Here is a 243,793-nt window from a genome sequence, read left to right on the forward strand (position 1 = left end):
CTTCAAAACCAGTTAGTATCTCTATCAGCTATTTAAGGTGCAGATTTGACTGTGTTTTTGCACTAAAGATCTCTGTACCGGATACACTCTACACTACAACATCAAGTGTATTTCTCAAAAATTCATACTTATATAAATAATCCGGTTAAAAAAAACAAAATTTGTTATATATTTTTTGCAATGTTGCGGAAGGAGGACCTAAAAGCAGAGTTGACAAAAAAGGCTTTACTTGGCTCAAACGAGGAAAAAAATAACAACGCAAGAAGCACAGGATAAAAAGTAACGTCCCAAAAACAAACATCCAAAAACAACAACTGGGAAAATCCACTCAGGGAAAATTCACAGGGAAGACCAACAACGCTGACAGGAACATGTCGACAGGACAAAAGGATCTACCAAGAGACAAGGGAAGCAGGTGGAAAACATCAGGTAATCACAAGAGCAGGAACTAAAGACAGGACGAGACAAAAACCCAACTTCAAAATAAAGCAGGAAACAGAACATACAGACATTCAGGGGAACACCAGACAACATAAGACCGGGGAGAAAACAAGACACAAACACAAGACAGGATAACAGAAAAAGGGGGAAAATAACCCAAAGCAAAACCCCCCACAAAAAAAAAAATTACTTATCAGCCAAGTCAAGAATTCAAAATTGTGCAATCTTGTGCCAAAATTTGATTGTTTTGAAATAACAAGGTTTATCTGGGCCAAGCACACTAAAATAATTTTTAAGATGATAAAATACAAGAATAAAATTATAAATATCAAGGTAATGCATATTTTATATCAGATTCAAAGTGTTTTAAGACTTTGATTTTAACATTGTAAACTTAATAACAACCTGTTTCAACTGTAATGTGGTTGTGTGTTAAATATTTCTATTTTATGATACTTTATGCTTCTCTGGTACATTTATGTGACAATGAGTTGGCAGAACACAGTTAACATATACAGTAGGTGAGCGTTTGGTACACTGTCTAATTGATTACTGTAAATGGAATAAGGTAAAATGAATGTTTGAAGTACTTAATTTACACAAGTAACAGTTACTTGGTCTTTTCAAGGTAATTAGTTTGCATGATTTAAACAAGTAAATCAAAATTGTTCTTCAAGTAACTTAAAACAAGAAATTCTAAGTTGCAGGCATTGTCACATTAGTTAGCCCAACTTAAATAATTGTGTTTAGAGTACACACAAAGTAAAGTTCACATGCCATTACTTAGTTGTTTGAAATGGTAATTCTGAGTAGTCTATACTAAGTCACAAGTACATCTAAAGTAAATTGTCAAGTACACCGCACAAACTGTTTTTAGTTACTTAAACTTAAATGTATATAGAGAGTATACTATACTAAACAGGGATTTGTTCATACAACACACAATACCTATTCCACTGTACTTAGTTTTTAAGTGCAATCGGTTTGCATGCTTTTTTTTAAGTAAAGTTAACTAATTGGATTTTACAGTGTGGTGACTTTAATAAGGAATCCTAACAGTGTTATAAATAGCTGCGTTACTTTTTTCAGTAACAAGTAATCTAATTGATTAGCGTTCCATCTTAACAACGCCGTTACCGTTACTGCCGAAAAATGTGGTGCGTTACCATAATTGAAGCTTTTTTTCATCAAACCAACTTGATCTATTAGCCAAGAGGGAAGACTTTTTTCTTCCTTGGATAATGGGCAAAGCACATAAATGCTGACGATTGGCTGAGGTTGAGTAAAATTTCATGGTAAGCCAATCAGAGGTAGAGTTGGGCGGTTGTTCATAAGCATGCATAGTCAGACACATAACAAACAACAAACCCATGCGAGTCAGTCAACGAGAGACAGGTATGGCGTTATGACATTAAGGAGGTGGGGGTAACTTTTCCTGCTAAAGATTTTCCACCGTGGTCAGAAAACATAAGGCACTATGACTATAGAGTGGCTGCTCGCTCCGAAGCTAATCGTTGTCACTCACTCACTTCTCCCTCGCTCTGTCTCTCACATACACACACACAACAGCGCAAATTAATCAGTCCACTTACGTCATTTGCACTACAAAGAATGTATATATTTATTTGTTTTTGCTATAGTGCTTACAAGCCTTGTTTAATTTTGGCCAGTTGTGGCTTGTTGAGAGGCAATAAATATTAAAAGTTCCAAAACATCTGTTATTTGTATCAATCCACCAGACATAATATCTATGTACATGACATTTGATTGGAGGCTAGTCTCACTTTATCCCACAGCAACAAGAGTTTAGATGTGTGTAAAGTTTCTGTTAACAATGTGTTGTATTAAGTGTCCATTTCATTATAATTAGCTTTATCAAATAATTGAACATGCACATGTATTTTATGTTCCGTTAAAGAGTGGGGGGAGGTGTGGTCACATTTGAGCATTTAAAAATGTACTTTAAAGTAACGCATTAGTTACTTTCTGAAGTAATTGGTTACTCAGTTAAAATTATAAAAGTATCTAATTTAGGCACTTTTTGGAAGAAGTAACTGTAGCTATTTACTTTTTAAAAGTAACTTGCCCAACATTGGTCAGGGATGCTTTTCATGCTGTCCCTTGTGCTGCACTGGGACTATCTGACCATGGACCAGTAAGGCTGTGGAGGACCTCCAGATGTGTTTGGATTATACTGACTGGGATGTGTTCAGGACTGCTACCAACAGTCTGGATGAGTTCACAGAGGCTGTGACGCCATACATCAGCTTCCGTGAGGACTGTGTTCCATCATGCACAAACCCTGGTTCACAACCAAACTCAGAAGGTTATGGTTGGATAAGAAAGAGGCCTTCAGGAGTGGGGACAAAGACAGACTTAAAGAGGCAAAGTACAAGTTTAGGAAGGCAATGAGAGAGGCTACACGACTGTACTCAGAGAAACTCCAGCAACAATATGGTGTCTGTCTGGAAAGGGCTCAAGCAGATCGCCAACTTCAAATCCTTGCACGTGCATGTGTAATTAATGTACTTGGCAATTGTGAAAGCCATTTAGGTTTGTTTATTTGTTGCTGTTCAACCCCCCGCCACCAGGGGGAGCCATGATGCTGTCATTTTGGATGCAACAGAGGTGATTTAGTCAATGTCCAACAGGGCACGGATGGTAGCAGGAGAAGGGAGGAAACAGTTTTTTGACCGTGCTATATGTTATGTGAATGGAAAGTGGAATTAACATATTTTTGTTTGGTATTTACACATATGAATGGACTCTAATTATGGAAACATCCTAAGTTTAAAATGAATGCTTAACGGCGATGTTTGACATTGGATCACATAGTGCATACATCTTAAATAGTTTAATTATCTATCAAGCAACCATAGTGGACTTTTTTGACAAGCAAAGGGTCCCTACAGCAATAAAACCCTTTCCGATTCTGATCCTCAACACAAAAGTCTCAGTTATTGTCTAAACTAAGTCAGTTCTTCAGAGTAGCACTTTCTAACTGATCTTATGAATCAGTGACTGCTTCTAAATACCTGGTTTGTAATTTATTATAATTTAGAAATAGGGAATCCATTCATGACTATATGAGCAGACAATCATTCAACACATTGGAAAGCTTATTAAAGAACAAATGAAACATGTATAACTTGGATTAGGAATTACATACTAATGTGTAAGTATGTAGGACCGTTGGAAAAAAAGAGCTTTATCTGGCAGTAGGGTTTTCACTTTGTGCTTTTGGACAGAACATATTGTCCACAATTGGATCATACTGAATGACTGGAATCCACTGTTAATAAGTATGCAGTGAGACTCACACTTGTCCTTAGGTCAGAAAAGACATTATCTGTATCAGGAGTAATATGACAAGTTTGATAAGATTTAGTTAACGTTTTATGTTCTTGTTGTAAATGTTTCCTGCTCTGTCTCTGCAGAGGAAGATCAATACATCTTGAGACAATCTTCAGTTTGCACTATGAAAACTTAGCAAAAACAAATACTTAATATCTCATTTGGGAAGCATTGTTCCTATATTAATACACAATATGTTATACACGTTTATTTTTTTCTTTAAAAATCTACGAGTTTAATGATTGTATTGTCATACTTTATGAATGATGGATTCCATATTTCTAAATTATATGATTTTTGTCAAGTCATGATACACGAATATTGTCATTATATAGTTGAGATTATCTTTTTTATCAGTATCATGAATTGTGCTTATTTCATTTTTGTACATGTTACTCCTGTTCCACACAGTAGTGTAGATTGTGTAAACAATTACATTGACAACGTCTAGTCTAGTTGGGTTGACTATTTCAACAAAAAATAAGTTTTAGATTCTGAAATACTACTCCCTGGCCTTCTCTGTAGCCTTATATTTTATCACAATAAGCTTTAAACTTCCACTTCACATCTGCTAAAGTTGTGCCTTTTATATTTTGTTACAAAAACATCATGTTTCAAGAAAGTAGTTTATTTTTTTCAAGTAGCCTACATAGTACGTGGCCTTAAAACCCACCTTTTTAGGAGAGCTTTTGACTGATCTCTTGCCCTTTTCTACATTGTTTTTGTTTATCTTATATTTATAATTTTCTTGCTCTCCATGTGTTTTATTTTATCACTTACTTTTTTTACCATGTAGCACTTTGAGATTTTTGCAAATATAAAGTGCATTATAAATTAAATTTATTATTATTATTATTATTAGTAGACCCTCTACAGTCTGTCTGGGGCTGCAAGACACCACCACACACACACACACACACACACACACACACACACACACACACACACACACACACACACACACACACACAAACACAGTTTATGTTGCGGTCTTACACACAGACTGTTTCCTGTTTATGTGACTCCAGCGAACACAAACGTGTTTTTAAGGAAACGCATGGAGAAAATAGAAAGTGTTTGTGGTTATGTTTGTGTAGTTGATGTCGTTAGAATCCCGCTGGGGTCTTAACTGATAAAGTAGATCGTATTCATAGTTTGATGAGTGGTGGAATGTAAGCACATTTGTTCAAATACTGTACTTGAATATCATTTCCTGATACTTACGTAAGTCACTACAATTCAGAGACAAATATTTTAGTTTCTACTTGACCCTCATGTTGTCCTCTGGTCAAATTGACCCATTTTCCTATATCAGTGTTCTTTTTAATTACCTAAAACAACATGAATGATTCCACACAACGCTCTTTGACAAGTACAAAACTCTACTTTCATTAATTTTGGGGTGTTTTGTTCAATTTTATAGCATTTGAAAAACAAATTGAAGTGGTTTTGAAATAGTATTGAGTAAAAGTTGACATATTCCAGTCTGTGATCATCCATTAACATACATTCCTCTAATTAAAGTCTATATAATTCCTAATTTCTGCTTTTTTAACTCAAACATTAGGTATCATTTCCTATAAATGTTTATTGACCATAAAAACCAAAGAATAGCTGTCTAACTCAAGATAATAAGTCAGTGTTACGTAGTGTTAAATGTCACAAGTGACAAACATTGAAAATCAACATCAAAAGTGATGGAAAAAAAGGACAAAAACCTAAGAAAATATCAGAAACATTGATTTAAAAAGCGTCAACAAAAGTGTGGATTTTAAATTTTGACGGGAAGACAACACTAGGGTTAAGTTGCTTTGCAGATTACAACATATTACCAGAAAATAAATGATGACGTGTTATTGTAGGTATTCACACGCTGGCAGAATAAATGATTGCATTAAAGTTGCATGCAGTTAGCAGCTGAAAAAGTATATGATCAAGTGAAGTAATGAACGCATTAAATGCATGAATAAAAACGGCATGCATTATTCTGAAACGGGCCATGCTCCAGAGTGTGTGGTTTTTACTTTTGGTACTCTTAAGTTTGTTTTGTGCTAATACTTTTGTACTTTTTTTTTGTACTTTGTACTAATATCTAAAATGGCGTGTGAAGGGTTAGCCATGCCTTGTAGAAGCCCCTATAGCTGATAAAGGAGGAGGCTGGATTTCATGCTGGCCATAGTTAACAGGGCGCAGCCTGCATAGGGGGTTTATTTTTGACAGTTTTGCCTTTAGTTATTCCATGTTTTGTTTTTTGATTGGGATTTTTTTTCTCTCTTCAGTTAATTTACTTTCTTGGGCCGGGCTTTGCATTGTAAAATATGCCTGTAGATTGATGTTACCACCATGGGAATAAATACATTTGAACTGCAAACTGGGCCTTTTTCTGTTTTTCTGCCACAGCCAACCATTTAGTGGGTTGCAAGCCAAAATGAAACAAAAATAAAAACCATATACAGGCTATACACCTTTAACTATGGGCCCTGTTAGCTCTCTATATTTGCTTCATTCAGTTATCATGCTTGTCCATCAATCCCCCATCAATCCAGCCTCCTCCTTCACCAGCCAGGGTCTTACAGGGCACGGCTAACCCGCGACCTAGTGGGTCACTTTAAAATGATGAGACTACAGCAGTGGTGGAATGTTACCAAGTACATTTACTCAATTACTATACCTAACAAATTTGAGGTACTTGTGTTTTACTTGAGTCTTTTCTTCTCATGCAACTTTCTACTTCCACTCCGCAACAATTCAGAGAGAAATATTGTACTTTTCTCTCCACTACATTAATCTAGACAGTTACTTTACAAATTAAGATTGTTGCACCCAAAACACATGTAGTGTAAAAATAAAATGTTTAACATAAACTAAAATGAACCCAACAATATACAGGACAACAGGTCCAGCTGAAATGCAGGACTTTACTGTGAGGATTTTTCTCCATTGGGGGGGGTTAGTTGTACTTTTACTTTAAGTACATTTACTTTATGATACTAACATTTTTAATACAGGAACCTATTTGTAACAGTTTTTTTTACAATGTGGTATTAGTATTTTTACTTAAGGATCTGAGCATCGGATGCAGTTAACATTTGTGTGTGTTTGCGTAGCTTCTGTTGACCCAGAAATGCCCGTTTATCCAGCTGTTTGCTCGGAGCCTTGCAGTGCGGGGCGTTGGTGCAGAGGCACTCTGCAGCCGGAGGTTGTGGTGAAGAGGAAGGTTGCACCTTCATCGTTTCCCAGCAGCGAGGAGACTCTGCAGGCTGCTCTGTGACCACATCCTCTCCTCTGCTCTCGCTCTCTGCTCCTCTGCTCGCTTTCAACACCCCCCCCCCCCAACCCTAACAACAGCTCTGACCTTATTCTGAACACAGACTAGAACGTTGGTTTCCTGTTGTTATGTGGCCGACTCACACTCTCCCATTTACTCTCCTACTGACGCCGTTTGAACTAAAGGAAGAACTGCTTTATTCTCACTCGTGTAAAGTGAAAAAAGATAGATATGAGTTCCTATGTCAGTCAAAAGTTTGGACACAAAGTGTGACTGTGAATAAACCCAGTTCAACAAGTTCAAATGATTTCTTACAAAGAATAAATCGCCTTGGTTGATGGAATGTAATCATATCAAATGTCCCTGGAGAGACTTTAGTCACCTTTCAGTTTGCTTAATGGAAAATATTAAGACGCAAATTAACCTGCTGATGAATTTCCCTGAGCTCAGATGTCTCAACATTATATAGCTGAGAAATGACTTCTGATTTCTCAGAAAAGATGCACATGGGCGAGCAGCTAAAAATACCTGACACAGTCTGTGGATAAAGTGATGTTCGGTGTCAGATGAGATGCGAGAGCAATGTCTAACCTATTTAAATTCACCATCTGATATGAAGATCGACTCAGATATAGATTTTGATATAAAATTAATGTAGTTTGTCATCATAAAAAAACCTCTCTATAGAGAAATGAAAGCACAAGACTGATGAGATTCTCTGAAATACTTTTATTAAGAATTAAAAAAGTGAATCAAATTATTCACAAACACACAGAACTAAGTATTTCTAAAAATGTGATGCCAAAGTGTTTGCATACCCGATGTAGCTTTGAGATTACAACAAGAATATGCATAGAGCTCTCCATCTAAATTAACACAATGCAAATGTGTTGTTTATTTGTTTTATTTACAGAATTCACCACCGTTGTTCCCCATAGATTTCCTTTGTTCAGGGCTCAGCTCTCCGTAGGTCTGTTTTCCTTTTTTCTGCAACAGACAGGACACGGCATCATGAGCTCTTTGATTATTGTTCATTCCCATGTTAATGTCAAGTGACATAAGAGAAAAGTCATTGTGGGACAAACCTGAAGCTTCCACACCAAAAAGGCCACAAAGGCTCCATAGAGGCTGCTCTTGATGATTAGAAGACCGTAGGAGAGTTTGGCCGTCTGGGAGATCTTCAAATAATCCTCTGCAGAAAGTTCAAACATGTACAAACAGTCAGTGACATGAAGAGAAAACAGCCGGTGCACTTTGTGGAGATCACACAAGGAAAGCAGACACTAATCCCAGAGTCATGTTTACCTCTTGTCATGCCGCCTTCTTCCTCACCTGATGATAGAAGAATAAGACATGGATTAGATGGGGACAGATAATCATTACCCCCCAAAACAAAAAGATTCAGATTAGATCCTTTCTGAGTTCCAAAAGAACCAAAAACAACAGACCTTTAACACCCACAACTGTCCCGGTATAATTGCTTGATGCACTGCCATTGTAGAAGTTGACGATGCAGGTGAAGTTTTTGTCGAGTGTGTACCAGTGTTCTCTAGGGACCCTCAGCCTGCTGGTGATTCTGTACGTCTTGCCTTCCCGCAGGGCAGCGTTATCAGTGGCCACACCAGTGGTTTGAGTCTCCCCGTCGATCTGCCAGTCAACAGTGACATGGTCCGGGTAGAATCCACTGGCCACACAGACAATGGTCTTCTTCCTCGCTCCGTCTGTCTGCTTTCGACACTCCTTTTTTGAAGGTTCAAGCACCTTCACTGTTGGTTCTTTGATTTCATGGTCTGGTTCTGCAAGAACAGATAACACCAACAAAATGTAAGTTGCCTATAGATCCACAGCAAACCAATGTGCAATATTAACTCTCATCTTCATGTGACATCTGAATACCAGAATTTAGACATGCAAACCAGGACCCAGAGAGAATCAGGAGAAACATTAATAACAAAGAAAATGATTACGGGTTACTGAGCTCACACTAAGAGACATCAAAATCTAATTCCTTAAGAGAAAGAAAAGCTTTATGCTGCTGTGATCTTACCAAGAACTGTTAATTTGGTTCCCTCTCCAAATTCAGCAGGGTAAGTGTTGGAGCACACCGCTCACTCGCATATAAAAAACTGACAAAGATCTACAACGGCTGAATGATGGCTAACTTCTTTTTACGCCATTTGTGACTCTAGATATAAAATCCAATTTATTTTATGGCATGGATCCCACTTATAATCTTATTCATATCATTTGATAGATAGACTTGTTGAATATACTGTTTAATGCAAGACAGGAATTCTACATTCCAGCAACTAAGCAAATACTTGCTATCCACTCATTGACAATTTTTAGAGCTTGCAAGGAATGCATTAAGTCAGGTTTCTAGACCAAATAGCCTTTCGTTGCTCTAGAAAAGATTCCTTAATTATTTCTTTCACAGTTTTGGCACAAAGCAACACAATGCTGCTCCAGCAAAGACACTGAAAGACTTCTTTCTTTCTTTCTTTTTTTAACTAAAAGCTAACTTTCAGCTACTTCTCAATTTAAGTTAAGAGAAGGGCACAAGACAAACATTTCTGCTCATGGGTTTTGACATTTTCTTACCCAACACTGTCAGTCTGGTGCCACTGCCAAAGTAAGCAGGATCGTAGTTGTTCACACTGATACGAGGCTACAGGAAAACTGCTCAGCCTCTCACCACTGACAGCTGTACGCTGACACTGGGCTCTTTTTTTCTTTTTCTTCTTTTTTTTAAGATTTGTTTTTGTAGAAACAATACATAGTCATACCAAATTGCATTAGTTACTAATACCATTAAACTTCCAATTTAGGGTATATTTAAGATTAGAAAACAACATTTCCATTATATCCTATGGAATGTTATTATACAGCCTTGTTGCATTACTTAAGTTTAGTAATTGCCTTACCTAAAACGGTGAGTTTAGTTCCAGCTCCAAAGTAAGCCTCTGACTGGGAACACAGTGTTTGACAGCGCTGATAAGAACTGGCTGTGAGAGTACTAATCTGGGCGTAGAGCCAAATGTTTTATAGCTGCAGCCCTTTGACTGGAAAACACAGACTATAGGATTGTTTTTACTGGCATGAACTGTCTTCTGCATTAATTAATTTCACACATTTAAAATGAGCACACTCTGCTCACTACCATCAAATCAAATGTCTATTAGACATGTTCTTAATATTGCCCATAATCATAGCATACAAACAAGCTGAGAGTCCGGCCCTGAGATGTTTTATTGCGGGTTTTCTCACCTAAAACGGTGAGTTTAGTTCCAGCTCCAAAGAAAGCCTCGGTTGTAGGAGCACAGAGACCTTCGGCTGTAACAAAACGTCTCCCTACTGCCTCTCTTCATCTGTGCCCCTTTCAAATGATTCCAACTTTCTCTTTCTTTCTCTGCCATTTACAGACTTTAATCTACTTTAGTTTGCTGAAGAGTTTGATCTCCCTTTAGTAACTTCCACCTCTTAAACAGCCACATGCTTTTGGGACTATTGTGTGATTATTTCAACCAGCGATAATCAGCGTGATGCAGTATAAAAGGGTTCAATCATGGTTTATCATTGGTGGTTGGGAGTCTGTAGAGCCTTGGAGTATCTTCAGTGTCCAAAACATCTTAACAAAATCCAACGTGTCATGTTTTCTTACCTAAAACAGTTAACTTTGTTCCTCCACCAAAGTAAGCCTCTTGCAGCACCACCAGAGTCACGGTGCATCTGATCAGTGCTCATAACATGCTGCTTTTAACCTTCTATTTTAGTTTTGTACTAAATGTAACTTTCCTTTTTTAAAACCAATACCTAAAGGCTGTTTAAACCAGTCCCATGCAATAGGATCATCTCTTTTACCAAGTAAACTTACCCAGAACAGTGAGTCTAGTTCCCTGGCCGAAATAGGCTTCGCGCTGACACAGCGTTAAAACTTAAGAACAAAAAGCTCCGAGCACTGAGCAACACCTAAATCAAAGGAACTCACTAGAGAAGAGTGCTGTACATTTCTTAAAAAAACGAATTACAATTTTTATATTTTCATTTGATTTCTTACCTAAAACAGTTAACTTTGTTCCTCCACCAAAGTAAGCCTCTGAAGTCTGGGTCACAGTGCACCTGATCAGTGCTCAAACCAGCCCAACATGAGCTTTTACTTTGCTTCTTTGCTTTCTGGATTGGTCATGAATGCAACTTTCCAGTTTTCACACGTTATATAAACATATCACTTATCACCCTGTCAAACTTAGTCTTGACTTACCAACAACATTCAGTTTAGTTCGCTGGCGGAAATAGGCTTCGTACTGACGCGCCGTTTAAGATCAACTTTAATTATGTAGAGTACAGTAGGTTTCTTAAAGAAACTGTTACAAAGCTCTTTACTTAGTTAGATTTGATTTCTTACCCAAAACGGTTAACTTTGTTCCTTCACCGAAGTAAGCTTCATAACCACCAGAGTCACAGTGCACCTGATCAGTGCTCAAACCAGCCCAGCATGCTGCTTTTACTTTGCTTCTTTGGTAAACTAGACTTAAGTACAGTATGAAACACTCTAATTACAGTGCTGTGTTTTTCATTTGATTTGATTTCTTACCTAAAACAGTTAATTTTGTTCCTTCACCGAAGTAAGCTTCATTAGCAGAGTCACAGTGTACTCCATCAGTGCTCAAAGCAGCCCAACATGCTGCTTTTACTTTGAATCTTTGCATTTTAGTTTTGCAACTTTCCTGTTTTTCCCAGGTTCTATGCAACACAAACTTCTGACTTATCAACCTGATAAACTTTATTTCAACTTGCCAAGAACAGTCTGTTTAGTCATGGCCGGAATACAGTAGTATTGCTTCAAACCATCAGTGTTTTAGCTTGAGAATTAAAACTTGAATTTTTAAAGAGGATTTGTGCAGCTAAGTTGAAGTATGAAACACTCTAATTACAGTGCTATTTTTTCAATTTGATTTGATTTCTTACCTAAAACAGTTAACTTTGTACCTCCACCGAAGTAAGCTTCATTAGCACCAGTGTCACAGTGTCCTCCATCAGTGCTCAAACCAGCCCAACATGTTGCTTTTACTTAGCTTCTTTGCTTTCAGGTGCATTTAAATGTTTGTTGTATCAAATATGACTTTTCTTTAAATCCAATACCAACATTTGCTGCACTGCCGTTTGGTTTTTGTAACACAAACATTCTCCCTCAACAACCAACCTGCCTGTGAAATGTTTGAACTTCTCCTACAGGAAAATGAGTGAGAACGATTTTCTGATGTCTTACTTACCAAGAACAGTCAGTTTTGTTCCCTGGCCGAAGTAGGCTTCGTAATTGGCACAGCGCTCAGGCTTAATATCAAAAAGCACTGAGCGCTCAACTTAAATTACGAAGACCCAAGTATATTGTAAATCTTATTGAAGCACACACATTGTACAGCTTATTACATGTTACAAACTTTGACCGTCCTTGACTTACCCAAAACAGTCAGTTTGGTTCCTTTTCCAAAGTAAGCTTCGTTTAAGTTGTCACAGTGCAGAGAACTGAGCATGAAACTCTCAACTCTTTCTCTACCAGAATTATCTTTAGAACGTTTTTACTATTCATGCTAAGACTCTAAAGCAATATGACAATTATAAAAAAAAAGTAACTGAAATATTTACCTAAAACATTTTGGTTCCTTTTCCCAAAATAAGCTTGTTTGCATTGAAGTGCAGAGAATGAATGACCCCAACTTTTCTCTACCACAATTATCTTGAAAGTTTTTTTTCTGATATCAAGACCTTTAAAACAATAGGACAATTTTAAAACCCAAATAAACTGAATATTACCTAAAACTGTCAGTCTGGTTCCTTTTCCAAAGAAAGCAGGGTCAGTGTAGGTCAACAGTTTCTGTCTTCAGCCCCAATATTTCAACTATTTCATAATAAGAGTTTTACCTTCCCTTTCATAACCACATGTCTACTATTGTAAGTTTGTTGCAGTGGAGTGAAGCAGGAGAGATGTACTTACCCAAAACAGTGAGTTTTGTTCCCTTTCCAAAGTAAGCTTCAGATCCAGTGTCACACTGAATATCTCCTCTACCAAAAGACTCAAAACGTCCCATAGTCAGCATGTTGAGACACAGTGTAATAATCCAGGGGATGAAGAAGGTTAAAACATGCAGGATATGCCTCATAATGTGCTAATATGTTCGTTTTTTTTGTGGGCGACTGAAAGAAGCATGCCAACGCTGCTCAAATGAAGTAAAAGTAATTTAAAAAACCTTTTTTCCAAGCAGCTCTTCTGCATAAACATGGACTTTTAAATTCCAAAGTGCGCTGCCTTCAAAACTATGGATTTTTCATCTCCCCGGCTCTCCCAGGTAGCATGTAGCAGTCTGCACAATGGCTGTTAATGGCAGGAGGTTTTTGTACAGCGCTCTATGGGTTTGTATCACCGTGGCCCCTGTCCCCACGACAAAAAAATCATACAAAAAACCTGAAGTCTCTCTGGTTGTCTCCCCTCTCCCTCCCCCAGCCAGCCTCTCCATATCTCAGCCTCCATCTCTCTCTGTTGTGAGAGCAGCTGTGCAGCTCGGGCTGGCTGACTCCAACCTGACTGCTGCTATTTCTGTGACAGCTAAGAAAAGAAACGGAACCGAGGGAAGGAAAAGGGGAAACTGCTCTTTGTTTGTAGCTGTTCAGAGGAGGACATCTCCTGGTCACACCTTTTTATCCATCCAGTTGTCAGTGAACTGAGAACCTTTCACTGGCAGATGTGACTGATACTCTAGGTGATCCTTAAACTGTTTCTTTGTTTTCAAGGTAATGTATGACTCAAAAGTGGCATTAAAGCAGTTTATTCCTTAACAATAAATGACCACATCACATTTATAGTACAAAGTACACAAGTTACAAATAAAGTCCTGCAAAAAAATATACTGTGCATATATATATATTATATATATATATATATATATATATATATATATATATATATATATAATATAATATATACACACACACACACTTGAAGTACCAAATGCAGATTGACCATTTCAGTATCTTATACATGTATTATAGGATTGTATTTCACTTAGACTTAGACTTAGACTTCTATTTATTGATCCTTTGGGATGACTCCCGCAGGAAATTGAAAGTTCCAGCAGCAGTTTTAGCAAGAAAAAAGAATAAAAAATAGATAAAAAGACAGTATAAAGACAACAAAAATAACAATAAAAATAATAACAACAATAAGAACATTCGTCAAATAAACAAAGAAAGACCATAAATTATAATAAAGTGTCAGTGTTTAGTCCAGTGTTAAAAAAATTATTATAAAGTGACCAGGTGTGAAATTTTAAATCCAGGTGTGCATGTATGTATGTATGTGTGTATGTTTACTGTATGTATGTATGTATGTATGTATGTATGTATGTATGTATGTAGTATGTCCTCTCTGCCTTATTTCCTCCTCCCCCCTAGTGAGGAGTTGTATAGTCTAATGGCATGAGGGACAAAGGAGTCCTTGAGTCTGTTGGTCCGGCACTCAATGATGGATCTGCAGCTGGTAACTGTTGAGCTAACCATATATACTGTTATCTATAATAAATCATGTATGTTTTAATATTTTGTATTAATAAAGTGAATCTGCAAAGTAGCTAAAGCTACAAAATAAATGTAGTGGAGTTAAAGTGCAAAATTCCCTTCTGAAATGTAGTGGAGTATAAAGTACTAACCAAGCAAAAAACAATTACCTTAAAATTGTACGTGAATCATGGGTTGAATATTCAGCTGTTCCTATAAAATAAACATTAAATATACTTTTAAAGTCTTGACTTATTACTGGCCTCCCTTGAGATGATTGATAGGAGGCTACTGTGAGCTCATGCCTAAAATGAAATATAACAATTATGATGTTACATCAGAGTTGTTCTGCAGAGATCACTTGTATATTAAATGTAGCTTATCCAGCCTAAGTCATATTATTCTTTTTGGGGGGGTGTCCCGCCCTTAATGGACAGGACAGCTAGGCGAGAAAGGGGGGGGAGAGAGAGGGGGAAGACAAGCAGAAGAGCCTCACAGGGCGGACTCAACCCTGGACTTCTGTGTCCAGGCTGACCAACCCGGCCACCCAATTCTTCATTTCAATACCACTTTAATTAGTTGACTTTTCCTTTGACATATCCTGACTTCTAAAAAAAAAAAAAAACAGTTGAGGTGTGTTGTCCCTTAGATGTTGTTTACCTGTGTAATCCCACATGAACCCTGTAGAGGTCAGTGTATGATAACCTCTTCAATACACATTATTATTTGTGCAGACTTATGCAAATTATAGAATATAACTGTGGACAAGTTACACATGTGCACTGACCAACTAAACTCTGTTGGACAATCAATATTGCACGAAAGTGACAAGTACTTAAACTGTTAGACACTGCTTCTGATTGAACAAGATCTGCTTTGTGGTTTTGTGTTGCAGGAACACAATAACTTGCACCAAAGCATTCTAATACCTTTTTTTTAAGGAATTCATAGAATTTTGTTTTGTTTTTTAAAACCAGTTTATTCTTTCAAATTTTCATGTCACATTTATGTTGGTTTGTGTGTCAGACTTCAACACAGTAGTCTGGATCATAGGACTGTAACGCCTGCTATGAGATGAACTACTACTACCATTTAAGTCATGTTCATTTTATGTATAAGTTATTGTTTATTTATATATATATTTATTATATTATGTGTGTATATTATATATATATATATAGGTGTGTATGTATATATATATATATATGTGTGTTATATATATATATGTATGTATATGTATGTATGTATGTATGATTATATATAGTATTATGTATTATTATATATATGTTATTTAATGTATATAGTATGTTATGTATATATATATGTATAATATATATAGTATATATGTAGTAGTGTATATTATGTATATATTAGTATATGTATGTATTATATATGTATATATGTATATATGTATATCCTATGCTATTTATTCAGATAGCTTCATTTTCATTTCCATGTGTTGCAGCTGTATGTCTATACAACATACAACTTCAACATAAGAAGAATGTAGCATAATTTGGGTGTAAAAGCGGTTATAAATAGCCTATGTGTGTGATTTTGGTTAAAATCAACAAATGGCCGTGATAATTAATCGTGATCTCAATATTGATCAAAATAATCGTGGTTATCATTTTGGCCATAATCGTGCAGCCCTAATCTATAAAGTGTCAAGATAACTGTTGTTATGATTTGATACTGTAAATGAACTTGAATTGAATCAACGGAAGTACATTTCCATGATGATTGCCTGACACGATGTCCCTCGCCTTCTGCTCTCTGTCGGTTGCCGTTCTCGAACTCTATTTGCTTTGGGAAACAACAACTTCGAGCAAGCAACTTGCTACACGGTGAAAATGTCAAGTTTGGAAGAAAATGTGGTTTGTGCAACAAGGCAGGCCTGCTTCTTTGGGAAATGATTGTAAAGATTTGCAAAGAATATGTTTACACACAATGATACACTGGTAAGAGCAAATTATGTTTAACCATGTATCCAGCTAATTTATATGGCTCACGTTACTGTGTTGTGTAGGTAACTTCATTTAATATTGGATGTGGCGTTTACTTTTTCGGAGTGCAAATGTTCCACCCAAACAAGTTCCTTCCCGAGACTATTTAGCAGAGCCTCCGTCGCTGCGTCCAGAGCTTAGCGCCGCCCAAGACCATTGTGATTGGTTTAAAGCAGGGGTTCATAAACACATGTCTGATTTTGTCCGGAACAATTGGCATTAACAAAAAAAATATATTTTGTCCGTTTTATTGAGCTTCATGCAGTAAAAGTACAGCAGCAGCTTAATGTAGTAAAAGGACGTTTTTGTTGCTTGCATGTTGTTGAATTTTTTTCTGCTCTTTCAGCCTTTTAAAAAAATTTTTTTAACAGATTTCTTTTTTGTTGCCTTTGACGTTTTTAGCCCCTTTCTCACTGTTTTGGGGTCCGGATTGATTTGCCGTATGGTCCTAATGCAGCTCTTAGTCCGCACTTTAAGAAGCCCTGGTTAAAAGAAATGCAAACAACCCAGAGAGGTTTTTATTCTCCTATCCCAGAATGTATGTGTGTTGTAGCTAGACTTTAGTCCACAGCACTGTAGCGATAGGTCTGCCAATGTGAGACTGTCAACACATGAACCATCCTCATTCACCCCTCCTCCATGCAGCCTCTTCCTGGTTTCTTCTTGAGGTTCTTGTTAAGCTGCTGAGGCTTTCTGAACCATCGTGCTCTACTGGAGGCACAGTAATACACAGCTGAATCTCCAGTCTCAACAGGGTGGATCTGCATAGAGGAATGAAGCACTGCAGGCCGGGTCATGCTGTACTTGGATTTGTTGAAGGGAGCTTCAATGCTGCTCGCATCTTTACCGAGAGAATATGCTACTAGCTGCATTTCCATACTGCTGCTGCTTTGTCTGTACCAGTACATGTAGAAGTATTGTTCATCGTCTTGTTCACACTGCAAAGTCACAGCCTGGGGGTCTCCTTTGCGGCTGATAACAAATGAAGGCTGGTGAAGTTTTACACCACCGGAGATATCTAGTAAGTAGAAAATAAAAAAAACTTCAACAAGGAAATCGGTATGAAGAAAATGCAAAATAAAAACTGTAAAAATATTCTTACTGGTGAAGATGAGAATGGAAAACAGTAGCAATAGTGTTGACATTGATCAAACAATAAAAAAACTAATTTGAAAAAAAAAACTATATATATATTCCAAATCACAACTCTGTCTTCAGGCTGAACAGCTGCTGGCAGACCGTACTGAGTGGTTTCTGAGTACACCCAGTCTCCTGGTTGACCCTGGGGGAGTTTTTTTCCTTTTGAGAGCTTTGGCTGCTCATGCTATTGGTGTGTGTTAAAGCTACATTACGTACGCACACTAGCAAATGTTTGTAGTGCCAGGTTTCAGTGTGTTAGTGCACACCCCTTCTGCGACAGTTACTAGCTCTCTCTAAAACTCTTACTATATTGTAAGTGAGGCTATGTAAGTATTTTTTTGGTAGGGTGACTTTCACCAAATACTTGATTTGCAATAAGCAACAGACTACCAAGAGTATATATACACTGTCAAAAGTCAACAAATTTAAATTACATGCAAAAAAGTAATAAACAAATAATTTAATAATTTTACATTATACTAGATTAAAGGGTTAGTTCTGATATTTTGAATGGGGGGTGAGGGTATTAGCCCACTTAGAGTAGATGCCATGCCTCTTATTTGAAGAAGCAGACATGAGTACCGACACGGAAGCTAAGAAATGTACTGCTGTGGACGGGGGCAGCATTTTAGAAACCTAAAAAAATGACTGTCACTGCTTTACCGTGCCATCACACTGCCCTTTCTGATGGGGAAGTAAAGACGTTATAGCCATCTATTCTCTCTTCAAAGCCACCAGACTCCTTTGACAAAAACTATGTTTACCACGCGGAACACGGGAGTTGCTTGTTAGTTAGTTAGTTAGTGTTATTTTGTAATTTTTTTTTTTAAAGGGTTAGTTGTCATTCACCAAAGTCACACAATAACCTATTGTGGCAACGGTAGACCAACAACTCCTGTTTCTACAAGGTATGTCATCTGGTGGCTGTGAAAAAGCATACATGCTGTAAAAGGATATAACCGCTTCAATTTACTGTCCTGAAGGGCTGTTTGACAGCAAGGTGAAGCCCTGCAACGTCCAGCAGAGCCCTGATACACCCTGCTACTATTTTCAGTCATAGTTTCATTGACCATTGTCCAAGGTTTCTTCCTAAAAGGGACTTTTTCCTCGCCACTGTCACACTAAATGCTTGCTCTTGGGGGAATTATTGTAATCTTTAATCTTTGTAAATTATAGAATGTTGTCTAGACCTACTCAAACTGTGAAGTATCTTGAGATAACTCTTGTGAATTGATATATGTAAAACATATTTATATATATATGTATTTATATAGCGCTTTTCCAGTCTTAACAACTGCTCAAAGCGCTTTTACATCTACAGGAACCATTCACCATTCACACACATTCATACACTGTGGCCGAGGCTGCCGTACAAGGTACCACCTGCTCATCAGATAAATATTCATACACATTCACACTCCGATGCGCAGCACCGGGGGCAATTCGGGGTTCAGTGTCTTGCCCAAGGACACTTCGACAATGACAATGACAATGGGGCGGGGATCGAACCACCAACCTTCCAATTGGCAGGCAACCGCTCTACCACTGAGCCACAGCCGCCCCTAATTGATGCTATAAATACAATTGAGTTGAATTAAAGGCACAAACATAGCATATACACTTAAAGTGGAATATTGATTGTTACAGGTGGCTTAAATAGGTTTTGCTGATGGCCCCATCCACAGCGCTAACTTTGTATCGGTACTCCAGTCTGTTCCTCCAAACTACTGTAACTAATACACTGACTGTTGAGTAGCTCATACAACCCCACTTTAAAAATCCCAACTATCCCTTTAACCAGTGATTACCTGTACAATAGACAAAGGAGGGTCTAGTTAGTCCACATAGCGTTCAAGGATGGGAGGAAAACACGTTCTAGTTTTTTTTTTAAACCAATCACAATCGTCTTGGGCATTGCTAAGCACCAGAGAAAATCTGCGGTGCCGCTGCATAATAGCCTCGGAAGGAACTTGTTTTGGTGGAACGTGTGTATGTTTAAAAGTTGAGTCATGCAACAGAAAACTCAGATTGGACAGATAGTCTAGCTAGCTGTCTGGATTTACCCAGCACAGATCTGAGGAGCAGGTAAATCTTCTTAAGAAACGCTTGAAGTTCCATGCTTTTTAGTCTAATCTATACCCAAATTTAAAGTGGTACAGCTCCCATACACTTTGAACCTCTGGGATGTGCCTGATATAATTGGAAAGCTAACTCTCAAGTATCTGTTACAAGTGGCAGGGTGATTCAAAGTTACAGAGACTAGAATGGACATTTTTTTATTTCCGTCATGCAAGTCATGCATCTGTAAAATTATTTTAATACACTGCTGTAACTCTTGTGAGATACAGACAACACAATACCATGGCCACATGTCTCATCTTACTACAGAAAAACTACAGAACCCAAAAGACTCAAAAATGACACAAAAATGACATCACAAACATGCTTGACATGACTATATAGGCTACATAATTATATAGAGAGAAGTAATTATAAATTGTTCAGGACGTGAAATGCAAGAAATAAGACAACCCACAGGGTCAAAAAAGTATGGTGTCTATGGATTCGTCTTATTGGCTAAACAGGTAGGAGGGTCTCGTAACATCTAGTTTTAACTGGTCTCACAAAAGTCGATCTCCTGCACGTGGGTCAGTGATTTGATTACTTTCCCAGGGCTCTCATAGGCTTCCATAGACAGATTGGTTCATACGAGGGCTCGTTGAAATCCGTAGCCTTCAGACAAAGCAATGATACACACATTGAGCATGTAGCAGCTGCGGCGGGGAAGGTAGAAGCAAGGGGGTAAGCCTTTCCTCTCTAAATGTAGCCCCTATGGCGCCATTTTAATGCTACAAAGCCATCACCCGCCGTTGGCATCCCATTAACTCCCATTCATTTTGACATCACTTTGGCAGCAAATAACTTTACATCTGAAGCATTTAAAGACATTATTCGTCCATTTATTTCTAAAGAAACACGACAATGTATAAAAGGCTCTTCTACCTTGTAACTTACATTATGGCTCCGTAGCAGATGTTTTTGTAAAAATGATTTTCATAACCACGCGACTTGCTGTCGCATAGTCGACAAATCACAGTATTGTCAGAAAAGCTCGCAGACAGTTTTGACTTACATCAGCTGTTTAAGTTTAATTACTAATGTTAACTAGCATGTTAGTTAGCAATAATTAGCCTGTGTCTACGTTATCTCCTAACATATTCCTACATTCTTTGTCTCTGCTGATTGGGAATGATTGAGATTTCTCTTGGCACAGTTACCAGAAGACTTACAACTTTCAGACGTCTAAGTCGTCAAGCACATTTGGAGGCTGCGCAGTACCGCTCAGCCTTCCCCGGAAAAGCAGGGCAAACAGTTAATTTTGGGATAAAATGGCTTGAATAATCTATTTCCTTGGATTGTTGGTGAGGTAGGAAAAAAAAATGCAAAAAAGGCAAAAAAAAAGGAAAAAGGTATAAATGCACACTAAACTCTAGTTTAGTGTGCATTTAGACCTTTTTCCTTTAGAGTTTAGAGTCTAAACACTAGCGGTGCAGTACATTTCTGTATTTCTTTATTTTCTTTAATTTTATAACAGTTGTTTAACTGTGACTCCACAGCGACAGAAGTGTGCCGTCCTCGGCACGATGCACGTTGTACAACACATAACAAAACAATCTTTTACATATCCTAACAAGATGTTACATTATCAGTGAATGCAATTTTGACATTATTAGTTACAGTATAGTCTATATCCACAACATTCCACTACCACTCTTTTTTGCCAGGTATCTTTTACCTTCCGCTTTCTTTGTGTCGGCATTTCAAACTACGGTGGATTCATGAGGACTATGGTTAACTGATCCTCAGATCAGGGTTGTAGCACAAAATTGGGCCCTATAGATTGGCACTTTCTATGGGCCCTAGCTATTAAATCTAGCATCTTTCTAGCACCCTCACATGAGGGCACTGGGTACTCGGTCCCCTTTTTCCCCCCAGTCAGACACCCCTGCCTCAGATCTCTGCAGGGTAAATCCAGACAGCCAGCTGGACTATCTGTCCAATCAGTTTTCTGTTGCAGAACTAAAACAAATATTAACCTGAACGTACACATGTTCCTTCCCGAAACTATTTTACAGAGGCATCATTGGTCCGTCCAGCTCCTAGCATCGCCCAAGACGATTGTTATTGGTTTAAAGAAATGCCAATAAACCAGAGCACAATTTTGGACTAGCCAGATCCTCCTCCGCAGTGCTGTGTAGGAAGGTCTGACAAGGTTACCTTATTACCTGGAAAATAAAAATGTTAAAACTCTCAGTTAACGTAATATGTGTAAAAGTCTATATTAACTTTCTTTTATATGTTTAAATGAAACGTTCGATATATACATAGTTACACTTTGGTACGTGATTCTGGTTATAATTGGGGTGCACAGTTCCAATATTAAGATTGAATATTGGCTTCGATATTGACAAAATGGCTGACTCAGGATAGTAAAAATGAACAGATCCATAGTCTGTCAGAGCACATCCTACGTCATTCGTCGACAGCACGTGCGTCGCATGCTGGAAGAGTTGAGTTAACCGTTAAGCAACATGCAAATTCAATACATCACATCTACTGTATGTTATTTTGTCTTAGTTATGAAATTAATGTTTAGTTAGGAATGTCTGGTGCCACATGGTGGAAGGAAGGTACAGGGTGGAAGGTATACAGTTTATTAATTCAACATCGGTATGAGGTATCGACAGACAAAGCCCAGGCATCAGTAGGAGCAGCAGCTGTTATAAGTCATTGGAAGGTTTTAGTGAAGCAGTGACATCAAACCACATCACTGTGTACTGGCAGCGCAGAAATACACAGCTGAGTCTGCCAAATTCACTGTGCGAATGAGCAGAGACCCTTTCAATGTGCCTTCTCCCTTAATCTGGAATCTGGAGTCTTTGAACTGGTCCTCGTAGCTAGGTTCACCCTGGAGGACTGAGTACCCGATGAGGCTCATGGAGCGCCTGCTATGTGTAGTTTGGTGTTGGTACCATAGCATAACTTGGAGGCTGCTGTCATCATGACTGCAGTAAATCTTGATCTCCTTAGTCCCTTCCTGCACAAGTTGAGGAAAGGACTGTTCAAAGTTTACACTCTCCACTTTTCCTGTGATGAAAGACAATTTAAATCTTAAAATACAAATTTTTTATACCGTAAACACAGACATTGGTGTTACGTGAAAAAGACATACATTGAATCAGACTTACTTGTAAGCATGAGCAATAAAACTCCACATATGTATAAAGCTGGAGTCATCCTGGAAACTTAAATCAAGATTTGTGCAACAGTGATAATTCAGAAAAATAAATGTTCTCATGTATAATTAACAATTATCATATACTAAAATCTGGTATTAGAGCTGGACCATTCACACGTCGCTCTGCTCTGACAAGCTCATTACAAATGAGAAATGACTATCTTCCATTCACCATATCACACCTCCCCTGTCTCCACCTTCTTCCTCTGCTCGCAACTGTTCGTCTGCCTGCTACTGCTTCTTTGGTGCATTTTCTGATCAGAAATGAAGAATACATATTTAATGAATTGTGATGGATTGTTTCGGTGTAGTGGTCTGTAAAGCGTGTTGTATATAATGATTCTGAAAACAAAAAAATGTGACTAAAGCTTGATGCATTTCATTAGAATTTGTAATTGTATTTCATTAGGTCTACATTTTTGTGAATAGCCTATGACCTAGAACATGCAACCTGGTTGAATACTTCAGTGTCTTTTTTTTTACGTTTAAGACTTAGGAGTAAGCAGGAGTAATCTGCAGGTTTTCATTCCAACCAAAGACTAGCAGAACTCATCTACTAAAAAAAAAAAGCTAAAAACAAAATCAAGTCTTTTGTCTTGAATTTATCCTTTATGCTGAATGTAATTACTTTTATGCGGGAATACTGTGCTCATGTAAATAAATGGTCGTAACCTTAACCCTAGGTACGGACTCCTACTGGGACAAATAAATAAAAACTAATTTATGTTGACGTGAGAATGACTGCCCAAAACGCATTTCTAAAGCAAGCTTACTGCTAACAACGGTTTAATAACTTTTCTTCAGAATGGCCATGTGGAGGAATTATAACGTTTTTGCTGTGCATGGAGTCCACTTGTAGGTTGTTCTTCACACCAGTGGTTGGCTACCCCAGAAATCCAGAGTCCTCAAGAGCAGAATTTGAATTTGCTCAGCGAGTCACTCTGGCATCGAGTAATGCTGTTCATCAACCATGCCTTTGTAGCCAAGTTGCAGCAATCACATCGGTGTATATCTTATATTGGCGGGGCCAGAGTCGAGCTAAACAGATGACGACAACCAGTGCAACGTCAGTCATTAGTAAACATTACAAGATGGTTGAGGATGAACACAATCTGTTTGAAGCAACTTTGGCCGCTAAAATGAACAAGTTTGACTTGGCTTTTTATCTTAAAGAGAAACAAACGACAGCGCTCAAATCGTTCCTTTGCAAGAAGGACGTTTTTGTTGTTTTGCCGACCGGATATGGCAGGAGTTTAATCTGCCAGTTAGCTCCGCTGGTAGCTAATCGTTTGAGGCTCGGGATATGTGTGATATGTGTGTTGTTGTTGTGATTGGTCGCAGTGTGCAGTGAGATTTTCAAATGCACGCTTGGTGCCGGCCCTCGAGTTGAGCCCTTTTCATTACTCAGTGCCAGACCTTTAATCTTTCGGATTTGGGTCTGGATTCCCAGGCTAACGGTTGGCCGCAAAGTGTGTTACATTACTTCAAGTTTGAATCGGAGTATTCCTCTCCTGCTGTCGGCTGCTTCTGAAGCATTTACTCTTCTCAAAGTTGCCAAGAATCAAAGCACCACCTCACCAAGTTGTTAATTAGCTTTGTGCAAACATGTTTATCATATTTGGGTTCTTGTTTGGCTTTGTTCAGTGCCTTTTGTTTGATAGCTATTTTGGGCTAAGCTAACTAACTCTATGATGTTTGTATAGGTATCTCCCCATTAAAAGTTGGGTGCAGATTTGAGTCTCGCACCCAGTAAAAATGACTGTACGAGTGTGTATGAGTGTGTACGACTCACACATGCACTCGGTCAGAGCCGTTTTGACTCGACTCTCATCGGGTATGACACGTTATGCCGTAAACCGTTTAAGTGTGAGCATGCTGGACTCAAATCTGCTCCTCATACGCTATAAACTAACACGGTAACTTAAGGGTTGCTAAGGGCTATTTTTGCAGTGCAATTTGCAAAAAACAAAGGAGGTGGCCTTTTTTAAATGCAGTTTGAAAAGTAAGAATATGCTACCAAGCCATTGTGGAGATGTCAGTGTCTAAAGTAAACATTTGAGGGCCTGGGTTTCAAGAAGTAACGTCATTACACCAGTAACGTTCTCCATTGCTAAACCTTTCTCCACAGCGCAAGTGGGTGATTTTACCAATTTGACCAGGGAAAAAAAAAACATTGCTAAGAACACGAAACCCTTTCAAAGGTCTCATTAATATGCTGTTTAGATATATATTATATTATGTATAATGATGTGTATTGTATAATATATATGTTATTTATATATTTCATATATCTTATATATATATATATATATACCCTTCTGTAATTATCCTTCCTTTAATATTAGTCTAAATATTTCAGAATTTCTTTTTTTTAACTCAAGATTAGTATAATTTCCTATATATATATATATAAAAAGAAAGAGACAGAGAACACTGGGCCCTGGGAACATAATGTTACACTCACTATCTTGTGTGTGTGTGATATCTTGGTGCTGGCTGCTATACTATATGTATAAAATATAGATAGATAGATAGATAGATAGATAGATAGATAGATAGATATACATACATATATATATATATATATATATATAATATACATGTGTGTGTATGTCTATATGTGTGTGTGTGTCTATGTGTGTGTATTATATATATATATATATATATATATATATATATATATATATAATATGTGTGTGTGTGTGTGTGTGTGTGTGTGTATAAATACAGTATATATATGTATACATAAATTTGAAATAAGTATTATATAAGGATGCAAATTTGCCTATTCATTGCAGCCATTCCACCCCGTTTCAATGTGTGGTTTACATTTATTTAAAATCCCACATTATTTTCAATTTGTAGAAATTAGTCAGTGTTGTGGATGTAAGAACAGTTATTTACCCTTCCTTTCAGGATCTTTGAACATGAAAACAACAGAGAAAAAGAGAACAGGGTTTTCGTGATGGGGTGGCATTAAACCACATCACTGTGTACTGGCAGCGCAGAAATACACAGCCGAGTCTGATAGATTGACACTGTCAATGATCAGGGCTCCTCTTTGGGTGTCCTCTCGTGTAATCTCAAACCGATCTTTAAACTGCTGCTCATAGTTGGGGTCACTGCCAATGTAGCTGTATCCAATTAAATGAATCAGACCGCTCTCTGTTTGCTGGTACCAGAGCATTACATTAAGAGCACCATCATTGTGACTGCATTTAAAATCCACCCTGGATCTTTCGTAGACTATTCTTGGACGAGACGGCTGAAACGTCACACTCTTAGCTTGGTCTGTGGGGGAAAATAAAAGATTTAGAAAAGTGATTGATACAGAAGCCTCTGTGAAATAACAAATTTTGTAGTTGCTGTAAAAATGTACATCACAATTAAATGGTTGTTTTTGCAGTTGATTTAATTACATGAAAGCAATATGAGAAGAAATCCGATCACAGTTGGAGACATCCTCCAGGGTTGTTCTGCTGCAGGAGAAACTTTCTTCAGTGAGAGTCTGTCTAAAGAGACACACCGCCTCATGTGAGACCATGAGGGTTTTTAGCGAGGGAGTGGCATTAAACCACATCACTGTGTACTGGCGGCGCAGAAATACACAGCCGAGTGAGACAGGGTTGCTTTGCGTATAATCAGAGCCCCTCTCACTGAGCCGTCTCTTGTCAGCTTGAATTGTTCTTCAGACTGACCCTCATAGTTTGGGCTGCTTTCATATCCATAGCCAATGAGGGTCATAGACAGACTGTCCTCTCTTGCTGATACCAGAGCATTACTGGACAATTAGCATCATCATGGCTGCAGTTTATCTGGACCTCAGTGCCCTCATTCACTATCTGGGGAGCAGATTGTTGAAATGAAACGGCGCTTGCCTGACCTGTGGAGGAAGCAGATTTAGATGAAACAGTTGTTAGTCCACAACATAAAGAGAACATAGTTATTTTTAGCATCATTGTTTATCATGTTAAATAAATAAAAATATAAATAATGACCACATTTTTTCATGTAATTCAGACGTCACGTGAGATCTTACAATAAAAACCGATGAAGAGAAAAGCAAAGGTTTGCACAGACAAAGACATTATCAGGCACTGATGTGAGAAATCTAAGGCTCAGGGTGAGTGAGTTAGTGAGTGAGTGTGTGAGTGTGTGTGTGTGTGTACATCCTCATAATAAATGCTGCATATAAAGTGCTGTGCCTCCACCTGTTGGTTGAAGGGTTTTCAGGATTTAGCATTCTTGATTATAAATATTAGACTTCCAGTAGACTTTGTATGCCCAGGTATTGTGAGAGGTCATTGTTTGAATGGGTGCATAGGTCAAACACAAGCAATAACTACATTTTTTCCCATACCTAATATTTCGGACATATAAGGTTCATTGGTGCTCTCCAATAACCAATTACACTGATCAGTTATTCCTTGTGGGATCTTTAACATTTCAGAAGATGAATAAATGCATGAGGTGTAGTAAAACGCTGTCACTCGGCAAAAAATAAATGAATGGGAGAAGTCGAATTTGTCTTGAAACAGAAGTTGTCCTGAAATTGTCCCATAATCAAATTTCAAGTTGCAATGCAGTAAACTCCAACATCACCAGGGCAACATGGAATCTGCAGACGCCAAGTTTTAAGCAGATTTTCTGAAGACATTAAAAAATAAAAAATATAGAAAAATGTTAATGTTTTTTAAATACAACTCATGTCCACCCCAAGCAGAAAAACACTCTGTTTGGACATGGACATCCCCAATGACTCCATGTATCCTTTTTGACTAAATGCACAGTAGAGAAAGCTGAGCATTAATATTGCATTTTTGAAAATGTTTGTATTATCACAATTTGTATTGTCTTTTACTACCTACATTTTGCCTCACTTCACTTCTAATGAATCTATTTAGTTGTATTTTTCCCAGCTTTTTGATACTGTGTCACATGGCTTCAGTGGTTTCCTGCTGGTGGGCTGGTATCTGCTGGATCATTATGGAGGTTTTTGTACGAGAGCGTCACTGTCTCTGTTACTGTGTATGCTTGCTGCTCCAAAATATTCTCCGCTGTCTTCAGGGTGTTTCAAGTTCAGGATGTGAAGATAAGCTGTTTTCTCTCCGTCTCCACTCACGCTAAACTGGCCGTCAAACGGTGGCTCAACCTTAGGAGTTTATAATTCATGTAGGCAATCAACTTCAGGGCCGTGTCTCCTGCTGAGCGCTGATACCACAGGATGGTGTCATAGCTCGGGATTTGATTTGTGAGGCTCAGGTTGACTTTAACGTTGGGTTCCCAAAACAGTTCAGTCGGAGTCTGGAACACTTGTTTCTCTTTACTGAGGTAAACCCCTGTAAAGAGATCAAGACAATTGTAGTTTTTAGTTCAGTGGATAAAACCCTTATTCTGTGTAAATTACAGTAAGAAATACGGAATCACTTATCAGTGGATGGAAATGTTCCTCCACCTATAAAGATTTTCAAGGGTTATCTTCTGAATGAGAAAATATGGCTTCATGAATGTGTATACCTTTAATCCAGAAGACAGTGATGATGGAAAGGATGACATGAGATGGCATCTTGTTGAATGTGACGAACCAGCTAGAGTCTCTCAGCTTTGTGCAGCAGAAGGCGGGACAGGAAAAATAAGTTGACAGTGAAGAGCCTTCTTTTATTCAGGATGCTTGCCTTTTCCTGGAAGGAAAGGAAAGAAAGCGCTGATGGCTGAAACTTTGATGATGAGTGAAAGTTTACCTTGTGCACTGATGACCTACTTTAGTTTGAAATTAGTAAATTAATTTTGGGAGTGGGCACCGAGTAGTGAGAAAAATGCTGCACAGACTGTGTGAAATTCAAGATAATTACCACAAAAGTAGCCTACAATAGATGGCCTCTAAAGTTGTATTACTTTCACTGAGGCGATGGTGTTGTGTGACATGGTTTTCTTCAGCCGAGTAGCAAATCTTTCGTGGTCTTGCATGACACGGTAAACACTAGCTGGGATTGTGACTATTTAACCTCTCTTTCGTCACGGTTCCTCAAACGGTACCTGTTTTTCCACAACGTGTTTTCATTCATGAATTGCAAGCATTAAATCGTCACCAACACGGTCATGCAGCACATCATTAGAAAGCGTAAAGTCTTGTGATTCCATCAAGCCACAAAGCATAAGGTGACTCACAGCGGTTATAATCACGTTATGAAGTTAAGAAACACTGCACCGTTTCTGTCTAAATCGAGCGTGCATCCCTACCTTTGTCCTCGTGTCTTTATCCACAGCGGTGAAAGATTGCCGTAAACGTGGTTGTCCTACTTCGTCAACATGCCAAGGTAATAGAATATCCAAGCCTTGTAATCCATAATTATCTGGTCCCCTCACAATCTTGTAGTGTCTGGCCAAGTTTCGACAGAGAGAAATCTAGATAGTGCATCATTTCTCGGTTTTGATCGTGTGTATCTTTTTCCGTGTGCATGCTACATTCTCACTCCGCACACCGTCAGAATCTGTGGCATCTGCAGTTTCCAATGAACTTTGTTCTCAGCCAATAGCATCAGTATTTCTCAAGATACTCCCAAGGTAAGCCAATGAAATCTCACAGTCCCCATTGGGCCCACGTGGGAAAAACTGACAGCATATCCCACCAGTTAGAGAAAGAGGTCATAAAACTGGCATCCCTGTGTAGCCAATCAGAAGACGAGTTGATTGATATCAAACATGGCCAGAAAAAACTATCCCTGGGATGGTCTCCAGCCCTTTCATTGCAAAAATAAGGCTGTCTTATGGCATTTCACCATTTCATCAAATTATGATTACTTATTCCTATAAATCTATGTATGTACTTCTTTTAGGCATGTGTGTGAGTGATGTGGATGTGTTTTTGTATTTCAGAAGTTTTGTACTTAGCACTTTTTGGGCTTTTTTAGAAATAAGAAATGAGACAAACGCACATATCTGTAGAAATACATTCATATAAAATCCATTTTATAAGTCATTTTCTTCTGGATTTTTTTCTGTTCTAAGTTGATATATGTGGCTAGGGTACTATTTTAGTATGTAGCCCATGTAATATGCTTACAGTAGTGCTTTTTATTAATTTTTCAGATGATTTACTTGGACGGAAATAGAAATTCTGTGTTCTAACCTCTGTAGCTCTGTGTCAGTAAGGCCTAGTGTCACAATGCCACTAGAAACAACAAATTGAGAGTGTTAGCTTCACAATGAACTCAGGGTCATCCCAGAGGGCCAAAGCATGTGGAAACTGCAGCATGTTTTAGGGGGTAAAAATTTAGGCGAGAAAATCATATATTTTCAAGTGTATCTGAAGAGTGCTCATATAATACTCATTTTCAGGTTCCTAATTGTATTTAGAGGTTGTACCAGAATAGGTTTACATGGTTTCATTTTCAGAAAACACCATATTTTTGTTGTACTGCACATTGCTGCAGCTCCTCTTTTCACCCTGTGTGTTGAGCTCTCTGTTTTTAACAACAGAGTGAGATAACTCACTTCTGTTCCATCTTTGTTGGGAGTTGTACATGCTCAGTAGCTAGGTATGGACTACTAGCCAGTCAGAAGCAGAGTATGAGAGTGCCCTGACAGTACCTAGGTAAGGACTACTAGCCAGTCAGGAGCAGAGTATGAGGCCCTGACAGTACCTAGGTAAGGACTACTAGCCAGTCAGAAGCAGAGTATGAGGGCGTGCCCTGACAGTACCTAGGTAAGGACTACTAGCCAGTCAGAAGCAGAGTATGAGAGTGCCCTGACAGTACCTAGGTATGGACTACTAGCCAGTCAGAAGCAGAGTATGAGAGTGCCCTGACAGTACCTAGGTATGGACTACTAGCCAGTCAGAAGCAGAGTATGAGAGTGCCCTGACAGTACCTAGGTAAGGACTACTAGCCAGTCAGAAGCAGAGTATGAGGGCGTGCCCTGACAGTACCTAGGTAAGGACTACTAGCCAGTCAGGAGCAGAGTATGAGGGCGTGCCCTGACAGTAGCTAGATAAGGACTACTAGCCAGTAAGAAGTAGAGTATGAGAGTGCCCTGACAGTACCTAGGTAAGGACTACTAGCCAGTCAGACGCAGAGTAGAATAGAATAGAATGCCTTTATTGTCATTATGCACAAGTACACAGTAACTGTGCAATGAGATTGAAGCAATCCCTTTACAGTGTTGACACAAAAATATAAAACAAGAATATAAAATATCAAAAGTCAAATTTTTTTAAAAAAAGTACAATGTAGGTAGTGCAGAGAAAAAAAAAAGAGGTGGGGGGGGCAGGTGCAGTCGGGAGAGCAACTGTATGCATATGTAAAAATGGCTTGAATACACATTGTGTGAAAGGAGATAAGTATAAAACAAATAGATAATTTTGCACCGTGATGAAATGGTTAAGTACTAAATAATAAATAAATAAATAAATATTGCACAGTAATGAAATGGAGTAGTTAAATATCAAATATTGCCCTGTATGAGTAGGAGGGTGTGATTCACGTTTGTCTCTGAAGTAAAGGCTGGACTACAATAGAGCTGGTTGGAGCAGTTTGTGAACAGTTTTCCCTTTGGAAGGGGGGGGGGGGGTGTCTTTGGGCGTTTTTACTTTGTAAATCTATAACGTCCACAAAAAAGATAAATAACACGATTAAAGAAAGGGAAAAAGGCCAGACAGCATAATTTGAGCAATTTTAGGCTTTAGTTGTGAGGAATAAATACTTGTTGTATGTTTTTAATCCCAAAAATTGCATGATAATTGTAAATCAGGCTCTGTTTGTGGGTGTCAGTGCTGCTGAGTATGACGAATAAAGGACAAGCTGTCTAAAACAGGAAAGGGAAGTGAATCGTGACAACTTAAAAACATGATGGAAAAAGAGTGATAAGTTGGCAAATCAAAGTAAAACCACAAGTGATCACGTGACCAATGGGGAGATAATCTTTGACCTACATTCAGAGTGGAGGCGTGACGAGGTTTTTGTCAAGAGCAGATGGATGTTTGATGTACTGTGCTTCTCTGGCTGCACAAAAGTATGTTGCGGTGTGTTCAAGCGCTTTTAGATTGTTTATGGAAAGGGAACCATTTTTGGCCTCGGCATTCAAATCTCCGGCTAATTTGAAATGTTCTCTAAATGGCTTTTCCACGCTGTCGTTGGTGAACTGTGCGTATCCATATCCGACGAGCTTCAGAGCAGCGTCTCCAGGTGACTGCTGGTACCACAGCATCACTCTGTAGTCACTTTTTCCGTGTGTGCAGAACAACTTCACATCATCACCGGCCTTTCTGATCGCCGCGGAGGGAGACTGAAGAATCTGAACCCCCAGAGAAAAACCTACAAAAAGAGACAAAACCTAAGGTTTCATTTAAAACTGCACGGAATGAGGAAATATGCCATACTGATATTACTTGCAATAAATAAACAGATATTAAGGTGTCTGGGAAAGACAAAAAAGTTCTGCCTTTCTCTTTTCAGAGTCCTGCTGAAATTCAACAAATTGCTTGTTGACTTTAAAAGGAATGAGAGGAAATCCAATGTTCTTTTATCGAACAAATTGAACACTGACTAGAAAAGGCACGACATAAAAAAAGTTGAGTTACATTTTAAAGTGCAGTTTAAACTGAGATTTCTCTTCAACCACCACAAAAAAGTCTCTGTCACGATGTGTTTATTGCGCCAGTTATTGTGACGACGATTAAAAAAAAAACATTTGCGCAGCCCTAGTTCATTTTCTTCCACATAAAAAAAACCTACAAACTCGTTGATTCGGAGAAGAGATATCATTACCTATGAGGTGACAACAGACTAGAAAACAGATCATTTCAGTTGTTTGTCCTATGCAGATTTAGTTCTCTGATGGGAAAGCTCTACTCTGGCTGTAATGACTGCACTGAATCCGTAAAAACTGAGCGGAGACGCGAGGAAGTGATGCAGAAATCACATGACAGAGACATTGACTGCAGCTGGCTGTTGACGACAAAAACCACAGTTGATAAAGTGTGGTGTTTTTGTATAGTTGAAAGGAGATTCTCCTCAACGTGTGTATCGAGCTGCACAGTAGTACAGTGCACTGTGCTCCAACTCTTTTAGGTCCACTATGAAGAGAGAGACATTCTTTGCCGTGTTTCCACTAAGATCTCCAGTGATATTGAAATGCTCTCCATACGATTCTTCATAGCTTATCCTACTATATTCTACATGTCCAATGAGTTTCAGAGCCTTGTCTCCAGGCGCCTGCTGGTACCACAGCATCACGGTGTAGTCAGCTTGTCCGTGAGTGCAGATGAGCTGCACATCATCACCGGCCTTCCTGATCGCAGCCGAGGGAGACTGATGGACCTGAACCCCCAGAGAAATACCTGCTGTAGGACAGTTGGACACATAATTGATTTAAGACAAGGCTGCACAAAACATAGTTTTATTTTTTATTTTTTGTCAACTTGCGCGATAAACACAACACAAAAGACACTTAGAGATTCTTTTATGTTAGTTGAACGAAAAACGACACTTTAAAATGTTTTTTTTTTTTTTGTGTTGCATTTAATGTGAAATTAGTTCAATTTAAAAAAAGTTGGACATCATTTTCTTTGCTTTATTTGAGCAGAATACTGAAAGCAGCGAAGCTGCGTACATTCTCATACCTGTTTAATTTATCTCACGGAATATTATCGCATATTTTCCTCATATTGTGCAGCTCCTATTGAAGATGTGGTATTAAATACAGTACATTGTGCTGCACAGTGAAGCAGTTGTTACCTGTGAGGAGATGACAAAAGAGAAATCTAATCATCATGTAGAGACAGTTATTCTGAAGTCATGTATCAAACTTGGTATTAAGTTATGACAGCGCCTCTTCTGCTTGTGTTTTGTCCTTAAACAGAATCACATTAAGTAGGAAGCAAACGCGATGTAGAAAGGAGGAGTGGCTTCATGTTCCACATTAAGCTGAGACGCTCTTCCTTGATTCCCACACAAGAGGTTTTTTCTTTTGACAGATTTTATTACGGTACTTGTTAAAGTGTAACTAATTGCTTGGCTGGTTAACACAGCACACTTTTAGTAGCTGATGATGATATGATTGCTTCAAACCAAAGTTCAACCACAAAAGCAGATGTCTGGGAGCAGTTTATTCCTTTTCTTATTATAAACCAGTGATGAGAAAAGATTAAGCTGAGTTTTTGTAAAGTGCAGACGGGATATTTGTCATTGTGCTTCTCTGGCTGCACAGTAGTAAACAGCACTGTGCTCTTGTTCTCCAAGTTTGATTTTAAGAGAGGCGTTCTTTGCTGTATTTCCCCCCAAATCTCCAGAGATATTAAAATGTTCTTTATATGGCTCTTCCATTGTGACATCTTTAAAGTACAAATATCCAATGAGTTTCATCGCCGTGTCTCCAGGTGAGCGCTGGTACCAGAGCATCACCCTGTAGTCAGTTTTATCATGGCTGCAGAAAATCTCCACTTTGTCTCCAGATTTGGTGATGAGGTCAGAGGGAGACTGACGGACATCAAGACCCAGACAGACACCTAGAAAAGGGGGAATAAATTATCACTGCAGAAGATATAAATAAAGTGGTATTCCTAAATTATAAAAATGATTACCAATGATCAAAGAGTAAAAAAACAGTCTTGCCAGCATGTTGTCGTCCTGTCTGAATAAACACCGAACTGGTGGCAGAATAGTGGCTCTGTTAACTCTTTATCAGTACCCTCCTATCAGATCTAAACCAGCTACATCACATTTCCTAGTGCATCATGTGTTGAACTGAAGAGTATTTCTGGAACTCTAGCGCCACTTGCTGGAACAATATAACAGCAAACATTTGCTTCCTAACACAGTCACCAAATGTGTTAAAGACCAGTTCTTGTTCAGCTGCTCCTACTTACATCAATTCAATTTTATTCAATTTTTATTCCTAAATCACAACAAGTTATCTGATTGCGCTTTTCATAAAAGAGCAGGTCTAGACTGTACTCTGGGATGTTATTTACAGAAACCCAACAACTCCCACCAAGAGCAAGCACTAGGCCACAGAGGCAAGGAAAAACTTTCTTTAAAAGTCAGCAACCTCGAGCAGAACCATGGCTCAGGGTGGGGGGGTCATCTGCCTCGACCGGTTGGGGGAGAGAGAAAGAGAGAGAGAGACAGACAGACAGACAGACAGACATAGAGAATTGTAGCAGAGGGTGTCGAGCAGGAACATGGAGGCAGCAGGGGACTCCAACCACAGATAAAGACTCCACAGCTCCAGAACCACCTGCAGGAAGCGATAGGAGGAGAGAGAGCACAAGACTCTGGGAAAGGGAAGAAGTTGAGATAGTAACATGCATTAATGGGATGAGGTTGCATGCAGATGGAGAGAAGGAGGAGGAGAGAGGTGCTCAGAGCATCATGGGAAGTCCCCCGGGAGTCTAGGCCTATAGCGGCGTAACTAAGGGATGGTTCAGGACTCTCCTGACCCAGCCCTAACTATAGGCTCTATCAAAGAGAAAAGTTTTAAGCCTGTTCTTAAATGTGCATCACTGTGTTTACTGACGGCACAAAAGTAAACAGCGCTGTCCTCAGGCTGCAAGTCTTTCACAGTAAGAGCTCCGCTCTCAGGGTTTTCTTTGATGGCTGAATATTTGGTTTGATGACAGGTGCAAGGGGCTGTAATACAGAGACAAAACCAAATGTGTGATGAGGAGGTTTTTGTACTGAGGAGCAGTGATATGCAGCACTGTGTAAACTAGCAGCACAGTAGTACACTGCACTGCTGCTCAGGCTGAGTTCTTCTATTGTTAATGTGCAGGTCTGGTCTTTGTTTGCACTCCCTTTCATCTTCACATTCACTCCAGTCTCAGGTGTTGCATTGTCTAAATACACATATCCCAGGAACTGCAGTTGTCCGTTTGATTGCTTGTACCAGAGGATTTGGTTGTAGCTCTGAACACTGTGTGTACAGTTGATTTCTAATGTTTCATCGGGTTTGTTGAACACATCAGCCGGAGTCTGGTGGACTTTGTTACTGAGAGATGAACCTGGGCAAAAAGGATGTGTCAGACAAAATAGAACATGAGCATAAACACAGCTGAATTTAAATGTAAAATAATGCAAAACGCATCTGAAACAGCAGCAGTGTATGAGACTGGCCAAGCATATCTTTACAAATTAAGAACTTGAATTAAAATCTCTTCAAACTATTGTGAGTACGTTACCTGAAACCAGAATAGAGGTAAAACTAATACAAAGGAACGTGATGATCATTGTGTGTTCTTCTGAGTGTGAGATGGTTTTGGAATAATTAGATCAAAACCTTATCCCCAATTGGTTGTTGCAATGAATGAAGCAGTCGTACTAGCTGAGTATTTCCAGTCTCCTCTTTGAGTAAACCCTCCCAAGTCGTTAGGTGGGTGGTGTCATTGTGCATATCACTTACGGTAACTACCTTTAACACACCACTGGCTCAGCATACAGATGAGATTTTTTATTGTTAATGTGCAGGTCTGGTCTTTGTTTTCTCTCCTTTCCATTGGTCCATTGTCACATTCACTACGGTCTCAGGTGATGCATTGTCTAAATACACATTTCCGAGGAACTGTAGTTGTCCTTTTGACTGTTTTTATCAGAGGATTCGATTGTAGCTTGGAATGGTTTGTAAACAGCTGATTTGGGCTGGCTCTCCTGGTCTGCTGTAAATGTCAGCTGGAGTCTGGAAGACTAGCTCAAGGAGGAGAGGAACCTGTTGAAAAGACAAAACAAAAAACATGCCAAGCACAGGTAAATTCATGTAACAACGTTATGTTATATGGGAACTATCGTTACAATCATCATGTACCACTCTACACCACTGACTGACTCAGTATAAAGATCTGATTAAAGATATACTGCCACCCTATGAAAGGAGGGAGTACAGGTGCAGGGGCTGAAAGCTGTGATAAAGACATGAAACAATGTGAGGAGGTTTTTGTACTGAGAAGCAGTAATACGCAGCACTGTGTAACTAGCAGCACAGTAGTACACTGCACTGCTGCTCAGGCTGAGTTCTTCTATTGTTAATGTGCAGGTCTGGTCTTTATCTGCACTCCCTTCCATCTTCACATTCACTCCGGCCTCTGGATATTTATTGTTAAAATACACATATCCCAGCAACTGTAGTTGTCCTTTTGACTGTCTGTACCAGAGGATTTGGTTGTAGCTTGGAATGGTGTGTAAACAGCTGATTTGGGCTGGTTCTCCTGGTTGGCTGTAAATGTCAGCTGGAGTCTGGAAGACTTGATCACTGAGAGAGGAACCTGTTGAAAAGACACAAACCAAAAAACATGACACAATGTGTAAAAATGGTAAATTTAGCAGTGTAATACAAACTCAACAATGAAATAAAAATACAGAGTTCAGTTATAGCTAAAAATAATATCGCCGTAGTAAACCTGCTGTACACAAAACTATAACCAGATGTTACAACCGTATGTCTTGATGACAGTACCTGAAACCTGAATAGTGTTCAAGTGAATGATTAGGACTAGAATGATCATGTTGTCTTTTTTTTGGTTTTGTTACTTTTATGGTTGATATTAAAGCTATCGTCAGTGTATCAGCAGTCATACTGATTATTTCCAGCTTCCTCTTTGAGTAAACCCTCCTGTCATCAAACCAACAGGAAGTCATTAGGTGGGTGGTGTCATAGTTCATCCTCCCCCTTCCCCTCTATTATAACCCTTATGTCAACTACCACTATATGCCACTGGCTCAGTATAAACATCTGATTAAATACGTACTGCCACCTTCATGAATTGAGGGAATACAGTACAGGTGCATCGATGAGACCGTTAAATGTTACATGGATGTGAGGAGGTTTTTGTACTGAGGAGCAGTGATCTGCAGCACTCTGTAAACTAGCAGCACAGTAGTACACTGCATTGTCTAAATACACATATCCCAGGAACTTTAGTTGTCCTTTTGACTGTTTGTACCAGAGGATTCGGTTGTAGCTTGGAATGGTGTGTAAACAGCTGATTTAGGCTGGTTCTCATGGTGTGCTGTAAATGTCAGCTGGAGTCTGGAAGACTAGATCTCTGAGAGAGGAACTTGTTGAAAAGACACAAACCAGAAAACACGACACAGGGTAGAAGATGACTTCTTAGACACTACTAAATACTAAATGAATAAATAGTTAATGTAACAATGTTATATTGTAACTATCCCTTTAACATTATAATCGTCATGTCAAATACCACTCTACACCACTGACTGACTCAGTATAAAGATCTGATTAAAGATATACTGCCACCCTATGAAAGGAGAACAGGTGCAGGGGCTGAGAGCTGTAATAAAGACATGAAACAATGTGAGGAGGTTTTTGTACTGAGGAGCAGTGATATGCAGCACTTTGTAACTAGCAGCACAGTAGTACACTGCACTGCTGCTCAGGCTGAGCTCTTCTATTGTTAATGTGCAGTTCTGGTCTTTCTCTGCACTCCCTCCCATCTTCACATTCACTCCGGCCTCTGGATACCCATCATAATACACATATCCCAGGAACTGTAGTTGTCCGTTTGACTGTTTGTACCAGAGGATTCGATCATAGCTTTGAAGACTGTGGGAACAGTGTATTTTGGCTTTTTGTCCAAGATTGCTGTAAATGTTGGCTGGAGTCCGGTAGACTTGATCACTTGGAGAGGAACCTACGGAAAAGCAAGTGCAAAACACAACAACAAGTTTGATTTTGAAAGGAACAATGGAGAAGATTCTCCTTTTTTTCCTAATGCTTTCTTTGGATCTGTTTGTACTGTGTGTAATTGAATGTGCATGTCAGAGCTCATTGTATGAAACCTAAATGGCAAAGAAAAAGAGAGCAAATGTCCAAATTTCTTTTCCAATTCATTACCTGAAACCAGGATCCAATTCAATGCAGCAGACGATGATCAGCATGTTATGTTTTCAGACTAAATTTGAAGACATTCTTTTTTCTGGAACTATTTTCACCACTTTACATGCAGATATGACAATCATTCCCTCCTCTCTTTTTTTTCTAAAAAGGCCCTCCCATCAGAAAATGAAGGTGGGCGTTGACATAGTGCATCCTCCTGTTCTAAGTTAAAAACCAAAACATTAAACCAAAGGGCTACTGGATTATGGAAAAAATTAAAACGATGGTCAATATTGAGATCACATTTATTTAATGCAATTTCTCATTGACTTTAGGAAAAACTTGAAACAGTTAAACAAATCAACAGGAAATAAAACATCTTGAACTATAAAATGTCCACGATTTCGTTTTTCTTTTAAACTTTTTGAATTCCCCTTCAGAACACAATAAGAAAAATAGGTTTCACTTGCAAAACGTAAAGTGCAAAATAATCGTTTTTCTCGATTACATTGTTCGTTGTTGTGATCATTAGGAGTCAAAATTGCCATCAAAATCTGATTAAATGCACAGCCTTAGTATGAGGGGTAAAAAAATACACACTGACACCTAATGAAAGGATCTATATATTGCAATATATATAAAAATTAAAAAAAAAAAACATATAGCAAAGACCTGGGGCCTAATCCACAAAACCAGGATAAGGGATTAAGCCAGGATATTCAAGTTGTCCTGGATGAATTTAGCTTTGACTTGGCTGTACGAACCCAGCCAAGTAACCATAAATATTTATTCTTTGTGGCTAGAGCAGGCCAAGAGCCGGGCCAAGAGCCGGGCCAACAGCCGGGCCAACAGCCGGGCCAACAGCCGGGCCAACAGCCGGGCCAACATTAATCCTGAGGTCTCGTGTTAAATCAGCTGCCGCTCCGATCCACAATAAACGTTATATAAAATTTATTCAGTTGTCTTCTGGATGTGTTCTGATTTATTTTTATTAACATGCATTACTTAGACTTACTTAGACTTAGACTGCTCTTTATTGATCCTTTTGGGATGACTCCCGCGAGGAAATTGAAAGTTCCAGCAGCAGTTTTAGCAGAAAAAAAGAAATAAAAAGAAATAAAAAATAGATAAAAAAGACAGTATAAAGACAACAAAATAACAATAATAACAACAATAAGAACATTTGTCAAATAAACAAAGAAAAGACCATAAATTATTATTAAAGTGTCAGTGTTTTAGTGATAAAGTGACCAGGTGTGAATTTAAGTCTCTGTGTGTGTGTGTGTGTGTGGTGTGGCGTGTGTGTGTGTGTGTGTGTGTGTGTGTGTGTGTGTGTGTGTGTGTGTGTCTGTGTGTGTGTCTGTGTGTTGTCCTCTCTGCCCTATTTCCTCCTACCCCCTAGTGAGGAGTTGTATAGTCGGATGGCATTAGAGACAAAGGAGTCCTTGAGTCTGTTGGTCCGGCACGTGGGAAGGAGCAGCCTTCCACTGAACCGGCTCCTCTGGGTGCTGATGACTTGTACTGGATACTTGTCACGAGTTTGATTTAAACCCTTTATAGCAGTTGTTTAGATGGTTAGAAATGGTTGCACTGGCTCCCAGATGTGGAGTGGTAATCGGGGGAGAGTCAGGACGTTCCCCGGTGGGCCAGTAGTGTTTTGAGGTCGTGTATAATAGTTATACATTGTAAGTTCTTAGCAACACCACTTGGCTGCCTGGAGTGGTGCCTGCCAGCACCAGCGTCCACTCTCTCTGGAAAAATAGAGATGAGCAGCGTGGCGTCCGGGTCCGTGCAGCTTCAGGTTTATACAGGACGCTCCGGAGATTAAGTGGGACAATGCAGAGATACTCCCAGATGACATTAATGTCATACTGTCAGAGACCAATACATTCATGAATTCATTTTCTTGTTGCTTTTCCTTCTCTAATAATGGATAGTTTGTGTTACTCCTTAATGTGGACCAATAACGTGGCCTATAGACATACATAGTGTAGTGTACATTTATCACACCGGGAACACCACAATACTTCTTAACCTTTTTATTTTGGTGCTGTCACTTGTCAGCTTGGACCTTGAGAGAAGATTTAAAAAAAACATGAATAATGCATTATTTTCCAGATAGGCCTATGCTTACAGTGTGTATTGAGTTCACTTACTTCTATTTCTAGTTTTTGTCCCGTTCTGTTTGTTCTGTATGAACTTTAATTGTAGAAAGATATTTAAAATTAGACATAGCTTACAGAGATGTGTGCATATGGTTGTAAAACATGATCTTAGCAGTAGTATACAACTTTGTAAAAATGTGGAGTGACAGTAGGCTAAGTAGATATTTTTAAATCTATACACATTGAGTTGGTCCGCCTTGAACTAGAGATGCCTTTTTTATATTGATCAATTCAACTTCCTATTTTAAAGACCAGATGCGGACATACAAGTTCATTTTCATTTATGTGTTTCTATTGTTTTCCCAGAGAGTTTGTCAAAAAGAAACTGTCACACATCTAAAGATGTGTGGAGAAACACTGCACCCTAACGGATGAATCAAGAATCTAGCTGTCTCAAAGCCAGCCAGCTGTCTTGATATCAGACATTCACATGTGGTTTATTTGGTCGTTCACGTTGTGAAGTGTGTGAGCTTGTGTAACCGGCTGCATCAGTGAGGGTTTTTGTCACAGACGTCGGGGTTAGTGCAGCACTGTGCTTTACTGGCAGCACAGAAATACACAGCGCTGTCCTCGGATCCTCTCAACGTTGGGATATGAAGACCAGCCAGGCTTCCTCCGTTACCACTCACGCTATAAGTGTCTTTGAATTGATCTTCAACGACTAAAGAAGTGAATCGTACGTAGCCAACTAGGACCATGTCGTTTTTCCCAGCAGACTGTTTATACCACTGGATCATATCAAAATTAGTGTTTGAATGGCTGCAGTTCATCACGACCACTTCTCCAGCGTGTTTGATCAGGGCAGTAGGAGTCTGGTGAACACTGTTCTGTGGGAGTTCTGCAGGAGACATTTAAAGCAAGTGATGGAAACACACTTTGATGAAAATAATGAGATCAGTTGTTTTTACTAAGTGTGATATTACCTGTTAAACAGAACGGCAGAGCTGCTAAATGTACGAGGAGTCTAATCATGATCCTTGCGCTGATAAAAACAAAACTATAATGTTGACTGCAAACTGAGCAGAGCTGCCCGGATGAAACGGAGGAGAAGATGGAGGAGGAGGTTTGACTTTATAGTTGGTGAATTTGTAGGACTACAGTCAAGGGCGTAGCATAAAATTCCGGGCCCTGTAGAAAGGCATTTCCTTTTGGCCCCTCCCCGCATCCACAGCAATTCATTCCAGCATCTTTTTGGGCCCTCCTCACATGAAGGCCCTGGGTACTCAGTTCCCTTCCCCCCCAATTCCGACACCCTTGCCTACAGTATTCTGCCGTGCTGGCTCACACAGGTATCCTGATGATATCTATGGTGATTTCCTGCCACAGGCTGCAGTAAGATGCAGGTGCGCGCTTTCTTCTTTAGTGTTGAGTTTACGTGGCTGATTATCAGGGAGGGTTTTTGTACAGGCGAGATTGAAATTGAGTCACTGTGTCTACTAGCTGCGCAGTAATACACGCCGCTGTCTTCTGGCTGTCTCAGTTTCAGTACCTCAAGTTGAGATTTTTTTGAGCCATCTCCAGTCACACTGAAATGCAGTTTGAATGGCTCTTCAAGTACTGGGTCAGTATATAGAATATAACCAATGAGTTTCAGGCCGGAGTCATCCATCGGCTGCTGGTACCACAATATTACATTGTACGAACTGACTGAATGGTTGCAACTGATGTTTGCTGAACCACGAGGGCTTCCTAAAATTGATGATGGAGCCTGATGGACTGTAGTGCTCAGTGAATGACCTGCATTTAAAGAGAGAGAAAAAACAGTAAGAAAATAGAAATGGTTGTAAAAAAAGCTTTTAGCTAAGAGTTTGAATTGAAACCTACAGGAGAGCCAGAGAAGCAGCAGAGCGATCCAGCTGATGTTTCTGATCATGGTGTGTTAATCTTCCTCTGTCTCTTCACTGACTGGCAGACTGAACAGACAATATGGGATTAGGTTAGAGGGGAGGGGACAGATTTGGGTTATTTGAAGGCACCTTCCTCATGACAATGTATTATACTGTATATGTTGTTATAAAAAAGTAGATTTGATAACTTTTATTCAAGAAAAGACAAACATTTACAGGGGCCTACTGCTGAAATGGGACAACTTTGTCCTGTTTGTATGTTACATGAGTGTAACTTGAATGTGTTTTGTGTCTGAAAAGGGAAGAGAGAGGGGGGGAAGACGTGCAGGAAACTGTCACAGGTCCGACTCAAACCCTGGACCTTCTGCGTCGAGGCATACACCTCCATACAGTATGTGTGCGCCTGCTTTACCAACTGGGCTAACCTGGCCACTTGACTGGGGGTTTTCAACTGAAGGATTAACCCTTATATTGTGCTTGGGTCAAATTTGACCCGTTTTCAGGTCATTTGTTTTGTCACAAAAAATGAAATAAACTAAATAAGTGCTGAAAATGTCAACATTTAAAAGTATCAAAAAAACTTTGGAAAACACATTTAAAAAAAATCATCCACAACATGAAAATAGTGACAAAAATGTTGGAAAAAGCGAAAATAATTTTGAAAAAAAAGTGACAAACAGATTTTATCATGGTCGACACAAGGGTTAATTGATTATTCGAGTGTATTTAAAATAGTAGTTTCTCATTAAAGGGTTTGAAAGTTCTAAAACTTTTCCAACCATCCAAAGCTCTATGTTTTTCCTTATTTTTGTAGTTTCATGTCAAACTTACAAATTGTCTTACAAGGGGCGCTTTTCCCTTTCTATATTATTAGTTATTAGTTTTTTTGTCTTTTTCATGCTGTATCTCGTTTCTTTATCCACTTTTAGTAGTGTCTGTGATCTTGAATCCAGTATGTTAAGCAGCTCATTGTAATTTGATCCTTTTCAGGCAGACCTCCACTGAGTCTGAGACATTTTTCACTGTGGAAGATCCACGCTCAGCTTTGATTTTTGTAGCTAAGAATTGGTCCGGGCTTAACTCCTCAAAGTCTGGCTGCCTGGCGATTAGTTTCCTCCCTTTCCTCTGGCAACTATTGATACCAGTACATCTGATAGTATTTGCTATGAATATCCTGACTGCAGATCATCTGAGCAGACTGGTGTACTCCCAGTACTTTCAGTAATATCTGGAACCAAAACCATAAACTAGACCAAACATCAAAATTAATTCAAAGATATTAGCAAAAGTACAATGCCTGAAGCACAGAACAGAAACCCAGAGAAAACGAGGGCTGAGGCCATTTTGATCTGCTGAACAGATGTGACAGACGACAGTGAGGCATTCAACTAAGCAGCTGATCTCAGCCTCACATCATCCATCCTGTCACATGGTGGTGCTTTCTGTAAGAAGGTGTGTCAAAACTGTGAGAAAACACACACTCTGGACATTTGACAATTCACACTTAATCTGTCTACATTTGCCTCAATTAACATTTGTTGGTAGTCAAAGAGAGTGTATTGAATTGGGCTTGGGTCCTGTTGCTGTCAGGTGCAAGTCCCTATCCTAGACGCAGAGGGGGTGGTAGTTTAGAGATAACATGTTTTTTATTCTAGATTCTGATTCAGTTGTCTGTCACAGAATACGGTACAGTCATTGTAACCAAACAGTGGTTCAATGCAGTTCTGCAATGCATGAAAAGGCACATGGAAATGTCTACTAAAAATAAAGACAAACATTATACATGCAGTAAGAAGTGTACAAAACTTGACTGCAATTCCAAAAGGTAATAATAATGAAATCATCTCAGCACTGAAATAGATTTGACAAATGTCAGGACACCTGTTTAACAGTATGGAATGCAATTATGTTAATTAACATTTACTGTGACATTAATACTGCCATAATAACTTATATAACATAAAAATACATAGATAATGTTGCTACGCTCTAGTGTAAAAGCCATGAATTACACTGAATACTAGAGCTCATCCCCACCAAAGGGGCTGGATACAGATGCTGAAAAGAATGAGATGTCTGCACTCTGCTAATTCTCCCAATACCTTTTTGTGCTGCAACGTTTCGACCCAGCAGAGTCTTCACTGGCTTTTTTAAAATTTATTGCAGCACTATGAAACGTGTGGGAGAATTAGCAGTGTGCGGGCATCTCATACTTTTCAGTTACACTGAATACAAACCACAAATCTTAACCCTCATGTTGTCTTGGGTAAATTGACCGTTTTCCTATATCATGTTCTTTTTATTTACCCAAAATAACATGATTGATTCCACACAACGCTCTTTGGCAAGTACAACTCTTTACTTTCATTAATTTTGGGGCGTCTTATTTAATTTTATAGCATTTGGAGAGAGAAAAAATGAAGGGTTTCTACATAGTATTGAGTAAAAGTTGACATATTCCAGTCTGTGATTATCCATCAACAGACATTTCTTTAATTTTAGTCTAAATAATTCCTAATTTCTGCTTTTCTGACTCAAACATTAGGTATTATTCCTGTAAATGATGTTTATTGACCATAAATTATAAAAACAACTATAAAACTAAAGTTAATAAGTAGTTAACAAATTTAGTTTTATGTAGTATTGAACGTCAAAAAAAATGACAAACATTGAAAAAATGTTGAAAAAAAGGACAAAAATGTAAGAAAAAGTTAAAAACGTTGACAAAAAGCGTCAACAAAAGTGTTGATTTTCAATTTTGACGGGAAGACAACACAAGGGTTGACAGTCTAAGTGTCCAGAGCTCCCCCTACAGATTATTAAAGACACTGCTGTCTTTATTCATTGTGACGAATATTGGGATCCAGCCCTCAGTTAGACCTGTGTGTGTACAACACTTTAAGTTACCACAAGTGAAAATGTTAACTCTCTTAGGCCTACCGTAGACCATTTAAAATAAATTTACAACTTCAGCTTGTTAACCTACAGGTTATAGGCTATGTTGTAGCAATGTGATATTACCTTTTTATGCAGAGTATGAGTATTAAAGTAGGACCTGGTTTTGTCCAGTCTCAATCAGTGACTGCAACCGGGTCTGGGTTGGGAACCGGAGGGTCACTGGTTCAATCCCCGTATGGACCCAAAAAATTGGGAGTGTGGATTGGTGGCTGGAGAGATGCCACTTCACCTCCTGGGCACTGACAGGTGCCCTTGAGCAAGGCACCGTACCCCCCCCCGACCGCTCAGGGCGCTGGTTCAGCTGGCAGCCCACTCACTCTGACATCTCTCCATGTATAGTGCATGTATAGGTCCTGAGCGTGTGTGTGTATTTCAGGCCTGTGTGTGAGTACTAACAAAAAGTGTGTACCAGAGTGCAGTACAGTAATTTCCCCATTGGGACTAATAACAAATTATCTTCTTATCTTCTATTTAAAAGCTCAGGAGGCCTGGTTTTATGTCCATGTTCTGCAATTCAGTGACTGCAACGTTATAAACTGTCAGTGTAGTTGGAGATCTATAAAGTTGCAGGTGGGAGTGTCAATATTGTGTGGCTTCTGATCAAAAGTATAACTGAGTGTTTGTGGTCCTTGAGGTCCCTCTACAGTACAGCAGATAGACTCACTAATAGAGCCAACAGTGCACTGAGGTTTTTGTTCAGCTGTTGAATGTGTCTGTATCACTGTGTTCACTCACAGCACAGAAATACAAGCCTTTATCTTCAGGCTCCAGATTGTTCACTGTGAATGTCCCACTCTCAGCATAGGCTTGGTGGCTGAGAATTTCTCTTTGCTGAAAACTCCAAAATCATGATTGTTGTTTCCTGCCGTTGTGAACACGATTAGTTTCATCTGTTTCTCCTGGCAGCTGTCTGTACCAGTACATCTGGTAATAGCCAGCACCCTTGGTGTGGCTGCAGCTTATTGTTGCACTGTCTGCCTTGTTTTTCCACAGTATGTCGGCGTCTGGGTGACATCACTACCATCAGTTAGACCTGTGTGTTTAACAGTAAAAAGTTACTATGAGTGGACATTTGTTCTCTGAAATAAACTTGCTGATATTGAAGTACTTCACCTTGTATCCAGAGTAGTGATATTAAAAAGCTGAGGCGTCCGTGTTTGAGGATGTCCATGTTCTAAAACTGAGAGCGTCATACATGTCTGTCGCTGTGCTGACAGAGATATGAAGAGGTGCATGTGGGAGTGTCTCTGCAGAGTCTGACCTTCTCTGATCCTGTTGGCTGCTCTATAAGAAGCTACACGTCAGTTGAAGTGTAGATAGTTAGATGTTAACTGGAGGTCCCCCTCCATTCAGGATCAAGAACACAACAAGCTGAACTCAACTCATCTTTCACAGTGATGGAAGATCAGACTGAACAAAAATGTCATCAGTTCTCATGTAAAACATGTTATAAAAATGTGTCTTCATTACCATGTGTTGGTCATTTACAGTACATGGGATCATGTTAACAGTGCCCCTACTGGGTTTTTTGTTCAGCTGTTGAATGTGTCTGTATCACTGTGTTCACTCACAGCACAGAAATACAAGCCTTTGTCTTCAGGCTCCAGATTGTTCACTGTGAATGTCCCACTCTCAGCGTCAGGCTTGGTGGCTGAGAATTTCTCTTTGCTGAAAACTCCAAAATCATGATCTTTAATGGCGGTTCTTGTGTACACGATTAGTTCCATTGTTTCTCCTGGCAGCTGTCTGTACCAGTACATCTGGAATTAGCTGCCACCCTTGGTGTGGCTGCAGCTAATTGTTGCACTCTCCCTCTGTTTGTCCCAAAGTATGGAAGTCTGGGTGACATCATCACCAGCAATTAGACCTGTGTGTGTACAACACTTTAAGTTACCACAAGGGAAAATGTTAACTCTCGTAAGCCTACCGTAGACCATTTAAAATAAATTTACAACTTCAGCTTGTTAACCTACAGGGTAAAGGCTATAATGTATTTAAGGAGTATTAAAAAGCTCAGGAGACCTGGTTTTATGTCCATGTTCTGCAATTCAGTGACTGCAACAGGTCTAATATAACTGTCAGTGTAGTTGGAGATCTATAAAGTTGCAGGTGGGAGTGTCATATATTGTGTGGCTTCTGATCAAAAGTATAACTGAGTGTTTGTGGTCCTTGAGGTCCCTCTACAGTACAGCAGATAGACTCACTAATAGAGCCAACAGTGCACTGAGGTTTTTGTTCAGCTGTTGAATGTGTCTGTATCACTGTGTTGACTCACAGCACAGAAATACAAGCCTTTATCTTCAGGCTCCAGATTGTTCACTGTGAATGTCCCACTCTCAGCGTCAGGCTTGGTGGCTGAGAATTTCTCTTTGCTGAAAACTCCAAAATCATGATCTTTCATGCCGAGTCTTGTGAACACGATTAGTTTCATTGTTTCTCCTGGCCGCTGTCTGTACCAGTACATCTGGTTATAGCCAGCACCCTTGGTGTGGCTGCAGCTTATTGTTGCCTTGTCGGCCTTGTTTTTCCACAGTATGTCCGGCGCCTGGGTGACATCACTCCCATCAGTTAGACCTGTGTTTAACATTAAAAAGTAACTATGAGTGGACATTTGTTCTCTGAAATAAACTTGCTGATATTAAAGTACTTCACCTTGTATCCAGAGTAGTGATATTAAAAAGCTGAGGCGTCCGTGTTTGAGAATGTCCATGTTCTAAAACTGAGAGTGTCATACATGTCTGTCGCTGTGCTGACAGAGATATGAAGAGGTGCATGTGGGAGTGTCTCTGCAGAGTGTGACCTTCTCCGATCCTGTTGGCTGCTCTATAAGAAGCTACACCGTCAGTTGAAGTGTAGATAGTTAGATGTTAACTGGAGGTCCCCCTCCATTCAGGATCAGGAACACAACAAGCTGAACTCAACTCATCTTTCACAGTGATGGAAGATCAGATTGTACAAAATGTCATCAGTTCTCATGTCAAACATGTTGTAAAAATGTTTCTTTATTACCATGTGTTGGTCATTTACAGTACATGGGATCATGTTAACAGTGCTGCACCGGGGTTTTTGTTCAGCTGTTGAATGCGTCTGTATCACTGTGTTCACTCACAGCACAGAAATACAAGCCTTTGTCTTCAGGCTCCAGATTGTTCACTGTGAATGTCCACTCTCAGCGTCAGGCTTGGTGGCTGAGAATTTCTCTTTGCTGAAAACTCCAAAATCATGATCTTTAATGGCGGTTCTTGTGTACACGATTAGTTCCATTGTTTCTCCTGGCAGCTGTCTGTACCAGTACATCTGGAATTAGCTGCCACCCTTGGTGTGTTTGCAGTTCATTGTTGCACTCTCCCTCTGTTTGTCCCAAAGTATGGAAGTCTGGGTGACATCATCACCAGCAATTAGACCTGTGTGTGTACAACACTTTAAGTTACCACAAGTGAAAATGTTAACTCTCGTAGGCCTACCGTAGACCATTTAAAATAAATTTACAACTTCAGCTTGTTAACCTACAGGGTAAAGGCTATAATGTATTTAAGGAGTATTAAAAAGCTCAGGAGACCTGGTTTTATGTCCATGTTCTGCAATTCAGTGACTGCAACCGGTCTAATATAACTGTCAGTGTAGTTGGAGATCTATAAAGTTGCAGGTGGGAGTGTCATATATTGTGTGGCTTCTGATCAAAAGTGTAACTGAGTGTTTGTGGTCCTTGAGGTCCCTCTACAGTACAGCAGATAGACTCACTAATAGAGCCAACAGTGCACTGAGGTTTTTGTTCAGCTGTTGAAAGTGTCTGTATCACTGTGTTCACTCACAGCACAGAAATACAAGCCTTTATCTTCAGGCTCCAGATTGTTCACTGTGAATGTCCCACTCTCAGCGTCAGGCTTGGTGGCTGAGAATTTCTCTTTGCTAAAAACTCCAAAATCATGATCTTTGTTGCCGAGTCTTGTGAACACGATTAGTTTCATTGTTTCTCCTGGCAGCTGTCTGTACCAGTACATCTGGAAGTAGCTGCCACCCTTGGTGTGGCTGCAGCTTATTGTTGCACTGTCTGCCTTGTTTTTCCACAGTATGTCCGGCGTCTGGGTGACATCACTCCCATCAGTTAGACCTGTGTGTTTAACAGTAAGGAGTTACTATAAGTGGGCATTTGTTCTCCAAAATAAACTTTCTGATATTAAAGTACTTCACCTTGTATCCAGAGTAGTGATATTAAAAAGCTGAGGCGTCCGTGTTTGATGATGTCCATGTTCTAAAACTGAGAGTGTCATACATGTCTGTCGCTGTGCTTACAGGTATATGAAGAGTGCATGTGGGAGTGTCTCTGCAGAGCGTGACCTTCTCTGATCCTGTTGGCTGCTCTATAAGAAGCTATACTGTCAGTTGAAGTGTAGATAGTTAGATGTTAACTGGAGGTTCCCCTCCATTCAGGATCAGGAACACAACAAGCTGAACTCAACTCATCTTTCACAGTGATGGAAGATCAGACTGTTCATAAATGTCATCAGCTCTCATGTAAAACATGTTGTAAAAATGTGTCTTCATTACCATGTGTTGGTAATTTGTAAATATAAAACAGAGTGTGATGAAAATTGTTTTGAGGGCAGTTGGTTCCAGGTGCTAGTCCCTGTCTTGGACACTTTACACAAAGTAGATGGGGGTTTAGAGATCTGGCGGTTATACTTGTCAGGAGTGTGTCACAGAATACACTACTGCCGTTGCAACCATCAAGTAGGGCCCCACACAGTTCTTTTATTGTTTGAAAAAAGTAGAAAAGCACAAGTTGACAAAACCATGAAAGACGTTAAAAACAGGAAAAACAAAATGCAAAAGTAAGGAAGATTGACTGAAATTAATTAAATAGTAAAATCATTTCCGATTCCGCAAAAAAAAAAAGTAATGCAGTTGAAACTTTAAACAAAAACAACTTTGAATGAGAGTAAAACAGAATAACATGTCTCTCAGGAAATGTGCTGGCATGAAAATCAAGTTTTTATTTCATTTTTTGCCAGTGCGCCGTTATTTCACATCTTTATTTTTAAATACCTCTTTTTAAAGTTACGGCATAAGGGTCATACTGCAAGAACAAATAGTAATAATAATAATAATAATAATAATAATAATAATAATAATAATAAATGCAAATCAAAAGGTTAAAAAATGAGGAGTAATCAATGTGTGTATAGTTCCCTCTACAGATCATTAAAGACACAGCTGTCTTCTATTCCTTGGGACACCAACAGTTGGGTATTTGTGCAGCTGTCTAAGTCACTTGTATCACTGTGTTGACTCACAGCACAAAAATACACTCCACTGTCCTCAGGCGGCAGCTTCTCCACCGTCAAAGATCCAGTCAGAGCATCGCTCTTTGTTGCTGGAAATTTCTCCACACTGAAGCCACTTTCATATTCATGTTTGCTGAAAGCAGTTGTAAAAACGATTTGCTTCATGCTCTCCCCTGGCAGCTGTCTGTACCAGTACATCTGTCGATATGTACTGTCCTTAGTGTGGCTGCAGTTTATTGTTGCAGTGTCATCCTTTTTCCCCCACAGTATGTCAGTCTGGGTGACATCACTTCCATCACTTAGACCTGTGTGTATATAACAGTGATTAACAGTTGCAATGAGTGAACATTCCAACTCTCATACAAGAGACCATTTAAAAACAATTAGTTTTAGTATACAAAATCCCATTTTGTTATAATTACATGCAATTTGCTGTCCCAATTTGTTTTGCATATATGAATCATTTTGCTGATTCAATGTGTAATAGTGGAACGTACAGTAGTTCATGGCAATAAAAATCTTTGTTTTCCGTGATTTTACATAACTTATGTAAATTGACAACTTTAATTTCATGATATTGATTTCAACCATGTTGTTTACCTTTGTTCCAGAGCAGAAATAGTAACCAGCTGTGGAGTCCATGTCTGACGGTGTCCATGTTCTAAAGGTCCAAGTCTCACTATAGTGTAGTGTGCAGTGCCAAGATATGAAGAGCTGCATGTGGGAGTGTCTCTGCAGCGTGTGACCTTCTCTGATCCTGTTAGCTGCTCTATCAGCACCCTCATTATGAATCAAAGTGTACATGTGAACATTTGTGGTCCTTGAGGTCCCCCTACAGTACATGGGATCATGTTAACAGTGCTGAACTGTTGTTGTTTTTTCAGCTGTTGAATGTGTCTGTATCAGTGTGTCACAGCACAGAAATGCAGTGGGGCTCGAAGGTTTTGGTACCCCAGGTAAAAATGTGTGTTAATGTGCATAAAGAAGCCAAGAAAAGATGGAAAAAATATCCAAATGGTATCAAATGACAGATTAGACCGTCGTGTAATATGTCACAAAAAGTTAGATTTTATTTCCATCATTTAAACTAGACCCCCCCCAACAATCAGCACCATGGGTTCTTCTAAGCAGTTGTCTAGAAAACTGAAACTGAAAATAGTTGACGCTCACAAAGCAGGAGAAGGCTATAAGAATAAAGCAAAGCATTTTCAGATGCCATATCTTCTGTTTGGAATGTAATTAAGAAATGTCCGTCATCAGGAACAGTGGAAGTTAAAGCAAGGTCTGGAAGACCAAGAAAAATATCAGACAGAACAGTTCACAGGATTGGGAGAAAAGCAAGTCCAGACCCATGTTTGACTGCCCAATCCATCCAGAAAGACCTGGAGACACTGGAGTTGTACTACACCATTCCACTATAAAGAGATACTTGTACAGATATGGTCTACAGTTTGTAGTTTGCAAATGAACATATAGACAAGCCTGATGGCCTTCACAATCTCCTGACCTCAACATAATTGAAAATCCATGGTTAGACCTTAAAAGAGCAGTGTGTGACAGACAGCCCAGAAATCTCAAAGAACTGGAAGACTTGTGGAAGGAAGAATGGGCAGAAGATACCTCAAACGAGAATCAAAAGACTCTCAGCTGGCTACAAGAAGCGTTTCCAAGCTGTGATACTTGCCAAGGGGGGGCAGCACAAAGGTATCAACTGCAGGGTGCCCAAACTTTTACAGTTGCCGTTTTTTGTTTTCTGTTATTTAGTAAATGATGGAAATAAAATCTAACTTTTTGTGACATATTATACAAATGTCTAATCTGTCATTTGATGCCTTTTGGAGGTTTTTCTATCTTTTCTTGGCTTCTTTATGCACATTATTACAAATCTTTACCTGGGGTGCCCAAACCTTCGAGCCCCACACACGCCTTTATCTTCAGGCTCCAGATTATTCACTGTGAATGTCCCACTCTCAGCGTCAGGATTGGTGGCTGAGAATTTCTCTTTGCTGAAAACTCCAAAATCATGATCTTTGTTGATGGCGTTGATTGTTGTGAACACGATTAGTTTAATTATTTATTTTGGTAGCTGTCTGTACCAGTAAATCTGACAGTACTAAGAAACGTTGGTGTGGCTGCGGTGTATTGTTGTGCTGATCTCCAAAGTATGGAGGTCTAGGTGACTTCACTGCCATCAGTTGAACCTTAACAATAAAAGGGTACCATAGTGAACTTTTGTTTTTGGATTGTACTCATAATCTCTGACCTCACATCTGCAGCAAAAACATGAAAATAAGTGTACTTAAATGTGTGGATTTTGATTGTAGGTTACTTGTAGTCCACAGTACAAGGACTGACAATGTGAGCAGGCTCTGTTTAATGATGAGATTATCCATGTTCTGCAGGACAAGAGCTACCAGAGTCTCATATGGTTGATACGTAAAGCTGCAGGTGGGAGTGTCACTGTATGTGTGATGTCATCCTGTTAGCTGTGTCAAAGTACAACGTATAGATGGTGGTATAAGTGGTACGGGGATCCCCCTACAGTACATTACACACTTTCACTCGCATACTGATCAGTCCCACTGGGAAACTGAAGAGTCTAGTTGGAGATAAAGACAAGACCAACTAGACTCTTCAGCTTCTCAGTGGTACTGATAACACTAGATTCAAGTTGGACTGACCTAACTAAAAAGTGCAGTAAAATTATTTAAAAACTCTGTTTATTAGGGGTGGGAATCACCAGACACCTCCCAATACGATATCATCATGATACATTGCGATTTTCAAGAAAAAGAATAAGGAAAGAAGAGAGAGAGGGAATATACACTAAATATACTGAACATATAGAACACAGCACATCTTGGATAACAACAATATTCCATGGTCATAGTTAGGATGGATACTACAAACAAAATCATCTTAAGGTAATAAAGTTAAATGAATTTTACATCTACAAATCACATACTAATTTGCACAGTGAGGTTTTATAAAATAGTCAACGTCTATGGGTTCACATTTTTAAGGTGATTTAGTATCGGGTCCCATGTCTTGTCAAACTTGTCCCCTCTGTCTTTATTATAAAATCCAGTCTTTCCAGATGCAAAGTAGAATCCATTTTCCATACACGTAAAATTTAATTTTTTGCAATCACCATCCCAAATAATTGCGATTTTAAACATTATTGCAATATTCTGCAATATATTGCAATTCATGACCATTTTTCCAACTTCTAATTTTTCTTAATTTCAAATCATGTCCCTAGAAGGAAACTATGTCAACATCTGTTTTTATCTAAAAAGATACATTTCTGTTTGTTCATATCACTTTAATTTTATTGCTGCAAAATTGGATTGTCAAGCAGACAAACTGACCATCACATATATAATAAAAGATCCATACTTGGCACTTGTTTACCAATCCATTATTGCCACTGAAAATATCGCAATACTATGATTTTATCGATTTTTTTATTCTTTTTTTTTTCACTGTTTATTACCTAAAACTAGAATTTAGGGACAAATCGAAACAGCACAGTATTGCAATATTTGTTTGTGGCAATAGCGTATCGGTACATGGACGCCAAGTATCAATATTTTATTATATAAATTGGACATGAGAATTGCATCATGCAGCAATACAATTAAAGTAAGATGACAGAAACATTGAAATGTGTCTTATTAGATAACAATGTTAACAATGTTTTCCTTTGGGGACATCATTTGTGTTCTGGGACTTCCTTTCAGATCCTCCTGAACCTGAACCCAACAATAATCCACAATTGTAATATTGAAATACTTAAACAATCTACAATTTCACACAGTGACACAATGACTGTGTGTTGGCAGTAGTTTTATCCTTAGAGTGGGTCACACTTGTGTCTTAACAGTAATATGTAATCTTCAAAGCTGCAGGTGTTCTAGAGACTCAACATGTTGTCTCTCTGCAGACAGATAAGAGTTTTTGTGTTGACGTGAGGGGAATCTGCAGCACTGTGCCGACTAGCAGCACAGAAATACACACCGTTGTCATTTAATGACAGACCAGAAACAGTGATGTCGGAATGTTTACGGCCATCTCCGTCAAAGCTGATTTTTCCTTTCACGTCGTCCTCGGGGTATGGGTGCATCACATTCAGATATCCCAGGAGCTTTAGAGCTTTCTGCTCGTCTTGTTTGTACCACAGAATTCGATCATAGCCTGTCATGCTGTGTGAACAGTTGATCTCACTGGAAACCGATTCACCGGTTCTCTTAATGATGAAAGGAGGCGTTTGGATGACACTGTTGGTATTAGAGGCACCTGTGGGGGGGAACAAAACATTTTAGAAACTAAAGTCATTACACAACCTTTTACTTTGTTTGCTGTATTTTCTCTCACCCTTAATACATGGCAGATAAAGGAAGCAAACCATGAAGAGCGTTGACATCTTGACGGTCTGTTAGTATTCTGTTCAGGTCCTGAAGAAGAAATCATGTCACTGTGACGTCATCAGAACAGGGGAGGGGTCTGTTATCTACATCAGTAGTTCTCAAATGGGGGTACGTGTACCCTTAGGGGTACTTTGGAGTACTACAAGGGGGTACGTGACATGTTTTTTTTAAAATGCTCATTTAAAAATATGTCACGCATAATTCCTAAAACAACTATGCTACAATAAAGTGTAATTTTTGTTTTTAAAAGGCAGTCGTTTAGTGAATTTATCACTGCCGGCGTTGTATTGTTCCGCTTTTTTAGGCATTTGAAGATATTCCAAATGTAGATGTGTTAGTGGTATGTTTTGCTGCTACGGTAACACACTGACTCCCATCGTGGCGTTTAAGAAAAAAAAAATAATAATGTTAAGGAGTGACAAACAAGTACACGCAAAGATGGATACACTGCACAGTGCAGGATGCTCCCACCTTCCAAAATAGGACAAGTGATCTTATTGAAAGTAGATAAGAAAGAAAAATGAAAAAAATGAAACCGGTAGACTACAAAGCTGCAATAACCCCCCCCCCCCCCTCCAGAAACTGCATATTGTTCCTATTTTATACAGATTTTTTTTTTTTTTTACCAAAAATGTTTTGGGCATACTTGGCTTAAAAAAGCAACTTAATACAATAAGTACAATATACAAAACAAAACAAAAAAAAGTTCAAGAAACACTGATCTACATCACAGCTAACTTCATTAGCACTGGGTTGATACTGTCTCTCAGAGTGCATGGTGTTATCCCCGTTGTATTTGTTGAAGTATGCCTCCACCTGCTGGTGTGAAAGCTTTGTGAAGTTTGACCATACATAACAAGTGTTCTCCTAATAAAATATATAAATATAACATGTAAAACGATTGAGAAACTTAAAATGCACGCTTGATTTGTCTTTAAAATCAGCTCTTTAATATATGAAGAAAAAAAACAACCTCTAATAGACAATTCAGTGTCTTAGCCTCTGGAAATGACCTGCAGAATATTTTATTTACATTTACAGGTGTAGACTCCATATGCAGTTTTTAAGTATGCCATAGTAAGTGGCGTCTTATGTCTGATTGTGATCTGATTGCGCCTAGTACTTGAAATCAACTTGCCTGGTCTGGACCCTGATTGGGTTTTATTGCTGTGACTGTCGTCTGTGTTGCAGGTTTATCCAGCAGATGGCACCCGGACACTCTGAAGCACACACACGCACACCAACACACCAACACCACAACACTACATAGCCATACATCCAAGCAGGGATTTGTCATCAAACCCAACTAAGATCTCATGTAAATATATGGAACCAACGGTTTTAACTGCAAATATGACTTGGACTTAAAGTGCGTCAATTACTCTACCTGTGGAACAGCACCTCAGGGAATTAGAACTTCAGCTAAGCTTCTCCATTATCTATATATTTTAATATATATTTGTGCGTGTCAACTTGCTGACACTCTTCAGCCAAGTATAAAGACAGTTGCAATCAAGGTTAGATGGAATAAAGGTGTGCAAAGTCCCAGTGAAGAGCTGAGCCTGCCACTCATAGACTGTATAAAACCAAGGCCCTGCCAGTGTTAACAACGTAGGAAAGATGTCAAAACTTTCTCCAGTTTTCATCCTTTAGAAAACTTCTGACTTCTGGTGTTGTGAGCATTGTACCACACTAGGCATGGGCCAGTTATCGTTTTCATGGTAGACCGCGGTTTGGAAAACCCATTTTTTATGTTATTTTAGTCTTCAGGACACCTGTAAAGATGGCTGTGTTTCATGTGACCTTGTTATTACTGCACGCTGTGACTATACAAATCCCAACCTGTAAATAGGAAGCTGTTGGCGTTATTAATGGGGGCAGTAGGCTAGATGGAACCGGTTCCCTCCAGGATCCGTGCTGAGCTAGGCTAGCGACGTAGTACGTAACCCTACCACTGAAAATAGTTCATCAAATCTCCTCCATCTCCTGTCATTGTTGTAGTTTAATCCGTTTCACTCTACTGTACCTAAGGTTATTGGTTCAGTTAAATCAGTTCATATTGATGTTACACAACTTTTATTTAAACTTCTTAAAATGCATGCGTGGTAACTCTAAATAACAAGAGAGGCATGTTTGCCGTTTCAGGTTTTTTTTTCCCGCTTTTGCTATTAACCTGCCTGTTATCTTTGGGTAAAATTTGAAATGTGGTTTTCTTTCAGCCAAAGTACCAGAAATTAAAATGGATGGTTCCATGTAACTCTCTTCTCTAGTAACATGAAGGATCTGTACACTACTTTCGTTGGATTTTGGGTGTTTTATTCCAAATTTAAAGCATATTTCTGCTTTTTAAACTTAAAAAATTAGGTTTATTCACCCTGAATTCCAAGAATAAGTGTAAAACTTGAATCAGTTGGTAGTAATGTGAAAAAAGCATCAGATGTAAAAAAGAAAATGTTGAAAAAAGGGTCAAAAACGTAGAAAGAAACTGTTGAAAAATGCAACACAATGTCAAAAAGCAAAAAAAATATTGAAAAAACTTTAAAAAAATTTTTTTAACTTCAACAAAAAGTGCCAGAAGCCTAGGGGAAATAAATGTTGAAAAAAGTGTACATTTCTTTAGTTGGAAGGACAACACAAAGGTTAGCCACCGCTAATAATGCATGCACACGGTGTGCAAGTGTATACATATATATGTGTGTGTGTGTGTGTGTGTGTGTGTGTGTGTGTGTGTGTGTGTGTGTGTGTGTGTGTGTATATATATATGTATATATTGGACACACTTTCTCATTCAATGTGTTTCCTTTATTTTCATGACTATTTATATATCACCTTCAGTGATAATCTACAATGTAAATAGCAATGAAAATAAAGGAAACGCATTGAATGAGAAGGTGTGTCCTAACTTTTGGCCTGTACGAGAAAGAGGTTTTCAACCTTAGAATCTTTTATAATGTGACAAAATTATTATACTATTCAGGTTTTCAGTCATTTTATTGATATACTGTATCATCACATGGTTGCTTGCAAGACCCTCCTTAAAATTCTGGATTCTAACCCAGGTCCGCTGCAGGACTCAGCCTACACGGGGCGAGCTCGAGGCCGCCCCTATTTGCAATGATTTAAAATTATGAACCAAAAAGGTGATAAGTCTTAAAATGTACTGGTGTTTTTGCTTCTTTTTTTCCTTCCGGTTTTACAGATAACACAGAGTGTGAAATTGTGTTTTTTGACAAACAGATGGAAAACAAGAACAACTTCTACAGATCAGGGTTTGCAGGAGGAGATGTGATGATCTGGGTCCCAGATGGCAGATGCACCCTGGTTCTGGTGTGCTCTCAGACATCCTGTTTCCTGTTTATGTCGCCCGATTGAGCACAAACATGTTTTCTGTAAAGGAAACAAATAGAGACAATAGAAAGTGTTTTTGGTCCCGCAGGGGTCTTTACTGATGACAAAATCTAAATTTGGCTGGAAAACCGTTTAGACCGAAGCATTTATCCAATGGCCATGCTTCAAATATAATCATATATTCTCTTACTGTAGATATTGATTCACATGCAGATTATTTGAAGAAGGTTACAATGAAACACTTGATGATGATTTATTCATTACTGGTGATAATTGTCATTAGTCTGTGACTGCAACAATCATGAATATAAAAGACAGTGATTACATTTAGGGGGAAAAAAAACAAAACATCTGCAATATAAATGCACAGTTATGAGATCACATTTAATGCATTATTTGATCTCTTGGAGATATAATAATTCAAATTCAACTAAAAGTCTTTTTGTTTTTGAAGTTGGAAAGTTGTCTTTCAATCAATACTTTGAATAAAAAACAGAAGTGGTGAATTGGTAGAAAAATGTTTCATTATATAGACAGCATGAGCCTTTTTCACCATAGGTTCCAACTGCAGGAAGTCTAAAACTTAACCCAGGTAAGATGGCCGCCATAAGGTTCCATACCAAATTACATGTCACTGTCTATTGTTTTATATCTATGGCAACAGCATTGATTTTATATCTCTTATCAACTGCAACATAAAACCATACAAATGTATTTCTGCCCCAGGACACCATTGAGTGTGTTTGCGTAGCTTCTGTTGACCCAGAAATGCCCGTTTTTCCAGCTGTTTGCTCGGAGCCTTGCAGTGCGGGGCGTTGGTGCAGAGGTGCAGCTGCACTCTGCAGCCGGAGGTTGTGGTGAAGAGGAAGGTTGCACCTTCATCGTTTCCCAGCAGCGAGGAGACTCTACAGGCTGCTCTGTGACCACATCCTCTCCTCTGCTCTCGCTCTCTGCTCCTCTGCTCGCTTTCAACACCCCCCCCAACCCTAACAACAGCTCTGACCTTATTCTGTACACAGACTAGAACGTTGGTTTCCTGTTGTTATGTGGCCGACTCACACTCTCCCATTTACTCTCCTACTGACGCCGTTTGAACTAAAGGAAGAACTGCTTTATTCAGGTAGAGAATGTAAGCCGTCGTAAGCTTCTCACTCGTGTAAAGTGAAAAAAGATAGATATGAGTTCGAAAGTTTAGACACAAAGCGTGACTGTAAATATAACAAGTTCAAATGATTTCTTACAAAGAATAAAATGCTTTGGTTGATGGAATGTAATCATATCAAATGTTGCTGGAGAGACTTTAGTCACCTTTCAGTTTGTTTAATGGAAAATGTTAAGACCCAAATGAACCTGCTGATGAAGTTTCCCTGAGCTGAGATGTTTCAACATAGCTGATAAATGACTGATTTCTCAAAAGATGCTAAAAATACCTGACAGTCTGTGGATAAAGTGATGTTTGGTACTATGTAATCTTTATTTTTAGGATGGCTTGTCAAAGTCAAGTCATTTGGTCTTTTAGCAGTCACTTGGAGCAAAAGTTTAAAGGAAAAATGAAACATGATTGAAAAAATCCTCTGACGTACTTTTATTGAGTTGAAAATTAAGCATCAAACAGTTCACAACCAACATACAAGTGATTATTAAATAATCTACATCAAACTTACTTCCATGCCAATTTTGGCTTTAAAAGTAATAAGAATATGCTCCTCTATTGGTTAGTAAAATTTGGTTGGCTTATTTATATATGAATGCAAATATGTTGTGAGATACACAGTTGTGGAAATATAACTATATAATATTTTCTACACATTTTATTTAAAGAAACCAAGATCAGGATTGTTTTGGTTCAGACCTCAGCTCTTAGTTCCGTTTTCCAGCTGAACTCTGCAAAAGACAGAAAAGACAATGTCAAAAGTTAGGTCACATATTACATACATACATATGTATGTGCATACATATGTGCATACATACATACATACATACATACAGTACATGCATACATACATACATACATATAGTACATGCATACATGCATACGTATGTACATACATACATATAGTACATGCATACATACATACATACATATGTACCTACATACAGTACATACAGAGCCTAATTTTTTATGTCAACAAACCTGAAGCTTCCACACCAAAAAGGCCACAAAGGCTCCATAGAGGCTGCTCTTGATGATTAGAAGACCGTAGGAGAGTTTGGCCGTCTGGGAGATCTTCAAATAATCCTCTGCAGAAAGTTCAAACATGTACAAACAGTCAGTGACATGAAGAGAAAACAGCCGGTGCACTTTGTGGAGATCACACAAGGAAAGCAGACACTAATCCCAGAGTGATGTTTACCTCTTGTCATGCCGCCTTTTTCCTCACCTGATGATAGAAGAATAAGACATGGATTAGATGGGGACAGATAATCATTACCCCCCAAAACAAAAAGATTCAGATTAGATCATTTCTGAGTTCCAAAATAACCAAAAACAACAGACCTTCAACACCCAGAACTGTCCCGGTATAATTGCTTGATGCACTGCCATTGTAGAAGTTGACGATGCAGCTGAAGTTTTTGTCGAGTGTGTACCAGTGTTCTCTAGGGACCCTCAGCCTGCTGGTGATTCTGTACGTCTTGCCTTCCCGCAGGGCAGCGTTATCAGTGGCCACACCAGTGGTTTGAGTCTCCCCGTTGATCTGCCAGTCAACAGTGACATGGTCCGGGTAGAATCCACTGGCCACACAGACAATGGTCTTCTTCCTCGCTCCGTCTGTCTGCTTTCTACACTCCTTTGTTGAAGGTTTAAGCACCTTTACTGTTGGTGGGGTGATATCATGGTCTGGTTCTGCAAGGATAAAGGACATAAATCATTAAATTAAAGATGTGCAGTAAAAATCCTCAACCGTGATCAACCGTGAAATATGAACAATTTTAGATCTACTAGCAAGAAAAGAAACATGGTTGTTGCAGGTTTTTTGTTCTCATATTACCACTCTTCCTTTTATTTAACCCTTGTATTGTATTCGGGTCAAATTGACCCATTTCAAATGTTTACAAGATGATAAATGGTACTAGTACATTTTTTCTTCCTGAAAGTCAACGTCCTTACCTTATTTTTTGTGATAAACATGTATTCCTGACTCAATTCAGAAAATTATTCTGGATATGACCACTTATGTTTTTTCCATAGTGGATTTTTAACATGAATTATAACCTTATGGCAAAAAAACGAACCCCACTTCCATTTCTAATTGTGTTCTAGTAGAGATTGATTGTATTCCCTAAACATATGTTATCTCAAGTGTTTGAAATTGAGATAAAGACAATATTTGTTAATAGATTATGAATTGTTTTTAAAACAACAACTAAGTCACGGGTCAGTTTGACCCGAGGGACACGAGAGGGTCCCCAAAGTGAAGACAACACAAGGGTTAAATGTTTGTTTTTATGAAGTCTCTTTTACCAACAGCTCTTTTACCAACAGCAGAATCATTGACTCGCATGTAAACAACGGCTGACATGAACTAGCTTGGTTGTTGATCTGTGAGTTTTAGTTTTGACCAACCAGCACACATACAGTGAAATCCCAATCCCCATTTATCTCACACACGTTTTGTCTCACAGTTGTTTTCTTTCTCCTTGACTTCTTGCTGTTTTGCCAATGAGACACTGTCTGCTGTTGTGAAAAATTTTAGTGCACAATGCCATATTCCCCAGCTCCGAGCTGATTCATTAACTATCCCGACAGTCTAGTCTAGTGCACGGACCAAACTATAGCACTTTTTGTCATGTGATTTAAGAGATGTATCCCATTGGGAATAAATTTGTCATATTCTGTGGCCCTTTTGACAGCAAACCTACTCCGCAACCACTGAATAAAACAAATGTACTATTCACAATACAATAAGTTAGCAGATTTAGGTTCAATAAATCTAAGGAACAAACATTTCTGCTCATGGTTTTGGTCATTTTCTTACCCAACACTGTCAGTCTGGTGCCACTGCCAAAGTGAGCAGGATCGTAGTTGTTCACACTGATACGAGGCTACAGGAAAACTGCTCAGCCTCTCACCACTGACAGCTGTACGCTGACACTGGGCTCTTTTTTTCAAAAGAAAATCAAACCGTGCACACAAAACTCCTGAAGAAATGCTTTGACTAAATTAAAACTTGACAGCATAATACGGCTGATTTAAATCCATTTAAGAGTATGCGATTCAAAAAGAAAACAACATAACTTGTAGCACTCATAGGTTGATGCCATTTTCAATGATATCAATGAAGATAGTTTGATCATTTCTGTCAGTACATATGGAATTATTTCTACTGCCTTACCTAAAACGGTGAGTTTAGTTCCAGCTCCAAAGTAAGCCTCTGACTGGGAACACAGTGTTTGACAGCGCTGATAAGAACTGGCTGTGAGAGTACTAATCTGGGCGTAGAGCCAAATGTTTTATAGCTGCAGCCCTTTGACTGGAAAACACAGACTATAGGATTGTTTTTACTGGCATGAACTGTCTTCTGCATTAATTAATTTCACACATATAAATGAGCACACTCTGCTCACTACCATCAAATCAAATGTCTATTAGACATGTTCTTAATATTGCCCATAATCATAGCATACAAACAAGCTGAGAGTCCGGCCCTGAGCTGTTTTATTGCGGGTTTTCTCACCTAAAACGGTGAGTTTAGTTCCAGCTCCAAAGAAAGCCTCGTTGTAGGAGCACAGAGACCTTCGGCTGTAACAAAACGTCTCCCTACTGCCTCTCTTCATCTGTGCCCCTTTCAAATGATTCCAACTTTCTCTTTCTTTCTCTGCCATTTACAGACTTTAATCTACTTTAGTTTGCTAAAGAGTTTGATCTCCCTTTAGTAACTTCCACCTCTTAAACAGCCACATGCTTTTGGGACTATTGTGTGATTATTTCAACCAGCGATAATCAGCGTGATGCAGTATAAAAGGGTTCAATCATGGTTTATCATTGGTGGTTGGGAGTCTCTAGAGCCTTGGAGTATCTTTAGTGTCCAAAACATCTTAACAAAATCCAACATGTCATGTTTTCTTACCTAAAACCGTTAACTTTGTTCCTCCACCAAAGTAAGCCTCTGCAGCACCACCAGAGTCACGGTGCATCTGATCAGTGCTCATAACATGCTGCTTTTAACCTTCTATTTTAGTTTTGTACTAAATGTAACTTTCCTTTTTTAAAACCAATACCTAAAGGCTGTTTAAACAGTCCCATGCAATAGGACCATCTCTTTTACCAAGTAAACTTACCCAGAACAGTGAGTCTAGTTCCCTGGCCGAAATAGGCTTCGCGCTGACACAGCGTTAAAACTTAAGAACAAAAAGCTCTGAGCACTGAGCAACACCTAAATCAAAGGAACTCACTGGAGAAGAGTGCTGTACATTTCTTAAAAAATTAGCCACAATTTTTATATTTGCATTTGATTTCTTACCTAAAACAGTTAACTTTGTTCCTCCACCAAAGTAAGCCTCTGCACCAGAGTCACAGTGTACTCCATCAGTGCTCAAACCATGCTGCTTTTACTTTGCTTCCTTGTTAAACTTGACTTAAGTACAGTAAGAAACACTCTAATTACAGTGCTATTTTTTCAATTTGATTTGATTTCTTACCTAAAACAGTTAACTTTGTACCTCCACCGAAGTAAGCTTCATTAGCACCAGAGTCACAGTGTCCTCCATCAGTGCTCAAACCAGCCCAACATGCTGCTTTTACTTAGCTTCTTTAGTTTCTAGTTTTGTAATAAATGTAATTTTCCTTGCCTGCACTATACTCTGCTTTTCTTGCAATGTAAAAGCGTTTCTCTCAGCAACAAACCTGTTAGGCTTTTATGTGTTTTTACTTTGCTTACAGGTGGATTCATGTGAAGACATTTAGCGTTAACTTTAACTTTCAAAATGTTGGTGCAGTACCGTAAATTTGTTAAAGAATTATTACACTTCAAATGCATTTTATATTTCTTCTCATTTTCCTACCATACACTGTATATACACTATATGTTTCTTACCTAAAACCGTTAACTTTGTTCCTCCACCAAAGTAAGCCTCTGCAGTCTGGGTCACAGTGCACCTGATCAGTGCTCAAACCAGCCCAGCATGCTGCTTTTACTTTGCTTCTTTGGTAAACTAGACTTAAGTACAGTAAGAAACATTCTATTTACAGTGGGGTTTTTTTTCAATTGATTTGATTTCTTACCTAAAACAGTTAACTTTGTTCCTCCACCGAAGTAAGCTTCATAACCACCAGAGTCACGGTGTACTCCATCAGTGCTCAAACCAGCCCAACATGCTGCTTTACTTTGCCTTTCTTTCTTTTTTAACTTTGAACTTTATACCAACGTTTGAACTTCTCCTACAGAAAAATGAGTGAGAAGATTTTCTGATGTCTTACTTACCGAGAACAGTCAGTTTAGTTCCCTGGCCGAAGTAGGCTTCGTAATTGGCACAGCGCTCAGGCTTAATATCAAAAAGCACTGAGCGCTCAACTTAAACTACGAAGACCCAAGTATATTATAAATCTTATTGAAGCACACACATTGTACAGCTTATTACATGTGTTCAGCTTTGACCGTCCTTGACTTACCCAAAACACTCAGTTTGGTTCCTTTTCCAAAGTAAGCTTCGTTCGCATTGTCACAGTGCAGAGAACTGAGCATGAAACTCTCAACTCTTTCTCTACCAGAATTATCTGTAGAACGTTTTTACTATTCATGCTAAGACTCTAAAGCAATATGACAATTATAAAACAAAGTAACTGAAATATTTACCTAAAACTGTCAGTCTGGTTCCTTTTCCAAAGTAAGCACGGTCAGTGTAGGTCACAGTGTTCTGTCTTCAGCTCAATATTTCAACTAATTCATATTAAGAGTTTTACCTTCCCTTTCATACCAACATGTCTACTATTGTAAGTTTGTTGCAGTGGAGTGAAGCAGTGAGAGATGCTACTTACCCAAAACAGTGAGTTTTGTTCCCTTTCCAAAGTAAGCTTCAGTTCCAGTGTCACACTGAATATCTCCTCTACCAAAAAGTCTCAAAACGTCCCATAATCAGCATGTTGAGACACAGTGTAATAATCCAGGGGATGACGGAGGTTAAAACATGCAGGATATGCCTCATAATGTGCTAATATGTTTGTTTTTGTCGAGGCGAGTGAAAGAAGCATGCCAATGCTGCACATGTGAATTAAAAGTAATTTAAAAACAAAAGAATTCCAGCAGATCTTCTGCATAAACATGTACTTTACAATTCCAAAGTGCGCTGCCTTCAGACTATTGATTTTTCATCTCTCCCAGCTTTCCCAGGTAGCATGTAGCAGTCTGCACAATGGCTGTTAATGGCAGGAGGTTTTTGTACAGCGGCTCTATGGGTTTGTATCACCGTGGCCCCCTGTCCCCACGACGAAAAAGCATCATACAAAAACCTGAAGTCTCTCTGGTTGTCTCCCCTCTCCCTCCCCCAGCCAGCCTCTCCATATCTCAGCCTCCATCTCTCTCTGTGTGAGAGCAGCTGTGCAGCTCGGGCTGGCTGACTCCAACCTGACTGCTGCTATTTCTGTGACAGCTAAGAAAAGAAACGGAACCGAGGGAAGGAAAAGGGGAAACTGCTCTTTGTTTGTAGCTGTTCAGAGGGAGGGACATCTCAGCTGGTCACACCTCTTTATCCATTCATGTTCCCTGAGTAACATTCACTACGTCACACTGTAATCACGTGTAGCCTAGTCTATATTGATTCCTTTTCTTTTCCAACACTGATAAGGTGCCGCTGGATATTCCGCCGGATGTCCCTCATTTTGGCAGGATGTCCATGTCCTTTCAGGACATGTAGGTGTTCTAACCTCCGATAGATTTCTGAGGATTATCCCCCTCAGATCTCTGCAGGGTAAATCCAGGCAGCCAGCTAGACTATCTGTCCAATCTGAGGACTATAGTTACCTGGTCCTCAGATCTCTGCAGGGTAAATCCAGACAGCTAGCTAGACTGTCCAATCTGAGGACTATGGTTACCTGGTCCTCAGATCTCTGCAGGGTAAATCCAGACAGCTAGCTAGACTATCTGTCCAGTCTGAGGACTATGGTTACCTGGTCCTCATATCTCTGCAGGGTAAATCCAGACAACTAGCTAGACTATCTGTCCAATCTGAGGCCTATGATTATCTGGTCCTCAGATCTCTGCAGGGTAAATCCAGACAGCTAGCCAGACTATCTGTCCAGTCTGAGGACTATGGTTACCTGGTTCTTAGATCTCTGCAGGGTAAGACCAGACAGCTAGCTAGACTATCTGTCCAATCTGAGGACTATGGTAACCAGGTCCTCAGATCTCTGCAGGGTAAATCCAGACAGCTAGCTAGACTATCTGTCCAATCTGAGTTTTCTGTTGACGACTAAAACAACTTTTGCACGTACACACGTATCACCAAAACAAGTTATTTCCTGAGCCTATTTGGCTTTTAGCTCTTCCCAAGACGATTGTGATTGGTTTAAAGAAAAGCCAATAAACCAGAGAATGTTTATCTCCCATCCCGGATTGTCATGTGGACTAGCCAGACCCTCCCCCACAGCACTGTGGAGGCAGGTCCGGTAAAACGAGACTATGTAGCTTAACGTGTCACTCGTCGTGATGAATCCACAAATATTTATTACCTGACTCTGTGGTCCCCCTCAGCTCTACAGTATGACAAATCTTAGTGTCTTTAAGCTCAAGCTTTGGTTTTAAAGTGCCACTATCAGTTTTTCTTGTTTCCAGCAGCGGGCAGCTATTTTCAGTAAAAAGCCCTGATTGAGCCGGTTGAGCATGCACCCCATGTACAGAGGCTTAGTCCTCACCGCAGCGGCCAGGGCCTCGAATCTGACCTGTGTCCTCTTGCTGCATGTCATTCCCTTGCTCTCATCCCCTTTCCTGTCTTCAGCTGTCTTGTCTAATAAAGGCCCAAAATGCCAAATAAATTATCTTAAAACTATAGTGCATAGTTTTTGCCACCCCCATTAAGAATTCTAAGTAATGACAACACAACGGTTGGCATGTCCACATGATACAAACCTTCAGTGACCGTGCACCCCCGTAGCTCAGTCCGTAGGGAGTTGGGTTGGGAATCGGAGGGTCACTGGTTCAAGTCCCTATATGGACCAAAAAGTACCTAGCCGTACCTCCTGGGCACGGCTAGGTGCTCTTGAGCAAGGCACCGCACCCCCCCCCCCAACTGCTCAGGGTGCTGGTACAGCTGGCAGCCCACTCACTCTGACATCTCTCCATTAGTGCATGTATAGGTCCTGAGCATTTGTGTTTATTTCAGGCCTGTGTGTGATTACTAACAAAGTGTGTACACAGAGTGTAAATTGTAATTTCTCTAATGGGGATTAATAAACAAATTAAAATTGATTAAATTAAATGTCCTTGTTGGAAAGTGAATATTGGACTGACGTCCAGATAAAGGCAAATGTTGTTCTGTAGCTGCTGGGTCTTTTAGATATTATTTCTCCCCCCAAAAGTTAGTTACAACAGGGACTACATGAATAGTCTGTCCCTTTCATATCTGATTGAGCCTTGCTGAGAGCATTATACTACGTCATATTTACTCTTTTTACTTTAGGCAAACGGCACCATATTCTGACCACTTTGTAAATATATAGCTCATTATAATAACAGTATCTCTACAGTATGTAAAAGGGATGGCCAGTCATACCATCACATCCAAGTGTAATGCTGTATGAACCCTGTAGAGGTCAGTGTATGCTAACTTCTTGCTAACTTGATATACTTGCACACAGAAGTAAATATTATAGGAAAGTGCAGACATCAGCACAGAATGACTCAGATGATTCATTATACACGCCAATATATGTAGTACGGGGTCTTTAAACCTTCCAATGTTAACACCTGCTCACTTATCTGAACTGATCCGCTTTGTGGTGTTACAGGATCATCAGTGAGCTGTGGAGAGGCACTTCCTGTACCATTCTTCAATGAACCAGCCAAGTTTATGATGCCGATTCTTATTTACTTGGTGTCCCAATTCTTACGTTATCGTCGCATTGACGTTAGCCTCGCATTGCCAGACCTATCTCCACAGCTCTAAAGGTCTGGCTTCATCACACATACATTATGGGATGGGAGAAACAAAAACACTCTGGGTTGTTGGCATTGCTTTAAACCAATCACAATGGTCTTGGGCGGCGCTAAGCTCAGGACGCAGAGACAGTGACTGCTAAATAATCTCAGGAAAGAACTTGTTCTGGTGGAACATTTGCACCCTGCAAAAGTAAACGTCACACACAATATTAAATGAACTTATATATATACTTATATAATACACTAACATGAGCTATTTAAGTTATCTGGATGCATGGTTAAACCTCCGTTGTTCTAACCAGTGTATCTCCAGTGTTACACCCTGCGACACCCTGCAGTGCCCTGCCCCACCATGAACTACTACACACTATTTATAGTCATAGTTTTGTTATGTTTTTTTTGTGTGAATCTTATTGCCTCTGATCACCACACCCCCAGCCAGCACCATCAGACACCGCCTACCCAGAGCCTGTCTGAGGTTTCTCCTTAAAAGGGACTTTTTCCTCTCATTTCCTCTTTTTCCTTCGCACCAAATGCTTGCTCTTGTGGGAATTAGTGGAATTGTTGGGTCTTTGTAAATTATAGAATGTGGTCTAGACCTACTCTATCTGTAAAGTGTCTTGAGATAACTCTTGTCATGATCTGGTACTATAAAACATACAATTGAATTAAATCTCTGTGTGTACTTCAGCCACAGCAATCCCACCAATCGGTCCCAAAACCTCCCAGTTAGAGAGGAAACGCTCCAAACATATTATTTTTTAAATCTTTACAATCATTCTCGAAAGAACCAAGCAGACCTGCCTTGTTGCATTATCTAAATTTTCTTTAAAACTTGACATTTTCAGCATATAGATTGCCAGAAATGGAGAAAAGGCTTCTCAGATTGGTGCATTTTATAAGCTAACTAACTCAGATGGCTAAAAGCAGTTTGTTGTTCTCATATCATTACTGCAATTTTCTGATTTCTATCCTCTCTTATTTAGGGCTGGGCACATGACTTTGATACTTTTAAGGCACCAAACGAACTGCCTCCATAGTATTGAATTTCGAGAAATGCCTTTTTTTCAACAATAATTTTCAGCACCTGAGTAAATCTCCTCAGTGAGCCAATAAGTATGCAGCATGCTACTACTACGATCTAATAAGGCTGGTGATTGATTGTTTGTAAACAGTCAATCACCAGCATTATTATATAGAGTCAGGGAACACTCCACACTAGGGCTGGGCAATGTGGAGAAAATCAAATATGACAATATTTTTGAACAAATACCTCATTATCGATATCGCAACGATATTGTAGTGTTGACTAATGGTGCTTTCACAAAATATTGGCTCAATAAGATTTTTGATAAACAATCATCACTAATGTGGATTTAATGTCTAAGTGTGTAAAGGTAAATAATAGAACAGTTACAACAGTCTGGTAAGTTCAGAATTACATCACTTTACTGTAATGCCTTTAAAACCAGGAAAAGACAACACTTATACCATATTACAATATTACAATATCCAAAATCTAAGACAATATCTAGTCTCGTATCAAGATATTGATCTCTCTGGTGTCAACACTAACTGCCTACAGCTCAAAGCCTCTAAGACAAAGGTGCTGGTCATTGACTTTGAGGGGTTCAGACCATGACCCCGACCAGTCCTGCTAGAGGGAGTTGAGAGGGAGGCGGTACAATCCTACAAATACCTCGGGCTGTGGCTGGACAGTAAACTGGACTGGACAACAAACAGCAGCCACCTGTACAGGAAGACACAGAGCCGGATGTACTCCCTGAGGAGACTGATGTCTTTTAACATCTGCAGCAAACTGCTGTGGATGTTTTACGAGTCTGTGGTCACACGTGTCCTTTTCTACACTGTGGTGTGCTGGGGGGGGGCAGCATATCCAAGAAGGACATCACCAGGCTGGATAAACTGATCAGGCGGGCCGGCTCTGTGGTTGGCATGAAGCTGGACTCACTGGTGACGGTGGCAGGAGGGAGGACACTGGACAAACTAATGGACATTGCTGATAATGCCAGTCACCCCCTGCACACCGTCATCAGCACCCAGAGGAGCCGGTTCAGTGGAAGGCTGCTCCTTCCCAAGTGTAGGACCAACAGACTCAAGGACTCCTTTGTCCCTCACGCCATCAGACTATACAACTCCTCACTAGGGGGGAGGAGGAAATAGGGCAGAGAGGACAATACATAATACATACATACATACATACATACATACATGCATGCATACATACATACATACATACATACATACATACATACATACATACATACATACACATAGGCACCCGGACTTGCACTGACACTTTTGACTGATAATTTATGGTTATTGTCCTTTTACAGCCAAATGTTCTTATTGTAATTATTATTATTATTATTATTATTATTAATATTACTGTTATTATTGTTATCTCTAATATGTCTTTTTGTTACTGTATTTCTTGCAAAAAAGGATGCTGGAAATTTCAATTTCCTTGCGGGAGTCATCCCAAAAGGATTAATAAAGATAAGTCTAAGTCTATAATATTGATATATTGCCCAGCTCTGCTCTACTCTACATTATGCTCAAAGACGGGCTAATGTGTGTTGTATTTGTAAAAATAATTTCCATTAAATTAGTGTATAGAAAGATAGATATTAGAAATAAGAATCATTCAGGAACCGGTATCTAAGTCAAGTTATCAGTACCGAAAATCTTTGATAACCAGCAGCCCTACTCTGATTATCACATTTAGTTTGCCAAACGTGGATGCATAACATATTTGAACTAGCTTTATAGTTTTTGCATGAGGAGGTCATGATAAATCATTAGTTAGGCATCACAGTTAATAATATAAAGTGTTATCTGCAAGCATTGATATAACCATGGTTACACATCATTTTGATGGCTGATGACAAAAAAGGTGTTGATACCCTAATTTAGCGGTTGCGTGACGTGACGTATTCATATGTGTACCTCATACATGATATTTGACTATTCGAGGATTCCATCTAGGGAGCTTTGCCAATCTCAATGTCGACTCATTGCAGTGTCTAAAACTGTGATTATAAAATCATTCGTGGAATGTCTGATTATACATAGAATTGCTTTTTTTTCTTTATAAATCATGATCTAAAGAGTACTACTGTTGAGAACCATTAGAAGTAAGTGTGCTAATGTAGACAAATATCAGAAGTGCTGGCCCATTTCAGCCACTGATTGAAGACGTCTTACAGGATATAACCTAAAAAGCCAATATTAACCCAAGGTGGACTACTTCTTACATAAATATTGTTACAAGTATGCTAGCTCATTCTGTCAGGTAGGAAATATCTTCAGAATATATTCATTTCTCCATAAAAGCAGTTAAAAGTAGGGTAGCTTATTTTGTCGGGTAGAAAATATCCATTAGGATGGACTACTTTTATAAATGTAGTTTAAAGTAAGGTGGCTCATCCTGTCAGAAAGTATTTGTAATTGTGTCTTGCCCTACTTTCAGGACCTAATCAATGATATCACGTCTTTATGTTTCCACCATTTTAGTATGAAAACCATCCAAGCCACAGCTCCTGTGGGTGGCAGGAGTCGGTGTGCCACCTGTGACAGCCCCAGTTGTTATTTGTATGACAGTGTGGTCCGTGTGCATCACTGTGACTGGCAGCACAGTAGTAGGTGCTGCTGTCATTCAGGAGCAGCCCAGTAACCTGAAGCGAGAAGTTGTTCTTGGATGTTTCCAGGGAAGACTGGAAGCGCCCCGCAGTTTGGTCGTACTCTTTGGTGAGGAACTCCAGTAGTGCGCCGTACTGGTTTTGTCGATACCAGAGCATGGTGTAGCTGCCCATGCTGAACCCTGGACCCATGCTGCACTCAAAGTTCACTGTCAATCCTGGGTGGGACATTTGATCTCCAGACTGAAGGACTACCACAGTGAGACCTGCAGCACATGAAAAGATTGTTTCATTGTGTCTCACCTCAATGTACAAAACTTTCAATTCACGGAAATACATGCTGTGCAAATGGGACTGGAACTTGATCATTCAAGCAGCCAAAAGTTAGCACATCCATTATGAATTAATACATAAAACCCACCTGAGTTGAAAAGAAGCAACAGATAAAGTAGTGTGATGAACATGTCCGCTTTGAGCCGTCTTCCAGCCGAATGAGACACAAGTCACTCTGTTCAGCACCAATATACCGTGAGGTCACATGATAGGGATGTGTGACTGACTGTTCTTCTCAATCACCGATGAAATAAGCACAGGAAAGATGATTTCTGTCTTATATTTAGACTGAGGGGGACAGTACTTAGTTTTTTCAGGGCGGAGCTGCATCTGAAACATTTACATCAACGTGATTGGTGTGAATTCTACATTCAAACTGAGTATAATGTATTTTTGGTAGTATTTATGTTATAGTGATGCTTCTTTGTTACTTAAGATGAACTAGAATGTATAAATGGTTTTCAAATAATACATTTATAACAAGCAGTAGCGCAAGAATAGTATAATTACTTGAAACATAACTGAATAATATATGAATGTTGCTTCATTAACCAGTGATTCAAAGTAATGATATTTTTTAGCATTTGCACATTTGGGATTTGCACCTTTTTGGATATTTCACATGTTTTTTTTTTTTACATTTGTAGTCTTTCCTACTTTGTACTGCAACTGCTGCATAACAATTTTCCTCTATCTTATTTAATCTTATTTGTAGCTCTATACTTAACTACTTATAGTAAAAGGATGTAGCTAAAACAATAAATTAACAATTTTATGAATATGTTATTTGTCAAGAAAAATTGCCCAAAAAACTAAACTAGCTTTTCCAACTTTTGCATCAATTTCTTTAACTGTCCATGGTTATTTCCTTGTAAAGTGCAATGGTGGAACGTGATTTGCCCCGCCCACTCTCTTCTCAATGGTAACGTGCTGACCATCCAACCCCTCAAACAAAAGACTAATTTAGTGTGTTAAACCTACAATAAGACTTCCATAAACATTTACTACAGTTTATCAAATTTCATAAGCGAGTTTACTTCCAACAGTCGGTTATGTCGCCTCAGGACGGCTGTAATGACCGTTTTTCGCCACTGTTAGCTGCTAGCTAGCTTCAGTAGCTACTGTTAGCTGGGTCACCATCAACCGTTGTCCTCTTGAAGTCTGAACTTGAAGTCTGCTGTTGCCTCTTCTCAAAGACTTTACTGCTGATGCCGGACGTCACTACGTTTTCCTAGAAGGTAAGCCTTTGTTCGTTGTATGTCATAAGTTGAAGTTTAGGCTTTGTTTTCTTGGTGTTTGTATGCTCGGCTAAGCTAACTGCTGTGGGGTTTGCTTAGTGAGCTAGCTAGCTAACATGAACCGTTTTGCTCTGCTGCTTAATTGTGTTATGGGGGTGTTTTGTGGTCGATGGCTGCTGATTCTTTCTTTCTGTGTAGTATTAGAAATTACATAGGATAGATAGCTTTTATTAATAGACTCAAGGTCCATTTAGAAAAACAAAAAAACAGCATACAGTACAATTAATAAGGACATATATGAATTAAATTAAATTAGATTGTGAATTGACATTCATTTGGTTTGGATGCTGATGGTTTGGTGAGATATAAAACTATGAGTAGCCCATAACAGCGGTCCCCAACCTTTTTAGCGCCAAGGACCGTTAAATGTCAGACTATATTTTCACGGACAAAATGATACAACTGGCATAAAAACGGTGGTATGTTGTAAATATAACTTTATTAGCAGTGTCCTCGTAACATCGGGCCAACAACGCAACATGAATTACATCCTCTCTGCCCCCTAACCCTAACGCTCACTGGCTCTGGTCGCTATGGTGACGTTTAAACATGCCTTTAAAAAATAAGATACAGATACACCACAAAAACGAATATCAAGTCCAGGAAAATTTTAGCTCACCATAACGCTATATCAATTGGAGCCTTGAGCTTTTTTTTTTTTGGGTTGCTGTCACTTCTATTGTTGTCATATATTGCCCAACTCTATTTTAGAGTGAAAAAACAAACAGGAAATCCCAAAAACGTCAAAGTTATAAGACTGTACATATTTTCATTATCGAGCAAAGGAACTACTCATCCCATAAACCACCGCACACCACTGAATAAAGGAATCAAAGATTTGTTAAGCTTACAGCTAATTCGGCTAACCACTAGCTAAGTCAGCATGTAATAACTTTAAAAGACCCCCAAAATAAAACCTGAAAATATCCGTTAAAATATATAACAGCTGTTACGTCATTATAGCCGTAGGTATATTTTAGGAGATAACATTGTTATTGCTAACCAAAATTCTAGTTAACGTTAGTAATTAAACCTAAAAAGCTAATGGAAGTCCAAACTGTCTGTGTGCTTAGGATAGGATGTCGGAAATGGCGATACGGTTTTCAGCGGTGTTGTGGTGATCTCAGGGTAAATTCTGTCATGACTTTCATCCAGAACACCAGCAGAGTTGTTGTCTCAAACATACTTTTAAGGCCGCCGTTATTTGCGATCTCCAGCAGTTGATCTTCTTCTTGCACAGAGATGCTGGATTCACCTGGTTTGTTGACAAATGGGTCAGATCCATCCTTGGCTGTTCCTGGGTCTTTTGTGGTTGGGAAGTGGTGTTCGAACTCTCTTAACCCTCATGTTGTCCTCGGGTCAAATTGACCCGTTTTCCTATATCAATGTTCTTTTTAACTACCCAAAATACTACCCTTCCTTGTTGTTGTTGTTGTTTATTATTATTATTTCTGTTATTTTGTTTTCTCTATACTGTCTTTTAATTTATTTCCTGCAAAAACGGATGCTGGAATTTCAATTTCCTTGCGGGAGTCATCCCAAAAAGATTAATAAAGAGAAGTCTAAGTCTACACAACGCTCTTTGGCAAGTACAAATCTCTATCCATCCATCCATCTTCATCCGCTTATCCGGTATCGGGTCGCGGGGGCAGCAGCTCCAGCAGGGGACCCCAAACTTCCCTTTCCCGAGCCACATCAACCAGTTCCGACTGGGGGATCCCGAGACCAGGTTGGAGATATAATCTCTCCACCTAGTCCTGGGTCTTCCCCGAGGCCTCCTCCCAGCTGGACGTGCTTGGAACACCTCCCTAGGGAGGCGCCCAGGAGGCATCCTTACCAGATGCCCGAACCACCTCAACTGGCTCCTTTCGACGTGAAGGAGCAGCGGCTCTACTCCGAGCTCCTCTCGGATGACTGTGCTTCTCACCCTATATCTAAGGGAGACGCCAGCCACCCTCCTGAGGAAACCCATTTTGGCCGCTTGTACCCTGGACAAAATCTCTACTTTCATTAATTTTGGGGTGTCTTATTCAATTTTATAACATTTGGTAATGGTTTTTGAAATAGCATTGAGTAAAAGTTGACATATTCCAGTCTGATTATCCATCAACATCCATTCCTTTAATTTTAGTCTTAATTTCTAATTTCTGCTTTTCTAGCTCAAACATTAGGTATAATTTCCTATAAATGAGGTTTATTGACCATAAGTTCCAAAAATAACTGTAAAACTGAAGTTGCTAAGTTAGTGTTACGTTGCGTTAAACGGTTTAACCGCATCCTCTCCTAGAAGTAGTGAATGGCTTCTTAGCTTTAGCAATACGGTTAGCCACCACGAATGATGCTGTCAGTGCACCCGCATTGATGCGGTGCCCCCCAGTAATTTCTTCTGTACTATGTGTTCCCGTTTTTTTTTTTCTTTCAAAGTACTCCGAGGGCTTGTCTTTTAATGCAGGGTGCTTGGTCTCCAAGTGGCGAAGCAGTTTGAAAAGCTTTATTGCCTCATTAGAGAGCTGGTCGCCTCATATTATACAGAGCGGGCTTGGTTTGTGGAGATCACTTGTCGCGATGAATCCATATTTTAAGTAGGACTTTTGGTATTGTCTGTTAAATGCAGCTTCTTTTTTCTTGGAAGTTGTAGGCTCTTGTTCGGTCTCCTCACTGGGCCTTTTTCCCTTTGCAAAGAAACTTTCCACTTTCTTACTCATTTTACTTGCTAGCCCACTGGGTTAAGTTTTCACTTATGTTCACTTGAGCAAGATGTAGCACAGAGAATCCAGTCATTTTTCAAAATAAAAGATCGTTTTGGCTCAGATAAATAAAATCGAATTGATGTAAGGTATTTATTCCTTCTTGTGCCTCCCGGCACCAAATGACGCACGGACCGGTACCATCCAGCGGCCCGGGGATCGGGGACCACTGGCCTATAGAGCTCAACAGTCCCGCCCTTCCTCCGAGAGACCTTGGGTTCTGGAAGTAAATGTATTAGTTTCTCCCATTGACGTCTGAAAAAATCCGTATATAAAGAGTTTTAGACCATGCCTAGATCATCGGGTGCGAAAACTAACCAATCAGAGCCTAACTTTCCATCCCTGCTGCGTTCAAGCAATCATAACAAAATCATAACAGAATGAAACAAGCACTGAAGCAATTGGCATTTTTACATTGGCATATTATGTAACGTTATATATTCTCTTATCTACACATATTGGAAATTGAGATAAAGACAATATTTGTTAATAGATTATGAAGTAAAATTTCAGAATTGTTTTTAAAACCCCAAATAAGTCCCGGGTCAGTTTGACCCGAGGGACCCGAGAGGGTCCCAAACGTGAAGACAACACACGGGTTAAAGGGTTGGTTCACCCAAATTACAAACAAAATATATACAAAATATATTTTATGTCTCTCCAGTGGTATCTCTCCATGCAAGTAGTTCTGGTTGTATTCTTCAATTCAATTCAATTGTATTTATAGTATAAATTCAAAACAAGAGTTATCTGGAGACACTTTACAGATAGAGTGGGTCTAGACCACACTCCAGAATTTACAAGGACTCAACAGTTTTAGGAGTTTCCTCCAGAGCAAGCAACAGTGAGACAGTGGTGAGGAAAAACTTCCTTTTAGGCAGAAACCTGGGACAGACCCAGACCCAGACCCAGACCCAGGCTCTTGGTAGGCGGTGTCTGACGACCGGTTGGGGTTAGATTGAAGAGTGGCAACAACAGCCACAAAAAATAGTAGTTTGTAGTAGTTCTTTGTAGTAGTTCACTTTGGAGCCTCCCTGATCCAAGGAGACATGCTGGGCGAAAAGAACATAAGGACCCCGGGGAATCACTCCCCAGAGCTAGGTTAGTAGCAAGCATTTCTGGGACATGGATGCACACAAATGGAAAGATAGAAAGATAGAGAGAGATGAGCTCAGTGTGTCAAAGGAAGTCCCCCCGCTGTCTAAAACTATTACAGCGTATCTAAGAGAGACAGAATAAAGAGAAGAGCCTGGCCTCTTGTAGTGGAGATATCTTTCTATGAGATTTATGTCTACAAAGTACAAGGGAGGTGCATTTAGTTTGTGGTGACCACAGTACTTTTTTCTTTTGGTAGCTTGTCCAGGATTACGTTACATTGCATGAACGTGATGTTTTATATTCCATGTGTAAGGTGTGTTTAGGAGTTGTTCTGTATAAACGGTATTATTCAGCTCTCTTGTGCATGTTGCAGAGCTCCCGGACTAAGGCAGTGGAACGTGCAGTCTCCTCTCCACAAGAAGAAGAAATCATCCAAAGCGTAGTTACCAAACGGCTTCATGTCTTTGTTTTTGTCTTTATTACAACTACTCCTACTACTCCTACATATTAATTTCAATGTGATGTTGATTGATACTCTCTCATCTTTCTAGTTGATATGTTTATGTTACTGTTTGTCTTTTTATCTTTTTTGTATTAAAGGTGACCTTAACTCCAGGATATTGTGTGCTGCCAGATTCTTGCACGTGTACACTTTGTTGTCATAACAAGATTTTTCGTACTTTTGTGCCAAGATATTATTCAGCTCCACAACTTTGGAAGTCAGATTCAGTGGAAATATTGCAATCTCCTAAAAAAGTCCAAACTCATCCAGAACTGGGCCACTTTAACTTGTGAGGAGCGTTGTATGGAACCATCCACGTTATTTTTTGCAATTATGGTTGATGGAAACCCAAATGTCTGATTTAGAAACGTTTTGAAAATGGGTCAACTTTGACCCTGAGGACAACAGGAGGGTTAATTATTTTCTTTGGATGAACAACATGTACCTCCAGACAAAAAACTATATTTAGTATATTATAATAAACATAAAATAATTTGAGCCATTTTATATTTTGGGGGTTTAGGATGCAAATGAGCGTTTGCGTTTCCCTCATTTACACATCAAACTATATTACACATGACTGTAGTGCAACTTAACATTTAAACAACAATAGACCAGCTCAACTAAACCAAATTGTCTCAACAGCAACTAACTAGGATTAAATAAAGAAAACCACAAACAAGGTCCTGGTTTTATACTTAAGGCAAACAAGCCCCCAACTTGTGAAAACCGGCTCACAGGCCACAATAAAAGAGGAAGATGCACAGCAACGTGACAATAATAAGTGACATTTATTAAATAATGATGCAAACAAGAGCACGATGAGGTGTGATTGTCAGTATCAGTGATGAATGTTGGTGGATGGATGTGATGGAGAATGTGAGGTGCATGTTGTCAGTAGTTAACAGAGAGAAAACATGTTGGTGCGCCATCGGTAGAATGCAGCCTCCTGGTCTCGGGCAGGCGGGGGTTAAACAGTCTGGGAGGACCGGCCAGGTGATCACAGTCATCTCATCATCGCCTCCGCTACACCTGCAAGTTAACAAGACAAACCACAGTACCCATGTAGGACAGGCCCAGGGCCGGCACACCAACAAACAGGACATCGTTTTTAGAGCTAGTGTTTGTGTATATGCAATAGTTATTATATGATTGTGAAGAATAAATTGCAATTTTCTCACATTTCCACAGGGTTTTCTCCCTTAGCCGCTGTACCCTCCCGATTTAACCCACGTGGCTGTGGGGGTGCCGTGTTCCTCCTTCCCAGGCGTTGTGGTGGTTCTCACACCAACATCTGTTGGGGTCTTCACTATTTACCCATAGCTGGGGCTATTTGTCCATAGCTGGGGCAGTGGTTGACGGGCATCAGGGCGTTTCTACTCACCGATGCGCCTGCATGCCACGTCTCTGGGGCCCACTGCTGCTCCGAGATCCTGTACAACTTAGCCTGGAACCACAAGGGCCCAGTTCCCATGTGTGCCACGGGGAGGCGTGTACGAGGTCTTGGCAGTGTGAGAGGCTATGTACCGGCAGAGGAGGCGACACACACTCGGCTCCTCTTTCAGCCCTGAAAACAAAGGGCTGTCCGGTGGCAGTAGCTGGAAGCAGAGAGTGGCGAGCAGCATGTAGCATGTAGCATGCACTAACTACAAGCTCTACTACTCCAACACTACTGCACTGACGCATCACACGCCCTGCGAGCAAACGCACACACACACACACACACACACACACACACACACAGACCCTCACACACCCAAACAGACACACACAGACCCACACGCACACACACAGACACATGCACACACACAGACACGCACACACACACACACACGCACACACACACACACACACACACACAGACAGATACCCAGACCCACACACACACACACACACACACAAAGACAGACAGATAACCACACACACACAGACAGACAGACCCACACACATAAAGACACACACATACACACAGAGATAGACAGACAGACACACACATACCCATACACACACACAGACCTGAGCGCACACACACACACACACACACAGACAGACAGACACGCACACACACACACACACCACACAACACACACACAGGACAGACACCCACACACACACACACACACCACACACACACACAGACACACACAGACAGACCCACACACATAAAGACAAAACACACACACACACACACACACACCACACACACACACACACACACGCACACACAGATAGACACAGATAGACAGACACACCCACACAAAGACAGACAGACCAACAGACAGACAGACCAACAGACAGACAAACAGACAGACCAACAGACAGATAGATAGACAGATACTATACCAGTACAAATACATCTCTTCCTCAGCCAGGCAGAAGCTTTTTGTACCACTTCTTCTTCTTTGGTTTTTCCATTATCTGGCTCTGAAGATCTACCAGCTGGGACCTCAAGGTGCTCTCAGTCCTCTCCCACTCCTGCTCTTTTTCCAGCTGAGTCAGCTTCAGGCTTTCTGTGGCCTGAAGGAGGGATGTCTTGTCCTCCTTCCACTGGTTGAGATCACTCTCCAGCTGCTGCTCAGTGTTCTTCAGAGCTGCGAGGAGGCAGTCACTCACAAAGCTCTGCTCCTCATTCTGATCCACATAGGAGGCTCTTGATTTGTTGCTCTCCTCTAACAGAGAGGTTTTCTCCTGCTGCCATAGGACACGCTCACTCTCCAGCTGATGTTCATACTTTTCCTCAAGAGCAGCCATGAGGGTCTTGTTGTTTGTGTCCTGTCTCTCCAGCTGGGCTCTATGGGAAGCATGGGATCTTTCCAGAATCTCTTTTGCCTCCTCGTCCTGTTTTAGGAGATCTTCCTCCACCTTACTCAATTTATCCTTCAGCTCCTGAGCTTGATCCCTCTCCATCTCCAGATGGCTCTCCAACATCACGTTGGTAGTCTTACTTACCGTGAGGATCTGTCTCTCTTTTCGACGCTTCAACTTCTGAGTCGCCACAATATTTAGAAGGGCCTGCATCTCTCCTTTCATCTGCTTTAAATCAACTTTCAGGGCTTCAGAAATGAAGGTCTGCAGGTCCAGATCTTTTTGGGCTTTTTCCAGCTGGGATGTCCGATGCTCTGCTTCCCCTGGTGGGGAGTGGACACGTTCAGCCGGAGCCTCATCCAGCTGGACTCTATGGGAAACCTGGGATCTTTCCAGTGTCTCCTTTGTCTCCTTCTCCTGTCCTTGAGCCCTTTCCATCTCCAGAAAGCTCCCCAACTCTAACTCCACGTTGGTTGTCTTACTTACCGTGAGCTTCTGTCTCTCTTTACAAAGCTCCATCTCCTGAGTCTCCACTTCCTTTTTCAGGGCCTCCTTCTCTCCCTTCACCTGCTCCAATTCAACCTTCAGGTCTTCAGTAATAAAGTACTGCAGGTCCAGATCTTTTTGGGCTTTTCGCAGCCTGTTGTTGGTTTTGACCAGCTGGGATCTCAGTTGCTCTGTTTCCCTGGGTGGGGAGGGGACATGTTGAGCCAGCTGAACTTTTAACTCACCTATCTCCTTCTGCATCAGCTCTTTCTCATGCCCGCTGCCCTCTCTCTGCAGTTGGAGCTGATTGAGGAGATCGGCCAGCAGGTCCTCCCGGATGATCAGGTGAACTCTTCCCTCAGATTCACATTGGGTGAGTGTCGCCTCGCCGTCCTTCAGCTCCAATCGTACCTGTTCTTCAAGGTAACTGAGGTAGAAATCGATTGGTTGATTCTCTCTGGTGTTGAATTCCATGTTTTCCAGTGTTTTTTCTCTTGTTGCAATGTGCACCGTTGGATTGTCAAAGTCAAACTGTCTCTGATACAAACTGCTGTTTGAGTGAATGTGTGTCAGAACTCAAGTTGGGTCTAGTATTCAGTGGGTTGTCATGACAACAACAACATGTTTTTTTTTGTCCTAATGGTAATTGATTCTATTCCATTCTATCTTTCATTCTATTGTTGCTATGGGACCTCAGTTTTTTTATGATTGAATATACAGTATAAATGTAATAATTTCTGATGATTCCTAAAATATGGCAGAAAGACCACTTTACAAAATATGGAAAGGAAAAATATGAGCGGTACACACAAGTATGCATCAGTTGGGCCATCATTTTCTCTAACTCCATTCACCATGTGCACTCAGCCACTACCTATTATTTAAGATGTGCATTTATCACAATAAAAATAAAATAATAATAATAATATATAGAAGTGCATCAACATAAAATGTTGATATAGATGATTGTAAAACAATAAACATGATCTTGACTTTGAGTACATGCAACACTGTAGCCATTGATTTACATTTACTCCATACTCACCTGCTTCATGGCTGGGGATAATTTCCCATGTTGCATGTTAGAAACAGTTGAAACACTTTTTATTAAACATAATTTACAAAGCTGTCGTATCACACTGAAAGCTGATATTTTGTCACTAGCAACCTACACCTGTCATCTGTCAAATCCAGTTGCATTTTCGGATTTGAACAAAACCGTTCAGGAGTTATTACAGCAAAGGTGGGCCGTGCGTAATGGTTCATCTGTCCCTCCTGGACGGGACAAATGAAACAGCATGGGGGGACGGACGTATAAAACATACAGTTTAAGCCATATAAACTTCCCACAACTTTAATATTTCACTATATATCATGGATGGTTTCCCAAAAGGTGTTATTTTAGATTAGGTGTTATTTTAGACATAGATTGTTGCGTAAATGTCCGTCATCGTGAAGCGCGTATGAAGCGGTTATTGAAATATCATGCATGATGATTCTTCCATTTTATAGCTAAAACAGTATGATTTTACAGTTATATCATGTTTCTAGTGTGGAAAATGTCGTTTCACTTGGTGTTTACGTGGGTTAGACCACTGCACACACAAATAACTCAAATCACTAAACCACTCCAACCTGTATTCCTGGTGGGCACAACCCATATATATTTTCATCTTTTCTAAAACTGCTTTTCCATGTCTCACCTACATAAATTAGTGTATAAACCCAGATATTTGATGAAAAAAATTAAAATCCATAGAGTTATAGCCAGGTCCATTGACATAGCCAAATGCCATTATAGCCTGTTTTGCTTTCCATGTAAAGAAGCATGCAATATGAAAGTCTGGGATTTTGACTCAGGTTTCCATTCATATTTGTCATTTCAGCTGTCTCATTCAACAAACAATCTACTAAATAAACTAAATAAACAACAAAATATTGTGATCCTGTTTCCATGTCTAACAGACACACAGCATCACAGTGCAGCACTTATTGGGAGTTCCACGTGTGGTGGGGATGTCCTCGGTGGACGGTTCCATCGCTTTACGCACAAAAAAATGTATGGCATCTTTAACACAAATAACTAGGCTTACATGGGTGTTTGCACAAATTTTGGCCTACATGAGTGTTTGCTTTCATCACTTTAACTTACAAAACCATTCAACATTTTTCTCAACTGCACAAATGTATCACAGTCGTGTTCCGTCGTGCGTAACGTTACGCATGGTTCGCTCCACCTGCAGCCGCCAGTCTATAAACTCCTGCAAAGCTCTTTAAGCTCCTTAGTTTTATTTCTGACTTCAGCAAAGATGAGTCACGGAGACCGTTACACCTCGTCGTCCTACCGGAAGATTTTCGGGGATTCTCCCAAGTTCCCCGTGGCCTCCTCCCGCATGGGCAGCGCCTCTCACCGGGGCTCCCCGGGGCTCCGGGCCATGGCTGGCTCCCGCAACAGCGGGTCCTCCCTGAGCCTGTACAGACGGATCGGCCGCTCCACCTCTTACTCTCCGGTACCCAGTGACTCCCTTGACTTGACCCAGACCTCCGTGGTCAACAATGAATTCAAAGTTATTAGAACTAACGAGAAGGAGCAGCTGCAGGTATGTGTGACGGGCTGAAACTAATTTCCTAAAAAAATTAACTTTTATAACACTCCTCCCAGATAATCCGGTGCACAATTTCTGACTGATTCACTTCACACTCGTTCAGGTGTCCTTGGACTAAATCAGTTTAGATAGGACTAAATTCAGACTTTTATGAAGCCCTTAACTAATGTCATTGTAATTGTTTTTACTATGATGTAAGCAACAATTGCTTTACAAATCTTGCAAAAGGTGGCCTGGCCCTTCTACCACTCAAAGATCATATCCTCCAGACACGTTTTAGTGCTATATTGCAGGTTTTTTTTGCCAATTGCTAAAACATAATTTTGCAAACATAGGCTCGTTTTATCAAAATACTTCAATAATTCACAAAACCACACACACAAACTGCAAAATACCTCATATATCCTGCAAAATGAAGCACTGCAACCCAAACTACATATATTATTATTAAAATCAAATATACCAAATAGCACACACTTCATTAACATTACCAGAGTTTACCAACCAACTACACACTCTCATCTTCAGTATGCTTTGCTATAATACTAAAATAGTTTGTAAAAACAATTCTAGAAAATTCTTCAGCTTGTTCACATGCACAGATATATTTGCAGATACACACACATGCTATTAAAACATTTATTATTTTGAACTCTTTTCATAGTGCTTCCTTCCTAATTTAAGAGGTAACAGTTAACCATTGAGGTGTTTGGCCAGGTGGCACATACAGTACACTGGCCAATCAGCTCATATAGTGTCATTTTGGATGGCAGTGTTTTGAAATGGCAAACATGTGACTTTATGTCAGATTGGTGTGTCTTATGCAGAAAACCGTGGTCAGTGCATTTAAAAATTGGATTTTGCATTTTGGATTGCAGAAAATGTGTTGAGAAGAGGTTTTGTTCTCTGTGTGCCAGTTTAACCCGCGTGGCTCACCTCTACCAGCAGGAGCTGATAGAACTACGCTCGCAGGTGGATGAGCTGAGCCGGGACAAGAACCGCATCCTTATAGAAAGGAACAACATGGAGGACGAGCTGCAGGTAAACCATAGGAGGGGAGGAAGGGGGGTAACTGCTCCTTTAATTTTAAAGTGCTCATATTATGCTTTTTGGCTATTTCCCTTTCCTTTATTGTGTTTTATTTTTTTTGTGTGCATGTTATAGGTTTACAGAGTGAAAAAGCCAAAAGTGACTGAGCTAGTAGTCCTTACCTAGGTACTGTCAGGGCCCTCATACTCTGCTTCTGACTGGCTAGTAGTCCTTACCTAGGTACTGTCAGGGCCCTCATACTCTGCTTCTGACTGGCTAGTAGTCCTTACCTAGGTACTGTCAGGGCCCTCATACTCTGCTTCTGACTGGCTAGTAGTCCTTACCTAGGTACTGTCAGGGCCCTCATACTCTGCTCCTGACTGGCTAGTAGTCCTTACCTACGTACTGTCAGTAGTACAACAAAATATGATGTTTTTTGAAAATTAAACCATGTCAACATATTCTGATATAACCTCTAAATGCAATTATGAACCTGAAAATGTGCAAAATATAAGCATTTTAAAGGTTGTCTCCATTGCTATACAAGCCTCAATTCTTTAGCCTCCTAATTGTGGATATATATATACGGTAAATATTTACGGTAAAAATGAAATATTTAAAGTTGATTTAAGATTTTGGAATGTTATAAACTCCAACATAAAACTTTGTTTAAAGGCCACCTTTGACTCTTTTCCGGCTTCCAACGTTAACTTCATGATTGCGTTACATAACCCAGACACTATAGTATTAGGTTGCTGTGAGCTTTAGCCTACATTCACTGCTAAACAGAGGCAGAACATAATTTAATCTCACAAATTATTCCTTCACAGTGCTGTGTAATGCGAGAAAATCTCAGAACAGTTTTCATCAGACCCACCCTGGGTTGGGTTAATTAAGTCTACTGCTTACTTACAATACTAATAAACGAGTAATATTAAGTAATGACAACACCACTGGCCACAATAGCACATCATTGAGGTCGAACAAATGAAATCGCAATAATTCATACTCCTAAAATGTGACAAAACACATTACTAACTGTTCATGAACAGTAAAGCGACATCTGTGTCTGGCCTCAGTCACTATTCTTTTTCAGCGAACTCCAACTAGCAAAAGCCACACCAATGATTTTCCATATTTGTCTTGCTTTTTGGGTTTTTAGTCCTTTTGCTGAATGTGTAGGTCCTTTCTTAGCAGTACAATCGCTGATTCAAACAATTTGAGGACTCTGCTTCAGGTTGTCAGCCATGCCTTCACCTTTTGCAGCAGTCCTCTTCGTCTCCGAAGGTCAATGCTGCTGTTGCCTGTTGTCCTTGTGTAGTGGTGATGGAAAATAAGTCAGTCAAGCTGCTGCGCGCTAAAGTCGCTGGACTACTCTATTTTGGAAACAAAGCTGAGAAATACATAGAGTTTGGTGGAGCTGATAGGCTTAATTAGCTTTGTTTCAAATAACGGACGTTCATTAACTCAAGTCAAATCAAACTGTGGATTTAGAGAATTGTGAAACACCTAGTTGTGTTATTTTTGCAGAGATATTACCAAGCTGAGGAGTGTTCCTGAGATGTCTTTCTATGGCTTACGGCTGCTTTGCTCACCAACGCAAGGAGACCAGAAAGAAGTAAGATCCCATAACCATGGTCCATAGTATGCACACTTGGGTGTTTACTGTCTAAACTCATCTAATCTCACTAAAAGGTAGCAGAGTTGTTTTGTTGATTCTTGAAGTTTGTTGCATGGCTGTAGAATGCTGATTACCATCAGTTGTTTTTATCAATATAGCTAGCACATACAAATCTTTAGATGTTACTAATCTCTAGAAATGTAGAATTGTTGTATTTTTTCAACATCATTTCTTTATGGGACCCACAATTGCGTCTTACAATGCAATTGTCAAAAGAATAACGTACAAATGGTGACATTAAGCAACTCCATCTCCTAATAATTCCTTTTATTTTTGTTGATGGAAGGATCCCTTCACATCAGGATCTCATGTTTGTTGATTATTTGGATATATTTCTAGCCATTTAACTGTAGACAAAGTTAAAAGCAATATAAGACTTTGTACGTGATTTATGTGTTTGTGATTACAGTCATCTTGTAGATGAATTGAAAGACCTGGCGCTGCCTTTCCTGCATATCCTCCTGCAGCATATCTGCTTCCAGGTAAATCCTCCTGGAAACACTCAGCAGTGATGCACTTCCTGTTTGGGTAAAGTTCAGAGAGTCTGTGTCAACTGCTTATCTCTTAAAGCTACGATAGCAGTCCCATCCATGGCTATTTACAGAAGTCTTTGCAGGTCACAGTTTGATGTGTGCTATGTACAGATGGTCACCTGTTTTCCACCATGCTGATGCATCCGTATAGCTTATAGTGTTTCTGCTGTGGATGTTTAGATGGTGGAGAGTGAGTTTCGAAGCCATGGAGCCCAGGCTGTGGGTATGCTGACGTCTCAGATGGCAAGTACAGACTATGCCTGCTTCATCAAGTGGCTGTTTAACTACTCCAGACACTCAAAGGTAACTAGTCCCAATTGTCACCGCTACATGTTGATGTAGTCTGTATTTTCTATTTTGTCATGGTTCACACTTCACACCCTTAAATGGTGACTGCAGGTTTTTGTACATGCTCTAGTTGATTAGGACCTCTTTCTTAATCTATAATGCAAACATGACAATGATACTGTATACAACACTGATTTTAAACCCAACTGTTTTAAGATCCACTGCCCAAAAATGACCAAACCTGTCAAAAAGCACCGTCACGGGCGCACAATATTTTTGGTTTCAATATTATAGATGTACACGAGCACAGTGTGTCTGGGTTTTTGTTGTCCGGTAATGACCAGACCTTTGTCTTTAACATAAAACAAAAACCTGGAGAGTTACCTTACTTTCTACATTAGAAGTATTGCATATACTGTATGTCAACATCCCCTTGTTTGTAATTTATCATCACAGGAACATAAATTCATATATAGGCAGCTAGCTACTTAATAGTTTGTTTCTGATGTTGGTCAGAACAGAATTGTAGGGACTGTGGATTTGTGCATCCTGTCCAGATGCTCTCCAGCTAACGAGGGGTAATGGCGACAGTTTGATGTCACAGGTAATCCTGTAGAAGCCAAAGCTGAATAGAGGGGGAAGTTATAACACATCCAAGCAATCACAATCCCCACACATGGACCATAACCATATAAAAACTAGAGGTCTGAAACTCTTTTGACTACGTCATTGCTTTAAACAACAATCTAATAGACCTACTAAATGAGTAAGCCAAAAAACTAAGCCAAAAAATACTTTTAATACCTTAAAGTCCATTTATGTAGACAGACAGCATTTGACTGTTAATGCCAATAAAAGGGCTGCAAAGATCCCCCCATTGAATATAAGCTATCAGTAGCTGTAATCTCAGGCCTGGGCCCCATTGCCTACCTCTACTTGTGCGTGCCGGCTACCTTGAACAAGTGTTGCTCAGGTTAGGTGGTGGCACCCAGGTCTACATTTCAGTCAGGCGTCATTACATCCTGTCAGTGGTATCTGTGTGTGTGTGTACAGTCTGTTTTGCTGCCTTTTGTAGATGGTGTGCCGGCTGTTTTCCGTGGATGTGGTGATGGTTTTGCTGGAGCAGCCAGAGAGGAGGCCGGAAGAGTGTCTGGACCCAGAGCTCACCTGCTTCCTGCCACACAAGTTCTTGATCCAGAGCCTGCTGTTTGCTCGGCGGATGGACGACTCGCCCACTGTTCTCGCCTGCCTGGCCCAGTGTCTGGAGCTGCCTTCTTTCAACGTCACGCGGGCTGTCCACAACCTCTTCTCTGCTAGTGAGAAAATGCACACAATGGAATTGTACAAACATCTGTATTTGAAAATAGACGTTTTTCCTGTAAAGCTAGTGTTGATGTGATGAATTTGGGCTAATTTTGCATCTGAAACCAGTAGACCACTTTGTAAAGCTGACGTTTGAAAATACATAACTCTTTGAATTATTAGAGAATGTAATGGAAGTTTGCATATTTTTAGAGCTGCTGTGTTTGCATCTTAAACTGTTTTTGTGGACACATTTCCACTAAAGTAACTTGTTTACTTTCTCTGTTTAGCTGGAACCCAGACAGTACTGGAAGGTGAAATTACAGAAGGTACACTCTTGTTTCTTTATCACAGAGTTTACAGTTTGACAGTACAGTACGCTCTCTGGCATGTTTAGCGAGTAGGGCCAGGTGTCCCATAAAAAAATCGCAATACTAGTACCCTTAAAGTGGGATTGAGAGTCAGCCATCTATTAACATCACAAGAGATTTTATTAAATACTGGATCCAAATTAACGTTAACTAGGTCTTTTAACTGGGGAGGGAATAAGATACCCAGATAAACAATACCTTGCTTTGGTCACTTCAGTTGCAAAACTCTTAAAAGAATTCTGCTGTGAATCATCGGCTCCTGGGTCTTTACCCACAGGCAGGCCCCCATTTAAGTGCCTTTTTAAATGTTTGTAACGGTTTGGTACCCTGGCCTGGTTCCCTCTTGTTCATGTTGTTTGAAAGGTGTTTTATAGATATGACTGGATGTTTCAGGAGGTTCCCAAAACAGTCAGAAAACCTACCGCACTCTGCCGTTCAGGACTGTGGAGATGAGCACCACTGACGTCTCCGACTGTGACGGTGAGACAAACCGACCTCAGCCACCATTCAAATGATTGTTAATTAAATGCGTTGAGTATTGGATGGCATTTCGTAAATACATGGGCAGGAATTGTTTAATAAGCTTGTGTAGGTATGTATACCCTCAAAGTCTGACAAGAGGTGTGTTATTATATATTTTTGATGCAGCAAAAGAGAACCTGGCTCTTCTCCTGAAGCGTGTAAAAGATTTGAAGACTAACGTGAGAAAATCAGCATTGCAGGTATTGGAAACTGAGTTTTACCAGACGACTTCATGTTTCAAATCCGAATAATGATAAGTACAGTAACTGATACTTATGTCACCAGTATATGAGTTTCACCCTAGCTTTCTGTGCAGTATACAAAGAGATGCCTAGATGATCTTTAACCTCTGTGCTCTGCCGTCCCTCCACAGGCCCTTGTGGGTCTCCTGAAACACAACGTAATCCCCATGAGCTGGGAGAACCTGGCTATACTGTCAGAGCGGTGCAGAGACCCAGCTGTTTCTGTGAAGAAGAAGGCCCTGCAGTGTATAGGAGAGCTGCTGACTGTAAGTCTCAACCAGCAGCTCTGAGACACAACATTTTGCACACTGATTACTTTTCCCAACAATCTAGTAACAAGAGAAGAAAACGTCTTACAGAATTTCCAATACACATTTAAAAAAAAAGGCTAAACCAGAGTGCAGTGTGGTGCAGAAGGCATGGCTTCAGGGCGTGGTGCCAGCTGTGGTAGACTCTGAAAACTCAGTGCAGGACAAGGCCCTGGAGGCTCTGGACCAAGTTCTGCTAAGCCAGGTCAAACCGTACTCTGCCAGTCGCCACCTGGATGCCAGTCAGAGGCTGACCTGGGACCTGCTAGGCCTGCTCTGTCATGATTGCCAGAACCTCAGGTTGGGAAAACTACAGTCATTCATTCATTTGTGTTACATACAAAATAAGAACATGTCATGCAGAAGAAAAAAGCAGAAATGTGAAATACTAAATACTTTGATTTTTGTATTTAGATTGAAATAGGGATGGGTGATATAGCCTCTTGCGATAACAATATATGTCACAAAATATAAATTATATTAGACCCATTCCAGACCAATTTACATAAACCCTAAGGAAACTGCTAAATGTATTTTTTTTTAAAGAAATAGAAACGTATGTAGTTTTGAGAACATTTACAAGATTGTGCAAAACTTATTACATAATGTTGCAGATAAATAAAATTCAAGTAAACCAGTTGCAGAGACTTTAACAAAGAAAAAACTTAAAGTATTGAGTTTCTTTCCTTTAGTGTAAACCATTCTAAAAGGCACTACACTTTCAAAGATGCACAGGTACTTTAATACCGTAAACATGTATTTCAAACAAAGTTTCTTACCTGCAGCCTAGCGCATTTGAGCACACTTGTACACACGTACACACTAGAGTGCGGATCGGGCCGGATTTTTCTGGCCGAGCCCGGCCCGCGTCCGACAGAGCAGTAACCGAACCCGACCCGAGCCCGACAGGCATTAAGATATTTATGTCCGAGCCCGACCCGAGCCCGACACAGTTAAAATCGCATTTGTTTCTCATACTAATGACACATGTACGTTTGTTTGTGTGGAAAGCCCGCTTTTATTAAGCAATTGTAGGAAGGCATTCGGAAATGTCAACAGATGAGCGCATCAATGCACGCGGGGCAACAAGCGCCATTACCTACATAATAAGCTGTTTTAAATTTTAAATGTTCAATGCCTTATCGCGCTGATGTGACCGAGAGCGACCCGAACCCGAGCACCCTTTCTAAAAATCTGTTCGAATCCGGCCCGGCCCGTCGGGTACCGTCGGGTCCCGTCGGGTCCCGTCGGGTCCCGTCGGGCTTGGGTCGGGTATCCATCCTCTAGGCTAACCAGCTACCACGTGAGTCATAAACATACAGCATATAATTTTAGAGTAGGGCTGGGCGATATGAAGAAAATCAAATATCACAATATTTTTGACCCGATACTTCAATATTGTTTTTTTTTTAATCCAGATTTTTGATAAATGATCATCAGTAATGTAGATACAATGTCTAAGTGGGTAAAGGCAAATAATAAAACAGCTAGAACAGTCTGGCAAGTTAAGAAATTGACATAACTTTACTGTAATGCAACCTTTAAAACCAGGAAAAGACAACACTTGCCATGCCACATGCCATATTACGATATGACAATATCCAAAATCTAAGATAATATCTAGTCTCATATCACTTTATTGATAGAAGATCGATATATTGCCCAACTCTATTTTAGAGTAAAAAAACAAACAGAAAATCCCCAAAACGTCAAAGTTATAAGACTGTGTACATATTTTCATTATTGAGCAAAGGAACTACTCATCCCATAAACCACCACACACCACTGAAAGGAATCCAAGATTTGTTAAGCTTACAGCTAATTTGGCTAACCACTAGCTAAGTCAGCATGTAATAACTTTAAAAGACCCTCAAAATAAAACCTGAAAATATCCGTTAAAATATATAACAGCTGTTACGTCATTATAGCCGTAGGTATATTTTAGGAGATAACATTGTTATTGCTAACCAAAATTCTAGTTAACATTAGTAATTAAACCTAAAATGCTAATGGAAGTCCAAACTGTCTGCGTGCTTCTTATGACAATACGGTGATTTGTTGACTATGTGTCAGCAAGTCACATGGTTGTGACACAATTGTCAGCCTATTTTTACAAAAAAACGCCTGCTCAAATTGTCAAGGGAAAGAAATTGTATTTTTTACTTGCGTAACCCGCTGTGGGCGGGACTGTTGAGCTCTATCAAAGTGTTTGGCCGAATGGGTTGTTCACACCATCGAACTCATGAACAGTTTATATTTATTTCAGAACAGTTCCTGCGAAATAGCACTGCAATAATAGCTAAATAATCAGATTGTTTTCCATATTAGCATTGCACTTTAACACACTGCAATATGTACATAATCTAGCCTTTCATTGTCATAGTTAGCTAAGGCTCAGCTCTGTGCCCCCCCCCCCTGTATGAATAAATATTGTATTCATACAGTATTGTATACATTTCCCTCTTGGGCATACATATTTTTATTAATATTTGTACTCTTTTCTACTGCAGCATATCAATTTCCCTCGGGTTGAATACTGTTTATATACATTTTTGCAATGCCTGCATTGATGTTGACTGCACAGCAACCCTGTATGGGCAGTAGGCTAACTAACACTGACTTGTATAACTCTGCATTGTCGTTGTTGTCCAGCTCTTGTCTGTAGGCATAGCTACATTTTTCACTATGCTTATATTTATTATTTGTTAGTGGTTATGTTTTATGTCTGTATTGTATCTATAATGTAAATTGGCTCTCTATGTGCACACTGAGAGCTACTGAGTCAACTTTCAATCTCAGGATCTTTGAACAGACAGACAGAGGAAAAAAAGAACAGGGTTTTAGTGATGGGGTGTACACATCACTGTGTACTGGCAGCGCATAGTTGGGCTCACTGCCACTGTAGCCATGTCCAATCCACCCTGGACGTTTTGATGACTATTTTTGGACGAGACGGCTGAAACGTCACACTCTTAGCTTGGTCTGTGGGGGAAAATAAAAGATTTTGAAAAGTTGTTGATATAGAAGCCTCTGTGAAAAAAGTATGAGTGCTGTATAAAATTATCTACATACAATAAGTTATTTTTTTTTAGCAAAATTCATTACATGAAAGCAAGATGAGAAGAAATCCGATCACAGTTGGAGACATCCTCCAGGGTTGTTCTGCTGCAGGAGAAACTTTCTTCAGTGAGAGTCTCATGTGAGACCATGAGGGTTTTTAGTGAGGGGGTGGCATTAAACCACATCACTGTGTACTGGCAGCGCAGAAATACACAGCCGAGTCTGATAGATTGACACTGTCAATGATCAGGGCTCCTCTTTGGGTGTCCTCTCGTGTAATCTCAAACCGATCTTTAAACTGCTGCTCATAGTTGGGGTCAGTGCCACTGTAGCCGTATCCAATTAAATGAATCAGACCGCTCTCTGTTTGCTGGTACCAGAGCATTACATTAAGAGCACCATCATTGTGACTGCATTTAAAATCCACCCTGGATCTTTCGTAGACTATTCTTGGACGAGACGGCTGAAACGTCACACTCTTAGCTTGGTCTGTGGGGGAAAATAAAAGATTTAGAAAAGTGATTGATACAGAAGCCTCTGTGAAATAACAAATTTTGTAGTTGCTGTAAAAATGTACATCACAATTAAATGGTTGTTTTTGCAGTTGATTTCATTACATGAAAGCAAGATGAGAAGAAATCCAATCACAGTTGGAGACATCCTCCAGGGTTGTTCTGCTGCAGGAGAAACTTTCTTCAGTGAGAGTCTGTCTAAAGAGACACACCGCCTCATGTGAGACCATGAGGGTTTTTAGCGAGGGAGTGGCATTAAACCACATCACTGTGTACTGGCTGCGCAGAAATACACAGCCGAGTGTGACAGGGTTGCTCTGCGTATAATCAGAGCGCCTCTCACTGAGCCGTCTCTTGTCAGCTTGAATTGTTCTTCAGACTGACCCTCATAGTTTGGGCTGCTTTCATACCCATAGCCAATGAGGGTCATAGACAGACTGTCCTCTCTCTGCTGATACCAAAACATCATTATTTGGTTAGCATCATCATGGCTGCAGTTTATCTGGACCTCAGTGCCCTCATTCACTATCTGGGGAGCAGATTGTTGAAAGGTGACGGCGCTCGCCTGACCTGTGGAGGAAGCAGATTTAGATGAAACGGTAGAAGTATACACAAAAGACAAGTATACAGTATTTATGATTTGTATATACCATGTTTGTTTTGTAGCTTTTTAAACATAGCTAATCATAGTTTATTCAGGAAGTAATTTGAGATCGTACATGAAAGCCAGATGAAGAGAAAACCAAATGTATGCAAAGGTGAAGAAGACATTGTGAGGCACTGATGTGAGGGAAGTATTGCTCTGAGAGAAACGAGGCTCAGGGTGAGGAGGGAGGGCACTGTGTCTGTCGGTTCATCAACACACAGGATTCTCTTGGTAAAAGCTTCATGCCAGGTGCTGTGCCTCCACCTGTTGGTTGAATCTATTCAGGACAGTAATGTGCACGACTACAGTTGGTTACTTTACAGGAAAACACAGACATAGGTGATTTATTGTTTTCATAACAAATCACAAATCACAAATCATAATATTTTTTATTTATTTTAGAGAGCAGTTTATTCCTGATTGACTTTATTTTTTTGTCTTTTTCCTTTCCATTAATATGAGTGAAACATGTAGTAAAAGTCACTGATATGATCTCCTGTCTGGTTGAGTTCCTTTCCTTATTTGATTTATTAATGTAAGTCAGAATGCAGAACAATAAATAGAGCTGTAACAATTCCAAATGTTACTGTATTATTAATTATCTCTGAAACAATTGTGATTAAAAATATAATTGTCCCTTTCCGTCAAATAAATCAATTAAACAAATTAAAGTTTTGAATGAATCCCAGAATACATCTTTTGGTTGTATCACCGTCAAGTGTCTCAGATAATAACACAAGTGGCTATGAAGTAAACCGTGCCTCTTTATTTTCATATAACATTGTCTTTTTTTCTTAAATGAACATGAAACTGAAAATGATCATCAACAGTCATACTCCTTAGAATTTTAGCTGTTAGCACATAATTGTGGTTAAACAAAGAATTGGCAAAAAAACAAATAAATTACAATGAGACAATTATGTAATAATTGTTCCAGGCCTAACAATAAACAGCCTCTCCGTCTCCACTGTATGGTTTTGTCACAGAGTTGAGGTCCGTAATCTGGCAGCACACAGATAAACAGCCTCCTTCTCCTCCTGAATGCTGTTTTTTTTTACCAGAGACTCTGCTTCTATTGGAACTGAAAAACTCTCAGCTGTCCATAGCAGTGCAGATTTTTTAGAGTTGGTGTGATTCTGGTAACATTGCATTTCTGCCAAGACACTGGGAAGACTGGAGATGTAGTTAGGCCTGAGTGACCAGCAGACATCTGAAACACAGAAATCAGAAAAGCTGTTACCAGCATAATGAACAAATACTTTATCTTACCAAATCCTTTCACTATAAGTTATGTGGTTACATGCTTTTGTATATGTTTATTGCTTTTCTTTTTAAATCAAGTTTACTTCAGAGGAACAAATAATGAAAATATACTCTATATTAAACACCAATCATATTTTAACCACAAATTAGATAAGAGGAAGCCAGGTTGGGCCTATGCGTGTTTTTATGTATACATTTTTTTTACTTTACCTGCAGTCTATTTTGATTTAGGTAAATCAAATGGATGAAAATACATGAGCCATGACATCAAACTCCCTGCAGTATTACAATGACCAAAGAGATACGGAAGGAAGAATGGAGCAGTTGTGTTTGCGATGTTTTTGTGCACACCATGTGCATGTATAGTCCGTTTTTTGTTTGATTCATCCATCATTTTTTAAAACCTTTTGTTAGTCCTCTCAGCAGGGAAAGAAAACAACAGCTGAAGTATGCCGCTGTCTTTATCGAGGCAGATTAGGTCTGCTGCAGGTGCGTGTTGCTGTGGGCCACCAGCTATTTGTAAAGGAGCCAGATGAGTTGAAACACTGTGCTAACTAGCTGCACAGAAATACTCTGCACTGTCTGCTGGGTTTGTGTTGGAGATGACGAGCTGAGCTCGGCCCTTTGAGTGGCCCGTCATGTTGAAACGTGCTTCAAAGTTCTCCTCAAAGTTTGTTTTTTCGTAATGAAGCACACCGATCAGCTCCAGGTCCCTCTGGCCTCCTGCTGCTGACTTGTGCCGGTACCAAAGCATGTAGGGGTAGTTGTTGTCTCCATGGTAACAGTCAAGACGGGCTTCTTCTCGCTCAGGTGTTATCAGAGGAGGCGATTGTTGGATCGTAAGCGACGACATCACAGTGTCTAGAGTAGAAAAATAAAAACTGAGGGTAGACAGACAGGCTTGTGTCATAATGAGAAGTTACACACATCTTAGGACTCGTACAGTACCTGTTAGAGAAGACAGAGACAAAAACAAAATGGCAAACATTTTAGTCATAATATTCACTGTGGTGGCTCACGTCTGAACTGTGACTAATACAGAGATAGGCAAAGGCATGAATGAAAATACATTGTTGTGACATCATCCTTTTTACTGCATGTTTGTAATGAGGAAGGAGGAGCTTTATGACTGTACGGCCATCTTTGTGTCAGTGTGTTTTCACTGCTCTCTGCTGTTCACTGTTCTGATTCAGACTCCTGCAAAGGTGATCTGAGGCCTAGTACACATTTACACGGGTATTTTTGGAAACAGGGTTTTTTCCCTCCTTTAGTTCTAAAAAAAAAAATCTGGTCCACACAAGCACGGTTTAAAAAACCAATCTCTGTCTGAATGACAACACAAAAACACAATGGAAGCGTTGTCAAGAGCATGCCAGAACCAGGGCGGTGATATAGGGCTGTGCAATTAATCACATTTTGATCATGATTTTGGCTCCCAACGATCACCAAAACAAAGTAATGGGGAAAACGATTATTTTGTGAATTACATTATGCAAGTCAACTCTTATTTTGTCTTGTGTTGGGAAAGGGAATTCAAAAAGTTCAAAAGGGAAAAGTATTAAGGGAGATTTTTGGTAACAGTTTCTGAAAGTCAATGAGTACCAACATAGTGGTAGCAGGAATTTTTTGCTTCCCGATACCGATTCTGATATCTGAGCTTACGTATTGGCCAATACCGAGTACTGATCCGATACCAGTGTATTATATATTTTATTATGTTTTAGCAGCCTTGTACTTCTATCCCTGTATGGATGTGATGTGATTTCTAGCTGAATTTCTGGCAAGAATTATTTTCAAAATGACATAAAATGCAGTTTGCGTGAAGAAAGCGCCAAAATGCCTACATTTAAAAACAAATACCTGTGTACAGTATGTGTGGAGTAGGCCTAAATCATCTGAGGGAATCTGTTAGACAGGAAGCAAGTTACTATGACGGTGAAATAACTTAACAATAAATTATTGTGACCACTAACAGTGGAGAGAGCTGAATAGCAAAATATATCATTAATCAATGACTGTGGATAAATATCAGTTAAAATTCTCTTTTAGTTTATAAGCCATTTTTCTCTCAAATGAGTGTTGTATACGTTTCCCCCTTAATGTACAATTTACAAGGAACTAGGGCTGCACGATTATGGCCAAAATGATAATCACGACTATTTTGATCAATATTGTGATCACGATTATTCTCACGATTATTTGTTGATTTTAACCAAAAACAAATTTTATTGTCACATAGGCTATTTATAACTGCGAGAGGGAGTGTGATGGACGCTACTCCCAGAGAGATGGCTGATCATATGAACGGGGTCCAGCACAGGTTGAATGGCGGACACACCTGTGTATAAATTTTGTATCTTCACGCACGCTTTTTTTTAACTAAAATTTTTGGCCCATGGTCAACTTGGTCCAGGTCCACAGCTTGCTCTCCCCTTTTATTACCAACTAGTTGTGAATTCAAATTTCTCTGTGTTTTTCGCCGAGGGGCCCGCGATAGCGAGCCATGGAAACGGGTACAATACGGGGTTTGCCCCCTCATACTTAACAATATCAGCTGTGTTAAATAAAATAAAACTGAGAAAAAATGCAGAAGTGTGGACGGCCCCCCGCGGTGGCGGGCGGGGAGAGTGAAGGAGAGATTCAAAAAGGCAGGGGCTTTAAGAAGAAATGGGTCATAAACGAAAAAACCATATCAAAATAAAAACTTGCAGGATCCAGGACATTAGGGGCACCGGTGCGCCCAGAGGAAAAAAAAGACTTCGCCCTAGAGCCTGTGAGCTAAAAAGAAGCAATAGCACCGCCACCGATAGCACTGCGGTGGGATGCCCGCTGTGTTAATAACAACCCCCCCACGGGACAAAAAAGGGGGTTCATGGGAACTGGTAAAAACCCTTTAAGAGTAACACGAAGCTGTCTGTTAGTTTTCCTCCCTTACTCTGCCCTGTGACGTCTCCCTCTAGAACTAAGCTGGCGTGGGGAACCGGGTGAAAATAGAGACATGCAGGCGGGATGCCTACGCAAAAAAAACCCGGGGCGTTTTATGAAATGACGCATTTTAAAAAAATTGGTCAATACGGGTAATTTGATGTGGGAATCAAATTGTGATCGGATTAAAATTCGATTTAATTTTGCAGCCCTAAAGGAACTTAATAATTAAGTTAAAATAAAACAAAAGTTTTTTTTTTTCAAAGTTTTGATACTGTGTCACAGGCTTCAAAATTTGGTTTTTCCGTTGGGGGGGTGTTATCTGTGGATCATTATGGAGGTTTTTTTTCCAGAGCCACTGTCCCCTGTTACTGTGTAATTTTGCTGCTCCAAAATATTCCCCTGTCTTCAGGGTTTTTTTCAAGTTCAGGATGTGAAAAAATCTGTTTTTCCTCCCCACTCACGCTAAAGGCCGTCAAAACGGTGGCTCAACCTTTTGCAGTTTCATAATAATGTAGGCAATCAGTCAGGGCCGTGTCCGCTGACGCTGATCACGGGAGGGTGTAACCCGGGGATTTGTGTGTGGGCTCAGGTTGATTAAAACGCTGGGTTCCCAAAACAGTTCATCGGGTCTGGAACACTTTTTTCTCTTACTGAGGAAAACCCCCCTTAAAGAGACAGGAAATATCAAATTTTTGAAATTTTGGTTTAAAATACACATCCCAAAGGTATTTGAGGGAAAAAACTTTGAGTAAAAAACCGTTATATTAAATACTTAACCTCTATCTCCATGGATTTTTTGGGGTTTATTAAAAAGAAATAGAAAAGTGGCATTTCAAAAATCTCAATCCCTTTAAAATCCAGAACACCGTGATGATGGAATTCCAATAGTGGATCTTTTTTGAATGACAACAAACTGGGGCGGAGAGCGGGAGCGGGGGGGGGGGGGGGGGGAGGGAAGGAAATGATGTAGAGAAAGGGGAATTTAGCAAATCCCACCATTTGCTTCTAGGAGGAAAATCAAATCTGCCTTCTTGTTGTTTTCCTCAAAGTATACCTGCTGTTTCTTAAATCATTGTAGTTTTTCAGAGCCATAAGACAGATCTGAGTGTGAGAGCAAGGTTTTGAGGTACACTTTTTCGAAATCTGAACGTAATGTCAATGAGAAGTGCTCTCAAATTGAAACAGTGCGCTCTTGAGTAAAGAGGAATATAACTCCATAGAAGAGGACATATTGAGGCTTTTCTCTCTTTCTCACTACAAAGGTTTTCCTGCTGACTTCAGGATGCTTCAGTTGAGGAGATTTTTGTTAAAGGCAGATGGTGATATACTAGACAGTTATGTAATAATTGTTACTAGGCATGGGCCGGTATGACATTCTAACGGTAAGATAACCTTCAACAAAAACATCACGGCTACATGGTATTGCAATTACAGTTATAATACAAAATAAATAAATAATATAATAATATAATATAAATAATACACAGCTATCCAGCTTCCATTGAACACAATGTCTGTCCCTGAAAACGCCTGAAAAAATGTCTCATAATGCAGGACAGTATGTTGGCAAACCGCCGCCCCTTGCCTAATTGTTACAGGCCTGGTAGTAAGCCAAAGAAATATGTTGCGGTGTGTTCAAGTGCATTTAGATTGATACATTACAGGAAGCAAACCATTTTCTTTTCTGTCTCCACTCAAATCTCCAGATAATTTGAAATGTTTGTTTTTTTACTGTACATCTCCATAACAAGTTTAGAGCTTCGACCCCCGGTTCCTGCCGATACCACAGCATCACTCTGTAGTAACGTTGTCCCCTGGATGCAGAAAAGTTGTACATCTTAGGGTTGTGCCGATGGACGATATCATCGCCACCATGGTGATTCCACACCCCCCACCCTGTCAGACGTACACTAATCCTAGTCTTGGGCGCTGAACGGGAATTTGACAACTGCGTTGGTCTTATACTAGCAAAGACACTTGCATCAGGCTTTGTGCTGTGCTGTGCAGGGTGCAAGATAGGGCCCCTTAAGTGGAAGATACTTTTTTATGCCTATTTGTGAAAAACATCCCTTTTGAGGAGACTGGATTGGCTGTGGTGATACAGTCTCTCTCTCCCTGTCAGTAGTAGCTTGCTCCACCTGGACTAGTAGCAGCATGTGGTGAGGTCATGCTCTGCGCCTCAGCTTGGACACATCGGTCTCGAGCGAGAGAGAAAAGGCGTTAACATGGAACGCTATCACACTTTCCTTTCTCCCCTCATTGGACCAAGTTTGTGGATACTACTGTGTGCGTGCATCACTAAGTAAGTCTGATGTCCTGTGGGTACGGCACAATGTTATGTTGAATTTATGAATGTTCTGCCAGTTTTGGGGACATTGGCCAACCCTAGTCATACATCTTCACCAGCCTTTACTGAGAGGGAGAAATACCTGCTGTAAGCGGAGTTGGTTGGTTATTTGGAAGTCATGGCTGCAATGCCATGTGGAGTTATGACAGCGCTTCTGCTGTTTGTGCTTTCTCACTAAACTGAGTCACAAGAAATAGGAAGCAAATGTGATGTAGAAAGGAGGTAGGAGTGGATTCGGTTGCATATCAAGCTGACATCTACAGTATATACGCTCTTCTTTTCAGCTGGTTTTCCCAACAAAGATGCTTTGCTTTTGGCGGATTCCTTTTTTATATTTTAGAATTTTACTCGTCTGCCTTTAGAATAAATAATAGAAACACAGTTTCAGTAACTGACGATGATATGATTGCGTCAAACCAAAGTTCAACCACAAAAGCAGGTGTCTGGGAGCAGTTTATTCCTTTTCTTATTATAAACCAGTGATGAGAAAAGATTAAGCTGAGTTTTTGTAAAGTGCAGACGGGATATTTGTCATCGTGCTTCTCTAGCTGCACAGTAGTAAACAGCACTGTGCTCTTGTTCTCCAAGTTTGATTTTAAGAGAGGCGTTCTTTGCTGTATTTCCCCCCAAATCTCCAGAGATATTAAAATGTTTTTTATATGGCTCTTCCATTGTGACATCTTTAAAGTGCAAATATCCAATGAGTTTTATCGCCGTGTCTCCAGGTGAGCGCTGGTACCAGAGCATCACCCTGTAGTCAGTTTTCTCATGGCTGCAGAAAATCTCCACTTTGTCTCCAGATTTGGTGATGAGGTCAGAGGGAGACTGACGGACATCAAGACCCAGACAGACACCTGTATAAAGAAGGAAAATAGAGTACTCATTTATCTAAAATGAAAGCATTTCCACATTCATAGGAGCTAACTGTGTTTGAATAAGTTATTACCTGCTAGGCAACAGAGAAAGAGAAAACCGATCATTTTTAATTCCTCAACATAAAATAGTTGCTCTAAAGTCCTTTCTGCCACTCTCAATGTCACGGTTCTAGGGATGTAAACTGTTGAGACTGTTGAGATCTGGCATCGGATTACACAGTCTCAATATTAGTAATAGAACAATACTGATGGGTTTGCTGAGCTGAGTGCGGCTTGGAAAAGAAAGAAGTGTTGAAATAACACTTCCTGTACAGTGGCTGACAAACATACGTCACACACGTCAAATCAGAAGCAGCTGGCTAGGAGGGGCCTGATCAGGTTCTAATTTAAGGGAATACTTGTTGATAGTGGTTGGAGTAGTTTTTGTATGAAGGAGAAATAAAGAACCGCCACTGTGCTAAGCTGGCTGCACAGTAATACACCGCACTGTGCTGAAATCCAGATCTGAATATCAGCGAGGCGTTCTTTGCTGCATCTCCACCCAAATCTCCAGAGATACTAAAATGTTCTTTATATGCCTCCTCCATTGTGACATCTTTAAAGTACAAATATCCAATGAGTTTCATAGCGGTGTCTCCAGGTGATCGCTGGTACCAATATATTAACCTGTAGTCAGTTTTATCATGGCTGCAGAATATCTGGACTTGGTCTCCAGATTTCATGATGAGATCAGAGGACGACTGACGGACATCAAGTCCCAGACAGACACCTATGCAGAGAAAATAAAGTATTCATTGTGATAGATTAAACATTTAAAATGAAGCCATTTCGACATTCCTACAGTTGGACCTTATTGTATTTAGGTCATTACCTGCTAGGCAACAGAAAAAAAGAAAACGGATCATTTGGACTTGCTCAACGCCTTTTTAGAATACTTTTCCAAAGTATGTGTCATAGAGTTTTAGAGGTAAGTCGCTGACAATAATATCCACCTGGGCCCTGTGAGCAATGGTGATCCAACTGAGGCCTCTACTGAAAAGGAAGTGAAGAGGAAACGGCATCACTGTATAATGTCTGACAGACGATGGCAGCGAATCAAGAGCAGCTGGAAGGGAGGGGTTCTTATTCAAGACCATACATGAAAGAGAAATTATATACATTGGAAATGATCAATCAACCATTTCCACATTCTGTGGAATTAATACTTTTTCAAGTCATTACCTGAGAGGCAGCCAAAAACTAGAAGGCATATCATTTTATCTTCGTCAACACAGAAGCTATATTTTTAAGTCTAGATGACGTATACAGCTGTGTGACGGGGTTAAAGGATGTCTGTGCCTGATCACACTGATCGTCACCGTTCGTGATGAGAATCAACTAATGGCTCTGCTGGGATGACGCAGGTATGAAGAGGAAAGGGAAGTGATGAAGAAACATGGTCACTGTACATGTTGGCAAAGGTGAAAACTTCAGAGTAAATGCAGCTGGCTGGGAGGAGTCCCCCCACCCCCCCCCCCCCCCCACCCAATAAAGAATCATGTTTAATATTTCGGTGAATTGTGGCACTGCATTACCACTGTTCTAATCTACACACTGTAATGTGAAACAGATTTATCGATGAGCTACAAAACCAACAAGATGGATCAAAATAATCTTGGGCTGAATATCTGGATCAATGTGTTTTTAATGGATACAATACATTGATCTAGATCAGTATATGTTTTCAATCCTCATTTTGATCCAATAATATTGAAACAAAGGGAAAATATCGATACATATTCTCATCTTTAAGATGCACTTTTATTTTGATATTCACACTTTATATTAATTATTTTTATTAAAAAGAGAAGTTTGTCTTTAATTTAAATTTCTGGAAGAGCTTAGTAATGCAATAGTCGAATCATATTTTAGTTGCTTTTTCTAAATATACCTATATAAATGTAACAGATTGTGATAAATGGGCTTATGGTATCATCTCATATCGGTCGCAGGCCCCTGAATTAAATCAAATCACATCATGGCAGACTTTTTGATATCAATAAATATTGTTGAAGAAGAATCAATATAATTTCTGTGAGAAAATGTGTGATTTACACCCCTAGTATTTAACAAATTATGGTTATTTAGAAAGCACAGGCCCTATAGGATTATGAAATACAGTATTTATGCAGGCGCATGCACCTTGCTGCATTTTCATATAAATAAAGTAGCAACGAGAAAGTGTTTGTGCGACTGCTGGTTACATATTTAATAGGAGTGCACGATTCAGAACATGTCACGATTTGATTCAAAATCAATTTTTAGGCTCAAGATTTGATGCAAAATTGATTTTTCAATTCAAAAATGATTCTCAATTTAAAAAAAACAATTCACAGTATGTAAATATAGCTATTTACCCCATGTGATAGTATACACGCCATTACAAAACAGGGAAAAAATAGGAATAGATGTAAAAAAAATATGTTCTAATTAAATCTGTGGAGCTTGAATCGGAATACAAATGTGAATAGATTTTTTTTTTTGCACACCCCTAATATATACACACACCCCTTGTAGGGCGGCCTCTAGCTCAACCAATAAGAGTGTGCCCCATGTGGGCAGAGTCCTTTACGGTGACCCGGTTTGAGTCCGGCCTGTGGCCCTTTGCTGCGTGTCATCCCCTGTCTCTCTCCCACCTTTCCTGTCTATCCACTGTCTTTATCTAATAAAGAAAAAAAAATGCCCCCAAAAAAATTATCTTTAAAAATAATTAAATGAACGTGCTTAGCTGAAGCGATGAGATAGAAACAGTGTCACATTACTAGTTAATGTTGCTCTGATTGCATCGGACCAAAATACAACCACAGTAGCAGGTGTTTGGGAGCTTGTCTTATCAAAACCACTGATGAGAAAGAATTGTGTGGTGTTTTTGTTCAGTTCAGAGGGGATATTTGTCAGCGTGCTTTGCTAGCTGCACAGTAGTACAACGCACCATGCTCAGGTCCAACCACTTTGACGATAAGAGAGGCATTTTTTACTGTATTAACCCCCAAATCTCCAGACAACTTGAAATGCTCTTTAAATGGCTCTTCCATTGTGTCAGCGTTGTAGTTCAAATATCCAATGAGTTTCATCGCCGTGTCTCCAGGTGAGCGCTGGTACCAGAGCATCACCCTGTAGTCAGTTTTCTCATGGCTGCAGAGAATCTCCACTTTGTCTCCAGATTTGGTGATGAGGTCAGAGGGAGACTGACGGACATCAAGTCCCAGACAGACAACTAGGCAGAGAAAATAAAGAAGGTATTCATTGTGATAGATTAAACATTTAAAATGAAGCCATGTCCACATTCCTACAGTAGGACCTTATTGTATTTAGGTCATTACCTGCTAGGCAACAGAAAAAAAGAAAACGCATCATTCTGACTTGCTCAAAATGAATACGTTACTCAAACGCCTTTTTAGATTACTTTTCCAAAGTATGTATCATAGAGTTTTAGAGGTGAAAGTTGCTGACAATAATATCAACCTGGGTCCTGTGAGCAATGGCAATCCAACTGAGGCCTCTACTGAAAAGGAAAAGGAAGTGAAGAGCACTTGTCATCACTGTATAATGTCTGACAGACGATGGCAGCGAATCAAGAGCAGCTGGCAGGGAGGGGTTCTTATTCAAAACCATACATGTTGATCAAAGTTGGTTGGGAGTTTTTGTCTAACGAAGAGGGGGCGTTAGTCAGTGTGCCTTGCTAGCCGCACAGTAGTACACCGCACTGTGATCAGGGGCCTTCAGGTTGTATATAAACAGAGAGACATTCTTTGCTCCGTCTCCACTCATATCGCCAGTGATGTTAAAATGCTCTTTGAAAGACTTCTCGTGCTCTATGTTGTTGTAATACACATGCCCAATGCGTTTCAGAGCTCGGCCTCCAGTGGATTTCTGGTACCACTGCATGAGTGTGTTGGAGCTCCTTTTATGGCTGCAGACCAGTTCGACTTTGTCTCCAGGTCTTCTGAGACGTTCTGGAGGAGTTTGATAGACTTCATCACCCCAACAAACACCTAGAAAGGAAGACACACAGAGGTGGAAAAAATTAATAAACTACAAAGAAACTTTAGCTCAAGTGGTATTCCTGAATTATAAAAAGGATTACCAATGAGCCAAGAGAAAAGGAATACTGTTGGCATGTTGTCCTCCTGTCTGAACGAACACAAAACACTGAGTGGCTCTAAGCGCTTGACTCAAACAACAGTTCACTAGACTCTTTTTATTAATACCCTCCTCTGTAACCAGCTACATCACGTTTCCTATCGTGTTGAACTGAAGAGTATTTCTGGAACTCTAGCGCCACTTGCTGGAATAATATAAAAGCAAACCTTTGCTTCCTAATACACTCCCCAAATGTGTTAACAACCAGTTCTTGTTCAGCTGCTCCTACTTGTTATATCACTGTGTTTACTGACGGCACAAAAGTACACAGCGCTGTCCTCAGGCTGCAAGTCTTTTACAGTAAGAGCTCCGCTCTCAGTTTTTTCTTTGATGGCTGAATATTTGGTTTGAGTACCCCCTCCCGCCCCCCGTAGTCTGGCTGTCCACCAACAACTGTGTAGACAACGAGGGTCATGGTCTCCCCTGGACGCTGTCTGTACCAGTACATCTGGTTGTGAGAAATATCTTTGTTGTGGCTGCAGTTCATCTCTGCAGATTGGGAAACATAACTCCAACTGATTTCAGGGTGTTGGGTGACATCCTGGCACTGACCTGTGTGGAGAAAATACAACATTAAACATAAGTAGATTTCCTTTTAGTTGATTTAAAAAAGTTATTAATGTGACGGGTGTACAATGCAAATATTTTAACAGTGAGGTCAATATTTTCCTACTTTGGATTCTCTTTAATGCTAGTAGTGATTTATATTTATGCACGTAGACAAAAAAATCTAATAATTTTCCCTAATTCTACTATTACTGAATCTTTGTTAGCCCTGATTTATAGTCAGAATTTGAGACAGCCGGTTTTCATGTTAATAAATACACTAGATAACAATAAAGCTATCTCTTTTGACTTTACAAAAATATAAATTTGTACCTTGAAGCCACAGAGACGAGACTACAAATGTAATGAGAACTTGAGTCATAATAGTGATCCTGTCAACATGAGACGCAGCCACAGCAGACCTGATGAATGTCTGAGGCTGCTTTTTATAATAGGAGGTGGGAGGTTAAAGGCATTGCTCTACAGAAAGGACCTCCCATTATAACATCAGATCTTAATCAGAAGAGAGACCAACATTGGTTAGACTGGCTTATTCCAGGTGCATGGAGGCACTGTGAGCTTTAATACAGAGCAAAAAAATGAGTGTGTTGAGGAGGTTTTTGTACTGAGGAGCAGTGATACGCAGCACTGTGTAAACTAGCAGCACAGTAGTACACTGCACTGCTGCTCAGGCTGAGTTCTTCTATTGTTAATGTGCAGGTCTGGTCTTTATCTGCACTCCCTTCTATCTTCACACCCAGGCCAGCCTCTGGGTTGTCACTGGTTGCTAACATGTATCCCAGGAACTGCAGTTGTCCGTTTGATTGCTTGTACCAGAGGATTCGGTTGTAGCTGTCAATACTGTGCGAGCAGTTGATTTTAGCTGTTTCTTTTGGTCTGTTGAACAGATGAGTTGGAGTCTGGTAGACTTTGTCACTGAGAGAGGAACCTGCACAAAAAGCATCAACAAAGCATCAGGCAAAATACAACATGAACATAAACCCTGGTAAATTGAGTGAACTGACTAAACATAAGACATAAAAAAATCCAGTAAGACAGCTGACATTGCAGCAGTGTCTGAGTTGTGTAAACGTGTTTTGTTGAAAACTTAAAAAAAAAAAAAAAGGGAAACAATTATGATGTTACCTGAAACCAGAACTGTGTTAAAAGTAATGCTGAGGAATAAGATGATCATTTTGTTTTCCAAGTGTTGTGTTATATGGAACGATACACGATCAAAATCTTGTTGCTGTGAATCATTGTCTTTCCTGCCTCTTCTGAGGAAATCCTCCTGTCTGCAGGTCCGCATGAAGTCATTAAGTGGGTGGTGTCATAGTTCATCCTCCTCCTCTTTTCATTCTTAACCATCACGTCAACTACCAAGGATGGGGGAAAAAACGATTCACATATGTATTGTTGATTTTTTTTTTTTTGCTAAGCTTTTTAAAATGGATTCTTTTCTCCAGAATCTTATATTTGACCAGTAATTCACCTTAATAATCTGTTTATATAGTACCGTTGAAGGCGACTACATATCTGTTTCCAGCAAAACAGACCGAAAGCAGAAAATACATTACAAATGAAATAAATGTCTGGCTGGTTGACTGCCTGACTGACTATGTGATGTGCATTCTTCTTAGGAAACAATTAGTTTTTTGGAAATGTCTCAGTATATTTTGTCTCTAGAAGTGTATTATTAAACTTTTGTTAAAGAAAGAAAATCCTAACACTCCATACTATCAACTCCTACAATCGCAATAAATGAAATTTGCAATGCAAATTGAATTGGCACTTGTATATCGTGAAAGAATCGAGTTGGGTCAAAGGCATATTGTCCCAGCCCTATTGACTATCCCTACACCCAGATATACTGCCACCTTATAAGAGGGAGACAGACGGGTGTAAGGAGCTCCAATACAGAGATAAGAGAATGTGTGTTGAGGAGGTTTTTGTACTGAGGAGCAGTGATATGCAGCACTGTGTAAACTAGCAGCACAGTAGTACACTGCACTGCTGCTCAGGCTGAGTTTTTCTATTGTTAATGTGCAGGTCTGGTCTTTATCTGCACTCCCATCCATTTTTACACCCAGTCCAGCCTCTGGGTTCCCATTATCTTTATACATGTAACCCAGGAACTGCAGTTTTTTATTCTTTGACTGCTTGTACCAGAGGATTCGATCATAGTTCAGAATACTGTGTGAACATGTAATTGTTGCAGGTTCATCGGGTTTCTTGAACGTGTCAGCTGGAGTCTGGTGGACATTGTCACTGAGAGAGGAACCTGTAGAAAAAGGAAAAACAAAGCATCAGATCAAATACAACATGAGGAACACTTGTAAATTGAAAAACAGAATATTTTAAAAAGTATAAACACGTCTGAAGCAGCAGTATTCGAGACTGGCTGTACACAAGCATATCTTTACCAATTGAGAACTTGAATTAAAATGTCTTTAAACAAATGTGAGGACATTACCTGAAACCGAGGTAAAAGCAATACAAAGGAATATAATGATCATTTTGATTATCGTGTAACGTTAGGTGATACTAAATAAAAATTTCAAAACCCGATCCCCAATTTGTTGACTGATGAAGCAGTCTTACTAGCTGAGTATTTCCAGCCTCCTCTTTGAGTAAACCCTCCCAAGTTGTTAGGTGGGTGGTGTCATTGTGCATATAACTCACAGTAACTACCTTTAACACACCACTGGCTCAGCATACAGATCTGAGTAATGATAGACTGAGGAAGGAGCACAGCTGTGAGGAGGTTTTTGTACTGAGGAGCAGTGATACGCAGCACTGTGTAAACTAGCAGCACAGTAGTACACTGCACTGCTGCTCAGGCTGAGCTCTTCTATTGTTAATGTGCAGGTCTGGTCTTTGTTTGCACTCCCTTCTATCTTCACACCCAGGCCAGTCTCTGGGTTTCCTCCAGTGGTTGCTAACATGTATCCCAGGAACTGCAGTTGTCCGTCCGATTGCTTGTACCAGAGGATTCGGTCGTAGCCGTCAATACTGTGTGAACAGTGGATTTTGGCTGTTTTTCCTTGGTTGTTGTACACACTAGCTGGAGTCTGGTGGACTTTGTCACCGAGAGAGGAACCTGGGGAGAAAGCACAAACAGAAACACACATCTGTATGTGAGTGTGAGTCCTCATACAAGTAAAGAACAAGAGTTTTAGATAATAACCCGGTAGAAATGTTTTTTGAAAATGTACATTACTTGAAACCAGTATGACATTGAGGGCCAGACAGAAGACAGCAATCATGTTGTTGACTGAATTTTAAAATCTTCTTATCCGTACTGTGTTTTCATCACTGTAGTTCTACTGAATATTGCTGGGTAAACCCTTGCATCTGGAAATCCATCTTTTTTATTCTGGGTGGTGTGATAATGCATGGTCCTCCTCCTGAACTGATGCACCATACTGACATACTGTACTGCCACCATATGACAGGAAACAATATGACAGAGACCTGAAACCCTGGCGTAATGGTACATTTGAGTAAGTCTGTTAGAAGTAGAGCAGAGGTTTGGCTTTAATGGAGAAAGCAGTGCACTTTTATTTATTTTTTATTTTTGTGAGAATGTTAAGTTTGCCCTGACAATGCATTCAGTGAATAAAAAACGTTTTTTAACTATCATTTATGACGGCTCCAGCCAGTCAATTCTGACCATACTAAGTGCATAATTCAATTCAATTTTAATTCTAGTATCAATTCATGACAAGAGTTATCTCGAGACACTTTACAGATAGAGTAGGTCTAGACTAGGGCTGCACGATTATGGCCAAAATGATAATCACGATTATTTTGATTAAAATTTTGATCACGATTATTCTCACGATTATTTGTTGATTTTAACCAAAACAAATTGTATCGTCACATAGGCTATTTATAACTGCGAGAGGGAGTGTGATGGACGCTACTCACAGAGAGACGGCTGATCATTATGAACGGGTCCAGCACGGGTCGAACGGCAGATACACACGTCGTGTTTTTAAACGTCTGTATCTTCACTGCGCTGCATTTTTATGAACTATGATATTCTGGCCATGGGTCACATCTCTGGTCCAGGTCCAGCAGCTCTGTCTCCCACGCTGTTACTCTACCAACTGAAGTTAGCTGCATTCAGTAACTTCTTCTGTGTTCGTCGCCGTAGCGGCCGCGATAGCAGAGTTACCATGGAAACACTGGTACAAATACAGGTTTGCCCCTCATACTTAACAATATACAGCTGTGTTAATAAGAAATTAAAACTGTAGACAAATATCAGAAGTGTGGACCGGCGGCCGCTGTGTGGCGGTGCGCGGTGAGTAAGAGGAGAGAGAGTAGGACGAGAGAGCGTAGAAAGATCTCACACAGGCACGGCTTTACATACGAAATGGGTCATGTAACGCAAAATTAAACCATATCCATATAAACAGCATTGCAGCGGATGAGAGGACATTAGCACCGGTGCGTCCTAGAGGAGCTAACAGCTAACAGACGCTACTAGCTAACAGCTAACAGATGCTACTAGCACTGGTCACTGCTGTTGTCTGAAAAACAACAGATGGGACAAAGTGTTGCGTTTACAGGTAAACTGGTAAACCTTGAGACTGACTAATTACCGACTGCTATCTGTTGAGTTTTCCTCACGCTACTCTGTCCTCTGGGACTGTCTACATCTAGAAACTTAGCTGCACGGGGTGCAGTGAACTACTCTGACCTGCTCATGATCAGACGGCTTTACGGAGCGGTAGATTGGCTTTGCAAAAAACCCGGAGCATTCTATGAAATGACGTTTATAAAAAATAATCGCTCATCACGCAAATTTGATCGTGGGAAGTCCAAATCGTGATCGCGATTAAAATTCGATTAATTGTGCGGCCCTAGTCTAGACCCCACTCCAGAATTTACAAGGACCCAACAGTTCTAGTAGTCTCCTCCAGAGCAAGCAACAGTGCGACAGTGGCGAGGAAAAACTTCCTTTTAGGCAGAAACCTGGGACAGACCCAGGCTCTTGGTAGGCGGTGTCTGACGACCGGTTGGCATTAGAATGAAGAGTGGCGTTAACAGTCACAAAAAATAAATAAAATAAATTAAATAGTAGTTTTTCTGTAGTAGTTCTTTGTAGCATAGCAGAGCACTGTGGGCGTTACAAGGCACAGCAGGACGTAGCTGGGCGTACATTTAGACAACAACCCAGATACCGCCCAACTCTACTGTAAATGTACGTAGAGACTGACTTCCTGAAAGGGGCTAACTGTGTTTGTGTTTCTCAATTGGTAATGGCCTGTTTTACCCCTCCATTGAAAAACCTCACTGAAAAACATTAAAAACACCTTAAACCGCATGAGAAACAAACAAGTTCCGCCCAGTGTTTGTCTATAAATTACTTCACTAATCCAACAAAAAGAATTTGTTACACATTAACATGCTGCATGACAGTACAGGATAATTCAAGTCGTTGAGATGTGATAGTTGTGGTGTTCTGCTGTATGTGGGCTTGTAACAAATGCATTCTCATAAACAGTTGTATATTTTAATACATGTTTGGTGATGTACAGACATTCTTGGAGTGATAAGAAATGATAACATAAAGTAAATTCAAAGCTAAGTTATGGTCATGGTAGATGTACTGAGGGTCCAGTAAGTGGAACCTAAGTTAAGATGGTTTTGTGGAAGTACATTGCTGTTTCTATTACAGCCCGACCAATACATTTTTAAAGCCGATACCGGTAAAAATATTTGATATCCAGAAACGCGTAACAAAACAAACAGATTTCCCTAACATTAGTTATTTGTAGTTATTTATGAGTTCTCACTAAAATAATATGATAAGTTGTTTTATTGTCAACAGAACAGCGGAACATCAAATATTAAAGTTCTGATGAATAAAATGTATAAAAATACAAACTTAAGATATGAAACTCAAAGCCCTTTGAACAAAAACACATTAACAAAAATAAATCTGTTGCCAAGAGGGACGTCGTAGAGTTCCCTCTGGTGGACAAACTATGCAACGCTCATAACATAACACAAAAAAGGCAGTTTTTATTTTAATTTTTACATATTCACTTATCAGAATAATTTTTTTTAATGCCAAACAATGCCAATGCAAAAAAGCCGTTTATGCCGGACAATGCCGATACCAATAGATCGGGAAATGCCGAATATCGGCCAATAATATCGGCCCGCCGATATATCTGGCGGGCTCTAGTTTCTGTGTACTTTCATGCGTAAACAACATTGAGCTCTTCCAGCACTCTCCCTTTCCTGAATAGGTTCGAAACTTTATTGGAGATAAAAGATGATTAAGCACAGGTGTGAAACCAACAGGGAAGTCATTAGAACACAACACAATCAATATAGGGACTGTACTAATATCTGGAAACGTGTCCGGTTAGAGTACAGAGTACATGTGGAGTTACATCCATTGTGACATTATTGATCCTGCAAGGGACTTTTATTTTTCCACATGTTGAAATGCCCTTTTGAAAAACCACTATTACTACAAATAATACTGAATGTAGAACTGAAAAGATAACTGATTAGTTGCCAACCATGAAATGAATCGGCAAGTATTTTGATGATCAGTTTGATTCATTTTTTATTAAAACAAGTAAAAAATGATTATTTACTGGCCTACTGTACTGTCATCGTGTGACAGGTATCTATATAACACAGACACTATTTTCTAGTTTCTTCACTCTGTAACAGTAACCCGAATATCTTTGAGTTGTGGGCAAAACCAGACATTTGAGGATTTAGGAAACATCATTTTTAGACCAAACATCTAATCAGTCAATCTAGAGAAGATGAGAAGAAGATTAATTGATAATGACAATAGTTGCAGACCTGCTTGAATCCTACAGAAATCTGAATGTGTAATTTGTAACAGATATCAGTGTTGGTTTAGAGCTCCCTCTGTAGTCCCTCAAAGAGACTGTTATCTTCTATTCACATGAGTATTTGTGCAGCTGTCTAAGTCACTTGTATCACTGTGTTGACTCACAGCACAAAAATACACTCCACTGTCCTCAGGCAGCAGCTTCTCCACCGTCAAAGATCCAGTCAGAGCATTGTTCTTTGTTGCTGGAAATTTCTCCTCATTGAAGCCACTTTCATATTTATGTGGGGGAGTTGGAGTCGTGAAAACGATTTGCTTCATTCCCTCCCCTGGCAGCTGTCTGTACCAGTACATCTGAAAAAAAGTAGCATCCTTAGTGTGACTGCAGTTCATTGTGGCCGACTGACCCTCGGCCCTCCACAGCAGAGGGCTCTGGGTGACATCACTGCCATCGATTAGACCTGTGAAGGTAAAAAATACAAAATAAAACTGTGACTTCATGTTCCAGGACCACCAACAGTCAGTATGGTCAACATCAACTCATTAGTAGCATGTAAAGTTAAAGTAGCAGGTCCTCCTCTTGTTCATTAGCATCTAATGTACAGTACCTACAATCCAGAGCAGAGCTGCAGAGACTGGGATCAGACCTGCTGTCATCATGATTGTGTTGTAAGCAGAATGAACTCAGAGACCAGAGTCACTGTCAGTCTGCGTGATGGGAGGTGTTACAGCAGAGTAGGGGCGTAAACCACAAAGTGTAATCACAATACAATGATATAGCGACTCTTTGGTCAACCATATGATATTTGCTGGTATCTTACTGTAAAGTGTGTCACGATGCACATTCAATTCAGGGGCCTTTAATCAATATAAGACAATATCATAACCCTATATAACACCGTTTTAGCTTTAAACTTAAATATCAAGCAATGTTAGCCACCTACCGTTACCTTGAAACCATCCAACGGCACCGCTTTTTTTACAGTTTATCAATAAAACGCTGAGTGAACATTACTAGCTACGTAGCCAGAAGCTAGTAGCCCACTGGAAGGTTGAGGAAGGCCTTATATAATATTTACACTGCTCTATTAGTTTCCATTACAGTGGCTTGAATAAGTTTACACACCCATGCTAAAGTTGTTTAAAAAGAGGAATAAAACACGTCTTTTGGAAATTGATCTTAATGCCTTAATTAAAACAATTTAGGAAAATCCAACCTTTCAAGGAAACCATTTTTCTTTGTGAAAGAATTATGTATTGTAAATAAATGTTCTTCCTTAAAATACAGGGGGCATAAGTATACACCCCCCTATGTTAAATTCCCATAGAAGCAGGCACATTTTTATTTTTTAAGGCCAGTTCCTTCATGGATCAGGATACTATGCATCCTGATAAAGTTCCCTTTTAGCATGGGTGTGTAAACTTTTCAAGCCACTGTATATGTCTTGACAATGAAATACATTTTTTTAAATTAATATAGGCTATTTTTCAGGCAGGTGCCAGTCTTCTGGGTTAAAATGGAAATACAGGTTGTTGTTGTTAGTGTCTCAGATTTTGATCAAACCTTGGATATATCAAGAATGTGTCCCAAAACCAAGGCCTGTCAAATATTTAAGATAGGAGGTTAGACAACAAGCAAAGTCTACTTAGACAGTGATACATTTTGAAAATAAAACTTGTTTTGCTTAAACATCTGATCCTTCTGCAATAACAAAACACCATTTTGGCTGTTTATAGCATTATGTCTTTTAATGTGACAAATACACAAAATAATAATTTTGACAAAGTACTAGTATGTATTTTACGGTGGTGTAAGGTGCTGGTTAAGTTTAAACCTTAAGACATTTTTGTCACTTTTCCCAAAGTTCTTTCTCACTTTTTACAATGTCTTTGTCAATTTGTTTTGTGGACTTTTTTGTTGTTTTTCCCTACATTTCTGTCACTTATTTCAGTGTTCTTAAATCTTTTTCTTTTCTTAAAATGCTATGAAATTAAAACACCCAAATTTAATGAAAATAGTTATTTGACTTGTGATGAGCGTTGTATGGAACCATCTGTTTTTTTTACAATTTGGTTGAAGGAAACACAAATTTCTGATTAAGAAACTTTTTGAAAATTGGTCAAATTTGACCCCGAGGACAACAGGAGGGTTATTTTTTTTTTTTTTGGATGACCAACATGTACCTCCGGACAAAAAACTATTTATAGTATATTATAAGTAACATATAAAATATTTTGAACCAATTTTTATTTTGGGGTTTAGGATGCAAATGAGCGTTTGCGTTTCCCTGATTTATACATCAAACTATATTACACATGACTGTAGTGCAACTTAACATTTAAACAACAATAGACTGGCTCATATGAACCAAATTACCTGAACCGCAACTAACTAGGATTAATTAAAGAAAACCACAAACAAGATCCTGGTTTTGTACTCAGGGCAAACGAGCCCCAAACCTGTTACGACCAGCTCACAGGCCACAACTAAAGATGGAGATTTACAGCAACATAACAATAATAAAGTGACATTTATTAAATAATGATGCAAACAAGAGCACGATGAGGTGTGATTGTCAGTGTCTGTGATGAATGAAGGTGGATGGATGTGATGGAGAATGTGAGCTGCATGTTGTCAGTAGTTAAAAAAAGGGAAAATTCAAACAGGGAGAAAACATGGTGGTGTGCCGTCGGGAGAATGCGGCCGCCCGGTCATCTCATTATCACCTCTGCTACAGCTGCAAGTTAACAAGACAAACCACAGTACACATGTAGGACAGGCCCAGGGCTGGCACACCAACAAACAGGACATCATTTTTAGAGCTAGTGTTTGTGTGTGTGCAGTAGTTATTATATGGTCGCGAGGAATAGTTTCAGTTTTCTCACATCGCCACAGGGTTTGCTCCCCTAGCCACTGTACCCTCTTGATTTAACCCATGTGGCTCTGGTGTTGCCTTTTTCCTCCTTACAGGACATTGTGGTGGTTCTCACACCAACATCTTCCACCTGCACCGCTGTTGGGGTCTTCACTATTTACCCATAGCTGGTGCTATTTACCCATAGCTGGGACAATGGTTGACGGGCATCAGGGCGTTTCCACTCACCGATGGGCCTGCATGCCACGTCTCTGGGGCCCACTGCTGCTCCGAGATCCTGTACAACTTAGCCTGGATCCACAGGGGACCAGTTACAATGTGTGCCACGGGGAGGCGTGTACAAGTGTTGGCAGTGGAGAGGCTATGTACCGGCAGAGGAGGCGACACACACTCAACTCCTCTTTCAGCCCCTGAAAACAGAGGGCTGTCCGGTGGCCGTAGCTGGAAGCAGAGAGTGGCGAGCAGCATGCAGCACGTAGCATGTAGCATGCACTGACTACAAGCTCTACTACTCCAACACTACTGCGCTGATGCATCACACGCCCTGCGAGCAAACAGACACACAGACACACAGACACGCACACACACACACATAGACACACAAGCCCGCACGCACGCACGCACGCACACACACACAGACCGCCACGCACGCACACACGCACACAGACAGACAGACAGACAGACAGACACACACACACACACACACACATCCCCACACACACACACACACACACACACATCCACACACACACACACATACACATCCATACACACAGGGACACACACACACACACAGACAGTCACACACAGGCAGAGCCAGCCACACCCACACAGACAGACACACACACACACACACACATACACACACACACACACAGGACTCACACACACACACAGACAGTCACACACAGGCAGAGCCAGCCACACCCACACACACACACACACACAACACACACACACACACACACACACACACACCACACACACACACACACACACCACACACCACACACACACACCACAGACGGACCCGACAGACAGACAGACAGAAACACACACACACACATACACAGAGAGACACAGAGAGACACAGACACAGACAGACGGACCCACACACACAGACAGACAGACAGACAGACAGATCCTATACCAGTACAAATGCATTTTCTCCTCCTCAGCCAGGCAGTAGCTTTCTGTACCACTTCTTCTTCTTTGGCTTTTGCATTATCTGGCTCTGAAGATCAACCAGCTGGGACCTCAAGGTGTTCTCAGTCCTCTCCCACTCCTGCTCTTTTTCCTCCTGAGTCAGCTTCAGGCTTTTTGTGGCCTGAAGGAGGGATGACTTGTCCTCCTTCCACGTTTTGAGACGACTCTCCAGCTGCTGTTCAAACTTTTTCTCAAGAGCAGCCATGAGGTTCTTGTTGTTCTGGTCCTGCATCTCCAACTGGGCTCTATGGGAAGCCTGGGATCTTTCAAGAATCTCCTTTGCCTCCTCGTCCTGTTTTAGGAGAGCTTCCTCCACCTTGCTCAATTTATCCTTCAGCTCCTGAGCTTGAGCCCTCTCCATCTCCAGATGGCTCTCCAACGTCAAGTTGGTGGTCTTACCTACCGTGAGTATCTGCCTCTCTTCTCTCTGATTTTTCCCAGCTGGGATTTCAGATGCTCTGTTTTCCTGGGTGGGGAGGGGACACGTTGAGCCAGCTGAACTTTCAAGTCACACATCTCCCTCTGCATCAGCTCTTTCTCATGGCCCCGACCGCTGCCCTCTCTCTGTTGTTGGAGCTGATCGAGGAGACTGGCCAGCAAGTCCTCTTGGATGATCAGGTGAACTCTCCCCTCAGATTCACATTGGGTGAGCGTCGCCTTGCTGTCCTTCATCTCACGCCGTACTTGTTCTTCAAGTGAACTGAGATAAAAATTGATTGGTTGAATCTCTCTGGAGTTAAATTCCATGTTTTCCAGTGTTTTTTCTCCTGTTGCAATGTGCACCTTTGGATTGTCAGTCAAATGACTCTCTGATACAAACTGCTGTCTGAGTGAATGTGTGTCAGAACTAAAGTTAGGTCCCAGTATTCAGTGTGTTGTTATGACAACAACATAATGTATTCTTATGTTTTCAATCCAAATGGTTATTGATTCTATTCCATTTTATCTTTGATTCTGTTGTTGCTAGGGGACACCAGTTAAATATGGCAGAAAGAACACTTAACGAAATATGGAAAGGAAAAAGATCCAATTGGGACATCATTTTCTCTAACTCCATTCACCATGTGCACTCAGCAACTTCCTGTTACTTAAGATGTGCAATTACGACAAAAAAAAAAAATAATAATAATAATATGTAGTGCATCAACATAAAATGTTGATATAGTTGATTGGGAAACAAACATGATCTTGACTTTGAACTACATGCAACAGTGTAGCCAATGGTTTACTTTTACTCCATACACACTAATTGCCTGCTTCACACATAAGTCACATGTAAACCAGATGATGTTTGTCATATAAGGCTGGTTTCCTGTTGCCAGTTGGTGGCGCTATCTCCAAAAGTCCATATTGGCCTGTAGGTTTCCTCAGGTCTTGACTCTTGGTGATTGTGGGAAATTTCAAGGAGATGTGACAATGTACTCGGTAATTACAGCCACTTTCTCCTTCATCGCTAAACACACAAAATGGCTGCCATGCCACACCCACACCGTTTGACAAAAAGTTTTTCTTTTAATAAAATTACATCATTAAGGTCTTTAGATAACACAGACTGAATTTGAAGTCGATCTGATTAAATCTCTAGTAGGAGTTTATTAAACCATAGCACCTTTTATTTTAGAACTACTTCCTGTTGCCACTAGGGGGCGCTATGACTTTGAGCCAATACCGGCATGTATATGTCGTCAGGGGCGGACTCTGATGAATCCTGCTAAATTTCCAGCCTATTGGACAATGTACACTCAAAAGCCAAATATAGCTAAAATCGCAATAATTTCGAACTTTTTAGGGTATGACTCTATTGGAGTTTTATGTCCGCCCTGCCATGCTACGTATTCAATTTCAATTCAATTCAATTTTATTTATAGTATCAATTCATAACAAGAGTTATCTCAAGACACTTTACAGATAGACCACACTCCAGAATTTACAAGGACCCAACAGTTCCAGTAGTTTCCTCCAGAGCAAGCAACAGTGCAACAGTGGCGAGGAAAAACTTCCTTTTAGGCAGAAACCTCGGTCAGACCCAGGCTCTTGGTAGGCGGTGTCTGACGGGCCGGTTGGGGTTAGAATGAAGAGTGGTAATAACAAAAATAGAAAAAATTAGTAGTTTGTAGCAGTTCTTTGTAGTAGTTCATGGCATAGCAGGACGCTGTGCGGCATTACAAGGCACAGCAGGACGTAGCAGGACGTAGCAGGACGTAGCAGGGCACCGCAGTGTAGCAGTTGAACATGGCATCACAGAACGTGTAGCGGGACCATGGCGACAGCTGCTACCCTGATTTCGGAGCCTCTCTGATCCAAGGGAACATGCTGGGGAAAAAAGAACATAAGGACTCCGGGGAATGACTCCCCAGAGCTAGGTTAGTAACAAGCATTTCTGGGACATGGATGCACATAAATGAAAAGATGGAAAGATAGAGGAGAGAGGAGCTCAGTGTATCAAAATAAGTCCCCAGCTGTCTAAAACTATTACAGCAAAACCAAGAGAGACGAGGTAAAGAGAGCTCCAGCCCGGCCGGGCTAGAACTCTCCCCAACCGGATCGGGCTGTATGCCAAGTCTCCCTTTAGTTCTATTATATTCTTGATTATATGTTAGATAAATCTGAAAACTATGTGACTAACTACTACTCCCTAACAATATTCGATTCTATGCCCTAACTAGTGTATCAAAATACGTACGTATGTGTACCAAGTTTCCTTAAACTACGTTAAACGTACTGGAGGGGTCTTAATTTTCTTAATTTTGTAGGGGGCACTATTATTCTAACTATTCTTGGAGAATCTAAAATGAAAAACTGTCTTTTTTACAGGTAATATGAATTTTCACTTTGCATCGATCTTATTGGACTGTTGACCATTTAACTGATAAATTGATCTGGATCTGGGTTGATATATCTTTACACCCCTACAGCAACGATATAAAGAGTTATAGGTGGAGGTGATATTGTATGATGCAATGTTCTGTGATTGTACTTGAGGTCCCTCTACAGTACAGCAGATAGAAAGACTCACTAATAGAGCCAACTCTGCACTGGGGTTTTTGTTCAGCTGTTGAATGCATCTGTATCACTGTGTTCACTCACAGCACAGAAATACAAGCCTTTATCTTCAGGCTCCAGATTGTTCACTGTGAATGTCCCACTCTCAGCGTCAGGCTTGGTGGTTGAGAATTTCTCTTCATTAAAGCCTGGTTCAAAGTTAGGTTTGCTGTATATAATAGTGAGCACTATTTGTTTCATTGTTTCTCCTGGCAGCTGTCTGTACCAGTACATCTGGTAATAGGTGCCACCCTTGGTGTGGCTGCAGCTTATTGTTGCCTTGTCGGCCTTGTTTTTCCACAGTATGTCCGTCTGGGTGACATCACTCCCATCAGTTAGACCTGTGTGTTTAGCAGTTAAGTGGTTAGTAGTTTAAAGTAGACTGCTTTAAATTAATTTTCACCCTCTGCTGCCAATCTTAAAATACTGTAACAATGCAAACAATGAGTTCTTAATGTACTATTCACCTTGTATCCAGAGTAGTGATATTAAAAAGCTGAGGCGTCCGTGTTTGATGATGTTCATGTTCTAAAACTGAGAGCGTCATACATGTCTGTCGCTGTGCTTACAGAGATATGAAGAGCTGCATGTGGGAGTGTCTCTGCAGAGTGTGACCTTCTCCGATCCTGTTGGCTGCTCTATCAACACCCACATGGTGAATCAAAGTGGAACTGAGTATTTGTGGTCCTCGAGGTCCCCCTACAGTACATGAAACAATTGTAACAGTTATGTTAATGGTGCACTGGGGTTTTTGTTCAGCTGTTTAATGTGTCACTGTGCATCACTGTGTTCTCTCACAGCACAGAAATACAAGCCTTTATCTTCAGGCTAGGGCTGCTCGATTATGGAAAAATGAATAATCACGTTTTATTTTGGTCAATATTGAAATCACGATTTATTTAACACGATTACTCATTAATATTTGGATATAATGGATATTGTCCAGTGTATAATCTTTAAGTGTCCATAATCTCACAGAAAGAATCCTTGGATCAGAATAAAATCTGTTCTACCACTGAGTCGGTTCAGCTTTTACAGATATCACACATAACTTTAACCAGCTAATGAACATTTCCAGGTACATAACACAATGTGCATCTCACATCACATTTTCACTCACTATGACCACTACTAGCCTACTGTCGTTACTAAATGTGCCAACATATGAACAATATTGTTGCCCTCAGTGGGCTTAATTACTTAAGTTTTTAAATTCCAGCTGATGATATACACTCCCTGGACTGTATAGGCTGAGAGAGTTTATTATATTATACTATTTTGGTGATCGTTGGGAGCCAAAATCGGAATTGAAATTGAAGTTCAATTTATTGCATAGCCCTACTTCAGGCTCCAGATTGTTCACCGTGAATATCCCACTCTCGGCGTCAGGCTTGGGGTCTGAATATTTAGTAAAATCTCCAAAATCATGTTTGTTGTTTATGAGGTCATATGGCACTCATGAGAGAGAGACATCATGGCTTTCAAACGAGCAAAATGGCATATACCCCTCCTCAAAAGCTACAGACTCAGAAATGGCACATCCTAAGGAAAGCTCATTGTGGGACTGGCTCTAGTGGCTGCACCAAGGCTGAATTTTGGGAAAGACACTTCAGATACAGTATTAGGGGACCACTAAGGCCTATATAAAAGAGACTTCAGATTCAGTATTTGGGGACCTATAAGGTCTATATAAAAGAGACTTCAGATACAGTATTAGGGGACCTATAAGGTCTATATAAAAGAGACTTCAGATACAGTATTAGGGGACCTCTAAGGTCAATATAAAAGAGACTTCAGATACAGTATTAGGGGACCACTAAGGTCTATATAAAAGAGACTTCAGATACAGTATTAGGGGACCACTAAGGTCTATATAAAAGAGACTTCAGATACAGTATTAGGGGACCACTAAGGTCTATATAAAAGAGACTTCAGAAACAGTATTAGGGGACCTCTAAGGTCTATATAAAAGAGACTTCAGATACAGTATTAGGGGACCTCTAAGGTTTATATAAAAGAGACTTCAGATACAGTATTAGGGGACCTCTAAGGTCTAAATAAAAGAGACTTCAGATACAGTATTAGGGGACCTCTAAGGTCTAAATAAAAGAGACTTCAGATTCAGTATTAGGGGACCTCTAAGGTCTATATAAAAGAGACTTCAGATTCAGTATTAGGGGACCACTAAGGTCTATATAAAAGAGACTTCAGATACAGTATTAGGGGACCACTAAGGTCTATATAAAAGAGACTTCAGATACAGTATTAGAGGACCACTAAGGTCTATATAAAAGAGACTTCAGATACAGTATTAGGGGATCTCTAAGGTCTAAATAAAAGAGACTTCAGATTCAGTATTAGGGGACCTCTAAGGTCTATATAAAAGAGACTTCAGATTCAGTATTAGGGGACCACTAAGGTCTATATAAAAGACTTCAGATACAGTATTAGGGGACCACTAAGGTCTATATAAAAGAGACTTCAGATTCAGTATTAGGGGACCACTAAGGTCTATATAAAAGAGACTTCAGATACAGTATTAGGGGACCACTAAGGTCTATATAAAAGAGACTTCAGATACAGTATTAGGGCACCACTAAGGTCTATATAAAAGAGACTTCAGATACAGTATTAAGGGACCACTAAGGCCTATATAAAAGATACTTCAGATTCAGTATTAGGGGACCACTAAGGTCTATATAAAAGAGACTTCAGATTCAGTATTAGGGGACCACTAAGGTCTATATAAAAGAGACTTCAGATACAGTATTAGGGGACCACTAAGGTCTATATAAAAGAGACTTCACATACAGTATTAGGGGACCACTAAGGTCTATATAAAAGAGACTTCAGATACAGTATTAGGGGACCACTAAGGTCTATATAAAAGAGACTTCAGATACAGTATTAGGGGACCACTAAGGTCTATATAAAAGAGACTTCAGATACAGTATTAGGGGACCACTAAGGCCTATATAAAAGAGACTTCAGATTCAGTATTAGGGGACCACTAAGGTCTATATAAAAGAGACTTCACATACAGTATTAGGGGACCACTAAGGTCTATATAAAAGAGACTTCAGATACAGTATTAGGGGACCACTAAGGCCTATATAAAAGAGACTTCAGATTCAGTATTAGGGGACCACTAAGGTCTATATAAAAGAGACTTCAGATACAGTATTAGGGGACCACTAAGGTCTATATAAAAGAGACTTCAGATAAAGTATTAGGGGACCACTAAGGTCTATATAAAAGAGACTTCAGATTCAGTATTAGGGGACCACTAAGGTCTATAAAAAAACATCCAAAGAGCACGAGTTCAGTAACATCAGTAAGGCTGAGGAAGACAAATCTTATGTGATGTACTTTGCGGTGATCTTGGAAAAGAATCTGGATGATACTTCTGTACTAAATGTGATGAGAGTCTTACACAATGTGGGGATGTTTTTTTTTTTTTTTTAAACCAAAAGATAAACCTGAACAGACTGCAGGAAGCAGAACAGTATGAATATCTTTTTGGGCCTCTAACATGACCTCAGAAGGGCTGGATATTGCGTCAAAAAACAAGATTTAAATCTTCAAAGGCTCTGTTTAGATGGAGGCTGGCTGCAGGTGTTCTAGAGACTCAACATGCTGTCTCTCTGCAGACAGATAAGAGTTTTTGTGTTGACGTGAGGGGAATTTGCAGCACTGTGCTGACTGGCAGCACAGAAATACACACCGTTGTCATTTAATGACAGACCAGAAACAGTGAGGCGGGAATGTGTACGACCATCTCCGTCAAAGCTGATTTTTCCTTTCACGTCGTCCTCGATGTATGGGGTGCCCAGATTCAGATATCCCAGGAGCTTTAGAGCTTTCTGCTCGTCCTGTTTGTACCACAGAATTCGATCATAGCCTGTTATGCTGTGTGAACAGTTGATCTCACTGGCAACCGATTCACCAGTTCTCTTAATGATGAAAGGAGGCGCTTGGAACACACTGTTGGTATTAGAGGCACCTGTGGGGGGGAACAGAAGCAGATGCTATTTTAAACCTACTTTTTGATTATTAGCTGTGCGGTGTTCTACTCTGTTTGATATTCTCACCCTCATTCCACGGCAGATGAAGGAAACATAATATAAAGATCAGAATCAACATAGTTAAGAAGTTCTACTACGTTCTGCTTTCCTTTCAGTTCAGCACCTGTGGACACAAGCTCATCTCTCCCACTGTTAATATAACACAACCAGGGAAGGTGTCCGTTGTCTACGTCACAGCTTTCGCTTTATCAGGAGGGTATTGCTCTGCCGATAGTGTAATCTCTCTGAAGGTGGAAGGTTGCAACTATTTAGTTTATCTCCCCCTGTCGGTGTGAGAAATACTGCACATGTGAGTGAGTGAAGGTTGGGTGAAGTTTAATCTGTATACTTTGCGTTGCACATCCGGAGGGGCTTCAGTGCTTCTTTCTAAAAGTCAAAGCAGAAACAATTTATTTCACTGAAAACTTAATGTACAACTATTTTGATACTTCAAGAAAAAATACCAAACATTTCGGATTTTCTCTGTTAACACGTCATTGTAAACTGAACATCTTTGCATGTTGAACAGACAAAAACAGTTTAAAGATGTCATCTTGAGCTCTGACGCATTTGACATTTTATACATTGAATGATCAATGAAGAGTTAAATCAACTGATTAATTGTAAATGAAAAAAATTTATTACTAGCAGCTCTATTATCATATTTACCCAGATCCATACATGCCTCTCTTTCATGAATAAAAATGGTTTATCTCATATATTTTAGATTTTACAATATTATGAGAAACTACAGGGGGTTTTGAGCAGTGAAGCAAGTTAGTTGTACCACTGTGGTTCTAGATGTACAGCACAGAAACACAAGAAATACAGAATTCAGAATTTAGAATCGATCATCAAATCGTTCTAGACAGAATCTAGAGATGCATCTAAGAATCCATTCCCCCCCCCACCCCTAAATAAATGAAATTTTACTCGAAATGAGTATTTCAACAATCACACTGACAATGTAATCTGTAAAAACTCTTATTTTGCACATTACATATTGCAAGTACATTCTTTTTCCTATTTAGTCTTGTGTTCTGAATGAAAAGAAGTTCTAATGGGATAAGTATTAAGGGAGTTCAAGGTGTTTTGATTGTTTTGTCTTTTAAGTTCAATAAATGCATGATCTTTCCAAAAGTTAACGAGTAACCGTGTTAAATGACTGTGATTTCAGTTTTGGGACTATCCTTTTTCATAGTCAACCAGCCCTAACTCCCATCAGTAAAACCTGTGTACATTACAGTAAAGGTTAGTTGCTGGAGCTGCTCTATCAAAACCCACATGGTGAATCAAAGTGTAACTTGAGTATTTGTGGTCCTCGAGGTCCCCCTACAGTACATGGGATCATGTTAACAGTGCTGCACCGGGGTTTTTGTTCAGCTGTTGAATGCATCTGTATCACTGTGTTGACTCACAGCACAGAAATACAAGCCTTTATCTTCAGGCTCCAGATTGTTCACTGTGAATGTCCCACTCTCAGCGTCAGGCTTGGTGGCTGAGAATTTCTCTTTGCTGAAAACTCCAAAATCATGATCTTTAATGGCGGTTCTTGTGAACACGATTAGTTTCATTGTTTCTCCTGGCAGCTGTCTGTACCAGTACATCTGGTGATAGCCAGCACCCTTGGTATGGCTGCAGTTCATTGTTGCCTTTTCATCCGTGTTTTTCCACAGTGTGGAGGTCTGGGTAACACCAGTCCCATTGATGACACCTGTGTGAAAAGCAGTGAAGGTTACCAAAGCCAATCTTTTTGATTTGTATGATATTCTTTGACATCGCTTCTCAGCGGACAAACTGTTCTAATGAGAGCAACGTTTGTACTTTAAAGTTGTTTTTTTAAATCAGGATCCACAGTATGTTACATTGTAATTTACCTGTAGTCCACAGCAAAAAGACAGATAATCTGAGGAGGCCTCTTTTAATCATGCTGAGATCCATGTTGTTTGACCCAAACTGCCAGAGGCACACACAGCCTAGCTATAGAGGCATGAAGAGCTGCAGGGAGGAGTGTCACTGCGTTGTGTGATGGGATCATGTGAGCTGCTCTGTATAAATTCTCTATACTATACTACTATAGTGGTACTGTCCCCCTACAGTACATCCCTCCCCTGTAGATTACCTTTACTTTAGATCAGTTACAATAACAAGCCGAGGCCAGATCTGAGGACGAGATACATTTTACTTTGATTTTGATTTTTGGTGAGAAAGCTATCTAGACTATCTGTTATATCTGAGTTTTCCTTCGCTAACTATTTTGCAGTGGCTCGGTGCACAGTTTACTGCAGCCCGTGACGATTCTGATTGGTTTCAAGTAATGCCATTATACCGGAGCATGTTTTCCTCTCATCCTCAAATGCCATGTTGGACTAACCAGACCTTCCTCCAGCGCGCTGTGGAGAAGGGTCTGGCAAAGCGAGACTAAGTGAAGTTGGACTCTTATATCAGATATTTCCAAACACAAGTGCAGCAGTTTGTGTGAGCCTGTGTGACAGTGTATTTGACATACTGACCACATAAGCGTAAAAATAAAACCTGCACTAATTTAGTCTCTCTAGCCTTTATCTACACTTTATTATTATTATTATTTCTTTTGATTCTTTTTTGACGTTTGTTTACCAGGCTTTTATTGAAAAGTTGAATTGTCCCAGGGGCTTGTCACTGAATATGATTAAATAAGTTGATGTGTGCACTATTCTTTCTAAAAGTCAAAGCAGAAACAATTCATTTGACTGAAAACTTAATCTGCAACTATTTTGATAATTGACTTTTCATTTTTCAAGCATAAAAAACAAACATTTTGGTTTTTCTCTGTTCCACGTCATTGTAAACTGAACATCTTTGCATGTTGGACAGACAAAACCAATTTGAAGATGTCATCTTGAGCTCTGACGCATTTGACATTTTATACATTGAATGGTTAATGAAGAGTATAATCACCAGATTAATTGTAAATGAAATAAAATATATGACTTGCAGCCCTATTATTATATTTATCTAGATCCATACATCCCTCTTTTTCATGAATAATAATGGTTTATCTCATATTTTAGATTTTGCAATATTATGGGAAACTACAGGGGGTTTTGAGTGGTGAAGCAAGTTAGTTGTACCACTGTGGTTCTAGATGTACAGCACAGAAACACAAGAAATACAGAATTCAGAATTTAGCATCAAATCGTTCTAGACAGAATCTAGAGATGCATCTAAGAATCCATTTTGTTCCCCCACCCCTAAACAAATGAAATTTTAATCTTTAATCGCAATAACGATTTTGGCCCCTAAACAATCACATTAACATTGTAATCTGTAAAAACTCTTATTTTGCACATTACATATTGCAAGTACATTCTTTTTCCTATTTAGTCTTGTGTTCTGAATGAGAAGAAGTTCTAATGGGAAAAGTATTAAAGGAGTTCAAGGTGTTTTGATTGTTGTGTTGTTGAACTGTTTCACTGTCTTTTAGGTTCAATAAATGCAACATCTTTGTTTAGTAATCATGTTAAATGACTGGGATTTCAATATTGTGACTATAATTTTTCATAGTCAAGCAGCCCTAACTCCCATCAGTAAAACCTGTGTACATTACAGTAAAGGTTAGTTGCTGGAGCTGCTCTATCAAAACCCACATGGTGAATCAAAGTGTAACTTGAGTATTTGTGGTCCTCGAGGTCCCCCTACAGTACATGGGATCATGTTAACAGTGCTGCACCGGGGTTTTTGTTCAGCTGTTGAATGCGTCTGTATCACTGTGTTGACTCACAGCACAGAAATACAAGCCTTTATCTCCAGGCTCCAGATTGTTCACTGTGAATGTCCCACTCTCAGCGTCAGGCTTGGTGGCTGAGAATTTCTCTTTGCTGAAAACTCCAAAATCATGATCTTTGTTGCCATATCTTGTGAACACGATTAGTTCCATTGTTTCTCCTGGCAGCTGTCTGTACCAGTACATCTGGAAGTAGTCAGCACCCTTGGTATGGCTGCAGTTCATTGTTGCCTTTTCATCCGTGTTTTTCCACAGTGTGGAGGTCTGGGTCACACCAGTCCCATTGATGACACCTGTGTGAAAAGCAGTGAAGGTTACCAAAGCCAATCTTTTTGATTTGTATGATATTCTTTGACATCGCTTCTCAGCGGACAAACTGTTCTAATGAGAGCAAACGTTTGTACTTTAAAGTTGTTTTTTTAAATCAGGATCCACAGTATGTTACATTGTAATTTACCTGTAGTCCACAGCAAAAAGACAGATAATCTGAGGAGGCCTCTTTTAATCATGCTGAGATCCATGTTGTTTGACCCAAACTGCCAGAGGCACACACAGCCTAGCTATAGAGGCATGAAGAGCTGCAGGGAGGAGTGTCACTGCGTTGTGTGATGGGATCATGTGAGCTGCTCTGTATAAATTCTCTATACTATACTACTATAGTGGTACTGTCCCCCTACAGTACATCCCTCCCCTGTAGATTACCTTTACTTTAGATCAGTTACAATAACAAGTCGAGGCCAGAGCTGAGGACGTGATACGTTTTACTTTGATTTTGATTTTTGGTGAGAAAGCTATCTAGACTATCTGTTATATCTGAGTTTTCCTTCGCTAACTATTTTGCAGTGGCTCGGTGCACAGTTTACTGCAGCCCGTGACGATTCTGATTGGTTTAAAGTAATGCCATTAAACCGGAGCATGTTTTCCTCTCATCCTCAAATGCCATGTTGGACTAACCAGACCTTCCTCCAGCGCGCTGTGGAGAAGGGTCTGGCAAAGCGAGACTAAGTGAAGTTGGACTCTTATATCAGATATTTCCAAACACAAGTGCAGCAGTTTGTGTGAGCCTGTGTGACAGTGTATTTGACATACTGACCACATAAGCGTAATAATAAAACCTGCACTAATTTAGTCTCTCTAGCCTTTATCTACACTTTATTATTATTATTATTTCTTTTGATTCTTTTTTGACGTTTGTGCATCAGGCTTTTATTGAAAAGTTGAATTGTCCCAGGGGCTTGTCACTGAATATGATTAAATAAGTTGATGTGTGCACTATTCTTTCTAAAAGTCAAAGCAGAAACAATTTATTTGACTGAAAACTTAATCTGCACTATTTTGATAATTGACTTTTCATTTTTCAAGCATAAAAAACAAACATTTTGGTTTTTCTCTGTTCCACGTCATTGTAAACTGAACATCTTTGCATGTTGGACAGACAAAACCAATTTGAAGATGTCATCTTGAGCTCTGACGCATTTGACATTTTATACATTGAATGGTTAATGAAGAGTATAATCACCAGATTAATTGTAAATGAAATAAAATATATGACTTGCAGCCCTATTATTATATTATCTAGATCCATACATGCCTCTTTTTCATGAATAATAATGGTTTATCTCATATTTTAGATTTTACAATATTATGGGAAACTACAGGGGGTTTTGAGTGGTGAAGCAAGTTAGTTGTACCACTGTGGTTCTAGATGTACAGCACAGAAACACAAGAAATACAGAATTCAGAATTTTAGAATCAAATCGTTTTGAGAGAATCTAGAGATGTCTAAGAATCCATTTTTTCCCCCACCCAAAACAAATGAAATTTTTAAAATTTTTAAATCGAAAACGTTTTTGGCCCCAAAAAACAATCACATTAACAGTAATCAAAAAAAACTATTTTTTTTCCATTACTTTGAATACATTCTTTTTCCTTTTTAGTCTTGTTTCTGAAGAAAAAAGTTCAAAGGGGGAAAAAGTTTTAAAAGATTAAAGGTTTTTTGATTGTTGGTTGTTGAACTTTTCCCGTTTTTTTAGGTCAATAAATGAAACATCTTTTTTGATAATATTTAAAATGCGGGATTTAAATTTTGGGGGGACTAAATTTTTCATGTCAACCACCCTAACTCCCTCATTAAACCGGTACATTACAAAAAGGGTTATTTGCGGGAGTGCCATAAAAAACCCACAGGTGAATAAAATGTAACTTGAGTTTGTGGTCCTCGAGGCCCCCCCTACATACAGGGGATCGTAACAGTGCTGAAAACGGGGTTTTTTTCGCGTTAAATGCACTGTACATGTTTTGACTCCAGCACGAAATAAAAGCCTTTACCCAGGCTCCGTTTGTTCACTGTAATGTCCCCCCCAGCGTCAGGTTTGGGGGGGCGAGAATTTCTCTTTGCTGAAACTCCAAATCAGATCTTGTCCAACGTGAACACGTTATTTCCCATTTTTTCCTGGCACGTCTGCCCCCTACACTGGAGTAGCAGCACCCTTGGTTGGCGCATTATTGTTTTCCTTTTACCCGTGTTTTTCCACGTGGGGGGTTGGGGTAACACCATCCCTTTTGATGACCCCTTTGGTAAAAGCTGGGGTTTCCCAAAACCAAATCTTTTTGTTTGTATGATACTTTGACACGTTTCTCAGCGGACAAACTTTCAAATGAAGAAAACTTTGTCTTTAAAGTTTTTTTTTTTAAATCAATCCACAGTATGTTTTTTGTAATTTTCCCTTTGTTCCCAAAAAAAGCAGTAATCGAGGAGGCCTCTTTTAATCATGCTGAACTGTTGTTTGACCCAAACTGCCAGAGGCACCCACCCAGCATAGGGCAGAAAACTGCAGGGAGGAGTTACGCGTTGGTATGGATCAGTGGCTGCTCTGTATAATTTTCTATATATACTACATAGTGTACGGGCCCCCCACATAATCCCTCCCCTGTAGATTCCTTTTTTTAATCTTTTCAATAAAAGCGAGGCCCGATGAGGCTGATCGTTTTACTTTTATTTTGATTTTTGGTGGGAAAACTATCTGCTATCTGTTTTTTCATTTTCCTTCGCTAATATTTTGAGTGGGTCGGGCACATTTTCTGCAGCCTGACGTTTTATTGGTTTTAAAATAAACCATTAAACCCGGGGCAGTTTTCCTCTCATCCCCAAATGCTAGTTGGCTAACCAGACCTTCCCCACCCCTGTGGAGAGGGTTGGCCCCAAACGAGATAAGGGAATGGGGCTCTTTATCAAAATTTCCCCAAAAACAAGTGCAGCGTTTTGTGAGCCTGTGGACGGATTTGACTACTACCACAAAAGCTTAAAATAAAACCGCACTAATTTAGTTCTCTACCCTTTATCTACACTTATTTTTTATTATTTTTTTTTATTTTTTTTTTGGTTTTGGCAGCGGGCTTTTATTGAAAGTTGAATTGCCCCGGGGGGTTGCCTGAATTGATTAAAAATTTGATGTGTCATATCTTTCTAAAAGTAAAGCAAAAAAAAAATTTTTATTTGATGAAATTTAATCTGCACTTTTTTGTTTGACTTTTTTTTTTTCAAGTAAAAAAAAAAAATTTTTTGGTTTTTTTCCGTTCCACGTCATTGAAAACTAAACATTTTTTGCATTTTGGGACAAAAAAAACCAATTTTAAAGATTCATCTGAGCTCTCGCATTTACTTTTATCTTTGAATGGTTAAAAAGAAAAATCACCAATTAATTGTAAATGAAATAAAAATATCTTAGCCCTATTATATTTATCGATCCAAAATGCCCTTTTTCATGAATAAAAAGGTTTTTTCTAAATTTTTTAATTTTACTATTATGAAATACGGGGGGTTTTGGTGGTAAAGAAGTTTTTTTGTCCCGGTTTTCAGATGTACAGCACAGAAACAAAAATCAGAATTCGAATTTAGAAAAATTTTTCAGAGAGAATCTGAGATGCCCTAAAAATCCTTTTGTTCCCCCAAAACCAAATTTAATTTTTAATCTTAATCGCTAAAAATTTTGGGCCCCTAAACATACTTAAACATGTAATCTAAAAAAACCTTTTTTTTTGCACTTTACTATTGCAATGCATTTTTTTTTTTATTTAGTTTTTGGGTTTTCGAATGAAAAGAATTAATGGGAAAAGTTTTTAAAGGGAGTTAAAGGTTTTTTGTTGTTTTTTTTGTTAAAAATTTTTCACTGTCTTTTGGGTTTCAAAAAAAGCAACCTTTGAGTAACGTGTTAAAACTGGATTTTAAATATTGTGACTACCCTTTTTTATATAAAACCCCCCTAACCCCCCTCATTAAAACCTTGTACATTACAGTAAGGTTAGTTCGGGCGCTCTATCAAAAACCCCTGGTGAATCAAGTGTAAATTGAGTATTTGTGTCCCGAGGTCCCCCACAGACATGGGATCATTTAACATGCGCACCAGGGTTTTTGTTCGTGTTGAATCATCTGTATCACTGGTTGATCACAAAGAAAACAACCCTTTTATTTTCAGGTCCAGATGTTCACTTGAAGCCCACTCCGGTCGGGCTTGGGGGGCTGAGTTTTCTCTGTGCTGAAAACTCCAAACATGATCTCTGCTGGGCGGTTCTTGTAACCGATTATTCCTTTTTTTCCCCGGCAGCTTCGTACCATCTCGGGAAAAACGAGCCCCCTTGGTATGGCTGCGTTTTTTGGGCCTTTTCATCCGGGTTTTTCCCAAGTTGGAGGTCGGGGTAAACCAGCCCATCTGACACCGTGTGAAAAGCAGTGAGGTTCCAAAGCCACTTTTGTTTTGTATGTATTTTTGACACGCTCTAAAAGGCAAACGTTCTAATGAGAGCAAACTTTTGATTTTAAAATTTTTTTTTTAAAATCAGGATCCACATTTTATTACATTGTAATTTACCCTGTAGTCCACAGCAAAAAGACAGATAATCTGGGAGGCCTCTTTTAATCATGCTGAGATCCATGTTGTTTGACCCAAACTGCCAGAGGCACACACAGCCTAGCTATAGAGGCATGAAGAGCTGCAAGGAGGATGTCCTGCGTTGCGTGATGGGATCATGTGAGCTGCTCTGTATAAATTCTCTATACTATACTACTATAGTGGTACTGTCCCCCTACAGTACATCCCTCCCCTGTAGATTACCTTTACTTTAGATCAGTTACATAACAGCCGAGGCCAGATCTGATGACGTGATACGTTTTACTTTTATTTGATTTTTGATAAACCAATAGACATTTTTGAAACAAAATCACATGAGTGATCATCCTGTGTTTCATCACTAAACAGTTAAGAAACAGTAATCAGATCATTTATTTATTTACTTACCAGGCACATTAATCAACATTTCAATTTCCACTTCAATGAAAATGAGCCAGAGTAAAATAATAAGCTAATTTTCATCTGTAATCCCTCGGCACGTTTTTTACGTGTTAGTGTTACGAACGAGCTAATGTTATTAGCACAATGCTTCAGCAAGCACTACAGTATAACACAGTATGATACAATACAATACAATAGGGATGCACCGTCTTTACCTTTCCTGTCCCCCGTCCTGGACATTGGGTATCGGCCGGTACCGAATACTGATCCCATACCCTTGTTTAATCACATAACGTGCTGTATGCCTCACTGTGTGGAAGGGACTGGGACCGGTCTTAGATGTGTTGGCAACATCAGGCTTAACCAGGCTTAAACATTGCTTTCAAAACAACATGTAACAAATACTGTACGTACATATACATTTACAGAATTATTACTGATAATTAAAATATTAAATCGTGCACCAGCGGCTTAGAAAACAAATCTTTAAAATTTACAGGAATTAAAATTTAAGTGTAAACCTAAATGCAGCAACACATAGGTCAAAGCTTTATTGAGAGTTCCAGTATATAATGTATTTAGTATAGAAACACCGGAAAAGATCGGCCCCATCGTCACTGATACTCAATCCAGCTATTTAAGTCAGTATTGGATTAATGCATCTCTACAATACGTTAAAATGCAGAAATACTTCACAGAAGTAGCAGCAGTATGTAAAAACAATGCAAGCTTGTAAAGGCAACGCCAGAGATGAGGCAGTATGTACAGACTGCTATGTCTGTTATGTACAGACTGCTATGTCTGTGATGTACAGACTGCTATGTCTGTGATGTACAGACTGCTATGTCTGTTATGTACAGACTGCTATGTCTGTGATGTACAGACTGCTATGTCTGTTATGTACAGACTGCTATGTCTGTTATGTACAGACTGCTATGTCTGTTATGTACAGACTGCTATGTCTGTGATGTACAGACTGTTACTTTCTGTTATGTACAGACTGCTATGTCTGTGATATACAGACTGCTATGTCTGTGATATACAGACTGCTATGTCTGTGATGTACAGACGGCTATGTCTGTGATGTACAACACAGTTCTTCTGGTAGTGACCCTTGTTGTCCTGCTGCTTCTAGGGGCGTGCAAAATTAATATGCAATTCAAGCTTTACCGATTCAAAATCAATTCATAGATTTACAAATATTGATTTGTATTTCTACTGCAATCACATCACATGATAGATTGATAGGTAGGTAGGTAGGTAGGTAGGTAGACTTTATTGATCCCCAAGGAGAGATTCAAGTTCCCAGTAGCTTACAGACATCACACATAACATAAACATAAAATATTAAAATAACAAACAAATCCACATGAATGATATGGATATATATGCTGTGAATGTTTTTTATCAAATCGATATTGAATCGAATTGTGAGCCTAAAAAGCGGAATCAAGTCGTGACACCTTCTGAATTGTACACGTTGTCCACCCCTAGCTGCTTCTATATAGCATGTGGTCCAGTCTCATCCAGATAACACCCCTAGCTGCTTCTATATAACATGTGGTCCAGTCTCATCCAGATAACACCCCTAGCTGCTTCTATATAACATGTGGTCCAGTCTCATCCAGATAACACCTCTAGATGCTTCTATATAACATGTGGTCCAGTCTCATCCAGATAACACCTCTAGATGCTTCTATATAACATGTGGTCCAGTCTCATCCAGATAACACCTCTAGATGCTTCTATATAACATGTGGTCCAGTCTCATCCAGATAACACCCCTAGATGCTTCTATATAACATGTGGTCCAGTCTCATCCAGATAACACCCCTAGCTGCTTCTATATAACATGTGGTCCAGTCTCATCCAGATAACACCTCTAGATGCTTCTATATAACATGTGGTCCAGTCTCATCCAGATAACACCCCTAGCTGCTTCTATATAACATGTGGTCCAGTCTCATCCAGATAACACCCCTAGCTGCTTCTATATAACATGTGGTCCAGTCTCATCCAGATAACACCCTAGCTGCTTCTATTAACATGTGGTCCGTCTCATCCAGATACACCCCTAGATGCTTCTATATAACATGTGGTCCAGCTCTATCCAGATAACACCCTAGCTGCTTCGATATAACATGTGGTCCAGTCTCATCCAGATAACACCCCTAGATGCTTCTATATAACATGTGGTCCAGTCTCATCCAGAAACCCCTAGCGCTTCTATATAACATGTGGTCCAGTCTCATCCAGATAACACCCCTAGATGCTTCTATATAACATGTGGTCCAGTCTCATCCAGATTTTAAAATTGAAGGGAAGTTTCTTTTTACTATTAATTGTAAACCTTAATAACAGTTCACTCATGGTGCGCCCCATGTGCAAAGGTTCAGTCCTTACTGTAGCGGCTGTGGGTTTGATTCCAACCTGTGGCCCTTTGCTGCATGTCAAGCCCCCCCTACCGTCCCGCCAAATAAATTCCTCTTAAACAGGGCTGCATGATATGAGGAAATTATCTAATTGTGATTATTTTGACTGATATTGCAATTGCAATATGATTTACGATATTTGAGGGGAAGATCCTATTTGTATAATTCTCATTGAAAAATAATAAAATTTAAAAAATGTAATTGATTTATTTAGTGTAATTTTTGCGAGGATCTGTACAAAACAAAGATCTTTTTTGATGTTGTTCATTTTAAATCAAAACTTAAACTTATTTATTTAGAATGGCTTTTAATATGCAGTAACAACTCTTTTTCTGATGATTATAGGCAATTTTATCTGTTTTACTGTTTCTATGCTTCATTTTTTTTTTTTTCTTCTCTTGTCTAGCACTTGTAAAGCACTTTGGACACCTGTTGGTTGCTGTAAAGTGCTATATGAATAAATGTTGATTGACTGATTTTTTTCCGTCTGTAGGGACTTCTCTGGAGCACTACTTCATTCAGAAAAGTTTGACACATATTTTGCCTTTAACAGAAATGCCCCCCCCCCCTCCTGCAATTTGGATATTGCAGTACTCCATATTAAAATTTTGATAAAATTGTGATTACTTGTGCAGCCCTACCCAGAAATCAACTTGACAAGAAAAGAGTAGAGTCAGAAGAGGTCATAATTGTGCCAGAATAGATAAAATCTTAAGTCTCAGTTGGAGGGTTTCTGCAGGTGTTCTAGAGACTCAACATGTTGTCTCTCTGCAGACAGATAAGAGTTTTTGTGTTGACGTGAGGGGAATCTGCAGCACTGTGCCGACTGGCAGCACAGAAATACACACCGTTGTCATTTAGTGACAAATTAGAAACGCTGAGGCGGCAATGTGCACTGCCTACTCCGTCAAAGCTGATTTTTCCTTTCACGTCGTCCTCGGGGTATGGGTGCATCACATTCAGATATCCCAGGAGCTTTAGAGCTTTCTGCTCGTCCTGTTTGTACCACAGAATTTTATCATAATCTTTTATGCTGTGTGAACAGTTGATCTCACTGGCAACCGATTCACCGGTTCTCTTAATGATGAAAGGAGGCGTTTGGAAGACACTGTTGGTATTAGAGGCACCTGTGGGGGGAACAAAGATTTTAACAACTGAAATTATTAACTGTGCAGTGTCTAACTCTTTTTGGAATATTTTTTTTAGTTTCTCACCATTATTTCCCGGCAGATAAAGAAAACAGAATGTAAAGACCATAAGTATCATGTTAAAGAAGATGAGATTTGACACTCAACTATCAGTTCCCCCTTCCAGTCCTGTCAGCTCAGAACCTGTGGAACTGACTGCATCACTCTTACAGTTCAGTGAACAGGGGTGGTGTCAGAGAGAGCACTACATCATAGCTTTATCAGGAGGGAGGAAGGAGCGTTATCTAGTCTAGTCAATGGAAGTGTAGGTCGTGATCTAGAGCTGGGTATCACCAGTGATTCCCTGAATTGATCTGATTCCGATTCAAATAAAAAAAGATTCTCAGAACTGATGCTGTAAATTGTACTGTTAGCAAAAAGCAACCCTTGATTCTCTTTTAATGCACCAGGTTAAAAGTACTTTTTACTTAACAAGGCTAACATTATATAAACATATTTAACATGATAAAAATTGATTTTGAGATTTTTAGTAATGCCAGCTAACTTAAACAAAGATTAGTTTTGATTGAGGAATTGATTGTTTTAACCCAGTCCTATTGATATCCTGACTTGATTTGTTGAGCTTTGTTACCCCCTGCTGGTGTAAAAAATACTCCAGGTTGCTTGAGTAGGAAGTCTTTGATGTGTTTTCCATAATTTACAGATATTTACATACTCGATGTCTGACGGTTATTTCAGATCAGTGTGGCAGTTTGTGGGAGTGTGACATGAGTCGGTACTCAAATCTCCTCTAGAGTTGCATATTATTATAATAATAATAATAATAATAATAATAATAAAATGGCTACTTTATAATCCCACAAGGGAAATTACAATTTACCTTGTTGTTATAACACACAGGCCTGAATTACACACACATTTTGCGGGTTGTGAGCGGGATATTCACGCCAGTGTCCTCATATTCCTATATACAGTAAATTTTTTCATCTGAGCTTTCATTTTCTCAAAGGCAGAGCAGGAGACCCAGGGCTCGGTTTACACCTATCACCATTTCTAGCCACTGGGGGGCCATAGGCAGGCTGGGGGAACTCATGTTGTAAAAAAAAAAAAAAAAAACTCAAAGTGAAATTTTCATGCCATGGGACCTTTTTAAACATGACAATGTCTAAGACAAATATAAGTAGCAAAACAAATGATTTCATGAAAACATGTGAAATTTCATATAGCCTCTACAATACCTTGGCCACAATTTCTGTAGCTTCCTTTTCAACTCAAGCAGTTATTTTTCTAGATATTTGGAGAAAACAACAAATCTGTATATTCTCAAATAGTATGGTCTTAGCCACTATTAGTTGTTGTTTCCAGACAGAAATACTGTAGATAAAAATCAGTTTAAAGAGGTTTCATTTTGCCTATAAACCTACAACCTAAAGTGCAGATTTGCTAAATCCACCATCAACGGTACTATTACATAGGGCTGCACGATTATGATAATTATTATAAAATGATAATCACGATTATTTTGATCAAAATTTTGATCGCGATTATTCTCACGATTATTTGTTGATTTTAACCAAAATAAATTTTATCGTCACATAGGCTATTTATAACTGCGAGAGGGAGTGTGATGGACGCTACTCCCAGAGAGACGGCTGATCATTATGAACGGGTCCAGCACGGGTCGAACGGCGGATACACACGTCGTGTGTATGAAATGTCTGTATCGTCACTGCGCTGCATTTTTATGAACTATGATATTCTGGCCATGGGTCACATCTCTGGTCCAGGTCCAGGTCCAGGTGGCTCTGTCTCACACACTGTTACTCTACCAACTGAAGTTAGTTGCATTCAATAACTTCTGTGTTTTTCACCGCGACAGCAGAGTTACCCGCGGAAACACTGGTACAAATACAGGTTTGCCCCTCATACTTAACAATATACAGCTGTGTTAATAACAATTAAAACTATAGACAAATATCAGAAGTGTGGACCGGCGCTGTGTGGCGGGGCGCGGAGTAAGAGGAGAGAGAGTAGGAAGATCCCACACAGGCACTGCTTTACAGACAAAATGGGTCATGTAACGCAAAATTAAACCATATCCATATAAACATTAGCTGGTGCTTCCTAGAGGAGCTAACAGCTAACAGACGCTACTAGCACCGACTAGCACTGCTCACTGCTGTTTTCTGAAAAACAACAGACATGACAAAATGTTGTGTTTACTGGTAAACTGGTAAACCTTGAGACCGACGTATAACCGACTGCTATCTGTTGAGTTTTCCTCCCGTTACTCTGTCCTCTGGGACTGTCTCCATCTAGAAACTAAGCTGCACGGGGTGCAGGGAACTACTCTGACTGGCACATGAGCAGACGGTGGTTTATGGAACGGTAGATGCGCTATGCAAAAAACCCGGAGCGTCCTATGAAATGACGCTTTTAAAAAATTTCGATTAATTCTGCAACCCTAATATTACACATCTCGTAAAGAACGCATGCTAATTATGCGTCGTATTTTTTTCTGCAATTTTTCTTGCCAATTACAGCTACTGTGTGTTTTCCGTAACGTAACTTAAAGCATCAATGATAATATCACAATAACCTGTAATAATAATATTTAACCCTCATGTTGTCCTTGGGTCAAATTGACCCGTTTTCCTATATCAGTGTTCTTTTTAACTACCCAATTGTAATTACCCCAAATAGCATGATTGACTCTCTTTGGCAAGTACAAATCTCTACTTTCATTAATTTTGGGCTGTTTAAAAAATTGAAGTGGTTTTGAAATACTATTGATTAAAGTTGACGTATTCCAGTCTGTGATTATCCAACATCCATTCCTTTAATTTTTGTTTAAATAACTGCTAATTTTTGCTTTTCTAACTCATACATTAGGTATAATTTCCCATAAATTAAGTTTATTGATCATAAATTCCAAAAATAACTGTAAAACTAAAGTTAATAAGTTAATGTTACGTAGTGTTAAACAAAAAAAGCAACACGTGTTGAAGAAGTCCCGCACACTGTCCGTTGCCATTACGCATGCAAATGCTTTATTTGCATTTATTATTTATGTTAGCACCATAAAACTTGTTAAAATATCTCAAAACCTGAATTTTTACAAAGTCTAACAGTAGGGCTGTAACGATACAAACGAGATGAGATGATGAAGAGTTGCAGGTGGGAGTGTCATATATTGTGTGGCTTCTGATCAAAAGTATAACTGAGTGTTTGTGGTCCTTGAGGTCCCTCTACAGTACAGCAGATAGACTCACTAATAGAGCCAACAGTGCACTGAGGTTTTTGTTCAGCTGTTGAATGTCTCTGTATCACTGTGTTCACTTCCAGCACAGAAATACAAGCCTTTATCTCCAGGCTCCAGATTCTTCACTGTGAATGTCCCACTCGCAGCGTCAGGCTTGGTGGCTGAGAATTTCTCTTTGCTGAAAACTCCGAAATCATGGTTTTTGTTTCCGAGTCTTGTGAACACGATCAGTTTAATTCTTTCTCCTGGCAGCTGTCTGTACCAGTACATCTGGAAGTAGCCAGAACCTTTGGTGTCGCTGCAGCTCATTGTTGCGTTCAACCCCTGTTTTTCCCATAGTATGTCCGGCGTCTGGGTGATGTCACTCCCATCAATAAGACCTGAGTGCGAAAAACAACCTGAAGTGAACATGTAAACCTGCGTACTGCAGAACATTAACAGCAATTTTGAACTTGTTATCCCTCTAATAGAAGTTTAAGTTGGTACTGTGTTCTGGACTTTACCTTTTATGCAGAGCAGAAATAGTAACAAGCTGATGAGACCGTGTTTGATGTTGCCCATGTTCAGAAAGTCAGAAAACTCTCAGTGTAGAACAGAGATATAGAGTTGCAGGTAGGAGTGTCATATATTATGTGGCTTCCGATCAAAAGTGTAACTGAGTGTTTGTGGTCCTTGAGGTCCCTCTACAGTACAGCAGATAGACTCACTAATAGAGCCAACAGTGCACTGAGGTTTTTGTTCAGCTGTTGGATATCAGAATCAGAATCAGCTTTATTTGCCAGGTATGAGGACACATACGAGGACTTTTGCTTTGGATCGTCATTGCTCACAGTGCGCTTACACGTACAAACCAACCAATCAAAATATACACACTAATATATATACACACTATAAACAGAAACAATATAGACATGTTGAGGCAATAATGCAATGAAGAGTTCAAAATATGCAGAAGTTAATCATGATAGTTATTATTTTAATTATGGGGCATAATGCAAAGGGTGGTGGAATAAATTGTATTATGTTATTATATTACAATATGAACAATTTGAACTGTATGAACAGCTCTGAAAAAGAGAATGAGAATGATGAATAAATAAGTGGAACCAGTGAACAGGTGCTGTTTATAGACAGTGTTGCTGGGTAATTGCTCAGAATTGAACTTGACACTGTGAGTCAGAAGTCATCTGTTCATCAGAGTGATGTCTTGTGGGTAGAAACTGTTCTTGAGTCTGTTGGTTTTTGGCGTACAGTGCTATAGCGCCTACCAGAGGGGAGAAGCTGGAACAGGGTGAGACGGGCCTGCAGTGAAGTTTCCTGACTCTGGAAGAGTACTGTATAGGTTCATGAATGGAGGGCAGGTTGGCACCAATGATCTTTTCTGCAGTCCTAACTGTGTGTACATTTTTCGGTATCACTTTGTTGACTCACAGCACAGACATACAAGCCTTTATCTTCAGGCTCCAGATTCTTCACTGTGAACATCACACTCAGCGTCAGGCTTGGTGGCTGAGAATTGCTGAAAGCTCCAAAATCATGATCTCTATTGTTGCCATGCTTTATGTACACGATTAGTTTCATTGTTTCTCCTGGCAGCTGTCTGTACCAGTACATATGATCGTAGCCAGCACCCTTTGGTGTGCCAGCAGTTCATTGTTGCATTTCTTCACCCTCGTCTTTCCACAGTATGGCGGTCTGGGTGACATCACTGCCATTCATTTAACCTTTATTCATACATAATTAAATCAATTACACTTGTAATAGTGCCTAACAAAAGAAACACAAACAAACCTTTTACATTTAACACAGTTTTTGGATTTACTTGATTATAACTTATAACTTCCATTCAACATGATAAACAATTACAGAGTAGATCTGGAAGATGCTGTTAACATTTGATTTTTATTGTAAATTACCTTAAATCCACAGCAAAAGACAATAATTGATCATCTGGGGAGGCCTTGTTTTCTTTTAAAGGTTATTTTTCGGGCATTTTTAGGCCTTCATTCGACAGGACAGATGAAGACATGAAAGGGGAGAGAGAAAGCTAATGACATGCAGCACAGGGCAGGAGGTTGGAGCTGAACCTGGGCCCACTGCGTTGAGGTGCAAACCTCCACATGTGGGCGCCCGTTCTACAGAATGAGCCATCCAGGCACCCTGAGGACACCTTGTTTAATGATGGTAATATCCATGTTCTGTTGGACACTAGTCTATATCCACGACTTTACACTTCAGGGATCTTTTTAGGTGCCGCCCGAAATTTAGTCTGATATCTTCTATTTCTTTTTGATATCTTTCATTTCGGCCGAATGGCCGTCACCTTCTGCTTCCCTTGTGTTGGCGTTCTAACCTCCGGTGGATTTCTGAAGACTATGGTTACCTGGTCCTCAGATCTCTGCAGGGTAAATCCAGACAGCTAGCTAGACTATCTGTCCAATCGGAGTTTCCTGTTGCACAACTAAAACAACCTTTGAACGTGTTCCACCAAAACAAGTTCCTCCCAGAGGCACCCAAGATGATTGTGATTAGTTTAAAGGAATGCCAATAAACCAGAGTCAAACTGGGTCTTGTATAGATACACATGTATGACAAGCTGCAGGTTGGAGTGTCACTGCATTGTGTGATGTAATCCTCAAAGAGTCTATCCTGTCAGTGTAACTTTAAATGGAAGTAAAGGTCCATCACTCAGTCCATCGCTCCCGTCTGCATTGACAATGCTGCGGTTCAGTTGTGTTGCTTCTTAACATGAAGCAATATTTAAAGATGCTGTGTTTGCTGGACTTACAGCTGTGAAGAGAATGATTGTAACCTGTTGGGAATTACCTCACAACCTGTCTATACACACGTGGACCTCTTCCTATTTGGATGTGGTGTATATGGAGCTCTCCACAGTGCGCATGCTTGGAGCGCCGGGAAAGACTATGGACACTTGGCAGAACATTGCGGACTCCTTGAGGTGTGTGTGTGTGTGTGTGCGCGCGCGCTGTTTTGTCTCCCTCCCTCCCGTCTTTCCTATCTTTTAATTACTTCCCAATTTTTTTTGCCCTAATTGTTTGTCACTGTTTGTTTATTAAGTATATAAAAAATAAATAAAAACTTGATCACAAAAAGATGACCTTTATGTAAACCAAGTCAATTAAAGTTGTAACATTTTAAATTAAAATAAGAGCATGCTATTTATATATATTTTGGTAACTGAATTTTGTCATACTGTACATAAAAGGGACCAGCCAATTTAATTTAATTTCTCAGCTTGAATGTCACGGTCGGAAAGATAGAACCTTATTCGCTCTGTGAAAGACATTGACAAAGACTAAGGACATTTACTCGATCATTTTAACCAAACAGATTTTTTTTTGGGCACCTATAGCACATTACGCATCACCACAAGCCTGTAAACAAGAGGCCTCAATGGAGAGAAGGGAGAGCACTGCAGCGCATGGGAGCGCTTTAAAACTCACAGAGAAAAGTAGAAAGAAAGTAGTTTGTGATGCATTCCATCTTTCCATCTTGCGGGGCATGTGCTTACTGTTGGTTGCAAAATTAAGTATTTGGGTCACATCTTAACAGATCAAATGTCAGATGATGAGGACATGTATAGGCAGCGTTGCATGTTATATATGCAGGAAGTTCTCCTGGTGTTCTGACACTGTCAAGATAAACCTCTTTAAAGCATATTGTACTGCTTTTTACACCGCCCCCCTGTGGGTCAAGTACAAAAAGGCAAGCTTCAATAAGCTGCGGGTTGCTTTTAATGATTGTTTGTGCATTCTACTTAGGAAACCTAGGTGGTGTAGTGCAAGTGAATTATTCTGTCAAGCAGGAGTTATTGATTTCTCCGCTTTACTGAGGAATTTGATGTACAAATGTATCGGTCGCCTGAATTCTTCTTGTAACTCTGTCATTTTACATCTGATTGACCCGAGGTTCAGTGCTTTGCGACACCAGTCCCCCTCATGGGATTACTGGTATAGCTGTCTTATTTAATTGGTGTCTGTCTTGTGTACTTGTATCTTTTTTGTTGTTGATGTTGTTGTATTTTATGGACCGTGAGTCTAATAATAAAGGCTATCTATCTATCTATCTATCTATCTATCTATCTATCTATCTATCTATCGGCTCGTAAATTTAAATGAGAACCAAAGTCATACAAAAAATTACATTTATTTAAAAATTAAATTGTGGTCAGGGTGAATCGAAATTGCGATTTTAAAACAATTAATCGTGCCGGCCTAGTTTCCTGCTATGACAACCAGCCACGCTCGCCTCACGCATGAGGCGGTACTAATCTGCAATGGAAAAAGGAGGACGGGGCACCGCTGCCGAGCAGGTACCAATAATGGAAAAACGCCATAAATGTAACCGGAAGTGCCGAGGAGATGCAGACTCAGAGTAGTTTTTGTGACTAAGTAATGAAGCATGAAAAGTTGCTAAATTTAATACTTGAAGCTTGCTTTAAGGTATATACTTTGCCAATTATCCTTCAAAGTAATATGCATAATGCTATACAGAATTGTACTGTAGTTTAATTGATTAGTACCAACCCCTAGTTGAGTACAGTAGATGGCACTGTTTCCCTACTTTTGCAGAGAGACAAAGAAATCTGGGAATTCAGACAAACTCAATCTTGAACATGAAACATTTTCTTTAATGAAATTGCTACCTTGTTATGCTCAATGTGTGATTACCTTGCTTCCCTATGGTTTTTTTCTTAATGGTAATGAATAAAAACAAGGCAAAACTGAGTTCAGAACCAGACTGAGTGCCATTATTTATTAGAAGCTGGCTTTGAATAACCAGTGCATTGATTTACATATACATGTATACATGTTTATTGGATTTGACCCCTGGGATTTTTAAAACCCCGTCGGTCCTCTGATATTCTGCCTCCTCCTCCTCTGCGGTTCCTGCAAGTCCTAGTAGATTGTGTCGGGTGAAATGTTTATTCACACTGCTGTGGTTGGTTTTCACAGACATCTTACAAGTGGACATAGTTCAGAGGTATGAGATTTCACAGACCTATAATAAACTGGAAGGCTGCTGTGTCTGTGCAGAAGGAAACCCAAATTGATGAATGAAACAAATGAGCATGAATGTTTTCAATGAGTCAAAAAATAGTTTAGCTGTCAAATAAACCTGAAAACAAATCCAATTGTAGTTGCGAATTGAGTTTTTTGCAGACCCCTATAGGACATTGTTTAATTAACTATTGCTGTGTTTTTCTGTTCAAAACTTTAACTATTATGCCTCTTGAAGGATTAAAAAACATGATGGATTCTTCAGAAGAGGTATTTATCTTCACTCGAGTTTCTGCCACGAACACAGCCATACCGAGAAATACAGAGAGAGTTGTGTGGAGCTGATAGTCTGGCTTGAATGTAACATACATTTATTAATATCAAAAAGTTATGCACTAAAGCTTTAAAAGCCTTTTATCTATGATCGAAGTTGAACATGCTGCCGTGTTCTGTTACTGTCCACTGCTAGCTATAGTAGCTACATGCTACATACAACGCCAGGAAAACCTGGAATCTTGCCTGCCAATGTTGTTTATTTCTCCCAAATTTCAGGTCACATTACTGCTGAAACGTGTCCGGTTGTGTAGTATTTGGTTTAGAAGCGTATTTTCACGGTACAAAGTCCTGCTGTATACTTTGTTGCAGCCTGACACCGAATGTACTGAGACATCAACATGAGCAGAGATGCAAAAACGGTGACCAACTAGAGCAGACTGGGCTTTTTTGGAAGGGGGGCTTGAAAAGACAGGCGCTCCAACAGAGCTTCTAAGAAAGAGAGTGAATACAGGTCTAGCAGTATGAGGAAAAAGGTTTTTGGAACATAAAAGCATGTGAACATGTTGTAGTAGAAACACAAGTATTTGAGGTTACACCTTACGTACTAACATTTGATTAAAAAAACTGTTGGTAAATCGGGTAAATGGACCTTTTTAACAGTATGACCAAGACCAGCTTCAGTAATGGGTGAAAGGTGCGTCAGGTGAAAGTGTTGAATCCAATGTTATTGTGCAAAGGAATGCCCTCAGCTCCTCTGAACTCCTCTGCGATGTCATCGAATGTACGGCCTTTTGTCTCTGGGAGGCGAATCCAGGTGAAGGAGAAGGCGGCCAGAGCCACAGCCATGAAGAAGAGGTAGATGTACTCACCGCAGAGTTTCTGTGTGTGTGAGAGAGAGAGAGTCAGACAGGCGTATTATTTACATTGGGGTACTTAGTTTTCAGGATGGCTGCCATCTCTGCAGCACTATAGCAAATAGATGTTTCCCTGGTTCACTGTTAACTTAATTACTATTATTTCAACCTGATGTTAAAGGAGGTTAGCAATACATTTATACATATTTCACTTCTCAGATTTATGTCTGTTTTACAGTATACAGTATGCGTTTTTATATAACTCATTGAACAGATTTATAGCACCTATTTAACAGTTGCGCCTCTAAGGTGTAAGGGAACTTGCAAGAGCAAGGAAGAAATCCCCCTCTAAAGTGTCCCCTGACGTTTAACTCCCTCATGCTGTACATCATACAGGCCAACAGTAAAAACCCACCAGTAAAGGAGGGAAGAGGAGCGCCAGAACAAATTTCCCTCCCCAGTTGAGCATGCTGGTGAAGGCCATAGCGATGGGTCGGCCAGGCTGGTCGAACAGCTCGGCAGCGATGAACCATGAGATGGGGCCCGGGCCCAGCTCGTAGGCTGAAATCAGGCAGAAAACCAGCAGGACCTGCAGGCTCCGCAGCTCTGGGACCAGGTGCTGCACGATGGATAGACAAGTTTCTTTAAGTGTTGGATGTAGAGAAGTCATTGTCAGTTTTAGGGTTTAATTTATATTTAAATGTGTCAACGAAAATACTGTTGGTACTAAGCCGCCTACACATGATCTGTGGCAAAACCGCGAGGTAAGGCGCAGAGCAAAGAGACAAAGCAGGAACTGTCAGGAATTTGTTGCGCCCATGGTTGCGCCTTGAAAGGTCAGTGGTAACCGGGTCAAAGTTAGTCCCGCATTGCCGGACCTATCTCCAGGTCAAAGTTGAAATAATTTGAATTTTTAGCGCAGCGCACAGCGGCAATTCCAGCGGTGCGGGACCCCCTAGGGTAGCGTTTAAGCGTTTACGCCTAGTTGGGCGTCACCGCTTTCCACGTATGAAATCAATGGAACGGCCAGCGCAGAGTGGATTATTTGTAGGCCGCTTTAGTGTTCCCTTTCACTTAAATCAAATCTCATGTAAGCTCTCAAAAATGTGTGTTATGTTCAACCAAGGGTGACTAAAGTTAAAAATCATAATCCTTAATGTCATTTTTGTCTCAGTGGTGCCAGTTTTTTTTCTACAAAACATTAGATATCTTTTGCATAATTTACGCAATATTGATATCAAATTTTGCAAATGAGGAAAATAAATCCCACTAAGAGGATCTTACCAGGACAGAATCCACTATGGTCATAAGTAAGTTGCACACTGCTATAGAGATGAAACCAGTCAGGAGCAATCTCCTCCTTCCTGCCTTTTCCATCAGGAAGAACTTGGAAGGAAAAAAAAATCAACAGTGGTGACTCTGCTCTTTTTTTTTCTTTTTTTTAAACAAAAATGCAACATTATCCTGTTGTGGCTTAAGCTGTTAACTGTTGATGAGGAAATGGTGACGAGTACGATAATTTTGTGGCAAAATTGGCAATTGCATTGTATTTTTAGGAGACTTAAGACTCTTGGGTTTATATTATAATAATAATAATAATAAAAAACTTTATTTATATAGTACTTTTCAAAACAAAGTTACAAAGTGCTTTACGAGACAAAATAGCAAATAAAAAATGATAAAAACAGTTTTAAAGTTATGCGTTATTAAGCAAGGAGCTACAAAACTGTAAAATAAAACAACACAAAACTATGTTATATAAAGGCATTCTCTATTATTGTTTATTTTACAGTATAGATTTTAACAGATAAAAGTGAATCTGGGCCACAACCTCTGTGAAAGCATACTTCGAAAGAACATCTTAAGAGAAATCTAAAAGAAGATAAGGAGGTTCCCAGTCTGTTCCGGAGATATGATATTGTGTTTAATAATATTGTTACTCAACTAGGGAGCTGGAATGTGAAGGTTTCCACTGGGTGTTGTACTCACTGCCACCAGAGTGAATATCACGTTGACTGCCCCCACGCCCAGAGTCAGGTATTTGGCCTGATCAAACTTGGCCTGGAACATTCTGGTGGAATAATTAATGATCTGGAAGAAAAGAGCAGACATTTCTTTGAGCTTTGTGGGTTACTGGGACGTCTCTGTGTGTTTTTAGGGGCGGGGGTATTCAGTCCTGACACACTGCCCCAGAATCTGAGTAGCGCTGAGCCTGAATAATGTATTGAACAAATACTACAACACGGCAAGTGAAGCATTCATAAAACGGCTGTAGCAAGCCATGCAAAAAGATTGAACCATACTTTCTCTCTCTTATATTACCAAAAAGGCAATATCATAAGCGGACCCAAGCAGATTCAGCAGATTTTAATGGACAGTTTTATTGAAGTTTAAGTTTTTTTTTTTAAATCTGCAGAAAATTCAGCAAAATTCTGCTTCCAAAGATTCCATTTGGCCCTGGTCATTAGTTATTAGCCTTCAAATTCATGTCAAAAACGTTTTACCAGTAAGATCTTGGCCTCATGACTTTTGCCAGAACAACCTTCTCAGACAAAGTGCACTTTAAGACTGACCGCGTTAAATCCGGACAGCTGGCTGCCCAAGTTGATGATGAGGACGATAATGATGGGCTGCTTGTATCTGCGCTTCTTGAAGAACTGGTGGATGGTGACACCGCTCTGAGAGTGGGCGGCCTCTTCCTTCATCTCTTCCAGCTCAGAAAACACCTTGTCCGAGCTGCCTCTCAGCCTCAGCAGGGCTGCAGAGTTAAAACATCTTTTTTTTTAAAGGGGGTCTATTCTATATTGTTTTCAGATTCATACTTCATACCGTTTACGACTCTAAATATAAATAATGCATGATTCTGCTGCACTGCTAGCAAAGCACGGACACGTTTGTGAAAGGACTGCCAGGTAAACGTAACGCTGACGATGAAGCTACGGCAAACACCACCACTGCTAAAGCAAAGACAAGACCTAGTGGTGAAAACAACTTTCAGTTTTTAAAAGTCTGAATTTAGACTTTAAATCCAGAACACGTGGCCCTAATCCTCATCCGTAGATGTCTCTAAGATATTATATACACCCTTAAAGCTTAATGACTAAAGTGGGCCCCACCTGCCTCTGCTTTGCTCTCCTCTCCCTGGTTAATGAGCAGGTAGCGAGGGCTCTCGGGGCAGAAAGGCAGCACCAGGTACTGGGTCAGGGCCGGAATGACCGACAGGGACAACATCAGGGCCCAGTACTGCTCCGTACCCAACACTGTCTCCAGACCAGCCACCTGCAGCCAACACATACAGGAGGAACCTTGTTTTTACTTTGAGTGAAGCCGATTTGTAAAACAAAGCAGGACTTGGCAAGACTTGTAATAACATATCTGTTGTATATTTTTATGCAACAAATATGTATCTTATCTGTAAAGATTTTCACAATAAAACAACAACACAAAACACCATCACCACAAATCTGTCCTTAATTTCTGGTGTTGGGTAAGATTGGCACTTCACTACTGTATACACAGGTTTGTTTATGATGTCTCAAAAAGAAGAGAAACACTGACTACATCACAAATTCATTCAGTAAACAAAAATACATTTGAGATACGCAAATGTAGCTAATCCAACCTTGCCAAGACCAGTGAATGTAGACCTTCAAGTATACAAGAGCCACCTCACTCCCTTCCGTCGTCATCCTTCTGGACCTTTCTGCTGCCTTTGACACAGTGAACCACCAGATCTTTATTTCAACACTCCAGGATCTGGGTGTCTCAGGCTCTGCGCTCTCTTTGCTCACATCTTACCTAGCAAATCGAACCTACCGGGTGACCTGGTTAGGATCTACCTCAGAAACGTGGTCACTCAAAACTGGGGTTCCTCAGGGATCAGTCCTGGGTGCCCTCCTCTTCTATCTGTACACCATCTGCCTCGGGTCAGTCATTCATCCAAACGGCTTTACTTATCACAGCTACACATATGACACCCAACTAATTCTCTCCTTTCCGGAGTCTGAAACTCAAGTAACAGCACGTATCTCGGCCTGTCTGACATTTCTTCTTGGATGTCCACACACCATCTGAAATTCAACCTTGACAAGACTGAACTTCCAGGGAAGGGCTCTCCTATTCAAGAACTGACTATAGCAATTGAAAACTCTGTGGTAGCCCACACCCAGACTGCTAGAAACCTGGGTGTCACACTTGATAACTAACTCTCCTTCTTTGCCAACATAGCTGCAACTACCCGATCGTGTAGATACATGCTACGTAACATCAGAAAGATACGTCCCCAGGCTTAAGTCATCTCATGTCTAGACTACTGCTACTCCCTCCTGATTGACCTGCCTGCATGTGCCATTCCAGCAGCTGACTACACCTTGGATAAATATATAGATTACAGTATATATCTATATAGATATAGATAGATATATATCTATCTATATATCTATCTATAGATATAATCTATCTATATCTATAGAAATATAGATATATATATAGATAATTTCTGAAAAAAATTTTAATATGCGGGAAAAAAATCTACGTTATGCACAGAGACGGGGCTCATGTAGTAGAAAAATAAATAAAAAAATGTAATGTACTTTTTTTTTTGTGAAATTGGTATCGAAAAAAAGTCAATGAGAATTCTTTAACTGGCTGTTTCCCCGCACCCTGTTTCCCCTACTCCCTCAAAAAGGCAAGAGTAAATCCACTACTCAAAAAAACAACACTTTAGTGGCTGGCCACTCAACGGAAAGAGTCCTCCTTGCTGTTAGTGAGCAGCTTCACATTGCTAGAGCAACCTCACTCCCTTCCGTCGTCATCCTTCTGGACCTTTCTGCTGCCTTTGACACAGTGAACCACCAGATCTTTATTTCAACACTCCAGGATCTGGGTGTCTCAGGCTCTGCGCTCTCTTTGCTCACATCTTACCTAGCAAATCGAACCTACCGGGTGGCCTGGTGAGGATCTACCTCAGAAACGTGTTCACTCAAAACTGGGGTTCCTCAGGGATCAGTCCTGGGTGCCCTCCTCTTCTATCTGTACACCATCTGCCTCGGGTCAGTCATTCATCCTCACGGCTTTACTTATCACAGCTACGCAGATGACACCCAACTAATTCTCTCCTTTCCGGAGTCTGAAACTCAAGTAACAGCACGTATCTCGGCCTGTCTGACATTTCTTCTTGGATGTCCACACACCATCTGAAATTCAACCTTGACAAGACTGAAATTCTTTTCCAGGGAAGGGCTCTCCTATTCAAGAACTGACTATAGCAATTGAAAACTCTGTGGTAGCCCACACCCAGACTGCTAGAAACCTGGGTGTCACACTTGATAACTAACTCTCCTTCTTTGCCAACATAGCTGCAACTACCCGATCGTGTAGATACATGCTACGTAACATCAGAAGGATACGTCCCCAGGCTTAAGTCATCTCATGTCTAGACTACTGCTACTCCCTCCTGATTGACTGCCTGCATGTGCCATACAGTAGCTGACTACACCTTGGATATATATATCTATATATATCTATAAGATATATATAGATATATATCTATAGATATTTTGAAACTGCACTTTCAAATGTCTTTTTTGTCCAAAAAAAAAAAGCCTCTAAAGCTAATGTACTTGCACTTTATTTATTGTCTGGAGATTATTTTAGGTTTGAAAGCACTTAATTGGAAGTCGCTTTGGATAAAAGCGTCAGCTGAATGACATGTAACGTGATAGCCCTAATCCTGGTAGACGGAAAGCATAACGAGAGTAAAGAAGAGAGAAACTGAAGATTTTCAGCACTGTCCTCACCATTCCCAGCAGGATGCCGGAGGCAAAGGACACCTGGTTGAGGGTGGCGAAGGCCCCCCTCAGGTTTGTAGGGGACACTTCCTGGATGTAGAGCGGATTAAGACTCATCACTAGGCCGCAGAAGAGACCGAACACCAAGCGTCCCAGGATGAGAACCTCAAAGGACTTGCTGGATTTGGAGGCGGACATCAGACACGCTCCCACCACAGACAGACAGTTCACTATTAGGATGGAGTTACGTCTGGAGGGGGAAGATGAGAGAAATTAAAAGACAAAAACCTGATGGGAATGATCGGGAAATTAAAAAAAATGTTCTGCCTTTATTACCTTCCATAAGAATCTGCCAGGTATTTGACTCCCAGCGAGCCCAACAAAGCTCCAAAGTCTTTAATGCTGACAGAGAGCGACCACAGGAGGGTCAGGCTGTGATCTGGCATCGACTGGTTGTGCCTGGCTCTCCAGGTGTGGTTGAAAAACTCTTCGATGATCTAAACGGTTGTAAAAGAGACTATCAACAGGACAGGGAGTGGGAAACCCTGTAAAATCTGTGTGTGGACAAATGACAATTTCATTGACTTGCATTAAAGTTGGGTACAAGCTTTTTTTCCTAAAAGTAAAAGACATTTTAAATGCTGTATATATAAATATTTTAAAACTACTGTTGTGATGTACTTGACCAATCAAATACAGTTTTTTACAGATATTATTTCACTAAGTAATCCAGACGAAATGTGTGATGATGTGAGGAATGTAAAAAAGAAAAAAAAAAGAAAAAAAGAGGCCAAATGTAGATCTGCCTCACTTGAACACATGTATTGCAGTCTACCCGTGAAATGGCAAAACCCTGCCAGACCTGGAGCTGAGCCGGAGAGTTTCAGCAGATTGTTAAGTTTATTCAGTGTTTTATTGCGGCTGTGAGATATTTGTTTAACAGTCTCACGGTTTTCCAGCAGATTTTGGGTTGTCTTATACTGAGCCAGGACTTTGCTGTCCACTATCTCTCTACTAAAGCTCTACTGCATGAGAAAGTTTGACCATTGTCTTGGACAATCTGTGGTCTTTCTACAAATAACATTTTTTTTTAATCCTTATTTCAAATAAAGTGGTTTTGTGTTGCTTTGTTGGATTTCTGTCTGTATGGCTGCTGGTGAACTGTATATTAACAAAGCTTATTCTGAAGCTAAAGTACCTAATAATAGAGGAATCTGAAGTAGGTCTGGGCAGTATTTTGATATATCAATGTATGAGACTAGATATCGTCTTAAAGTCTGGATATTATAATAAATGACCCGATATGAAGATATGTCTTTTCCTCGTTTTAAAGTCTGCATTACAGTAAAGTGATGCCATTTTCTGAACTAACCAGACTGTTCTAGCTGTTCTATTATTTACCACTTAGTCATTATATCCAGTTACTAGTGATTATTTTTTAAAGATCTCATTGTGTAAATATTTTTGCGAAAGCTCCAATAGTCAATGGAGGAATTTGGTCAAAAAAAAATATCAATTTGATTTTCTCGCCCAGTTCTAATCTGAAAACGTGAAACTAAACTAGAAGTATTAATATGAATGAACATAATGTGATCATATCTTCCGCCCTCAGCCGCTGTGTGTCCTGCTCGCCTTGGCCGGAGCGTTGACGTTGCCGGTGTGGTAGCCAATCTGCAGCGAGCCGAGCACCGCTGCCAGGATGGAGGTCAGGAGCGTGGCTGTCAGATGGCTCTGCAACAGTGTTGAGGTTATTGACACATTTATTTCTTTAACCTTTTTATAACTTATCTTAAACAGTAACTGGTTAACCTGTATTTTTAAACATTGAATACTTTGAGCCATTATCATTTCTATCAAGCAGATTCAGAAATTCATCTTGTTCAAGTTTATTTATTTATTTATTTTATTTATTTATTTATTCATTCAGGACAATGCACATTGATGAACATGCACAACAGTACATGTAAATGTGCCAGATTGTAGCCCAAGGGCTAATTTCCATCTGCAGTCCAATAGGTTGGAGTTTACACAAAAGACATAGGATAGTAACATTTAGTATACAAAAAAAGAAACATCAAGAAAAGAAGAAAAAAGAAAAAAAAACAAGACAATCATAGTAGAAAAATAGAAATACAAGTTAGCGGTGGTTACACGTTTGGTTCGCTCTAAGCCACAGCTTTACCTGGCTCTAAAGGAGGCCAAAGTGGACGCTCCCTTATAGCTGGAGGAAGTTGTGTTCCATAATGCACTGCCTTTCATAGATAATGCATTCTGGATGAAGGAGGTTTTTCTGAAAGAAACCTCACAGTCCCTGTTTACCACCGCCCTGGTGATCCGCGTTTGTCTATATTTAATAAACTCCAGCAATGGAGGTGGCGCCAGACCATGAAGTATTTTATAAATTAAACACAAAGAGGAAAATTTACAATAATTATCAAAACTCAGTAAGTTATATTTCTCTGAGATATTGCAATGATGATAAGTTTGGACCGTGCTGCCATTGTTTATCCCCACCATGGCATTTGACATCCTCAAATGCCATGAAATGAACATTTTGTGCAGCTAAAATGTGCTTAATCTGAGTTGTACATGGCTGGGGAAAACCCTGACCAACTTCCAGCAAATTTGAGATTTGCTCTACAAGTCAGTGTGGCCTAGAGCCCATTCAATCCCATTTCCAATTTTTCCATATCGAGGCACCAATCACAACCCTTGAGGCGGGATTTACACGGCGATGATAGCACGGCGACTGCGAGCAGCTTTTTGTTTACATTCAACATGACGGGCACCGGAGCGCAGCAACCCGTTGATGCCGCTGTCGCTGCCACACCACCTGGATCGTTGGTCTGATTGGTTGAAGGACGATCCAGTGGAGCCCAGAGGCATTTGAGCGGCGTCCGTTGGTGACGCCCCTTTGGAAACGGACTGTGAACAAACCTTCCCCAGGCTAAGTTCTACGGCAATTTAAAGCTTAGTTTATGGTCGCCACGGTGTTCCCGACGCAAGGTGCGGCAAACGTGAGATGACATCACCACGGCTGTCGTTTCCAGCCCGAAGGCTCCGCAAGCTGTCAAATGCTTGTAACCACACGGTGTCATGCTCGAATATAGCGGGCGCTTAAAGCACAGTGCAGGTGAACTTCCCCATTAGATTAAAAACTCACGTTTTATCCACAAAGAATTACAAGAATTAGGGTATTCTTCAACATCAGTTATTTTTGGTCCGTGGCCTTCCATTCAGATACATTTCGGCCCTTCATATGAAAGACTTTGGGCAAATGTGATTGATTATTTTAAGTTGGCAACATGTTTTTATTTGCTCAAAAAAAAAACGTGAACATTGCAAAGTTTTGAATTACTTATTAATATTTCAATATCAAAATGTGACTCTCAACACTTTACACTATTGTGATCTGAGCTCAGTGACCCAACGCTCTTCTCCAAAAACAAGCAATCTTATGACTTTGTTAAGATCAACGATGGCAGGAGCCCCAGTATGTTCACACACTGGCAAGATGTACAGAATGATAATGAACACAAATAAGTGTTAGTGCTTGTGTGTTCATTTGTAGGAAGAAAAAAAAAGGCTGAAAAAAAACAAACCTCTTGCGACGCCATTTGTTTGGCTGAATCGGGGTATCACTCCCACAAGATGTCGGTGCATTTATCTTCTTCTGACCTCCTCTGCTGTGAGAAGCAGAAATTATGCCAGAATTACACAAGCTTTTTATCATTTACACATTTTGACATTGCATATCACATATGTGATAACATAGCAATGAGTCTAATATCACACACATTATATTTAATATTTCATAGACTTTCACTTCGTTGAAACTGTTCGTTTCCAGTAATGATTCTTAAAAATACAACTTTATAATTGTCTCCCAGCAGCATTTAATTAAAACTCGCAAATTCAATTTCTTAAAACCAGGCAGAAAAATGTCCCTTATGCTTCAATACACCAAATAAATTAATAAATTAATAAAAATATATATAATATATGAGAAAGGATGTCAACAACTGTTCAATGAAATCAGTCAGTAAAATGTACATACTTGCAAACGTAGTTTCTTGTCCTCTTTACGTCAACTTGCCTGTGCTGTGGAGTAAAGGCGACGGCTTGTCTTGTCCAAAATATAAATCCAAAATATAAATCCAGTTAGTTATCGCAGTGAGCTGAATAAGCGCCAATAAAAGTATTCATCTAACTTGCGCACTCTGCCATTAACAACTTGCCACTAACAAGTTCTTTCCCCTCGCTAAGCACCTAGTGTCATCTGTACGTTTGAAAGTTGACATCATGATAGTATTATAATGACTAGTAATACCTTTATGTTTATGTGCTATGCAGCATGCAGAAAATACTTCTTATCCATGTTAATATTTTCATGTATACACACATCTATATCTCGACATATTTTTCTGAAGTTCTCACCAGTTTTCCTGAGTGTCGTACGTTGATCCCGTCTTCATCCCTGAGTTTCAGATATGAATGTAAATTTTCCAGAGTGAACGCACCACTACTGGAAACTGCACACACACACACACACACACACACACGCACAAAATTGGACCCGTGATGATGTCGCACACAGCTGGTGAATTTGTGGCAGGCCTGACAGAACGGCCCGGGGCCTCCTCTGGTGCTCATGGAGCAGCTGATCGCTGTCCTTAGCTTTAACTGGCCGAGGGTCAGTTAATCTGCTGCAACAAAACCTGGTTTGAACTCGGGTGGAAACACACAACTGTTCCTAGGTCAGGGTTTAAAGTAAACTCCTTTCCATTTGGAACATTATGTTGGTATTTTGGCAGTAACAAAGCCACGTGCTTTAGGTGTGTATGTGTGTTTGTGTGTGTGTTAACTCAAGACTTCACAGGATTTTCCAACATTGAACCTCATGTCAGAGTTGATAATTACCAATTAATCAATCAATTAATTAATTAATTAATTATTAAAGTAAGTAAGGGGTGGGGGAAAAAATGTTGATAAAGCATAGCATCGCAAAATACACAGGCGCCAAGTATGGATCTTTTATTATATACGTGTTGGTCAGTTTGTCTGCAGGACAATCCCATTTTTGCAGCAATAAAACTGAAGTGATATGAACAAACAGAGAAATGTTTCTTTTTAGATTAAACAGATGTTGACAACGTTTCCTTTTGGGGACATCATTTCAAATTGGGAAAAAGTAGAAGTTTGGAAAAAAGGTAATAAATTGCAATACATTGCAGACTATCGCAATAATATCGTATTGTGGCATAAGTATCGTGAAGATATCGTATCGGGAGAAGTCTGGTGATTCCCACCCATAATAGAAAAGCCACTTTGTTACACTGTAAAGTTAAGTAACAACCTTTTTTTTTTAGAGAAAAAGATGCAGTCCAATGAAGTGTTTGTTGCAAGTGAAGGCAGCACATGAAGGAAAGAGATGATTGAGTTGAGATGAGTTGAAGTGACTTTGCTTTGTTGTTGCAGGACACAGTCACCTGTTGTTACACCAGCTCCTGGACAGTTCAGAGTTGTTTTGTTTTCCACCTTCATAGTATTTCAAACTTTTTTTGAGGCAGCAATAGCCAGGGATGTTAACGGGACTCTCACGCCGCAATATGGATAGACTGGTCTGGTCTACGGTTACATGATTGTCCACCGCAGAGTGACGTCGGGTTGCTTTTTTTCCTAACGTTTTGCAGTGGGGACTCAAAATAAATGAAAATACCTGCGTTTTTGTCTGACGAGCAACGACCAAAGCAGTGTGTGTGTGTGAATGCGTGCTCCGCCAGCCGGCCCCTCACCAGAGCATCAGTTATGATCAGTCATACATTCTTTACCTTAATCATATCACCTGAAACAACACCAGGTCTGCTACAGTATAACCATACAGATCTCTACACACTAGGGATCGACTCACCGATACTGGTTTTAAAGCCGATACAGATACCGATTGTTAATTGGTAACGAAAGCGATAGTCGATATCTGTAATCGATACGCAATGACAGTGAAAATGAAATGGTTGTAAATGTGCTGTATTTATATAGCGCTTTTCTAGTCTTAACGACTACTCAAAGCGCTTTTACATCTACAGGAAACATTCACCATTCACACACATTCATACACTGTGGCCGAGGCTGCCGTACAAGGTGCCACCTGCTCATCAGATAAACACTCATACACATTCACACTCCGATGCGCAGCACCGGGGGCAACTCGGGGTTCAGTGTCTTGCTCAAGGACACTTTGACATGGGACTGCAGGGCAAGTGATCGAACCACCAACCTTCCGATTGGCAGGCAACCGCTGTACCACTGAGCCACAGCTGGTTGAAGTCAAATAAATTTTGGAATGTTACAAACAACGCAAAACTTTTTTAAAAATGCTTTAAGCAATTATTTAATAAATTAGAATCTTTACACAGTAAAGATTAAAGTAAAGCTACAGACTCATACTAAGGAAAGCTCATTGTGGGGCCAAGACTGAATTTTGGGAAAGAGACTTGGTAAGAGATGTGGTATTAGGTGAACTAAGGTCTATATAAAAGAGACTTCAGATACAGTATTAGGGGACCACTAAGGTCTATATAAAAGAGACTTCAGATACAGTATTAGGGGACCACTAAGGTCTATATAAAAGAGACTTCAGATACAGTATTAGGGGACCACTAAGGTCTATATAAAAGAGACTTCAAATACAGTAATTGGGGACCATTAAGGTCCATGTACAAGCATCCAAAGAGCACCGTGTCATGGGACCTTAAAATAAGTGCTTGATATTTTTTTTCAAAGGTCTTGTGTTGGAGTTTGTAACATTACAAAATATATATTTTGACTTTAAGATTTTCAGTTTTACTGTAAATACATATTGGTTATCAGTCAGTTTGGGTCGATCCCTAATTGACAGTAAGAGTCAGATAGTGTTGTGGGCAGGACAGTAACTCAGTGGTGAGTCAGACTGAAGCAGAAGGACAGACAAAGGACAGATAAAGCGGAGCCAAAGCAGTGCACTTTTTAATTACCTTCATTGGTTATCAGGCAATTACAGCGCCGATACAGATCATCTGTAAACGGCCCGATAATCTGTTAATCCCTACTACACCCATCAGACTGCTCGCTTGTAACTCAACATTTCTACGTGGACCTAGTACCTAACGGCTTAATCCCAGCAAAACACCACATTCAATTTCATCCTGCATGCACAGTTTCTTTCAATAAAACGAATATTCAAATCCCCAAATTGAAATTTGAATACCTACTTATGGAACGAATATTTTGATCCAGCCTTAGGGTCGTGACTAGCTGACTGAGGCCGAAATATTGTCTGGAGCTTTCAAGGATTCTTAAAAGGCATTACCTATCACACAATGCTGTGACAATGTAGATTTAGGATTTAACAGTACCAGGATGAAGTGTATTTCTTCTTCCTGCACAGCAATCCTAATATTGGCCATATTCATGCTCTCTGCTCTGTCAGCCTGAAGCTCTTGATGTATCGCTTTCCAACATGTGTCAGTCTGTCCTGGAGCTGTGACAGAAGCCACATGCGCACATTGGAGTAATCCTGAAACGGGACTGATCCTGATCAAAGAGATCACATGAGGGGGCGTGATGGAGGGCTTTTATTTAGGGCTAAAGCCATCCTGGTCTAATGTTGGTTTTTATGTTTGTATAATCTCATTATTTATGTTCATTATAATCAGGTGATTATCCGTGCTTACATGTGGTTGTGTGCAAATTTATGTATTTGCCTGTGGGTGTTTTGTGTTTGTGTCGTTGCTGTATTTTAATAGCGCATCCATATATTGTATGTGGGTAATTTTCCCTGTATTTCCCACATAGTAACAGTATGAAGTAATACAGTATTTAGAAATCATGTCATTATCTCAGTTTTACGGTTTTCAGAGCTTAGTTTCAGATGATGAATTGCATCATTCTAATTGGCATGTCCGATGTCTCTTGGATCATTTCCTCACATGAATTATTGAAGTTTAATCTAATCCAGTCTTTTTGAATGACTGTTACTCAAGTGTGTGTTTTTGTTTGTACAAAGTACAAAGTTGTAGTAGTAGTGCAAATGAGTCTCTATGTATAAGCTACATGTCATGTGTGCCCATTACACTAGTAAAATACAGGAGACACACACACACACACACACACACACACACCACACACACACACACACACACACACCTGCCTTTTGAATAACCCAAATGGGCAGTAACTACTTTTTTCGCTGCAGAGTTGTTCCAGCCAAATAAATAAAAGTAAGGAGAAGAACGATTAACTTAATCATAGCGTTGTGTGAGGAGACCTTCCCCGGCCTCACCACAAACCACATCATTTGTGCATGAAAATTATTTTTTAGAACAATATGTACAAATAAATACCAAGTGGCCCCTGAGGCCCGGGAGGTGATAAAAAGCAGATCACTCCGCTCCACAGAAAAACCGGCGCAGCACTGACTCATATGGGAAATACTTGAGTTGTGTTAGTCCCACACAGAAAACAGAAGACGTCCCATAAAACTGTATACTATAATAAAACACTGCTAGTTTCACATCTTTTATTTTTTTTATTAACATTGTTAATTATGGATAGCTACTTTTCAAACTGTGAAACAGATTAATAAAGTGGAGAAAATGTAGCACATCTCAGGTTCCCAAGTTAAGGGGGACAAAATACTCTCATTTTGCTAAATTAATTAGGCTCATATCACAATAAATCAACGCAGACGCGTTTCGGCACAAAGCCTTCTTCAGAGCGTTTAAAATAACCACTTATGTTAATCTTATTACTTTCGTTCTTTATTTGCGATTTAATACAAAACTGTAGAGCAAGTATGAGTATAGAAAAACGAAGAGCAAGGATAATTAGCATCAGGGGGTAAAATGGGTTGTCCACCTGCAACCTCTGTTCCTGCAGCTGAGTTGTCAATCAGCGTGTGGACACGCCTGTCTGGAACATGACCTCTGACCTCCGAGCCCCGGGCTCCTGGAGGCCAACCCCCCTGACCCTCCACAGGCCCAGGCTGCTGGGCAGGTGCTGCCCCAGGAACACAGGGCATCAGGCACAAATGGTGAGCAGTGTGTGCACCATGTCTAATTACCTGTAATGGTGTTTGATCTGTTTCTAAGTGTTTCAATGCACACAAAGTAGGAAAAAAACACAACCTTTCTAATCAACACTACCAAAATGTGGGAAATGTAAAAGTACACGTCATTGTACTTGGCTCCAACAAAGCACCTCCTTATATTTCTCCATGTTGTCATTTTTAGTGAAAAGAGACTGGATCCTGTGTATCTAGACATAATGAATTTGTATATTTCTAGTCATTTTAAAATCTGTTAATAATGCCTTAAAATCATTTACACACCCTGCAGGTGATCAAAATGTTAAAAAACAAAACAAGTTATAGACTTTCTGAGACATCATGCCGCACCTGAACTGCCCCCACATCACTTTCATTACCCCAAATTCCAGTCCTCACCTATGAAACCCCTTTTGACAACCCACCTACCCTCCACCCCACCTTTCAACAAAAGAGAAAACACACACTTTTTAAAGCAAGCACACGCACGCACATACATCCCTAAGCAGCTGCGTCATTACTGAAGTCTTTTGAACTTCACACTGGAAGTCAAATGCCACATGTGTCAGTACAAGACAGATGTACCACAGCTGCCTCTTGGCTCCAATTTCATCTGTGATACACAACCCCCCCCCCGCCCGCCTGCCTCCCCATTTCCAAACCACCCCCGTCACCAGCGACCTCACCCCAAAGCCCTCTGCATCCCATCAGCCTCCCAACTATGCACTGTGACAACATCCACACCTTTTGAAGTCATTAAATTAGTGAATCTTCCACCACACACAAATCACCAGGTGTGCATCTTTGTAGTCCGGTTTTATCAGTCTAAAAAGGGCAGAAATGAATCCGATGCCACCAATAGATTTTGTTTTTGTTTTCAACCGAGCTTTAAACAAAAAGTGGCATTAGATTCCCCATTAAAGTTACAAAATTGTAACCTTTCTTTAAAAATAGGTATTGCTTTTTCATGTTATTCAATTGGCTTGACTGATACTGTGTATGCATACTAGAGATGTTCCGATACCAGTATCGGTTTCGCCTCCAATACTGCCTAAAACGCTGGTATCGGGAATACTGGAGTTCCGATACCGCGTAATAAAACCCTAAAAAAAAATCTACATTAAAGTGGTTTATTCATGCTCTTTTTCTATTATAACTACATGTCAAACTGGATAATAAAATAAAGTTCTGTGGCGTTCATTGTTTGTTTATGTTTCACAAAGAGTTTAAACTGAGCCAGACCGACAACAAAGATACAAATTATATCACATCCATACAGGGACAGTAGTACACAGCTGTTAAAACATAATAAAATATATAACACACTGGTATTGGATCACTACTTTTGTATCAGCCGATACGCAAATTCAGGTATCAGAATCAGTATCGGGAAGCAAAACATGGTATTGGCCCATCTCTAGCGCATACCTGGCTAAATGGGTTCAATGTGAACTTGCAGTTTGCAGTGAACCATCTTCACCATTAGAGGTCAGTGCTGAACTCTAAATAGAACTCCAAAATAGTAAAGTGGCAGGCCAGACAGCTAAACATTGAGCTGAAACTCCCTATAAAGCTCCATAAAGTTGAGGGGCCACCTTTCAAATTTGTTCTCATGTTATCATTTGATACATTTTTTATATCAAAATACCAATTATAGCTGCTTTAAGCAAGAAATACTTTGGGTGTTTGTGTTCAGTTGTCCTGAATGAAGGCATCTACAGATCTTTTTCTCATTATGGCCGCTTTAAATTTATGTCTCAGTTCAGGTGGGGGAAAAAACAAACTACCCACAAAAGTGATACAACCCAGGTATTAGCTACCGCTGTGTGCCAAGATGCATCAGTGTAGGTTCCCCCTCTAAAAAATGAAAATTAAAAAAACAGCTCTTTTTCTTTTTGGTTCTTTCTATTGTTTAGTCTTGTATGAGTCTATTGTGACACAGGTTCAAATTACTCAGGAACTAAGGCCTATATTAAAGCATTTTATGTTTTCATTGCTTAGCCAAACAGCTGCACCTCAAGCCACATCGTTTACATTGATCAATTTCACCCAAAGACAACACATCTCAGTGCTTTGTTTTCCAACTGATACCATTTTTTTTCAGCTATGAATGAGAAATGTTGTCACAACACATGGCCTTGACAAGCCTTTTGGGGCTTTGCCGTGGAAAAGTTGCCGGTGAGCAAGCGAGACAATCTTGGCTTCTCTCCGTCTCCACTGACAGTCATCTGTAAGCCTCCTTCACGATGCGTCCCCCATCGTGATTAGCGGTGATTACTAGCCTGTGAGGTTGCTTTAGATCTCCCATGTGATCTGCAGCTTTGTGGCGTCTGGAAGCACTTCAGCAGACACACAAGCCCAGTGTTCAAACCTGGACTGATGCAGGCACTCAAGGGAGACCGCACAGCCTCTGAAGAGACACTTTTCTTTTCTCATTCTTTGCATAACTGTCCAGTTCAAATTAGATGCGAGTGGACTTGTGATTGTAGTGGATTAAGCACCAGATAGATACTGTATACATACTTGAACGTGTATAATGATGACAGGAGTCGTAAAACACAAGATCGGTTAACTGAAATGGTCAGTTAACCCCACCACTGATAAAATAAACAGTGCTCAGAGCTTCTAACATACAGGTCTCAGCATTTACATGTTAATTAGCTACTGTAAGAGTCTAATGTTGGACATGACGTAAACACAGAGAAGTTTATCTTCCTTTACAATGAGTCAGAATGACAGTGAAGTACGTTAACTACCCATCTACCCCACAATGACATTGAGTAAATCAAACCCACAAATAAAAGTTATTGTACATATTAACAACAGGAGCTTGTTTTTGTCTTATGCTCATGAGCCACTGCAGTGACTTGAGAATATGCAAAGAAATACAATACAATACAATACAATAAGCGTTCAGACCACAATTCTCCAATTTTTAAACTCAGTTGTTCCCAAATGCAATAGAAACATTTTATTTACATTCCCAAACTTGTTCATAAGGTTTTTTTCTAGTGTTTTGTCCTCCCTGGTCTGTCATTTTCCTCTTCATCGGACACCCTGGGGGGTATTTTAAGACTCGTTGCATTGTCTTGCATAAGGTGGCAACTCTCCAAAGACAAGTATGTGTGCTGGTTAAGTGTTTCACAGAGCAGGTCTGACATCAACTGTTGGAGGACAGACAATGAATGTGTTTACATACACAAAATGTACTCGGATAATAGTGGGGAGACTCAATTATTTATTTTAGGAACAGGCATTTGTAAATGCCACATCTCGTTTACAATGACTGGGATACTCGTAAATATGACAGCTGAAATTAGCTAATATTACCGGGATACTGAGTCATGTAAACAAACTCCATTTACTGGTTGGGTTTAGTCATCTGTGCCACCTTTTTTCCCTGGTACTAATACAAATATTTAAGTCCTTCTGTGGACTGTAATCTGTTTTGGAAAAATAAAAATCCCCACCAGGGGGTCTTCGTGAGATTTGTTATTGCAAGTTGAGCCCGATGAAACCATGGTCACCAAACACTGGGAAAAATAAACATGCGGAATTTACCATTAACACACTGAAGATACTCTTTAGCTGTTTTTCAGGTTAAAGTAGGGTAATGAAATCAGCCACACTGACTTGTACCTTGAGATATATTTACACATAGAACAACAGAGTGACACAAGATATGTGTAAACCAATGGCCTTCATTGTGGTTTGGATTTAAAGCTGCATTAATCAATCTTTTTTTATATATCACATTAAATCTAGTGGATTGTGAAAGGGTTCTCTCGCACAGACGAACCCTCAGAGCATTATAGCCCCAACTTAGCCGCTTTTGTTTTAAATTCTTGGAACTCATTGTTTTTCCGGCACATTTACTAAATAGTTTGGTCTCAGCACTCTCATCAAGTCGTCTGTAGCAAATAAGCCGTGACAATCCAACTATATTCTACCTGCTCAGCACCAAACACCAGACAGACAATGTTGGCAATTAGCTAGTTAACGTAGTGGAGACTTTTTCAGCTAAACAACTCAGGAGATGGTGGAGACCAAAACGGAGCTAAAAGGAGAGTGAATATTGGATTTGGAATGATCATTTTGCCTTAACAACTTTATAAGGCAATACTAGTTCAGGGTTGTGTATCTCAACAATTCATTAATGCAGCTTTAATATGTCCATACTGCCACATGCATGTGTAAATGTTTTACCAGCTGTTTGCTACAGTGTTAAGCTGCGTTAGTATACAGCTAAGACTGTGTATGTACTGTACCAGTGTTGGGGGGGATGCATGACTATAAAGTACTCCTATCACCTTTGTTATTATGGACACCTGCTACACATTTTTGAATTCTCACAATCTGTTTCTATTTCCTTTTTGTTTGTTTTTTAAATGTTCTTTTTTTATTTTTACTAATTTTTTTTTTTTGTTAGCACAAATGTTATAAAAATTTAAAAAATATATAGCAGACCTCAAGGCATCTTGTGCAGACAGCATGCTGAAAACTACATACAAAATAATGGTCTTGCATTGGTTTTGGCAGCACAAAAGGTACATCTTTTAGGAAACTGTGTGGTAAGCAGGAAGTTAACCCCCAACACTGGTAAGTACTAAACAAAAACCAGACATAACACATCTGAGACATTTCGGAAGGATCTGATTCTTAATCTAAAATGTTAATGTATCTAGAAAGTTCAGTACAGTGCAAGGGATTCATACAGCTAATTATGTGCTGATAAATTAGACTCCATGGTCACAGTTCAATTCTAATAACATGCCGTTTCACTTTTAAATTGCATGGTCACATACATAACACATTCGAAAAAATTGGTCTACGTTGCCATAGCTCATCCTTTTTTGACTATAGAGCATCATTTGAGCTGAATGTGACTCACTGTAAGATCCTCTTTAGTAAGATAGCACTGGCCTGTGTGCTCCTATATGTAACAAGGGAAATGTAAGTTTAATTTAATAGCCACAAAATGTGTGTTAATGCCTGTTCCTGTTATGGGAGGAGAGAACGAATAACAACAGCAGACTAAAACACAAGGGGGAATGTGGTGACATCTTCCAGTGGTGAGCCTGTCCTCTTTTTTTTACAAATATATTCTCATTCTTACCTAGACCTTTTCAGTCACTTCAAGAGAAAAAAAAACAAAAAAACACATACAAACAGATAAAATGTCAAACATAGGGAGGAGAAAGTGCAAATATTTTGGCGCCGCTTCGTTTTCTTGTTTTTCTGTTCACTTTTTTTGTACCTCAGGAACTTTTCAATTTTTCTGCTCCATCTTTCTCTTTCCTGTCAGCAAGCGTACAGATGCCTTCCCTCTGTGCCCTCTGCTCTCGTCTCAGCTTCTGGGTCCTTCTCTTCTCACACCAGACGACCTACTGGGAACACAAAGACAGATGGACAAGAGAGAGAGAAGAGAAGAAAATGTCGGTTTTAGTATCCGGCATGCAGAGGCACTTGCACTTAGCTGTTGCGTGACAAGACAAGCCCACTGAGACGGACTAACTCACACACACACACACACACACACACACACACACAGGGCCCTATTTTAACGATCTGTATTGTAAGTATCAAACGCAAGTAGCTTTGTGGCCGGATGTCGGGCGCTGTTGCTGTTATACCAACGGGATAAATGACTCTTGGGTTGGTCTGAAGTAGCTATTACTCAGGAGAGATTTGGGTGTAACTAGAGATGCCCAAACCAGTATCGGTATTGCCTCCGATACTGCCTAAAACGCTAGTATCGGTATCTGGAAGTACCAGAGTTTATGCAGCAATCCGATACCACGTAATTAAGCCCTAAAGAAAATCTAGGTTAAAGTAGATTATTTATGTTCTTTTCCGTTATAACTGACTGGCAAACTGGATAATAAAAGAAAGTTCTGTGGCATTCATTGTTTGTGGTTGTTCATGTTTCACAAAGAGTTTAACCTGAGCTAGACCTACAACTAAGATAGAAATCACATCACATCCATACAGGGACAGTAGTATACAGCTGTTAAAACATAATCAAATATGTGACACACTGGCATTGGATTAGTACAGGATCGGTGTCGGCAAGCAAAAAATGGTATCAGACCATCTCTAGGTGTAATGTGCAATAAACCAATCGGAGCGTTATTTCACATTCCCTTTTAAAAGCGGGCGTGCTCGTTCCATGGCGGATTGCTATTATAATGGTGGATTTGCAAGGCGCACACTCTTAATACATCCATGGGCGCACGGCAGAAGCGGTTCACAGTCGAGGAGACAGAAGTTTGCCGTTGATTTTTATTGTCGACAAAAAATAAATAAATGTCACATAAACATACTGTCCAATGTTTTGGGCTCACTCGCACTGAATCACGAGGTTATGAATACATGGTTATATTTTTGCAATGCTAGACCGAGATCATGTCGCTATAGACGATGCCGCTCTTCTTTCTCTTCTCTCCCGTGTTACTACTAGGGCATTTGGGTCAAGTGGCATCGGCCCATGCAGCTCAACATCACATCGCCTTAAGTCCTTATAGTTCCTCATTTATGTCATCAACACATCCACGATTCATGGAAATGTTGTGTAAAAACGTCATATTTATCAAAAGGTCATATTTTTAAAAATGAGAACTGTTGGCTCCATGAGATGAGAGAAACAAAGTGCATGCGCGGTGTCACTCTACATTACGGCCAAGCATGCACCCTTAAAATAGCCTCTGAATAACCCGCCACTGACTTTAGACCAGGTTTTTTCCTGGTCTGTGGCGGAATTGTTTTCTTAAACTGCAAAATAGCACCAGGGAACGTTTGCTTCAGAACACGCCTCCTCTTTTTACTGAACCGGCCCCGGGAGCGCAACTTCATTCCCTAATTTACCGACGTGAGTCTGTGGAGGGTAAGGTCCACTGTGCGTTAGGTGCAAAATAGGAATGATACATGTGATGATATGATACATGCGTCGGTGCTGGGTGCAAGATAGGGCCCTAAATGTATGTAAACTCTAACATAGTTTACAGGTTCCACATTGTGCTCAATTTCAGGTTCCTACTTTCTACTGGAACATGTTTACATGTTTGAATGTTCAAAAACATTAAAACAGTTTTCTCATACTATCAGTCTGGGTATACCTGGATTCACCCTGTATCTAAAACGCTCCGTTTTAGCACTTTAAGGCCACCCCTCTCGAAAAAGCCCAGTCTGCTCTGATTGGTCAGCATTTTTTGGGTCATTGCAGCCGGAGAATGACTATTACCGCACTGTAACGGCACTTTCCACCTACAGTGTATACACAGTATAGTAAAGTTGTGACATCATAACTGTGTGGAAGTCCTGACAGCATGTTCATATGGAAAGCAGATCCATCCTCTGCAGCTGCTAACATTTTCTCTTTATCTCACCAGCATAATGTTTCCCAAGTTAAAAAAACTAAACAGACTTCAGTCCAGAGTGTGATTCTGTTTTTGTTTAGCTAAGAACCAACAATAAATAAACCATTTATTAAAGTTTTTGCCTTACTATATTTTTTGGGTGTGGGTGTGTAACAAAAGTAAACCTGTTACAGGTTACTGCTATCTTCTTTGTCTGTTGTGTACAAAAAAAAACATTTTTATCATCATCATCGTATCTAAAATGTTTTTGACTTTTTTTACCATCTGTTTTTTTTGTTGTGAGTTCACACAAAAGGTCACTTCTCCAGGATAAAGCCAGTGGTTACTAAAGTTTGTCTGCTAAACAGCTGCGCCCAACCTACACCCAAACGCACCATACATACCCACACATGTGCTGACGATATGTGACAAGCAAGCTATAAGTTAACAGTCTCTGAAGTTGTGTGTTGCGTTTCATTTTGTGCTGAAACTGCTTGAGAAAGCCGGTGTGCTGCATAAGGGATGTCTCTTCCCCCCCCCTCACCACTCATCAATCAGATGAGTGGTGAGGGGGGGAGAGAGACACAAAGGAGAGAAAAGGAGATGGGTAAAGAGCTTAGATTGCTTACAGATGGCTGTCAGACGAGAGGTCCTCCTGAGCTGTGTGTGTGTGTGTGTGTGTGTGTGTGTGTGTGTGAGAGACTATTTCATGTCTGTGCATTCAAAATAGGGTTGTGTTTATGTGTAGGTCTTTCCATCTATCTATATTTTGTTTGTATGTGTACATACAGTTTGTGTGGGTTTGTCTAGACGCTACTGGCCTACATAAGCGTGTGTGTGCGTGTGCGTGTGTGTGTGTGTGTGTGTGTGTGTGAGCAGCCTGTGGGGATGTGCAGGTGCACTCTCTGTCAGAGCTGGTTGTGTCAGCCATGAAATAGAAGTCCATCTGATTCTGTAGCCTCAGAATATGAATTTAATTTGCTTCACAGTCAAATAGTCTTTTCAACCTATAAAGCATCACAATCCCGCCAGTGCTCCATAAATCACAGATTACCTTCTATATAAGTGAGTCCTGTAGCGAATGCTTTCACCTTTACTTTAAGTGTACAAAATGAAATGTTATGGCCACCTATTTCGAGAATGACTAGTTGGATCCAGATGACTACAGTCTTAGCCGTGACATTTTTATCTAAAGAAATGTTGATTGTTCCGCCTGTTACGAAAACACACCACTGAATCAAATCCACTCCGTTCATTTAATTTGTTCCTTTTTCTTCTTTTGGAAACAAACCAAGAGAGACCTCAATGCACAAAATGTAATGTTTCTTACTTAACCTGCTGCCACAATAGCACTTTCTGCAAACTGTAGCTTAAGAAAGTTTTTTCTAAGAAAAAAATCCCACTACAGTCGACCCCCAAATTTGAAAATGTGACCAGAGACCGCTAAAGGAAAGTCTTGGAGAATCCAAAATGAAAAATGGTTCATACTTTTAAAGGCAGGGTTGGTAAGTATGTTCAATGTAGACTTTTTTTATAAATTGTTTCAAATGGTCTTTACACCATAACAGCCATAAATAAGTTATGGGTTCTGAAAAAGAAAAGAAAAAGATCAGTAGCTGCTGTAATCCCGTAAAAACGTCCACCAATCACCGCCTTGAGGTTTGCTTGGAAGGAACGAATGAAATGCCTCCTCGGCCCCCACCGGTGTACAAGCGCGTGGTTGTCACGTTGCTAGCTGCCGTCATGTTTGTTTTAAACATTCTGTGTGACGATATTAGGGGGTTGTCGCGGTCCTTTCTTCGCTCTGCTTTAATATATCCATGGTCTGCTCTGAAGCAGCGGTGCTGTGTGTGGGTCGGAGCCCCGAGGGCAGGGGGAGGGGTTAGACAGAGCCCCGTGGAGATGATACTCAAATCTTTCTGGCTTTTCATTACCAATGAAAACATTACCAACCCTGGCTTTAAGAAGCATGAATGTCCTCACTAAATTTACACATTTGGTTTTGAAACGCAAAAGGAATTTGTTCAATAATAATATTTCACGTTAACCTTCCCAGTAGTTATGTAGATTGTTTGGTTTGACATATATCATCGGGTAAGAGGACCAACAAACCGACACTGGCATCCTTGAGTCCTTGAGTCTGGCAACATTAATTTAGGGGAAACAGGATATGAAGAAATGATGGAGAGGTATTGAAATGTTAAAGTATTTTAGGTCTAAGATTCAGACCAGCTGTTATTTGACTGCAGTTTGGCCTCTGTGGTGTTAATGGATTTGTAAGTAACCTTCAAGCACGAGTGTGCAATTCAATAACAAGAACTGTGGTATTTTTGTGCTTTCAGTGTCATAAATCCTTTACCTTGGCAGCATTAGTGACATGTTGTACCTGTTAAACTATGCAGCTCCACAATATTTCCTGATCCCTCTCTCCTGTGAAGTCATGCTGTTACTCTTTTTAGCTCAGATAAATGTCTCCGTTGTAAGGAGCCACAGTAGTGCTCATGAATTGCCTTTGCAATTACAAGGCTCCAGAGCAGCCAATGGTCCTCTCCTCACAGTCACTGAGGACACTGTCTGTGCCATTAACAACACAAAGCTCCCTGGCCTCTCCCTGGACACCTTGGCCCCACTTTTGATAAAGAGCTGAAAGCAGATCCCGTCTAGCGGTGAATCGCCTGGCCCTCACCTGGGACCAGCCGATAAAGACACTTGGCTCAAGAGCTGGGAATCATGGTATACCTGTACATGGTGGTAGCTGGGGGGGGAGAAGTGGACTTGGCTAGACATATATACACAGGAGTTTGCTGTCATCTCATGAATAAAGGATTTTGTAGCAAACTCATCAAAGTACAAAAGTAACCGGGAGCTATGGTGAGTAAATCATTGCTTATCTGAATGGCCAGGTATCGCCATTGATTTCCCGATTCAATTCCGATTTATAAGGCCCCGATTCAATGTCAGTTTATGATGGTTCAGTTGCAAAAAACAATTTTGCTTGGCTACGAAAGAGATTTTCTAAAATGATACATGTTTCCCCTTTAAATTGCTGCATTATTAAAAGTATCAATGTTTACGTTTAAAAACAACCCCAAAGCAGTTACATTCATTTTGGGTGTTATTTTGTGTCTCTGTTGCTTCATCACGCATACAAACTTGGAAAAAAACTATCCATGCTGTTTTGAATGAGATACGGTTTTGTCCTCTGCCCTCAGTCTCCGGGTGAGCTGTTCAAAATCTGCACGGTTTTCTAAAGCACATGCTGGCACTAGCATGCTAGCTCGTTTTCAATGTCAAAACACTGCTACAACACCCAGTAGTTGACCAAAATCTCCAGAAGAACTACTTCCTGTCCCTGTTCTGCAGGTATTCCACAAGTGTCCCTGGTCTAGAAGAAGTCTCCCAGCTAATCCTGCCTTGGACTGACCAAAGTTGGAGAAAGAGTTATCTAGCTGATGGGATCTTACCTAGCTACTGAGCATGTGCGACTCCCAACAAAGATAGTATAGAAGTGAGATGTCTCACTCTGTAGCTTAAACAGAGACCTAAACACACAGAGTGAAAACCGGATCTGCAGCAATGTGCAGTTCAACAAAAATATGGTGTTTTAGAAAATGAAACCATGTAAACCTATTTTGGTACAACCTCAAAATACAGTTATGAACCTGAAATGAGCAGAATATGGGCGCTTTATTGTACTTTTTTTCACAATAAGTGCATCTCTCCAGATTCTACAGTCAGTCAGTTTTTAGTGACATTTAATTCAGATATCTGGAGCTGAGAGTCCAAGGAACCCCTTTTTAAAGGGCCATGCCAGTTTTTCCTTTGCCAAAATGTAGCCTGACTTTGGATGGTTGTTTAACCCCCTTTCCAAGCAAGCGGGAGATAGTTGGTACCAATGGATTCCTTAGGTCTGCCAGTTTCATATGAGACAGACTAAAATTATTCTGGTTTTTATGAATTGATATTGGATCATTCAAATGAGAATCAATTTAAATCGGAAAATCATTTTTTTTATATATTATTTTAAACCCAGCCCTACTTATCTATTCAATTCAATTCAATTCAATTTTATTTATAGTATCAAATCACAACAAGAGTTATCTCAAGACACTTCACAGATAGAGCAGGTCTAGACCACACTCCAGAATCCACAAGGACCCAACAGTTCCAGTTTTTTCCTCCAGAGCAAGCAACAGCTTATCTACCTGTCAGAGTCCTATATGTTGAGCTGTTACCTTCAACATAATACAGTGTGTCGAGCTGATGTCACAGTAATTAAAACACAAGTGGTGTGGAGTAATTGCTGTTGGCCCTGAGAGGAGGGGGATCTGGGCTCTCTAATGGTCCTGCAGCCTTGGTGCCAGGACTGCCTCATAATGCCCTCCTTTCATTCCTGCCTAATGACGGACACAGCCAGGACAAACAGGAGAGGAAGAGACGAGAGAGCGGGAACGGAGACGGGAAAGGAAGAGAGGAGTTTGACAGAAAACAGCAGACAGGACACAAAAAGAATTACAATTGCACATCTAACTTTGCCAGGTGAAATCAGCCCCTAATTACTTTGTGACAAGTTGGCAATATTCCGCGTAGTCCCTCTTAGGCATCTGTACTTACAGACAGACTGATATTTACGTGGTGAAAAACGTATATAATTTATGGGATTATAATTAATTCACACCATCAGTCTAAAACAACTTTACTGTAAAATTACATCACAATGATTTTGCAATGCAAAGCAGACATCTTTCTTTTCAAAGGTTGCTTAACAGATTATTGGGCCGTTTGCAGATGATCTGTATCGGCGTTGTAATCGCCTGATAACCAATAAAGTTAATTAATTAAAAAGTGCACTACTTTGGCTCCGCTACAACTCCGCGTCTGTCCTTCTGCTTCAGTCTGACTCACCACTGAGTTACTGTCCTGCCCACAACACTATCTGACTCTTACTGTCAATTAGGGATCGACCCAAACTGTTTTTTAAAGGCTGATAACCGATATGCATTTACAGTAAAAATGAAAATCTTAAAGTCAAAATTTATATTTTGTAATGTTAAAAACTCCAACACAAGACCTTTTAACAAAACGTTTTAAGCAATTATTTAAAATCCCATGACACGGTGCTCTGTGGATGCTTTTATATAGACCTTAGTGGTCCCCTAATACTGTATCTGAAGTCTCTTTTATATAGACCTTAGTGGTCCCCTAATACTGTATCTGAAGTCTCTTTTATATAGACCTTAGTGGTCCCCTAATACTGTATCTGAAGACTCTTTTATATAGACCTTAGTGGTCCCTAATACTGTATCTGAAGTCTCTTTTATATAGACCTTAGTGGTCCCCTAATACTGTATCTGAAGTCTCTTTTATATAGACCTTAGTGGTCCCCTAATACTGTATCTGAAGTCTCTTTTATATAGACCTTAGAGGTCCCTAATACTGCATCTGAAGTCTCTTTATATAGACCTTAGTGGTCCCCTAATACTGTATCTGAAGTCTCTTTTATATAGACCTTAGTGGTCCCCTAATACTGTATCTGAAGTCTCTTTTATATAGACCTTAGTGGTCCCCTAATACTGTATCTGAAGTCTCTTTTATATAGACCTTAGTGGTCCCCTAATACTGTATCTGAAGTCTCTTTTGTATAGACCTTACTGGTCCCCTAATACTGTATCTGAAGTCTCTTTTATATAGACCTTAGTGGTCCCCTAATACTGTATCTGAAGTCTCTTTTATATAGGCCTTAGTGGTCCCCTAATACTGTATCTGAAGTCTCTTTTATATAGACCTTAGTGGTCCCCTAATACTGTATCTGAAGTCTCTTTTATATAGACCTTAGTGGTCCCCTAATACTGTATCTGAAGTCTCTTTTATATAGACCTTAGTGGTCCCCTAATACTGTATCTGAAGTCTCTTTTGTATAGACCTTACTGGTCCCCTAATACTGTATCTGAAGTCTCTTTTATATAGACCTTACTGGTCCCCTAATACTGTATCTGAAGTCTCTTTTATATAGACCTTATGGTCCCTATCTGATATCTTTTATATAGACCTAGGCCTAACTGTATCTGAAGTTTCTTTTATATAGACCTTAGTGGTCCCCTAATACTGTATCTGAAGTCTCTCTCATGGGTGGGTCAAATTCTCTGCACGGGCAAAGCAGACAAAGGGGAGGCAACCTTGCCCCTTATGACCTCATGAGTAGAAAGATTCCAGATCGGCCCATCTGAGCTTTCATTTTCTCAAAGGCAGAGCAGGAGACCCAGGGCTCGGTTTACACCTATCACCATTTGTAGCCACTGGGGGACCATAGGCAGGCTGGGGGAACTCATTATTTTCATGCCATGGGACCTTTTAAAACCTTGCTCGAAACCTGAAAATTCCAATTCAATTCTTAAACTGGAGCAGAGCTTGTTTCTCCTGAATTCTATTTTATTTTTATTTTTATTTTTTAATATACAATCCACTTTACTACCTATACTGGATCATGTAGATGTCTTGTATTCTCATGCTGCTGTCACTACCCTCAAACCCCTGGACACCATTTACCACAGTTCCATTCATTCCTTAAGACAGCTTTGACTGAAAAGGTTAGGTCTTCACCACTGACATGTAGAAGGCATCAGTATACCCGTTTCATTTAAAAGTTGGATTTAAATCAGCTAAATATGTCCTCAACTAACGAACTTTGTGAAGGTCCATTTTTAATAAGTTCAAGAGTAGCCAATGTTTCTATCCACCATCAAGCGGATCCTGTGGTGGCAATAGTCCCTTACTGTCAGTTCTTAATCCCTGTGTAAATGTATTACGTTTAGTCTGACTATGCGTGAATTTGCGCATGTAGTGCATAGCAGCACATACTGTATGTTTCAAAGAAAACACACCTACTCACGATCAACAACAGCTGGTACATCATCCAAACTAAAAGCTCTGTAAGCACTTACTACTCTAATATCTTATAATTGTGTATGCCCAAGTTTGGGGTGGTTTTGTGCGTGCAAGCATGTGTTTGTACTTAACAAGTATATCTTTGTAAATAGAATTAAGACTTTTGAAAAGAACATCATGAACCCTGCGATCAAATCTCCGTTGCAACAAGTTGAACAGTGGTACATTTTTGTGTAGGTCGTTCCAGTGAAGGAGACCTGGGGCTGGGGCCATCTGAACAACCATTGGTACTCATCAAGGGCCTAACCTAACCTAAGAGAAATTCAACACCCTGGGCTTCTTTTACACTTCTCATCTATAATGAGGACTCCAGTCTCTCCAGAGGATGGATGCCACCCTCCAGCAGCCTTTCAAAACTCACACAAGGTATTCAGATGTTTGTCTTTGCCGTTGCCAGCGTGTCGAGCGAGTAGCCTCCTTCAGATGTGCTCCACTCTGCCCCACATGCTCACAGTCCTTCCCCAAAAAGCACGTAGTGTAAACTGTAAATATGTCCAACAACACTCCAGTGACGATCCACAGCTGCGACAGAGCATAAGATTTAATGTCTGGCAGAGGCAGCTTGACTTAAAGAGATCCAGGCCATTGAGGATCAGCTAGGCATACCTGAACACAATGACCGTCTATCTAAGTCAAGGCAGAATGCAGCCAGATGTTCCTACAGACTCCTGCTTCTTTCATGCAGGCCTCCACCGTCTCTCTGTCCACAATAATCACTAGCTCCGAGGGCCTGAGTGGCAGCATAAAGAGCCGTGGAAAGGTGTCAGGCCATTTACCTCCAGGTCTTAAGCATGAAAGTGAGCGATTCGGTGAGCACAGTGAAAACACCCGGCCGAGCCTCCTACTCTGCTCTTCCAATATCGGGGCTGTTTATCCTGGCAGCTGTGCCCAGGGTCCGAGAGGCCTGATGTTATACCAGCTCTGAGCCACTGTTCTCCAGGCGAGGCTGGCTAGCCCCGGGGTAAATACATGACTTCAGTGCTATGTGGGGCGCGGAACCGGCCCAGTGGCCAGAGTCAACAGCACCAACGGGCCCAATAATCGCTCAACAGAGAGAGGAGGGGGTGGGGGATCCCAACGGATCGATGAAAGAGATGGAGAAGAGACTGAGACGGACTAAAAGATAGAAATCAGCTATAATTTATAATAATTCTGTTGTTGGTCTGTTAATTGGCTTTTGTTTATTTCAGACTTTTTTTGGCCTAGTTCTTGTTGTCAAAGTAGGAACAAGACAAAGATGTCACCATAGTCTTGAGCTGAAACAACTGGGTTTTTAGAAACTTATAATGGGCCTTTATCAGTATTTTCTGACATTTTACAGACAACATGATTGATTCATGGGGAAACAAAAAAAATAATAATAATTGCAGTTATAAAAAAAGAGTTGGTTTAATGTTATTCAGGCCTGTCAGTCAGAATAAAACAACAAATTTCAGTTCTATCTTAATGGTCATAACATAACATGAGATGTCACTCACTGGAGACCAAATCTGACTCTTATTCCATTCAACCATTCAAATGACAATACACCATCTTAACTATGGACACGCACCACATACACTACCGGTCAAAAGTTTGGAGTCACTTACAAATTTCTATAGCATTCCATTTTAGACAGAATACCAGCTGATTTGAGTGGGGGGCTGATCTTTAATGCAATATCTACATTGCCCATTATCAGCAAACATTACTCTAATGTTCCAAAGGCTCATTCTGTTTACTGATCTGATATCATTTTTAAAAAAACTAACTGAGAAAACATTGGAGAACCCTTTTGCAATTATGTAAGCACATAATGTAATCTGATAACTGCTGCCCTGCTGGTATTCTGTCTATAATGGAGTGCAATGGACATTTCTAAGTGACCCCAAACCTTTGACCGGTAGTGTATAACTGCACATCCATACGGATACACCTCAAACTTACTTTACTCCTGTAAAGCCCTGCATATAAATCAAACTCCAGACCGATGCATTTCACCACTGTGCATGTTAATGGGTTACACAGAAAGCCAACTAAGACACTCTAAGCCAGAGTTAGTGAAAGTGTATTAGTTTGCCTTACTGAACAACTTTGTCCCTTGCCTTGTCCCTTGGTGGCCAACTGTCGTTGAGCTACCTGCAAAAGAGGGACAAAAAAAACATAAAAAACAATAAACTTAATAAAGGGCAGTGTCTTCTTTTTAAGTCACCAAAACCTAAAAATATGCCACAAAAGAAAATAATTAAAGAAGACTTTTATTACAGCATTTTTTTCTTTTCTTTTTTTCTAACCTTATGCAGCAGCACAACTACTTCAATTTTTTCATGAATTGAAAGTTTACAGTAATTTCTGTGTGAAATGTATTTCACAACCTCTGGGCATCTCCTAACTATTTACATTTCACATGTTTTTTTCTCTTGGCTGTATGACATTTGGCCACTGTGTTCTGCTGTGACAGTTGGTAATGTTCTCTATTCGGACCAAGTTTTCAGGCCCAGACAATGTCTAGGATCTGGTAATACATTAGCCTAGTCTAAATAACCATCAGTGAGTGTTGAGTGTAGCAGTGCACCGTATTTAGACTGCCTACACATCTGTTTGTCACCTGCACCACAGTTCCTGCATCCCTTCCTCTTTTTTTTTTAACTATGACATGTGTGTTGTAGTTACACTTGGACACTTGGCAGTGTTAAAACTAATGGAAGACGATCATCTTAACACAACCAAGTACCTCTTTTATTCTCCTAAATCCTAAATTTGACATTTCAAGAGAATTGATTTGTTTTATTTTAATGAAAGAGACCCTTCTCTGTGATCCTGCCAACCCACTCTCAACCATCCACTTCTCCCCTGCTTTCCTTGTCCTCTTACCCTCCTTGCTGACTCCCAGGCAGCCTTTCAGCTCCTGCAGGGAAATGGCCCTGTCCTTATTCAGGTCACAGTAGTCGGTGAACTTGCGGGCACATTTCTTGGGTTTGGCTTTCTTCTTCAGGTACTTCTTAAACGGCTTGAGTTCCTTCTTGTTGATGTCGTGGCTGCCGTTGTTATCCAGCTGGGCGAAGTACCAGTGCACCACCCTCTCCTCTAAAGTGTGACTGGGATCAGGTTCAACAAACCTGGTTAGGTATAGGGTTAGAGGAACAGATGCTAGTGAAGACATGGATGTTTCAAAAAGTGGAATGATCGGCATGAAGGAAAAAAAAAAATCTGTTGTAAACTGCTTAAAATGCAAGAGGACAAAATATGAATACAGTAAGGATGAATATGCATTTAAGATGATAATCTATTTTAATCCTGCATGACACATTGCTATTTGGCATCACTCAAAATGAGATTGGTCCATTTTTGTTGATTTCTAATGAAATGAAATCACATCTTGTGAGGGAAAAATGTTTTAATAGTTCAGGCAGTCATGTTGTATGTCAGAAAGTGACAACATATTTTGTTAAAGCTTAGCTTGCAATTGAATCGTTGTAAATCAATTTTCTGCTTTGCTTCCCCGAATGGGTTGGACAGTGTTCACTGATGGAAAGTGAACGCTAACCCTGCCAGTGTCTGTGCCAAGATATGTGCATTGCATGTCAGATTTAAAATATTAGCGTTCAATTCAGAAACCCAGAGTGAAGGGTTGTTTGAGAAAAACCAGAAGAGGGGAAAGATTTCCATAAAAAATCAGCTATGAGGTCTCCTGTTCAGTTGTAATACTCTAGGTGTCTTCAATTCAGTTTTATTTATAGTATCAACAACACACAAGAGTTATCTCAAGACACTCTACAGATAGAGTAGGTATAGACCACACTCTATAATTTACAAAGACCCAACAATTCCAGTAATTCCCTTAAGAGCAAGCATTTGACAGATTTGATTGATGCGACAGTCTTCAATGCCACAGGGCAGTACTTACCTCCCACCACCAGAGGGGGCTGGTGAGTTTATGGCTTGCACCATGTCTGTGGTGAGGGCATCTAACAAGCTTGTAATGAATTCCACTTTCTTCCCCTCTGGGCAGCCTGGTACAAATCAAAGACAAAAATACACGAAAATTACCTTCCACAAGTAATTTGAGTCATTACGGCACAGTGGAGCTGAAGTGCCTCTAAAGCCTCGACACCAGTGGACCAGTCTGACAGATGTCAAACGGAAACCGGCTGTTACACAGGAAAAGAAAGCATGCAAACCTTGTCCACAGCTTAACAACCAGATCCCTTAATTGGCTTACATTTCACAATTACTGCTGAATCATTATGAATGTATTTCCGACGGAGGTGAAATACATAGTTTGGAAGTTTTGTAAGGCCTTAGAAAAGCAGAGCTGAGGCACATGGCGAGAGGGGGAACAGAAGTGTGCAGTGATGAGAGAGTTTTGTTGAGCAGTGCAGACCTGTTAACTTTTATGACACAGTTCTGAACACCTTGGGTAGCTCTTTTTAATTGCCCAGATGTATGGCTTTAATAGCACGCTAAACCAGTGCAAATTTTTCCCTTCTAATTGTGTCTCTTAAAGGAAAAACTTCAAACGCAGCTGCATAGTAAACTAATCTTCTCATTCTTTTTTCTCTCTTTCGCTTAAGCTTTCTTCGCCGATTCCTCTACTCCCCTTTTCTCTGAGCGTTTGTGGCCTCCTTGTTCTCCACTGTCTTCATGTCTTTCCAGTCCTTTTGTGCTGGCTCGGGGGGTTCCGTGGGAGGTGGTCCGCTGCTCGCCAGGTGAATCCAATTAGCATTTTGTACGACATGACAAGCTCGGAGAGCACTGCCTTGCTGTGCCTTAATCCAAGTGTTAAATTGGGGTGTTATGAAGCGCAAACTGTTATGTTGTATGCTGGCTATGTGGCAAGGTGGCAAGGGCCCAGTGTGGTGCAGGACCTCTGACAGTGTCAAACAGGCTCGGGACCGCTTGGATTTGATCTTAAAACACATTAAAGCTGCACCAAGGTTACCAACTTTGTTTTGGCTTTTAACCCATTAAAACAAAGTAATGTTTATCTGTCGGTGGGACACCTTGTCACTGCCCGATGTGAGTCGAGTGCAGATTTGAGTCTTGCATGCTCAGATTAAAAGGTTTAAGGCATAACACGTCATACTGAAATTTGTGAAATCCATGAAATAATAACCTTTTTGTCATTACAAACAATAACAGAAGATAGGAATCATTTCAAAAACGTTTTAGCTATCTATGATTGTTTGATTGCTAACGTTAACTCAAAACGCCATTCCAGGGACAGCCTTTGTTGTGTTTGATTGCTAGCGTGTAGCTAAGCTAGCAGTCATTTCAAAAATGTTTTAGCAATCTATGAAAGTTTGATTGCTAACGTTAGCTCAAAAAGCCATTCAGCTGACAGCCTTTGTTGTGTTTGATGCTAACTTGTAGCCAGCAGTGAACCAACTTGGTTAAGTAGGTCCATTTTTACTGGGTTGACATTACAGAAGTCTCTTGTTAGCATCTTATATGCTACTTGTGGCAAAGTGACGCATGCGCAACTCACATCTACACTCGCCTTACACCGGGGAGGGACACACCTTCCCAGGTTGCATAAGCTGTGAGTAGTTCAAGTATAGAGGTTTTTCTTTTCAGTTTTGTTCCAGCTGAAGTATCTTTTGTGCCTTCAAGAGTTACAACGTTCGTCAGGTTGGGAGTCTCTAGATTTGCTCATACTGTAGGTCCAAACTGAATTTCTGGAGACCTAAAGTAAAAGGAATGATCAACTTTTTTTTACTGAACAGTGGTGAGTATGAGGCCAGATAAAGCTGAGTTCACCAACATTAAATCTCTTTAGTATAAACTGATCACAAAGCAGCTCAACAAAAATCCCTGACACACCCTAAAACTGATATGAACACTTCTGTTCATTCTACATTTGGTGTCTGCAGAATGTATCACACCTTTGCAGTCAGTTTGGAAACACATACAGTCCATGGAAGTGAGCAGATTGCTACATTGACGTCACTCAGACCCTCATAGATACTGAAGGTGTAGTTTATGTATTTAATAATATAAATAATACAATTATTTGTTCATAGACTAAGACAAAGTAAGACCAAACTATGCTCATCAAAGGGTTTTAATATACAGGTTTAAAACTGCAGTTGCTGAATTGACTGAACTGGATGTTAACAGATCCCAGCCTTTGGTCTCGGGGGAAGAGCTCTTATCTGCCCCTCCGGACAGAGGTGGTATTGTGCCACTCTGTGTACAGCACAGTGATATTGAACCTGTAGCTGCATGCTGTTAATAGACTGCCCTCTCAAGCATTCTTTTCTCCTCCTGCCTTGATGTGACAACCATGAAATACTGCGCTTTGTTGTGGCGGTACAGAACATCCATCTACAGTACATAAAAAATATCTCCACTCATCTCCCTGTGGTCGCCCAGCAACCCCAGCAGCCTCACCACCACACCCCCCAACACTCACACCTTCCATAAAACATGCCACACATCTGCTGCACAGTCAGGAGTCATTCTTGACTCTGTAAACTCACCAGATGGGGAATTAAACAAGAGTTACAGTGCAACCTTAAATGATGGGGAAACAGAAGGGCAACAAAAGTAAGTGAGCAGAAACAAGGGCAGAGGAGTATGAGCTGAGGTTAGGACCTCTGGTTAAGAGGAGAGTCTCTGATCTTTGCTGCCAGGGAATCCAACACCGCAAAGTGGGGTTTTAGTCGATTCCTAATCAAAAAACCCTCTATCTGGTCAGTGTGGGGTTGAGAAATAATTTTCATGTCTGTTTCCATGTTTCCATGCGACAATGCTATTAATTGATCTTTCTCTTAACCCCTCCTCTGGACAGCGATTGTCCATAAGCAACTGTAAATGAGCACAGCAGGTCAAAATTTGTGAAGTGATGTTCACCATTCCGTATCTCCAGTGACCTTTCATTAAATTATTATATAAGACCGCACATAATAGGCGGCAAAAACGCTTTGAGCCGCCCATTCCATTGATTTCCAATGGGGAGGGCCTAACTATGCGCTACGATACCCCTGGCATCGCACACTGCTTGGATTTGCCTCTGTGCGCTGGGCTCACAGTTCAAATTATTTCAACTTTGACCTAGTTGGTGCTGTCTTTGGAAAATGCAACCAATGGGATAACAGCATCACCTCTCAGTCACACTAGCTACAAGAGACAGAAAAAGCAACAGGCTGCCATTCATTTTCAGTTGGAGTGGCCGTTTGCCACTCGTTTGGACTCGACAATGAGCTAACTGCTATCCATGACCAGGCAGCATCTCTGACTGCAAGCCTTGGCTCTGTCAGATTGGATGTGAACAACTTAAAAACAACCGTGGAAAGCAACGCAAGTATTTTCAACAGTCATGGCCATGCTTTTCAGGAGATGGAGGTGAAGCTAGCAGATATGGAGGACAGAAGTTGACGATGCAACATCCGCATCGTCAGGCTGAAAGAGGGGCTAGAAGGTGCTAATGCTATCCAGTATCTCTTGTGGTCCCGGCCTAAGTGATTCCCAAATTTAGCAGATGCTCAGCTCGAGATAATGAGAGCCCACCGAATCTACAGTGACAGCCCAAAGAAGACCACCACTACTAATCGCACGCTGATTTTCAACATCCTCTGATACACAGAAAGCCAGGTGATCCTCGTCATTGAGGGCTGGAAAGTTCGCTTCTCCCTGGATTACAGCAACCACACGGTAAAAAGAAGTAAGGCTTTTCATCGAGCCATGGATTCAGCCCAAGTCAGTTTTTCTTGCTTTATCCGGCAACACTGATGATCAGGGAAGGTGCGCAGTATAGAGTATTCACCCCCGCCGGGGATGCTGTGGACTATGTGCACCCCGTCCTCCTGCTGCGGCGGGGAGAGCCGACGCTCAGGATTCTATCGCGGAGGGTGCTGTGGAGAACATCAGGACTGAAACAACTGCCTGATGAACATGGACTGTTGGTTTGTCTTCTTCTCTTAATGTGTCCTGGCACATATCTTCACATGTTCTGGGAGAGTTCTCCTGTTGGTCAGTTCTGGAACAGTATTGCATCTAAAATGTCCACCTTGTTTAATGTCACTGTGCCTGTTACTGTCACTGTCTGGATTCTGAATGACCTGTCAGCCTGTCAGCTCTCAGGGAGTCAGAAACGGGCATTGTTTGCTGGACTTACAGCTGCAGATGATTGCAACCCATTGGAAACCACCCCATGACCTGTCTATCTGCATGTGGACCCTTTCCTACTTGGATGTAGTGTACACGGAACTTTCCACAGCGCAGATTAATGGAGCGCCTTGAAAAACAATGGACACCTGGCGGAGCATTGCGGACTCTGAAAGGTGCCTCTAGCTTTCACAGGTGTTTGTCTCTTTTGTGTGTGTGTGTGTGTGTCTGTTTCTGCATGTGTTGTTTTGTCTCCCTGTCCTCCCGTTTTCCCTCTTTTTTTTTCTTTTTTTTAAAGTTTAAAAAACAATTTGGTCCTGGGACCCAGTGTACTGTTTGTAAATGTTTGTATTTTAATTTAAATATAAACATAAAAATAAAAATGTGATCACCACAAAAAAATGCTTCAGCTTCTCAACAGAAAACATTCTAACATTCAGTCTAACTTATTCATCCTTTCCACAAAGCGGACCCGACAAAAGGAAATCAGAGTTGTAATGTACGATGAAGCTTCACCAAACACCACAGCTACCAAAAACAAAGACCCGAAAATACGTAGTGGTAACCACAGTTTGATCTAAAGAGCCGACTTGTTGACTATCCCTTCGGAAAAACTGTTGCGCTCACTCTCTCTCTCTTCACGGAGAAACAGCTGATCAACAATCTACTAACAAAAGTGTAACAGCGCTGTGTGACATTAATCAAATATATCAATGAAAGTATAACTTAGATATATTTATAGGCCTATATACGGATCAGTCTCAGGTTGAAACTTGTAGTTCTTAAAGTTATGTTGCACAACTTAAGGACATGTATATGTAGGTTTAGTTTGAGGTTGTCATTGCATTTCAGAAAAGGATTTTTTTTTGTTGATTTGATATTGTAAGCAAGGTAGGCAATAAAAATGTAGCTTTTTTCCGAAAATTAAACTGTGTGTTATTGCTCTTCAATAAAACAAAAGTATTCTTTATCCGATTACTTGATTAATTGATCAAATTATTTTAATAATGGAATAATCAGTACAGAACCGGTCATAGACGTCAGCGGTAGCAGCTCACTATAGCCATTTGCGTGTTCACGTGCTATGGTAACAACGAGCTCCACCAATCAGAGAAGTCGCTGTTACGCTAAGGATTGAGTGGTAGTGAAACATCTCATGCGGACTTCTAACTTCTACAAGCGCATAAACTCTTGTTTCACAATCTCATAGCTCGTAGTAAATCTACCTTGGATGGTTTGGACATTATGGCTCATTATCAAAATCCTTATAGAGGAAATTAATAGGATTTTAATTCCCGCAACCACACTGTTGAGCTCTGTTATCAACATGCTGTAGCAGTGTGCATGGCGCTCTAGTAAGAGAGTAAGAAATGGATCAAACTGTTTCTCTCCCTCTTTATATCCTGTTCATCACTAGCACATCCACTGTGTAGTACTTTTCCTTTGTGTGGAAACCAGGTGTGGATGCAAAATTGGCAGCTCCGCCCCCTCTTCACTGGATTTGGGGGACGTTTGTCAAATCCATCGGGTAGTACCCATCCAAAAAGCCTTTTCTTTTGTAACAGTAAAAGTGAAACAAACGGCCTGAAATTGGGAAACTGAAGCATAAAACCTTTGTGTTGCTTGCCGAAGTATGTATTATTTTTTTTGTAGGTCTTGTTACTTCCCCCGAGGACGTTGTGCTTTTGGTTCAGTTTGTCTGTCTGTCAACAGGATTAAGGAAAACTACTGGCCCAATTTCCAAGAAACTTGGCGAAAGGGTAAAGCATGGGCCAAGGAGGAACCCTCTCTACCCTCTAACCCTCTAAATCACAAGGCGGATACACCGATTATTTCTCACTTTTGTCAACATTGCAAGATAGGTCATTGCCTTGGCAGAGGTCTGTGCTCGTCCATTGGCCTTCTGGTTTTTGTTATTAACATTTTTGACGGAGTGCCAGTAGGCCTGCACAATTAATCGTTATAAAATCGCAATGTCAATTCCCCCTGTTCACCCTTTATTTTAATAACTTCAATTTAAAATATATATGTATATATTAAAAAAAGGTTAGTGATTAACTTTGATTCTCATTTAATTTTACGAGCCGACTGCATCGCAAACGCTACTACTTTCTTCTGTATGTTTTAAACATAGACTGTATGAAATAGGTTTTAAAGCGCTCCCATGAGCTGCAGTGCCCTCCCTTCTCCCTTCTTTATGTCTACAGGCTTGTGGTGATGTGCTAAAACCAATCTATGTTTGGTACAGCCAATTTGTTTTGTTTTGTCATGTTCAAAAAAATCGTGATATCAATTCTAAGCAAAAGAATCGTGATTCATATTTTCCCCCGAATCGTGCTGGCCTTAGGCTTCCTCATTTGTTAAAAAATAAGGTTTGACACAAGACAATTGAATCCAAGAATGTTTCTGCAATCCCCAAAGCCCCCAAAAATAAATTGAACTCCAGAGAAAAGCGAGAGAGAAAAAAAAAAAAAGAAACCTGTCAGTTCTCTGCCTTGGAAAGGATCTTCAGTATCTGGGACGTGAGATCGTGCGGTGCCGTCACACTCCGGCGTCTGGTACCTGTTACACAGAGAGGAGAGGACAGCGGGAACACGGCTGCGTGAGACAGAAGGAGAACAGAATAGATCTTTCTTAGCATTGGGTGAATAACCTGAGACATCAAAGGAGAAACTCGTCCATGATGAGACATTTATTCGGAAAAAACAAATGAACAAAGCCTTAAACTGAAGACCAAAACACCACAAAAGATATTCCTTGAGGCTTAAAAACAATCTGAGATGGAGCTTAACACCAGGAGACATATCGTTCTCCGTCTTTGTTATGAAAACATTAGCACGCTCACTAATCTCTTCACTGCATAAATTTGTACGCATGCATGCTGTTCAGGCTTCTTCACTGTAAGCAGTAACAAATTATTAATAGTGATTACAGTCTCTTTTTCTAATGCTTCATCAATCAATCTGATTTGACATGCGCTTGCATCGCTTTGTTTCAGAGCCGTAACAAATTGTTCGGCATTATGCGTGGCATGACTCGTTTTCTCCTGGCTATTGTATCACTGGTTCTTGAATAGGATGGAAAATTGAGCATGTGTGTCTCATTTGCGCTTTCTTTTTTTTCTTTTTTTTCAAAGTAAAAGCAAGTTGTCATTTCTTTTTTCACAGTCTGCAGGGCCCCTGATCCAAGAAGGGATGTCTAATGCATGACTCTGCACATTGACGTCCAGGGGAAAGTAATTGGGACAAGGGACATGAGATCTAGTCCAAAATACAATGAATTCTTATGTGAAGAAATTATCGCCTCTAGGGTGTCATTCAGTACAGATGAGAATTTGGTCTGTGTAAGTGAGGCTGTCCGTTATGAATATGCTTTTCTTGATCTAAACCTGTTATCCTGGATTCAAACTAACTCTTTATAATAGTCTGTACCTCATCCCGTAAAACATTAACCCTCTTGTGAAGAGAGAATGATGATGCCCCTTCAGGAACAAAAACAGCTCCTCTATTTACCGGTGCATGCTGACAGTTTTTCAAACATCCTGTCTCTTTTCCTTTATGTATTGCTGTGTTTCAAGATGTAATATTCACTTTGGCACGAGTGGCGTTATTTATTCAACATTGCCTCCTCTCCGTCCCCGTGGCATTCAGCTCTTGCAGAAAACCCATTGTGACTGCGCCGTTTCCCTGAAAGCAATATAAACAGCAGCAACTGCACTGAAAACAAACGTCACGCCAAACGCTCAGTGTTTATGGTCAGCTAAATGATTTTCCCATCAAGGCTTGAAGCAGATTGTTTTGCCAAGTGAAGAAATTTAAGATCAGTGAAAAGTAGTGTTTAGCCATTCTGGGGAACGTTGGTCGGTTGGTCAGTTGACCACTTTTGTCCAGACTACAATATATCTATTTATCTATACTGTATATTTCATGGGTTGCCATTAAATCGGGTACAGATATTTATGATGCCCAGAGGAGGAATCCTGATAACCTCTTGCACCACCAGCAGGTCAGAGTTATCCTGTAATATCTCATGGATTGGCACCAGATTTTGTAGAGACAATCATGGTTCCCAGTGGGTGAATCCTACTGGGTAACACTTCATAATAATGGTACATAAATTATCATGAATTCATGCATGGCTTTGTGCATGAAAAAACATGCATTAATTCATGTAATACTTCATCAGTAATGTACCATGAGTAATAGTATTTTGTGCATAACTTGATGCAGGAACAATACGTTAATTAATGCATCAATTAAGGTATTTCAATCATCATGATTTTTTGATTTATTAATGATGTTCATGTCTTCTTCATAGGCTAAATGCGTTTAAAGTGACAGGCAGTTTGTGGCCCTTCAAATAAAGTGCTGACCTGCTACATCTTTAACGTTAATCAGTAAGATATGAATAATGGTGGCATATGCCCCAATCTTTGTGACCCCTCAAATAAAATAAAAATGTCAAAACATGTCTTGTGTTTAGACACTTAGAAGTACAGTATCTATAAATATCCTACTTGGGTGAGCATTTTTCTTTATGTTGTTGTGAGAAAAGCAATTATGAAATTGCCTCTGCAGTATTCTATATTTTGTCTAAATGTAGTGACCTCATTATCATTTAATGTTATGCCACCATTAATCATATCTTTCGTTTTTGTTAACGAAGAGTTTTTTCTGAACATCAATGACATTCAAAACGGTGATAACTAAAACAGATATACAACACACCATGCAGTGTGCATACACATGTGTATTGCAAACAGACCTAAGTAATACACAGATAAGAAAATCTACCTCTGCACCACCAAAGTGAACATAAAATGACTATAAAATATATAAATGCATATGACACTGTTGTCAAAACCCACACTATCGACATAGACACACTTGCAGACGGAATCTTAGAAGTTTGTGATCAATACTGTATGGTGATGTAACCAAGTGGTGTCCCATTTCATAGGGGGATATTTTCACCCCTAGCCCCTACCACTTGGTTTCTACGGGTAAGGGGTAGGAGTGAGATAGATAAATGGGATTCAGCCTTAGTCTTATAATAAATTAAATTCACAGATTTTACTGGCAGAGACACCTAAAAACAAGACACTGTGAAAAAAATGCTGTAAGTGCTGTTTTTGATAAATGACGTTACCTGGTGGATGTTCCAGGAATGGGTCGTCCCGTGTCCACCAGAACACACCAGCAGTAGCCTGTGGACTGGTGGCACTGGACTGGTTTGTAAAGGCCTCCAGGCCCACAGTCAGGGATGAAAATGGCCTCGCGAGGATTCTGCCGAGCCTCGTCCAGTGCGCTCTGTCGCTCCTGGTCACAAGAGGGAACTTTCTCTAAAACCGTGAGAAACACACTCAATACGGAGGCACCACAATCGGGGAAACCAGAAACACACAAGAAGAAGTCACAAGATTAATGAGAATAAGATGAAAGACAGTAGACCATCTGGATATCTTACCAAATTCAAGATAATCATGTCACAGCTAAAAAAACTAATTGGTGGTAACTATTAAACAAAACGGTATCTTTCTGTCCATGTATTTCACTATTTGAAGTTTGAAATTGTCCATCTTTGTTATTGGCTGTCAACCAATTTTGATTGGCCGGACTACTAAGTTCGGAAGCCTCTGGGGGTGTCTGAGATTGGATTTTGACCGATGCGTTTCACCTCTTTTGATCTCTACACGAACTGTTTACCTGTATGAAGCCCACTGAAACGTGATTGGTCAGTAATACTCGGACTACAAATGCGTACCGATACCAAAATCTTGTCTCGTCGCCTACAGATTCTGCATTCGAAGCTCAGCCAATGGTTGGTAGAAAGCGCACTCTAAGCAATTAATCCTTCTTCATGTCACTTTATAGACCAACTGTTTAATTTGGACTTTATATTTTTGCTGCTGACTTGGCTGTCATGTCTGTTTTGTTTTGCTGCTGTTTGAAGAGTCACTCTGCACTCTACACACACTGTCTAGCAGAAATGCGCTGTGTATGGTCAGAAGGGTAACGGAGTTATGTAGGTTTGAGTTGTGAGAGTAGCGACGGGGAACAGGATTGCAAGGTTTTGCATGCAGCAGGAAGGTAATAAAAAAGTTTGAGTGTCAGTGCTCAAATTACTAACAATGTTTCATGGGCATATGGCCAATAATACAACTGGACGTCAGGCATTCTTCATTTGGACTAACTATATGTCTGTGAAACACAGATGACATTTTGAGCATGCCTTGGAAAAACTTGAGTAGTTTGACAAAGAATAGCTCAGCTCAAGGTCCACTTATTAGCTTTTTCGAGTTTTTACAAATCAATCTCAGTAAAAAGCTACAACCAGGACATTTGATGGTAACTGAACCATCTCTGTGACAACTAAGAAAGCTATTGAAAAAGCAACCGAGTGGCTCTTAATTAAAGATTTACTTTAGTCAAATCTCAGTTTGTGACCATATCATCCAGGGTTGCTTGTTTTCAAAGGACTGGGCATCAACAACACTCTTTCTGAAACCCTGCTGCTATCCACCACTCGTGTACCTTGGACACAAACAAAGCTGTATCAACCATTCTGTTTCCAGCGTCATGTTTAACTGGTCCTGCCATTAAAACCATTACTAGTCCTCCCATGGGCTGTATCAGGAAAATTTACCCACCACTGTCACATCTGTTTGTTCAACAACAGCCGCTCTGCCCGCGACAGATGCTCCTGCAACACCTTGTCCCACCACACTGTATTTACATTCGCATCCATTTAGTCCATCGCTCCCTCTTAAGCCAAGTACAACAGAGCTGCATGCTAAAGTTGTAACCATGACAATGAAGTGTTCTTTTACTGCTCCTGATCCAGTCTTTATTTTACTTTTAAGTACCCTGTAAAGCATTGAGCCACAACAAGAGGGTCACGCTAACTGTTTTGGAGCCTTTACTTCATGGCAGTGAGGTATTTTCACATTGTGGAGTTGATAAAAGATATTAGTAGCCATGAGTGCTGGTAGCCTCAGCTTACACAGTTCCAGTAACCAAAGCACAATTAGGAGAATACGACACAGTCACCGCCTGATTCAAAACAGCAGGAAAGGAGCTTGTGAAATTAGACATGGGACTAGAATATTCTCAGCCTCACAACTAGATCCCGACCGATAGATCAGCGGGCCGATATTAGGCATTTCCCAAACTATCAATATCAGCATTTGTATTGGCTGTTTTAAAAATTCATTCATCAGAATCATTTATAAAGACAAATAAATTATTCTGATAAATGAATATTTAAAAAACTAAAATGAAAACTGACTGTCAACAATGTAATGAGTGTTGGCGTTGCATAGATTGTCCACCAGAGGGCGCTCTACAACGTCCCTGTTGGCAACACTCTGGTTAGTTTTTTTGTCATTGTGTTTTTGTTCAAAGGACTTTAAGTTTCATATCTTAAGTTTGTATTTTATATATTTTATTTATCAGAACTTTAATATATTTTGATGTTCCTCTGTTCTGTTGTGACAAAACAAATTATCATATTATTTTAATGAGAACTCATAAATAACTAATGTTGGGAAATCTGTTTTGTTACATGTTTCTGGATTTTTTGTTGTATATACTGTGTGTGTATATATATATATATATATATATATGACTTTTAAATAACCAAATATTTGTATCGGTAACTGCCTTAAAAATTCTTCATCAAGCTCTAGTCACAACAGTGTTGGAGGAAGCATTAACGTCCCTAACTTGAACTGGTCATTATCCATTCCTATATAACATTGAATCAAATGACCGCCTGTGTTTGAAAGGGCTTGCTCCATTATACTCTGGAACGGACGCATACACAAAGAGCTGTGGACTTGACAAAGCCCTGCATGCATCAATAGATTTTTCTTGGCCACTTGGGGGCAGAACAAAAAGCTGGAAATTGCTGTTCACACAATAAGCAGGCATGGAGCCAAATTTGCATTTATTTTGAGTCGTTTCTTAGAAACCCGACGAAAGATACTCCAATCTTCACTCTCCTTTTAGCTCTGTTTGGGTCTCCACTAACTCTTGAGAATAAAATCATTTGCATTTGCAACATTTTGCTAAATGTTCTATTTTCTTAGCTAGCTTGCTACACCTGGAAACAAGTTTTATGGGAGCGGTGGTACTGAACTTGTTGTTGTCTTCAGAGAGAAGACGCTGAGGCTCTGTATGAACATCTGCGCATCGCCAATTTTTGGTGACCGTCTGCACGGCCACTCTCCGCTACTGGTGGTAGCGTTGCGATCTACCATGCATGTGTTTACTCATCCATGATGATAGCATAAAAAGACAGAGCTCTTTTTTCGTGTACTTTGTGTGTACTTTTTTTGATCACAAGCCAACATGACTAGTAGATTTTTTTAAAGTTACCAGCCAATTCCAATAACATTAACTTTAATACTGAATTTCAGCAACTCTGGTTTGTTTGGCACCGTTCCATTCGTTTTCTCTGTTTGAGCGTAACTCGTAACCAGTACCACACACCCTAGACACGTACCCTAGTCATATGACACGTCACAACATAGTGTTCATTGGAAATGTAGGATACGTACTACAAGCAGTGTTGCCAGATAAAGAGTTTCCATTTCCAATCCAAACACACAAAAACCGCCCCAAATTTCTTGGCGGAACACAGACTTCTCACATTGTTTCTGCATGCTGCCGATTCAAACAGACACACTGTTATTTGCTTCATTCAACCCAAAGTCAAATGGGCTAGTAAAGTACAATGTCAATGTAAAGCCCTGACAATACTGTTTTGCAGTTTTATGCGGAAAAATTAAGCCTTCAGCTCATCTGAGTCTCTACCTCGCAGTATCTGTATTGGCCAACGTGATACTGTACGTCTCCCTAATGCTAACACAGCAGATCACTCACCACAGCAATCCAAACACTGCATGTCAGACAAAAAGGAGTACATACACACCTCAATCCATGGCACACACAGCACAATACTAATCAATTTCCTCAATTCTGTCTTTCACTTAATGTAAATTTTCAGTAAAATTGATGAGTACTGAAGAATTTCATGAAGAATGGGACAGACATAGTCTAATCTGTCCTAATAGTTCCTTTAAGCACAGTGGTCCTCTGCCGTCCTCTATGGTAATGTTTAATAAGGATGGAGATAGCAGTGGTGGCAGGTTCAGCAGCAGACCAGAGGAGGGAGTGTGTGTGTCTGTCTGTGTGTCTCTGTGTCTGTGTATCTGTGTGTCTCTGTGTGTGTCTCTGTGTATCTGTGTGTGTCTGTGTGTCTCTGTGTATGTGTATCTGTGTGTCTCTGTGTGTGACTGTGTCTCTGTGCCTGTGTGTATCTGTGTCTTTGTTTCCGTGTGTCTGTGTATCTGTGTATCTGTGCGTGTCTGTGTATCTGTGTGTCTGTGTGTCTCTATGTATCTGTGTGTCTCTGTGTATCTGTGTATTTGTGTGTCTCTGTGTTTGTGTATCTGCATGTCTCTGTGTCTGTGTATCTGTGTGTCTGTGTGTCTGTGTATCTGCATGTCTCTGTGTCTGTGTATCTGTGTCTCTCTGCGTATCTCTGTGTCTGTGTATCTGCGTGTCTCTGTGTCTGTGTATCTGTGTGTCTCTGTGTCTGTGTATCTGTGTCTCTCTGCGTATCTCTGTGTCTGTGTATCTGCGTGTCTGTGTTTCTGCGTGTCTCTGTGTCTGTGTATCTGTATGTCTCTGCGTGTCTCTGTGTCTGTGTATCTGTGTGTCTCTGCGTGTCTCTGTGTCTGTGTATCCGTGAGATGCGGTGTTCATGCTTCCTCATGTCTGCTAACAGAGAACTAAACATGTCCCTTCACCAAAGACGTTTTTCTCCTGCAAAGACTCACACTCAAGTGTTCTTAGCACTGTGCCGTGGCTCTGGTCCTCGCCAAGGTTCCTTCACATCCAAATTATTTAGCACTGTTTATTATACAGAGGTTATGCTGGCGCCAGGCACTAGGATTCCCAAAAAGAAATTGTTTTTATACATATAAATGGAAAAAGGCTGGACGCTTGCAATGTAATCCTCTGGTTTTGTGTGTGGATTTGAAATTCAATCTGCGATTTCTTTGCCTGCCTTGGATAGACGCATTTATTTTTTATTTTTGTTTGTTTTTTAATTGTATTCATCTTCCCTTGACAGGAAATGAGTCGTCAGAAAACAAATTGTCCTGGAAAAGAAAAAAAGAAGAAACCCACACACGGGGATGTCAGGAACTGTTGTAACAATTTGCGCGTTGTTGTGGTAATTTTTTCTCCGGGGCAAACTGATAAAGGACATAGAAGGAACATCTGCAGCATCTCTGATGAGAACAGGCTCGTCCTGTGTTATGCCTTCACTTTGGCCCTCTTCCTCCAGGCTTCAAACCAAGTGAAACTATTTTTAAATCGTTTTCTTTTTTTCAGATTTCTCAGTTTCTCTCTTTCTCTTGCTTTATCGTACACATTTTTATCACTCTTTTGATCCCTTCCTCCCACCCCTCTAAGCCTTTGTCTCCCATCCATTAACTTTCCTTTTCTTTCTCTCTCTCTCTGCTTCTCTCTATCCTAATACCTCCTTCTCTGGACCTACCCCCACACCACCCAGCGCTCTCTCCTCTTCACTTCACTCCAATGGCTTTCAGCTGTGGGCTAATCACTGCAATATTGTCTCTAGCAGACCTTCTCTGCAGTTAAAATAGCGGAAGTGTTAGTAATAGGGGAACTGTGAGTAGGTATGTAGGGGCATGTGTCTGTATTTATGACCTGGAGTGCAACAAAACCAGAGATGATGGAGCGTTCACTCATAAAATGGATACGTAATTTTCAAGACCATTGTGTTACTTTTCAACACATTCGTGTTCGCATGTTTGGTCCCGGCGCGTTACTGTCGTCGCTTATCATGCTGGAGAGTAAGACACAAAGTCGTGCTGCCTCAAACTACATATGCAATTACGATTAAAGGAAACAAAATTCCCTTTGAGAATGCAGATTTGTATACAAAATCTTGCTGTTGGACGATATGATCACATTATATCTCTTCAACATTTTGTGTTTCCTTTGTTCGCCCTGCCGCAATGGGGGGGGGGGGGTTAGTGAGTTGTTGGTTATAAATGAGCTGCTTCCCCCTCCTTACGACATTGGACCAACAGCATGTCAAAGTCTGGCAACATAGCTTCCTTTTGAAAAATGGACTTTGCATCGCTTTGCCTAAGCAGACACGTTTCACTAACATGATCTCCGCATCGCTCTGAATCATAATTATGGAGTATCCAGAGAGAAGGCCTGTAAATGAATAACGTAGCTCACGTGCACACAGTAGGGCTGCTTTCTCAGCACTTTAGGTTTTCCAGCGTGTCGGGAAAGAAAGACAGAGTTTAAATATTGAGGATTTGTTGCACCAAAGCTTCTTTGCTTTGCAATTTTTAGCAGGGAGGAAAAAGAGAAAGAAAGAAAGTTCTGTGTAACGGTCTCAGGCTATCGCTCCTGTTGTCTGCGTTCCACTTTAGACTCTGGATTTGGGCCTAAAAACACTGGCATATATCAAGAGAATGAATAACACAACTTCAAATCCTTTGCTTAAGTACATCTAAATTCTACTGTGTGTTAAAAGCAGAAGAGCTACATTTAAACACAAGGGGTTAGCAAGTAAAAATGCGGCGCTTTAACTCCCCATTATTACCAATAGGATTCATTTAATAGTTTTTTTTAAATGTTAAAACATGTAATATCTGTTTTTGTAATATCTGTTCTTGTACTTGATGAATAAATAGCAACAAATCCTGCTGAAACCAGAATCTTCTAAGCACTTTTGCTTGAAACACACCGGTAATGGAATCAAAATGGTTGCCAATAAATGCTTTGTCAATTGTCTAATTGATTTAATCCACCTATTGTTTAAGCTCTGACTGAATGTAATCCAAGACGAGTCAGGTTACGTGAACAATTTTTGGATTTTAATGTTTTGAATTCAGTGGAGGTTGGAAAGAAAGTAATCGGAGAGAAGAGAAAAAAAGGACAGGAAAAAAAGAACAATTATGTTTGAATTTATCTTATAGTGGATGTAAAATGTGAATATTGGACATAATGTAGTTACTACAGCTATTATAATGTTGTTGTTTTTTCTGAAAGGTAGTGGATATTTTGTACATATTATATATTGAAGTCTACCAAAATTAAAATGCTGAAATACAAGAACAGCACAACTCTAGTGCAGGACTTGAGTACTTTGTTACTTCCAAACTCTGAATAATTTACACAGAAACACATTTTTAGGGCATTTTCATGTACAGTACGCATGCATATTCATACATTACGTCAGTCATGAACACAGGCTTTGGATCTCCTTTTTAAACACACAGAACACACACACACACACTGTAGACAATCACATGCAGCTGTAGACGTACATCACTCATGTCTCAAACGTGATGACATCTCTCCCTCAGTCGGCCTTGTCTCTTGTCCTTTGAGGACACCGGATGCTAATTGGAAACAGGAAGCTGGTGTATCCACAGAAGTTTCAAAGAGCTGTCAGAGTGAATCTCTCTCATCTAAAATACAACCCTCAGTGCTGCCCTGACCACAGTTTCCCCAGCCACATCACCATCATTCAAAATACTCGGCAACTCCTTATTACAATCAACTGTTTGTGTACTGTATCGGGTGGGAGAGAGCGCTAACCTTGCGTCATTTAAAATGTGGTAGTTTCTCTAATTTGATTATAGCGTTGATGCTGGGGACACGGAATTTGATTGGAAATCTGTTTTAATGAATATGCTTATTTTCAAACCCTGTGTATCTTTAGCAAACATCAGTCTCATTAAAAATGATTATCTTTAACTACAGTATGCGGCATTTAAACTCTCAACCGAACCACCTCAGTGGTAAGCTAGAAGACATTACTTAAGCACTGAACAATGACTTGAATAAATGAAAACGTGCGAATAAAACAATTGAAAGCACATTTCGAAGGCTATTTAATAAAAGCCAAACATCCGTCCCATATATCGGCTAACCAATATATTCATTCACACACTCCCTCAGCCACATCTACCCATTGCCTTGCTGCAGGAGCGTGAAAGGCGTCCAGATGCCCAGAGGGCAGTGAACATGTCGAGGCGTAATTGAAAAAGGAGACAGAGAAATCTAAACAAATTACACCAAAGGAAAGAAACCAAGAAACCTAATCCCAGCATCACAGGGCTGTCTTCAAACTGAAAGTGTTTTACATTTCATCTGAAACCGGTTGCTTTGAAACCGGTCACACCGGAGACCAGTTGATATTTTCAGAGTGTTCACTTTATTTAGGGTTTGAGCTACTTCTCTTTTCATCGTAAGATCAATATGTGGCTAATAGTTGTATCCCAATAAACACATCGCAAAAGGCTGCGACACATTGCGAAAGACAGTTGGAGATTTTTTTTGTGTCAGTTAAAAGAAAATATTGGTAGAAAACTACACTTTATAATGTATCGGTCATTCTTTTTTAGTGGTGCCTTTTCATATTCCATTCAATGTTCAAGTTGTTCAATAAAAGAGTGTTGAAATGTAGTTTTATTTGTTTTAAATTTAACAAGCAATTTGTTGTATTTTAGCAGAATACTGACAGCAGCAGAACGGAGTTCACTTTACTATCTGTTTATCCCAAGCTAGTGGTTGTGGTAGGTTCTACTTGGTAGGTTCTACTTGGTAGGTTCTACTTGGTAGGTTTTACTTGGTAGGTTCTACTTGGTAGGTTCTACTTGGTAGGTTTTACTTGGTAGGTTCTACTTGGTAGGTTCTACTTGGTAGGTTTTACTTGGTAGGTTTTACTTGGTAGGTTGTACTTGGTAGGTTCTACTTGGTAGGTTCTACTTGGTAGGTTCTACTTGGTAGGTTTTACTTGGTAGGTTCTACTTGGTAGGTTCTACTTGGTAGGTTCTACCTGGTAGGTTCTACTTGGTAGGTTTCTACTTGGTAGGTTCTACTTGGTAGGTTTTACTTGGTAGGTTCTACTTGGTAGGTTCTACTTGGTAGGTTCTACTTGGTAGGTTTACTGGTAGGTTTCTACTTGGTAGGTTCTACTTGGTAGGTTCTACTTGGTAGGTTCTACTTGGTGGGTTTACTTGGTAGGTTTACTTGGTAGGTTCTACTTGGTAGGTTCTACTTGGTGGGTTCTACTTGGTAGGTTCTACTTGGTGGGTTTTACTTGGTGGGTTCTACTTGGTAGGTTCTACTTGGTGGGTTTTATTGTGGGTTTTACTTGGTAGGTTCTGCTTGGTGGGTTTTATTTAGTAGGTTTTACTTGGTAGGTTCTACTTGGTTTAAAAGCATAATTAGGACGGAAGCGCCACTTTTAAGATTTACTGTATTCTTTTTTTAGGAGCGCTACTATGATAGCATCAGAATCCCTATTTTTAAAATCACTAAGAAGGCTCGACACAACATGAGACATTGTTCCCAGTCTCACCAGGGGCTCTACACAAGAACTCAGCATTGAGAACATTGTTAGTGTACAGAGTTTACTAAAAAGAAAGGTTTTAACAACTCACTTAGCTGTTGGTTTTTCTGCTCGCAGCTATCTAGCAGGTCAAAAACAGTCGAGGAAGGACAGTAAAGATGGAAAGCTCCTAAAGCTTAGTTCCATATAACTTTGTTGTTTTGTCGTTAGTGAAACACAATATTGACCTTGTAGTTTGGAAAGCAGCCTCATATAAGAATGACATTTCTTCCTATGGAGTCCGTTCATTCGCATTCGGTGATCGACACTTTTTAACCGGCAAGATGGCGGCAAACGGAAAAAACCAACAGCTAAAGTGAGACGTTCAAAACCTTTCTTTTTAGTAAACTCTGTGTACACAAGCCATTTTCTCAATGTGTAGACCCCCAGGTGAGATTTGGAACAAAGTCTCATGTTGTGTCGAGCCTTCTTAGTGTTTTAAAAATAGGGATTTTGATGCTATCATATTAGCGCCCCTAGCCCTCCCATTCAAAACGCCATTTGACCGAAAACGAGAATACAATAAATCTTAAATGTAGCACTTTCATCCTAATTATGCTTTAAAACAAAAGTTTGACTCATTCACACAAAAAAAAAACTAGGTTGCATTTTGGCGAGAGTTACGCTTTAACTGTACTAATAAAACTGCAATGAAAGCTCCCCGAACGTCATTTATCAGAGTCTGGTTGTTACCCCTGTCCACGGCAGTCCCCTCCACTCCTTATCTTTATATCGGAGCTAATGGTTGCTAACAGAGCCTTCAGTTCTCCCTGCCTGTCTCCATTAACTGCCTTTCTGGACTTGAGTCAGAGTAAAACCCTTAATTTCATAAAATTGTCTGTACAAGTTTTAAACTACAACTCAGTTGTCGTAGAGGTGTTTGAATGACAGAAATCTGCTCAGATGAGATCGTAATGAGTGCAACAGGTCATGTATAGTAGAGAACAGCAGGCTACGTTTAGGATCCCAAAACACAGATACAACACTTCAAAAAAAGAAAAATGACCTAAAAAACAAAATGAGCAAGAATTTACTTTAGATAGCCCTAGTTTTATGTGATTTAACAGGAGTTGGAAGGAGACAGTGTTTTTATTAATAATAACATGTGACTTTCTGTATGGATCATATTATAGTGTTAAGGGTAGTTTAATGCTGAATTGTAAACATATGGCAAAAAAAAAAAAAAAAACATTAACTTGACAAAGCACATCATGGCTACATGTCTTGCCATTTGTTTTCAATTCAACGAGCAATTTGTTGTATTTTAGCAGAATACTAAGCAGCAGAACGGCAGAACTGAGTACATTTTAACATAGTTATTTATTAAGTAATATCATTATTGCAAAATTCAACAATGTTAGGGCACATTATATATTTTCCTCATATCTTGCAGCCCTAAAAACTACCCTGAAATTGTGTCAGATGTTGCATAGTGTTGCAATAAAAAACAAAAAACAAAAAAAGTTATTTGTTTTTTGAATTATCTGATATGTTATGTAGTCATTGTTTTCACCTTTGTTTAACCAGTTTTTTTTTTTACTGAACCAAGCCGTCACCCGCCGCACCTTCACATCCTGCGCCACCCACCCCCACAAGTCATTTCTCAACCTGTAGGAAACACTGCAAGTAATATCGTTATCACGATATTTAACAACGTTAACGCAGATTTTCCTCATATCGTGCAGACCTTGTACTTCATACTAATTAGGAACTTTTTTATAGCATATTATAGACCAGCGTGAAGTTCTCAGAATAAGGAGGGGTTTCTCTGTCTCACCTTGCTTCCTGGAAGCGGAGGTGTTCTGCTTATTCTCCTTATAAACCAGCTGTTTAATCCACAGTGTTGGAGCAGTTATCTCTGCAATGACAGGAAGACAGAGTACAGATCATTAACGTCCATACTTTTAGATGATCACAGAATTTACCTCGTCCGCCACGCCAGATCCAACAGTAGCTGCATATTTCAAACGCCTGAGCAGTCAAGCTTTCCCCACAAAACCAAAATTAAAATTGCATCCGAGATCCCAGTATTTTCCTAAAACATCAAATATGTCATCTGGTATTTTTGACAGCTGGAGTTTTCCATTTAATGAGGGCTGCAACTAACGCTTCTTTTCATTGTCGATTAATCTGTCGATTCTTTTCATGATTAATTGATCAGTTGTTTGGTCTATCAAATGTCATAAAATGGTGAAAAATGTGGATCAGTGTTTCCCAAAAGCCCCACATGACGTCCTCAAATGTCTTTGTCCACAACTGAAAGATATTCAGTTTACTGTCACAGAGGAGAGAAGAAACTAGAACAATGTTCACATTTTAGAAGCTGGAATCCCAATGTTTTTCTTTTTTCTCAAAAGAATGACTCAAACCAGTTAATCGATTATCAAAATAGTTGGTGATTCAGTTCAGTTCAGACACTTTGTTAATCCCAATGGGCAATTTATTCGCAGCTTCCCAGTCCATACAGTCAGTTCCAACAAACACTCAGCAAAAAATATGTTAAAGATGGCGGAGGAAACATTACAAAGATATGGGAACAGGTTTAAATACCTTAAAGCATTACACTTCATGTAATAGTTGACAACTAATTGGTTATTTTATTTTTTGTTAAGATCATTTTTTGGGGGGCGTTTTTAGGCCCTTTTTGACAGGACAGCCAAAAAAAAACAAAAGGGGAGAGGGAGAGGGAGCAACATGCAGCAAAGGGCCGCAGGGCGGAGTCTAACCCCGGGCCCGCTGCGTTGAGGAGTAAACCTCTATATATGGGCACCTCCTCTACCAACTGAGCTATCTGGGCGCCCAACTAATTGATTATTTGATCAATCTTTGCAGCATTACAAGCGATATAATTCGCTATATAAATACAGCACATTTACATTTACATTTACATTACAAGCGATATAATTCAATTCAATTCAATTCAATTTTATTTATAGTATCAATTCATAACAAGAGTTATCTAGAGACACTTTACATAGAGTAGGTCTAGACCACACTCCAGAATTTACAAGGACCCAACAGTTCTAGTAGTTTACTCCAGAGCAAGCAACAGTGCGACAGTGGCGAGGAAAAACTTCCTTTTAGGAAGAAACCTGGGACAGACCCTGGCTCTTGGTAGGCGGCGTCTGACGGGCCGGTTGGGGTTAGTGGAAATTACAAAAATTGATAACATATACTGGGGGATTCTTAATAAATAGCACTTTGACTTTGACTTAAACTATAACTATTAAAAAAACAAATCAAATTCTTGACACACTGCAGTTTCACTGATGTGTTGGAACAATCTGAGAATCAACGGCTTAAAAGTACAAAAAAAAAGAAATGTTGTGAGTCGCATCGGTATGAACACATGCTATGCACCTTAGCTAACTAAGTGACGATGTTAGCGCCATGTTACAGGTTGAGGAGTAGTTAGAGGGGACTTACCATCGCCCTCAGGGGGGACGTGAGTCTCCATGGTGGGTGTGGGCTTGGAGCCATCGTCTGGGTTGAGGGTGAGAAAGAAACGGAAAGAGACTACCATTATTGAGGTTAATACAATCTACTCTCCAGAACTGTTGAATGGTTGGGATTTGCACATGGCCCGGCCAAGACAGATAGAAAAACAGACAGAGAAGAGACAGATTGAATAACAGAAGAACAGTCACCCACACCTCGGTCACACATCAACAAATCAACTCCTCACACTGACACTCTTAACATGATCAAGCTGCACATTTAGCACACTCCATCACCATCACACCGTGAAGCACACACGCACACATGCTTACATACACTCACAGGAGGAGACCCTCTCCACTCATTGCATGAGTGCAGTGCAGGTGTAGCAACTAATCTGACCTCTGAACAATTGAAGGAGTGTGAACTTCATTATTCTTGATTGTCAAAATAGGACAGTGCCAAGGTTCGGTCCGTCATTCGTTTGGTTGGTCAACCCGAAACGCTGGTCCGCTAATCTCAAAGAGTAGCCAGACAGTGCTGACATGTGGCAGTGATACCGATGGTCTCCTGAGGACTTTGGTGATGGTCTGATCATTATTCTGGCTCCATCGTCACATCAAAAATCACCCTCAACTCACGCGTTGGTCCATGATTGTCCCCCATTCCTCTATCGCCAAAATGTATCTATTTGTAGATCATGGCTCCATTTGTACAGTAGACATATACAATAATTTAGGCTTCATCCACCCATCTTCATCCGCTTATCCTGGGTCGTGTGGCGGGGGCAGCATCTCCAGCAGGGCACCCAAAACTTCCCTTTCCCGAGCCACATTAACCAGCTCCGACTGGGGGATCTCGAGGCGTTCCAGGCCAGGGTGGATATATAATCCCTCCACCTAGTCCTGGGTCTTCCCCGAAGCCTCCTACCAGCTGAAAGTGCCTGGATCACCTCCCTAGGGAGGCGCCCAGGGGCCATCCATACCAGATGCCTAAACCACGTCAGCTGGCTCCTTTCCACGCAAAAGAGCTTTCCAAGCTTTTCTCAGCTGCCCTTACTAAATATGTACAGCTGCATGCAGTATGCATACAACGTTGACCCTCTTGCTTGTATGTGCAAGGGATTGTGGGTCAGAATAGCCAGAAAAACATGCTGGCTTTTCCGACTGCAAAATTTGACCGGATGCAGTAGGACCTCCTGGTGTTTTTGGCATACTGCCTTTGACATACTTTGCATGGGGACATAATCCATATTTCTCTGTAGTAGTAGTAGTATATCAGGTAAACTTCCAGGTTTGTTCCTCGCACATGCAGCATCGGATCAATATTGACTCTTAAAGAAAGCATCATCAAGTGTTCTAAAATAATATAGTGTCTAAAGTGATAGTGTTACATGTGAACTATATAACTTAATAACCACATAGTGTATAGTCACTTGCATTATTAAAGATTACTGTATCATCATATTATGACTATTCATCAAAATGAAACTAGAGGAAAACTCCGTTTCTTTGCTCACCGGCTGAATAAAATGTCAGGGCCATATTTCAAAGGTCCCATGGCATTCACTTTATGAGTTTTTTTTTAACATTAATATGAGTTCCCCCAGCCTGCCTATGGCCCCCCAGTGGCTAGAAATGCTGATAGGGGTAAACCGAGCCCTGGGTCTCCTGCTCTGCCGTTGAGAAAATGAAAGCTCATATGGGCCGATCTGGAATCTGCCCCTTATTGACTTTAGACCCGTTTTTTGTTGGTTAGTGGCTCAATCACTTCCTGCTGCCTCAAGATAGCAATACGCCAAGAATTCAGCTGAACACACCTCCCTGTAACACCAGCACGCCCATGGGCGCAAAGATGGGTGCAGGTGCGTTTGCTATTTAAACGACAACTGCGTCGGTCTTAAAATAGCAAAGACACTTGCGCTTTGCCAGATGCAGGATAGGGCCCTCAGACTCTTTCTTTTATCGTCAGTTTTCTTAAACGCTGAAGGCCTTTTAAGGAAAAAAACAGTATTTGTTAAGTATGTAGAATTTTCAAACTATAGAGTACTCTTCATAAATGTGCTCCTTTTGGCAACCAAACTGTTTTACAATATATTATGAAGTGATATTTGGTGCTCTTAATCTTTTACTCCAAATATGCATCACTGGAATCTCATATTGATAAAAAATGATGTGGTTACAAACCACAGTGAACAGCATAATCTCACTGTCCTAACATTTTTCACAGTTGTAATACTGTTTGATAAAGAAAATACCTACATTAAAGCAGTATTTAAATACATTCCTTTCTATGCTCGGTTACAAGTTACTATCCTTTTTCCCCCCAGAACAGTCTAAATAAAATAGTCCAACTTGTTTAAGAAAGTGATAAAGTTGTAATGGCTCTTACTGTATAGAAAGCTGTGATTTCAGCTCCCTAGAATACTCACCCATGTGCAGTTTTGTAGCTTCTGGAACAATCCTTAGGAAATAATTTGATCAAAAGCAAACCACAGACAACTGGAGTCATTCTACAAAAACACTAAAGTAAATCCTTTAATCAGATGGCTTGACAGCAAACCGAAAGACTCGAGGTCAACCTGATCTGATCTGGTCAAACTGTGAATAAAATACAACAGTTACTACGTTGGTCTCAAACAAATGCAAACCTGGGTCAAACACTAGTCAAAAAGGTGCACCAGTATTTCATTTCTTCTTTTTTTTTTACACTTTCTGAACTTTCTAAATGTAAAGGCACTGATGATACGGAGCATGGTAAAACAAATTCTGTAACTTACAGTATTTGTCAGTTACTGTTAGATTCAGGTCTGGACTGTGGGGTACAAACTGGGAGGGGAAAAAACAATTAATGCAAACATCGACTAGTAACCCTTCCCTCGACTCTTACCTCCACAACAGCCCTCTACTCTATATTGCATGTACCGGGGCTGGGAATCAACTTAAGTTTTATAATAAAGGAACCCTGAGAGACGGCCCATCTTATCCCAGTTAAAAAAAATAAAATAAAAAAAAATGTATTTTTAGTGAATTCTGAAGCAGGGCAGCCTGTTTGTCTATGATGCAAGCATGCAAATCTTGGCATTATGTGCCTGAATCAGACAACAGGGCCGCGAAGCGATATTTACTGAATAGCGAGTATATCCACTTTTAAAGTACCGAAAGTACAAGTACTCAAAATGGGTCAGAATAATGCATATTATATCCCTGGATTATAGTTATTGATGCATTAATGTGTCCATCACTTTATTGTAGAAGCTGCAAATAGTGGGGCTGAGTTTTTATGTAAATCTATTATAAAAATACATCTTAAATGAATTTGGTGATTCTATTTGGTACTAGGCATCTGAATCTGCAAAGTAACTACTGTAGTAACTAAGGGTATCAAATAAATGTAGCGGAGGATAAATATAAAGTAGCATTGAATGGGTGTGAAGTACCGCAAAATTGTACTTAAATTCAGTACTCCAGTAATGTATTTAGTTACTTTCACTGGTTTTACTTAAACACTTTAATAACTTTGATGAAACTAGAGGAAAAAACTGTAGAACTACTAGTCCTTTGTTATCATTTTGGCATATTTTATAGTTTCAGCAGATGCAATATTTACAAAGACATAGCTGGAGCAAAACCAGTGATGGTTTTGTAGTGTACAGTAGTGTCACTGATGCATTTACTGAAGGAATACCTGAGGATTAGTTAGGCTGTAGCATCTGTGTCTAAGGCGTTATATATATATATATATATATATATACTCTATTTATTCTTTAAATATAAAGATTAAAGACCACTTTAGTTCAAATCCCCTTAAAATTACAAGTGAAACATCAGCCGTGTACCTCTGTGCCCTGCACAAATACGGACTTTGCACAGATCAGATGGAACAGAATCAAGTTAAAAGACATTTTGCTCTCTTTCTGCCGCTTTCATACAAATACAAACTTTCACATGCATGCACACACAAACTTCCAGCAGACCTCAACTCACCTTTTCGACCAGAGTTCGGTGGCCCAGGCGGTCTATCGGTTACTGACCCTGTGGGAAAAAAAAAAAACATAACGTGTACAAAGACTACACAGCAGCAACTGCTCCTGGGAAACATTTAGAGAATTGGATTCCAAAATGCTGTTAATCCATCCTAGAAATGTAAAGTATCCACCTTACCGCAAATAAGTTATGTTGCAAGAGCTTGAGTCACTTAATAACTATCTTATGATTTGGGAGTCAATGTGATTGTTCCAACTTAACACAGGCCAGCAGAAAAAAACACCAGTCCAACCCAACGACGTCTCGACTTGGAATTAGACGAGGGCATTTATCAATGATTTGATGAGTAACATTCTGTTAGTACTGATAAAAGGCACACATTAAAACATTAGGTCTGTTGCATTATCTTCATTCTGACCAATGCAAATCTGAGTTATCTGCACCATCTGTGAAAAAATGTCCAAATAATTGTAAAAAAGTTGTATGTTTCCAGATATCATGCTTGTTTCGTCCATGCAGATAGTTGTTTTCATGCATGGATGCACGGAGAAAAAGAGCAAAATTAGTGCAACCGATTACAGTAACAAGGCAAGGGTGAGAAATTTTAAAGGGAAAGCAACTGGAAGGGAATTTACTACCTGACAATCCACTTGTCCCAGCATGAGTTTCCAAAAATTCACGGAAGTTTCCTGCAAATGTATGTGAGATGATTGATTTGGGTCGTTGTGTACATGGGCGTCTGAGCATGTCAGTGATGGTTATTGGTTGTCATGTGAGAGGGAAGGAGAGTTGGGCATGTTCGACTGTAGCAGCTCTATACAGTTTCAGTTTTATAGTGCCCAGATTCTGGACCCAGTATCTTACATACCTTTGCAAGAAACAAAGAAGATATTGGATCTTATGCAGGACAGAAAGGAGACAGGTAGAGATTGAGTTGTGCCATAAACTGCATTTCAGCTTTCATTACATTACATGTCATTTAGCTGACGCTTTTATCCAAAGCGACTTACAATTGCTATATATATATATATATGTGATATCATGAGAGGCTACACGGCTCTCGGCGGGACAGTTCAGCAGTGCAAGGACACAAGTTAGAGTGTAACAAAGGTTTTAATATTGTTCTTGGGAATTAACACAAAATGATAACCAGTTCAAAAAGGTAACTCAGGATAATGGTTGCTCTTGCAACAGTCCAAACTTAACATGTCTCTTCAAACCAAAATCATAAACCTGATTCCCTCAGGTAATCTCTCTTGAAAAACAGGTCTTCAGCCTTACTTTTAGACAGCGTCGCAGCCCGTGGCCTATCTGTCGGTAAGAACTCTCTCAGTCTAGGTAAGTATTCCAGTCTTCAGGTAAGTATTCCAGTCTTCAATCCTTCCCATGGAAGTGCCGCTTCGATCCTCTGTAGATCCTCTGAGAGCACAACTTGAGCTTGTCTCCCAAACAACACTCCTCACCAACTGTGTCTCTGGGCTTTAAGCTGCCCTTCAGCTCATCAGCCCTGATTGGTCTCAGGTGTGTTGGGATGCCGGTGCTTGAGGGTGAGTTCCCAACTCCACCAGCAGATGGTGCCAAAGCTGCCCGTGACTGCAGCCATCTCAGGGGTACGTAGCGGCCCTCCAGAACGCAGCCTCTCGTGACATCACACATCCCCCCCTCGAGACCGACGTCCTCGTCGGGGTGAAGGAGGCGAAGAAGGCGTCGCGCCGGGAAAGGGCATCCGCATTGCCGTGGCTCTTGCCCGCCCTTGCACAACAAGAAGTTAAACGCCTGTAGGCTCAAGAACCATCTGGTAACCCTACTGTTAGTCTCCCTGTTCCTGGCCATCCACTGTAGAGGGGCATGGCCGGACACCACCGTAAACCGTCGTCCCAGGAGGTAACCGCAGGGATTCCAGGGCCCAGGTAACCGCGAGGCACTCCTTCTCCACAGTGGAATAGTTCTTCTCCCTTGGCAGTAGCTTCCTGCTGAGGTAGAGAACGGGATGTGTCCTCACCGTTATGCGCCTGGGCAGAACAGCCCCAGACCCACCTCCGAAGCATCCGCCTGGACAATGAAGTCCTTCACGAAGTCCGGCGCCACCAGATTGGACCGGAACACAGAACTCGTTTCAGGTCGATGAAGGCCGCTTCCCGCCTCGGATTCCCCTCACCATCCGAGAGTGGCGGTTCGTCGTCAACTCTGTTAGGTGCAGCAATGGTAGCAAGTCCGTTATAAACCGTCTATAATAGCCGGCTAAGCCCAAAACGACCTCACCTGCTTCTTGGTGATGGGCCGGGGCCATCCTGTATGGCCCTCAACTTGGCTTCCTGAGGCTTGACCAACCCCCGCCCGATGGTGTACCCCAGGTAGTTTGTCTCACTGAAGGCCAGCCTGCACTTCTCTGGTTTGCCGTGAGCCCTGCTTCCCTGAGCGAATCCACCACTGCCTGTACTCGGGGTAAGTGACTGGCCCAGTCGGGACTTTGTATGACCACATCGTCCAAATATTGCTGCTGCGTACTTTTTGTGGGGAGCGAGGACTCGATCCATCAGCCGCTGGAACGTAGCCGGCGCTCCGTGGAGACCAAACGGAGCCGGGTGTACTGGTAAAGCCCCCCTGGCGTGGCAAAGGCCGTCTTCTCCTTTGACGCCGGGGTCAGGGGCACCTGCCAGTATCCTTTGTGAGGTCAAGGTGGTTAGGAGCGTGCATGTCCCAATGATCTATTAGTCATCCACCCTAGGCATGGGATAGCATCAACTCAGACACCTCATTTACTTTCCGAAAGTCATTGCAAAACCGTGCCGAGCCGTCCGGCTTGGGAACCAGTACATGGGGTTGCCCAGGCACTATTGGACTCTTCGATCACCCCTAGTTTCAGCATCTTCCTTACCTCCTCTTGTATAACCGCCTTGCGAGCCTCCGGCACGCGGTAAGGGCGCTGGTTCACCGTTTGCCAGGCATGGTGCGGATTTCATGTTGAACCACCTCCGTGTGCCCAGGTAGGAGGAGAAGACATCTCTGTTGCGTTCCACCAACTCCAGGGCCATCTGCCGTTGATGCGGGGACAGGCTTGGACCAACCTGAACCTCTTCTCTCCCTGGTTCCTTGGTCTCTGTGGGGGGTAGACAACTGAACAACGCCTCCCTGGCGTGCCACTGTTTTAAAAGGTTTGACATGATATATCTGCTCCGGCTTTCTTTATCTGGTTGCCTCACCTTGTAGTTTACGTCTCCCACCCGTTCAATGACCTCGTAGGGCCCCTGCCAGGTGGCCAGGAATTTGCACTCCACGGTGGGCACCAGACCAGCACCGTCGTCCCCGGGCTTAAACTCTCTGGTTGAGCAGATCTGTTGTAGGAGGCTTGCTGTTGCCGTGAGCAGCCTCCATGTGTTCACGCATCATGGGATAGATAGCCTTCATTCTCTCTCTCATAGCCCCAACATGCTCGATCAGGGTCCGCTGGCGGCACGGTTGCTCCTCCCACGGCCTCCTTGGCAATGTCCAGCAGTCCTCGGGCCTGTAGATAGCAAGAGCTCAAAGGGTGAAAAACCAGTAGACGACTGAGGCACCTCTCTCACCGCAAACAGGAGGTACGGTAGCAGCTGATCCCAGTTGCGCCCGTCTTCCCCGATCGCCTTCCGCAGCATGGATTTTAGGGTTTTGTTAAAACGTTCGACGAGCCCGTCTGTCTGGGGGTGGTAGACCGACGTTCTCAGCTGCTTGATTTTCAGCAGAGTACAGAGTTCTTTCATAACCTTGGACATGAATGGACTCCCTTGTCTGTCAATATCTCCTTCGGGAGCCCCAGACTCGTTACAGAAGGAATAGCTCCTTGGCAATCTGTTTGGACGTAGCCTTCCTCAGCGGGATGGCCTCAGGATATCGGGTTGCATAGTCCAGGATGACCAGAATGTACTGATGTCCCCTGGCACTCTTCGGTAAGGTCCAACGATGTCCAGTCCTATCCTCTCGAACGGGTCCGATAATGGGTAAGGAATGAGCGGGTTTCTATATGTGGGCTTTGGTGCCACCCTCTGGCACTCAGGGCAACTCCGACAGTAGTTTCTCTATCTCTTTGTGCACCCTGGCCAAAAGAAGCGTCGCAAATCCTTTCCTTCGTCTTCTCCACCCCTAGGTGGGCCCCTAGCGGGTGGGTGTGGGCTAGGTTGAGCACGGTGTCCGTGAGGCTGTGGTACGAGGAGCTGTTCCTGCACCTCGCCATCTTTCTGTACCACCTGATACACCAACCCCCGTTTACTGCAAAATGGGGTAGTAGAGCTTGTCCTATCCCCTAGTACCACTCCCTCTATCACCTGCACATTCTTCAAGGCATTTGCAAGAGTGGGTCTTGTAACTGGGCGTACCATACTGGCCTGTGAGAGGGGGAAGCTCTTGGGTGCCTGGGCGTCTTCCTCACTGAGCTTGGAGCGCTTCCTGGGACCATGTTCTCTTCCTCCGTGTCTGGACCAGACTCCGAATCACCTGGGCACCTGCCATCCCTGCAGAACACAGGCTGGTGTGAGGGTTCTAGGGTTGTGTTTGCGTTCTCTCCGAGTACGTCCTGCTCTCCGCTTCCGGGTTACTCGGGCCGATCTCTCCTGTGTCTCCCTCCACAGCGGGAGAAAGGCGGGCAGTCTCGTCCAATTAGGACCGGAACGGGTAGGGAATCAACCACTCCCGCTGTCGTGTGGACGGTTCCCCTGGTGGTGGTCATTGTGAGTTCAGTGGTGGGGTAGTCTCTGGTGTCTCCATGGACACAGGTAACCGGGAGGACTTTCCCTGAAGTCGACCCGATGGGCCCACCAGATCCTTGTGTACCAGGGTGGTCCGGCTACCGAATCTAGCAAGCTTCTACATCATGGTGATTCACCGTCACCGGGCAGGTGGGGGTCGGTCCTGGGCGTCATCCATGACTCCCACGAGCGAGCAAAAAGGTGGGTGGGTGGTGCGCTGGAGGTCCCAGCCGTGGGCATAGGTTCATCCACCGGTTCCCCACACTGCCCAGAGAGGTGTCCCATCTCCCCCACACCGGTAACACTGGCGCGTTTTGCTCTCCCGAGTCCTCTTCCTGGGCCGGCGGGGGTCGGGCTCTCCCTGGAGCCTGGACAGCTCCTAAAGTGGCTGGTTGGTCCCTTGGGGTTCGTTGGACAGCCTCCTCCCATCTGTGGCGTGGACGCACTCTGTTGCCCCTTCCGGGAAGCCTGAAGCATCTCTGTCGTGGCTTGGTATCTTTCCACGGCTTCCACATCAGGTCCGCTGTAGTCAAGGCCTGTTGGCTGATGAGTCGTTTTCGCCTCCTAAGGCAGGGCCCGTAAGTATTTGTCCACCAAACGGCCTCCACTACTGCAGCTGCCGTACTCTTCTCCGGTACCAGCCATCTCCGCGTGATCCGGACAAGTTCGTGCATCTGGGCACGAGGAGGCTGGTTGGGTTGAAAGATCCAGCTGTGGAACCGCTGGGCCATGCCGAACTTGGTGAGTCCACTTCTGCTGAGGATCTCCGCCTTTAGTGCATCGTAGTCAGTCGCCCGGTCGGAGGCCAGGTCCCGGACAGCATTCAGCGACTCCCCCGACAGAAAGGGGCTAGCAGTCCAACCCACTGTACCTTGGGCCACGCTTCCCTAGTGGCTGTGGCTTCAAAGGCGTACAGATACGCCTCAACGTCATCTGAGCCCCCATCTTAGATATAAGTCACTCGCTCTTATTGGGCGGTCCTTACAAACAGCCAACTGTCTCTGCAATTGTAGTTCCTCCGCCTTCAGGAGGTTGGCTCTCCTTTGCTCCTCCAGGAGAGCCATGTTCGCTGCGTCTGGGCTTGCTGGCCGGCCACCAGGGCTTCCAACACGGCCTCCATCTTTTTTCTCTGGAGGGTTTATGCGCAATTCGGAAACCGGGATATCAAACGGTCGGTGTCCTTCTCTGACATGCACTGTTAGCGTCTGAACGTGCCCGCATTCTCCACCATATGTGATATCATGAGAGGCTACACGGCTCTCGCGGGACAGTTCAGCAGTGCAAGGACACAAGTTGAGTGTAACAAAGGTTTTTAATATTGTTCTTGGAATTAACACAAATGATAAGCCAGTTCAAAAGGTAACTCAGGATAATGGTTGCTCTTGCAACAGTCCAAACTTAAACAATGTCTCTTCAAACCAAAAATCATAAACCTGATTCCCTCAGGTAAATCTCTTCTTGAAAACAGGTCTTCAGCCTTACTTTTAGACAGCGTCGCAGCCCGTGGCCTATCTGTCGTAAGAACTCTCTCCAGTCTTCAGTAAGTATTCCAGTCTTCAGGTAAGTATTCCAGTCTTTCAATCCTTCCCATGGAAAGTGCCGCTTCGATCCTCTGTAGATCCTCTGAGAGCACAACTTGAGCTTGTCTCCAAACAACACTCCTCACCAACTGTGTCTCTGGCTTTAAGCTGCCCTTCAGCTCATCAGCCCTGATTGGTCTCAGGTGTGTTGGGAATGCCGGGTGCTTGAGGGGGGAGTTCCCAACTCCACCAGCAGATGGTGCCAAAGCTGCCCGTGACTGCAGCCATCTCAGGGGTACGTAGTCGGCCCTCCAGAACGCAGCCTCTCGTGACATCACAATATATATATATAATATATATATATATAATATATATATATGTTGCACGCCTCTGGAGTAACCAGGGTTAAGTGTCTTGCTCAGGGACACATTGGTTGATGTATCGCAGTGGGAATTGAACCCAAAGGCATGTGTCACATCCACTACACCATCACCACCACATTTCATTTCATTGAGAGTTTATTTAAACCCTACTGAGTGCTGGAAATTTCACAGTTGTAGAAGTTCAGATCTCACAGCACACCAAATCTCGCTTGTTCTTAATTTCTGCATGAGATACATGTAAGATTCCCCCTTGGAGAAGTTTTTATTGATTATTCTGCTGATTTTCTGCTAGATAGTCTATATTACAAGTAGTGAAAAACAGCCATCACAACTTCACAGAGCCCAAAGCGTTGTCCCCAGAGTGGTCAATTTGTCTTTCTGCGCAATGCTCATTTTCTATCATAGGTACACTACCGGTCAAAAGTTTGGGGTTACTTACAAATTTCCATGCCACTCCATTATAGACAGAATACCAGCTGATCTGAGTGGGTGGCTGATCTTTAGTGCAATATCTACATTACCCATTATCAGCAACCATTCACCCAATGTTCCAGAGGCACATTCTGTTTACTAATCTGATATCATTTTAAAAAACTAACTGAGAAAACACTGGAGAATCCTTTTGCAATTATGTAAGCACATAATGTAATTTGAAAACTGCTGACCGGGTTAAAAAAACAATGCAACTGACCTCAGCTGGTATTCTGTCTACAATGGAGTGCAATGGAAATTTCTAAGTGACCCCAAACTTTTGACCGGTAGTGTATATCAAAGAAAAGAAAAAGGAACTTGAACCAGAATGCATTTTTGCTTGAAAAATTACTGAAACAATTAATAAAGGATCAAAATAGTTGGCAGTTACGTTCTTTCGATCAACTAATAGATCAATTTATGGGAAGCCAGTGTCTTAATGGGCTCTTGATGGGCAATTTAAAAAAAAAAATGATTTTAACAAAACAATATTTTTTCAAAATAATTGAATTTTAATATAATCGCTGCAATCAGTGGATTGATTTACAGAGCCACAAAGTAGTGAGTAAATCGGTTTGAAACTTTGGCATATATTTAATTCAAGTCTGGTGACTACATTTTTTCCACTGACCTATACATAATGGATGCACATTGCTGGAATAAGGTCTAAAATCCAGCGCAGACGTCCTTCCGCTAGTGCTGACTTGTGCTGATGAGATTGGTCTGGCAATGCGAGACTAACCGGTCGCAAGCCATCGTAACAGTGGTGACCTCTGAAGGAAAGGAGAGCTGCAGAATCCAACATGGAAGAAGCTCTCATTATCCTTGCTCTGCTGAACTTTAATCTGTACAAGCAGCATGCTCCAGTCAGAAGATGGTACAACGAACTGTGTTAACTTGCTGTCCAGTTAGCAACAGAGACCGCAAGTAGTTACTCTGCCATGAAGCCTCCAGCGCCATCTTTTTCAAGTGGACACACAACAGAATTTGCTGTGCCACTTTCTGGTGTGACAGTACACTTAGACACACCAGATAGATTTAGAAAATCATGAACGAGCTGCCTGGCTGTTTTCCCCTAATACCAGAACACAGCGGAGTCCTGTTGTGCACAGAAGAGTCATTCTCTAGATGAATTGTTTTGTCACAAAAAAGAAGCTTTATCTACAGAAACACAACAATTGTAATAAAAAAGATAACTTGACTCTGAACTTCTGCTATGCCTTAGTGTAGTATGCATTCATAAAATGGCATAAGCGGCGCAGTTTTCTTGTTGAATATGGATATGTAACCATGATCCATTTGTTAAATGTACTGATTCTAGCCAAAGTAATGAAACTCAGCAGGTGCCAAGGAGAACCATACAGGTGATTAGTGGCAAACGTGGGAAATACAGAGAAAAGAGAAGGCAGAAAATATTGTGGCAGAGAGAGTACGATAAGGAAATTGAGAGAGGAAAAGACCGAGAGAGAGCGGGAAGCCTCTTGCCGTATGTTGAGCAGCTTCAGAGGGGCATGCGACCGCTCTCACCACTCTCTCCACACAAAATTTGCACCATATGCTCTAGTGGCTGTGCCATTATCTGTCTGTATTATCTTCTGAGGGAGAATGATGGTGATTATCATAAAGTGTTCCCATCCAAGATGAGTGTGCAGAGCCGTGCTCCCTCTCTCCTCTGAGAGCAGTTAGTTGAGGGGGAGGGAGGGCTGGGAGGCCCCTGGATGTATGGCCATTAGCCTTCTCGTTGACCTTGCACCTGCTCTACGCCTCATGACATGTAGTACACATGTGCCCAAAGTATGGCGAGACAGAGCCTCTTTAACTGTAACCCAAAGGCTGTGTTCACTCTTTATCTTCATCAGCAAAGTCATTTATTTCAGATGTAGGGTCAGTTCACTGACAATTTACTCAATTTAAGTTCTACCGTGAATGTACTATATACTTTCTTCTTCAATCTTCTCTTTGATAAGAAAATAAAGGCTATGAATCAAATGTTCTTGTGATTGTTTTTGAAGAATGAAAAAAAAGTCCAACTCCTGAAGTTACAGAGAGTTATTTGGCTCAAACCCCAGAGACTTCCAAGCACTCTTGGCTCCAAGATCCTACAAATGCTCCATCTCCGCCCTAATAAAGAATTGTCGGGAAACATTCAACCCATCTACTGGAGCTTTAGTCATACAACCTGTTAAACATTACTCTGAAGTTGAGCTGCCCTGGTTGCACAAATAACTAAGACTCTAATCACTAATGTGCACAGAACTAAAAGCAGGACAGATGCGGGCTGTGTTGCAAGCCTTGTACGGGACAAACGTTTTAGGATTCTTTGGAAAAACTCCGGGCGTTTCATTCACAGGTTGCCAGAATGGTTCCCCCCGCCGCCCCCAGTACCTGAACACACCGGGGTCCTGTTGTGCACAGAGGAGCCACTCACTGGCTTGCCGTCACTGGTGACACACCAGCAGTAACCTGTCAAAGTATGGCACTGGACCTGCAGAGACAAAAAGGTAAACCACACAAATAGCTTTGTAATGTACAATTGTTGTTAGGGGAAATACATTAAAAGCGGAAGAGTACAATCAAATGTTTCTGTCTGCGACGTGAAACTGATCTCTTGGAGGATGTGAATAGGGCTGGGTATTATTGTTCAAAGGTTTTCGATTACCTGTACAGATACTAATATTGGGATTTTGATACCGGTTCCAGCTCCGACTAGGGGAGCCTCTGTGTAACGTAGTGTTTTTCCTGTGGTTCTTTTCGACGTGTACTGTTAAACAGCCAATCAGCAGCTTTGTTAGATCTTGGTAGAAGCGTGCTACATGCTTATTGGCTCACTGACGCTGAAGAGATTTAATCCTTGGGTATTGCCATTTGGTATTGAATGACGAGGCATTTGTCAATACTCAATACTAAGGAGGCAATTCAGTCGGTGCCTTAAAAGTATCTAATTCTCTACCCAGCCCTAGATGGGAAGGAGATGGTTCACAACAACTTGAGAGAAAGCGAAAGTAAGAGCAGAGTGAAAAGCATGAAGAGGAAAAATATATGTGGAGTAGCAAGACAGACCTGTGCAAATGTTCCATCCTCGTTGCATTCTGGGATAAACATGGTGTCCTGAGGTCTCCTGCCTTGCTCCAGGGCCTGGTTCCTCTCAACGCGACACTTGGACTGACCTGCATCTGTAACAAATGGAAAACGGCCAAAGCCCTGCCTGTCAGACACTGTGTTATTGTCCTCCACACTGGTACTGGAGTATTCCCTTTTTTCTTCAAAAGCGCCGTCTGACATTTAAGTGCATCGCTTTAGGGTACCTTTTTAAAGAGATGTACAGTAAGAAGAGCATTATTCACTTTCTGCACTTTTTTGTATTCTGTCATTTATGTTCTGTATTTCCAACCAAATCCAAGGGTAACTTTGTTTTTTTTCCAACCTGTTTTTGAGTGACTCTTTAGAACAAGAATCTTTAGCATTGGTCAAGTTTTAAGCGAGAATGCTATGACCAGCAGCAAGGGCTGCAATGTAATGCAAATTAGCATTTTCAACTTTGACCACTAAAAGCGCTGTTTCTGCCACTGACAGGCTCATATTGGTATTGTAGGGAAAGGATCCCTACAGAGAGAGAGCTTTTTTTGAAAGGGTAAAATCATCTTTGTTTTTTGCTAAACCCACCAGACTCAATTTAAATAAACAACACTTTTAGTGTGTATAGAGCCAACGTATTTTCACATGTAAATTGGGAAACTTAGTGTTTGTTTTAACCACAACTAGAAGCTGTGATGGTTGGGAAAGTGGAATGACAAACCAAAATGGTTCTCATAGGTTTTATTTTGTGTCTGTTGACTTTGAACAGAGTGTATTTTGCAATGATAAAATTACTGTTTATTTACATTGAGTTTGGTGGTTTGGCGATAGCGATATTATGCACAAAAAAAAGGAACTTATTCTTTAACAGAAAGTCTATCTCTGTGGGAATCCGTAATGTTGTCAGACACTTGGAACAATGATCTGAGCAAGTCAAACAAGCACTTTTGTGGATGTAAGTTGAAGGTGCACATTTGCCCTAGAATTTAGAAGAATTGTAGCATGTTTTACGGCTGCCGACTGGACCGATGTCAAAGATGGTTAAAAAACTGAAGTTACCCTTTAATGCATTGCTTAACTTGTGTTGTCTTCCCGTCAACCATGAAAAAACAAAGCGTTTTTTTCACATTATTGTCACTTTTTCAAAGTTGTGGGTGCTTTTTTTAATGTTTTTGGTGTTTTTCCCCAAAGGTTTTGGATATTTTTAATGTTTAATGACTTTTTTTAAAACTGAAAACGGGTCAATTTGACCCAAGACAACATGAGGGTTAAGGCCACCTTTTTGATAGATGCACAGTAAGAAGAGCATTATTCTTTCACTTTTTGCACTGTTTTTGGTTCATCAGAAAAAGATGTCAGTAGACATGAGTTTTATTTCCAACCTTAAGGCTATTTTTCTTTCGTGATGACGAGCAGTTTTTAAGCACAGGGCAAGCTGCAACCAATTCTTACAAACATTTTGCACGGCGGATGCATTAAGCCCAGACAAGTCAAAGACTTTTTATTACGCTGTTCCATTGATGCTAAAACAACACATTTCTCGACGCTGACCAGTACCAGTGCCAGAGGCGGGCGTTGAGCACCACATTGTTAGCACTGAGGAGTGATATTTTGAAATGTCAGTGGAAACTGAGCCTGTGTTCCTGCAGCTCTGATGAGCCAGACCTTGCTCTCAGAGGACACAGATGGATGTAGCGGAAAGGTCAGACACTGAAGTGGGCTCCACAACCGCTGGTCACTGGTTCAAAAAAATCCCGTCAGCACCTACTGTTTTTATTGCACTCCTACAGAGTCCAGCTTCATGTTCAACTGTTCGTGTGTACACATTTGCACCGGGGAGCTGACCACTGCGACCGCAGTTCTCCACTTTTGGCAAACATTCTCCACTGGAGAAATACAAGTTTAATAAAACTTGTGTCTGGACCTGAAAGGAGACAGACATGTTGTCTCCTCCCGAGTCAAAGGCCGACGGAGCCAGAACTGGGTGATGAAGTCACAGAGAAGGACAGACACGGTTGCATGAATTTATTAACGTGGACTTGGACAAAGAGTACATTTCACGATAGAAACCAGTCTCATTAGACATTGGACAAGCGAAAACAGTACAATGTCCCACTGAAGACCCCAACAAATCATTGGAACAGGTCTGATTTGTGGAGATGTTAGCAGTTTGTTGCTCTTGTATTTCCATGAGCTTGTCTGTGCTTGTTAGTTGTGACAGGGCAGCAAAGTATGCACATCCAAAGGTTTGTTTCTTTGTTGTATTTATGTTGAAATAGATATCCTGACGGAAACGAACATTACTTTCTCCTCGTCATGTAATGAGCTGATATGTGTTGATTCTACCCGGGTTGTAAATAATACACACACCGGCCCGCCTGTTGCAGTGGTGGAATGTAACTGTACTCAAGTACTGTACTTAAGTACAAATGTGAGGTACTTGTACTTTACATGAGTATTTTATTTTCATGCCATTCTCAACTATTTCTTCAGAGAGAAATATTGTACTTTTTACTCCACTAGATTCCTCTGACAGCTACCTGACAGCTATTTAGTTACCTTATACATTAGGATTTGTGTACACAGAACACATGTAGTTTATGAAATACAGTGTTTTGTTATAAACTAACACCAACACCCAACAATATAAAGATCAATATATCCAGCTGGATGGATTCGCTGATTGCTTTAACTTTTATACTTTAAGTACATTTTCCTGATGATACTTACACACTCCTACTTAAGTAACATTTTCAAAGCATAACTTTTACTTTTACAGAGTATTTCTTTACAGAGTGGTATTAGTACTTTTACCTAAGTACAGGATCTGAATACTTCTTCCACCACTGGCCTGTTGTAATAACAATAGCTGTGGGTGTGTGTGTGGGTGTGTGCAATACAGCCCTGCAACGTTTGTCCAGCACTCCTTTCTTTGGCACACAGCTGATATTATGAAACAAAACCGTATTACCATACAGAGGGAACAAAATCCACTCCAAAAATGGATTTGGTTGGGAAGGCTGTTTTCCTAATAAAAAAAAAAAAAAAACCTTGACTCTAGACCTATCAATCTCTGCTGCTGTTGAGTGGCTGGCATACAGACACCGAGGAGCTGTGTGATTCCGGTCTGTAAAAACGTACACGCTTACAGAGAGGCAGAACATGAAAGACATTCTTCTGTACAGTTGCACTTTTCCCCCCCCCCCGTACTCCCTGGTGGCCTCAACATCTCAACAGGAGAGCGCTGTATTCTTTAGCTTTCTACGTTTACAATATACTCTTAGACGGGAGATCAGGTTACAATTAGGTATAAAATTATTTCAGCATTTTTGGCGTCGGTTTTTGGCAAAACAGAACAATCTGCAATCTCCTCATAATCCCTCCCTCTTTGTAGTACTGTTGGTCAAATTCCGGTGTGTTTAGTGTCCTCACCTTTGAGCTCCAGGTCTCTGGCCTCAGATGTGGATGTTGGTGCTGGAGCCACCGGCAGCTGATCGATTTTCACCCAGTTTTTACCTGAAACACAAAAACGTCACGCAAAGCTCTGTGGAGTCACGTCATGGTTAAAGCATACTAAAGATAAATACTTTAGCCCATTAACTCCATGTGGCTTTGATACTTTACAGTACTGTTGCTTTTGTTGTATCAAAAATGAAAAATCTGAAGTTGGACTGCACTTCACTGGAAGTTGTTTTATTCCTGCACAGATGTTTTGGACGTCCTCAGCATGCTAACTGGCAAATCATATTGTATATGTTATATGTTTTTAGGCCGATATCCTGCAGAACCTTCCCAGACACCCTGGAGGCAGGAGCGAGCAATATGGCAATATATGTATTTATATATACCATGTAGCTATCCCTTTAATATCTGTGGATGTATTAGACCATGTGGAAAAATGTTGCAAATCAGTGTGCAGGACTGCATTAATGTGAATATTGGATTTTTATACAGTTCATTAATCAATGTGATGATGGATTAACCAAAACCACCCGTTCCTTGTCTGGTTATTTAGTCAAATTGTTTCTCATATACTGCAGCTGTAAGCACAGACTGTTGAGTAAACCCTCGTCGGTGCATTCATGGAAACTCCAGTAACTTCCAGCGCCAGCTGCTGACAAGAATTGTGAAGGAATAAGTAGCTTGTAACTATTATTCCATCGATCTGTTGCTTATTTCCTCAGTTAATGGATTAGTTGTTTGCTCAGAAGTAAAAAAATGTGGATCAGTGTTTCCCAAAACCCAAGAAGACCTCCTCAATGTCTTGTTTTGTTCACAACTCAACAATATTACTGTCACAGACAAGTGAAGAACCTCGAACGTATTCACATTTAAGAAGCTGGAATCAGAGAATTTAGTCTTTTTTTCAAACCGATTAATTGATTATCAAAACAGTTGACGATGCTTATAATAGTTTACAGCTAATCGATTAATCTTTGCAGCTCTAGAAATGGGTCAACATGCAAACATCCACTTGATGAAAGGGTTTAGTTTCTTGCGTTAAAAAGTGTCAGAAGGCTCAAAAGAGTTCCCTTGATTGCACCCTGACAGATTTCTTCATTGCAAAAAAGAAAGGTTTTGAGTCTCTTCAAGAACACAGAGTGTAACCAGAGTTGAGGTCTCACCTCGACACCGGCCGCGGTGTGCCAGTGTCAGGGTTTTGTCTTTGCAGCGCGCCCTCTGCAGTTCACAGCCGGTCTCATAGCTCCGGCCGTCCGAGCCGCACACTGGCTTCCCCTGCGTCCGCGGGCAGATGACCCCGCAGTGACTGTCTCTGTCCCCAATCAGCCACTGCAATCAAAACAACAGATGCAAACTCAGATTATTGAGCTTTGTTCTCAATTCTTGCAAAGTCGGTTTCTTCTTGGCTCCTTTCCCTTCTTTCTAGTATCACTGTGTTGGAACAAAGGCTGCATTCAGCTGGATCGGAGTTTACGCCAAACTAACGTACAAATCGGTCTCATTTTGCTCCAAACATTTCTTTGTTTCTCAAACACTTGATGGCTGCTGCCTTTCTTAGTTTGGGCTACTGTAAAGAGGGTGTGAGCACCTCTGCACTGAAGCTCAGCCTAGAGACTAATTTATCTAATCGATGTTGGGCTGAAGACAAGTCAAACCTTGATTGCATTCCAAATGAGCCGAACCACATTGGGAGCAATGGGAATCCTTCTCCCTCTTTACTCATGATCTATTAGTGAGTCTACTCCACTGTTGGACGATGGCCTTCTCTCTGACAGCAGTAATGGTTCTTGGCTTTGCAGCTGCTTCAAAATATTTAAATATATTTAGGGTCTAAAGGATGTCAGGCGAGCCCAAACTTTGCCAAATAGATTGAGTTGTGGGTCTGTGAGGGGAGAGAGTAGGTGTGCATTGAGCAGCCCCAGAATTCTCTGCTGCTCAGCAGCGTACCTGAGCCAGCTCTCGTTACAACATTTTTTGGAGAAAAAAAACACTCTTGATAAGATCTTCAATACCTCATAAGTGATGATCAAACTTTGTGGCTGCTCAAACACCACTGATTTCTAAAATCAGGCTATTGCCAAGTAGGAAACTGGATGTGAAAACCTTTCTCAAATGCATTTTTAACCCAAAGTCTCTTAAGCTTAATCACCAGAGTGCTGGTTGGAGCTCTAAAATCTGACACATGGGATCTCATTTAGGGCAGGTATGGAGGGAAGAAGGTGGTGGAAAATGACACGCGGCCAGAAACCCCCCAAAAAAAGGTACAGTTTCCATCCTTCACTTGCCAACTCCTATCAGACGATCTTTTCAAAACGATCCGCAGGAGAAGTGCATGTGCGGAGCTTGCATGTATACAAGCACAATTTAATTCTCCCCCTGCCGCCTTGACTCCAAAAGAATTTCAAACTATTTTGAATAACAGCACAATTGTTGCTTGGAGACCGATTTTCACCATACATATTAAGAGCAATGCGGCAGACCTGAACAAAGCGTGGATGGTAACAAAGCCAAACCACTGATGTCATGAATGAGCTGGTGTACAACTGGATCCCACATACACATGAATCACCAGGAGCTTTCATCTAACATGCACTAAAAAGATTAACTGCATGGCAGTGTGTTTTTCATCCTAGCCTTTGCTATCCTATTATTATTATTAATATTATTATTATTATTATGATAAAGAAGTCAGGCTGCTCCAGAATCTGTCACAGCCATCCTCTCTAAATTATTAGCTTCTCCACCCATTCTGCCCCGCTAGACTGCCAATAAAATCATACTTTAAGTAACCGCCTCCGACACCTTTTTCCTGGCCAATTTGACTTCATAGACAGTTGACACTCACACTAATCTCATACAATCTGCTCTTACACCAGCGGACTGTTTTACTTTTACTGTATGTTGCACATTATAAATTAGCAAAACTATTTTGTTATTTTAAACAAAAGGCACGGCAAAAAAAATAAATAAATAAAAGCACCCTACAGCCATAGTAGACACAGCAGTTTGAACTGAAGGCTAAGGTATAATGGTTACCATGTCCACCATGTTAGTTTAGCGTGTTAGCATGCTAACATTTGCTAATTAAACTAAATTTACAGCTGAGGGTGAAGGGAATGCAGTTATTTTGGCAGGTGTTTGGTATTGGACGAATTCAGATTTTGACCTGCTGTTTAAGGCATCACCAAACTTATAATTCATCTTGAGAAGGACACAGATGACATTACCAAATTTCATTGCATCTCATCCAATTACTGTTGAGCTATTTCACTCGAAGCCACAAACGTGAACCTCGGGGTGGCGTAGATCAGGCAAAATCATCCTCCTGGGAATATGTCTCTACAAAGGTTTGTGCCAATCCGTCCTGTAGCTTTTGAGATATTTTAGTGGGCCGACAGACTGACCATCCCTCGAGCCTCTCAGCACACTCCTGCTACTTACATTTTATAATCTTTGTCATATTCTGGCTACTATCTCTCTCTCTCTCTCTCCTCTCTCTCTCTCTCTCTCTCTCACCGGAGGTTAAACTTGTTAGAGCACAAATTGTGGTGAAGAAAATGAGACACAGGTCAGAAAATAATCCATTTACAATCTTTTGTGGGTTTTTTACTTCACTGATACCAGAGTAGCTGCCAGCACTGACAGTTATTACGGTCATAAACATTCATTTTAAATACACGCAATTTCATTAAAGGAAAAAAAAAAAACGAGTTCCAAATTCATCAAGTGAAAAATCTGTCCAATGCAAATGAACTGGTTTGGATCATTTTCATCATATTAGTGAAGCGAATGGCCTTTTCCTGGCATGTTTAATACTGAAGCAAATTTCACCCCACAGGCCAGATTTACAGAAACACAACATTAGGAAGTAGGGCCGAGCAAGTTATCAATATTCTATCGCTATATGAGACTATATATCGTGTTAGATTTTGGATATCATAATATGGTAATCCAGGTCTTTTCCTAGTTTTAAAGACTACATTACAGTAAAGTGATGCAGTTTTATGAACTTACCAGAGTGTTACCAGACTGTTCCAGCTGTTCGATTATTTACCTTTAGCCACTTTACACATTAAGGATGATTATTTATCTAAAATGTCATTGTGAGAATATTAAGTGAAAGCACCAATTGTCAACACTACAATATCGCTGCAATATCTATATATAGAATATTGCGATATTTGATTTTCTCCGTATCGCCCAGCCCTATTACTAGGTGAAGTTTTTTTTTTCCTGTAGATAAATTATTAGGGGTGGGAATGTCGTTTGATTCCGATTCGATTCTAAACTGATTATTGATGCGTCTCAATGCAACTATTTTTTGATGAACATTCCCATGCATGATTTTTAAAATTATACATGTAAATCTGAGTTATTTAGATTTTGACATATGCAGTATTTGTCACACACAAGTTGTAATGAAACGTTTTGTCTCCTCGGGTTTTGTTTTGTAATTATCCCATGCTTAAACCTTAAACATGCTGAGTCAGCTTCTTTCACAGTGATCTTCCATGTCAGAGGCTCAGTCATGAAACATGAGGTGGTCAGATGTAATGGTCAGATGTAATGTGATGAACAGCCTTCATGTGTTTTGTCTAATTATTTTTTGTATGTCTTATTAGATCCTGTGTATATCTATAAAACTTTTTTTTTCTTTAGACTATTTTTGTGTTTTTTTCTCCACTCTTGCCTAATCTCCAAGTTGCTGTCCATTATCCCGTCCTCTTTCAGTCACTCTGTTTTCTGATTTGTACTTGTCTGGAGACTTTTTAAATAAAAAACACGATTAACTTCTCTACGTTGAGCATCGAATCGTTCTAGAGAGAATCGAGATGCATCTAAGAATCGATTATTATTTGTCCCACCCCTATAATTTATCATGGTATTTATCAAGGCTGTCAGCCCAGACAGACACTCCATTATCTGTAAAGAGCAACAACAACAAAAGAGATTGGACTTTTCCTGAAATAGAAAAAGATACCGGAGCTCCAGTACCAGATAGAATCAAGAGATGTTTAAGAAAGCGTCCTGAAAAAGGAGTATCACAGCTTTAATCCCCACATGAAACGATATATCTGTTCAAATATCCGAGTTCTGAGCGCAGAGAGACTTGGCTGCTTCAACTCCACCAGTGAAATATTGGTACTTCTCATAAAGTGATAAAAACAAAACTCGCGTGACAAGGTGAAAGGATATTTAAACAAACAGGAATACTACTTCAGAGGATACAGTGGGACACGAATCCAACTCGCCTCCATGTAACATTATGTCTACAACAAGGCGGACACTTAATCTGATCTCAGCCATGACATCTCTTGTCGACCGGCTCAGAGTGAAACTAAATCATGATGTGATGTGACTCTTTATGAGAAAGTGCAGATAGGGAGGAAAACATAGCACATCTTTTCATTTTTAACTGGCGTGTCCTCCTCTTGGCTTCGGTGAAGGACAGGGATAATTCAGTAGTCTTGGGGGGGAAAAAGGTATCTGCATTGTATTGGTACTAATAAATGTAAAGTAGGTATAAGAAAAGAAGAAAGTCGTTGCATGTTTCCTTCACAGCAGAAGTGGTTAAAAGGACTGAGTAATGTGGATGGTCTACGTGATGAAGTGTTCAATCAGTAAATCTGTATCCAAAGCAAGTTATTCCACAAAAAAAGAAGTGATTTTTCCGACCACTCATTCAGGTTAAGAGCCAGTCTGGCCTTAAGTCTGGCCTCTGCCCACAGACGGACCTGTCCTCCCCATCCCTGACTTACAGCCTTAATGGGATCAGCCCCTCTACCTCCACTCTCATAATAAACATTCAATCCCAGGTTTTGAGGCGGCAATGTCCAGTAAGTGGAAATCAACACCCCCTACCAAGTCTCCCACATGTAGTCATTTCTTAGTCATGCTGTCCCACCCACAGACTCGTCTCAGCCCGTAAAGGTGGAACCAGAGACTCTGAGAAAAGACGTTTCCCAATTTATGGTCGGGAGTTGAAAAAAGAAAATTAAAAGTACTCTCAAGCGTACTTACATACTGACAGAAACAATAGTTATTATTCAATACAACTATTCTGACAGATTGCTTAAAAGACAGCTCAACACGTGTGGTAAAGTTGCTGGTTACAGTTTCATAAAGAGCACACAAAATGCAGGAAGATTTATAACACGTACTCCAATAAAAAATAAAACACAAATATAACACTGTTATTTGTGACACAAGTGTCGGAATAAGATTGACACCATCATATCTGCCAGTTTAATATGAAGCTGGAGCCAGCAGCCGGTTAGCTTAGCATAAAAAATATATATACTGAAAATGTTCACAGATTATCACGTTATATCTCAGCTGTTCAATCCATACAAAACCAGAAGTGTGAAAACAATGTGCTGGACAATATCTTGGGAAAGTTGTCATTTCACTTTTTTTTCTATGGATTAAACTGACTGGACATTAAGAGTTAAATATTGAGCTTTCGAGGTGCTTGTTATTGTTTTTACCTTTGGACAGAGTCGAGCAAACGGTTTCCCCCCCTGTTTCCAGTCTTGGAAACAGTCTTCCACTCTATGCTAAGCTAGTAGCTAGCTGTAGAATCATATTTAACAGACAAGTATAAGAGTGGTATGTCTTTTCTTTTGATCCAACTCGTCAAAAAGTGGATAAGTGTGTGGAACTATTCCTGCTAATGGCAATTGGATAAATGTGTGTGTATGTAGAGCCCATAATTCCTTGTGCCTATCCATACTTACTAAAGGACTGTTTCAGATTAAAACAGCTGAAGCAAAACCTAGAGCCCGACCGATATATTTGCGGGCTGATATTATTGGCCGATATTAGGCATTTATAATGGCCGATTTAAAAAAAAAAATGTAGAGTGCCCTCTGGTGGAAAAACTATGCAACACCAAACCTCATAACATGGATTACCGTCTGTTTTTATTTTATGAATCATTTATAACGACAAATAAATGATTCTCATAAAGTAATATTTTTAAAATAAAAACGGACAGTCAACCATGTTGGCGTTGCATAGTTTGTCCACTAGAGGACACTTTACAACGTCCCTGTTGGCAACACTGATTCTTTTTTTTTTATTTATTGTTCAAGGACTATTTTATATCTTAATTTGTATTTTATACTTATTATCAGAACTTTAAAATATTTTGATGTTCCTTCTGTTCTGTAACTACAAAAAACTAATGTTAGGGAAATCTGTTTATGTTTTGTTACACGTTTCTGGATTTTTACAAATATATGCATATATCGGAATATCAGATTTTTAAACAACAAAATATTTGTATCAATATCGGCCTTAAAAATCCTTTATCATTCGGCCCTAGCAAAAACCTCTAAATTAATGGGAGAAAACTAATTGCAGCCTCCTTGAGAGAATATCTAATAGCCGACGGACGTTACACTACAAACCCTAATCTAATCTAATCTGGGACTCAGACTCTCTGCACTGTATCCCAGACACCTCTCAGGTCCGATCCAGTCTTCTTACAGTTTCTATGGCACCGCTGTTCTACATGAGTTCTTCACTTCTACTAAATGTGCACGTGGTTCCCATTTGAATCCTGCCGAAACACAGCAAGTGACACTGAGCCTGGTTTACATGGTATCTGAAAAACAACTCTGTTAACCAGCGGGGACAACCAGATGGGTGAGGTTTGTCTTTTTGCACCACACAAAGCAGTTTGCAGCCAATCAGCCAGGCATTTGACAACATGCTTACACTTCTCTGGGGTTTCCAGCTTACCAAATTCTATCTAAGTATCCTGATGTGGTAAACCCCACCGATCTGGCATCTTAAAGAGGTTACAACAAAACGCTACGAGTGATTTTCAGTTACTATCTGACCCAGGTCTGTTTGACAGCAATCAGCTGCTACAGTATAAGCCAGGATGACGGGACCTGGCATTATCTCCTGAGGGAACACAGCCCCTCCTGTTAGGCGGATAATGGCTGGGGTTGAGGCCCGCCCGGCGTCCCCTAATCAAAACCAAACAAACCCATCTAAATTAAACAGACTAACGTGTAACAGGAGCTATTGCTGGATCTGCCGAGGAACACGCGCTGCTCAAAATAACATTAATTAACTAAACCTGTGGGGACAGAACTTGCTCCTAATACCTTCCTGCAGATCATTATGCAACGTTTTACATCATAGTGCAGGCAGCACATCAAAGATTTAGAGAGAGGCCAAAGTATTGAAGTATTGAATGCACCCCTGAGGCAAAAATCTCCCTTTAACAACCGTTCAGAGGACCTTTCTATAATTTCCAAATGGTATAACCTAAAGAATTGCTGATTATCTTTAATGAACAGAGGGACAGTTTAGATATAAAGATTGTGAGGACATGTCCTCCTCTGTCTTCTTGGCCCGCCAAAGAGATGAAGTCAGATGAGTTAAAGTTAAAACACCAGACGAGTTACACGATGGTTTGGTAGGGATATCTTGACCGGGAAACAATGAGCACTGAGATTCTCACATTTAACAAGCCAAAATCCCCCTACACACACACACACACACACACACACACACACACACACACACAACACACTCATAAAATAAGTGAAATGCAACCCCCATTGTGCAACAGTTGAAGCACTAGCTGTGTAGTGGTCTTTTTTACCGTCACTGGCAGGGAATCTGTTCCAGCCCTAGCCACAGCAGTGGAGCAAAAAGAAAGAATATGATTAGAAATACCGGTAATCATTTTTATAAATGCACGCTTAAAGGGCTGACAGGGGAAAAGGCAGGCTTTGAGAAACCGAACAAAAGGTAGTATATAAACAAAACTTTGGATTACGTCTCCTACAGTAAATGCAATTACGTTCAACTTTCCAACTGGCTCATTGTGCGCAGGGTAAAGCTCATTGGACATTGGACAGATTTTCATTATGAAAGCCAACATATAACGCAATATAAAAAGTAGAACCCATTTTCACCTATCTTACACTTAACAACTTGTCTTTAGAAGGAAACAGGCTTGCTTAAATTTAGCTTAACAACATGTTAGCTGATTTATATCCCAGACACACCAGAGCAGATGGGAATAAGTAAAGTGCAGACAAATACAAGGCTGTTAAAAAATAAGGAAACACAACAAACTTTTTTCTGTATGTGTCTTAAATTGCACCTCATAGATTTAGCTTTGTGTTCCTGTAACATTGCCAGACTCACGATGGACAGTTGTTTTTTTTAAATGCCCAAATTCTGTGCTGCAGAACCATTCATTGTGCTTTTTATTCCATGCATTCTTTCCTTGTCAAAACCTACCTCCTACATTACCCACAATGCAACTTGTTCTGTCAGAGATTCAGGTGTGTTTTGCCAGTGGCGGCCATTGCGCTCTATAATAACCACCATATTGCAGCCTGTTCTGCCTCCAGTTCTACATAGCAGCAACATACCCAGAGGATTTTCTCAGTGCATGCACGTTAACACTGCAGCAAAATTACGAACACATCTTCCTTTTTTAAGAATGACTTCAGTGCTAACTCCAAGTCTTCCAGAGTCACGAAAATGGGTATGGCTACAGCCTGGAGTCCTCCCGTCTCCTTCCCTTTCAATTCAATTCAATTTTATTTATAGTATCAATTCATAACAAGAGTTATCTCAAGACACTTTACAGATAGAGTAGGTCTAGACCACACTCCAGAATTTACAAGGACCCAACAGTTCTAGTAGTTTACTCCAGAGCAAGCAACAGTGCGACAGTGGCGAGGAAAAACTTCCTTTAAGGTAGAAACCTCGAACAGACCCAGACTCTTGGTAGGTGGTGTCTGACGGCCCGGTTGGGGTTAGTGGAAATAACAAAAATAGAAAAAATAGTAGTAGTTTGTAGCAGTTCTTTGTAGTAGTTCATGGTATAGCAGGGCACTGTGCGGCATTACAAGGCACAGCAGGACGTAGCAGATGAACATGGCACCGCAGAACGTGTAGCAGGACCCTTTATGACCTGAAACTACTTTTGTTGCCACTAAGGGGCGTTGAGATTTCTAGGCTACCTATACAGTGTTTCTAGTGTCATGTTCGAACCCAAACCGCAGACCGTTGCTGTGTGTCTTCCCCCCTTTCCCGTCCATCTGCTCTAATAGAAAAAAAGCATAAGAAAGCATAGAAGACAAGAATTGTTCATGCTTAGATGATTTCATTAGATGAATTATAAAAACTCTAGCATTAAAGAAAGATGAAGAGCGTCTGGTAAACTCATTTCTTTTGGACTCCACCACTCCAGATTAACTTCATTTCCTTTCTAACTCCACAACTCCAGATTAACTTTACGTTCAAACTTGTAGTCTTCAGCCCCAACCCAACATCACTCGAGGCAACATATCAGACTTTGCGTTAGTGTTAACGTGCAAGCACTGAGAAAATACTCAGGCTGCAATATGGTGGTTATTATAGAGCGCAATGGTCCAAATTTGAGATTTTTCTCATGATTGTTTAACTCCATTTAGTCAAAACTCTTTAGTTGGAGAAGCCCACTGTAATGATAACCCTCTCCACTTTGTTCTTACATGGGTCAAACTGAAGCTGACTTGATATCACAAGGGATGTCTAATTCAGATCCTGTGTAGCGGAAAACAATGTCTGTTCGATTTAACTAACAGGAACATGCTCCTTGACATCACATTCCTTCACCATTCACAGATGGAGAGTCTCTCTGTGTGTGTGTGTGTGTGTGTGTGTGTGTGTGTGTGTGTGTGTGTGTGTGTGTGTGGTGTGTGTGTGTGTGTGTGTGTGTGTGTTTGTACGCACGCACGCCAGCTCCACGCTAATGTGTAATGGGGTCATTATCTCCTTTGGGAACCACAACAACAAACAACACATACGTAAATACATATATGGCCATCTGACGCGTCTGTGTCATTAATCACCAGGCGTTTTTGGCATTCCGTCACTCGCCAACAAGTGGATTAGTCAAGTAGAGGAAAAGGAGAATAGAGCCGACTACATAGGAAACAGGCCAATGAAAGTTGTCCACCAAAATCGGGGCTAATTGTGTACTGTTGTGTGCTTTTAACAGGCCGAGGTAATCACTTTTGTCCGATAATTATTAGCATTTAGTTTTCAGGAAATCTATAAAGCGAATGCCATCCCTCATGCTGTTTCCATTAACACTCTTTACTTAGCCGTGTTATAAAAAAAGTAGAGGAACTAAAAAGGAGCTGCGCCCTTCTTCTCCGCCCCCTTATTCCTTTAAAATGTCTAATTGGGGTTTGTCTTGAAAAAAAAAGAAAAGAAAAAGAAACTTGTACTTTAACATGGTCAAAGTAACCTTTTAAAACTCTTAAAACACAGTTCTAGCATGTCTAAAGGAGCTGGACACCTTTCACACAGGAGGTGCAAAGTGTGTGTTCCACTCGCAGCGGGAGGGCGGAGTTTGGGCTTACAAAACATTAAAGCGTAGTCTCCTACTCCACCTCTTCTTTTGATTTGATTTCTTGATGTGCTCACAGCCATGCTTGGTAGGTAAGGTTTTAGCAAAGTATTTATTTTGGCTGTTGATGACTGTGATGATTGAAACGCAAACTCTGACAGATATCCACATCCTTCAAGACAGCAATACATAGTTTTTTTTTTTGGATTCAAACCTGACACTAGAAACACTCTAGGTAAAGGGAACTACAGGGTTGGGTGATAATTATCTGTGAACAACCTTTTTCACTTTACACTACACTTAAGTCACTTGATTGATTGTTAAAATAATGCTGATTTCAAGGTCCAATATGTAATATATTTACTGTAATAAATCCCAAAATGACCCCAATGCATCATCAGATATTAAGGAAACAAGGCTAAGTAGGCTAACAGCTAAGTTGACATACTATCTTTTCTGACAACAAAGCAAATGCCAGTATTTTCTCCTTTTGTAATTTCTGTTTGTGTTTTGGCCTGTGTGTTGTTATCCACTGCCCAGTTTGACAGCCGGGCCGGGTTGCCAGATATACCTGTAAAAACCTAAAGCCAGCGCGCTACAGCTGTAGTACAGCCATGAAAGCAGAAAACAAACGAACAGGGTTAACGGAGATAGATTCTACCCGACCTAAAAAAAAAACGCCATGTTTCTAGCAGTTGTGTGACCAGGGACGTAACAAACCCCGGGTAATTATTGGAGATGGATTTGACAGATGGAGACAGCTTAAAGCCCAAAAGGACGCCGAGTAACAGGTAGCTAAGCATTAGCTTGAGGCTAATTTATCACGGCTACAACGGACGGGCATTTTATGTCATTTCAACAGTCGCATACTCACATGGAATTATATAGAGTACCTGAGTTACTCGCAAAAACAATTGAGACACAGCCAGTAAAGATTATTCCGACTGGTCCTGGTCAACGCCGCCATGCTAACCATGCTAATGGCTAACGTTACCAGAAGACCAGGCAAGCGGGCAAGGGTGTTTACAACGTGTAGCCGACAACGGCCAATAAAGCGTGTTCAGTCGGGTGGAGAGGACGGCTAGGTAGTGTTATTTTTAGCGGCTCCCACCGTAAATCTAAGCCAAAGTGTCTGTCAGTTGGTTACAGAGCTCCGTGTGAGCATGGGCTTTTATGACGGTCAGTATAGCCAGCTTCTAACGTTAGCTACGCCGCTGTGTTGTAGACTAATGTCCGGCTATTTGAGACAAGCGGCTAGCAACGGATGCTGCGGTCTCTGTTGGATGTTGATTGATAAATCTGAGAAAGACACGATTAAAAACATTTTTACCCCATGCTAAAATCCGATTTCCTCTTTAGATGATGCAAAGTAGATTAAATACAACATTAATGAGAAGGATGACTTCCTTGTTTTTCTTTTGAAGTGGTGTAAGGCGATCAAATTGAAAGTGTGAGTGAGGGGGCAAAGGAGGTGTTGGTCGGAAATGGCTCTAAATCTGATTAACAGCATTCCTTGTTTGTCACTAATGCTACATCCTGGCTACAGAACAGTCATCTGTCTTGCTGTTCCCAGGAAATGTGTGTCTGTGTGCGTGTATGTGTGTGTGCGCGCGTGTGTGTGTGTGTGTGTGTGTCCATCACACATTTTAATAGATTCAACGCCACCATTGCATCCTCAAACTGAGACCACACACTCCCTCATATCAAAGGAAACGATTAAATATGTGGCAGAGCAGAGGCTAATCCGCTGAGCTAGTTTGATAGGAAAGAGGAAGTGTTCCTGCCGTCCTGATTATCGGAAGGATTACACAGAGCCACAGCTCTTTCAACAGGCAGTCTTCCTCTCAAACAAGAGCGGGTTCGCGTCACTAACACACTCCATTTACATGGAGCAAGTTCCCATGGTGGACTAAATAATTACGTAAATGCAAACGCACCCCTTCAACCACAACTATCAGGAGGATCTGCAGAGGAAAAAAAAAAAAGGCTGAGTGAAGTTGTGGTGATGCGTGCATGGTGCTCCCTGCCCTTAAATCACAGAGCTGGACGTTGACTGCGTTTCATTACACTGATTAGAAAGCCCCGAAATTGAGCATGAAATGCGTTTGCTGATTACGCAGATATCAGAGGGAATTGACATAATTTGATTGAACACTGGTGGCGTCACCCTCAAAGCCATCTGTCAGTGATTGGCAAAATATAAGTGGAGCCTAGGTGTCTGGTCATGTGGCTAGTTGCCTTGGGAACCTGATGTTTTACTAAAGATTTCAGTTGCAATTTAATTTCTCTACTTCCCTTAACTTGTCTCGTTTATTCTACTGCAGTTAGATTTCCTGAAGGCCTCTTAACAACTCCCACAGAGTAGAGCTTGTTTTTGCATTAGATTTTTCTTTCATATGATTTCTTTCTGTGTGATTATGTGACTCTGGAGCAAAATGGGACACCGACAATCCCAAAAATCTTGCGGCTTAGTGAGGCTGTCATGGTCGTTGTTGTCAAGTTGACAAATTATTGTCAAGACACTGCATTTTAAAAACTACAAATGTCAACCGCACGGTTAGCGCTAGCTATCTCAAAGTCACCATCATCAGGATTCATCTTAATGTCTGTACTGAAATTTGAATATTTTATTGGATAAGTGAAACATTTGACCTGTCGGTGGCACCAGATAAAAAGTCAGGGGAATCACCAAAATCTGCAGGCTTATCCTCTGGGGACCATAAATATCTGTGCAACGTTTCATTGCAATTCGTCCAATAGTTGTTGAGATATTTTAGTCTGGACCAAAGCGGTACACTGACCGGCATTGCCGTGCTGCTAGCGTGACTAACAAAGCCTTGCTCATTATTGGGTTTTACCATAGAATCAACATTCAATCCAACACTTTGGCCCAGTGCATGATATCTCAACAACTACCCAGAGGGCTACATGTGTGAGTATGAGTATCCATGATCCCCGGCAGATACTTCCCATTTAGTTATTTATTTTTTATTTTGTTGTTTTGGTTAATCTTAATCTAATCAGAATGTACTCTCTTAGACAAGTGAGTGACTAAATGTTCACGGCCCCAAGAGGATAAATCCTGATGCTTCGATTAACCCAGAACCTTTCCTTTAGCACCATTGATTAGCCTAAACTTGCACTTATACACATGAAATATCAGTATCTAATGGACCCGCTGAAATGTACTAAGCACAGTACTGATACCCATGGGATAAAACATTTTGATTTTGGACACTACATTTGCTTCTCTAGAGTAGTGTTTCTCAAATGGGGGTACGTTTACCACTGGGGGTACTTTGGAGTACTGCAGGGAGTACATGAGATCTCTTTAAAGGTGCTCTATGCAATTTCACACGTGTTTTAGGCTACAACATTTGTTGTCACAAACAGCAAACATCTCCTCACTATCTGCTAGCTACCTGTTCCCAGAACACACTATAAAAAACCATCTCCTCACTATCTGCTAGCTGCCTGTCCCCAGAACACACTGTAAAAACATCTGCTAGCTGCCTGTTCCCTGTAAAAAGCATCTCCTCACTATCTGCTAGCTGCCTGTCCCCAGAACACACTGTAAAAAAACATCTTCTCACTATCTGCTAGCTGCCTGTCCCCAGAACACACTGTAAAAACATCTGCTAGCTGCCTGTTCCCTGTAAAAAGCATCTCCTCACCATCTGCTAGCTGCCTGTCCCCAGAACACACTGTAAAAAACATCTCCTCACTATCTGCTAGCTGCCTGTCCCCAGAACACACTGTAAAAAACATCTCCTCATATCTGCTAGCTGCCTGTCCCCAGAACACACTGTAAAAAACATCTCCTCACTATCTGCTAGCTGCCTGTCCCAGAACACACTGTAAAAAACATCTCCTCACTATCTGCTAGCTGCCTGTCCCCAGAACACACTGTAAAAACATCTCTCACTATCTGCTAGCTGCCTGTCACCAGACACACATGTAAAAAACATCTCTCACTATCTGCTAGCTGCCTGTCCCCAGAACACACTGTAAAAAACATCTCCTCACTATCTGCTACTGCTGTCACCAGTAACACAATGTAAAAAACATCTCCTCACTATCTGCTAGCTGCCTGTCCCCAGAACACACTGTAAAAACATCTCCTCACTATCTGCTAGCTGCCTGTCCCCAGAACACACTGTAAAAAACATCTCCTCACTATTCTAGCTGCCTGTCCCAGTACCACTGTAAAAAACCTCTCACTATGCCTGTCCCCAGAACACACTGTAAAAAACATCTCCTCACTATCTGCTGGCTGCCTGTCCCCAGAACACACTGTAAAAAACATCTCCTCACTACTCTACTGCCTGTTCCAGTACACACTGTAAAAAACATCTCTCACTATCTGCTAGCTGCCTGTCCCCAGAACACACTGTAAAAAACATCTCTCACTATCTGCTAGCTGCCTGTCCCCAGAACACACTGTAAAAAACATCTCTCACTATCTGCTAGCTGCCTGTCCCCAGAACACACTGTAAAAACATCTCCTCACTATCTGCTAGCTGCCTGTCCCCAGAACACACTGTAAAAACATCTCCTCACTATCTGCTAGCTGCCTGTCCCCAGAACACACTGTAAAAACATCTCCTCACTATCTGCTAGCTGCCTGTCCCCAGAACACACTGTAAAAACATCTCCTAACTATCTGCTAGCTGCCTATCCCCTGAACACACTGTAAAAAAGTGGTCTCTGTAGACAGCCTAGGGTCTACAAACAGCAACAAAAACAAACTGTGCCCACCTGCACCACGAAGCATGCACAAACAGTGTCCCAGTGTTCCAGCCAATAACCGACAAGAAGGATTTGGGGGTGGGGGTTGGGGGGGTTAGTGCGTGGACGCACATAAGGGAGGGGGAGGGGACGGGAGGAGGGAGGGGCGAGCTAGTCTCGTTTTGTTTGAAAATACTTTGAACAGCAACAAGAAGTACTGTCACCCAACATCTCTTAGAGCACCTTTAAATATGATTTTTAAAATATCAGTCATGCATAATTCCCTGACAAATTATACTATAAATTAATCAAGTTATGGATTTTAAACATTTAAAGTAACATTTCAGTGACAAAGTTGTTGTTTAGTCAGTGGTGGTGCAGTGCTGTAATGTATTTTTGAGAACCATTGCTATAGAGCACCAACCTCAGACCAAGATTTCATTTTCATACACAATATATTAAATATAGATCACTAGCTTCACTTAATTACTGTAACTGTGGGCATTCTTAATCCAACAATGATTAATATAATTCTTTTGGTGGCCACCTGACTTTTCCAGAAATGTCACCTATAATTTTAAGTTCTATACAGGGGAAATTAAAAAATCTATCAAACAAATTCCGCCATAACTGCATGGAATTCACCACGCTTAATCCGTATGCCAACTTTACACACAAACGATAAATGTTACAACTAAATTGCCAGGAAATTTGCTTCAATATCCATGGCCCTCAGAAGTTAAAAAAAAGTATGACTTTAGCAATGCACTGGCCTTTAATCTAGCGTTACAATTACACTTTAATTCCTACGTGCACATACAATATTATTTAATGTATAAAGGCCCTTTCAGACGGGTAGCGATTGTAATCGCACCTGTAATGAAAGGCGAGTGGTCAGGCATCCGGGCAGTTTGACGGCGAAACGGTTGCCGCCATGCTTGTCACACACCCACGCCCATCTGCAAGAGTTGTATTGTCTTGAACTTTTTCCCATGCGAGCGATGCGCCATGCAAATCAATAAACAAGAGAATGATTTTTGCTGTTTGTGAGTTCACTAAAATATAAAATGTTTTTTAAACAGTTATCGGATCCAGTCACAAGACTGGATTTATAGGGTAACGTCGCGTTTTGACAATTAAAGGCCAAAAATGCCCAAGAAATAAGCTTTAAAAAAACAAAACAATTACGACTACGCTAATTTAGTTGACTTATTATTATTAACAATAGTAATAGTAATAGTAGTAATAATAGTCTGTGGTTAGAAAAGACTAGGATTGCCAGTATTTGTGATTAGGAATATCATATCAGTCAACTAATGTCATTCAGTTGTATCAGTCCAGCAGGAGTACAGTAACCTACAGAATCCCCATGGTTACCACACATTGACCGCCTGGCGTTTACTCTGGAGCGTTGTCCGCCTGTCTGTTCACGCGGGGCGCGTGGTAAGACCCTCGGATCCAAGCAACTACGCAGGCAAAGTGTTGCTTATGGCCCGAAAACAGACCTTAAGGCTGGTTGTGGAGCATAATTATGCTCCCCAGAGCCCAATTTTATGTGAGAACAGAAATATTCTAAGAACAGCAGAACGATGCGTATGTATGTTGTCATGTCACCATTAAAAATCATACCACCATACAACAAAAGAACCAAAAACCCACAGGCTTCATCACCAATAACTGGTTTAGGGATTTTTTACTTTAAGTGCCTAATCACAAACTGCTGCTGAACAAAAAAGTCAGGAAAAGGTTTAATCTGAAAGGTTTGAGTTTCATGACTTCTCCTCACAGAAGACTGTGACGCCAAACTATGACCTTATCGCTTTGCCAAGAATGTTTTTCCCCATAAACACTAAATGGAGAAATGTGCACTGCACATCTGCGTGATTATGGCCAACAGCTCTTCTTCTATGCATCGCAGTGGTTAAGGTACAAACTTCTCCCTCTGTCCTCTAAGATCCGTTTCTCCCCATTTCATGTCAATGTCTAGAAGATATTATAATAACTATTAAAACAGGTATCCTTCTACTGTAGTCGGACACACACATGCTCAAACTAAAAACACAATATAAAGTTCAATATGTGTCTGTTTATCCTATAGTAAGGTTGATTTATTTTCTATTTCTTCAATCTATCCGTCTTTTTCATCAAAGCCCTTTGTTCTTTGCCCTTTTTTTTTTAGAAATACACTTGATTTGGTCTTCCTGGACACAACTTTATGATAAACTGAGCGTAAAAGTAAGTAATTAAGAATTCTCTTATCTCTGTAATTGAGTATGTATATTCTAATATTCTGACTCAGTAATTATTTGACCTACAGTGATAAGGTTTTTGGTTAGGGTTCACTAATAGTCCGTTTGTTGCATTTCCTTATCGTTTCACTTTGCTGCCGCTGTTGAGTTCAACCCAGTACAGTTTGAGATATAAATGCTAAATCTGTTACATCCAGCGTCCAGTAGCCAAAGAAAGAAGTTGCCACAATAAATCACAACTTTTGATACTTCTTCTTCATATCTTCAATCTGTGGAAGTTCAACAGATGTCATTTTTGTCACTCTATCCATTGGTTTGCTATTTACTTTGGTGGTGGTTCCCACTTTCTCTTAACCTGCCTCATCTGCTTCATTTTCGGTTCCTGATTTCTGTTCCCAAAACGCCCTGTATAACAATAACATAACAAAACATGACATAACAACTTGTTGCTTTCTGTCTTTTTAAGTGTCAGAAAACACTTATTCCAGTTGAGAAACAGCATTGCATTAGGCAAGGAGCCCATAAAGATACTCTAAATAATGACAGCAAACTCTCAACTGTACGGCACACCACTAGTAGCTACTTTGGGACAAATTTGAATATATACAGTAAATACATTTGATATCAAGCTTCAACATTTCTTTTAGTATGCTGTTTTCATATTAGTTGTCTGTCACTTATAAGTCCAGTTCCTGACCTCTCCATTCCTTTGAGCACTGTCAGCAGCAGTTACCTGCACCCATATGCTGCAGAAACACACACACACACACACACACACACACACACACACACACACACACACACACACACACACACACACACACGCAGACCAATCACACCTGCACTGTGATCTACCTCACACCAATAAAAAGGCTTTCCTGCTTTTAAATCGGGGCAGTAATTTCCCAAGCTGAAGGTATGCAGTCTTGGCTTCTTCGCCTCTCAGACATAGCTGGTTATGTTTGTTTTTCGATGAGTTTATGAGTCTTCACTGATGCCGTCACCAAAGTATGCAGGACGACGGCTCATCGCATCCCATCCCTGGCTCTAACAGGTTGATTTGATGAGGGGGATTAAGGGTTGATGGGTAAGAGTGGATGGCATCCTGCCTGCACCACCTGCTTTGTTATAGAGATCATTCCTGGTACTAACGACCAGACAATCTGCAAAATATCTTGCAGTAATTAAGACCTGCAATCCAATAATCCTTTTAGACTGTAAAAAAAAACATTATTTCGCAAAGTTTTTCAGTGAGATCATAAAAGTGGCTCTCACAATTTGCCGTTCTCTCCCCCCCCCCCACACTCCCATTACTGCATTTTAATTAAACTAAATAATTTCAACTGTGTCTTTGCTGTGGCAGTTTATGCAGAGACTGTGTTGCACTGCCATCATAGTAAAGTGTGTGATCACCATCCTTAACCATCATCACACCTCCTTATCATGTGAGTGGTGCTTCCCTCCCTCGAGCTGCTGATCAAATGGCTAAAATAATAAAGGAGACATGAAAGATACTCGCCAAAGAATGAGGAGGAAGTGGTCAAGACAGACTTATCTGAACTGCACAAACAGCAACAGTCATTAGGCAAAAAGTTCAAATGTTCTTTAAGTGCTCATATTCTGCTAATTTTCAGGTTCACAATTGTATTTAGAGGCTATACCAGAATAGGTTTACATGGTTTAATTTTTAAAACACCAGATTTTTGTTGTACTGCACATTGCTGCAGCTCCTCTTTTCAACCTGTGTGTTGAGCTCTCTGTTTTAGCAACAGAGTGAGACATCTCACTTATGTTCCATCTTTGTTGGGAGTCACACATGCTCAGTAGCAAGGTAAGGACTACTAGCCAGTCAGAAGTACAGTATGAGGGCGTGCCCTGACAGTACCTAGATAAGGACTACTAGCCAGTCAGAAGCAGAGTATGAGGGCCCTGACAGTACCTAGGTAAGGACTACTAGCCAATCAGAAGCAGAGTATGAGGGCCCTGACAGTACCTAGGTAAGGACTACTAGCCAGTCAGAAGCAGAGTATGAGGGCCCTGACAGTACCTAGGTAAGGACTACTAGCCAGTCAGAAGCAGAGTATGAGGGCCCTGACAGTACCTAGGTAAGGACTACTAGCCAGTCAGAAGCAGAGTATGAGGGCCCTGACAGTACCTAGGTAAGGACTACTAGCCAGTCAGAAGCAGAGTATGAGGGCGCGCCCTGACAGTAGCTAGGTAAGGACTACTAGCCAGTCAGAAGCAGAGTATGAGGGCGTGCCCTGACAGTACCTAGGTAAGGACTACTAGCCAGTCAGAAGCAGAGTATGAGGGCGTGCTACGCTAGCAGCTAGGCCCGCATTATAAAGTGTGTTACAAAGTGATGCACATTCATCTGAAGTAAAGGCTGGACTAGAACAGAGCTGTTTGGAGCAGTTTGTGAACAGTGTTTTCTGTTGGAGGTGGTAAGTCCCTTTGGGATGGACTTTGGGCTTTTTCACTTTGTAAACTTATAACGTGCACAAAAAAAGAGCACTTTAAAGTTTTGTTAGTGTCCCAATCACAAGAAATGTTGGACTTGTTGCATCATGGAGCCTCCAGGGAAAGGAGGAAGGAGCAGTGCTATGCCGTGAAGTTAGCTTAGGCTTTCAACCCTGATATCAAAGTGGAAAGTGGGGGTGTGAATTTAACGGCAGCTGTGAGCAATGTTAAAAGCATCTACTGTGGGGGTGTGCAGCAGGCGGGGTGGGATCGGATTGGGCCAGGAGGAGGATGGGAGGGATGCGGAGAGAGAGCTTCATTTAATGGGGAGAACGTTGAAAGAGATGCTACGATTGGAAACCAAACCTCGGCAAGTTCACAGCACTTTATTCCGAATCTGCTGAAAGAGGGTTTTCTTTAAGGTGTCAACTTTTCGAGGCCTAGAAAGCAGCTTTGTTTTCACGTTGACATCACCCTGTATTTTGGACTTTATCCAATGTGGGAAGTGATTTGAAAGGGTTTTCCTAAGGCCGAGCTTGATAGTTCCTCAGCCTGCAGAGGAGAATAATTTTTTTTTAACTAAAGTTAAAACCGGAAAAAAGAGGCAGTTTGGAAAAGTTCAGCTCTATTCTGAATAATCACCTTCTTCTAAGTTCCTAAACATTCTAGCCCTTGTTTATTATTAATTGTGGCTAACCACAGGTCTGCCACATGATTCGCCCACAAAATAGATACAACAAACACCAAACTCACTTGTGGGACCTTAAAACCAGTCACTCTACTTGGATTTCTTTCATTATTTAGCCAGTAGGAAAACAATTATCCAGTGACTAACCAACACAAGTGATTACGCAAAGTAAATTACTATTACTTTACCCACAAAACTGTCTTGACCCATTGTGTGTGAGTGAGAGAGAGGGGGTTAAAGAATTGGTCCAGTATGTGAGTATTACATATCACCCACAGCCCTGACCACAAATATCACAGTGCATCTGTAAACTGTTCCCCATCACTTATTTTCCTCTCTGCCTGGACAGTGCCATGGGTAAACGCTTCAACAAAGGGGGGGGGGACAAATAAATCTGTGTGTGTGTGTGTGAGAGAGGGTAGGGAGGTTTAAAAAAGAGAGATGGAGAGACATGACGGTGACAGAGATCTGTCCTAGAAAGAAAGGTATAATGGCCAAGAGCAGGGATGCTGTGGCTGGTTAAACTCTGTGTCCTTAAAAATAGTTTTCATAGCTTACACTCTGCAACATGTTAAGCACATTGTGTGTTTTGGTAGATTTTAGCATTGCTTACCCACCTGGATAGGGATCAGGACTAGAGGTTGTCCTCTATAGTGACTCAAAGTGCTCAGCAGAAACCTTTAGGAACAAGTCTCAAAGTGTCAGCCATCCACTGCTAAAATGACTTTTCTGGAAGAGTAGGACAGCTGATCACTGACTAACCCCTAAGCTTAAAGGCATTTCCCCCAAAATAAATACAACATAGGCCTTAAAAAGTCTTTAAAAGTTAGTTACAAACGAACAAGCTGCATTGTATATGTTATCATTTAGAACGTTTTGCAGCACCAGGCGTTATTTACTTGACAAGGTAATACCAAGGCCGAGTTTATATGCAATATATACAGTATATTTCTTTAAACTGTATTCATCCTCCGCCACATGTTATTTTGAGTCCTTGATTTTCAGTTTGTAAAGTCCTTGAATTTGACGCCGACTGTTGACTTTATTGATTGCTTTGGAGGACTCTTGTCTCGGACCTGGCCTGCCCCCAAAACGCAGTGACTTTCACATACATTACATAATCCACTTCAGCACTCTGTTCAATCATATGCATATGTATTTCAATATTTCTAAGGGTTCCTCTTATTGTAAGATTTCTATATAATCCTCCGATGCTTGCCTGAAGTCCATTTAATTGAACAAAGCGAAGAATCATGCCGTGTAAAAACGGCAAAGCACGGCTACAACGTTAGTTGGTATATTTTTGGCGGAAGGTAATGCATATGGCACACTATTACACAATTTTACCATATGGCTCTCTCGAGCCAAATATGACCCTGTGCCTCACAGAGAGTGAACCAGCAGACAGTCAGGTGTGCACTCACCCGTGAGCCCGGCTTCTGTCCGGAGACTTGCGGCAGGTAGCAGACAAACAGAGGTGCCAAAAAGTGAGAAGAGGCGAAAAGAAGCAAACTTGGCAACAACATCATTGATGGTCGGTGAGCGCGGAGCGGAACGCGGCAGGTAGTGTGTGTGTGTGTGTGTGTGTGTGTGTGTGTGTGTCCGGCTGTCACACTGAGGATCAACAGGTCCAAAAGATATAACCCTCTCCACACAAAAAAAACAACACAACACTCCTTCACTCCCTCCAATCTACTTTCCTTTTAGCTATTTCCCCTTATTGTCTACTTCCCCAATAACTAATCACATAGTGCAGCGCGCGCGATATGAGAAATCAGGACCCGGCGGTGACCATGGTGATCGGTGTTATCCACTGCGGGAGGATCAGCTGTTCATCGCGGCTTCCACAGGTTGAGTCGCGCTTGTATCCATTGCGACTTTATTTAAAAAGCAAAGGAGGGAGAAGCAGCACTGACACTCCGACTGTCCAATAGCAGCGAGGCATGGCGTTGCAAGCCACGCCCACGGTAAACTGGGTGCGAGATGTTCGACCCTCCCTCCACCGAGGAGAAGGCGCTGCTGTGGGCAGACAGTCCGCCGGGAGACTCAGCAGCTGCAGCAGGATACACTTGGTGTGTTAACGTCAGTCTTTGAGAACAGGAACAATGCCCGAGCAATTGTGAAGTCAAATTTTAGGTTCTCATCCCCATTCAGAGACACATAAGGCTCTATAATAGCCTAGTATCCTGCTGCCGTGACATTTAGCCTGGGTAGCTCTACTTGGGCTACAATAGAAAACAGCTATTGAGTAAAGTCAATAGCTGTCACAAGA

General features: G+C 40.5%; 6 protein-coding genes, 3 long non-coding RNA genes, 1 pseudogene and 13 gene segments (V, D, J or C); 1 reads left to right on the plus strand and 22 right to left on the minus strand.

Moving 5' to 3' along the window:
- Positions 1-7,777: 7,777 nt before the first annotated feature.
- Positions 7,778-17,780, minus strand: LOC116670530 (uncharacterized). Its single transcript, XM_032501105.1, has 8 exons — positions 17,723-17,780; positions 17,251-17,638; positions 13,059-13,126; positions 12,337-12,426; positions 8,512-8,859; positions 8,369-8,395; positions 8,149-8,255; positions 7,778-8,050 (listed from the first exon to the last, which is right to left on the minus strand). The coding sequence occupies exons 1-8, from the start codon at positions 17,763-17,765 to the stop codon at positions 7,967-7,969; spliced, it is 1,155 nt and encodes a 384-aa protein (XP_032356996.1). The 5' UTR covers positions 17,766-17,780; the 3' UTR covers positions 7,778-7,966.
- On the minus strand, positions 11,113-11,664 carry LOC116670316 (uncharacterized). Its single transcript, XR_004326999.1, has 2 exons — positions 11,533-11,664; positions 11,113-11,182 (listed from the first exon to the last, which is right to left on the minus strand). It is a non-coding gene; the product is annotated as an uncharacterized LOC116670316 (long non-coding RNA).
- Positions 17,781-26,101: 8,321 nt separating the features above from the next.
- LOC116670531 (uncharacterized) lies at positions 26,102-29,053 on the minus strand (annotated as a pseudogene).
- Positions 29,054-33,001: 3,948 nt separating this feature from the next.
- On the minus strand, positions 33,002-34,213 carry LOC116670311 (T cell receptor beta variable 20-1-like). The segment is given in 2 exon segments: positions 33,002-33,398; positions 33,793-34,213. Coding segments are annotated over 2 exon segments (366 nt in total).
- A 13,639-nt stretch (positions 34,214-47,852) lies between these two features.
- LOC116670309 (immunoglobulin kappa variable 3-20-like) lies at positions 47,853-48,752 on the minus strand. The segment is given in 2 exon segments: positions 47,853-48,428; positions 48,507-48,752. Coding segments are annotated over 2 exon segments (396 nt in total).
- Positions 48,753-49,172: 420 nt separating this feature from the next.
- LOC116670300 (uncharacterized) lies at positions 49,173-51,908 on the minus strand. Of its 2 annotated transcripts, XM_032500766.1 has the most exons (4): positions 51,740-51,908; positions 51,127-51,444; positions 49,667-49,965; positions 49,173-49,258 (listed from the first exon to the last, which is right to left on the minus strand). In XM_032500766.1, the coding sequence occupies exons 1-4, from the start codon at positions 51,795-51,797 to the stop codon at positions 49,253-49,255; spliced, it is 681 nt and encodes a 226-aa protein (XP_032356657.1). In that variant the 5' UTR covers positions 51,798-51,908; the 3' UTR covers positions 49,173-49,252. The 2 variants fall into 2 exon arrangements, with proteins under 2 accessions (XP_032356657.1, XP_032356656.1); XM_032500765.1 differs by lacking the exon at positions 49,173-49,258 and having other exon boundaries at positions 49,432-49,965.
- A 2,825-nt stretch (positions 51,909-54,733) lies between these two features.
- LOC116670303 (T cell receptor alpha variable 40-like) lies at positions 54,734-55,607 on the minus strand. The segment is given in 2 exon segments: positions 54,734-55,438; positions 55,517-55,607. Coding segments are annotated over 2 exon segments (432 nt in total).
- Positions 55,608-60,487: 4,880 nt separating this feature from the next.
- Positions 60,488-73,149, minus strand: LOC116670533 (M1-specific T cell receptor beta chain). The gene is made up of 8 exons (XM_032501109.1): positions 73,092-73,149; positions 72,555-72,936; positions 66,480-66,504; positions 64,953-65,025; positions 61,415-61,762; positions 61,272-61,298; positions 61,052-61,158; positions 60,488-60,801 (listed from the first exon to the last, which is right to left on the minus strand). The coding sequence occupies exons 1-8, from the start codon at positions 73,132-73,134 to the stop codon at positions 60,778-60,780; spliced, it is 1,029 nt and encodes a 342-aa protein (XP_032357000.1). The 5' UTR covers positions 73,135-73,149; the 3' UTR covers positions 60,488-60,777.
- An 11,099-nt stretch (positions 73,150-84,248) lies between these two features.
- On the plus strand, positions 84,249-93,486 carry LOC116670534 (condensin-2 complex subunit D3). Its single transcript, XM_032501110.1, has 10 exons — positions 84,249-84,539; positions 85,491-85,586; positions 87,969-88,091; positions 89,152-89,392; positions 89,669-89,707; positions 90,143-90,229; positions 90,398-90,471; positions 90,645-90,779; positions 90,901-91,121; positions 93,474-93,486. The coding sequence occupies exons 1-10, from the start codon at positions 84,249-84,251 to the stop codon at positions 93,484-93,486; spliced, it is 1,320 nt and encodes a 439-aa protein (XP_032357001.1).
- Positions 93,487-94,065: 579 nt separating this feature from the next.
- On the minus strand, positions 94,066-94,658 carry LOC116670304 (T-cell receptor beta chain V region C5-like). The segment is given in 2 exon segments: positions 94,066-94,370; positions 94,499-94,658. Coding segments are annotated over 2 exon segments (420 nt in total).
- Positions 94,659-96,579: 1,921 nt separating this feature from the next.
- Positions 96,580-97,912, minus strand: LOC116670312 (T cell receptor alpha variable 12-2-like). The segment is given in 2 exon segments: positions 96,580-97,163; positions 97,251-97,912. Coding segments are annotated over 2 exon segments (360 nt in total).
- Positions 97,913-102,014: 4,102 nt separating this feature from the next.
- Positions 102,015-106,164, minus strand: LOC116670315 (uncharacterized). The gene is made up of 2 exons (XR_004326998.1): positions 105,815-106,164; positions 102,015-102,431 (listed from the first exon to the last, which is right to left on the minus strand). It is a non-coding gene; the product is annotated as an uncharacterized LOC116670315 (long non-coding RNA).
- Positions 106,165-107,089: 925 nt separating this feature from the next.
- Positions 107,090-107,729, minus strand: LOC116670314 (uncharacterized). The gene is made up of 2 exons (XR_004326997.1): positions 107,514-107,729; positions 107,090-107,186 (listed from the first exon to the last, which is right to left on the minus strand). It is a non-coding gene; the product is annotated as an uncharacterized LOC116670314 (long non-coding RNA).
- Positions 107,730-108,928: 1,199 nt separating this feature from the next.
- On the minus strand, positions 108,929-109,758 carry LOC116670301 (T cell receptor beta variable 7-2-like). The segment is given in 2 exon segments: positions 108,929-109,461; positions 109,654-109,758. Coding segments are annotated over 2 exon segments (504 nt in total).
- Positions 109,759-109,792: 34 nt separating this feature from the next.
- Positions 109,793-110,602, minus strand: LOC116670302 (Ig kappa chain V region 3381-like). The segment is given in 2 exon segments: positions 109,793-110,280; positions 110,401-110,602. Coding segments are annotated over 2 exon segments (453 nt in total).
- A 3,416-nt stretch (positions 110,603-114,018) lies between these two features.
- LOC116670306 (T cell receptor beta variable 29-1-like) lies at positions 114,019-114,742 on the minus strand. The segment is given in 2 exon segments: positions 114,019-114,473; positions 114,621-114,742. Coding segments are annotated over 2 exon segments (414 nt in total).
- A 6,296-nt stretch (positions 114,743-121,038) lies between these two features.
- Positions 121,039-121,839, minus strand: LOC116670310 (T cell receptor beta variable 29-1-like). The segment is given in 2 exon segments: positions 121,039-121,477; positions 121,604-121,839. Coding segments are annotated over 2 exon segments (393 nt in total).
- Positions 121,840-124,756: 2,917 nt separating this feature from the next.
- LOC116670537 (T cell receptor alpha variable 20-like) lies at positions 124,757-125,353 on the minus strand. The segment is given in 2 exon segments: positions 124,757-125,139; positions 125,228-125,353. Coding segments are annotated over 2 exon segments (435 nt in total).
- Positions 125,354-126,550: 1,197 nt separating this feature from the next.
- LOC116670308 (T cell receptor beta variable 12-5-like) lies at positions 126,551-127,231 on the minus strand. The segment is given in 2 exon segments: positions 126,551-126,914; positions 127,078-127,231. Coding segments are annotated over 2 exon segments (399 nt in total).
- A 1,688-nt stretch (positions 127,232-128,919) lies between these two features.
- LOC116670307 (T cell receptor beta variable 18-like) lies at positions 128,920-129,577 on the minus strand. The segment is given in 2 exon segments: positions 128,920-129,259; positions 129,424-129,577. Coding segments are annotated over 2 exon segments (399 nt in total).
- Positions 129,578-141,138: 11,561 nt separating this feature from the next.
- LOC116670539 (T cell receptor beta variable 18-like) lies at positions 141,139-141,687 on the minus strand. The segment is given in 2 exon segments: positions 141,139-141,476; positions 141,600-141,687. Coding segments are annotated over 2 exon segments (396 nt in total).
- A 4,810-nt stretch (positions 141,688-146,497) lies between these two features.
- slc2a1c (solute carrier family 2 member 1c) lies at positions 146,498-157,517 on the minus strand. Its single transcript, XM_032500768.1, has 12 exons — positions 157,474-157,517; positions 157,094-157,162; positions 156,639-156,722; positions 154,669-154,767; positions 153,373-153,533; positions 153,046-153,286; positions 150,364-150,526; positions 149,821-150,005; positions 149,237-149,338; positions 148,532-148,633; positions 147,663-147,866; positions 146,498-147,272 (listed from the first exon to the last, which is right to left on the minus strand). Exons 3-12 carry the CDS (start codon positions 156,651-156,653, stop codon positions 147,093-147,095), a joined length of 1,452 nt encoding a protein of 483 aa, XP_032356659.1. The 5' UTR covers positions 156,654-156,722; positions 157,094-157,162; positions 157,474-157,517; the 3' UTR covers positions 146,498-147,092.
- A 7,820-nt stretch (positions 157,518-165,337) lies between these two features.
- smoc1 (SPARC related modular calcium binding 1) lies at positions 165,338-243,402 on the minus strand. 11 transcript variants are annotated; one of them, XM_032500757.1, is made up of 15 exons: positions 242,946-243,402; positions 221,183-221,348; positions 219,990-220,073; positions 216,543-216,655; positions 215,868-215,967; positions 207,026-207,076; positions 206,388-206,435; positions 202,390-202,446; positions 200,741-200,821; positions 189,655-189,847; positions 186,986-187,104; positions 180,305-180,410; positions 179,272-179,516; positions 178,503-178,536; positions 165,338-167,505 (listed from the first exon to the last, which is right to left on the minus strand). In XM_032500757.1, exons 1-15 carry the CDS (start codon positions 243,048-243,050, stop codon positions 167,466-167,468), a joined length of 1,542 nt encoding a protein of 513 aa, XP_032356648.1. In that variant the 5' UTR covers positions 243,051-243,402; the 3' UTR covers positions 165,338-167,465. The 11 variants fall into 11 exon arrangements, with proteins under 11 accessions (XP_032356648.1, XP_032356646.1, XP_032356644.1 ...); XM_032500755.1 differs by having other exon boundaries at positions 165,338-167,502; positions 202,390-202,479; XM_032500753.1 differs by having other exon boundaries at positions 202,390-202,479.
- Positions 243,403-243,793: the final 391 nt, after the last annotated feature.

This window comes from Etheostoma spectabile, chromosome 20 (genome assembly GCF_008692095.1).
Source record: "Etheostoma spectabile isolate EspeVRDwgs_2016 chromosome 20, UIUC_Espe_1.0, whole genome shotgun sequence".
Classification (NCBI taxonomy): domain Eukaryota; kingdom Metazoa; phylum Chordata; class Actinopteri; order Perciformes; family Percidae; genus Etheostoma; species Etheostoma spectabile.

Bases quoted from the DNA above. Each gene is read 5' to 3' on its own strand.
- LOC116670530 (XM_032501105.1), bottom strand. From the start codon at position 17,765: ATGTCAACACTATTGCTACTGTTTTCCATTCTCATCTTCACCA. The intron at 8,256-8,368 runs GTAAACATGACT...AACTTTCTGCAG, and splicing joins AGAAGGCGGCATGACAAGAG to AGGATTATTTGAAGATCTCC. The intron at 8,051-8,148 runs GTTTGTCCCACA...TGTCTGTTGCAG, and splicing joins TTTTGGTGTGGAAGCTTCAG to AAAAAAGGAAAACAGACCTA.
- LOC116670300 (XM_032500765.1), bottom strand. From the start codon at position 51,797: ATGGACACCGTCAGACATGGACTCCACAGCTGGTTACTATTTCTGCTC. The intron at 51,445-51,739 runs GTAAACAACATG...ATATACACACAG, and splicing joins ATTTCTGCTCTGGAACAAAG to GTCTAAGTGATGGAAGTGAT. The intron at 49,966-51,126 runs GTGACTTAGACA...TTAAACACACAG, and splicing joins GAGTCAACACAGTGATACAA to GTCTAACTGATGGGAGTGAT.
- LOC116670533 (XM_032501109.1), bottom strand. From the start codon at position 73,134: ATGTTCATCACACTACTTTATCTGTTGCTTCTTTTCAACTCAG. The intron at 61,763-64,952 runs GTAAGAAACATA...TTATCCTTGCAG, and splicing joins AACAAAGTTAACGGTTTTAG to AACCAGACCATGATATCACC. The intron at 61,299-61,414 runs GTCTGTTGTTTT...TTCTATCATCAG, and splicing joins GACAGTTCTGGGTGTTGAAG to GTGAGGAAAAAGGCGGCATG.
- LOC116670534 (XM_032501110.1), top strand. From the start codon at position 84,249: ATGAGTCACGGAGACCGTTACACCTCGTCGTCCTACCGGAAGATTTTC. The intron at 90,472-90,644 runs GTATTGGAAACT...GTCCCTCCACAG, and splicing joins TGAGAAAATCAGCATTGCAG to GCCCTTGTGGGTCTCCTGAA. The intron at 90,780-90,900 runs GTAAGTCTCAAC...TTAAAAAAAAAG, and splicing joins GTATAGGAGAGCTGCTGACT to GCTAAACCAGAGTGCAGTGT.
- slc2a1c (XM_032500768.1), bottom strand. The intron at 150,527-153,045 runs GTGAGGACAGTG...TGTTGGCTGCAG, and splicing joins CCGGCATCCTGCTGGGAATG to GTGGCTGGTCTGGAGACAGT. The intron at 147,273-147,662 runs GTGGGTTTTTAC...TCACACACACAG, and splicing joins TCCTCTTCCCTCCTTTACTG to AAACTCTGCGGTGAGTACAT.
- smoc1 (XM_032500753.1), bottom strand. From the start codon at position 243,050: ATGATGTTGTTGCCAAGTTTGCTTCTTTTCGCCTCTTCTCACTTTTTG. The intron at 179,517-180,304 runs GTAAGTACTGCC...ATACCTAACCAG, and splicing joins GCCCCCTCTGGTGGTGGGAG to GTTTGTTGAACCTGATCCCA. The intron at 178,537-179,271 runs GTAAGAGGACAA...CCTCTTTTGCAG, and splicing joins CCTGGGAGTCAGCAAGGAGG to GTAGCTCAACGACAGTTGGC.